The sequence below is a fragment of the Rhinolophus sinicus genome, linkage group LG06, assembly GCF_036562045.2.
Source record: "Rhinolophus sinicus isolate RSC01 linkage group LG06, ASM3656204v1, whole genome shotgun sequence".
Taxonomy (NCBI): Eukaryota; Metazoa; Chordata; class Mammalia; order Chiroptera; family Rhinolophidae; genus Rhinolophus; species Rhinolophus sinicus.
This window is the reverse complement of record NC_133756.1, coordinates 72185177-72473534: the sequence shown is the minus strand read 5'-3', so window position 1 is coordinate 72473534 and position 288358 is coordinate 72185177. Positions and strand designations below refer to the sequence as shown.

At 39.8% G+C, this 288358-nt stretch overlaps 1 protein-coding gene and 1 long non-coding RNA gene across 2 annotated transcripts; both read right to left on the bottom strand.

Moving 5' to 3' along the window:
• Positions 1 to 52609: 52609 nt before the first annotated feature.
• On the bottom strand, positions 52610 to 230172 carry F13A1 (coagulation factor XIII A chain). Its single transcript, XM_019710859.2, has 15 exons — positions 230063 to 230172; positions 228045 to 228192; positions 214949 to 215137; positions 176362 to 176613; positions 151097 to 151215; positions 148466 to 148573; positions 128783 to 128957; positions 125034 to 125172; positions 107773 to 107876; positions 106097 to 106185; positions 96214 to 96367; positions 88912 to 89199; positions 82357 to 82517; positions 60808 to 60944; positions 52610 to 54502 (listed from the first exon to the last, which is right to left on the bottom strand). The coding sequence occupies exons 2-15, from the start codon at positions 228172 to 228174 to the stop codon at positions 54352 to 54354; spliced, it is 2196 nt and encodes a 731-aa protein (XP_019566418.2). The 5' UTR covers positions 228175 to 228192; positions 230063 to 230172; the 3' UTR covers positions 52610 to 54351.
• Positions 230173 to 240845: 10673 nt separating this feature from the next.
• On the bottom strand, positions 240846 to 253188 carry LOC141572408 (uncharacterized). Its single transcript, XR_012497771.1, has 4 exons — positions 252807 to 253188; positions 250460 to 250569; positions 243424 to 243528; positions 240846 to 241280 (listed from the first exon to the last, which is right to left on the bottom strand). It is a non-coding gene; the product is annotated as an uncharacterized LOC141572408 (long non-coding RNA).
• Positions 253189 to 288358: the final 35170 nt, after the last annotated feature.

Genomic DNA, 288358 nt, shown 5'->3' with positions numbered 1-288358 from the left:
CAGTGTCCCGGTGGGTATGCGGAGAGTTTTTGATGTTCCAAAGCTCTTCCAGCTCCTGATTCAGAGCCCGATGTTTCAGCAGTTCTGTTTACTCCTGCAGGGATCTGCCCAGATAGGTGGGGTCAGAGGCGGGGTGAGTTGTGAGAGGTGGCCCAGAGCAATGGCGGCAACCACCACCACAGCCGGTCCTGCTTCCACTGCTCTCTCCCCTTTGCTGGAACTAGTTGGGCTGCGAAATTGTGTTTGCAGTCCACAGTTCTCAAAACAGCAAATTTTCTGTTGTTTTGATCTGACACTGCTACTGTTTCGCTTCTAGCACCAGGCAGGTGGGGGCGGGGCGAGCTCTGGGAGGGAGGGAGGCGGCTAGTCTCAGTGCCTAAGGCTCCGTTCTCTGCTCGGCAGTGCAGGCTTAAACCACCGTTTTCAGCCTTTTTCCCTCAGTCTTTTCTCCGAGGTCTCTGCCGTGAGCCTTGGGTTCAGCCGTGGTATATGCTGTCCCCTCAGCCCTGTGGAGCCTGGCGGAGCCCTAGCAGTCCAAGTTCTTCCCTCTCCGCAGCTGCGGTAGTTCCGGGAAGCAGCGAGCTCGGCGCACTGAGCTAGGTCTGTCCTCCGCCTGCCTCCGTCTCCAAGACTTCTCCCTTTCCTCCTCCCTCCACTCCTGAATCTCCCACCTGTAGGTGATTTCAGTCAGTAGTGGGCCTCTTCGTGTTGCCTGTGTGCTGTGCAGGGAGTCCTTTGTGGAGTTTTTGTTGTTCGATTCGTTGTAAATTCCAGGGGAGCTTTACAGAGGCTCACCTCACGCCGCCATTTTTCCGGAAGTCCGAAAGTTTCTTATATTTTACTAAACTTTCATATTATTTACCTTATATGATCTTATGATAAACCATTTGGCAGTATCTATAAAACAAAAATTTATTTGTCCTTTGAACCAGCAATTCTACTTCTAGAAACTTCTTTGGCAGAAATACTTATAAAAAATTGAGGCATATCTTTTTGTTCACTGCGGCATTATTTGTAATTGTGAAAAACTAGAAGTGCTCGTTAACGAGTACTCCATGCTATGGAGCAAGGCTGAGCAATCATTAAAAAGAATGAGTAGACCTGTTTGTACTGGCATAGGATGATCAAAGATTTATAGTCAGGTGGGAAAGAGAAAAAGAGCTTCTTATCAATGCACCTTCTTATTTTCAAATTTTATTTTTGGTATCTCAAAACATTCTTAGCAGAAGTGGTAATAGCAACATTACTTGGAAAAAAATTAAAAATAGCAAGTTGCTTAATGCCTTTCATCTCTAGATTCAAAGAGCATATATTATCATAACGTTGAAGCATTAATGGACTAAAAATTTATTATATGTATAAAATATAAGATTATTTTAAAATTTCAAAATAGAATATTAACTTTATAAAGCGCTTTTGGAAGTAAAAACAATCTAATCTTTTAGGCTTTTAGAGGGGTAGACAATATCATCGATTACAATATTTTCCCTTATAATACCTAAAGATAAGGTAGTACCTTATCTTTAGTAAAATATTATACCTTTTACAGAAGATTTTAATTTTGCCTAGCATCATAAATAATTTTTTTTTTAAATTAAATTTATTGGGGTGACAATTGTTAGTAAAATTACATAGATTTCAGGTGTACAATTCTGTATTACATCATCTATAAATCCCATTGTGTGTTCATCACCCAGAGTCAGTTCTCCTTCCATCACCATATATTCGATCCCCCTTACCCTCATCTCCCACCCCCCACCCCCCGCCCCCCTTACCCTCTGGCAACCACTAAACTATTGTCTGTGTCTATGAGTTTCTGTTTCTCATTTGTTTGTCTTGTTCTTTTGTTGTTTTTGGTTTATATACCACATATCAGTGAAATCACATGGTTCTCTGCTTTTTCTGTCTGACTTGTTTCGCTCAGCATTACTCTCTCAAGATCCATCCATGTTGTCACAAATGTTCCTATATCATCTTTTCTTACTGCGAATAGTATTCCATTGTGTATATATACCACAACTTCTTTATCCATTCATCTATCGAAGGACATTTTGGTTGTTTCCATGTCTTGGCCACAGTAAACAAAGCTGCAATGAACATTGGACCACACGTGTCTTTATCTCTAAATGTTTTCAGATTTTTGGGTAGATACCCAGGAGAGGGATTGCTGGGTCATATGGCAATTCTATTCGTAATTCTTTGAGGAACCTCCACACTGCCTTCCATAACGGCTGCACCAGTCTGCATTCCCACCAACAGTGTATGAGGGTTCCTTTTCTCCACAGCCTCTCCAACATTTGTTACTATTTGTCTTGTTGATGATAGCCATTCTGACTGGGGTGAGGTGATATCTCATTGTGGTTTTGATTTGCATTTCTCTGATGATTAGTGATGTTGAGCATTTTTCATATGTCTATTTGCCATTTGTATGTCCTCTTTGGAGAAATGTCTCTTCAAGTCCTCTGCCCATTTTTCAATTGGGTTGTTTGTTTTTTGTTGTTGAGTTGCATGAGTTCCTTGTATATTCTGGATACTAGCCCCTTATCGGAGGCACTGTTTGCAAAAATCTTCTCCCATTCAGTTGGTGGCCTCTTTATTTTGTCAATGGTTTCTTTTGCTGTGCAGAAGCTTTTAAGTTTCATATAGTCCCATTCGTTTATTTTAGCTTTTACTTCCATTGCCTTTGGAGTCAAGTTCATAAAATGCTCTTTGAACCCAAGGTCCATAAGTTTAGTACCTATGTTTTCTTCTATGCAGTTTATTGTGTCAGGTCTTATGCTTAAGTCTTTGATCCATTTTGAATTAACTTTGGTACATGGTGACAAATAGCAGTCCAGTTTCATTCTTTTGCACGTGGCTATCCAATTCTCCCAGCACCATTTATTGAAGAGGCTGTCTTTGCTCCATTGTATGTTTTTAGCTTCTTTGTCAAAAATTATCTGTCCATATTTATGTGGTTTTATTTCTGGGTTCTCAATTCTATTCCATTGGACTATGTTTCTGTTTTTCTGCCAATACCATGCTGTTTTGATTATTGTAGCCCTGTAGTACAAGCCAAAGTCAGGAAGTGTGATACCTCCATTATTGTTCTTTTTTCTTAAGATTGCTTTGGCTATTCGGGGTCTTTTGTGGTTCCAAACAAATCTGATGATTTTTTGTTCTATTTCTTTAAAATATGCCATGGGGATTTTGATGGGGATTGCATTGAATCTGTATATTGCTTTGAGTAATATGGCCATTTTAACTATGTTGATTCTTCCAATCTATGAGCACGGAATGTCTTTCCATTTCTTTGTGTCTTCTTCAATTTCTTTCAAAAATGTCTTATAGTTTTCAGCATATAGGTCTTTCACATCCTTGGTTAAGTTTATTCCTAGGTATTTCATTCTTTTTGCTACATTGCAAAAGGAATTGATTTTTTAGTTTCTTTATCTGAGATTTCATTGTTAGTATATAGGAAGGCAATGGACTTTTGTGCGTTGATTTTGTAGCCAGCAACTTTACTGTATTTGTTTATTGTTTCTAATAGCTTTTTGGTGGAGTCTTTAGGGTTTTCTATATATAGCATCACGTCATCTGCAAAGAGTGATAATTTAACTTCTTCATTCCCAATTTGGATGCCTTTTATGTCTTTCTCTTGCCTGATTGCTCTGGCAAGGACTTCCAACACTATGTTGAAAAGCAGAGGTGATAGGGGACAGCCCTGTCGTGTTCCTGAACGTAGAGCAAAGGGCTTCAGTTTTTCTCCATTAATTATGAGATTAGCAGAGGGCTTGTCATATATGGCCTTTATTATGTTAAGGTATTTTCCTTCTATACCCATTTTATTAAGTGTTTTAATCATAAATGGATGTTGTATCTTGTCAAATGCTTTTTCTGCATCAATTGATATAATCATATGATTTTTGTCCTTTATTTTGTTTATGTGATGTATCACATTGATGGATTCTGATGTTGAACCATCCTTGTGCCCCGGGATGAACCCCACTTGGTCGTGATGAATAATCTTTTTAATGCATTGTTGTATTCGATTTGCTAGAATTTTATTTAGGATTTTTGCATCGGTATTCATCAGAGATATTGGTCTGTAGTTTTCTTTTTTGTGCTGTCCTTACCAGGTTTTGGTATCAGGGTAATGTTGGCCTCATAAAATGAGTTAGGGAGTACTGTCTCTTCTTCAATTTTTGGAAGAGTTTGTGCAGAATTGGTATTAGATCCTCTTTGAAGGTTTGGTAGAATTCACTAGTGAAGCCATCTGGTCCCGGACTTTTGCTTTTGGGAAGGTTTTGGATGACTGATTCAATTTAGTTACTGGTGATCGGTCTGTTTAGATTTTCCAGTTCTTCATGGTTCAGCCTTGGAAGGCTATATGTTTCTAAGAACTTGTCCATTTCTTCTAGGTTGTTGAATTTGGTGGCATATAGTCCTTCATAGTATTCTTGGATGATCCTTTGTATTTCTGTGGTGTCCGTGATAACTTCCCTTTTACGTTTCTGATTTTGTTAATCAGTGTCTTCTCTCTTTTATCTTAGTAAGTCTAGCCAAGGGTTTGTCAATTTTGTTAATCTTTTCAAAGAACCAGCTCTTTGTCACATTAATTTTTCTATTGTCTTTTTGTTCTCTATTTCATTTAGTTCTGCTCTAATTTTTGTTATTTCCTTTCTTCTGCTGACCTTGGGTTTTACTTGTTCTTTTTCTAGTTCTTTAAGGTGTAACATGAGGTTATTTATTTGGGAGTTTTCTTGTTTCTTGAGATAGGCCTGTAATGAGATAAATTTCCCTCTTAAAACTGCTTTCGCTGCATCCCAAAAATTTTGGTAGGATGTATTTTCATTGTCATTTGTTTCTATGTATCTTTTGATCTCTCCTCTAATTTCTTCTTTGACCCAGTCCTTCTTTAAAAGTATGTTGTTTAATCTCCATGTATTTGTGTTTTTCCGCTTTCTTTTTACAGTTGATATCAATTTCAAAGCCTTGTGATCAGAGAATATGCATGGTATGATTTCAATCTTCTTAAATTTGTTGAGACTGATTTTATGTCCCAATATATGGTCTATCCTTGAGAATGTTCCATGTACACTAGAAAAGAATGTATAGTCTGATGTTTTAGGATGAAGTGCTCTATAAATGTCAATTATGTCCATTTCATCTAATGTGTCATTTAGGGCTACTATTTCGTTATTTATTTTCTGTTTGGATGATCTATCCATAGCTGTCAATGATGTATTTAAGTCCCCTAGTATAATTGTGTTTTGGTCAATTTCTCCCTTTAGTTCTGTTAGTAGTTGCTTGGTATATTTCGGTGCTCCCTGATTGGGGGCATAAATATTGATGACTATTATGTCTTCTTGTTGTACAGTCCCCTTCACCAATATGAAATGTCCATCTTTGTCTCTTGTTATCTTTTTCACCTTGAAGTCTGTTTCATCTGATATCATTATGGCTACACCTGATTTTCTCTGGGTACCATTTGCTTGGAGTGTCAATTTCCACCCTTTCACTTTGAGTCTATGCTTGTCCTTTTAGCTGAGATGTGTCTCTTGGAGACAGCATATGGTTGGGTTTAGTTTTTTGATCCAATCTGCTACTCTGTGCCTTTTTATTGGTGAGTTCAGTCCATTTACATTTAGGGTGATTATTGATATGTGAGGATTTCCTGTCATTCTATCTTTAGTTTTCTGGTAAGGCTGTGTCTCCATTGTTTCTTTGCCTTTTGTTGTTGTCTATTATTTCTGTGTGGTGGTATTCTATGATGTTTCCCTCTGTTTCTTCTTTTATTTCAGTATATATTTCAATTCTGGATTTATTTTGAGTGGTTACCCTTAAGTTTATGTAAAAGAAAGTTTGATATTTAGAGTATTCCATTTTCTTCAGCACGCTTACTTTCTCCATTCCCATATTCCGGTTCAGGCCTTTACTCTCCCCCTTTTTGAGTTTTGGTTGCCACAAATTGTCCCTGTTGATGGTGGTCGAATAGCCTCCTTTAGTATTTCTTGTAGTGCAGGTCGTGTATTAGAAAATTCCCTCAGCTTCTGTATGTCTGGAAAGGTCTTTATTCCTCCTTCATATCTAAAGGATATCTTTGCTGGATATATTATTCTTGGCTCATGATTTCTCTCTTTCAATAGTTTGAATATTTGGTTCCACTCCCTCCTGGCTTGTAGAGTTTCTGCTGAAAAATCTGATGATAATCTAATGGGCTTTCCTTTGTAAGTTACCGTCTTCTTTTCCCTGGCTGCCTTGAGGATTCTTTCTTTGTCGTTGATTTTAGACAGCTTCAATACAATGTGCCTTGGAGAAGGCCTGTTGGGATTGAGGTAACTAGGTGTTCTATTTGCTTCTTGGATTCGAGGGTCCAGTTCTGTCCACAAATTTGGGAAGTTCTCATCGACAATTTGTTTGAATATATTCTCTGTTCCCTTCTCTCTTTCTTCTCCTTCTGGTATGCCCATTATTCTTATATTGCTCTTTCTGATGGAGTCAGAAAGTTCTTGTAGAGTTCTTTCATTTCTTTTAAGTCTCAAGTCTCTTTCTTCTTCTCTCTGTGTCATTTCCAGGTTTCTATCTTCGATGTCACTGATTCTTTGCTCCATCTGGTCAACTCTACTACCTAAGCTGGTTATTTCATTCTTAATTTCTTCTATTGAGTTCTTAATCTCCAGAAATTCTATTTGGTTCTTTTTAAGATTTCAATCTCTTTCGTAAAATGCTCATGCTGTTCTTTGATTGAGTTTCTGAGTTCCTTTAACTGCCTATCTGTGTTTTCTTGTATCTCGTTGAGTTTTTTCAGAACTGCAATCTTGAATTCTCTGTCATTTAAGTCACATATTTCTGTATCTTTAAGTGCCTTCTCTGGAGATTTTTCACTTTCTTTCTGAGCTATCTTGTTGCCTTGGTTATTCATGGCGATTACTGGTTTACTATTTCTCTTCCTAGACATCTACAGGAGTGACTTCTGCAACAGGTTGATAGAAAGCGGTCTTTCTTTTGTTTGCCAGTACTTGTTGGTAGAATGTTTTATTATCTTCTCAACTGCAACTCACTTTTCTTCTCCCACACGGCAGTGCTATGTTTTCTCTGCACTATTCCAACTTCTCACACAATGGGGGATTCCCTGGGAGACGGGCTTCTCCTCTGTTAATAGTTCGTCTAGGTCACAGGGCGCAGTGTCCCGGTGGGTATGCGGAGAGCTTTTGATGTTCCAAAGCTCTTCCAGCTCCTGATTCAGAGCCCGTATGTTTCAGCAGTTCTGTTTACTCCTGCAGGGATCCGCCCAGATAGGTGGGGTCAGGGGGCGGGTGAGTTGTGAGAGGTGGCCCAGAGCAATGGCGGCGACCACCACCATAGCCGGTCCTGCTTCCACAGCTCTCTCCCTTTGCTGGAACTAGTTGGGCTGTGAATTTGTGTTTGCCCACAGTTCTCAAAACAGCAAATTTTCTGTTGTTTTGATCTGACACTGCTACTGTTTCGCTTCTAGCACCAGGCAGGTGCGGGCGGGGCGAGCTCTGGGAGGGAGGGGGCGGCTAGTCTCAGTGCCTAAGGCTCCGTTCTCTGCTCGGCAGTGCAGGCTTAAACCACCGTTTTCAGCCTTTTTCCCTCAGTCTTTTCTCCGAGGTCTCTGCTGTGAGCCTTGGGTTCAGCCGTGGTATATGCTGTCCCCTCAGCCCTGTGGAGCCCTGGCGGAGCCCTAGCAGTCCGAGTTCTTCCCTCTCCCGCAGCTGCGGTGGTTCTGGGAAGCAGGGAGCTCGGCGCACTGAGCGAGGTCTGCGTCCTGCGCCTGCGCGGCTCCGTCTCCGCGCACTTCTCCCTTTCCTCCTCCCCCCACTCGCGCGAATCTCCCACCTGTAGGTGATTTCAGTCGGTAGTGGGCCTCTTCTTGTTGCCTGTGTGCTGTGCAGGGAGTCCTTTGTGGAGTTTTTGTTGTTCGATTCTTTGTAAATTCCAGGGGAGCTTTACAGAGGCTCACCTCATACCGCCATTTTTCCGGAAGTCTCATAAATAAATTTTAAATTAATGAAATAGAATTATTTTTCTGCTAGACATTTTAAGATTATTAGCATAATATTTGAATTAAAAAATAACATCATGGAGAGAAACAAACCATCTCTGTTCTCTGGGAAACTGTCATATAACTAAAGCAAATTATTACAGACTACAAAAAAATTTTATGAAATAATTTGATTTAAAAAAGAGAGATAAAGTCTGGTCAAGATGGCAGAGTGGTAAACACTGTGCTTGCCTCCTCCCGTGACCACATTAAAATTACAACTAAATTTTAGAACAATCATCCTGGAGAACCATCTGAAGACTAGCTGAATAGAAGTCCTATAACTGGGGATATAAAGAAGAAGCCACATTGAGACTAGGGGGAGGAACTAAGACTTAAATTTGGCTGGCCCACATCCATATGTTGCAGTTGAGAACTGCAAGAGATATATCACAGCAGAGATACCCCAGGAGGAGCAACGGTTCCCCGCACCACATCAGACACCCCAGCCTAGAGCACCAGTGCCAAGAACAGAAGCCCCCATAACATATAGCTATGAAACACAGTAGGGATTTCATTCATCTACGTAAGATGGAAAGTTGCCAGCAACCCAGGTGTCCTCTTAAAGGGACTGGGCACAGACTCTCACTCCTGGGCACTTACTCTGGGCTCCAGCAGACTGACAACAGCTCAGAAGATGCCAGAATCATACAAACAGATACTGAGTTGGTGGTTTCATGTTGAGAGCTGTAGGACAGCCACCATTGTCCCTGTCTTGGGATCTCCTTCCATTCAGCCTACTAGCAGGTGCCATTTTCCCTGTGTTTATCCCTCCCCCAACAAGGCCAAATCTGAATCTGCATTGGCTGCATTTGGTCGCTCCACCCTGTTGAGTCTCTGAGACCCCACTCCACTCAAATCATTCACTGCTGGAGGCACTTTCTGCAGCTAGCAGTCAGCCTCTTCCTGTGCTGTAGTCTTTCTTAGACAACTCTCAAGGTTCTGTGCCCCCAGGTGGGTGGCAGCTAGACTTGGTGTGCTCTGAGCCTTTTGCTGGGCTGCTGCAGGCTTGGTAGGGGTGGAAACTGGTTTTGGTTTGTAGTATGGCTTCTCCCACACACCTCCAGAACCAGCAGAGGCAGTGTCCAACTGTGGATCTCTTTGTAGCTCCTAGGTAGCCCTAGGTATGTCATGGGGAGCAATTGACCTTGGCCTGCACTGGAGCCCTTACCAAGAGGCCCTGAAACACACCCAGAGTCTGGCTTCAGACCACAACAGAGCACAGCCCCATTAGCCCCACAAGTGGCATACCCAAAGGATGATCTTTGCAGATCCTGCTGGGGCGAATTCTGCTTCATGGGGTTAGCCCCTGCACAACAGTGTGTACACTGTGGGTGTGGCCAATCCTCATAGCAAGTCAGCCTGAGGGTCAATCCCACAAACTGACATGCCAACGGCAATCAAGGCTCAACTAGAACAGGAGGACACACAAAACCCACACAAGAGACACATCCAGAGCACCCAGCACAGGTGATCAGGAAGACTGCACCACAGGGCCCCACAGGGCACCTACTACTACATATGGTCACTTGGTTAGGACTGGGAGATGTAGCAGATCTACCTAATACATAGAAGCAAAGAGAACTGACTCTGCGTGGTGAACACACAATGTGAGATATAGGTAATGTATTAGCTATACATTACCTATCAGGTGTATCAGGTGTACAATTACAGAATTGTACACCTGAAATCTATGTAACTTTACTAACAATTGTCACCCCAATAAACTTAAAAAAAAAAAAAAAAAGAGAGAGAGAGAGAGACAGAAAGAAACACAGAGAGGGAGCCAGAATGAGAAAACAAAGAAACATGTCTCAAGTGAAAGATCAGAACAACACTCCAGAAAAAGAACTAGACAAAATGGGGACAAGCAATCTACCAGATGCAAGGTTTGAAACACTACTAATAAGGATGGTTAATGATCTCAGGAAGAAATTCAACAAAGAGATAGGAAACATAAAAATGGAGAGAGGAAATTAAAAATAACCAGTCAGAAATGAAGAATACAATAACTAAAATGAAGAATACATTAGAGGGAATCAACAGTAGATTAGATGAAACAGAGGATTGAATCAGCAATTTGGAAGACAAGGTAACAGAGAACACCCAATCAGAACTAATACCAAAAAAAAAAAAAAAAAAAAAAAAAAAAGAATAAATAAAAAAGGATGGTTTAAGGGGCCTATGGTACAACACCAAGTGTATCGACATTCACATCATAGGAATACCAGAAGAAGAGAGAACAAGGAATTGAAAACATTTGAAAAAGTAATGATGGAAAACTTCCCTAACCTGGTGAAGGAAATAGATATACAAGCTCATGAAGCACAGAAAATTCTAAACAAGATGAACCCAAAAAGGCCCACACCAAGACACATCATAATTAAAATGCCAAAATTTAAAGACAAAGACAGAATCCTAAAAGAAGCAAGAGAAAGTGAACTAATTATTTACAAGGGAGCTCCCATAAGACTGTCAGCTGATTTCTCAATAGAAAGTTTGCAGACGAGAAGGGATTGGCACAGAATATTCAAAGAGATGAAAAGCAAGGAATTAAAACCAAGACTACTCTACACAGGAAGGCTATCATTTAAAATTGAAGGAGTGATAAAGACTTTCCCAGACAAGAAAAACCTAAAGGGGTTCATCACCACCAAACCAGTATTAGAAGAAATGTTAAAGAGAGTTCTTTAAGAAGAAGAGAAGAAGAAGGGGTGTGTGTGTGTGAAAGAATATAAATATGAATAATAAAATGACAATAACTATATTCCTATCAATAACCAGTTTAAATGTAAATAGATTAAAAACTCCAATCAAAAGATATAGGGTAAGGCAGCTGGTTGGCTCAGTTTGTTGGAGTGTGGTATTCTTAGTGGCAAGGTTGCCAGTTTGATTCCCCACATGGGCCATTGTGAGCTGCGCCCTTCACAACTAGATTGAAACAACTACTTGACTTGGAGCTGTTGGGTCCTGGAAAAATACACTTAAATAAATAAAAGTTTTAAAAAAAGATATAGGGTAGTTGAATGGATAAGAAACCAAGACCCATCCATATACTGTCTACAAGAGACCACTTACAGATTGAAAGTTAAGGGATGGAATAAGATATTTCATGAGAATAGAAATGAAAAACAAAACAAAAAATGAGCTGGGGTAGCAATACTTATATCAGACAAAATAGACTTTAGAACAAAGACTATAATAAAAGACAAAGAAGGACATTGCATAACAATAAATGGATCAGTTCAACAAGAGGCTATAACCCTTGTAAACACACTCCCAATGTAGGAGCACCTAAATATATAAAGCATATATTGACCAACATAAAGGGAGAGATTGACAGCAATACAATCACAGTAGGAGACTTTAACACCACATTGACATCAATGGACAGATCTTCCAAACAGAAAACCAACAAGGAAACAGTAGACTTAAATGACTCGCTAGATCAGATGGATTTAATTGATATTTTTAGAGCAATTTACCCTAAAGCAGCAGACTATACATGCACATGGAACATTTTTTAAGATAGACTATATGTTAGGCCACTAAACAACCACCAATAAATGTAAGAAGATTGAAATCATACCAAGCGTCTTCTCCAACAACAATGGTATGAAATTAGAAATCAATTACAAGAAAAAAAAAGGAAAAGCACACAAACACACAGAGGCTAAATAACATGCTATTAAACAATGAATGGGTTAACAATGAGATCAAGGAAGAAATCAAATGATACTTTGTGACAAATGAAAATGAAAACACAATGACTCAAAATCTATGGGACACAAATGAAATCAGTTCTGAGGGAAATTCATAGTAATACAGTTCTAACTCAAGAAACAAGAAAAATCTCAAATAAAGAATTTAACTTCAGACTTAAAGAAACTAGAAAAAGAACATCAAGTGAAGCCAAAAGTGAGTAGAAGGAAGGAAATAATGAAGATAGAGCAAAATAAATGAAATAGAGACTTTAAAAAAATACAAAAGATCAATGAAACCAAGAGCTAGTTCTTTGAAAAGATAAGCAAAATTGATAAACCTTTAACTAGACTCATCAAGAAAAAAAGAGATAGGGCCAAAATAAATAAAATCAGAGATGAAAGAGAAGTGAAAATGGACACCACAGAAATATAAAGGATTATAAGAAAATATTATGAACAATCATATTATGTCCAACAAATTGGACAATTTGGAAAAAATGAATAAATTCCTAGAAGCATACAATCTTCCAGGGCTGAATCAAGAAGAAACAGAAAATCTGAACAGACCAATTACTACTAACAAAATGAAAAAAAAAAAAAAATTCCCCACAAACAAAAGACCTGGACCAGGTGGCTTCACAGGTGAATTTTACCAAACATTCAAAAAAGAATTGACACTCATCCTTCTTAAGCTATTATAAAAAATTGAAGAAGATGGAATGCCCCTAAACTCATTTTACAAGGCTACCATTACCCTGATTCCTAAACCAGACAAAGACATTATAAAAAAAGACAATTGCAGGCCAATATTCCTGATGAACATAAGTGCAAAAATCCTCAACAAAACATTAGCAAACTGAATTCAGCAATACATGAAAAAGATCAGACACCACAATTGAGTGGGATTTATTCCTGGGATGCAAGGTTGGTTCAACATCCACAAATCAATTAACATGATACGTCAGATAAGGAAAATGATAGATAAAAATCATATGACGCAGAAAAACCATTTATGATAAAAACTCTCAGCAAAGTGGGAATAGCGGGGACATACTGCGGCATAATAAAGGCCATATATGACAAATCCATAGCTAACATCATACTCAATGGTCAAAAGCTAAAAGCGTTTTCCTCAAGATCAGGAACAAAACAAGGATATCCGTTTTCACCACTTTTATGCAACATTGTATTGGAAGTCCCAGCCATAGCAATCAGACAAGATGAAGAAATAAAAGACATCCAAATTGGAAAGGGGGAAATAAAACTGTCATTATTTGCAGATGACATGATACTACATAGAGAAAACCCTAAAGAGTCCACCAAAACACTGTTAGAACTGATATATGAATTTAGTAAAGTAGCAGGATACAAAATTAATATTCAGAAATTGATTGTATTTCTATACACCAATAATGAATTATCAGAAAGAGAAATTAAGAGAACAATCTCATTTACAATCGCATCAAAAAAATAAAATACCTAGGGATACATTTAACCCAGGAGGTAACAGAGCTGTCTTTGAAATATTATAAGACTTGAAGAAAGAAATTGAAGAAAATACAAGTAAATAGAAACATATATTGTGTTGGTTAGAAATAATTATAATCATTAAAATGTCCATACTACCCCAAACAATCTATAGATCAATGCAATCCCTATCAAAACACCAATGGCATTTTTCACCAAACTAGAATAAATATTCCTAAAATTTATATGGAACCATGAAAGACCTCAAATAACCAAAACTATCTTGAGAAAGAAGGACAAAGTTGGAGGTATCATGCTACCTGATATCAAATGTGATACAACGCTATAGTAATCAAAACAGCATGGTATAGACATACAAAGAGATACATAGATTGATGGAAGAGCATAGAGAGCCCAGAAATAAACCCATGCCTATATGGTAACTTAATCTATGACAAAGGAAGCAATAATATGCAGTGGGGTAAAGACAGTCTATTTAAAAAGTAGTGTTGGGAAAACTGAACAGCTACATGCAAAAAAATGAAACTGAGTCAACTTCTTACACCATGGGAAGTTGTGATGATTAAGTTTGCGAACTTGTTGCAACGATGTTGCTAACCTTTTTTGATATCAGAGGGATTATTCATTGTGAATTTGTACCAACTGGACAATCAACCAAGTTTACTATTTGGAAGTGCTGAAAAGGCTGCATGAAAAAGTTAGACGACCTGAACTTTTCGGCAACAATTCATGGCTCTTGTATCATGACAATGCACCAGCTCACTTGGCACTGTATCTGAGGGAGTTTTTATCCAGTAAACAAATAACTGTATTGGAACACCCGCCCTACTCACCTGATTTGGCCCCCAATGACTTCTTTCTTAACCTGAAGATAAAGGAAATATTGAAAGGAAGACATTTTGATGACATTCAGGACATCAAGGGTAATATAATGACAACTCTGACGGCCATTCCAGAAAGAGTTCCAAAATTGCTTTGAAGGGGGGAATAGGCACTGGTATCGGTGCATAGCTTCCCGAGGGGAGTACTTCAAAGGTGACCGTAGTGATATTTGGAAATGAGGTGTGTAGCACTTTGTCTAGGATGAGTTCAAGAACTTAATTGTCAGACCTCATAGCTTATACAATTATTGTATATAATTATATAGTTATACTAATTAAAATGGGTGATATTGTAAGGGAATGACATATCAGAGAGAAAAAATGTGCCAGAAAAAGAATCTAGAAACTGGCATTTAAATATTTTGTAACTTAAAAAGTAAGGATGGCACTGGAAATTATTGGGCAAAGGAAGAATTCTTTAACACAACTACAATGGATTATTTATATGGAAGAAGATGCAATTACATCTGTACCCCTCACCATACAACAACAAAAAATCCTGGTGTGTTAAAGACCTATTATGAAAAACAAACTGTGTGCATTTTAGAAATAAACACAAGATGTCTGTTATTTTTAACACTTTTCTGTGTTTTTAAAATATTTCATAGCTAAAAATTATTTAAGAAAAAAGTAAATGAACCAGATGTTTGGGGAGTTTCAGAAAATCTAAGGTAGAAAATATTTATGATAACCTTAAAGTAGGCATTTTCCAATTTCCCGTTGTTCAAATGGCACTGAAGTCCAAAAATGAATATACTAGAACAGTATTGGCTTCACTAACTCACTGCAAAAATGAGGAAAATATAATGTAATTCAGATGATTGTGTCTTTTATGTCTTTTAGGATCTTTACAACCAGGTCTTTTATGGCAAGAGGACAGGAACACAATTGAAATTTGCTTCAGCAGAGATAGGAAGTTTGGCTCACATAACTGGAAGTTCAGGGCCAATAATAATAAACGTGTGCACTGCCAATCTAAGAGCTTCACAGCTATCTACCCATTTAATCCTCACAACAACCCTAGTGAAGCAGGTTCTGTTATTACCGCGTTTTCATCTTGCGGATGAGCAAAGAGACACAGAAAGGTAAATAGAGAACCAAGAGATAATCAAGTGTGTCTTTGTGTCCGTGGTCAAGAAAGGACTTTGGGAGCAGAGATGTCTAACACGGATTGCTTCCATGTTTGTCCAGGGGTGTGCAAAGTGAACTCCTATTCCACATCTCCTATGAAATCACCAACACTTTGGAATGTTTGGTTTATTTGGAGAAACCCAAAGAAAGGCTAAGCTGGTTTTTTGGGAGGTACCATTGGTTAGGGACATTATATAAACTTCAGGTGTACAACATTCTAATTTCATATCTATGTACTCTATAGTGTGCTCACAACCAAAGGCCTAGTTTCCATCTGTCATTACATAATTCATCTCTTTATCTATTTCCCCACCCCATGTCACTCCTCTTTCCCTCGGTAACCACCATTGTATTGTCTGTATCTGTTTTTGTTTTGTTTGTTCATTTGTTACTTTTCTGTTTTATATTCCACATATAAGTGAAATCATATTGTTTTTGTCTTTTTCTGTCTGACTTATTTCATTTAGCATAATACCCTCATGATCCATCTATGTTGTCACAAATGGCAATATTTCATCATCATTTTTTATGGGTGAGGAGTATTTCATTGTGCTCCATATATATCACATATTATTTATTAATCTGTTATGGACACTTAGGCTATTTCCATAACTTGGTTATTGTAAATAATGTCAAAGTGAATTGCAGTGAATAGGGATATATATATATATATATATATATATGTATATATATGTATATGTATATATATATGTTTATGACAAGATATTTAACTTTACTAACTATTAGGGAAATGCAAATCAAAACCACAATGAAATATAACATCACACCTATTAGAATGGCTGTTATCAAAGAGCCAAGAAGAAATAAATGTTGGAGGTGGTGTGAAGAAAAGGAAATCCTCATACGTCGTTGGTAGTGTGGTAAATTGGTGCAGCCACTATGGAAAACAGTATAGAGGTTCCTCAAAGTATTAACAGTAGAGGTACCATATGATCCAGCAATCCCTCTTCTGGGTATTTATCCAAAGAATAAGCTCTTAATCTAGTTTGATATGCGGCGAAAACAAAAACAGCATGTGTGAAAGGAAGAAGCCAAGGATAAGAGCCAGTTGGCCTCTGGGTTACACAAAACTCTGGAATTTGTTCTGCAATTAGGGAGCCTTACATAAGTTTTTGAGCAGGGCTAATATAACCAAAACAGTGTTATTGGCATTTCAAGTAACATGCGCTGGAAATGAAAGGTGGAAAACTCGAAAGCAGGGAGAGCAGTTAGAATACCTTTTGCTACATTAGTATAATGGTAGATAAAGTTAGATTAAATTAGAAGCATAGAGTTGTGGCCATACAAAAACACAAGAAGAGAGGCCAACATTACCATGATACCAAAACCTGGTAAGGACAACACAAAAAAAGAAAACTACAGACCAATATCTCTGATGAATACAGATGCAAAAATCATAAACAAAATTCTAGCAAATCGAATACAACAATGCATTAAAAAGATTATTCATCACGACCAAGTGGGGTTCATTCCCGGGGCACAAGGATGGTTCAACATACGCAAATCCATCAATGTGATACATCACATAAGCAAAATAAAGGACAAAATTCATATGATTATATCAATTGATGCAGAAAAAGCATTTGACAAGATACAACATCCATTTATGATTAAAACACTTAATAAAATAGGGATAGAAGGAAAAACCTTAACATAATACAGGCCATATAGGACAAACCCTCAGCTAATCTCATAATTAATGGTGAAAAACTGAAGCCCTTTGCTCTACGTTCAGGAACACGACAGGGCTGTCTACTGTCACCTCTGTTTTTCAACATAGAGTTGGAAGTCCTTGCCAGAGCAATCAAGCAAAAGAAAGAAATAAAAGGCATCCAAATTGGGAATGAAGAAGTTAAATTGTCACTCTTTGCAGATGACATGATGCTATATATAGAAAACCCTAAAGACCACCAAAAAGCTATTAGAAACAATCAACGAATACAGTAAAGTTGCCGGCTACAAAATCAACGTACAAAAGTCCATTGCCTTCCTATGTACTAACAAGGAAATCTCAGAAAAAGAAATACAAAAACAATTCCTTTTGCAATTGCAGCAAAAAGAATAAAATACCTAGGAATAAACTTAACCAAGGATGTGAAAGACCTATATGCTGAAAACTATAAGACATTTTAAAAAAATATTGAAGAAGACACAAAGAAATGGAAAGACATTCCATGCTCATGGATTGGAAGAATCAACATAGTTAAAATGGCCATATTATCCAAAGCAATATACAGATTTAATGCAATCCCCATCAAAATCCCAATGGCATTTTTTAAAGAAATAGAACAAAAAAATCATCAGATTTCTTTGGAACAACAAAAGACCCCGAATAACCTAAGCAATCTTAAGGAAAGAGAACAATACTGGAGGTATCACACTCCCTGACTTTAGCTTGTACTACAGGGCTACAATATCAAAACAGCATGGTATTGGCAGAAAAACAGACACATAGACCAATGGAATAGAATTGAGAACCCAGAAAGAAAACCACATAAATATGGACAGATAATTTTTGACAAAGAAGCTAAAAACATACAATGGAGCAAAGACAGCCTCTTCAATAAATGGTGCTGGGAGAATTGGATAGCCACGTGCAAAAAAATGAAACTGGACTGCTATTTGTCACCATGTATCAAAATTAATTCAAAACGGATCAAAGACTTAAGCATAAGACCTGACACAAAAAACGGCATAGAAGAAAACATAGGTACTAAACTTATGGACCTTGGGTTCAAAGAGCATTTTATGAATTTGACTCCAAAGGCAATGGAAGTAAAAGCTAAAATAAACGAATGGGACTATGTGAAACTTAAAAGCTTCTGCACAGCAAAAGAAACCATCAACAAAATAAAGAGGCAACCAACTGAATGGGAGAAGATTTTTGCAAACAGTGCCTCCGAATAGGAGCTAATATCCAAAATATACAAGGAACTCATGCAACTCAACAACAAAAAAACAAACAACCCAATTGAAAAATGGGCAGAGGACCTGAAGAGACATTTCTCCAAAGAGGACATACAAATGGCAAATAGACATATGAAAAAATGCTCGACATCACTAATCATCAGAGAAATGCAAATCAAAACCACAATGAGATATCACCTCACCCGGTTAGAATGGCTATCATCAACAAGGCAAATAGTAACAAGTGTTGGAGAGGCTGTAGAGAAAAAGGTACCCTCATACACTGTTGGTGGGAATGCAGACTGGTGCAGCCGTTATGGAAGGCAGTGTGGAGGTTCCTCAAAAAATTATGAATAGAATTGCCATATGACCCAGCAACCCCTCTCCTGGGTATCTACCCAAAAAATCTGAAAATATTCATACATAAAGACACGTGTGCTCCAATGTTCACTGCAGCTTTGTTTACGGTGGCCAAGACATGGAAACAACCAAAATGTCCTTCGATAGATGAATGGATAAAGAAGTTGTGGTATATATACACAATGGAATACTATTTGGCTGTAAGAAAAGATGAAATAGGACCATTTGGGATAACATATGGATCTTGAGATTACAATGCTAAGCGAAATAAGTCACACAGAAAAAGCAGAGAACCATGTGATTTCACTGATATGTGGTATATAAACCCAAAACAACAAAAGAACAAGACAAACAAATAAAGAAACAAAAACTCATAGACACAGACAATAGTTTAGTGGTTACCAGAGGGTAAGGGGGATGGGGCGTGGGAGATGAGGGTAAGGGGTTCAAATATATGGTGATGGAAGGAGAACTGACTCTGGGTGGTGAACACACAATGGGATTTATAGATGATGTAATACAGAATTGTTCACCTGAAATCTATGTAATTTTACTAACAATTGTCACCCCAATAAATTAAAAAAAAGAAAAACATTTGAAAAGAAAACACAAGAAGAGATAAACGGGAGAGGTATTATCACAGAAAATCGACAGCACTTGATTGAATGGAAGTTTGGGGAAAAGAGTGGAGAAAGTTGAGGATAACTCTGAAGTTATAGTCTAGGTGACTGGGAGAATGATGTCTTGGAAAGAAAGGGAAAGTTACAATACATAACACGCTTTATGGGAAAGAAACAGAATTCAATTTTAGACAAGTTGAATTCAAAATGATGGATAAGAAACGGTATCAGTAAGGATTCTTAGTTGGAAGCAACCAAAACCAAGTCTGATTTATGTGTCTAAAGAACTTTTTAGAGGGAGCTTGGATAGTTTGCAGAGTTCAGGAGATCTATAAAAGCAGGCTTAGAGCTTCCCACCCTGGAACATGACCTTAGCGGAGAGGTCACCCCTGCCACTGGCTCTGAGCCCTGACACTTCAGAGTGCACTGCAGAGTGCACTGCAGAGCAGCTGACACTGGATCTGCACCCTCAGCCTCTCAGCCACTGCTTTAGTCACCCGTGCTACCAGGCTTCTCAGTTCCTGCTTTCCCAGCTCATGAGCTCTTGATTCAAGGGGTTGGTGCATTTGATTGGCATGGGCTGCATGGCAACACGTAGCTGCAAGGGCAGCTGGAAGAGTGAGTGTCTGGCTTTTTCAGCTGTATAGTAGGATACAGCCTCTGTCTCCCACTGAAGTTCTTTAGGACTTAGAAGTCTCCCAAAGCAGGAAAGGGGGTAATATGCCATTCAAATACAAGTACCCATCAGGGATTTAGAAAGTTTGGACTCGAGGTCAGAGGAGAAGCTGGGATTGCTAATATAGCTCTGGAAAGAGATGTTCCCTAAAATAAAGGTGCACACTTTACAGGTGCACACTATACAGGTGTGCCTCATTTTATGGCACTTTGTTTATTGTGCTTCACGGATAATGAGATTGTATTACAAATTGAAGGGAAGACCCTCCACCAGCAAAAGGATGACGACTCACTGAAGATTCAGATGATGGTCAGCACCTTTCAGCAACAGTATGTGTTAATGAGGACATGGGCATTGCTTTTGTAGACACAATGCTATTGCACACGCAATAGACTATGGTATAGTGTAAACATAACATTTACATGCACTGGGAAACCAAAACATTTGTGTGACTCGCTTTATTTTGATATTTGCGGTGTTCTGGAACTGAACTCGCAATATCTCTGCGGCATGTCTGTGCAATTGCAGGCAGTGTTATTTGTGCTGTAAAATTATCCACGTGCTCCATTACTGGCCCCTTATGGAGAGCTCAGCTCTAGAGTGCTGTTGAACAATTAGCTTTATGCATTTTCCTGAATACTTAATGTTTTTTGGCCAGGGCCTGGGCAGTGAGGGGCAAGCTTTATCAATATTTGAAGTCTTTGGTTAAGAATAGAAGTTCTCCATTAGTTTCTGCTGATGTCTGCCTGACAGTAGATCACAGTCATGGCATGTTAGAGAGTTTACAGGGAGACGCCTGACGTGCAGATGAACTTCAGGATTCACAGAACCAGGTCAAGAAGAAACTAGTTGTCCTGAGTTCTGGTTGAGTCAGAAATTTCATTTGCACGTAATCAATGAGAGGTAATTAGCTGTGCTCTCTGGGAAGGGCCAGAAGGGTCTTGGGAACAGATCGAAATCCACATGAGTTTTCTGTTCCACAGGAACAGGATCTGGCTGGGTCTGGGGCTGGTCAGCGCATGAAGGCCAGAGTGTGGCCGAGTGCCTTTGAGCCAGGCATAGTCAGTTCCCAGCTGGGGACCAGAGTGTGACTTCATGGCTTACAAATTCCTCAATGATCTGCAGAAAAAGCTTGGACTGCAGCAGCATCAAACCACAGCCAGAAGAGACTGCTGCTTAGCTATCAGTACAGAACCCCCAGTGGATGGTTTGGCAGTTGGTGTCTGTTTACCTCACACAGGGCCTTGGGTAAACTCTAAGTTTGGAAAAGTGTTAAAAAGGTGAAAATGTGGGAGCAGTGTTATCAGAGAAGTTGGGAGAGGCCAGGAGTGGGCCTGAGCTCTGTGTAACAGCAGTGGCCTAGCTGAGTGAGCTATCTTGAAGGCGTATGTGTTCGAGGTTTGGGAAGTGAGCACTTCCTGATGAATATGAACAAATCCTGTATTGCTAGGAAGAGCTGCTAATGGTCACCAGAGCAAGGGATCTTTCTCTTTCTTAAAACTCTAAAATCGAATCCTCCTTGTTGCCTATGTATGGATCTTATTGGCTTCCAGTAAAGCCATTACCTATCTTATCACATCAAGGGGCCCTTCATTAACTGGGAAGCACCGTATAAATATTAGTTATTTACATGCGTAGTATAAAAGAATGTCAAATAGAACGGTCTCCGTTTCTGAGATCCCAATGGCCTCGACACCAACCAAGCACGCATTTCAAAGTGAGGCATGAGAAAAGCTACATGGATTTGGCCAAGGAGATTTCTGAAAATGAGTTTTGTGACTGTTCCCTCATCACTCTCCTTCCAGGTTATATAACTGAAAGCTAAGAATTTAGGGAAAGAGGTTAGTTATTAGCAAGTAGTTTCCTTAAGGAGAGTTGTTGGAAGATTGTGGCCTTCTGCTTCCCTCAAACTACATGAGAGGGGCTTCAAGAGGAGCGAAGAGTCGGCCTTTGTCTCCTGGAGTTTGTAGGACCCAGAGATTGATGACTTCCTTCTCCTGGAAGGTGGAAGGCTATGCGGGACTCCACCTGCCCACCTAGGGAATGAAGAAAGATGACTAGCTTGTGTGTGAACGTCGTTCCCAGGCAGGGTGGGCCAAAGGTGCAAGCTTTGCCTGGGGACTTGGTGGGTGACGCGTCTAGGGGTAGTTCTGTGATTCCATCCAAGAGAATTGCAGTTCTCAGGGTGACCCGAAAAGAGGAGTACTAACAGATACCAGAGGCTGGGTGAAAAATCCCAGGTTGCCAGGCATTGCCCACGTGGCTGAAGTTGGAGGGCTCCCATGGGGGTGCTTCATAGCTTCCATCCCAGTCATGTAGGATCCCCTTACTCCTTACCTCTCCTCTCTCCTCAGCCCTCTCCACCCCTCTGCCCTAGAGGAGCCAGGGACGGCTTGATGACTGGGGGAGGAGTGACAGAAGAATTTGGCTGGTAAATAAAAGACAAGGTGACTATGCCTACCCTTCCTTACCTCCTTCCTCTTTGAAGCAGGACAGAGCTGGAAGGAAGGAGAGAATAATGTATGGTGTTAGGTGATTTTGACATTGAAATAGATATTACTGAAATGAGACATTTCCTACAACTAAAAAGGACTAAAATATTTTTGTTCTCTGAGATGGATGGGAGAAATCATGAGTCCTGCAGATTTCATCCAGGTGCTGGGAACACACTAGTCCCCACAGTTGGATTTCAGTTGTCTTTAAAAGGACAGTGGGAGGGAAGAATACAGTTTTCTGAAGAACCCTGTAAGTGCCACTGGTTCAAAGAAATGGTTGCAAAAGACTCCTCGAGGGCAGGGAATATGTCAGATTCACCTTTTTATCCCTGTAGTGCTAAGAATGGATAGTTCTTGAATCGTAGATTTCCTTGTTGAAACCTGGGCTTGGCAGATGTTCTCGACCTTGTAGTGTACACCTCAGAACTGCCTGCAGGGTTTGGTAAAACACAGATTGCTGGGCCCCCTGCCCAGACTGTTGATTCTGTAGGTCTGTTGATTTTGGGGAGGGAGCCTTTTCTTGTGGACAAGTTCCCAGGGTATGCTGCTGCTGCTGCTCAGGGGACCACATTTGAAAGTACTGATTTAAATGAAATAGATAAGGGAGGGCAGGGTTATTCGTCAACTGATTTACTCATTCATTTGCTCATGAATTAATTCAACAAATATTTACTAGGGGCCTGTTGTGGTCTCTGCGCAGGTGCAGGTTGGGCCTGGGATTTCTCAGCTCTTCTCATCCAGTGAAGCTGGAGCATTGCCATCAGGCAGGAGACTCACAGAAGCTCAGCGCAGAGAAACACGGCTCTCACACCCACATCCATCTCACGCCATGGTTTCGCTTTCCTTGTCGGCCTAGTTCTGACTGGACTGGAAGCCCTGCTTCATATTTAATAGAGGCTTTTGTTCCCTTTCACATAATATATTGATTCTTATAATTGGGTCTTTTTGCTTTTTCCCAAACTACATTACCCACATTAACAGCTAGCTTAAAATGCCATTATAAAACCATACAGGTCTTAGTGGAAGTGAAAAAAGGAAATGAACCTCTCAGAGCTCCATCTCTTCCAGTAAGGCATTCCATGGGTGGGGAAGTCTGGCAGTGCTTGCTTTTCCGCCTCTCATTGGCTCTGATCCCCCAGAGCTTTCTAGCTGGCAGGTCAGCTGCTTATTCAGCTCTGCCCTGCAGACCAGGAGTGTCAGAATGTGGTGGGGGCTGGGTCCCCTCTTTTCTTATTCCATGGTTTGCTAATGAGAGCTACGTTCTGTGAGTTGTGTATATACATTTGTGAATCTTCCTGGGCCTCGGTTTGTTACCTTGGCAAGTGAAGAGGGATACACAGCCTGTAGGAATTCCCAGGTTAGCAAATCAGACTTTATTTTAGTGTCTCTCTTTCTTTGACATTCTTGGGCTTACTTGGCCAAGGACATTTTGGTCATTCCAATATGCCCAGGTTGTGGTTGTGACGTATCATCAGTATCAAGGTGATTTTAAGTATATGTAAGTACTTTTATTTGAGAGTTGTTCTCTCCCCGCCCCCCTCCCCCCACCACACACACACACATTTCTTACTATTTACAGGCAAGCGCAGTGAGAAAAGAGGAGGAAGGATCCAAGGCAAGCGAAGACTTCTGCAGAAAGACTGTTCCTCACAAATCTCATCTGGGTGATGAATGATTGCTTTTCAGGTGGTGACATAGTACCACACATAGTTAGGGCCTATATGTGAGCTTTGGCTGAACACAATTCAGCTTGTGTTTACTGAGGGCTTGCCATGGGTACGTGATCACGGCATACCCCAGGTTGTGCAGCAAGATGGGGATTCAGTGAAGAAATAGTCATAATCTTTGCCCTGTAGGTGCTCAAAGAGGTTGGTGATGGTTAATTTTATGTGTCAACTTGGCTCAGCTGTGTTGCCAAGATATGTGGTCAAACATTATTCTAGATGTTTCTGTGATGGTGTTTTATGGATGAAATTCACATTTAAATAGGTGGACTTTGAGTAAGGCAGATTACTCTCCATAATGTGGGTGGGCCTTGTCCAATCAGTTGAAGGTTTGAATAGAACCTGACTGACCTCCCCCAAGCAAAAAAGAATCATCAGACTTGAACTGCAGCATTGGCTTTTCCCTGAGACTCCAGCATGCTGGCCTACCCTGAAGATTTTGGACTTGCCAGACCACATAATCACGTAAGCCACTTCTTTGAAATAAATCTTTCAATATATACACACCTCTTTAATTTGTTTTTTTCTGGAGAACCCTGACTAATACACAGATTTGCACAAATGGAACATGTGGGTTCATCATTGGATATGTAGTTTAGGGTGGTTTGTTGAGAAAGGCCATGAAATGTGGGTGGAATGACCACCCATGATGTAAAGTTCAGCCAGACACCTCAACCTGAGCAATGCACAGGATCTCTTTCGGGGGCGGCAGACTCCCATTGCCTGGAGGACTGGATGTGAAGGGGGAGGGGGCAGTGGGAGATGAAGGTGTCAATGTAATTAAGACAAATTTTGAAAGACGTTAAGGGTTTAGATTTTATTCTGTATGTAATGAGTGTGGAAAGAAAAAAGAGAGAGGGGACAGTTTTCTGCTTGGGAAAAGCATATTAGTAGCATTTGGTAAAATTTATGACAAATAGTAGGAGAGGACAATTAAAGAGAAATTAGAATATGTGGGTAATACTAGATATAATCTCGTTACTTAACAAAGCGGGAGAGTAGAAGGGTGGAAGGCCTATTGTATGGGACCATCTTCCTAAATACGAGGGGAGATCCAGAAATAAACAGGAGTTGAGAGAAAGGAGCAGCCAAAAGGGAGGCAAACAGGTTGAAAGTGAAGGTTTTCAGGAAGCTTCAAGGAAATTTTGTGCTTCAAGGGTCAGGGGCTATTTCATCATTTAAACTTGGTAGCAGAGATACTGTTAAGGTTTCACAGTTTCTCTTTGAGCATGAGTTCATCTTGAGATGCTCTTTCAGGAATAGAGCAGATTTATCCAGATCTAACTCCAGCAATCCTGATACTGGGTTATCAAAACTATGCGTTTGTTTATTTATTTATTTATTTATTTATTTATTTATTTATTTATTTATTTATTTATGTGTATGCATTCTGTGTGCCCAGAAGAGCGAACAGTCATTGTGGAATGGACATTTTGACCTTATGGCTTTTCCATAGCATCTTCTCCCATCAACGATAGTAGGAGGTGCTGTAATGTACTGGCATACTTTCTGGTACACAGTAGGTTTTCAGTAAATATCCAGTGAACAAATACGTGTGTGTGAAAGGTCTCAGAGTCAATCAGAGGATTCAGAGGTTAAGTTGAGTATTACATTTTTAAATGCTGAAAGCTAAGTGCACACACAAGCGCGCGTGCGCACACACACACACACACACACACACACACACACACACTCATTTGGTGGCTGACATTTTGAATGCCTAGAATGATACAACCACCAAGCCTTTGACACAAAGGAAAGAGCTCTGGTTCTAGAGAGAAGAGAGACTGGGGAAATGTCTTGACATGACTGTATCATCCTGGGGTTTACTGTTGCCCACATTATAGGTTCTCTATCTTGGCTACACAGTGGAGTCATCGCTGGAGCTTTAAAAAATACCGATGCCAAGGTTCTGACGTCTTTGGAATGGGGTGTGGACTGCGAATCAGAAGTTTTAGAAGCTCCCTAGATGACTTTATTTTGCAGCCCACGTTGAGAACCGTGGCTTTAGACCTCTGTTGTCCAGTTCAGTGGTTATTGAGCACTTGATATGTGGTTAGTCAGAACTGAGATGTGCTCTAAGTGCAAATACACACCAAACTCTAAAGATTTTGGAGACAGTATGAAAAGAAGACTATAAAATAATGCCGTTAATACCTTTTACATTGATAGTGGCAGGCAGAGTAAGAACCCCCTCCAGATAACCAGGTACTAATCCCCAGAACCTATGAATACGTTCTGTTATATGGCAAAGAGATTAAAATTGCAAACGGATTAAGGTTGCTAATAAACTGATTTTAAATAAGGAGATTATCCTGGATTATCTGGGTGAGCATATTATTATAAATACAAGGGTCCTTAAATGTGGGGGAGGGAGGCAGAAGAGGCAGTGTCAGAGCGATGTGATGTGATGTGATGTGACAAAGACTCTACCAGCCATTGCTGGCTTTGAAAATGCAAGAGGGACCACAAGCCAGGGAATGAGGGGATCCTCTAGAAGCTAGAAAAGGCAAGAATATGAAACGTTCCCTAGAGCCTCCAGAAAGGATCACAGCACTGTGAACCCATTGATTTCAGCCCAATGAGACCCATTTTAGATTTCAGATCTCCAGGTAATAAATGTCTTGTTTTAGTCCACTAAATTTGTGGTAATTTGCTATAGGAAATTGCATTATTGTAATAAGAAACTAACCTTTTGCCTTACTTATTGAAATAGTAATATTTTGGATTGTGTTGAATAAGATATATTAATAAAATCATTTTCACCTGTTTCTTTTGACTTGTTTTTAATGTTTAGCTATTAGAAACTTTACTATCAAATATGTGGTTTGAATTATATTTTTATTGGACAGTGCTGCTCTAGATCCTCTCAATTTTTGGATGATATGATAATATGAATTACTCTATCTACCTCCAGTACATATGACATTAGTCAACATGGGAAGAGCAATAACCCATGGGGACTTCTGGGTTAACTGAAATAGTTTATATTTTCAGCCCCTTGTAGCTTGTTGGTAATAGGAAGCGAAATTGTGTCTCATGCCTGTAGCATCCAATGAATAAATGGCCAGAGGTCATTTTGATTGACAGCTTTCCAAGTTTGTAGAAACAATAAAACTGGCCCAATAAATAAAATTGTCAGAGTTTTTGAGAGAAACGAACCGATTACTATGCCCATTTGCCATCAGAACACTATTCTCTGAGCTCCCTCAACAACAGTGGAGCTACTGCAGGAAGGTAGTGTGGACTAGATCCACCCATGCCATCACAGGCGAGACCCTCGGGTGACAAGTTTGCTTTTTGCAACAAGTGTCTTTTTGGTTACAAATAATAAATTTAATGTTTAAGTGATTAAGATGGTTGCTTCTGCTTTTAGCAAACCCACAAGAGGAAAAGTCTCAGTGTCTAGAGGGGAGAGAATAGGAGTAAAATCAAAGTAATATTGAGGCCTGATTCCTTGGCACACTGTCTTGCCAAAAGAAAGGCAGAGGGGACTGAACAGAGACTTTTTTGGAGGCTATGACAAGATAGAAGTAGCCTGTCCTGGCTGCATTAGGGTATCCAGGTCACTTCTTACCCTCAAGCACACTAATGAATACTTTGAAAGAAAACTGGGGACATGTTGACACATTGAAGCAAAGAGCCTCAAAATATATTGTCTTTTTTCTTTTGCTGTGAAATAACGCTCTCTTTTTAAGACACAAACCCAGGGTATTGTAGGGATTATAATAAACACTGAACGTCCAAAATTCATATTAATAATTCTGGATTTGAAGTACCAGGAATATTTGGAGATTCTGATAACAATATTTGGAGCCATTTTGTGAGTGAACGTATTTCTGTTTCACAACTGAAAAATTTGTAAAACAATTTCCAACAATGTGCAGTGTTCATAGGACAAAATGACCACCCACTCTGTGTGAGGAGCTTGGATGGTGGGCATCTACTTTGGAAGGTTCGGGCTTGGGGAGCACTCAAAATGACTGTTACCACCCTGCCATTGGATGGAATCCATGAAAAGTGAAACCTTTTGACTTCCAATTTGAGCATCCCCCACCCTGCACCTCCCAAATCCTGATCATGCTGTGTGAAACACTGAAGCGGGAATGAGTGCTTTCTACATTTGCTTCACGGCCTCATGCCAGTATCTAACACACTTAATGCTACCTTATATTTCTGGCCAACCCCTGTAATCTACTTATAATAGATTTTTGAACTGCCGTTGGTATGAGTGTCCTGTCTCAAGCCCCAGCAGTGACAGATGTGTACTCCATGGGCAATAAAAGCAAGAAGGGTATTGGGACTATTTCTTAGAAGCGATTCTAATGAGCAGTCACCATACTAGTTGCAGGAAATACTGTGATGATCTTATAACCATAAAGACATTTTCTCCTGTGTGGGTAAAGTTACCTGTGATGTACTAACTGTTTCTCTCCTGAAGACCTCTGCCCCCTTTTCTCCTTAAACATTTTGTATAAAATCACAGTGATGGAACTATGAGGGTGTCTTTTGTGCTTTAATTCCCCAAGCTTCGAGATGTCATCCAATCATGAAGAACACTTCACAGTCATAATGTTGAGGTTAAATACCTTCCAGCGTTTATTTATTTATTTATTTATTTATTTATTTATTTATTTATTTATTAAATTTATTGGGGTGACATTGGTTAGTAAAATTATATAGGTTTCAATTGTACATTTTTATTATACATCACCTATGTATTACATTGTGTGTTCACCACCCAGAGTCAGTTCTTCTTCCATCACCATATATTTGACATTCTTTTCCCTTTTCTACCACCCGCTCCCTCTAACTCTCTGGTAACTACTAAACTGTTGTTTGTGTCTATGAGTTTTTGTCTGTTTGTCTTGTTCCTTTGTTATTTTCAGTTTTATATCTCACATATGAGTGAAGTCATGTGGCTCCTGACTTTTTCTGTCTGACTTATTTTGCTTAGCATGATAATCTCAAGATCCATCCTTGTTGTTGCAATGGCAATATTTCATGTTTTCTTATGGTTGAGTAATTCATTGTGTATATATACCACATCTTCTTTTTTGGGTAGATACCCAGGAGAAGAATTGCTGGGTCATATGGTAGTTCTATTCTTAATTTTTTGAGGAACCTCCATATTGTTTTCCACAGTGGCTGCACCAATTTACATTCCCACCAGTAGTGTATGAAGCTTCCTTTTTCTCCACAGCCTCAGCCTCTCCAACACTTGTTATTATTTGTCTTGATGATGATAGCCATTCTGACTGGTGTGAGGTGATATCTCATTGTGGTTTTGATTTGCATTTCCCTAGTAGCTAGTGAAGTTGAGCATTTTTTCATTTATCTATTAGCTGTTTGTATATCTTCTTGGGAGAAGTATCTGTTCAGGTCCTCTGCCCATTTTTTAAATTGGATTGTTTGTTTTTTGTTGTTGAGTTGTACGAGTTCTTTATATATTTGGATATTAGCCCCTTATCAGAGGCGTTGTTTGCAATTATCTTCTCCCATACAGTTGGTTGCATCTTTGTTTTGTTGATGGTTTCTTTTGCTGTGCAGAAGCTTTTCAGTCCCATCATTTATTTTTGCTTTTACTTCCCTTGCCTTTGAGGTCAAATTCATAAAATCCTCTGAACTCAACGTCCATAAGCTTAGTACCTATGCTTTCTTCAATGCAATTTACTGTTTCAGATCTTATATTTAGGTCTTTGATCCATTTTGAGTTAATTTTGGCACATGGTGACAGATAGCAGTCTAGTTTCATTTCTTTTGCACATAGCTTTCTAATTTTCCCAGCACCATTTATTGAAGAGGTTTTTTTTTTCTTTGTATGTTTTTGGCTACTTTGTCGAAAAGTATCTGTCCATATATATGTGGGTTTATTTCTGGGTTTTCAATTTTATTCCATTCTCTGTGTTTGTTTTTCTGCCAATACCATGCTGTTTTGATTATTGTTGCTCTGTAGTATAAACTGAAGTCAGGGAGTGTGATACCTTCTGCATTATTCTTTTTTCTTAGGATTGCTATGGCTACTTGGGGTCTTTTGTGATTCCATACAAATCTGGAGATTTTTGTTCTATTACTTTAAAAAGAAAATGCCATTGGGATTTTGATGGGAATTGCATTAAATCTGTATATTGCTTAGGGTTATATGATGATTTCAACTATGTTGATTCTTCCAATCCACGAACACAGAATATCTTTCCACTTCTTTGTGTCTTCTTCAATTTCTTTTAATAATGTTTTATTGTTTTCAGTGTATAAGTAACTTCACATCCTTTGTTAAGTTTATTCCTAGGTATTTTATTCTTTTTCTGCAATTGCAAAAGTAATTGTTTTTATGTCTTTTTCTGAAATTTCATTGTTAGTATATAGGAATGCAATGGATTTTTGTGCATTGATTTTGTATCCTGCAAATTTACTGTGTTTTTTTATTGTTTCTAATAGCTTTTTGGTGGAGTCTTTAGGGTTTTCTATATATAGCATCATGTCATCTGCAAAGAGTGACATTTTCATTTCTTCATTCCCAATTTGGATGCCTTTTATTTCTTTCTCTTGCCTGATTGCTCTGGCGAGGACTTCCAACACTATGTTGAATAACAGTGTAACAGGAAGCATCCCTCTCTTATTCCTGATTGTAGTGGAAAAGCTTTCAGTTTTTCACCATTAAGTGTGATATTAGCTGAGGGTTTGTCATATATGGCCTTTGTTATGTTGAGGTACTTCCCTTCTATACCCATTTTATTAAATGTTGTAATCATAAATGGATATTGTTTCTTGTCAAATCCTTTTATTGCATCTATTGATATAATCATATGATTTTTATCTTTTGTTTATGTGATGTATCACATTGATGCTATGTGTATGTTGAACCATCCTTGTGCCCTGGAATGAACCCCACTTGATCGTGATGTATAATCTTCTTAATGTATTGTTGTATTTGATTTGCTAGTATTTTGTTTAAGATGTTTGCATCTGTATTCATTAGAGGTATTGGTCTGTAGTTAACTTTTTTTGTGTTATCCTTACCAGGTTTTGGTATCAGGGTGTGGGGACAGAGCCCCAGAAAGTAGTTTACAGGCTCTCGGCCTCACATGGAAAGGTGCTGGCTCGGCTGTGGCTGATTGGCTGTCGGCTGTGGCTGGTTAGCCGATTGGCCGCTGGTATAACTGCTGCGGCTACAAAGGAGAGCCGAGGACTGCCGAGGACTGCCGAGGATTGCCGAGGAGCCGAGCAGAGCCGAGGAGAGTAGAAGAGAGGAGAGGAACAGAGTCGAGAGAGTGGAGGAGAGTCGTCGGTCGGTCGGTTGGCGGAAAGGCGGTCGGCAGGTCGCGTGTCCAGTGGGCCCAGCCTCCAGTGAGACCATAGTGGTATGACTCCCCTACCTATGGCTCCGTGGGTGTTCCTTTTTGGCCTCACCATATCCTGCGTTCTTGTGTGGGGAGCGGGAGCAGAGACCCCGCAGGCCGCCCCACCTGAAAAATGGCGCAGCGAGCAGGGTCTCCTGCACGACACAGGGTAATGTTAGCCTTATGTCATGTGGGGCGGCCTGCATGGTCTCAGCTCCCGCTCCCCACACAAGAACACAGGATATGGTGAGGCCAAAAAGGAACACCCACGGAGCCATAGGTAGGGGAGTCATACCACTGTAGTCTCACTGGAGGCTGGATTCACACGATGAGCGACCTACTGTCCGCTTTTCTGCCAACTGACCGACTCTCTGCCTTCCCTAGACTCTCCTCGACTCCCCAATGTAGCCGCGGCAGTTATATTAGTGGCCAATGGCTCAATAGTTACAGCTGACAGCCAACTAGCCACAGCTGATGGCCATCTACCACCCAAGCCCGCACCCCTCCATGTGAGGCCGAGAGCCTGGAAACTGCTCTCTGGGGCTCTGTTCCCACACCTTATAAAATGAATTAGGAGTATTACCTGTTTTTCAGTTTTTTGGATGAATTTGAGGAGGACAGGTATTAAATCATCATTGAATGTTTGATAGAATTCACTAGTGAAGCCATCTGGTCCTGGACTTTTGCTTTTGAGGAGGTTTTAGATGATTGTTCAAATTTCCTTACTGTTGATCAGTCTATTTAGATTTTCCAGTTCTTTGTGATTCAGTCTGGGAAAGCTATGCTTCTAAGAACTTGTCCATTTCTTCTAGGTTATTGAATTTGGTAGCATATAGACTTTCAAAGTATTCTTGTATGATCCTTTGTATTTCTGTGGTAACCATGGCAACTTCTCCTCTTTCATTTCTGATTTTGTTTACTTGTGTTCTTTCTCTTTTTATTTTACTGAGTCTAGCCAAGGATTTGCCAATTTTATTAGTGTTTTCAAAGAACCAGTTCTTTGTTGCATTAATTTTTGCTATTGTTGTTTTATTCTCTATTTCATTCAGTTCTGCTCTGTTTCATTATTTCCTTCCTTCTGCTGACTTTGCTTTTTTTTGTTTTTTGCTTTTTTTTGCAGACATATTGTTTTTTTAAAAAGTTTTAGGTGCACAAAACAAAGTAACAGTTAGACATTTATCATTTATATCCCTCACACTGTGTCAACCCCCCTCCCCTATCCACTATCCCTCTGACATCGCACACAGCCAATACATTTCCATTGTCTCTATTCGTAATGCTTTACTCTGCTTCTTGTTAATATATATATATATATATATATATATATATACGTCTCTCTCTCTCTCTCTCTCTCTCTCTCTATATATATATATATATATATATATATATATATATATATATATATATGTAAACTTGTAGTTGACATTCATTATTGTTCAGCTTCAGCTTCAGGTGTACAGTGCAGTGATCAGGCATCTAAATCTTCTCTGACGTGATCTCCCTAACGAGAAAAGTGTCCATTGTGTACCGTACAAAATCTTTACTACATTATTGATTACATTCCCCAAATTAACTTTCGTAACCCCGTGGCAATCTTGTGGTTACTGACTGTTTTTTAAACCTCTCACCTTCCCTCTTATCCCCACCCACACCATCTAGCAACCCTCAGTTTTTCCTCTATGTCTACTAAACTGTTTCTGATTAGTTCATTCACTTATTCTTTTCTTTAGATTCCACATATAAGTGAGATCATATGGTATTTGTCTTTCTCTGTCTGACTTATTTCACTTAACATAATGTTCTCTAGGTCCATCCATGTTGTTGCAAATGGTAAGATTTCTTTCTTCTTTATGGCTGCGTAATACTCCATTGTATAAATGTACCACAGTTTCTTAATCCAGTTGTCTACCGATGGGCATTTCAGTTGTTTCCATGTCTTGGCTATTGTGTATAGTGCTGCAATAAACATAGGAGTGCGTAAATTTTTTTGAATTAGAGTTTTGGATTTCTCCGGATAGATACCTAGGAGTGGAATTGCTGGATCATAAGGTAGTTCCATTTTCAGATTTTTGAGATACCTCTATACTGTTTTCCACAGTGGCTTCACCAATCTGCATTCCCACCAGTGCACAAGCGTTCCCTTTTCTCCACATCCACGCCAGCACTTGTTGTTTGTTGATTTATTGATGATAGCCATCCTGACTGAGGTGAGGTGGTATCTCATTGTGGTTTTTATTTGCATTTCTCTGATGGTTTGTGAGGTTGAGCATTTTTTCATATGTGTGTTAGCCATCTGTATATCCTTTTTAGAAAAATGTCTCTTAATGTCCTCTGCCCATTTTTTAATTGGATTGTTTGTTTTTTTGGAGTTGAGTGAGTTTTTTTTTTTAATAAATTTGTGATATTAATTCCTTATTGGATATATCATTAGCAAATATCTTTTCCCATTCAGTAGGATCCCTTTTTGTTTTATTGATGGTTTCCTTTGCTGTGAAAAATCTTTTTAGTTTGATGTAATCCCATATGTTTATTTTTTCTCTTACTTCCCTTGTGCAAGGGGATATATCAATAAAAATCTCACACTGGGTAATGTCTGTAAAGTTTCTTCCTATATTTTCTTCTAGGAATTTTATGGTTTCAGATCTTACATTTAAGTCTTTAATCTAAATTTATTTTTGTATGTGGTGTAAGGAGGTGGTCTAGCTTCATTTTATTGCATGTGTCTGTCCAAGTTTCCCAGCACCATTTATTGAATAGAGTGTCTTTACCCCACTGTAAATTCTTGCTTCCATTGTTGTAGATTAAATGGCCATATAGGCATGGATTTATTTCTAGACTCTCTATTCTGTTCCATTGATCTATGTGTCTGTTTTTATGCCAGTACCATGCTGTTTTGATTACTGTAGCCTTGTAGTATAATTTGATGTCAGGTATCATTATACCTCCCACTTTGTTCTTATTTCTCAAGATTGCTGAGGCTATCCAGGGTCTTTTATGGTTCCATATAAATTTTAGGATTATATGTTCTATTTCTGTGAAAAACGTCGTTGGTAGTTTGATAGGAATTGCGTTGAATATGTATATTGCCTTAGGCAGTATGAACATTTTAACTATATTAAATCTTCTTATACATGAACATTGTATGTGTTTCCTTCTATTTGTAACTTCTTTTGTTTCTTTCTTCAATGTCTTATAATTTTCTGAGGAGAGAGTTTTTACTTCTTTGGTTAAATTTATTCCCAGGTATTTTACAGTCTTTGGAGCAATTGTAAATGGGATTGTTTTTTCAATTTCTCCTTCTGATGTTTTATTATTGGTAAATACAAATGCAACTGATTTCTGAATATTAATTTTGTATCCTGCTACTTTACTAAATTCATCTATCAGCTCTAATAGTTTCTTGGTGGAGTCTTTAGGGTTCTCTATCATGTCATCTGCATATAATGACAATTTTACTTCCTCCTTACCGATTTGGATGCCTTTTATTTCTTTTTCTTGTCTGATTGCTGTGGCTAGAACTTCCAGCACTATGTTGAATAGAAGTGGAGAAAGTGGGCAACCTTGCCTTGTTTCTGATCTTAAGGAGAATGGTTTTAGCTTTTCCCCATTGAGTATGATGTTAGCTGTGGGTTTATCATATATGGCCTTTATTGTGTGGAGATATGATCCCTCTATTCCCACTTTCTTAAGGGTTTTTATTGTAAATGGCTGCTGGATTTTGTCAAATGCTTTTCTGCATCTATTGATATGATCATGTGATTTTTATTTTTCATTTTGTTAATGTGGTGTATCACATTAATTGATTTGCAGATGTTGAACCACACTTGCATATCAGGGATGAATCCCACTTGATCATGGTGTATGATCTTTTTAATGTATTGCTGAATTCTGTTCGCTAATATTTTGTTGAGGATTTTTGCATCTATGTTCATTAGAGATATCGGCCTGTAGTTTTCTTTTTTTGTGGTGTCTTTGTCTGATTTTGGGATCAGGGTGATAGTGGCCTTATTAAAAAGTGTTTGGGAGCCTTCCCTCTTTCTGGATTTTTTGGAAGAGCTTGAGGAGAATAGGTGATAATTCTTTTTTGGATGTTTTGTAAAATTCACCTGTAAAGCCATCTGGTCCAGGGCTTTTGTTTGTTGGGAGATTTTTGATTACTGATTCAATTTCCCTGGTGGTAATCAGTCTATTCAGGTTTTCTGTTTCTTCTTGAGTTAGCCTTGGATGGTTGTATGCATCTAGAAAATTGTCCATTTCTTCCAGATTGTCGAATTTGTTGGCATATAGTTGCTCATAGTAATTTCTTAAAATTTTTTTGTATTTCTGTGGTATCTGTTGTCACTTCTCCCTTTCATTTCTGATTTTATTAATTTGGGTCCTCTCTCTCTTTTTTGAAATGAGTCTGACTTGGCTGCCTCCCTGTGTTTGTTTCTATGTAGGGCTGCTATGCCTCCTAGTGTTAATAGAGTGTCATTATATAGTAGATGTACTGTGGGACCCAGTGGTGCAGTCTCTCTGCTCACCAGGCCTGGGTGCTCCAGGTTTGACCTTTGTGTGGCTTTTGTGTGCCCTCCTGTAGTTGGGACTTGGTTGCTGTTTGCACATCAGTGGGAGAGATTAACCCTCAGTATGATTGGTTGTGGGGACTAGCTTTGACTATAGTGGAGGAGCTGTAGTGCAGGGGCTGACCCTACAGAGCAAGATTTACTTTAGCAAGCTTCTGGTGTCTTCCCAGTCTTCCCTTTGAGTGTGGCATCTTCGGAGGGAGCCAGGTGGTGATCTGGCTTAGTTTGAAGCTTGCCACTGTGTGTGCTGGCTCTGGGGCCTCCTGGGAGAGGACTCAGTGCTAGCCAAATTCAGGTGCAGCCTGTGTGTTGCCTGGGGCCACCTGGCATGAGCCATAAAGCAATCTTCAGGAGACAGCCACCCACACAGGGCTTGGAGGTGCCTCAAGAGACCAACCCATAAACCGAGGCCAGCTTCTGCCAATGCAAAGTTTTGGGCTGCTCAATAAGTGATACAGAGCCTGCTGGGGCCAGATGCTTCTTATTTGGATTTTGTGAACCTTCGAGAGATTTTAGGAGGAGCAGAATGAGCCAAGTCTACAGAATGAGCCAAGACAGCCTGTTTGTATGGAAAAGCCACTGGAAGAGGCTTGCATGGGTCCACAAGCTGGGTGGGGTGGGATCTCAGGGAATCACCAGGGCAGAGCAAACATTGTTATCTAGGTTGATGGCAACTCATATATGGTGGCCATCTGTGTCTGCATGCTGGGAGAGGGGAGGGCTCAAGAAAGAAATAATGGATTCTGCCAGCACTTCTGTCTAGGAGAAAGCTGCTCCTCCAACTCTTACTCTGAGGCCAGACAATTCAGTTCCTCTTTGTATATCCCTGGCACCTTTCTAGCTACTGCCCTAGTGTCAGAGCTCTGAGAGAGTGAGTCCATCAACGAGTAAGTCTGTGCATAGGCCATTTAAGAAAAACACCTGTGATTCCAGCAGCCCATCACCTCACTCAGCTACAATCTCTGCTGATTCTCACAGCCAGAAGTTGTGGAGACTTCTTTTCCTGTCACTGGAACCCTGGGCTGGTGTGGGGCTGGGACGCCTCACTTCTCAGGGGAGACGTCTGAAGCCAAGATATCCCTCCATATTTTTGACTGCTACACCTGGGTGTGGAGCCAACTAGTTCTGCATCTCTGCCCCTCCTTCCAGTCTTGAGGTGGCTTCTTTTGTATATCCTTAGTTATGGGACCTCTGTCCAGCTAGACTTCAGAAGATTCTCAGTGATGATTGTTTTGTAGTTTTATTGTAATTTGATGTGGTCACAAGAGTAGGCAAACACAGTATTTATTGACTCTGCCATCTTGACTGGAAATCCCTTGGATCTTTTAAAAAAAATTCATTCAGCCACTCTTCAAGTTCTGACAATTATGTTTGCGAAATTATCCTAGAAAAAGTGCACATACCTCATTTTTGAATGTCACTATAGTTACCTTGAGGTACTCCCCTTGGGAAGCTATGCACTGACACCAGCACCAAGTCCACCCTTCAAAGCAATTTTGGAACACTTTTTCTGGAATGGTATCACCATTACCCTTGATGTCCCGAATGTCATCAAAATGTCTTCCTTTCAATATTTCCTTTATCTTTGGGTAAAGAAAGAAGTCATTGGGGGCCAGATCAGGTGAGTAGGGAGGGTATTCCAATACAGTTATTTGTTTACTGGCTAAAAACTCCCTCACAGACAGTGCCATGTAAGCTGGTGCATTGTCATGATGCAAGAGCCATGAATTGTTGGTGAAAAGTTCAGGTCATTTACATCTAATGTTTTTACGCAATCTTTTCATCACTTCTAAATAGTAAAGTTGGTTAACTTTACTATGGCATTTGTCCAGTTGGTACAAATTCATAATGAATAATGCCTCTGATATCAAAAAAGGCTAGCAACATAGTTTTGACTCTTGATTTGGACTATTTTGGTCATGGAGAATTGGCTGACTTCCATTGTGCAATTTGACACTTTGTTTCAGGGTTGTAATGGTACACCCACGTTTCATCACCAGTGGTAACGTGGCCCAAAACATCATCTTGCCTTTCCAATAGATCTTGGCAAACTTCGATTCTCCTTTGCTTTTATTCATTGGTGAGCTCTTTCAGGACCATTTTTACGCACACCTTTCTCATGTCAAGATTTTCAGTTAAGATTTTCCTAACTGTTTCTCTATCGATTTTGACTTGGTCTGTTATGCTTCTCACAGTCAGCTGACGAATTTTGATGTAGAATTTGATGAATTTTTGCAATGTTTTTGTCAGTTCTGCTCGTTACTGGCTGCCCTGACCTCAGTGACGCGTTCTCTCCGCTCAGAAAAATGTGTAATCCATTTGTACACTGCCATTTACTTCATGGCATTATCCCCATAAACTTGGACTAACATGTCCCTGATTTCACTTCCACTCTTGCCAAGTTTAACAAGAAATAGAATGTTTGTTCGTTGCTCTAATTCAAACTCAGACATTCTTGCGATGGCACACAAAAACATGCAACAACAATAATGAACGCCACTCAGCAAGACACCGCCACACGTTGACATGAGCACAGCTGTGAGACACTGATATACCAAGATGGTGAAACCTTACTGAGCTATTTGTACAGTGCTGCCAATGTAAGCACACGGTGGCAAGTTGTTGAACATAATTGGCAGATCTCGTATATATGCTTAACATTAAGAGAAACCTACAAATAGTCTTTTATATTTCTTTCCCAGAATCTTTATAGCTTTAGCTTTTTCATTTAGGTCTATATTCCATTCCAAATTAATTTTGTGTATGTTGACAGGTATGAGTCAACGTTCATTTTTTACCCCATGTGTATATCCAGTGGTTCCAGCTACATTTGCCAAAAAGAGTTTCTTTCTTCATTGAATTGCATTGGTTGGTCAAAAATCAATTTATCATATAAATGTGGGTCTATTTCTGGATTCTCTTATTCTATTCTATTCATCCACATGACTATCTTTACACCAATATCTTGCTTACTGTAGTTATATAGAAAGCCTTAAAATATAGTTAGGTAGATGGATATTCCAACTTTATTCTCTTCAATATTGTTTTGGGTATTTTAGGTTCTTTGTATTGGCATATAAATTTAGAATCAGCTTGTCAATTTACATAACAATGTCTGCTGGTATTTTTACTGGGATTAGATTGAATCTACAGGTCAATTTGAGAAGAATTGATATTTCACAATATCGAGACTTCTAAAACACGAATATTGTATCTCTCTATGGTTTAGATCTTTTTAATTTTTCTTAGTAATGTTTTATCACTTTCAGTGCAGAGGTCTTGCAATATTTTATTAAACTTGTCAGTAATTACTTTGTGCTTTAAATGTGATTGTAAATAGAATTTAAAAGATTTGATTTTCCTATTGTTTTCTGCTAGTGTACAGATGACCTTGCATCCCATGATCTTGTTAAATTTACTTATTAGACTAGTAACTTTTATGCAGATTCCTTGAGATTTTGTAGGTTGATGTCATGTCATCTGTGAATAAAGACATTTTTACTCCTTTTTTCCTAATCCTCATGCCAGTTTTTATTATTTTTTATTGCCCCGAGTGAGACCTCCATTTACAAGATTTAATAGAAATAGTGAGAAAGAATATACTTTCATCACCATAACGTATTATGCTCAGTATTAGTTTTATCAGGTTGAGGGAAGTTCATCCTACTGATGCTTTGCTGAGTTTTTAAAAAATCCTTTGTATATAATGTCTTTTCTCATCAGCTGCTTTTAATGTTTTGTTCTCTTTATCTGCTAGGTGACTATAGTGTGCCTTGGTGTGTGTTTCTCTGTTTATTTTGCTTGAGATTTCTTTCGCAAATTGAATAAACCCACAGAGACCAAGTTTTTCATCAAATATTTAAAATTTAAATCATTATTACTTCAAATATATTTTTCTGTCCTTGCTCTCTCTCCCACTTTCTGCTCTTTTTCTGGTATTTGAATTATGTATCTTTTAGACCATTTGATGTTGCTCCATATGTCATTGAGGCTCTGTTTAGTTTTCAGCCTTTTTTTCTTTGTGTACTTTTTTTGAGTAGTTTCTATTACCCTGTCTTCAATTATTTAACCTGTCAAACAAATCTAGTTAATTTTATTTTCATTTCAATCATAGATATTTTTTGTTCTTGAATTTCCATTTAGCAATTTTTAAATGTTTTAATTCTCTATGAAGATTCTCTATTTGTTCTTTTATTATTCATATGTTTTCCTAGAAATGCTTGCCCATATTTATATTAACTGTTATAATGGCCTTGTTGTTGTTTGTTTGTTGACTGTTACAATAACTTCTGTTATATCTGGGTTTCTTTATACTGATTTTTCTCCTGGTTATGGGTAACAATTTTCTGCTTCCTTGCATGTCTAATAAATTTTAATTGTATGCTGGCTGCTACATTTTTATAGAAGCTGTATTTTTGAGTTTCTGTATTTTGTTGTCTAAGTCAATAGAATATTAATATTTGTTCTTACAGGCATTTAATTTATTTGAGCAACAACTTGAACATTATAAGCCTAGTTTTGAAGTTCTGTTAGGATGAGTCAAGAGTAGGACTAGACTAGCCCCAGTTCTAATGCACTGCCTTTCTGGGCTCTCCACTGAAGGTTGTTGGTGCTTAGCTCTTAACCCTGGAAGAGCTGTGGCAACTGATCTCAGTAGTTCACAGGTCTCAGTAGTTGTTCTTCTCCTGGTTGTTGTCTTTGCTTGCCTTTGTAAACTCTCAGCCTGCACATACACAGCTTGCTCTTTATGCAAGGACTCACGAGGACCCATATGCTGATTTCTATAGCCCCATCTCTTCACAGTTCCCTTCAATCTGATACCTTGTTCCACTAAATTTTGCTACCTCAGGAGCCTTGAATTTCAATCTCTCTACTCTCAGTTCAGCAGGACTGTTGTGTTTCACTTGGACTCAACTTTTCTGCACTAAAATCTGAAAAGGACTTCCAGGCAGACAGTTGGAGAAATAACAGGGCTCATTTTCCTGTTTCCCTTCTCTCAAGCATAACAGTTCTTCACTGCCTGGTATTCAACACTTTGACACACTGGTTTCCTAAATTTTGTCTAGAGGAAGAGCTAGACTGGTACCACTCTTCCGAAGTGACCAGAAGTTGAAGTCCCTTACTAATATTAAAAAAACAAACCTTGAAGTCCTTTGTTCTCCTCATTCACAATAGCTTCATTGTTGACAGATCACAAATGTTGTTCAGTTGCAAATTAAAATTCTCCAGATCTTGTTTCAGTTTATTTATTAGATTCACTGACAGATGGTTTTCAGTTAGCAAAAAATTAAAGATAATTTATAGCATTTTACATTAGAATAAGTAATCAGAAGAGTTTCCAGATAATTAGTATTTGTCGCATATGTTATAGACAACAATAACAGAGTAGTTTTAATTGATGACTTAATTTTGTACACATTTCCCCATTATTTCAATTAATTCCTTGTGAAATATTTTGGATAAGTTAGTCACTTTGATTTTACTTATTCGTATCTGTCCAAGTGGTCATGAAAAGTGGATAAAATTTAGCAACTAGCATGACAACTACAATCACATTTCTATTATTTGAAGAATGCTACTTTCAGCATGACCTGTGTAAGACCAACCCTCTTTCATGTAAAAAATGTAGTAACTACAACTACTCTTAACAGCACCTCAACATAATGTTCTTTCTTATTTGTTTTTTAATATATTGGTTCTACATTTTATTTTTGTAATCCAAGCAAAAACACCCTTGTACTTTGTGAAGTGTTTACAACTTTTGAGAGATTTTAATATATTTACCCAGTCTGCAAATCTATCAGAACTAAATAATGTTTTCTTGCTAAAAACAATTCTCCAACAAAGTTAATAAAACAATGCAAAACAGTAACAAAACTTTCAGTTTTGTAATAGGCTACCTCAGATCTAGAATATTTTGAAATTTTAACTTTTATTACTAAAATATTTTTTTAAGAAAAAAGATATTTTAGAATTCATTTTGTGTTCTGATTGATTCTCTGTTAACATTTTTGGGATACATGATTTAAAAAATCAAATAGTCTTTTACTAAAGAATGTCTAATGAAATTATTTCTTATTAAAAGAGGTCATTTGGAAAGATCACAATGCAAGTTGAAATCAACAAATTCATCAAATGAAGCTGCCATTGACTTTTATTTTTTTTTTGCCACTGACTTTTATACATGCTCTGTTGACTGCAAAAACGTCTGTAAGTCTTTCTTTCAGTTTACATTTTGGCTCCTACCAGGATTCTTCCCTCCAGTCACATTTGAATTTTAGTATGATGTAGAATTCTGAAAATATCTCAAAATTTATCTGGTAGTAAGGCATGAACAAGAGTAATTTGAATGCATTTCAAAATTACTGCTATGTTATACCTAGTTATATAATGAGGTAATCAAATTACTATTATGCTATGCCTTTGACTTATTGGTGAATATACGCAGGAGTTTGCTCCTGGAACACTTGTTTCTTTAGCCTGTTTCACTGCATCAATGGGAATTTTTGTGATATTTCATCTGACACTATGAAACTTTATTAAGATTTGGTGCACGAAATCTGCTAAGATGTGATCTGATACTTTGGGATGCATAAAATGTGAGTACAGATGCTGACATAATTGCTTGAGTGCTACAAACTCTAGAGTTTTAAAAATTCCTTTTTACATTATTCCCATGAGAAACAGACATATGCAAAGTGTGACGGTTAAGTTCGCGAACTTGTTACAACAATGTTGCTAACCTTTTTTTTTTTGATATCAGAGGGATTATTCATTATGAATTTGTACCAACTGGACAAACAGTTAACCAAGTTGAGTATTTGTAAGTGCTGAAAAGGCTGCATGAAAAAGTTAGATGATCTGAACTTTTCGGCAACAATTCTTGTCTCTTACATCAAGACAAGGCACCAGCTCACGTGGCACTGTCTGTGAGGGAGTTTTTAGCAAGTAAACAAATAAGTGTATTGGAACACCCTCCCTACTCACCTGATCTGGCCCCCAATGACTTCTTTCCTTATCCGAAGATAAAGGAAATATTGAAAGGAAGACATTTTGGTGACATTCAGGATATCAAGGGTAATACGACGACAACTCTGATGCCATTCCAGAAAAAGAGTTCCAAAATTGCTTTGAAGGGTGGACTAAGCACTGGTGTTGGTGCATAGCTTCCCAAGGGGAGTACTTTGAAGGACACCATAGTGATATGCAGCAATAAGGTATGTAGCACTTTTTCTAGGATGAGTTCGTGAACTTAATTGTCTGACTTCGCAGTATGTTTAGGATTATACATGCTGTATTATTTAGTGTACACCTGACAGAAGAGCTCTTTCATTTTGAGTTGGTATTGATGAAAACTGCATCCTTAGTTTACCGGTTTACCCAGACTGGCTTCCAGCGCTGCACATTTTATACCTTGTTTCTCCCACAGACTTCTAGTGAGGAGCAGCGTGGTCAGATTCATACGACAGTAGCATTCTGTCCCCTGCACCTTTGTGCTCAGAGGTGGCAGTATTCCTGGAAGTTGTTCATACATTGAGACACTTAGTGATAACTTCACTACACACAAGACAGACCATGGACCACACAAGTGTATTCAACTGCATACAAAGCCAATCTATCCTTAATTCATCCTTTCTTATCTAGACCCTCAAGATGCCTGTGGGGAGAAAAGATGCCTGTGGATTGTGTAATGCCACCTGACACAAAGGGAAGTGGGACAGAGGGAAAACTGCTAATTTAACTGATTATGCTTAAAATATTTTCCTTTAGAAAATTTTACAAACGCTTATGACAATGTGAAAACAATGTCAAGATCCCCTCCAGGACATTGGAAGGGTTCTGGGCAAGTGAGGGGCCCTGAAGCTTTCCTCAGCTCCCTGGTTATTCTGTCTGGGCAGGGGCTGCCCTAGGGTCTCTGTTCCACACACATCACTGGAAGCTTGGAGTGCTTTCAACCTTCCTTCATCTTGATTTCCTGGGCCCTGTCATTGTGTGATACCATGAGAATCTGACCTTACATAGTTTTCATTCTCATTAAGTCCATGGCATTTGAGAAGAACACAGAGAAATATTAGTAAGAACAGAAAAGGCATGTTTTTAGTTTGTTGTAAAAGAGAAGCATTTAAGCAGGCTTTTCCATGTGGATAAATGATAAATGGGATAAAGTTAAATTAAAATGATAATTAATGGAGAATATACTATGTGTAAAGCATTATATAGGTGACGTGGACAAGGCAGAAGTTAGTCAAATCATTTGAAGCAGCTCACCTTACTTGCATGGCTTTAAACAGTGGTTAATTAAGCCTGGCTTAGGCGATTCAATAAGAAAAATAACTTATTTTGCAAATCAGGAAGTGTACCTTTGCACTTGTAAGCTTTAGTATCTAGTGGCTATCCCCTTGAGATGAATACTTAACCAAAGAGTAGAGAGTGAGTTAGCCTTTTAAGACTAAAATGATACAGCATTCCAACAACTAACGTGGAATGAAATAATGATTGCTGGTTTACCTAGACCATCTAGTAGATTACCTACACCATCAGGAGATCACCGAAAAGCATATCTCTATCATTTAACTTTTAAATAGCTTCTCACGCATCTTTAAAAAATATCTTTTCTTTCTCTTCATGTATAAGACACAAATGCAATAGAATTAAAGTGAAATTATTGTAAAAGTCAATGAAATTACGTGCTGCTAAGACTGTGTCTTTAGAGATAAGGCTGTTGTCTTTATATACAAATCTGGAATCCTTTAGAGAGCGCTATAGCTGATGGTGCTTTTGTGTCAGCACTACCCACATTTTAATTTGGATCCCTATAAGGCTCAGCCACAGGAGGCCCTGCATCTTTATTATCCTTTCTTAGAATTCCAAAATCGAACAGTTTTTCACATGCATGTGCAAATGAGCCAAGGTAGAGAGGGGATGCACAGCGGAGGCGAAGATGCTGAGAACCTTTTCTGAGGGCCAGGAGAGGCGAGGGAGAGAGCTATTGTGACTCTGAGAGGAGGCCTATGTAAAGAGGCTGCACTGAGTCGTTTTGTGTCAGTTCCTCATCTGCTGAGTCCTCCCACCTATTTCTCAGGACTCAGTGCCAATGCGTTTAAAGTAGGGAGATATGGTGTCAGCATTGGCCTTTTGAGGCATAAGGAATTTCCTTTTTGTTTTACTTCAAAGCATCATTTCTTCTTTTTTTAAATTTATTTTTTAAATTTATTGGGGTGACAATTGTTAGTAAAATTACATAGATTTCAGGTGTACAATTCTGTATTACATCATCTATAAATCCCATTGTGTGTTCACCACCCAGAGTCAGTTCTCCTTCCATCACCAAGCATCATTTCTTTTAATTCATATTTCCCCGAGAGCATAGTTCTCATACATTTAAAGCTTTAAGAATTTGGAAATAATAGACATCGATATTTAATTCTAAACGAGACATCTGTAGATCTGGAATTATAGGCTTTTCTTTCCCAGAAAATTACCTCAGGGGAGGCAAAGGGGCAGACACAGAATGGAGTTTGAACATTAATCTTTCTGTCCAGAGCTGGTGTTTCTTGTGTTCTGTTAAGATGAAGGAGACATAAAATAGTAATTGTATCATTAGCCCTTGATGTCTTATTCTTTATAGAACAGACAATCCTAATTTTCTAAGACCTTTTAGTAGGATTACAACCTGTGGAGACTGAACCTTCAGAGAAACAGCTCAGCTTCGCTGCACAGAAGGCTTTGTTTTACTACTTCTTGGTGGATAAAGTAAGAGAAATGTAGTTCCCAAGGACCAAGGTCAAAGTACCAAAAAATTGGTTAATTGTGTGGAGGAGTTGGGGGCAGAAGGTCGAGCAATATTAAGTGGATGTGGATTGATAAAGTAGGAGACAATTTGGTACCTCTCTTATTTAAATGTCCTGCCTCCTTATTTTATAGTGTCCCCTGTGGTGCCTAGGTCTTTCACTGTATTCACTCTAGACTACCACTTTGGCCTGCCTTTCCTACCCAGGGGTTCCTAACACTTCCCAGGCTAAAGGAGGAGTCCCTCTCCCCGCTACGTTTGATGGACAATGAGCCTTTATCTCATCATATGGAGTGCAGCTCCTATGGGGTTCAGCTGTCTTGCTCCTGAGAGCATTTCCCCCTAGACCTGTCTTCTCATCTTAGTAGTCTCAAGGCTTATCTGTATTCTCAGTGGTACTTAGTTAGGAATGGGTCTATGCAACACAGAGTACCATGTGCTTTCCAGTCTATTTGTGCCTCCAATACATAGGCAGTGGTTCTTTGAAACTTTGACTCTTCCAACCTGCCAATATAATTGTCATTTTTGCAGGATTATTATTAGTTGCTTAGACCTTACCATCTTTTTGCTTCCAGATGTTTATTTTTCCTAATTTTATGGCTGTTAATTGGCAGGCAATTGTCATTAAAAATTGGGCCGTAGGTGCTGTAGAAAAAGCTTGGGAATCTGGATAATAAATTGGGAAGTCTCTCCTTTTTTGTTACCTTTACCATCTTTGACTTTTGGCACTTAAAGAGCATATTGTCTTCATTTGATAAAAACAGTTACATAGAAGGGCATACTAATGAGGCGTAAGTTATGGGTTAAGGTAACCACAGTTTTATTTACACACACTACAGACACAACCCATGATACCCATCTTCATTACAGGAAAGACTAAATGACACAGTGAGTATTTCAGCTCACGGTGTTGGCGGGGAAATGCTAGGTGTGGTATTACATCAAATGAGAATCTTATAATAATAGATTCTTAGACTTGGGAGTGACTTTAAGAATCATCGTATTCATTCTCTTGCCTAGTTTAGCAATCCTCACCAAACCATTCCCCGTAATGGACTGGGTTCCTAGCCTCTGCTTGGGCATCTTCAATTTGGGGACTCACTACCTTGAGTGGTTGCTTGGTTTATGGTGAGAACTTTATTTAAGGGAAGGTCAACATGGTACCTAGTTCTGAGATATAAAGTGAAAGCTCAACTTCTCTCTTCCATTAGGTTTATCTCCAGATTCTCTAAACTCAGCCTCATCCTCAACTGCAATCTTAGCAACAGAAGGAGCTTAGAGTGACTGATGTTTTCTGCAGAGTTCTTTAAAATCACGTTGGCAGTAGTACAAAGAGGGAAAAGGACTATTTCCGAGTCTCTGATTAACATTTTGAGGGTGCTCGTGTGTGAGAAAATGGGAGCTAGGTTGATGGGAAAACTAGGATAATTCAGGTTAGAGTAACTCAGAATGTTTCATTTCCATGGAAGAGCAGATAGACAATGGAGTATGGTCAAATGAGCTGTGTTCAATGGCCGAGTTCTGATTCTCATCCCTTCTTGACCCCTGTTTCCTTTTATATTATTTGAGCTTTGATGCTGAAGGCAACTCTAGAAGGTGGAATGGTAAAGAGGAAACAAGCTGCCTGGGGACAAAGGGCTTTGGGACTTTAGTGGCATGGAAGATGTTTGACCAGGAGTAACCAAGATGACAGAGGTAGTCTGAGCTCCGGAGTACCAGCAGGAGTAACACTCCTTTACTCCATTAGATGACTATTATGATAATTCACTCATTCAACAAATGCTTGTTGGCAGGCTATTCTGCACCAGGTACATAGCACCGTGTGCGCCAGAACCACAGAGCTCCTTGTATAAGATGAAAAGTGGATGCTTGCCTAAATGGGATCTATTTTAATCATTTGGGGCTGTTAGTCATTTTTGGCAAAGGATATCATCGTGATGGGTCAGTCACAAACTACAGTTTCTTTCAACATTTGGTAAAAATTGTCAGGGAAGTCATGCCAAGGCACAACAGAGATGGAAAAAGAGATAATCAAGTTTAAACTTAAAGGGTATTATTTTTCCATGTGTTAACATATGGTCCGACATAAAATCTCTGCTGTATTTACTGGTTTTTAGACACAATGAGCTGAGTCCCAACTGAAGTGACCCAAATATTAATGGTGATAGGCATTGATTTTCCAGGTTCTTTTCTAAGCTGTGTCTAAAATGTGACACTGAAGTGAAAACAGCAACTCCTCCCTCCCTGGCATCCAGATATTGCCTTCTTAGCTAGAGAAGTAGACTAGCAGATCCAAGAGGCTTATTTGGATCTAGTCAGATGGCAGTCTGTCGAGAAGTGAATCCTGAAACTTGATATCTTCTGTTAAGGAGGAATAAGCCCCAAGAAAGTGAATTGGAAATCAATACGTATTCATGGACAGCTTCTTAGGCCAAAGAAGGACAACATGGAACCAAAAAACCTTGTGTAGCCAAATGCTGTGGCTTCATCTTAGTCATCGTAAGAATATTTTTTTCCATAAATTGAGGTATAATTAAAATGGCCCCCAATGATCCCTGCCCCCTAATATTCATGCCCTGTATAATCCTCTCCCTTTGAATATGGGCTGGACCCAGTGTTATATTAATAGAATATAACAAAAGTAATAGGGTGTCACTTCTGAGTTTAAGTTACAAAAAGATTTTGACTTCTGTCTTGCTTGCCCTATCTTGTTCTTTTGTTTCTTGATGTAAGTCAGATGTTAAGTTGTGAGCTGGCCCAAGGGGAGGTCAGCATGACAAGTGACTGACAGAGGCCTCCAGCAAACAGCCAGAAAGGAACTGAAGCCCTTGGTTTACCAGCCTGTGAAGAAAGCAGAGCCTCTTTCAGTTGAGCCTTTAGATGAGACCACAGCCCTGGCTAACATAGATTGCAGCCTTGAGAGAAATCTCAAGCCAGAGTACCCAGCTAAGTCATGCTTGGATTCTATTTTCTTTTTTGGTTATTTTGAATACTATGAATATTCTTGAACACTCTTATCTTTTGGTGAATATATGTGAATATTTATGTTAGAAATATACCTAGGAGTGGAATTACTGGGCCACCACATGAATTCAGATTAGTAGAGATTGCGAATAGTTTTCCAAAGGGGTTGCACCAATTATACTCTTACCAGCAGTGCCCAAGACCAATTAATCATCTTACTGTTTCAGCAGAACCCTTTGCTCCTTCTCAATTCAGCACAGGACCAGGGTGCCATGAGATTTTAAAGGCATATTTTATTAGTAATAATACTAGTAAAAAATAATAACAGTGAAGGTAATCTTTTGGATACCTAATTACCTCATGTATTAATTTGTGAAGAGCCATGAACAGCCAGTACTTCAGTATGTGTTGTTATTTTATGTGTATTGAACACTAACAGAACAACACGTTAAGCACTGATTAGAATACATAGATCGCATGGCTGTCTTTAAATTAGTTTTTTTAGGAGATAACCAAGTTTAAAGAAAAAAATAGTTGAAGTAGAATGCTTTTATATTTTGTTCTCAATATTTAGGTTATTTAGGTGAGCTCAGGCGTAATTTAGTTTTAGCTTAAATTTCCCAGATAATGGCCTTCATTTTTGCTTAACATTGCTCGTGAAGGTATAACTGAAGCCTATTGTTTTTCATCGTAGAGAGAGGTTTTATTGTATTATACCTATTTTTCAATTTTATGTCAGTAATAACATTTTGTTGATCTATATGGGCTTTTAGCATTGTGTACTCAGTAAAGCTAATTGGGATATTATTGAAGAGACCTAGTACTTCTTTTAATGATTAGCATAAAAGGCAGATTGCTTTATTAGAGTCATACTTTTTGAATTCATGGTTATAGGCAAGATCAAAGAGCTCATGAGCTCAGCCTTGTGTCTATAACAAAAGCAATGTACAAAAGAGCAGGTTTGGCAATAGTGGGCCAACACCGTGGGCACGTCACGCTGGAGAGGCACTGTGTTTGAATTAGTTTCAGGGATGATGAAACGTTGCTTAGATAATTACTTAAATCTTACAACAATGATTAATGTGAAAATTAATAGTTCATGAATTGTATCGGCAGCAAGTTCACCACGCATCTTTTAAAAATGTCCATTGTCTTTGGAGCTAGAAAACTGTCAGTGTAACTCCTGGCAGTTGAGGTGAGCACAAATTCCTAGTAACTTTTCCTGCTGCAACTGAGGTGCTTTACTTTGTTCTTCCCATTTATTAATGTGCTTGTTTTTAAAGAGTGATTTTTGACAGACATACTTAAAATATGTAATTGTTGCCTTATTTTCATTTTTTTTATGGAGAGTTATGGAAGTAAAACTGAGTCTAAATGAGTTGAGGTGCTGAGAATATAAGGAAAATCTTGTCCAAAGACAGGAAGAAGTGTCTCTAGAAACAGCTTTCTTGGGTACAGAGTTGAAGAGTTTTGCCTTTAACATGGAAATGAGATGCTCCTAGGAACAAGACCCTGGGTCTTTAGCAGTCCCTGCCCATAGTAATTACTTGACCGACAAAATTTTAACTTCTAGGAACGTGTCTGTCACACACTTGATTTGCTTTTTTGAAATGGACAGCTTCCCTCCACACGCTACCTCTTCCACATTACCTACATCTCATTTCCCTTCTCTGAACCTAAATGCAGTCACACCCCTAATCTTATACCTTCCTCATTGACCTGAGTCAGGCATTCCACCCCATACTCTCTCGGCCTTGTCACCCCTTGACCTTCCCATAGTTTTTAATTCTGTATGCAGTGTGTCATGGCAGGCTCTATTAGCGTCCCTCCGAAACACAGTGCAAAAGGAACACATTCCCATTCCTGGAAGTGCTCCAGCTCTGACCCATCCTACATTTCTGTTGCTAGAATTGTTGTAGATACTTTCTTATGAATAATCTCATGCATCATTATGGTGAATATGGAGAGCTTTGCCTCTCCTTGCTGCATACTAACCATCTCACCAGGCCAAGCTAACTGTAGTCCTCCAGAAGGGCCATGCTCTTTCTTTCCTCTAGGCTGTTACATGAGCTCTCCTGTCAAATGATTTCCAACTTGCCTCCTATTTCTTTTTCAAGACTCTATTGAAATCTTTTCTCCATTATTCTTAGAGATTTTGGGAGAGGATTTTACATGCATCTTTTTCTCTTTATTTTCATAGTACTCTAGATATACCTCTATTAACATAACTATCCTTTTGTACTTTATTTATACATCTGGTTCCTTCTCTGGTTTTGTGAAATCTTTTTGGATAGGAACCATGGGTTTTCCATCTTTGAATCCCCAGGCTCTAGTACAGTGTCTAATATTCAATAAATACTTTTGAATTCATGCTTGCATACATTTATTAATGAATGGTTGGGTGGTTATATGGATGGTTGGAATAAAGGATGGATAGGTGGTTGAAAGGCTGGCTGAATGGTGAGAGGATGGCTGAATGGTAGACAAGTTGAATGAATAGATGGTTGGGTTGGTTGACAATTTATTAATTTTATAATAATATTGGATGGATATTCATAAATGATGACCTTACACCTAGAATTCTGTGACTTTTAATTGCCAATGATTCTAGCACAAACTCCATTTCCGCCTATATTACTATTATACATTTGTGCATATTTTTGTTTGTTATACTGCAGCTCTTCAAAGAGTCTTGAAGTTGGTGTTAACAGTCAGCATTCTTAAAACTCTGGAGGGAAAACAAGAGATTTGAAGGGTGTATAGAAAACTAGAGGTTGATTTCACTGCTTACTCCCACCCCAGCTTAATTTGCCATGATACATGTCTTCTTGGGCCTCTTTAAGTTCTTCATCAACAGTTTAGAAATAATTATATTTACTCCTTTTACAGGTTGATGAAGTAAAATTATTTGGAAAAAAACACCATGTATATTCATGCAATATCTAGCTATTGTCTATCTATCTATCTATCTATCTATCTATCTATCTATCTATCTATCTATCATGTATCTCTCTACCCTATCTATCTATCATTTATCTATCTATCATGTACCTACCTACCTACTTATCTATAGTTTTGCATGTGCTGTTATTAAGGTTTGCTTGATATATCCTCTAGAAGAGCCTTGTGGAAATGTTAGTATTTTTACTCCTCTGTAGTCATTGAAGCTACAAACACAAACAAGGATTTTTTCAGAAGCATGGAGAACTAGCACAGGCAGAAACTAGAATTCAGAGACTGCTGTTCTCTGAGATACATTGTTTACCATTGCTAAAAAAGGATTTGTAGAGACACAGTAGTATTACACAGTGTACAATCCCAGCTATCGAAAGAATTGGGCTGACTCTAAGGTAGGTATAGTGAATAGGCTTGATTTTGAGTGCTAGTTTCAAATTAGTTGGTAGTAGCTGCCTGGAGTACTGTGTTGAGAAGGACTCTGAGGCCCTATCTGAGCTGCAATTGTTTAGTGATGTCTGCCATGAATATCAGTTCCTACATATTTGCCATGTATTTTCCATCTCTGTTTTAAGACCACAAAAGGTGTCCATTGTGACAGGTATTCATTATGATGGGTATTTATGCTGGTTCATCCTAATGATTCAAGAGATCATTTGTGGGAAAGTTTCTACAGATATTTTGCAGTTCTAGAAGCTGGATTTTGAACTAAATATGTAAACATCCTCCTTTAGTGAACGTGGTTAAAATGTAGAGAGAGCAGTTAGGAAAGCTAACTGTGACATCAACAACTATTAGAGTCATTTTCTTGAAAGGAGAAATGCCTATCTTTCTACCCAGGTGTGTTATCTACTGCTAAGGACGGGTGATTTCTTGAGCAGCTGTGGTTAGTAGTACGTTGTATTGAAAATTCAAAGCGTTCACTTCTGTGCAGATGCAAATACAATCAGATTAACTTTATTTTAAACTTTGATTACATTCTAGTTAATAAGAATACACTACATTAAGCCAGTTAAACAGTCTAGCAAAATGCATTTCATTTTAACATTGAATATTGATAGGCTCGGCAAATGCTGGGGGATTACTTAATAGAGTTAGGTATGATATTGCTATAGGGAATCAGCTACCCTCATGGATTCCTGGTGCTGAAGACTCAGCAACAATCTCAAAGGCTTGGAAATGTGGTTGTATAGACTAGAGAATTCTATTCTGGCTCTCCCTCTCCCAGCTTTCTACCCACTGTTCATTTTTGTTTGTTAATAATCACAACCTACTGACCTGAGACATGCCCTAGGGCATGGGTAATTCTGACCGTAAATCAGCCGTGCAAATAAATACCCAGCAGCCTTGTCTGTTAGAGCCTTGGAGCACAACACAAATGATGTCAGCATCCTGTCACAGGATCTGCAGTAGCACTGGCTATTTGCAAGGTGGAGGCCACATTACCATGCGGCACCTGAGTGATGAGCTGTGGTCTCAGTATAGGTGATGCGAAGGACAAGAAAGAATGAGCGGCTGCCCGTCCTTCCACATGTCTGCTCACTCAGTCTGCCAGCTTCTCCACATTATTGGGCTTATTCTAGCTCTAAAAATGGACCTGGGCCTGCATCATTGTGTGAAGATGATCCCAGAGAGACAGGTAAAGTATAATCAGTAATTAGAGTCGGATTCCTCCTGTCCTGAGTCAGCCTCATTACTTTCTAGCACAGGCATACTTGCGTTTTTTTCTTTTTCTTTTTTTTTTTTTTTTAATTGAAGGCAAGAGCCTTCACCAGCAGAAAGATTAAGATTTGCTTTATTGCGATATTCATTTTATTGTGGTGGTCTGGAACTGAACCTGCAATATCTTTGAGGTATGCCTGTACTGCAGCCCAGAAAGGGTTAAAGTAAGGGCTATTGGTTCCTGCTGATCAGGCCATGGTGGGACACCGCCTATAAAATGAGCCATAAAACTACATTATTTAATAGATCTGAGTATTACACCTGCTTCCTTATCTCTTCTTAGGTGATTAAGTCTCTCACAAATGCAATTTGTTAATATGGGGCTACATCTTCTCACAAAGTAAATCTGTGAAATTTGGCAGGCGGTTGTTTTGCTGCAGGTGCAAGATGAAAGACCTTCCCCTGGCTTTGCCAAGAAGACAAATGATGCTGTACTTGATTCCTGGGAAAAATATTCTGACACAGTGGGCAGATCCTGCTTGTAAGAGCGGGGAGTGGAATTCTAGGGCCGAAATCATGTGCTTTCCTCCCTTTTGGGGAGTATGTTACCCCCAAAAGTCTGAATGGGGGACCAGAAGTCTTGTTTTACATGAGGCTAGGTATTAAGCAAATCCCCTTGCTCAAGAAAGTCCTCTGATATTTGAAGCTGCAACCACTTGCGATGATAAATGATGACTTTTACTAATATGAGCTATGAGAGCTTAATTAGAGCTTAATTAAAGCTAATCCTCAGAATCCTTTGGAAGGCAGAGCGATTAAAAACTAACTTCCACACTGAATAGCCTGGGTTTGGAAAAGTGTGTCTTTGAAATTCATGGCATCCCCACTCTGGGGCCCTATCCAGTCCTGTCTGGGTTTTCACACCTAAGGTAAAGCAAGAGCTGACTATTTTTGCATTAGAATTTCCTTAGCCAAGACTACAAGAGGCCAAGTGCCAGGTCTATCTCAGCCTCCTGTGCATTTACGAAGGTGGTCTTTGAATCTGCAAATCCAGCTCGCCGTACACATGTCTCAGGGAGTCACTGGTCATGCTGGCCATCAGCTTCCGACGGCCGGACATCCAAGGCCGACACACTTCCTCCCACTGCACAGTGGAGTTGGGCCGGATTTCACTGAAGGGTGGAAAAGAGAGGAAAGGTTTTACTTTCTGGAGAGGCAGATCCAGTTTCCTACTTTGATCAGGAAGCAGTGAGAACTCTTGCTCTTTTTCTCTCAGTTGGTGGTGGCGAGAAGACGGGCTGATTCTACCAGTTACAACCCAAATGAGGCCCCTAATGAGACTGCCAGAGCCTGCCAGAGACAACCCCTTGGATTGTGGTTCTTTCCACGTGGATGCATCAGCAGGTCCTTGAGTGTATGTGGTTCATCCAGTGTGTAGTGGAGCTGGGCTGAGCCCCACCAGCCATGTGTCAACTGAACTCTAGCTTGTCCCCAAGCTTCCACAGTAGCCTCATCAATGTGACTAATCTGCCTCTGCTCATTTTTTGGTGCTCTCATTCCGTCCTGGGATTAGCCTCCTCTCTGCGCCCCCAGCTGCCTTTGCTGAGATCCTGGCACTCTAATTAGTTCTTCCCAAACCCCTTAGGGCAGAACTTGTTCCCAGGCCCAAGATCATAGCCCTGCCTGCTCTCAACTGACTTTGAGTATCTGCGTTGTTTGTGATTCCTAATCCTGTTTCAACCACCAGATTGGGTCCTCTGCCCATGCAGCTTTCTGCTGCTCATTTGTTGCCGAGGCCCTAAGCCATCCTGATGATGTGCTAGCCTTTCGTGGTCCTGGAGTACTCCTTTTCCTCTGCAGCTCATGCTCTGAGGTCTTTCTTCCTCGTCTTCATGGCCAGGTCCACTCCAGAGCATAACCAAAGTCCATCAGGGTTGGGGTGCTTCACACATATCACCCCATGTGGGCCTCAGGAGGACATTACATGCAGCTTTTATCTGTATGATCGTCCCTTGAGGTAGATACTATTTGACACATTTCAGAGTTAAGAAAAATGGAAGGTTAAACAAGTGAAGCAACTTTTCCAAGATCACAGATCTGTTAATAGGCAGAGATGAGATTTGAACCCAGGTTTATCTGATTCCCACATCCATGCTCTTTCTACTTCTGTGTACTGTATTTCTGTAATATTCTATAAAAAGATGACTTTTGATCACTGTGCTTGCTTTTTCACACATTTAGTTTCTCAAGCAAGACAGATAACCTTTTATTCTGTACTAAGAGCTTCCTGCAGGTGTTGTTCATAGAGGATTCCTGGTCTTTGTTCTCCGACTCTCAAGGAGGGCACATGCTAGGTAGCTCAGCATGGGACGCTGGGCCAGTGCTTTTCTCGGAGAGCATCGGGAAATGAATGGGGAGCCCATGGGTGTCTTGTAAAGAGAAAAAAGGGATCTATTTTCATGGGGTTATTGAGGCATAGCATGTGAGAATTGGAAAGGACTTAGAAATCACTTTGTCTGGCTGTCTCATTTTACAGATGAGAATACTGAGATCCAAAGGGGCCTATGGAATCTTCCACAGTCACAGAGCCTGATGGCCAAGATGCTGGGAGAAGAGAGACACACTGGGGGCGATAATGAGGGTGCTTGTGCTCAGAGTGAGGAATGTGCTGTGCTGAGGAATTCTGTGGATAGATCCACACACTCTGAGTGAGGAATCAGGGGCTGGTGGAAGGCACTTCCTGCTGACACTACGGAGGGACCTGGTGGCCAAAGGAGCTTCGGACTTGGGGTGATTGGCGGGTTGCAAGGAAGGAGCATGTGAAGGAAAGTCTGGAGTGGTTCAAAGCCTCAGCCACGTGAGCCTCCACTTGCTCTTGGGGCGGGCGCTGGAGCCATGTAGCACCACTTTAGGCAGAGCCAACATGAAGGGAGAAACACAGGACCACATCCCTGTACTTGAGCTTCTCTACGTAAAGTTGGAACCCCAAGATTCTCTCAACTATCACTAAAACAATATACATTTCAGCTGGCCACAGGTGTGTCCTCTGGGATAAAAAGGCCCCATTCCTAGAAATCCAGACCCTAAATAAGAAATCCCTTTCTCTCGTGCATCTGTCGCCAGTGAATTGGGACAGACATTGAAGACCTTGGGGACCCCTCTTTTTGGGCTGCTCCAGGCATTGACTTTGACACTGACAGTCTCAACGTCTCAATTGGGTATTTGCTAGTGTTTTTCCTAATTTTTGTTCTTTATAATTGTGGCTACACCAATGATTTAAATCAGTTCTATAAAAGCCAAACTATATGAAAAGTGCACACGCATAACCTGTACATGTATTTTTCAAACCAATAAATTGATTTTATGACTCCAGGTTTGATAATCACTGAGCTCATCATGGGTTTCCTCACCTGTAAAAAGCAGACACTGTGGAATATTGAATAGGATGTGCGGGGGGGGGGGCTGAGTGATTTGTACTGTGCTGGGAACTATGGCAAGACGTGGGGGGTGCCAAGTATTAGATGTCTGTTGTCGTTGTTATTCTTATTATTACTTTTATTATCATCACCACCTTTGTGGTTGTTGTTTGCTCTGCCTGAACGTGCTACAAAATAATTTAGGAAAGTAAGTTCCTCCTGCCGGTACGGTGTTATCCATCCTTAATTCACAGTGATTAATTCAATATGAATATAGGATTTCAGATATTTATTTCTCAATAACTGTGCTATTTTTACCCTGATCCATTCATTTTCTCTTTTCTGGTTTCCCTACGTGATCAATCAGAAACACTGCAAAATAGTCATCCTGCTTATGGATCTGGGCTGGGCCCATGTAACACAGGTAACTGCTTCAAACAGGAACTATAATCCTTCAGCTTCACTTCATTATTTGCACTCACTCATAAACTCATCCACATAATTATACTCATACCTGCATCTCATACCTGTATACATGTGCGCTCATCATGTATGAGTATCATAAAAATATATTCATACGTGAAGATACACAGGCATGCCTAAGTATGCATTTTCCCAAAGATAAATACATACAGAAGAAGGAAATAAATCCTTTACCCATCTTGGTAAGTGGAGTAATACTGGAATAACCCTATTTGCCTGAGGATAGATGTTATGATAAATGATCCTCAGTAATATGCTGAGCCATCAGGATATGCTGGTCATTTATCATCTTGAACACACACAGGCAAATGGGATTATTATTATTACAATAAACTGCAACTATCTATAGTTTGTCCTCTGTGTGTCTAGCCCTCGGCTTCTGTCCTACTTGAAAAACTCAAAATTTAAATGAAAATCACAAAGTTGGAGAACTTTTTGCTTGATATAACTCCTGGAATCTGACCATTTTTTAAAGAGAAAAATGAATCTGGGAGATGAATTATTTGATGTTCTGGGAGTATCAAGTGCAGAAACTTGAAAGCTGAGAGAGTCTGTGGGAGCGTTTGAGACAGGTGGGAGGAGGTGGGGGAAGAGCAAGAAGGTAAACCATCTCAGAGTAGAGTTGGCTTGTACCCTGATCAAGGAATGAGACCCGGCACCCACTGCCTTCCTTGTCCTTAGTTCAATTCCCTGCTCACCAGATGCCGCCTTCCAGGCCTGGCAGGCGTGTGGGTGGACAGGAGGGCTGGCAACAGCCTTGACTATTCAAGATGTGTATCCTAGGAAGGAATGCAGTCTTGTGAAAGATTCTGGTTCTGCAGGAGACCTTCTTAAAAGTACAAGTTGGATCTGCCACTCTTAGATCAGCTCTTGGGAATATTTCTAATTATCTGGCAATATGGCTGTGGGCACTGGCTGGCTTGGGGCTTGGTTGTGAAGGAGTTAGGAGGAAACGGAGGAAGCAGTGCTCTCTCCAGACCCCCAAGCCCACCCAGGGTAACAGATATTTTCTATGGCAAGTTCTTTCCAATTTTTGATAGTCTCTAAGAAATAAAGCTTCCCTTACTTTGGAGAGGTCCCCCCTGGATCTGAATTCCCACGAGAGTCTGAGGACCTGGCATTCTGTCTGGTACCCATCTTCCATAGACCAATATGTTGAAGTAACTGCTAATATTAATAGTACCTTAAGGCAGAGTATGGGAGGGACGTTGGGCCAGCATTCACGCAGGGACTGGCCTCTTTCATCCTTTCATCTTCATTAACAATAAACAATGTACCTGGACACTCAATCTCCTTTGAGCCCTGTACCTCCCAATGGTGGGTCATTGCACTGTGTGAGCATTAATCTTTCTTCTAATACAGAGAGTGTTTCTTCTCAAGCATTGGCTTTTGATCAAGGTGGCATTCTTGGCACAGCCAAGATGTAAAGGTAGCAGGAGGTTCTGGTATCCTCAGATGAAGCTTGTGGGGTTACTGCTTGAAAAGGAAAAATTGGATACAGCAGGGGGCTGTTTTGAAGAAGAAACGTGTTTCACTTTGCCTGAGCGATTCTTGCATCTGATTCGAGTGGGAAGGTGCGAGAACGGGTGAGTGAGACTATCGTTTCTGACGAAAGCAGGACTATTACTGCTGACCTCTCCCGCTAGCTGGCGTTGATTTCTAATTTAATTCATTTTTTTTTTGCCCTGCAACTGTCCTATTAGCACAGGAAGGTTGTTATGTTTTGTACTTCCATTTTTTTTTTTTTTTTTTTTAGCGCACTCAAATTATTTCCTCTGCTGCTTATTGCATCCAGCAGCATCAGGCATCTCTTAGAAGCTATAATTTGAAAGAAATGCAGAGAGGCCTTAGTGGGCAAATTGGTTTTTAAAGGCGCCCCAGAAGGGGTACAGGAGGCCTTGCACATGCAGACTACACAGACTACAGAGCAGGGTAGCTTTTGTAAAGGACATCGGGGAAATCCCTAACACATCTGCTCTTCAGGCAGTTTCCTAAGCTCTCCACCTCCCTTTCTATGTCTTAGAAGGTCACCCCACAGGAAATGTGCTAGATTGATTGATGCTGACAGGGACTTATTTGTGGAAGAATGAAAGTAATAAACCTCAAGATTGGGCTTCATTCTAGGTGTCATAGTCTAAGAGGAGCACAGACAAACTAGAGCATATGGAGGACGGAGGGAGCTAAAACCCTATTAGAGGTGAGTGGAATGAAGTCTGGGTAGGTATAGAAAAGACTCAAGGAAGATGTGACAGTTGTTTGCAAATGTTTGTAAGCCATCAGATACCGTGTTTCCTTGAAAATAAGACCTAGCCAGACAATCAGTTCTAATGCACCTTTTGGAGCAAAAATTAATATAAGACCTGGCTTATTTTAAAATAAGACCAGATTATAATATAATATAATATAATATAATATAATATAATATAATATAATATAATATAATATAATATAATACTGGGTCTTATATTTATTTTTGCTCCAAAAGACGCATTAGAGCTGATTGTCTGGCTAGGTCTTATTTTCGGGGAAACATGGTAGAAGAGAGATGGGCCTTATTCTGTGTATAAGTCCAGATGACAGAACTGGTAGGATCAAAGGGTAGAACTGTTTTCGAATAATCAGAGCTACTTGACCTTGGAATGGTCTGTTTCGTTGGGTGACTGTCTTTGTCAGTAGCAGACATAGAAGCTGAGAACTGTATGGCACAATCTGATGGTGCCAGGTGTGTAAGAAGCAGATTTTCATTCATATTATTATTATTCCAGAGCCTGGGGTAGTCATTGGTCCCCTGACTAGGGACCTAACCGTAGAACTCTTCAGGCTTAACTTTATTCTACTGAAAACAACAGTTCTAGAGAGTGCTTGGGTTGGTGAAATCTGGGAGTTGGAGTTGGAAAGGGGATTCATGAAAAGGAACACTTTCACTGTAATATCTGACACATAGTGGCTACTCAATAAATACTAGTAGAATCGATACACGATACACGGGGAAGTAGGATGGCAAAATGCGTGAGACTTGGGTTCTGGACTCAGCCACCCTGAGACTGAATCTTGCTGCTGCTCTTACAAGCTGTGCGCGTTGGGGAAAACCAGCGGATCTCTTAAAGCCTCAACTTTCTCTGCTACTGAAGGGAAATAATAATAGTACCCACCACATTTGGGTGGTTTTAAGGATGAAACGATGGAAGTACCTGTTAAACCAACCCTATTTTTACCTTTTGACACATAGAAATGCCAACAAGGAGGTAGCAGCTTCTGAGGCATTTTCATTGGGGACTAGATGTAAGTTTGGAAAAGACAGAGAGCAATAAAGCTTCCCTCAGCCCCCGTCACCTTCCCACAGCCCCCGTCACCTTCCCACAGCCCCCGTCACCTACCCACAGCCCCCGTCACCTACCCACAGCCCCTGTCACCTTCCCACAGCCCCCGTCACCTACCCACAGCCCCCGTCACCTACCCACAGCCCCCGTCACCTTCCCACAGCCCCCGTCACCTTCCCACAGCCCCCGTCACCTACCCACAGCCCCTGTCACCTACCCACAGCCCCTGTCACCTACCCACAGCCCCTCAGCACATACCGGAACATCTTCCTCATTGGCTTTGTCACTCCAGGACCATCCAGGCGCATCCAAACATTTTGCAGAGTTTCCTTCAAAGGATTGGTGAACTCAACTGTCACCACCATGTCAGAACCAACCATCTTAGTGCCACGGACCTAAGAAATGAATTGGGGGCAAATGCAGCTCATTAGCAGCACATAAAACCTCTCTCTGCTCTCCTGTGTCCTTAACCACCTTCACTTTTGCTTCTGTTTCACAGTATAATTATATTTTGGCAATGGAACCAGTGCGATGAGGATAGCTCATTGCTTTGACTGGGGGATCCTATTGAGAAAAAGATGGAAAATTACTAATTAGAATCACTCTCTCCTACTCATTATAAAAACTACCCTAATTAGAGCTCAGGTTAATAGCCTGGCTACCGGCTGCTCTTTGTCAGCAGGAAGTGGAAGTACATTTGGTGCAGCAACAGATTTCCATGGTACAGCGGCCAGGCGAACTCTGCTTCTGGATAGGGCTCAAGTTTCCCACCAGGACATGGGGGATCCCTGAGTTCAAGAGGAAAAAATGCTCAGGGGGCCTGTGCCTTGTTGCTAATTAGAAACACTATAAAGAAATGTGTGCAAAGAGGGAGTTCTCACTGCTGAACTTGAAGACCAGGAAGCTGGACACTAAAATAGACCAGAGACTTCATCTGCAGGTACGACGTCTGAGTCCAGGAGGGTGTGAGGCTATTTGGTGTGGAGTTTATCCATAATACATCTCAGAAGTATCAGGTATCTGGCAGGAGATGCCAGAGTTCCATGCCAGCTTCAACACTTACTAGCAGTGGGACCTTGGGTGGCTTTCTGAGACTCAGAAACTGACTTTGTCTCTGAAACTGACTGACATTTCTAGGGGGTGATCTATGTAGAGTGCTGTTATTAGCAATAGTTCTTACGCTGTGTTCACTCGGTGCCAGCACCGCGCCACACACTGGAACTACATGCTTTCCCAACACCCACACAATGTGCTGGAAAATGGCCAGGTGACTGTAGCGTTGGTTGGTTGTTTACGGCCTATGTGTTCCACGTGGATGATCTGGATAAGCTCCAGTAACTTGGGCACAACATAGTAATAAAAGTTCTTCCTTATAACAAAGGGATAGGATGAGATAATACATATGAAGCAGCTAGCACACTGCATGGCAGCTGGCAAAGTTTTAATACTTTATAGCTCATACTTTTGAAGTAGCAGTGCTTGGGGTAGTTTGCTTGATTCGCCTTATATTTTAGCCCACTTTCTACTTCAAATTCTATCCAGTGCCCAGTAAATATTTGTTAAATTAGGTTGACTGCTTAAAAAAGGAATTTAATGGTTCTTTGAGTTTTCTATATAACAACCTAGCCTATATTATACCTTATTTCTTTAAGCAGTGTATAGTATAGGACAAATCATGTGGAAATGAGCCTTTCTTATGAATAGAGGGGAAAAGGGAAGGACATTGCCTGGAGAAGAAGACTCTCATTGACTCTACAGTCAAGAATAAAACCTATGGCTTTACTCTTTAAGGTACAGTTTGTGACTAACTCTAGATCTATGGGATTTTTAAAATTTATAAGAAAAGTGGAAATTGTAGCCAATTCCCCATGTTTATTACATTCGAATGCCCATCTCCTGAGGTGCGATGTGTGAAGAGTGGGCTCAGAGGAATGGGGGTGGAGCAGACACTGATCACGATGGTGACTACAGCAGATGTCACCTGGAGAGCATGGATTGTGTGCCAAGCAGTGTGTCTAGCACTTGAGTCAGTGGTCCTCAGCCTGGCATGCACAATGGAATCACTGGGGAACTTTAAAATTGCAGAGGTCTCAGCTCACCCCAAATAATTAAATTAGGATCTCAGGTGTGGAGCCTGTAAATGCCTATTGTAAGCATCCCTGTTGATTTCTAAGGACCAACTTAGAAAACTCCCCTCACCCCCTGCCCCCAACCCCGTTGGAAACCACAGACCCAGACAAAACATTTGGAAGACAGACTTAGGTTTTCACTTTCTTCCCAAATGTCCTGAGTCTATCATAGATGTTGGAGGTATAGAAGTGCACTATGAGAATACTTTACATGATATTCTGGGTTTAATTTTCAAGTGTGTCCAAAATATTTTTCCCGAGTTGAAAAAGAAATTTCAGAACACTTTTGGATTTTTTCAAATACAAGATAAAGGTAACATTTACAAAAACTGTCTAAAGTGGAGAGGCTGCTTCAGAGATACTACCGTGTTTCTCCGAAAATAAGACCTAGTTGGACAATCAGCTCTAATGTGTCTTTTGGAGCAAAATTAATATAAGACCTGGTATTATTTTACTATAATATAAGGCTGAGTCTTATATTAATTTTTCCTCCAAAAGATGCATTAGAACTGATTGTCTGGCCTGGTCTTATTTTTGGGGAAACACGGTATCAGTAAAAGTGTTTGCTCTGATCACTTTAATTTTGTGGGGAAAATATTTTGGAGCCATTTACCTTCTTCATGGCATGCTTTTACAAGTATGGGCACATGCCCTTAAAAGAAAACTATGTTTCCCTAAAAATAAGACCTACATGCATATTTCCCTGAAAATAAGACTGGGTCTGATATTAATTTTTGCTCCAAAAGACGCATTAGGGCATATTTTTCAGGGGATGTCTTATTTTCTCATGTACAACAATCTACATTTATTAAAATACAGTCATTTCATCTTCCTGTGGAACACCCTCATAACATACTAACTGTGTCCATCTGGCTCACGATCTTAACTGGGACTTATTTTTTTGGCATAGGTCTTATTTTTGGGGCAACACGGTAGCTAGTGACCCTTCCTCCACACTGACATACATACACAGTGACAAATATAAGAGACAGACACAACTTGAATGTAGTTTCAGGGGATTCATTACAGTCCCATGTCATCTATTCATAGCCCTCTGGGGACCAAGTGCTCCAGGCTGAGAATCATTTCCATACTGTGTTAGGCTAGCTCTACAAGAAGATCCCTGTGCTGTGGAAAGCCAAGTGCACCCTTCCAGGTCACTGATGATAGTTACAGGGAAAACTGGGTATTTGAAAAGTTGGCCCCTGTGTTTGGGCCTTCATGTATAGGTTTTAGATCTGATTTGATTAGAAGACTAAGTCTTCTCAGATAATTTCACATGTCATGCCTAATCAGTTTGCTTTCAGAGATTATCTCTATAATTAGCTGCTGGCATGGGTACATAAATACTGCCCAGCCTTCCCTGATGCTGGAGCAGGGAGGAGCCTGGGGAGGGCTGGGGAACTGAAAGGAAAGGGCTCTTCCAGATTGTAGAGTGTTTCTTTTGCAATTAACAAAGACTCAGTGTCACTTTTCTGACATTTGTCTCCTGTACCCAAATTTAAACTTCCTTTGCCTGACTACTGAAATGATAATGAGCTTTAAAGCTCAAACAAAACCAAGTATAAAGCCTGTCGTGGGTCGCCGGTTGGCTCAGTTGGTTAGAGTGCGTGCTCTACACAAGGTTGCCAGTTCGATTCCCATATGTGCCAGTGAGCTGCTCCCTTCAGGACTAGATTAAAGACAACAACTTGAGCTGAGCTGCCGCTGAGCTGCTGGTGGGTGGCTGGATGGCTCAGGTGGTTAGAGCGCGTGCTCTTAACAAGGTTGCTGGTTCCATTCCTGCATGGGATGGTGGGCTGCGCCCCCCTGTAACTAGATTGAAAATCGTGACTGGACTTAGAGCTGAGCTGCGCCCTCCACAACTAGATTGAAGGCCAGCGACTTGACTTGGAGCTGATGGGTCCTGGAAAAAAACACTGTTACCCAATAAAATTAAAAAAGGAAAAAGCCTGTCCAACATTTAACATAGCTATTTTCTGCTTAGTAACTTAAGTGGAGATGTGTCCTCCATTCTCTTAAAGAAAATGGAACTTACACAGTATTTCCATATTGTGCATTGATTTGAGTGATGTGCCATGTTATAGTATCTGTGAAATCCTGAGAATGATGACTATTGTGGGAAAAAGGTCTGTTCAAATCTAATTTTTTAGGGTATCTGCACTGCTTTTCTTAAACACTATAAAAGTAATTCCATATCAACATAATTATATTTCTGATTTTCTTGCTCTCATAAAACATTAAGTAAAGGGAGCCTGTAGTAATCCTGAGATGGTTAGATCAAGAAGAAATTTTTATGTGTATTTACTTTAGAGAAGAGTAGCTATTATGCAGATCAGAGTAAACGAGAAGGCATATATCATTCTTGGTGACATTAAATTATTTTCTACATGTTTGGTGGCCCTGATTTTTAAAAATTTTTCATTAAAAATATGTTTTTTTTTTAAATTGACAAAATGTGATGCTTTTTCAAGTTAAACATCAATATTGACATACTGAGTTCTTGTCTTGTATGCTATTTCATGATAATAAGCAACTATTCTAATTCTTTGGTAAACAAGAAAGTTGTTCTCTCTCTCTCTCTCTCTCTCTCTCTCTCTCTCTCACTTTTGGGAAGAAATTACTTTTTAGGAAATCACAGGATCTCTCCCATTGAGGACATGCTTTATAATATACATAACTATATTCAAAATAGAAACTGAAACAGAGGAAAAAATTTGAAAAAGAATGAATTTAGTTGGATATATGATTCATATGATTTGTTAGTTCACCTCACAACCCTTACTTCCTGTGTTTTCAACATGTATTACACGTATTACTGGAAGATGATTTTTTTCTCCTCCTCAGCCTATGATCACTGCTGATAATAAGCAATCACTTGCTTATAAATGATGCTCACCAGCACCAGCACCACCACTGCTACTAGCTAACACACTTAGTCTGGCATTTACTAAACAATGCTAATGGTTTAAGATAGTCAGCCAGTGTTCTAAGTCTGCACTGTTCAATATGGTAGCCACTAGCCACATGTGGCTATTTAAATTAATCCAATTGAAAATTCAGTTCCTTAGTTGCACTAGCCACATTTCAAGTACTCAATAACTACATGTGGTTTATGGCTATCATATTGGAAAGCACGGATTTAGAATATTTCTATAACCATAGAAAGTTCTATTGAACAATGCTGTTAAGTAATTTATGTACATTAACTAAGTTAATCCTCACAACCACATGAAGTAAATACTATTTTACAGGTTAGGAAATGGGCACAGAGAAGTTAAATAACTTATTCAAGTTCACACAGATAGTAAGTAGGGAAAGTGAGACTTGAAAGCAGACAGTCTGGTGCCAGAGTCATTGCTTAATCACACCCCAGACTGGCTCTGCTTAGTAATAACAATAGTAACTTACAGATCAGAAGATTCTAAGCTGGAATAGGTAAATGCTGGGCCTGACACCTCCCATGACCACATTAAAATTACAACTAAATTACAGAACAATCAACCTCAAGAACCAGCTGAAGACTAGCTGAACAGATCCCCTATAACTAAGGATATAAAGAAGAGGCCATGTCCAGACTGGGAGGAGGGGCAGAGACACGAAACAGGCTGGACTCACACTCATAGGTAATGGTTGAGTATTGGGAGAGATATCTTGGCAGTGGAGGTCCCCCTGAGAAGTGAGGGGTACCAGCCCCACATCGAGTTTCTCAGCCCAAGGGTCCAGTGCCAGTGCTGGGAAGAGGAGTCCCCATAACACCTGGCTATGAAAATCAGTAAGGATTCTGCCCATCCAGGTGAGATCAAAAGTGGCTGAAAACCCAGACATCCTCTTAAAAGGCCCACAACACAGACTCATTCTCTTGCAGGTATTCACCTTGTGCTCCAGTGGAGAGGGTGCAACTTGAAAGGTGCCAGAGACATACAGGGTAGAACTAAGTTGTGTGGCTTTGGGGTGAGGGCTAGAGCGACAGCCTCCATTATCCCTGTGTTGAGCCCACCTCAGGTATAGCCTATAGTGAGGTACCATCTTTCCTGTGTTGAGCCCTCTCCCACATGGCCAAATCTGAAATTCCACTGGCCTGGTGAACTCTGTGCACCTCATCTTGGTGACTCCCTGAGACCACCCCCCCAATACTCGCAACATTGCTGGAGACACTCTCAGCACCTGGGCAACCAGCCCCACCCTGAACAATGCAGGAGGTTCTTCCAGCAACAAACAACCCACAGCAGCCTGTGCAGCCACCTGAGACACAGGTGGTGGGCAATCAGTCCCAACTTGCATTACAGCCTTTCTTAGAAAACTCTTGAGGATCTGCAGGCTCAAGGCAAGCAGCGGCTGGCCTCAGTGTTCACTGGGCACTTTGTAGAGTGGACACAGGTTTGGCACTTGCCCAAGAACTGAATCTCCATTAATCTTGTAAACACCGCCCCCTCTCCCCCAGTGATTCCCTGGGACCCTGCCCTGCCCAACTCACAGAACCACTGGAGGCACTTTCTGCACCAGGGCAGGCAGCCTGGCCCCTTTCACCTAAGGAGGCTCTTTCAGTGGCTGATCCTTATGGGAAGTTGACAGGTGGCAACAGGCCTAGAGTTTCCCTGAGCCTTTTGCTAAATGCTCCAGGCCTGATACTGGTGGCAGCCAGCATTGGTTCTCAGTGGGACCACACCCACGTGCCTCTAGGTCCAGCACAGACAGCAACTAACTGCATATAGTATTGTAGCTCCTACCAGGCAGCTATGGCAGGTCACAGGCAATGGCTGAACTTGGCTTGCATGTGAGTCCCTCCCAGGAGGCACGAGAAGCAACACACCTGGAGGCCAGCTTCAGACCACAACAGATCACCAGGTGATTAGCCCACAAGCAGCACATCCAAAGGGTGGTCTCAACACCCACAGGAGCCACTGGGGAAAATGCCCCTCTGAAGGGTCAGCCCCCAAACAGCAGCTTATATGCTGTGGGCATGGCTAATCCTCACAGCCGGAGAGCATCAATCTCACTCACTAATTTTCCAAAAGTAATCAAGGCTCAACTACAACAGGAAAGCACACACATCCCACACAAGGGATACTCATGGAGCACACACAGTACAGGTCATCAGGGAGAGTGTGTCACTGAGCCATATAGGACACCTACTACATAAGGCCACCCAGCAAAAACTGAGAGACATAGGAGATCTACCTAATACAGAGAAATGAACATAGAGAGGCAGAGAAAATAAGGAAACAAAAAAACATGTTCCAAATAAAAGAACAAGAGAAAACTCTAGAAAAATAACTAAATGAAATGGAAGTAACCAACCTACCGTATTTCCCTAAAAATAAGAGCTAGCCAGACAATCAGCTCTAATGCATCTTTTGGAGCAAAAATTAATATAAGACCCAGTCTTATTTTAGTATAAGACTGGGAATATAATATAATACAATACAATACAATATAGTATAATAGCTGATTGGCTAGCTCTTATTTTTGGGGAAACATGGTACTAGCGACCATGAGTTTAAAAGACTGGTTATAAGAATGCTTAGGGAACTTAGTGAGAGCTTCAACAAAGTGGTAGTAAGCATAAAGAAGGACATAGAAATCCTAAAAAAGAATCAGTCAGAAATAAAGAAACAATAAGTGAAATTAAGAATACACTAGAAGGAATCAACAGCAGATAAGATAAATTGAATCAGTGATTTAGAAGACAAGGTAGCAAAAAACAATCACAATAACAAAAAGAAAAATAATTTTTAAAAAATGAAGATAGTTTAAGGGGCATCTGGGACAACATCAAGCATAACAACATTTACATCACACGAGTACTAGAAGGAGAAGAAAGTGAGCAAAGGATCGAGAATCTATTTGAAGAAATAATGACTAAAAATTTCCCTAACCTGGCAAAGGAAATAAACATACAAGTCCAGGAAGTTCAGAGAGTCCCAAACAAGATGAATCCAAAGAGGCCCACAATACACATCATAATTAAGGTGGCAAAGGGTACAGACAAAGAGAGATTCCTAAAAGCAGCAAGAGAAAGACAACTAGTTACTTATAAGGGAGCGCCCAAAAGACTGTCAGGTGATTTCTCAACTGAAACTTTGCAGGCCAGAGGGAATTGGCATGAGATATTCAAAGTGATGGAAAGTAAGGACCTACAATTAAGACTGCTCTACCCAGCAAGACTGTCATTTAAAATTGAAGAAAAGATAAAGAACTCAGGCAAGAAAAGCTAAAGGAATGCATTACCACTAAGCCAGTATTCAAGGAATATTAAAGGGACTTTTTTTAAAGAAGAAGGTGGAAAACAAAACAAAGAACATAAATATGAATAAAATGGCAATAAATAGGTAGCTATCAATAATCACTTTAAATGTAAATGGATTAAATGCTCCAATCCAAAGACAGAGTTGGTGTCAGATGGGCACTAGATTTATCGGGCTGATAGATGAGGTGGGGGAGTTGGGGGCAGGGTGAAAAAAGTGAAAAGATTAAGATGTATAAATTGGTAGAGACTATAGTCAATAATATGATAATAATTATGCATAGTGCCAGATGGGTACTAGACTAGTCAGGGGCATCACTTCTTATTATATAAATGTCTAACCACTATGCTGTTCACCTGAAATTAATGTAATATTGAATGTCAAAATAAATAAATTAAATAAGAAACCAAGACCCTACATTTGCTGCCTAGAAGAGAACCTCCTCAGATTGAAAGACACACACAGACTGAAAGTAAAGGGATAGAAAAAGATATTTCATGCAAATGGAACAAAAAAACATTCTGAGGTAGCAATACTTGTATCAAACAAAATAGACTTTAAAACAAAGACTATAATAAGAGACAAAGAAGGACATTACATTATGACAAAGGAATCAATCCAATAAGAGGATATAATCCTAGTAAACACTTATGCTCCAAATGTAGGAGCACCTAAATATGTAAAACAAATATTGACCAACATAAAAGGAGAGATCAACAGTAATATAGTCACAGTAGGGGACTTTAAAACCCCATTGACACCAATGGACAGATCTTCTAAAAAGAAAATCAACAATGAAACAGCAGATTTAAATGACACACTAGACCAGATGGATTTAACTGATATTTCTAGAGCACTCTACTTCAAAGTATCAGGATATGCATTTGTTTCAAGTGCACATAGAACATTTTCCAAGATAGACTATGTGGTAGGCCACAAAAGAAGTCTCAATGAATTCAAGAAGACTGAAATCATATCAAGCATCTCTGTCCATAAGGATATGAAACTAAAAATTAATAACGACCTTACCCTCTGGCAACCAGATGAGGGTAAGGGGGATCGAATATATGGTGATGGAAGGAGAACTGACTCTGGGTGATGAACACACAATGGGATTTATAGATGATGTAATACAGAATTGTACACCTGAAATCTATGTAATTTTACTAACAATTGTCACCCCAATAAATTTAATTAAAAAAATTAATAACGACAACAATAATACTGAAAAAACAGTAGGCTAAATAACATGCTACTAAACAATGAATGGGTTAAAATGAAATCACAGAAGAAATCAAAAGATGCTTTAAGACAAAGGGAAATGAATGAAAACACAACAACCGCAAATCTGGGTTTGTTGGGACACTGTGAAAGCAGTCCTAGAAGGGAAATTCATAGCAATACAGGCCTACCTCAAGAAACAAATATCTCAACTAAACTAATCTAACTTTATACTTAAAAGAACGGAAAAGAAATAGCAAACCAAGCCCAAAGTGAGTAGAAGGCAGTAAATAGTAAAGATCAGAATGCAAATAATGAAATATAATCTAAAAAAAATAGAAGAGATTAAAACATTGATAAACATTTAATGAGACTCATCAAGAAAAAAAGAGAGAGGACCCAAACAAATAAAATCAGCAATGAAAGAGGAGAAGTGACAATGAACACCACAGAAATACAAATATATATATATATATATATATATATATATATATATATACACATATATAAATATATATAAGTACTACATATATAAATATATAGTATATTATATATATATATATATATATATATATATATATATATATATATATATATATATATCATGCAATTATACGGCAACAAATTGGAAATCTGGAGAAATAGATAAATTCCTAGAAGCATACAATCTTCCAGGGCTGAATCAAGAGAAATAGAAAATCTGAACCAAACGATTATTGCAAATGAAATCGAATCAGTAATCAAAAAACCTAACAAACAGAAGTCCTAGACCAGATGGCTTCACAGGTGAACTTTAGCAAACATTTGAAGAAGTAACACCTATTTTTCTCAAACTACTCAAAAAATTGAAGAGGAGGGAAAGCTCCCAGAATCAGTTTACAAGACCATCATTAACCCGATTTCAAAACCAGACAAAGACATCAGAAAAAAAGAAAACTATAGGCTGATATCCCTGATAAATGTAATGCATAAATCCTCAACAAAATATTAGCAAATTGAATCTAGCAATACATTTAAAACCATGATCAAATGGGATGTATTCCTGGGACGCAAGTTTGATTCATTATAAAGAAATCAATTAATGTGATACACCACACAAACAAAACGAAAGCTAAAAATCATATGATAATATCAATAGATGCTGAAAAAGGATTTGACAAAATTCAGCATCCATTTATGATAAAAACTTAGCAAAGTGGGAATAGAGGGAACATATCTCAACATAAAAAGGCCCTATATGACAGACTCACAGCTAACATCATACTTAATGGGGACAAGCTAAAACATTTTCTTAAGATTAGGAACAAGACAAGGATGTCCACTTTTACCACTTTTATTCAACAAGGCATTGGAAGTTTTAGCCACAGCAGCCGGAAAAAAAAAAAAAAAAAAGACATCTAAATTGGAAAGGAAGAAATAAAAATGTCAATATTCACAAGTGACATGATACTATACACAGAGAACCCTAGATTCCACCAAAAAGCCATTAGAACTGATAAATGAATTTAGTAAAGTAGAAGGATACACATTTAATACTCAGAAATTGGTTGCATTTCATACACCAATAATGAACTATCAGAAAGAGGAAGTAAGAAATCAATCCTATTTACAATTGCATAAAAAATTGAAATACCTAGGAATAAATTTAACCAAGGAGGTAAAAGACCTTTACTCAGAAAATTATAAGACATTGAAAAAGATACAAATAAATGGAAGCACATACCATGCTCATGGATAGAATGAATTAACATAGTTAAAATGTCCGTAGTACCCAAAGCAATTTATAGATTTAATGCAATCCCTATCTAAATACTAATGACATTTTTCACAGAACTAGAACAAATAATCCTAAAATTTATATGGAATCATAAAATATCTTGAATAGCCATAGGAATCTTGAGAAAGAACAACAAAGTTGGAGGTATCACACTACGTGATATCAAATTATACTACAAGGCCATAGTAATCAAAACAGCAAGGTACTGGCATAAAAACAGACACATAGATCAATGAAACAGGATAGAGATCCCAGAAATAAGACCCATGTTTATATATGGTCATTTCATCTATGTCAAAGGAAACAAGTATATACAATGGGGTAAAGACAATCTATTTGATATATGGTCCTGGGAAAACTGGACAGATACATGCAAATAAATGCAACTGGACCACCTTCATACACCATATACAAGAATAAACTGAAATGGATTAAAGACTTCAATGTAAGACCCAAAACCATAACATACTTAGAGAAAAACATAGGCAGTAAACTCTCTGACATTGCCCTTAGAAATATTTTTTTTTTCCTGACATATCTCCTTGGGTAAGGAAATCAAAAGAAAAAAATAGACAAATGGATCTACATCAAACTAAAAAGTTGTTGCACAGCAAAGGAAACCATCAACAAAACAAAAAGACAGCCTATTGAATGGGAGAAGATATTTGCCCATTATACATCTGATAAGGGCTTAATATCCAAAATTTATAAAGAACTCATACAACTCAACACCAGAAAAACAAACAATCCAATTAAAACACGGCCAGAGAACCTCAACAGACATTTCTCCAAAGAGGACACACATGACCGATAAGACATATGAAAAGATGCTCAACATCACTAATCATCAGAGAAATTCAAATTAAAATCACAATGAGTTACCACCTCACACCTGTCAGAATGGCTATCATCAATAAATCAAAAAACAATAAGTGCTGGCGAAGATGTGGAGAGAAGGGAACCCTCGTGCACTGTTGGTGGGATTACAAATTGGCGCAGCCACTATGGAAAACAGTTTCTCAAATAACTAAAAATAGAACTACCTTATGACCCAGCAATTCCACTTCTGGGTATTTATCTGAAGAAATCCAAAATGCTAATTTGAAAAGTTACACGCATCCCATTCACTGCATCACTATACACAATAGCCAAGATATGGAAACAACTGAAATGCCCATCAATAGACGACTGGATAAAGAAGATGTGGTACATTTATACAATGGAATATTACTCAGCCATAAAAAATGCGATCTTACCATTTGTGACAACATGGATAGCTCTAGAAGGCATTATGCTAAGTGAAATAAGTCAGAGAGAGAGAGAGAGAGAGAGAGAGAGAGAGAGACCATATCTCACTTATATGTGGAAACTAAAGAATAAAGTAAACAACAACAACAACAAAAAGAGAAACAGACTCATAGATACAGAGAACAAACTGATGGTTACACGATGGGGGTAGAGGGCTGGGCAAAAAAAGTGAAGGCATTAAGAAGTATAAATTGGCAGTTACAGAATAGTCACAGAGATATAAAGTGCAATATAGGAAATATAGCCAAAAATATTGTAATAACTATATATAGGGCCAGGTGGGTACTAGACTAGTCAGGGGGATCACTTCCTAAATTATATAAATGTCCAACCACTATGCCATACACCTGAAACTAATATAAAATAATAGTGAAAGTCAACTATAATTGAAAAAAATAAAGTGCCTTATCAAGTTTAAAAAAAATAGTAATTGACATTTTTTTTAGTGTTTATTTAGTAATGCAAGCATTTTGCTCATCACTTTATGTGCATTATCTTACTTAATCTTCCCTACAGCCCTACGGGCTTGGGAGTTGACATGATTATTACATATCACATATCACCTTCCCCTCATGTGAAACTGAAACTTCGAAAATAAACAAAATGCCCAAGTTACAGAGCGAGAAAGTTGGTAGAAACCAGAAATGAATCTAGGTCTTTCTGACTCCAAAACATTCATCTTTAAACACTACATACACTGTGATCTGTGACAGCAGAGAGGCAAAAATAGTAACTTTTTCTTTGCTGGAAATAGCCTCATTATTTTCCGAAATCCAGTGAAGAATCATTTTCAGTATTACCTTACATTGTCACTAAACTATCAGTTGAGCACAATGATTATAAATTGGGCTTGAACTAAATTTGAAAACATATATATATAAAACCCAGTTCTTTCTTTTTGACTTTATGGGGAGAGAATCAGATTCCTACGCCAGAGTAAAATGTAGCACGAAATGTAGCCTTGGGGTCTTGATATATTGTATTACTGGATGATAATAGGATTTTCTATTTAGGGTAAAGATGGAGATATCATTAAAAAAAAATAACCAGTAGCCCAAACATAGTAAGATTATTTGATAAGGTAGATGGGATTCATTATTTTTGATGTTTTCCTCTATGTGTCCTTTTTTAAGATTAAAAAAATAGTGAACGTTTTTGCATAAAGCAAATTATGTTCTGGGTACTCCAATTACCAGAGATTTCTCATTTTAATTCTCAAATACAGGTCGTTCTGTAGCTGGACTGTGCAGGGGGATGGAATCCTATACCTTCCAGTGGTAGGGCTCCCTCATTGGCAAGTCTGAGATGTGTTCTCCTGGCTGACGGAGCACACCCACTGTCTGACCCTCCATACCCAACAGCTGTGAGTGGGTGCAGACTCAGTGACTCAAGCATGGAAAGCCATAGGTGTAGATGTCCTGCCTGGGACCCTCTCAGGATGCATAGGCGTTAACTGCTCAGAGCCCTCATAGTAGCACATCAGACAGACGTGTTTGATCTTCCCCACAGACTAGAGTCTAGGCCAGCGCCGAGGGGCACGACTGCTGTGGCTGAGACACAGACAATAACCATACTGGGGGAAGCTGAAGGGAAAATGTGCTGGATTCAGGGTCTGAAGACCAGAGGCTGCTGCTGTGTGACCTTGGGCCAAGTGGCTTGAACCGTCTGGGTCTCGGTTTCTTATGTGGTTATGGGTTTACTGTGAATTGATCTGGAAGAGCATCTGAAATATACTAGCATTTAGTGAATCTAAAGGCTATTGAGGTTTAAAGAAAGAAATGTTGCCAGGTGACCAGGAGAACCTCCTTATCCCTAAGTTCCCCTATGGAGAATGATGTGCATTTGATTTCTTAGGTCTTGGGGAAGAGGACACGAAAGAGAGGACCTGGGAGCCTCCATCAAGACTTCTTAAAGAGAAGTGGAGAAGCCCACTTCCCTGAGCCGCTGCCCCAGCCTCCCACTGAAGGGCCATGGGGAAGGGCAGGGCAGAGGTGCATCCAGGTGACGGGGACATGTGACAGAGTCAGGGAGAACACAAAGAGGTTGGAAGGGGAAATGTGCTTGATTGGAGACATGGGAGGGGAAATAGTTCAGGGGTCAGGGTTCAGGGGTTCGTTAGAACACAGTCTCTGTTTTGATTTTGTGCCTTGATGAAAAGTTTCAGATATTTATGTTTCCACGGAATAGAACAAAACAAAACTGTAGTTAGGTCTACAGTTGGCTATCAAGCCATTTGGCTGTAAGGCATTTTGAGGGCACTTATTGCATCTCAAGTGGCTTCCCCAGTTTTCACCTTTCCTGCAGGATAAAGGTATATGAATTGGGTTGTTGTAGGAGCAGGGCTCAGGTACCCACTGCACAGTCGTCATCGGCCTTGCTCTCCTCTGGTTACAGTGGAGGCTTCCAGGGGCACAGAGAGCATTCCACACTTAACCTCAGGAAGAGTTGTGGGCTCCAGTTAGAACACAACATTAGAACAGTTGGTAAGAAAAACCAAGATAGTGTCTCGAGTCGGAAGCAATCTGGATGTTGAGCCAATGGCGGTGTGCGCCCATGCAGGTTAGGGAAAGGCGCCCCTTTTGGGGGTGGATGCAGCTCTCTGCATGGCTCGGAGATGGGCCAGTAGGATGGACTTGGTCCCCTTACAGCCTCTCCACCCCGAGGCTGGGCAGTCTGCACAAGTGTAGGTGTTGGCCTGGAGTGAAGCCCACCTAGAAGTACGTCCTGGCACCCGCCCTAGAGGCTTGCCAGAGACATTGCCATGTGACCTGCGTTATCCTCACTGTTCCATGTCTAGTGCGCTGAGGCTTGGCCGTTCAGGGCCAGTGGTGCAGACATTCTGCTTATGGATTTCTATGAACCACCCACTTTCATAGGCCCTGTAAACACTGTCCGTACAAGAGGAGTGTCCCAGGCTGTGTGGCAGTGGTGGTTGGCCCATGAGAAAACAGAGCAGCTGTGCTCCTGGAGCTAAAAGGGCGGCCACTGCTAAATGGAAATACCAGCAATCTTTCTCTATTTCAAAGAAAAAGTCAATAAAAATAGTCTCAATGTTGATTTTTTCGCTGGTAATTTTTAGAATGTCTTTTTTTTTTTTTTTTTTTTTACAACTTATCTACAGAGGGGGCACAAAATAACTATTTGTTGCGTGAAGTGAATAAATGAATGAATAAATGAGTGACTAAACAAAAGAATGAATAAATACTAGAAATTCCTTTTAGTCAACAGAACAAATAAGTAAGGATCAAATGTATGCTAAAATCTTGTTAATGCTATCCCAACACAACACCTACACTTGTGGGGATTGTGCCTACCTCAGGGTTGGGGGAGGCAGTGAGGCACATTAAAATGCATGTTAAAATAATCTTGGAAACAGTCAATTGTTTTCAGTTTAAATGTTTAAAAGACTTTAAAAAAATTTGGAGTACCTATTTGTTCATGCTTGTAATTTAAAAAATTATGTACATAGAAAGTGGTTATAGTTTCTTTTAGCAAAATTGCTCCTGGTTCATAGGAGAAAGCAAGTGTTGTGTTTCATGATGTCCTGAAAGTCTGTAGGTCTTGTTCCACGTGATAATACTACAGAGGTGTCGGCACCTGAGCTGTTTGAGAATGGCACTTGGAAAAATTTATTTCCCCGGTACGGAATGGAGGTCATCTGAGGGACATGTGGAAACCTCTTCTCTCTCCCCTCAGCCTTCCTCCAGGCTCTTCAGGACTAGTCCCCCTCACATGTGGGTTCCATAGGGAAAAATGCACACACTCCAGACCCAGCAGTCAGATTCAAGGCCACTGGGTGAGTGTCACATTCATGCTAGGCCAGAGGGCCACACGCTGCTCTAAGCAGTTCTGGGTGTGACTGCTGGATTTCCAGGCATAGATGGGACGAGGCAGGGAGGGAGAAAACTTGTATCAGCAGTTGCCATGCTAAGCATCCTCACAAACATTACAGATGTTAACCCGTGAAAACTTTGTGTTTTATATGATTGTAATTAATAGGAGTAGTATTACAATTATTAGTGCATTAATCATTTTGCAAAAGGGGGACACTGAAATTCAGAGAGATAGTATGTGTTTGTGTGTGAGAGAGAGAGAGAGAGGGAGAAAAGAGGAAGTGGAGAAGGAGGAGAAAAAACAAAGTAGAGGTTAGGTATGTGTGGTGAAAGCTAATAGACATTGGTCTTCACTGAGTACTTACTATGCTCAAGGTACCATGCTAAGCTCTTTACCTGAATTATTTTAATGATCCCTCCCAGAAACCCAATGAAGTCAATACTATTATTGGACCCAGCTTCCTTCTACAGTGGGTGAGTAATTAGCCCAGAGCAGCCCAGGTAGGATTACGAACCCCGGTGGCCTGACTGCAGCCATGTCTAAGCCACTGTGCTATTCTGCCTCTGTACAAAGGGGCTGTAGGTGTCCCTCCTGGTGTTCTGGTGGTTGACTTGGGTGAGAGCATGAAAAATGTGAAACCTTCACTGCTAATTGAGAATGGGAGAAGCCCGCCAGAATGCTCTTCTCATGTTACACACCACAGATTCCAGACAAACCAGTCTCCAGCCTGGAGATGAGCTGAATTCCCGGCCATACCCAACCCCGTTGCCGCCATCCTGTCCAAAAAAATAGCTGTTCATTAAAAATAAAAATGCTCAAGAGTCTTTTTCTGACTTAAAGCATCTTTCAACCATCACCACATTGGGAAGGCAGAGAAAAATTCTATGTTTGATTTTAATAAAATATACTTTCCTCATCAAAATATTTTGATAGCATGGAAAAAGAGATGTGTGCTCATTAAAATTTAATGAATGTCTCTCCCTGCCATTTTCCATGTGAGAATCACACATTATGACTCATGCATGGTGGGTGCTGGGAATAGTTAAGTTATCATCATGGGGAAGAATGCAATCCAAGACTGGGTCTACTAGGATGTAAATACTTGTCCACTGGCCACCTGCTCTGGTTGGCAGTAAGGTGGATTCAGACAGGTGGGATCCATATTGATCCAGGTTGGCCTCTATCTGCTCTAAAAAGGGGGCTAGTTAAGAACCTGCAAACCTGCTGCCAGGCAACTCTAGTCCCAAGGCTGAGCTGGGGACTTGCAGAATAAGACAGCGTCTCGGGCAAAGGCTTTGAAGAGAAGGGAGAAAGAAAAGAGGTTCCGACCCTGCGGAGGGCAGAGTTGATAGTAATATTACATTTATGCTCTAGAATCTTCACTGAAGCCTGTGTTCACAGAGTCAATTATAAAGCTCTTATCCAAAAGTTTTAGGCTCACCTTAAAAGGGCCCCAAGCTGCGTTTCTAGGTTTATTGCCACTGGTCCCCTGCTCGACTCCAGCCAACGCAGCTTCTAACTGCTCCCCGCGCCTGCCATCTACCTCTCTCCTTGTCCTTGCTATGTGTTTCTCTAGGATCGGGCGTGGTCCCTACGTCCATGTCCACTGCTTGAAATGTTATCCATTCGCTGGGGATCATCTATTGTTTCACTGCCTGAATTTTTGATACCTCACTCCAACCAAACTCCCTCAAAAATCACAGACCCTTGTTAAGGCATTCACCATCTTCTACTTTCTGTGCAAATTCCAGGGCGAGAGCAATATGACGTTACTGTCAATTCTGCCCTCCCCAGGGCAGGATCCTCTCTTCTTTCTCCCTTCTAGTCAAAGCTTTTGCCCAAGGCGCTCTCTTATCCTGGGAGTCCCCGGCTCAGCCTTAGGACTGGAGTTGCCTGGCAGCAAGTTTGCGTCTATTCTTAACTAGTTCTTACCTAGTGGTTATCTGCATAGACTCCTGAGTCAGAGAGATGTGGTTTAGAACCTTCACTTCTCCCATTAGGCACATGATCACGGGCAAGTTGCTTATCAACTGTAATGCCGTAATGACAACAATAACAACAGCCAACATATACTTAGTGTATGCTGCGAGTTCGGTATTAGGTATCCATTGACTCATTATATACTCACAGCTACCCTATGAGTAAGTATTGCCATTCTTTCTCTTTTACGGATGAGAAAAAGTCACTAAGAGAGATCATGTGTCCAGGCTTACAGTTATTATGTTGAGAAAACAGGCTTGGAACTCAGAGAGTTTGGTCCCAAAGCCCATGTTTTGACCACTATGCTACAGGGCACTACCCGCTTGGGGCCTCAGTTTTCTCAACTGTAAAGTGGTGTTAGGATAATACCCACCTCATAAGATGGTAAAGAGGAATAAATCAGATAATACAAGAGACGCACAGAGCTGAATAATTCGTAGTTGCTATCAGTGTCATCACCACATGCTGGTCTCTTCCCTCCTGTCCGTGTGCAGGAACATTCATTGCAGACCCTGGAGGGTTCTGTCAGCTGTGGACCTGTCCCCGGCTCAAAGAGATTGACAAAAAGTTTCTAGTATTTTCCTAGAGTTTAGGGACATGTCCTAGACGACTCTAGACCTCTGAGCCATTGTGCTTTTTTTTGTACTTTCATGGTATTTAGCACCCTCCCCAACTCATTTTATTCAATTTATTTGACGCCTCTCTCTAAGGTCTTCTGTGTAATATTTCAATGTAATGCTTCATTTCTCCTCCCTCCTTCCTCCTTCCCCCTTCTTGCTTCTTCTCTCTCTGTAATCCTCTACCCTCCCCTCTGCTCTTCTCTTTTCTCTCCTCCTTTCCCTGCCCCTCCCCTTTCCGCCTGTTTTCTCTTCTCCCCCCCCCCCCTTATTCCCTTCCCTTCTCTTCTCTGTGTTTTCTTTCCCTCCCTCAGTCACTTTCAGGATGACAACTGCCATCTGGATGCCACAGCTCTGTACTTCATATCTCCAGCAGGCTAAGCAGCCCCCCAGCTCCTCAGTCCATTAGCCAGAGTTGCTGGAATCAGGGCCTCTTACAGCTCAGGGACACCTGGGTGGCCTTTAAAGTGTCAGGTGCTTTATCTAGCACACCTGCTAGATTTAGTTTGTCCTTGGGGTTAATACGGTTAATGGTGTTAGTGGTTAGGGGCAGTTTATGTGAGGATGCCTCCTGCCTCCTCTCCTGAACAATCCTGGCACTGGACAGAAGCCAGAATTTCCATTTCTCTCATGCCTGAGTCCTAGTCAAATGGTCCTACTTTTAAATACGTTTCCTCCAGAAACAGCATCCCTGATACTTTTATGGAAATTAAAAACAAAACAAAATAAAAACACAGCTCTATTAAAAAGTGCACCTTTCCTGCCCAGGTCACTCAACTTGTGGGAGAAGGTAGTTCAATTCTGCCCTTAGGGAATGAAACTGCTTTTTAAGTAAACCAGAAGATAACTAACAAATAATCTTTCAAATTAATAATGTCTAAAAGATGAAAGTTATTAGTTTCCTTCATACATCCAGTTAATTATCAGCGGTGCAATTAAATTCTATTTTGTGCTGCGGTTTGAGCACTTCACAGCTTGGAAGGGCTTTCTCCTGAGCCCTTCACAGGGACAAGCTGTCACTTCACAATCACAGAGAGCATGTAGGCCTTGCCTCTGGTGGGAAAGCTTCCTAGACTGAGTTCATGATTGAGAGTGGGAAACGATAAAGGATGCCTCCACGTGCAGCTGGGAGAGGCCTGCAGGGCACCGCAGGGAGAGCTGGCCATGTGTGTGTGGGGGCAGGCTGGCCCTGCTTATGGTATCCAGCATCTTACTCTATTGCATTCATATTCTCACGGGGTTGAAGGCACCTATGGAGGAAACCCAATACTACTTATTTGTTTTGCCTTTATTTTCTGGTCTTCCTGCAGACCCTGCACATTCTCATGTTTATTTGTGTCTTAAACCTCTTATGCAGATGGTGCCGTAAGGGGCCTGTGACTGAGGTGAGAGAACAAAATGGAGACGATGATTTAAGTCCTACTAGGAATGAAGGACCTGGGTTCTCTTCCTCGAAGGGGACTACATATCTGTGTTTGAATAAGCCTTGACCTTGGGTGACTCATTGTACAGTAGTCCTCAAGCCATCTACATGGCACTAGACCCAATGAAAGCTGCCATTTTGAATGCTACACCAATTTATCAGTTTTACAAATGATTCACAGAAAATTATTCATAAGACACAGGCTTACCTCCCTTTCTCTACCCATTGCCACCATCCCCCCTCCGCCCCCTCCCCCCCCCCCCGCAGGGGCATTTAAAATATGAGCAACTTTGTTAAACTTTGATTTGTCTGTCATGTTAGAGGAATGCAATTTAGGATTTGTGCTAATCGTTCTTAATCACTTCAACAAAAATGTTCTCCAGCAACTTGGGAAGGTCTCTAAGCCCTGGATAAGGCTGGCATAAGATGTCACACCCCCAAGGACCCTGCTGGAAATCTGGGTTTCTGCTCACAAGGGGGGAAGATGTGTCAGGGATGTGGCTACAGATGCTGCCATTCTCCTGAGACATGGGCGCAAACAGGCTACCATATTCAGCCCTCGTCTCCAAGTTCCTTTGAGCCATTTGGGCACAGATTTGGTAGTAAATGGAGAGACAACATTAAAACTACTCGCCAAGTGGGCCAAAACCCCTACGGGGACAAAAGTCAGAAAAAGTGTTGATCTTGGTGATAGTGGAGGGGGTTATTTACTGGAAAAGACATGAGGGAACTTTCTGGAGTGTTGGAAATCCTGTACATCTTCATTTGCTTGGTGGTTGCAAGGTATATACATAAATAAGTCACTGTCGCCAAGCTGACATTTCAGTTCGTGCATTCTACTATATACAATTACGTCTCAATGAATAACAGTACTGTCCAAAATGCAGGTGGGAGATGATCCAAGTGGTTTCCCTGTTATGCCGTGCCCGACCCACTTTATGCTGGAGACAGAGTTCTAAGTATCTGTATCCATTACACATCTTTATCTTCCTCCACAAGTGTGTTTATACCCACAGGTTATATTTATATCTGCAGCCAGATCTATATATTTAAATCTGGAGAGGAGAGAAAAGTGTTATATGTGCATGTCTATATATAGGGCTGTTTACTTCTTTCAAAGAGCAGGAGGATCCTAGCTCCACTTTTTTTTTTTTGGAGCAGGACACACACACACACACACACACACACACAAAGGCACTAAAACACAATGAGCCTGGATAACTAATCAACAACCTTGTCGATCTCCATTGTTTGAGACGCTAAAACTGACCTTGATGATGACCTTGGGGACTATCAGCACAGTGGACTTCTGCTTGGCCAGAATATCCCCGGTATCATTGACACGAGCTGTGACGAAGAAGTGCAGGGACGCTTGCTCCAGCAGCTGGCCCAGGTACTCACTGGCTCTGACCAGCACCTCCTTTTTCTTCACTGAAAGGAGGAAAAACAAACATGCTGGGTATCAAGACCTGAGTCAGGATCTGCTTTACTTTTCCCTGAGTGCCCCCATCTTCTCCTCAGGGATAAGCTCTTTTGCTTCTGGGTAAAGAAAGAACCTGCAGGAAATTTAATATTCAGTAAAGTCTTACTAGAGAGAATGTGCCGAATTTTCCAAACTGCACTTTTGCTGTTGTAAAATACAATGCCATGTTTAAAATCAAGGACCAAGGGGTTTTAACTGTGGCTGTTTTGCTTTGGGAAAGGACAATCCCAAGATAGGGTGGGATCCAGATGTGGAGTGGTGATGTTCCCTCAGGCAATAAGAAATGTCTCATACAGGCCATGGGCCACGCTTGAGCAGAACTGTCAACTACCTAAACCTTTTCCCTGTAGTGCTCCATATTTTTTCCAGCTTTTTCTCCACCAATCTGACATGATTTTTCTAATGAGGAGAAAGAAGCTGTTAAAACCAATTTTCACCATCGGCATTCAACTCTCTCCCACCCCCTCTCCTATCTGCAACTTAAAAGACATCTGTGTCAAATGCTGGTTTCCTCAAGTCACTGAGGTTAACTTTTAGGTGCTAGGGACAAACCAGTGAGGATAACATTCAGAGGATGGGGAGTGGTTCTGGCTGCCTCCATGCACCATCCGGCTGAGAACGGGGGTGGGGGTGGGGAGGGTTGGTTCGATCCTGTGGCTCTGGCCACAGCAGTGAGGTTCTGTTTGGCTGTTTTCACCCACTTTCTTGATCACTCCCACTTCTCACAGCCCAGGAATCTAGAGAGCAAAGGGCAGTTCTTCCGAAGGCCAAGCCTGGGGCCACGGTGCAGCATCCGCTGCTACCTGGTCAGAGCCACGTGTTAGTGTGGCATCGTCAGCCAGCAAGCCCAGCAGGGAAATGGGGGACTCCCATGTACAGAGCACAGGCTCTGTAAATATTCATGGAATCGAAGGTCTCCACCATTGTTCCCCTGCCCAATGTCTACCTTTGGCCAAAGATTCCTCCTTCCTAAGGAAGTTACTGGAGGAAATCATTCCCATGGTCATCGTTTCAAGTGCAGAGCACAGTTCATTCTAACCCTCCAGGATGAGCCGCTGCCCCTGCACTGCGAACAGACCAGATGGACCGCAGTGTGGAGGCAGTGGCAGGCCACAGAGGGGCCTCCTCACTTCCGGTTTCACAGGCGAGGGTGCGTGAGGCCATGCTCAGCACCTCTTCAAAGTCTCCTCATAGGTGCTTAGGTGCTTTGACCGCCTCTAGCCCTCTGACTGAGGAGTTCTCAATCGTGGCTCTACATCACAGTCACCTGGGGACATTTAAGACCCTACCCTGCTGGATCCCACCCCAGACCAAATCAATCAGAATCTTGGAGGTTGAGGCCTGGACATTGTTTTAAAGGTGCCGCAGTCAGACTCTAATGTGCAGCCCGTGCTGAGAAGCAGTGCTCCAACAGCCAGGGGGCTGATCCCCACAGAATCAGTCCTGAAAAAGCCTTGGTTCAAGTGGAAAGGATGGCCTTTGCAACCCAGGCCCTTGCTGCGCCAAATGCAGTCTGCAGGCCAGCAGCACCGCCAGCACCTGGGCGCTTGATGGAGATGCAGGTTCTCCCACCCCACCTACTGGACCAGGCCCTGCACTTGATTAAGGTGCCCAGTGAGGCATATACAGGTTTAAAAAGCCCAAGAGATAAGAGGTTCTAGCAACAGAAGGGTGGACTTAGGACGTAGGACAGTCTCAGTTTTAAAGCTGAAAGTCTTGTACCCTAGAACCCACTGGTAAACTGGGAAGGTTGGTCATCCTAGATCAGTGGTTGGTTGTCAACTGGGGTGGTTTTGGCCCCCCAGGGGATGTTTGGCAATGTCTGGAGATATTTTTGGTTGTCAGAACTGGGGTTTGCTACTGGCTTCTACTGGATAGAGGCCAAGGATGCTGCTAAACATCTTACAATGCTCAGGACAGCCCCACAACAATTATCCACAGCCTGAAATGTCAGTGTGACTCACCCGAGAAACACTGCCCGAGGCTATGCAGAGTTATTAGAAGGTCTTTCCTAAGCAAGTACCAAACCACTTGGCTTGATTCCTGGGGCAGTCTTATTGCATTCAGAGCCAGCCTTTGGGATCTATGAACTTGCCTTGATCTTGGCCCTCGAATTCTGCATTTTTGAATGACCCAATCATATTGCCTTCTTTGGGCCTGAGCCTGGACCCCTGCTTCCTCATGGCTCCCCTAGCAGTTAATTATCCAGATGAATATAACTTTGTCTCTCAGTTGCATCCAACCTCAGATGAGCACATGGGACCTGGTTTTTACTTTCCCAAATCTGGACAGATGGAGTGGCAAAATGACAGGCCTTGAAGAATGTGCATTTTCTCTAAGTCAGGCAGAAAAAAATAGAGAACCATATGATTTCACTGATATGTGGGATATAAAGCTGAAAGCAACAAAGGAACAAGACAAACAAATAAAGAAACAAAAACTCATAGACCCAGACAACAGTTTAGTGGTTACCAGAGGGTAAGGGGGAGAGGGTGGTAGATGAGGGTAAAGGGGACCAAATATATGGTGATGGAAGGAGAACTGACTCTGGGTGGTGAGCACACAATGTGATCTATAGATGATGTGTTACAGAATTGTACACTTGAAACCCACATAACTGTACTAACCATTGTCACCCCAATAAATTTTAATTAAGAAAAAAAAAAAAAAGAGTGTGCATTTTGCCTCTAGCTGCCTCCAGAAATAATTCAAGAAATGGACCTCCTCTGGCTATTTCTAGAGGGCAGTGTTTGACCACTGGGTTCCTTTAGGCTGGTGAGATATGCCTGACTTCTTTCCACCAGTCTTTACAGGGGCTCTTGCTGCCTTTATAATGTTAGTATCAGGAGCCCTTAATCTTTGAGGCAGAACATTCTCTAAATCATAGCACTAAGGAAAATGGGCTGTGATTTGAGCCCAAGAGAACAGTGCTCCTGAAATAGTATGTTATGTAAGTGTGTTTTGCCACCACACAAGAAATTGTTCTAGATAAAGTTTATTAAACGTGGCAAGAGAAAGAATAGCTTTCCATTCTATGAGTGGTGGTGCTGGGATCCTGCCAATATCATTTACGGTGTCTGGGGAAAGCCAAGGGAGACACAGACTGGAGCTGCCGCATCTCTTTTCCAAAAAGCAAAGAAAACTAAATATAGCCAAGTGGAAATGGTAACACCTTTGAAGGTACTGGAAGCTTTAAGTTATCCAAGTCTTCCAAGCTGATTCTAGCCCACACATTTCCTTTAATCATCAATCTGGAAAGTATGCCTCCCATTCTACTTGGAAAACTTTCTTTGCAATACAACCTCCTAGGAATGTACTGTGACCTGCTAAATCAAGGTCTAGAATCATGTGGCTTTTTGCAATAATGTGCAATTTAGTTTAGATTGCAATACCCAGTTTATTGCATGCAGTTAATGCCGCCTACCTACAGGGTAAAGCAAGAAATAGTCTCCAACTCCCTTCAAGTTATTCAGGACAAGCCCTGGGGTGGGCCGAGTGGGTGGGACCTATATTAATATTGAGTCAGGCTTAGGTTTGGTCAGCTGTCCCCAGATCAGTGACTGACAGAGCTAATATATCATGTCATTCTATCCACTAACTCATATAAGCTCATTCTTTTATTGGATTAGTGAGAGAAGGGGAAGGAGATTGAGCAGTGGGACTCTTGGGAGGTGGTAAAGGATGGCATATAGTTCCCTATCCAGGGCAAGAGGGGCAGCTGGACTCCAGGTAACAGGGGCTTGAGTAGAGACACTGGCCCACGTAAAGCCCAAGTTTATACCAAGATAGATTATTGTAGTTGCCTGAATGGGACCTGGCTTCTGTTATCTGCTTTGACTCTAATACTGTGTGTTACCTTGAACACATCAACTCATATTTCCAGGCTCAGTTTCCCAAAATGTAAACATGTTGGAACTTAACAGGAGAGCCTGCCACGTGTGAAGCATCTCACATATATTTATCTCATTTAGTTTCCCCCACAACTTCCTCTCACACCTCACATCCGATCTGTCAACCAATCCGGTAGGCTCTACCTTCAGAACAGACCTGCATCTGACTATATATTTCTCTCACTACCCTACCATCTTTCACTGAACTATTGCAATAGCATCCTATCTAAGGTTCAGCCCTAATTCCCCTAGAGTCTGTTCTCCACACAGCAGCCAGAGTGATCCTTCAAAACCTAAGTTAGATCACGCCACACTTTTGTTCTGAACCTTCTAATGGCTCCTCAGCTCACTCAGCATCAAAGTCAAAGTCCTTACCAGGGCCTGCAACTATTTTCATGCTGTGCACCCACCACTCTCCCTTTGCCACTTTTGCTCCCAACTCTGGTCTCCTTGCTGCTCATTGAACACCCAGACATGCTCTGGCCTCAGGGCCTTTGCACTTACAGTTTCTTCTGGCTGGAAAGCTCACCCCTACCCTTCTGTCAGGTTTCTCTTAACATCACCCTATGAGAGAGGTTTTCCCTGATGACCTCATGCCCACCAGCACTCCCTTATCCTGTTTTGTACTTTCCTATGACATGCATAACCACACTATATATTCACTTGTTTGATTGTTTATTGTCGAGACCCACTGCCACCACAGGAGACCATAAACTCCATGAGGGTAGGCCCTTCTGTTGTGTTTATTGCTATGTCTTCAGCACCAAGCAGCACCCAGACTTGTAAGCACAAAGTAAAAGTTTGGGGAGTGAATCAACAACTCTGTGATGTGGGTGGTATTGTTCCCATGTACAGAGGAGGAGAGTGGGCTCAGGTGACTTCAGTAGCCTGCCTGGGGACACACAGCTAGTGTGTCATAGTCACATCTCAAATGCAGATTTGTCTAATCCAAGGCTCAGACTCCAAAATCCACTACACCTTCCTGCGCTAAACAATTGCGATGACCTATAAGATTTCTATAGGTCTATAAGATTTCCCTTTCCTACCCCGAGGGATAGGAAAAGTGCTAGGTCTTCCAGTTTCCAAAGAAAATAACCATGGTGCTTGGTTTCCTAATTGTTAAAGCCACATTATGGAAACCAGGAGGTTTGCTTCCTTCAAGTTGGGGTAGGTTTCTTGGAATTAGGATTTTAAGGAATAGAGTCCCATATTTCTAGGAATATCTTTCTGAAGCCTGACAGGGTAGTTCCGTGGCTTGGTGCAGACACCAAATCCAGAAAATCTGAACACTATGGAGACGTGATTTGGTCATCTCAGGGGAGCGTATTAGCCTTGCTTGCCCCTGCTAAAACTCATTATTCATATACCTTTTAATTAGGTTGGTGCAAAAGTAATTGTGGTTTTTGCAATTAGTTTTAACTTGCTAAACCACAATTACTTTTGCACCAACCTAATACTTTTCTTTTGCAGTGCCACATGTCAGGTCAATGGAAACCTGATGCCCTGAAGTGTCCAGGTCCTTTACCAACCTGCTCTGCCTGGAGACCAGTTTCTTGCTGTTGACTCATTTTGCCAGCTGTGTGACCAACTGTTGTGCCCACTAAATACGAGGACCCCAGGGAATGAGATTAGTCAAAACTGTAATCCCAGAGCAAGCTGCAGCACATCAATCTCAATCCTGCTTAAAATATCCTGAATTTCTATGGTGCAGAGATGCTTTGGAGGGGCAGATGTAGAGCGAGGCTGGAAGGGGTGAGGAAGAGAAGGAGGCCCCCTGAGAGACGGCAGGGGAGCAAAGCCTCGCAGAGGCACCGGAGGGCACAGCCTGAGCCCGCAGTCTCCCTCCCAAGGGTAGCACTTAACCTCATACGTCAGACAGATCATTTTTCAGAAATGGCCTTTATGCAGAACTTAGATATCCCTGCCTTCTAAACGGTAAAGCAAAACCCACCATTCCTTCTGGGGCAGCCCCCCAGAAGCCTTTCCTAACTTGGGGAGAGAGGCACCAGCAGGGGGCCTGTTTTCTGAGATATGCTTTTCATAAACTTTTCTGTGCACGCCAATGCTCCTGGGATCTTGTTAAAGTGCAGATCCTGACTCCATAGGTCTGGGTGGGGCCTGAGAGTCTGCATTTCTGATCAGCTCCCCAGGGATGCTGCTGCTCCTGGGCAGGGGCCACACTTTGAATAGCAAGCAGTTAAGTTATATTTAATTTTCATGATTCATGCAAATTTCAGTGTTCACTTCTATGCATGAGACATGGAGAGGAAAGGTGGGGCCTCCCTGGAAGTTGGTTCTCCCATGTGCTTCACGCTCCTGAGCTCTGGGGCAGAACTTGAACTTTGACGGAAAGTTATTAGGGGATGTCTGCATGAGCCAGGTGGAGAAGCAGATCACAAGTCCTGGAGAAAACAGCAACCCCCCACTCCCCCCACCCCCGCCATCAGCTTACAGGACAAAGGCTCCAGCGTTATGTCGAATGTCTCATTCTTGAATTCCTCCTTGGAGACCCCAGTGTAGAAGGTGATGCTGCCCGTGAGATAGGCTGAGATGGTGTAAGAATTGGGGCTGTTATTCTGGAAGGTGATGGTGAGTGTGAAGTCTGTTCCCAGCACGGCGTTTTCCACTTCAAAGTCCATGTCCACCTCAGACCTCGATTTGGCGACACCATCTGTGTTAAGGGGCTTTTTAACTCCGTACATCAGGGCAGTTTCCAGGGCCAACCTCTCTTCTTTCTGACCTAAGAAAGACACAGAGATGATGACAGGGCAACAGCAATGCAATCCATCAAAGAGGAAGTCGCACTAACAGTCACACTGCACCCTGGGCACTGTGTGCTGTACCTGTTGGATTGCTTCACAACTTCTTTTGAGATAGGTGACGTGTCAAAATTATTCCTATGTTACCAAGTCTGCCTAGTCAAGTTCCCAGACAGGCATGACCGGCCCAGTGGCCGAGGTAGGTGGTGTTCCCCAGGGACCGTCTGAAAGGGGGCTGCTAAGGGGCTAGCTCTAAAGGTTCTTTCTCCAGTTCTATTGTTTCAGGGTTCAGAAGGTAGAATCGGCAAAACGTAACTCTTCGCAAACTGTGGTATGGATTTGCTTCCCTCCCCAAGTCCTAGCCACGTAGCTAGAATTTGGGGATCTCTAAGCAAAGATTTTGGTGACAGTTGCATCTGGCCATTCCACGTTCTGCAATATGAATTTTCTCCTACTCATGGATCTCCCCAACAAGACCTGTGTTCCTCATCTGTCTTTCCATTTGGCTGCCAGATCGCTGCCCCCTGCACAGCACACTGCCCCCACACTCAGATGGAGCAGACGGTTAACAAGCCTTCCCTGCAAAGGGCTCGAAGGCCAAGTTCCCTGGGGGAGCACTGGGTTCTCTAGTACCTCCTGGAAGTTCACAACATTCAATAGCCTATGAAAGGGTCTCAGGTTGCACCCTACAGTGAGGAGACTGTTTAACACCAGATTTTCCAAACTCCTCTGACACTGAATGCAGTTTTTTATTTTTTATTTTTTTTGAGGGACACCTATTGGCCTCTGGTGGTGCAGTCTGACAGACTGTGCTGTTTTTAGGGAAACGTCACATGTAGGATTTTCAAAGTGGTGGTGAGGAGAAGGTAGGGAGAAGAGGAGGTAAGGAGGAGGTAAGAAGAAGGGGTGAGTTTGGAAAAAGAACAATATAGCCTTGCGCAGGTGAGGAAGTGAGAAGTTCAGGTACAAGACAGGCCTCGGAGCTTGCTGCTCCCAACTGTCAAATCAGCTGGGCTGACATTCCTCACACAGCACTGCATACATGCTTGTCCCTGAGGGACAGGGCCTGCGGAGGTGTGACAGGATCAGCGCTACCTTTCTTGCCACCCTAATACCTTCAGATATCTCTTGTGCCTTGTGCAAAATAGAGGGGCACATCTTGGGGCTTGTAAAACTAGTTATGGCAATGGCTAGCAAAAACACAAAAATGCTGACTTTTATCATTCTCTTAATTTTAAGATATTGTCTTCTATTTTACTTATTGTATAATAAAATGCAACAGAGATGAAGAGGTCAATTACTAAGAACTATCCTTGACAGCTACCTATGCAATGAGTGTTGTGGCAACTGTGCACTGTGTGTTATCTCATTTAATCCTCAGAACAACTCGACAAGGCAGGCACCATTATTATCATCATTTCCTTGTTTGTAAAACAAGGAAGCTGACATCTTAGGGTTGATAGGTGGATTAGACGTAATACACCTATAAGAATTGGCAGCTACTGGTACTTTGCAAAGACAGAGACAATGCCAACAGGTGTTGCAAACAATCGAAGGTGTGTGTGTGTGTGTGTGTGTGTGTGTGTGTGTGTGTTAATAGTTTCTCTGATTGTCAGGACTGCCAGAATGTGCCAGGAGCAATTTGTCTAGGACAAGCATTCGTTAGAGCACACGTCTACAGGTCAATAGGAGAGAGATAGTAGTAAAAGCAAGGAGGTGCTATGACAAGGAAAGTGCAGTGAAATATTTTAGCAGAAAGCATCTGGCAAATAGCTCTGTGAGAACGAGGGCATTAAGGGTTATCGCTTCGGATGGGCACCAAATATGCATTTAGGCAAAATGCAGGGGGTGGACACAGCAGCAGGAACATGGTCAAAGAGGTGCCTCCTTGGGGGTGAGAGGCTGAGCTGGCTGGGAAGACAGAAGGGACAGGGCCACGAGAGGTTTTATGGCATATTGTGTCGTGGATGGGGCACCTCTCGCTTCCTTCCAGGGATGAGCCTGCTTCTGTGAGCAGGGAGTACCCTGCAGAGGCGGGCTGGGGTTGTTACAGGAAGCACAGGCCCAGAAAAGCAGTCAGACCTGCAGGCTTTCCCCAGAGCTTGGCAGAATTCCCATCACTCTGCAGTGGTGCTTTGTACTCTGACGCCTTACATAATTCAGGCCATGAATTTAGTGCTGTGAGAGAATGATCTAAAGCCAGATTGTATTCTCTGAGATTCCTCTGTGGCCTCCAGGAGCAAGGTCAAAAACAACTTTCTGTTCATTGGATGCAATGAGAGTGGCCTTTTATGTTTGACGAAGCTTCTTCTCGTTTGGGTCTTAGCTTAAATGTCACCTTCTCAGAGTGCCTTCCCTTCCATTACCTTGTATAATGTGTCCCCACCCCAGCCCTTTCATCTCTCACTAACATATTATTTGGTTTCCTTGCCTTTTCCCAGTACTTGTCACCATGTGACATTATTTCCTCTGCTAAAATGAAAGCTTCATGTCCCCAGGACCTAAAACTCAGCCTGCCACAGAGGCTCTGAAGGAGCGAGGTTTGGTTAAGCCCTTTGCTTTCTCCCAGAGACAAAACTGTCATCTTCATTAACTAGTCCAGTTTAGGACATTTGATGCTTAGTTAAGCTCACCTGTGAAAGTGCCATATGAATTACCATTTGTTTGATCATTTCATGCTAGCTGAGACTCCCTAATGTCCAGACGCTGTGCTAGGCTCAGATGAGAAGCACAGCCCTTCTCTCAGGGCTCTAGGGGGACGAGTGAAGAGGGATCACCCTACGTGTGTCCATCACACATGCTGGGGCAGACGTGTGCAGGTGGAGCAGGGCACCTGGGAGAGACTCAGCACCACCTGGGATCAGGGAAGGCTTCTCAGGGGGTTTTCCCTCCAGAGTGAGAGCCAAGGCAGGCAAGTGGGAGGCTGGCTTGTTGGAGAAACTGTCAACAACTCACCTGGCTGCTGCTTACGGTACCTGTGGGCGGGGTCAGGATGGGCAGCAAGGGGGCAAAAGGGCAAATCGCAGAGGCTTGGTGAGCTGTGATTGCAATGCCCTCGAGATGACAAAACAGGGTGAGGGCTTTTAAGCAGTGCAGTAATGGGCTCAGATTATATTTTAAATATGTCACTTGGGCAGAGATGCAGGGTTTAGAATAAGGGAAAGAGGCTGAGGGGGAAAAGGTGGAATTGGGAAGCTATAGCAGGTATGCAGGAGAAAAACAACCATAGCCCAAGCTAATCGTAGTGATATGGCAGTAATAATAGAATTGCTAGTAGCAGAAACTAACTTTTTCAGACACTTTCTTCGTACGTAGCAGGCACAATGCTAAGGGCTTTCTGCACAGGATATAATTGAATTCTCAGAGAGAGGCCATGGAGATAAAGGGAAGGGATGAATTGAAGCTATTTCAGAGGAGATATTTAGAGGATGTGCTGTTTGATTCTCAGATTGCTAAATTTGGGTAGATCGTGGTTCTCTTCACTGGGGTGGGGGTGTAGGGGAAATAGATCTGGGGTGGGGGAGGGAACGGGAGAGGTGGCATTTGGGAAGGTTCAGTTTCAGGTTTCTGCGGGACATTTAGGTAAATGTGGAGCTGAAAACTGTAGTCTAAACTTGAGACAGTGACTTGGGAGTGATTAGCATATATGCGAACATAACACCAGCTGTGGAGAAAGAACATAAAGAGGGTGGGAATGAAGCCCAAGGATGGAAGCCTAGAATGAAGGAACATTCAGAAGGGGTGAGGAAAGGGGCGCTCAGAGGTACAGAAGGAGATTGAAAAAAAAAAAAAAAAAGAAGCAAGTAGGTTGGGATGGAACCAGGAGACATTTGTATCATATTAATAGAAACAAAGAAAACAGAATTTTAAGAATTGAGAGTGAGCCATAGCATGAAAAGGTGTAGGAGGGTCAGGCAAGCTGAGGTCTGCAAAATGTTCATTTCACGTGGCAGTCTGGTGGTCTTGGTAACCTTGAGAAGATCTTCAAGGATATGCTCGTAGCAGAACTCAGGGTACAGTAGGTGAGGAATGAAAGGAACAGGAACGTGACAAGATGCCAGGTGCAGGCAGCTCTCCCAAGATGCCTGGCTGTGGAGGCAAGGAGGAAGAAAGCACCGGCGCGTTTGGTGGGGGGTGTATTGTTGGAAAAGGGTTTCGCAATGTGTTTTTTTTTTTAACATCAGTGACACTTGAGCCTGCTTAAATGGTAGTGGGAAGGAGCTAATAGCGAAGGAGAGATTGAAAATATGAGTCAGAGAGAATCACTGATGGAGCAAAGAGAAAATGGGATCCAGACACCATCATAAAGAAGATACATTGCCCCAGGAGAAGTTTTAAGAATTCTTGTTTTCCAAATTGTATAGTATAAAAGGTATAAAATTAACCTTAAGCTTTAGTTCATCAAAATGAAAAATGATCTATCCACAATTTAGTTAATTAAAATAGTAAATTCCTAAATCTGGTAATAATTTCTATGTTTTCACTCATTGCCACAATTTAGCGGCCACACTCAGAAGTTTTGGATAGAGAAATTATATGAGAGGTTCAATAATGAGAATCAGGGTGGTGGCCATGGATGCTGGCAGCTCCTTCCTAGATGCCCATGGCAGACAGCAATAATCACTCACGCTTTCCCATTGTATTTGAATGTCGTTTCAGCATCCTTCTCTAAACAGCACTCCATTCAGTCATTCCCAAAGTTAGAATTTGAAATGCATATGCTATCCTTGATTAAGTGGCTAATTAGCCATCTACCTGGGATCAAACTCCAGCCCAGAAGCAGGATGGGGTGTCTCTTATAATTATCTATGCAAAGTTAGGGGTCCTTCTGTTTAGACCAGACCCCCACACTGTCCACTCCTCTGAGCTTTGCCTTCTTGCCAGATTCTGAAGGCCTGGATCGCAAATGTCTTCCTCATTCAGAGTTGGAACATTTTATTTGCTTCAATCTGGTGTCTGCCCCTGGCCATGCCCGACTCCTCTTTCATAGACTGCCCTGGGGTCCTTCCTCTTTTGACATCTGACCCTGATTTGGACTCTTGGCTGGTAGCTAATGGATTCTGCTGTGTGGTTTAGACTAGGCAGCTGCTCCTTTGCACGGCTCCCTGCCCTCTTGTTTTCTTGTCTGGTCAAGTCTTCTTCTACATTAGCAGAGTTTATCCACAATCCCTGTCCTGATGTCTTTTCCTGGAGAACTTCAGTGAGCCCATCACCAAGGTCCTCCAGGATCCGTGAGGCTGGCGTGGGAGTCCCTTCTCTGTGCCCTGCCGTGTCTGCCCCCCCCCCCCCCCCACGGCACCCAGCACACAGCTCGGTGAGGGCTTGCTTCCTGCCTGTCTCCCCAGCTAGATGGGAAGGCAGGCTGTGCTTGTCTCCAATTCTACACAGCATTGAGAATATGGGGGGTGGTTACTAGCAGGTTGTTGAATGAATGATGAATAAATGAGTGAATGTTGCAGCTAGTTTCTCTTACTTTTTAAATGGAATATCTTTTTCCTTTTCAAGCCTTTTTGCCTGTAACTCTACAGTAAGAGGGCATTGCTTGTTTGTTTTATTTTATCGTACTTATTATTATTTTTTTTTTTTAGCACACAATCTTTTTTTTGGGGATTGTTTCTATTGTTATGTCTTTAAATTTATTATTTCTCCGCCTCTTTTTAGGAAAAAGCAAAAAAGAAAAAAACATTTTTTTATCTATGTTGTGCAATGGATCAGAACCAACAGAAAAGAAGAATGAGTCATTTCAGAAATACAGCAAATATTCACTAGTTCAGATGTCAAAAATTCTGAATTTCTAATACTATGCACAAGAGTTCTCTCAAGTCAGCAAACTTTCTTTTTATAGTGCAAATTGCTTTTGTAAATAAGAGGAGAGTCTAAAATATTTAAAACAAATTCTCCACTCCTTAGCACTTCAGGCATACGGATGAATATTTAAGTATATGCTAATTACTCATCATTTTTCTCCATTCACTAAAATGAATGCCAGTCCTAAGAACTCTGTTGGTGAATCATCTGTAAAATATACTCCATGTTCTCTATTAAGACACCTAAGATGCTCCACCTCCTGCCCACTACTGACCTTGGGCAGCTTTGTCTTCAGCCACTGGGCACTCTGAGCTAGATGCTTTAGTCATGCGTGCAGGACCCTAAGCACAGCAGCTACGTCACACCATGCCTTTGGTCGCATCCCCACTGCCTGGAAACCCCGCCTGGTCTGTGATTTCTCTCACCCAGCTTTGTTTTCTCTGAATCTCCTGGTTGGACTGAGTCTCTCTTCTTTGATATCATAGGCCCCTCTGCATAATGGCCCTATCACTTGGCCAGTAACAGAAATGAAGTTCTGCTCACTTATAAGGCTCTCCAGCACCAAAGACAATCCCAGGCACAGAGCAGGAAATCAGTGCTGATTGAGAGGAAATTGAGCTCAACAGGGCCATCTGAAACATTCTACGCAATAAAAGTTAACAAAACCACCTTATCATTATTTTATAATTGAAATCGGCCTTCAACCTAATTGGCCTGAATTAGTGAGATTATACTGTCCTATTAGTAACGTATTATCTACCTCAAGGCATGTCCATGATAATTCAATGGAACAATGTCTGCAAGAATAGTATGTAAAGTACTAAACAGTTGTGTATAATTATTTAAGTTTCTATTATTGAACTAAAATTACATTAGTTATGCAATATTTTAAAATAGAATTATTTAAAATTATGTTCTTTCATATTTTTGCTCTTTCATATATTCTATATGCTGTTAAAATAGATATAACTTAAAATCAAATCATTCTCACAAGCCATGAGAAGGGGAATTCAGACAATGAAAAATTGTAGATGTGACGTGTCTTTCACTCATGAGTTTATACTTCTGCTCTGACTACCAAATGCTTCAAATGCCAGTGCATCATCTGGGACTCATCCCATAGTGACAGCAGGTAAGTACTAAATGGACTTGGACAAAGAAATCTTCATTCAATTGTAGTGAATTACCTTCTTGAAATTTATAGGTGTCAGTAATATCCTTCATGCCATCTCCTCCAACTTCTTTGGTCACAATTAATTTCCCAACGTGGGTGGTATCAATAGCTTCCACTACCTGAGTGCCATCTTTCTTAGCTGTAATGTAAACAAGATCACTGTTGACCTAAAAACAAGAAGACAGAGCATTAGCCATATCAAATGTCCTTGTCACCAAAATCTCTCACTCTTAATGGGGACGTCATCTAAGAGGCCCAGAGTTGACCTGCTTCTTCAACAACACTGGGCTCATACAGCCAAACTCATGTTAAAGCTATTCTGAAGGGGGGGGTCTAGTCTAGATTAATTATCAGGTATTTTAAATTAAGAATATTTGGGTGTAAGGAGGTGATCCAGCTTCATCTTTTTGCAGGTGTCTGTCCAGGTTTTCCAGCACCATTTATTGAATAGACTGTCTTTACCCCACCGTACATTCTTGCTTCCATTGTCATAGATTAAATGGCCATATAGGCATGGATTTATTTCTGGACTCTCTATTCTGTTCCATTGATCTATGGGTCTGTTTTTATGCCAGTACCATGCTGTTTTGATTACTGAAGCCTTGTAGTATAATTTGATGTCAGGTCCCATTTGGGAGACCACCTCAGGGATGATGTAGATGCCTGATCTCTGCATAGTACACCTGAAGCTGAACAATACTGAATGACAACTATAATTATATATATATATATATATATATATATATTTGTATGTATATTGTTACAGGAAGCCGAGTACAGCATTAGGAATAGAGACAGTGGAAATGTGTTGGCTCTGTGCGAGGTCAGAGGGATAGTGGATGGGGGGAGGGGGGTTCACACAGTGTGAGGGATATAAATGATAAACGTCTAAGTTTTGCTTTGTCTTGTGCACCTGAAACTAATAATAATAATAAAAAGAATATTTGGGGTTGGGACTATCAGTTGTCTAAGCATCAATTATTTCTTTCTCCCCTTTTTCTTGCTGATAAATTCTGCCTCCTAAGAGAGAGGAGAAAGCACTATGTCTGTTACTTGCTTTCCCAGACTTCCTTGAAGCTAGCAGTGGTTATGTGACCTACTTCTAGGAGGCAGAGAATGTTTGCTGGGTGGCTTCTGGGAAAGACTTTTCTCTTTTATAAAAGGAGAGAAGTACATGGGAGAGTTTGCCCTTCCCTTCCTGCTTTTGAACATTTTCCTGTGAAGTGAAGTGATGCTTGGAGCTACATTATCCATCCTGGGACAGTGAAGAGTAACACTGCCAACATTACAAAGACGGCAGAGTAGAAAGACAAGAAGCATTGGAGGGCTTGACAATGCTGTTAGATGGCTAAGCCAACCTTGGACTACCTACTTCAGGACTTCTCGTGTGTGTCATGTGCCGTTTAGTTAGCTCTGACTCCCGCTGACCCTGTGAATGAGTGACGTCCTGTGCTCACAGCCCTGCTCGGCTCCTGCAGACTCATGCCTGTGGTTTCCTTTATGGAGTCCGTCCAGCTCATATCTGGTCTTCCTCTCTTCCTGCTGCCTTCTGTTTTTCCTCAGTGTTATCATCACCTTTTAAAAGAACCCTGTCTTCTCATGATGAAGGACAGTTTGTTTTGTCATTTTTGCTTCCAGTGATGTTTCAGGCTTAATTTGCTCTGGGACCCACTTGTTCATCTTTCCGGTGGCCCAGGATCGCCATAGAGCTCTTGTCTAACACCATATTTCAAACAAATCCCCCTCCCCCATGAGCCTCCTTCACTGTCAAACTTTTGCATGTGTACATAGAACTTGGGAATACAAAACTGTGGACGATCTTAGCCTTGGTCTCTAATAACACATCTTTGCCCTTGGTGATTTTTCCTAGTTCGTCCATTGCTGCTCTTCAAATCTCAGCCTTCTCTTGATTGCTTGGCTTCAGTCTCCATTTGAGTTGATGACTGAATCAAGATAAGCAAAATATTTAACAATTTTAATGTCTTCATTGTTTATGTTAAAGTTGTGTGTTTCTTCTATAGTTATGATTTTTGTCTTCTTCATGTTCAAGTGCAGTCCTGCTTTAGCACTTTCTTCTTTCACTTTAAACAGACGTTATTTCAAATTATTGCTCCTTTCTGCCACTAGTATGGTGTCATCTGTATATCTTAAGTCATTGATATGTCTTCTACCAATTTTCACTCCTGTTTCCTCTGAGTCTAGGACAGTTTTTTAGGTGATATGTTCTATGTACAGATTAAACAATAGGGAGATAAACTGCACCCTTGTGTGATAACTTTGCCTGTAGGAAACCATCTGCCTCTCCATACTCATCCTTACAATGGCTTCCAGTCCATAGTACAGATTACACATCATGGCAATCAAATGCAGAGGCACACCCATTTCTTTCAGAGCAACCCATAGCTTTTTTTGACCCACATGATAAAAGGCTTTGTTGTAGTTTGTAAAACAGACTAATCTTTTATCCTTCAGGATTTCTTATATGAGTGAAATTAAACAAATTCCTACTGTTTAAATCATTTTAATTGTTGCTGGCAGCCAAAGTATTTTAATTGGGAAATAATATTAGGCTACCTAGGAGGAATTCAGGTAATTTTCTGGTGAATCAGCAACTAAACCATGCTATTTGTGGGACTTGGAAACAGTGTCTTGGGGCCATGCTGGCCAACCCCCAAGCTATTCCAAGATTTTGCCTTGTCACTCTACTTCCGAGAGACAATGTCTAAATCTATGTCTAAAGGAAGATTCCCCAGAGCCCCTTATTATATTCTTTACAACCGCTTTCTTGGGGGTTCCATTTATTAGCATGGAAGCAGGTGGGAAACATGAATTGCATTGCTATGTCAGGTGCTCCAGCTGAAAATGGTCACTGATGGATTTACTAAATATTTTCCAAGCCCCTCTCCAAGCCTCAGTTCCGTCCACTTTTAAATAGGGTAACAACAGCTCCTTCTTCAGGATAGTTGGCAGAATTAAGTGAAATAAACACATGTGAATTACTTATCATAGTACCTGGCATAGAGCAAACACTCATAAAAATTATCAACAGTAATAATGATAAATTATTTATTGTTTAAGGTGCTGGAGGCCTAATGAGGAACAAAAGAGATTCAGTCAATTATAGGGTTTATAGTCTACTAAGGGATATTCTGTCCATCAGAATCACCTGGGAGAACTTAAAAAAGAAATAGATGTCTGATCAAGGGGGGGGGGTCTTAGATGGAACCTTAAATTTATTATCTTTTTGTTTTATAAAAGGTCCTAGATAATAATTCTATTGGACACCTAGACCTGAGAACACCTGACATATATAGTGCAATAAGGACCTTGCAGAGAAATGTCCAAGATACCATGGGGGCACTTGGGGCGGGGAAGTTGGGGTGTGGGGGCTAGGAAGTAACAGCCAAGTTGAAATCTGGAAGATGCATAGAAGTCAGTAAGCTAAAGGATTTCATGTTAAGTGTTCTTACCAAAAAAATAGACAGACAGACAAACAAACACAAAACTCACAAAAGGACACAGGACATTTTTGGAGATGATGGATATGTGTAGTACCTTGGTTGTAGTGATGGTATCACAGATGCTTATGTTAAATCTGTGCAATTTAAAGTGACCTACCCCCAATAAAGCTAAAAACAATCAAAGCAAAAAAAAAACAAAAAAAAAAAAAAAAAAACAAGGAGAGAAGGAAGGCTATGACAGGCATAGGGACCAGTCTCAGCAAACGTTCTGGAGAATGTATTTGAGAGACCATGGTTTAGCTGCAAGACAGTTGGGTTCTGATCTTGGATGTGTACTTTAGAAAGTTAGCTCTTCCTCTCTGACCTCGATAATCAGTTGATCAGTTCCTGCTTCTATAAAATGAAAATAATTATACTTATTCTGCCAATTTTAAAGGGACATTTTAGAATTGAGTAAGATAGGATCTAGTGAGCATGACTTGTACATTTCACAACAACCTGGTGAGGTATGCATTATTATCCCCATTTCACAGATGACGCCAGAAGGTCATCAAAGACTCAGAGGTCATCAAAGTGTTTTTGGCCACATGGCTGAGAGCTGGTAGAGAAATGCAAACCCTGGGCTGGTCCGTAGCACGTTCCCTGACCCTCACCTTGAACTGGCCCACAGCACAGTCCTTGAACTTCACAGCACACTGCCTCTCCCACATCACCCTGCAGGACCGTGAGCACTACCATGCAGTGGTGAAATGGTCCCCTGCGTGGGCCTCAGATTTCTGAGGGGAGATAAATGATGACCCTGCTCCACAGTAGAGTAACTAGAGCTTGGTGGCACTAGCCATATGATGTGAAAGGCTGAAACGTGAAATCAGGGATTGGACAGGAGATGACCTAGCAGACACCTGAGGAATATTTGTCATTTTGGAAGCTCCCTTTAAATGAGCTTCCTGAGGATTTCAGCTTTTTCTCTGGGGGAGGCCATGCAAGCACAAACAGCTCCCTCCTCCACCTTCACATTATAGCAACAATAATGATAAATATCCTCTAATAACAGCCCTTACAACAGTTTACACTTTTCCAGGGAGATAGGCTAAATATGAAAATGACTAAATCCTTGTTTCCCTTTGAGCACAGATTAGAAAACTTATGTAGGGGAAAATGTCAGGCCAACCAACAGCACTGTTCCTTGTGGAGAGAGGAGAGAAGAAACACACACGTGAAATGGCTTTTGCATATGTATGTTGGGAGTGGGGGGAAGGGGAAGTATTCTATCCAATCGACATGACATCAGCAAGTTTCCTTTTCAGTTTCAGCCACCACTGTAGTGGTTCTCCATCCTGGTTGCACATAAGAGTTACTGAGGAGTTTAAAAAGCAGCAGTGATAGCCCCTACCCAAGAACAATTATATGCGTATGTCTACAGTAGGACAGTCAGAGTGCAGGGGATGCTGGAAGAAATAATGGACCCAGGCTGTGTGACTTTGGGCAAGTGACTGAATGTCTCTGAGCCTGCTTTTAATATTTTCCTTGAAGGGCTGGTAGGTTGATCAGTACTACTTGTGAAAGCTCTATGTTTAAGGCCAATTTCTTTTGAAGGGAAAGGAGTCTTACTGGTCATCTAGTTCTACCCTACATTTGAAGGGGCTGTGGTCATGGAGAGCCTGGACTACCTGCCATGAAATCTGGGGCTGTTTTCAGCACACCCCTGCCTCTTGGTCAGACACAGGCACTTCCTAGGCAGCACCCATCTCCCCCCGCCTCCCCAGGGGCTCATCAAAGATGGGCTGGGGCAATAGGCTAGAAGAGCCTCCTTTCTGTAAATTTCTGCTTGTACCCATGGAATGGAAACATATGTCCACTGCTGCCAGAAGCTACACTCTTCACCACTACGGTTGGAGTCCCTTTCTTCAGAACCCAGGACAGAGGTTTCTTCATTTATTTGTTCCCACATAGACTACATGGCACATAGGCTGTACAGAGAAAGTGGTGATTCTCTGAGGACATACTGAGGCAGTGAATGCCTGCCTGGTCCACGAGCCTTCCTGGCACAACTGCCATACCTGTAGGGCTGGCCATGCTGCCAGGCTCTATGTATGCCCCATCTCCCACCAGCACTGCTAGTGCATCTGGCCCCTATCTCTGAGTTACTGTTCTTAGCAGTATACTCTGCGTCAGCTTTTCCTCCCTCCCTCCCTCCCTCCCTCCCTCCCTCCCTCCCTCCCTCCCTCCCTCCCTCCCTCCCTCCCTCCCTCCCTCCCTCCCTCCCTTCCACAAGTATTTATTCATGACTACTATGTAGCAGAGCTTGCTTTCAGCAATGAGGACCCAGCAGATCCTACCTTCATGGAGTTCGTATTCTATGAGGGAGAGAAATAATCAACACGAAGGCAGGGTGGAAGGACAAAAACAACAGAGCCGATTATGATATTTTAGGTTACGGGGCTGGGCGAGTGAAGGACTCTTTGAGGAGGTCACCTGGATACAGTGAGGGAACAGAACAAGCAACATGGGGCAGAGGGTGGGGGAAGAGCTTTCCTAGCAAAAGGAGCAATGTGTGTAAAGACTGAAACGAGAGCATGTTTCATGTTTCCGGAAGAGTAAGAAGGTCAGTATAGCTGGAGGGAAATGAGCCAGGGATGGGGGTGCAGGAAAGACAGACACCAGGTCACACAGAATCTTGTAAAGACTTATATTCAATTTTATTGTACGGTGGTGGGAATCCACTAGACGGTTGGAGGCAGGGTAGTGACATGTTTTTATTTCCAGTTTTAAAGGATAATTCTGGCTGATTTGTGGAGAATAGACAGGAAAGGGGTACGAGAAGATGAGGAAGATGAATTAGCAGGCGACTTCACAAAGCTCAGTGCTGTACAAGCTCAGAGGGTCATGATGAAGATCAGAGACGCGGTTGATGACTGACAGTTTTTAAAGATATTTCTGGCAAGATGCCTGAGGGAGGTTAAGTAGAGAAGACAAGACGATTTCCAAATTTTACGCTATCTGAATGAATAGATGAATTATTTTAGATCAGAATAGAAGATGACCCAAAATGTGCTGCCATCTAATAAGCAGTAGCAAAATATATAACTTCGAATTGAGAATAAAGAATCTGCAGAGAAGCAGCTGCACAGTTTGTACACAGAGAGCTGCTGGCCCAGAGCTAGGGAAGGCAGAGCTTCTGGAGCTGTGGGGCAGTTAGTTATCTACCCCATTGAGGAGTCAGTCACGGCTGCTGTGAAAATCAGCTGTGTGTGTCTGTGTGCATGTGCGTGTGCATTGTGTGTGTGTGTGTGTGTGGATTTGGGGTGAAATGGTGTAAAGGAGACAACAGATCCAATTAGAAGAAGCTAAGATAGAAGAGAAGCAGCAACTCCTGAGAGATCAGTGAACATGGGAATTCAGAAGATGACCTCAGACATTTAGGACCATTCTGCTCCCTTGTCTCCTCTTTAGAAGCTCTAGAACACTACGAGTTGGGAAGGGAAAAGGAAAATGGGCCTCAAGAATGGAGAAACTCATACCAGTACTGAAGGCATGAGAAGGTAGGAGGGGAAAGAAATTAAGTCTCAAGCCCTGAAAGAAATCTAGAAATACTAAGGATAAATTTCCAAAATGGAGGAGAGGAAAAGGGACAGAGGTAAGATGCTTTCCATGCATGGCCTCCTCTTTTTGGTTCTGCTTTCACTAAAGAAGACCTAGGCCTTGAGAAGGCACACACACACACACACACACACACACACACACACACACACACACAATCAATGAATATGATACTTGATCGGGCCCGGAAATGAGTAAGAGATGACCAAGAAAGTCAGCATGCCGAGGGACAAGAAAAGGCAAGTTCCGGCTGGTGTGCCTGGGATGGATAGTGAGAGGTAAGCTTACGCACCAGGGAGATGGGACCCGGAAAAGAGGAAGCAGTCTAAAGCCTGAGTCATGTAGACGCCCCCCATGGGGTCCTACTTTAGGCACACTGGAGAAAAGATTCTTCATACAATTTCCAACAAGAGCCTGAACATCTCTTATAAATGACTCAGGCCTGGAGCTCAGCCCGTGCCAGAGCAACAAATCATATACTATCAGACAAGTGTGCAGCGGGTGAGAGAGTAATTATAATCTGCAAATCCTGATGACACACATAACACCCCGATCTATATTTAATAAGAGCAAAAAGTGTTTGCATTAACAGCTATTAGGCAATTCACTCTTGGAAGGAGGTTCCTACTTCTCTCCTTCTTAGCAGCAATAAAGCATAATAAAAATAAGGCTTTGTGCATTTTAGAGTGATTTCCAATTAAGAGGCTCCTGTAGCATCATAAACTATCAGATGGCAGCTGAGGAGGTTTGCATAAATCTTCACATCTAAAACTGAAATAGAGGGAATAAAATTCCAAATACAGCATGTCTCTTCTTCCATGGCTTCTAGAAACTGCAGTGGGAGGTATGGTGGAAGAAATGCTGTTCCTTTTGTGTATTTCACATTTCTGATTTTGCTGTCTCAATATTTATGCTCAATGCACTTCCTAAACACTTCCCAATCCTGCCTCCTCCTTCCCCTGCTATTGCTGTTTGTCCAGTTCTCTGGCGTGGAGTAATGTCACAACCTCTAGCTGGCCTCCCCACTTGCACGGTGTTCCCACCAAGTCTGTGCTCCACACATCTCACGCCTGCCTTGTGGGAACTCTCGTTTACAGGAGGAAGTACCCACGATTCAGGACGTAAGAACCTCATGTCTAGTTCCTTCAGCTGGCATCTTTTGATATCCCCTGATGCATCAGTTTTTGTGAGTCTGCGTAGATAGCTTTTAATATCCCTCACACCATTTGGATGCTCAAGTAGTGCCCTCTGCCTACAATTCTATCCTTCCTCTGGCTTTTTTCTTCCCTCCTTTGCCTGAAAAACTACTAATCAGCTCTCAAGACTCAGCTCAGGCACTGATCCTTGAAGGGAGCATCCTGACACCACTTCTAGGCACTCTGGCAACACTCTGCTCATCCTACTGTGGCTATCACAAGGGTTTTGTTACTACCTGTCCCCATGTCACCCATCTTCCTGAGACATAGCCCTATGACCTTTGCTATCCTACTGCAGTTCTTGTCCCATATCTCTCAGTTAATGACTCTACAGACCATTTATCACCTACATTGCTCATCTGACAATTAGTCCCATAGCATCTCTTGTATTACTGTTATTTAACTTTTGATGTGCTTATGTACTCCAGCTCCCATCAAGAATCGATTTTCTTAAGGACATAGGTCCGCACAGCACAGTGTCTGATACATATTAATATAAATATTTACTCATTCTAGAGTTGTCATAGTGTGGTGATTACGAGTGTGAGCTCAGGTGCCTGCCTGGCTTTCAAACTTATCACTACTATTTATTAGTAACCGCTCTTTGCCTTGATTTTCTTTTCTGTAAAATGGGATGAATTATAATACCCATTTTAAAGAGTTGCTCAGAATATCAAATGGTAGGCAAAGTGATTATATACTGTGTTTCCCCGTAAATAAGACTGGGTCTTATTTTAATTTTTGCTCCAAAAGACGCATTAGGGCTTATGTTCAGGAGATGTCATCCTGAAAGATCATGTTAGGGCTTATTTTCCAGTTAGGTCTTATTTTCAGGGAAACATTGTAGTAAGAACTCAGTACATGATAGACATTATTTCAGTGTGTTTATTGGTAAAACTATACTCCGGGCAAGTCGTGCCTCTCAGCCTCTTACATATTTCTCTACCAAACCTTGGCCCTCATCTTTAGCAGCCTCCCAGTCTTTCAGATCTCTCCTTGGAGCACCTTTAACTGCTTCCTCTTATAGCTCCTGTCCAGGTCTTCCAGAATTTCAGGTCCTTTACTAAAGTGTCCCCATCAGCTCATTAAGTATGTTGCAGACCAATCACTTTCTTCCTGCTCCCCCCCTCCGTTTTGCCAGTTCTGCTCTCCCTCTGATAGTGGATGGCCTTGGAAGGCAGAAAATGGATGGTAGTTCCCAGACTAAGACCGTGTTTAGAGTGTGTTTGGATTTTGTTTTACATGATTTGCTGGGCTAGTCCCAGAGTAACGTAGTACACTGAAATTTCAACTCACGGACTATCTCAACCAATTTTTAGTTGAGTGATTCACTTAATCACTTCATTTCTTGGGAGCAATTGATACCTACTTCATGGGTGCAGAGAACTAGGGAAGGTTAGTAATGCAATTGCTTTGGAGGAGAAAAGGGAAAAAAAACATAAAGGAAAGAAAACTGTTTGGTAAGAACTGCATTTCGAATGAAAAGCCTGGAGGTTGGAATGATGTCTAGTTGACTTTGTAAACACAAAGCCTACACCACACACCTGGGAAATTTAGAAGTGACAACCCACGATCGTATTCTTTGAGGTGCTAAGAGGTTGGGGAGGAAAGCAGCACTTCCCCCTGGTTTTCCACTTACCTCTGCAAAAACAAAGGGGGCATCAAACTGGAAGCAAACATGGCCATGCTTGATGGCTTGAACGGAGGCCGGGCCACACCGATACATCCCTGCATCACACAGAGGAAGAAGAGTATGAGTTTGTCGTCTTCAATTCTGTTCTGATGCAGTACAGGTCACAGCACTGAGGTGGCTCTGTAGAGAAGTGTCTCTCAACTTTGTCACTGATTTAGCCAAAATGCTTCCATGGCCAGAAAGAGCAGATGATGAATGTGTACAATCAAGAGGGTTTTGTTAGAAATGCCTCTTCAAACCAAAATTTGAAGCCATGAAAAAATGCAGGACATCACTGTTCCTTGCATCTATTCTTCCACCTAAAGACACATACTCATGTGGGTGCCAAGCTGTGGGCTAATAGAACATTTATCCTTTTACAGTTGGTGACTGGAATTTGGAAATGCTGCTGTGTCCTCAGTGGTGGTGTTGTTGCTTTGATTTTTGTTTTGTGTTTTTGGCCACTACCAACACTTGTCAAGTTTACCTGGGGAATCTGGACACTATCCACACACAATGACCGATGCCCAACTTGTGTTCAGGAAGTCAGTAGGCCCATGTTTACATTTACAAAGTTCTTTACATTTTAACCAGCTGTGTCTAGTTACTAAGAGATTAACTGCCATTTGTCACCTCTGAAGTCTCTGTGATACATAATTCAGAACATCAGAAAGTGCTGAACTTTCTCCTTTAAAATTCATTAAGATTCTCTTAAGAATATGTAATGAAAGTTTATGTATTGTGTAGATATACGCACACCAGTATCTCATATCAACACCTGAGGAAATAAACATAGTATCCCCAGGCCACTGCTTTTTATCATATTAAAGATGAATGGAGGCTTATGATATGATTTTATAAAAATCTGAACAGGAGGTCATAACTATCTCTCACTACTTAACATAGTTTGCAGGTTAGACGACAAATACCCTCATAGTCAAGTTTTGAAAGAATAATCACACAACATAAAAAGAAATCAGGTTCTGGGAAAACAATTTATAGGATGATCTGCATGGGCGCGGCCGGAAAGGGGCCTGCCCCCTCGCCCGTCACATGGCGCATGCTCCTGGAGAACTTGGTCCTAAACCATTCCCAGATGACCTGCTTCTGGGTGCCGGTTTCCTAGGTAGTGGCAGCTTCCTCGCTGCGATCTATGGAAAGTCAGCCCTCGAGACAAGGGCTTGAAAAAGAAACAAGAAAAAAAAAAAAAAAAAAAGATAAAAAAATGAAAAAAAGACAGAAAAAAATAGAGGGTGATCTGTAATTATTTTTGAGTCCTTCATTTTCTCTACTGCTTTTTATATCAGGGAGAGCTGAAGTATATTTTATAGCCTGGTAAAAGTGCTTACACAGATATTTTTTTCTCCTGTCTTCAAAACTGCATATCAAAGCAAGAGTAGATGAATTATATATGTTAAGTTTTATGCTCTTTTTCTAAAAGTTATAGAATAATCAGGGTAAAGCCAACCATTGAAATGAAATTAAGCCTGATTGGCAGGCAGTTAATACTGTACACGTGCCCAGAAAGCACACGTCTGATGTTGGTTCCCACTGGGAGTGTTTCCCACACATTAAGTGCAGTCATAAAAGCAAAATAAAGATTGGCAGTTAAACAGTTCCCTTGAGGAAGGATGCAGTTTTACCGTCACTGTTTTCCTGGGGGGTGCTGTCCACGGCTTGCCAACCTCCAAATCCAACAGGAAGATCAGGCCTCGTCATCCAGGCTTCATTCCAGCAGTGATAGTTCCTTAGAAAACACCCCTCTAGTGAGATTAAACTTCTCATCACATTCAGTGCTCCAAAAATAAAAAAAGTGCCAACAGATCTACTAATTAGTAGCCATCTACTAATTATTGGAATGGATTAAACTAAATTGAGGGCTCCTAGAAATATCCTGGGGCTCTAGACTTGAGTTTGGGCAGATCCATTCCCATTGGCACCCCTGGGGGCACGCACGTGGCTGGACACTGCTTTTCTGCTGCTAATATCAGCTTCCAGGCCACCCAGAGATATTCTAATCAGCGCATTAAACAATTTTGATCTTAACCGTTCTCTGCTGCCCAATGAAACAGAATTTACTACGCGCTAAAGGGGTAATGAAGAAAAGTTAATTGAAACCAAAATACATATATCCTTGAATTTCTTTTATATATATATATATTAGATTTACAAAAAGCATATCCCTCGTAACAATTAAGCAATGAAATGCTTGTGTTTGTGGGCTTAGACCATTGCCATAGAAACTATAACATTGACTCCTGACTATAATTTTGTATAATTTGTGGCAAATTTCTATTTGGTGTTCAACACGAAGGAAAGGTGAGTGTCTCTTCACCCTTTATCAAAGATGGGCAACCCACAAGCTGAGAGCCATGCAAAACTTTTCACATGACCCTTGAGGCAAGAGCCTGGAGTAAAATGTCATATGAATTGTATTATTATGTCCTTGAAATTATATGACAGTACAGAAACAAATGAGAGCACGTTAAGCAGTCCGCACCATAGAAAACATTCCTATAGTAATAACAATTTAATGGGGGGTGAGGTAGTTACTGCAGTCTCTGTTTGTAGCACTGATGAATTTCAGATCCAACTACCATCCATTCTTTCCCTAAATGTCCTTCAAGGTCAGTAATTCATGCATGTTTCTCTCTCTCTCTCTCTCTCTCTCTCTCTCTCTCTCTCTCTGAGTTAAGCTCATCTTTGATTGGCTCATTCAGAGGTACTTAACTATGTACTCATTATGCACCAGGCACCATGCTAGGTGCTGGAGATTCAACGAAGCTCGAGACATAAGTTTTGCCCATAGAGATCCTCACAATCAAGGAGGAATGACAAATATATAAACCAATTGTTCAAACATTTTGTGTTTGCTGTGAGGCTTAAACAAGATAATACATGTAAAGCATGTATCATAGAACAGCATCTGGCATGTGACAAGCACTCAAAAATGTTAACTCACAGGCTTCTAAAAATAATTAATTGAAGTGATGCATGCTAGAATGGAAATTCATCTGGGGTGCAATGGGGTCTCAGTAGAAAACTCTCAGGGATTGAGGGAAGGTTTCACAGGAGAAGTGGTATTTGAACTGAGTCCTGAAAAATAAGTGGGAGTTTAGCAGGTTGACAAAAGGAGTAAGAATAAAGTTGTGGAGGCATGGAACAGCCAACGCAGTGTGTTTGTGGGCTTGTATCTGTCACTGTGACTTGAGGGTAGCATATTTACATATGAGTATTTGTGTGTGAGAGACAAGAAGGATGGTGGGTGAGGGTGGACAGTAAATTACAAAACTGACAAGTACGCATTACTGTGTGCCAGACACTCTTCTAAAACTTTTCTGGATATTGACACATCTGCTGTTCCCAGCACCCTATCAGGAGGGTACTATTATTATTGTCCCCAGTTTACAAGGGAGGAAACTGAAGCATAGAGATTAAGAATCTTGCCTTAGGTTGCACAGCTAGTCAGTGATAGAGCTCCAGGACCTGTACTTTAAACACTGAATTATGTTATAGGTAAGGATGAAACTGTGAGATCCTTTTATCCCAAATTAAATATTTGAGCTTCATTCTTAGGCAAATTAAATTTGCAGTTCTGTATTTGTGGAAGGTGCGTGGAGAGGCATGATGGGAGATTGAGCTGGATTACCCATGCTCTCACCAAAATACTGCGATAGTCTGCAATGGATTAAAAAGGTGTTCACTACAGAGGTGGTCATCACTGCGGAGAGGCAGAGCAGCCATTGGGAAGGAAAACTGATGGCTTCTGGAGATGTGTGGGAACCAGATGAGTTGAGAAAGACTTTTGAGCTTGCAGGAAGTATGATTGTTCCATCTAACGACTGAATGAAGGAGGAAGAGAAGGTTTGTGTTGATGGGGATGGTGTTGGGTGGGTGACAAGTTCATTTTGGACACGATGAACTTGAGTGCCTGTGGCAAATCCAAGGGATGAAACCCAAGAGGATTTTTATACACTCACATAACACTCAGGATTTGATGAGGAGGGAGTCCTTAGGTTCTTTACTGATGATGGAGAAGAGGCGGGGAAAGAGCCAGATCAGGAGTGAATGGGAAGGGGAGAGATGCAGTGTAGATTTCTCCCCCAAGAGTGATCTATATTGTGAAGGGAAGAAGAGAAAATAGGGTGGTGGCTGGAAAGTCATGCAATGCAGGGAAAATTGTTTTGACTACTTTTACATGAGGGAAGAGATTGTCATGCTTATAGAGGTAGAACCAGTAGAAAGGGAGAGGGGATAAAGAGAGAATAACGAGAGACACATAATACTCATTCTGTTTTCATCTTGCAGTTTCATCATGCACGTGTAGAGTGCGTGGATTCACTTTTGGGGCTCTGTCTTGTTCACCATCACATTCCCAGCACTAGAACCGGCCCTTAGGAGGCGCTCACAAAGTATTGGTGGATTGAAAGATGAGGACATCTCTTAGCAAGGCAGGTATAATTTAATCTTCGTTTGTTTTTAAGATTCACATTTTTAAACTTGAAACCTGACTTCTCACTATGCTATAAAAATGTGTAGTGTCCTTTTAAGGTTAAAAAAATATACAAACCTTTAAAGTAATCTACTTTCCTTGTTGCCTCTTTGTAAAGAAGCAATGTAGAAATTAAAGTCCCCATTTCATTGTGTTATTTAATCAAGTTAAAAATAAGTTTTTGGGGATGGATAATAATGGAGATGTCAAATGCAGAACACATTGTTGCTTCATGTTAGTTTCTGTATGCTTCCTGCAGTGACCGTTAGTGATTTCTAGAACTTTCAAGGATGCTAATAATTCAACAGTATTGGTACAAAGGACCCAGAAAATCTTCACCAAAGGCAAAGCCTCACTAGAGAAACAGCACCATGAAGGGCTTGGGGACCCTAAAAAGGACAGCACAGCATTGGTTTAGTCTATCCTTTGATTCAATAAACCCCTCTCCTTGGAATTTGTACATAAGAAATAATCACAGATATGCAATGACAAGTACATAAGATGTTCCTCCTTGCATAATCTGTCGGAAGGAAAAATCGGAACCAGCCTAACTGTCCAATATGTGATTAATTATTTTGAAACACAAAATAGAATACTATCCAGCCATAAAAATGCAGATCTATATTTACTAGACAGGAAAGATACCAATGGCATATTAATTTTTTAGAATTCCACCACAGAACACCATATACTGTTTATGTGTTCATTGTGTATGTATGTAAGTGTGGAGACAGACTTTTAAATGACCATCACCCTTGTATAATTTCCTCCTCTTGAAATCTCTGAATAGGAGGGATATCATTCCTGAAATTATGTTACTTTACATGGCAAAGTAGATTTTGCAGATGTAGTTCAGGTAATTAATCGTTGACTCTGAGTTACTTAAATGGAGATTACCAATGTGGGCCTGGCCTAATCAAAGGAGCCCTTTAAATGTAGGTTTAGAGGTCAAGGACAGAGCAAGCCAGAGAGTCAAAGCAGCAGAGACATTCTATTGCTGGCCTTGAAGAAGACGCTTCCATGAGTTTTTCAGCTGCAAGGAACTGAGTTCATCCAAGAATCTGAATGAGCCCTGAGCGTCAGGGACAACATGGGACAATGGTCCCAGCTAACACTTTGATTGCCGTCATTTGACACCCTGAGCAAAGGACCCAGTGACTGGATTCTTGACTCACAGAAACTGTTTGATAATAAATTTGGGTTGTTTTAAACTGCTAAGTTTTTGGTAATTTGTTATATAGCAATAAAAATGAATACCATATGCAAAGAGACATATTAAAGAATGCTTAGCAAAATGTTGAAAATGTTGAATAGGTAGAAAGTGAGTGACTTAATTTTCTGCAATGTTTGAAATGTTATAATAAATGTGCACTAGTCTCCTTCCCCCTCAAAAATATCAAGAGGACTATTTCTATTAAAAGAAGGTAGAGCACAGTTCAAAATCTGCCCTGGTTCTAATAGTTGGCTAAGGTCACATCCAGAGCTTTAAGAGCCCATGGGAAGGTGGAGAAGTAGGCAAAGAGCCCAGCTGAGACCAAGATGGCCTTGAGGGCTCTGTGTGCTATATATTCAAAGGAAACAAAGTGGATGATTTTAGCAAGGAGTTCTTTACTGTCTTTAACTTAACTGACTGCTTAATCACTCTACAGGGTCATCTCATTTACAATCTGTCCAGAAAGATTTCAGAGAAGAGGAATCCGTAAAAGCGAAGAAAGAAATATGAGCCTGTAGCTTTGTTTCTGTAGCTTTATCAGGGATGAAGGGAAAGCCCAAATAAGGTGTAGAGAGAGCCCTAGAGGAGATGTCTCTGACCAACTTCAAGTGTAAACCAAGTGTTTGAATTCTTTTATTTTAAAAATGGCAGAGTGTGGAAGAAAAGCACTCATCTACCTTGCAAATTATTTGTGTATTCATAGCAAATGAGCACAGCCCCACCTCTCTGGCTCTGCTGTAGACTCCTAATACAGGCAAGGAAATTGGTGATGAAAATGACAGCATGCCCTGGAATTGTTGAGCTCTGGCCGTTCCAGTGGCAGCAGGGATGGGGTGGAATTGGAGCTGATGGAAAGAAATGGGGACAAGTCAATGGATTCTGAGGCTTATCTAACAGAACATTCCAAAGTGGAACTGAAAGCCTAGACCAAGAAAAACTGGTCAGGAAAGGCAACGAAGCAAGACAACAACAGAAAAAGAACTATCCAGAGGAAGGGAGGCATACTGGAGGCATCTTTTATGGAGCCGGAAGCTGGGAGCACCATACTACTTCAGAATGTAATTGTTCACTGTTAGGAGCAATTGGAGTGCTGAAACCAGAAAGAGTCATTTAGAGTCTCTCTGGGGTCATGTCAGTTAAAGGCCAGTTATCCAATCAGGTGGAGACCAGGCCAGTCCCCTTGTAGGAACCAACTGCCACCGATAAAAGAGAGAAGATATGAAGGTGTTTGCTTTTGTTTGTCCTGTGCAGGAGGGGATGGGGTCCTACAATGCTTATTGAGAAGTCAAAGTTTAAGCACAGTTTGATGTAGCTTAAGAGACTCCATTTGAGGGGGTTGAAGGTGGGGGCGGCACTTGGGTATGGGCTGTGAGTTCCAAAAGGAAACTATGAAGTATATTTATAGTAGGGTCGATAATCAAAATAATTAATAAGTGCTCAGACACAGACATGAACCAATTGGAAGCTGCAACCAATCAGAAAGGACACTCACTCTAAATGCCAGTACAGTCGTACCAGGGAGGGAGTACTGGATAAATGCCAACCCAGATGTATTCAATTACATATACAGTATGATAGTACTTAATAAGTTTCTTTTCATTTACAAAGTTATTTGGGAGTGTGTCTTTCCTTAGTCCTGAGAGTACAGCCTTTCAACTCTCTTAAGCTTCTAGGTACTGATTTTTTGAATATTTAAGAGAATTTACAACAGCTTTATTAACATCGATTTTTTAGAAAATTAAGGGACGATCATGTAGATTTCTTTTTTCTCCACTTTTGATAGCTTCCCCACTTTGATTATCTGTTTTATTTTTTCGTTGTGGCACCAGAAAATAGAAGAAACAGAGACTAAAACTAAATTTGGCAAAAACATAACAAACAACTCCCCACAGTGCTCAAGAAGCAGATATCACCCATTCACATGAACCATATTTGCCATCACTACTCAGTAGAAGTTCCTCTGTAACTCTGTTGGATTCGCTCTGCTGGATTCATTTTGAAAATAAGACCCTGTCCCCCTCTACCACTCTCTCTGGCATAGCAAACTAGGAATTGATATCCCACCTGAAAATAAAAAAAAGGTTGAATTTTGACAACATATGTTTGGATAATGCTAATGTGTAAAAATATTTCTATAATAAATTCTGTCCAAGTTTATCCATAATTATTGATAGAAGTTTTTAAAAATATAATCAACAGTCTTAGCAGATACCAAAGTCACTGTTTTGTATTATGAAGCTGTTTATGAGTATAAGATTCTTAGGTTGGTAGGTCTTATATAAAGTTTTTCCAAAGGTCTTATTAATCATGAAAAGAAATTAAATTGCATTCAGCCTAGCTTAGGTGGTGCATATTTTATTAGATTTTAATTATTCAAAAAATGGTAACATTTGAATGGTATATATGATGAATATCTTAGGCAGAATTTATGATAAACCAAAACATAGTATTTTTCTTATTATGAGATGTACCTTAGAGTTTTCCATGTGGTTTATTAGATGGCTTCCACTTTGTTTGGCATTCTAATTTCCTGAGAGGTATTTGTAATGACCTCTGATTTTTGTTTTTTACCTCCCAAACTTCCTCTTTGCTCACTTCCAAAAGGGACTAGAGTAGACTAGGGACTGCAGGCACTCTAGAGATATTCTAGGGTAAGTGTATGACAGGAAGGGAGGAGGGTTTAGTGCAGTGATTTTCAATCTTAAAAAAAAGTCCCTTGCTAATTTTAAAATAAATATTTTGTAACACCCGTTAGATAGCTTTCTGCACACGTACTTTCTAAAAGATCAATATAATGCACTATAATGTACAAAGAAATGGAGAAATAAAAGGATCTACATAAAATAAGTTGTACATATTTCGACAGATAGATGTCAGGAAGATGATACTAGACATCAAAATATTCCTATAAAATGTAAAACCCTTAAGGGGTTTAGTAGACCCCAATTTGGAAACACTTGTATAGTGGTTAAGAGTCACTTCGACAATGGCTGAATAAGGACCTTCAAAAATCTGTTTTTCCATGAAAACAATGAGAATACTAGTAAACATGATCAAAACCAACTTTTCCAGAACTCTGAAAATTAACCAAAGACTTGCAAAATGTAAGGAGGATTTATTCAACAAAAACAAATGAATCTCCATAAGAAAGGTTGCCTTTGTGACATTTTAATTTTCCTTATTCCCACCCCCTTCTATATATCTTCATGGTGTCTTGAAAGCCAACAGCCTCACAACTATAGTAGCTCTAAAAACTTGCAGCTTATTAACCAATGAAGGGAAGAAAATGGGATTGGAACTCCCTGGAAGCCCCATCTTTGAAGAATTGTCACTACTTAACCTATGTCAGCTATCTAAAATGCTCCATTCTTGGGGCTCATTTTTACTTGATCTGATTCAGAGCTCACTCTGTGCAAATAGCCCTATTCATAGGATACTTTTATAAAACAATTGGAAGAAACTGTTTAACATCACAGCTGCCTGAAGCAGTGATACAAGTTGGGGATAATAAAGGCTGCCCTAAGAAACTTAAAATGTAAACCAAGGGACTGAGATGTTCATAGGGGGTTTTGAACAACTCTAACATATGCCTGAGAGTCTAGATGGCCACACACATGTGCAGGGCTATGTGCACGCCCAGGAAAGTCCCAAGAAAGCACTAATCGCTCACCTCTGGCTGACTTTGAGATTCTGTACAAGCAGGAAGTGAAGGCTGCAGCAGAATTGTAAACTTCGTGCTGGATCATTGAAGACATTCCCCCAACACACATACACAGAGCTCCTTGGTAAGACTGGGAACTTGTTGGTTCAACGTATTTAAGGAAATCTGTATAATTGTTAGTGGCCCATTAAGTTAACCCAGCAGAGACTCTTCAGTGGCCACAAATGATAAAGAACACAGACTTTAAAGAATTAGTTCAGGAAAGTCACTAAACAAACAAACAGCAACAATAACAACAACAACAACAAAGATCAACAACAGACTCTGGGGAGCAGGAAATCTGATTTTCAGAGTTAACACATTATATTATTTAAAATGTCCAGTTTTAAACAAAAATTACAAGACACACAACAAAACAGAAAAGTATGGACCATAGAGAAAAAAGAAAGCAGTCAAGAGAAACTGTAACTAAGGAAGCCAAGACATTGGGCTTATTAGACAAAGATATTAGATCAGCTATTATAAACATGTTTAAAGAACTAAAGAGAGTAATGTCTAACTAAATAGAGAATATTAGTGAAAAGATAGAAATTATGGAAAGGAACAAAACAGAAATTCTAGAGCTGAAAATTAGAAGAACTGAAATGAAATTTCAATAATTTACTAGAGGTCTCAAAAGCAGAGTTGAAAGTAAAAAAGTCAGTGAACTTGATGTCCACTGAAATGATCCAATCTGAATAACAGAAGAAAAATAAGAAAAAAAATGAATAGAGCCCCAGATACAAGTGGGACACCATGAAGTGGACCAATATATTTATAACGCAACTCCCCGAAGGAAAGGAGAGAGAGAAAAGAGAAGAAAGAATATTTGAGAAAAAATAGCTGAAAACTTTCCAAATATGATAACAGACATTAATATACAAATCTGAGAAGTTAAAAACCTTCAAATATGATAACCTCAAAGAGAAATACACCTAAACACCACATAGTCAAACTGTCAAAAGCTGGAAACAAAGAATCTTGAAGATGGCATGAAAAAAGTGATTTATTACATGGAAGAGATCATCAAGAGGATTAAAACTGACTTCTTATCAGAAACTATGAGAGCTAGAAGTAGTGGGATGATGTATTCAAACTGCAGAAAGAAAAATTGTTATATCTTGCAAAACTCTCCTAAAAAAAGAACATAAAGATAGCTACATAGAGAAATAAGAAAGATAGTTTAGAGCATATTTGTTTGTAATTCTCTCTGTTTTTAAACATAACTTTATAAAGCAGTAATTATAAAATTGTGCTGCATTTATGAAATAGAAATATGTAATCTGTACTACAAGAACAGACAAAAGGCAGGGGGAATGGAACAAAGTTATTGTATGCTATTGAAATTACGTTGGTATTAATCTGAACCTGATCATTTTTAAGTCATGATGTTAATTGTAACCCCCAGGGAAACCACTGAAAAAACAAACAAACCCTGAAAAACAGTAAAAAGAAACAGAAAAAGAATTAAAATGGTACACTAAAATATATATACTTTACATAAAATAAGGAAGTAACAGAGGAATAGAAGAAGAAAAAAGATAATACATGTGGAAAGGAAATAATAAAATGACAGATGTAAATCCTACTTATTGGTAATTACATTAAATGTTAATAGACTAAACACTCCAATCATAAGGCAGAGATTGGCAAGATGCATAACAAAACATGATTTAATTATATACTGTATTGAAGAGATACACTTTATATTCAAAGATGCAAATGGGTTGAAAGTAAAAAGATGGAAAAAGATATACCATGTAAATAGTAACCAAAAGATAGTTGAAGTGGTTACATCAGACAAAATAGACTATGGCAAATATTGTTAGGAGAGACAAAAAAAGACATTTCATAATGATAAAAGGGTAATGTTATCAGGAAGACATAACAATTATTAACATCTGCATTTAATAACACAGCCCCAAATTACATGAAGACAAAACTGACAGAATTGAAAAGTGAAATAGACAATTTAACAATTCAACAAGAGTCAGGGTGTGTGAGTTGGATAAAATTGGTGAAGGGGTTCAAAAGACACAAACTTCCAGTTACAAAATAAATAAGTCATGGGGATATAATACACAATGTGGTGACTATGGTTAGTAATATGGTAATATTTAAAACTTGCTAAGAAAGTAGATATTAAAGTCTCATCTCACACACACACAAATTGTAATTATGTACAGTGATGGATGTTAACTATACTTATTGTAGTGATAATTTTGATATATATATATTGAACCATTATGTTTTACACCTAAAACTAATGTATGTCAATTATACCTCAATAAAACAAACAAAACAAAAACAATTCAACAAATACAAGTTGGAGACTTCAATACTGCACTTTCAATGGATAGGACAAGCAGGTAGAAAATTAGCAAAAAGACTATAACAACATAATAAACCAACTAGATATAATGGACATCTATAGAACACACCATCCAACAATAGCAAAATGCACACTATTCTCAAGTGCAAATGGGATATTCTTTACTATACACCCTATATTTAGCCATCAAACAAATATTAATGTTTGATATCTTAATATTTAATGTAACTACTGATAAATAGGATTTACACCTGCCATTTTGCTATTTCCTTTCTCTATGTATTTTGTCTTTTTTCTTCCTCTATTCTGTCATTACTTCCTTATTTTGTGTAACCAGATATTTTCTAGTATACCATTAATTTTTTTTTCTGTTTCTTTTTACTATATATTTTCAGCTTTTCTTAGTAATTTCCCTGGGGATGACAATTAACATCATAACTTAAAACAATCTAGTTCAGATTAGTACCAATTTCAATAGCATACAAAAACTTTGTTCCATTCCCCCTGCCTTTTGTGCTGTTATTGTAATACAGATTATATCTTTCTATATTATAAACTCATCAGCAAAATTTTATAATTACTTGTATGTGAATCATATTTCAATAAAGGTGTTTTTTTAAAAGTAGGATCTAGGGTGAGCCCCCTTGGGTTTCTAACTCAGGTTTTCCACTTATTGGCTGGTAACCATGGTTAAGCTACTGTGCTTCAGTTTCTTCATTTATAAAGGAGGAAAATAATAGCAATCACCTTAATAGATTATTAAAGGACTAGATGAGCTAATATATGTTACCCACTTCGATCAGGATCTGACACAGAAAAAGTGTTTCATAAGCTATTTTGAGTCTTTGGAAAATACTTTTTCAATCCTTTTTTCAAGACTCTGGTGTGGATTCAATGCATATTCTTAGTTCTATAATGACAGTTCTCATGATCTAGCTCTAGGTGATTTTCTTAAAAACAATTTGGCTGACTGTAATGTGGTTAACAAGACAATCGTTTGAAAATAAATATCTGTGTTAGCTGTTGAGAATTGTTAACTTGGATGCATCAGAGGATAATTTTATAAACCCTTAAGCATCTTGAAGTAGTTTTGTTTGTATTCAGAATTTTTCTCTTACTTTTTTATTTGGAATTCATTTTTTGATTATTATTTTCACATACAGTGATCAAAACTTAGGATAACAGAAAAATATGAAAGTCCAATGAGTTAGAACACACTGAGCACTTCAGTGTATAAGGTGGATTAGTTTAAATTTCAAAAACATGCCTACAGTGTGCAAACCACCATGCCAAGTGCAGAGATTGCAATGAGAATTAGGATTGGTGGCTGCGCTACACCCAGGGCTGACTCCCAGTTGTGAAAGCTGCTTAATCGCCCCTCTAAAACTTACTTTCAAAGAGCTTTGTTTAGGAAATTGGAACTTTTTTTTTTTAAAGAACCAGATGCACTGAGTCCAGTCAAACAATTACCAGTCAAGAAATTTTCTGTGTTGTGTTTGATTTCTATTCCCCCCCACCACCCCGGGAAATGAAGTGAAGCCAATTCGCAAAGCAGCAGCTATATGTCAGAAAGCAGGTCACAGTCCAGCCCTGTGCAGGTAAGGGGATCACCACACAAAGCAAATGGTGGGCCCTGCTGAATACGGGAGAAAAGGCCTCGCTTGAAGAACAGTGAAAATTATTTAAAAAATAATAATATTAGAGCTGCAAATGATCCTATAGTTCATTAAGAACAAACTCATACATTTATTCATTTACATCTGAGAAAATTAAGGCCCAGAGAAATCCAGCAATTTGCTCAAAGTAACCCAGCTAATTTGTGGCAGTGTTAACCATATTGCTTTGCACCATGGAGAGAGGGAGGGATGGAAAAAAATTTGCAAGAATAGTTTGCCTTGATTTGGTAGTTTTTCCATGAAAAAACAAAATATTTTTCCTGAGGAAAAACAAAATAAAACTGTGATTTCTTTTTACTTGGATCAGTGACTAATTCTTAGCTTGTTGAAACTTTGAGCCAAAACTTTGAGCCAAAATAAATACAAATTTGCTACTTTACAATTATCTTAAAAGATAAATAGAAAAATCCAATTTAATCAAACATAATTAATTTCAAATGAAAAGACAATAAAGGAAGTAAAGTCTCTTGCTAATTATTTTAGCACTCACTGTTTTTACAATTATCTTTAATATCATATGTTTAAAACTCTGAATTAGGCTGTGTTTTACATCTGCCAGTTGGCCAATGTACCAGCTGGACTTTGAGAAGCAGACTGGTCAGTGTAAGGCCCTTGATGTACACACGTGTGCTCAGCCCCCTTCTCTTCACATCCTAATGGCATGCACAGGACATGCTTCCTGCACCTGACCTGGAACGCCACTGTCCAGAGAGGAACAACTTTCTCTGGGAACATGAGCAGGATGGCAAAGGTCACATGAGGGAGGGGCTTGGAAGGGGTGGGCTCCAAGAGGGAATCTGCAACACTGTTGACTATTGGATCCTAAAACAAAGAGGGTTTGTTTTAAAGAAAGCGGAACCTAGGGTTGGACAGGCCTAGAGGGTAGAGAAGAGGGAGAGGTGGTGATAGATGGATAATAGCAACATATCCCCACTGCTAAAACAGTCCCATTTACAATTGCTGGTTAATTTCTCTCTGAATCCTTAGTATTAACTCCATCCGCTCCTTGTGAATGCACAGCCTGGGTGAATCAGTCTTTTCAGGAAGGCAAGCAAAGAGCTAGATGTTCTTGACGTGGTACACGAAAGAGCGGCAAAGGGCTGCATCATGAGAGTTAGTTTCCATATTCAACAACCTAGTCATAACAAGGTAACTCTGCGTGAAACTCCATTCCCCCCTGTCTGCGGTTGTCTCATCTTATCATGTGAACAGCCTTTCCCCTTCCTCCCCTGGGCTTAGGATGAAAGCCCCTTTCCCTCCTCTCTGTGACTCCAGGCTCACATTACAGCCCACCTTCTATTTCTTATAGAGTGTTCTATATGTGGTTGTCTCACCCACAAACACTGGATGGGGCTCCTCAAGGGCAGTGACCTGGTTAATTTCTCTCTGAATCCTTAGCATCTAGGCATTCCCACATATTAGTGCACGACAGTATTTGTTGAATGAATTAAATGATATTTATTCAGTTAAATCAGCATTTGAAAAATTTTCAACCAATTCTATTTATTAAGTTCTTGTTCTATGCCCTGCAGGCTGTTTGCCAAGACAAAGAAAAATAAATCAGATCAGTCATTGCTCCCCAACACCCCACCCACCCCCGCCCATGGGGGTTGCAGTTTGGTGGAGGCAAGCCAGGAGGTCGACATAGTTCTTTCACCCAGAATTATCAAATCTGATAGTTTTCACTGCTAAAAGAACCCAGTAAAACGCTTTCATTTATGAGAAGAGCCTTTCATGGAAATACCTTTTACGACCCTAATAAGTGCCACCATCTTTCTTTTAAAATCGTTTCCATTTCCATTGTGATCATCATATAACGAGGTGACTAAACTGAGCTTTTTCCAGGTCGGGCCAGAGACTTCACCCCCGCCCATCAGAACAAGCCCTTACTCTCCCTCCTCAATGAGCCCGCACATCCCTATTCACTGTTGGATGGCAGCTGAACATTGTGCAAGCATCTTCATTAAACTGTCCACAATGATTCATAGATGCCTCCCCCAGAGGTTACGCATAATTCAAAACCCATCAGAGCACTAGGGACAGGCGGCTTAAATTGCTCCTTCCAGGATATGTTACCTTGCGTTGGCCCATTTGGAATTTCATTTGCTACCCTGAGGTCAATTGCTCTGCCCAGCCGTGCCCGTCTAAGGTTCTTGGCCCCTCCCTGTCCTGAATCGCTAAGAAGCTGTCTCTTCCCTGTATAGGCCTCAACACTATGTCCACTCTGCAAAATTGCTGGACCCTGTGAAACGAGACACTCTCAGAAGGGAAACCCATGGTGGCAAACCAGGAAGCAGGCAAATAAACAGCCAGCTTGATGGTTTGTGGTAACGAGGGAGGAGTCAGAACATGAGAGGAAATCCAAACCTCGCCTCTCTTGGCTTTGGAGCATATTAAGCATGACACCCCCTCATATGCATTCTTGTGCTCTTCTCCTGGCTTATTTGTGGGCTGACTGAGTCATGGAGAACAGGCCACCCTGGGTCCTTGAGACCCAACAGGATAAATTAATTCACCACAAACCGTGTACTATCAGGACCTCAGTGAAGAGATGATGGAGGCACAAGAGAGAGAAACCAAGAAATCATTCTCATGGTTTCCTTTAGAAAGAAAGGAAAGAGGCAAGGCCTGGAGAGCAGGAGCCACATGCAAATTAAGAGGGCGTTGGGGCGAGTTTGCCCCACTGGAGCCTGTGGAAGGAAGTGAGTCTGGGGGCGTGGGTGAGGCCAATTGTTCCTGAGACCCCTGCAAGAAAATTTGCTAGGCCACATGTTGCCAGCCACGCTGCACTGGCCTCTCAGGGTCAGCTGATGCCCACCAAATCCTCTCTGCCCTCACCTCAGCCTCTGTCAGCCTTGTGGTGACCCCTGTTGTAAGCAGTGGCAATTACTGATCTAATTAGCAGGCACCAGCAGGACAGTAAGTCCCTCACCTGGACTACCTCATTTAATTGTCACAACCACCCCAACAGGAAATAGTCACTATTAAGATTGCCCTCATTCTATTGATGAGGAAACTGAAACTCAGAGAGGAAAGGCCATTTTCTCAAGGTCACACAGCAAGTCCCTGCCAAGCCAGAGCTCGACCTGGGGGTCTGTCTGTGGTGACCACGTACCAATGATGTAGCCAAGAACAGCTCCCACCAGCCTCCTCAATCAAGGAAGGTCTTAGAAATACTTCTGTTTTTCTGGAGCATCTATAGCTTCTGTGGTCCACTAGTGTTTGTACTGGGGAGGCACACATTTCTGCTTTTATTTTAAAAATACCCCAAAGTAACCAAAATAGCACAATCATCTTAGGACACTCGCACCTCTCTTTTCCTGACGGCTTCAATGTGCTTAGGTTGATGGCGACATATTGCCTCCAAGAAATTCCAGCTGTGTGACTAATAATGAAGGCAATAAAAACAGCTAACATCCATTAGGCACCTGTTATGCTTGGCTCTGTGCTGAGCAAAGTAGAAAAGTTTGTGGTCTCCACTCTGGAGGAGAAAAGAGGCACAGAGAGGTTGTGCTTTGCCCAAGGTCACACAGCTCATCAGTGGCAGAGCCTGGTCTTGGGACCCAGACCTGACTGAGCCCTTTATTCCTGGTTGTCTGTGGCCTGGCATGCCCTAAGTTGTGTTAACATCAGCCCTTCAGCTAAGTCATGATATACTGGAAAGATAACTATGCACCAAGTGAGGGGAGGAAAGAGAGGCCTAGGGTAGTGGTCTGGCTGTGGAGGATGAGTAAGGATCCCAGACCAGGGAACACAGTCCCAGGATGATGGGATATTTGGGAAAGGCAAAGAATGTGCAAAGGGGGACAGGGACAGGGAAAAAAATTTGGAGCAGGGAGCTGGAAGAGGAAAGGGTTACCAAGAGCAAGATCTATCAGCTTCACAATTTTGCACCAGTTTTGTTTATGGCCTCGTGAGGTTATTTGTTGGGGTGTCTCATGGGGATTTATAATGAGAGGTATTTGGATCAAGAAATAGGGAAGAATAATTTCTAACTGCAGTTGACTACAAGGGCAGTGTGTGTGTGTGTGTGTGTGTGTGTGTGTGTGTGTGTGTGTGAAAGAGGTACGCAGTGCAGAATGCCAAATAAGTCTCATTTTGCCACTTTCAAATGTCACAATGGGCTTTTGGGGTGGCTATTTTGGTGTATTTTTTGTCATTCCATATACATGCAGGGTTGCTATACTGTAATTCCAAGGGCTTAAATGCTGCTTTAAATTGCTGTTCAGTTTACAGAGGTGAGGTTTTGTCTTGTCTATACTCTCTGGCTTACTATTGCTCAGCTCCCTTCACTGAGAATGAACTGCACTGTTTTTTCATTCATAGCAGCACTTTGCCACCAGTTCAGGATGTCCATCTTTCAACATTCTCAAATGAGCGTTCATTGGTACTGGTGAGTTAATATTGCTCCTACAATTGTGATCCATTCCTGCAACATGGGGGAGTTAAGGCACTCCTAACTTTTACTTTCTCCTAAAATGAGCTTATAACTTCCTACCATCCCCATTTGGATACTTTTGCAACTGGCAGTGTTTTAGCTTTATTATTTATAAAGAACAACCAGAGGAGACATGTTTTTGGCTTGGAAATTCCACCTAGTTCAATGCATGGCAATGTCCTCCCATACAGACCTTCATAAATATTCTTTAAATTTGCACTCTTAGGATTTTTTCCCTCTTTATAGAATATTGTTTTGGATGGAGGGGTCCCATGGAAAAAGGAAATTTCTTCGGGATCTTAAACTCCCTGTAGCCAGCTTGTGACGCAGCTGGTCAATTCAGGGAAGGAACTGTGTGGTTGGTATTTGGTAACAATTTCAACTTTACTCCCATTTTTATCTCTGAATGAATGATGAGGTCACAAATCAAGATGAACCACATCTTTACACTCAAAAAAGCAATCCTATATTGCAAAGGCAAAAAAAAAAAGAAAAAAGATTGTGGTTAAAGGTCATGTGGGTTTTATTCTTGGCTTAACAGATGTGTGACCTTGAGCAAATTACTTCAACCTCTCTGGGCCTCAGTTTCTTCATCTGTAAATGGAGATATCAATAAGCACCCACCTGATAAGAATTAGATAAGACTATGCACACACAGAGACTGGTACATAGAAAGTATTTAATAAATGTAAATATTAGCTACATTATTCTTAGAGTATTGACATAGAGAATGCTCGGCTCCTATATCTCACTACAATATTCATATACGAGGGTAGAGAAGAACTAATATAAGCTGTAGCCTCTACAATGATGCCCTTTTACAGTGGTTGCTGTCGTAACGGGATGATTGATCTTTATTATTAGGAACATGTTCAGTAACATTTCTCATTCATTAGGTAAAAACAATCCCTGACAATCAGACATTTCTGCCTATGGTATCGAACAGTCCTTAAAATAGAAGAGAAAGAAACATTAGACCAAGTCTGTCTTGTGGTAAGTGTATAATGTCACTTTAATTTTACATCAGCAAATGTCCTTGGAAATCAAACTCACCACACTGAATCCTTGGTCATTCTGGAGTTCACGTTCCCATCTTCTTCCAGGAAGATGTCCATTTGCAGATTGGCATCATTATCATGGGCTGAGAAATAATTGGTAACAACTCTTGCTGGTATCCCAAGGCATCGCAGAACTGTAGGAAAGGACAGGCCACAACTAAACATATCACCAAAATTTACTAAATACATAGAGAGCAGTCCCTTCTCATGAGCGATTTTCTTCTTTACCAATGTCAAAAGTTCAGAAATAACAGAAGTAAAAACAATGACTCACTGGAGTAGTAATTAGTAAAAGTTTATTGTGCACACACCAAAACAAGAACAAAAACAAAAACAAAAAACAGTTTGCAAACCAGAGCACTCAAACCAAAACATGGGGTGAGGCTCAGGGGTGTATTGTTATAATGCAGCTTAAGTGATCAGAAATCAGTGACTGTTTACTCTTCACAGCAATTGGTTAGATTAGAATTTTCTTAAATGACAGGGAATTAGCCAGTAGTTACCTTATACCAACCTTGGGAAACGGTTCAAGTCTTGTTTATGATTTCCAGAGGCATAAGCAAGAAATGACCCAGACCAACCGAGTCTTGCAAAATAAGCTAAAGTAAGCTCTGTTTGTATGACTAAACTGGTTTGTCTGCCCCGGAATCTTCAAGGCTGGTCTCCACTGGCTTTTGATTTTAACACCAACATGAAAAGCCCCTTTGCACATATTATCCTCAAATATTCTGTACTGGAGAGGAGGGACTACTGCCAGGCATCAGGGCTGCAGAGAAACCTTGCTGCGTGATCTGCAATCGGGCCAGATGAAGCCAACTGGAATAGAAGCCCAGTAACAGGCCTCCAGTTGTTTAGTTGCTGCTAATCATCAGATCATCAAAGTAGTATTATTTTAGCCCAGCTAAGCAGACTATGCTTCTGAAAATAAAATGAAATAAATAAAATTAAAAAAAACACTAATAGGAAGTTAGGGATTTACAAAGCAGGCTCTCACTGGGGGTTGCTCTCCTGGATGGAATTTATCCTGTGACACTTGGTGGAGGGTGACACCACAGATTCATTTTAATTGTTAGATAATAAATTACTGGGATGCATTTCTTGCCATATGTACCTATTGATTAAACTTAATCCAAATGCCCTCCTTGGCTCCCAGGACACCACATATCAGGGCTCATTGAAAATAATTCAGCTGACAATTTTAAGATTAATGACTTGGCTTGCGTTTTATTTTCTCAGAATAGTTTAGCATTTTTAACCAAAGACTATTCACCTCCTTCAATAGAACAACCTTGGAAGTCCAAAGTGGAGTCTGGTGAGGTAAAGCTTGCACTGGGGCACCAGTAGTACCTCCTCCCCTCCCTCTTCCCTCCACCTTCCCTCCTGGGGTTTGTTCTCACTGTGATGTCCCACATTGTACTTCTGTCTTTTCCTCGCTACCATCAAATCCTCGATTAGATCTAGTGACCTTTCGTACAAAAGACGTAAACGGATGGAAGGTGCTATTTTAGCTGGTTCTAAGCCTGAAGGAGTTATAAGTTATAGGGATAATGAAGTTATAGGCAGCAGGAGGACGTGGGGAGTCAGAGGGTCCTTGCTGTTTTCCTGGAGTCATCTCATGACAGTGGCTGTATCCATTGGGTGCCCTCTACGTAATCTTGGCTTGGGAACCATGAGGGAAGGGGATACCTCCAACCTTTAGCTTATTCTGAAGTTCAGGCTTCTTTCTAGAACTTGAAAGACCAGTCCTTCTAGGAGACTGATACATTGGCCATGATAGCTCTGAAGAAATATATATTCCTTTCGTACTTGGGTATACTCAAATGGCTAAGAAAATTGTCTTATTCAGTTTGATGCCATGGAGAAACAAAACACAATACAGAACTCACGATTCCTTCTCACTTAAATCACTAACTAATTCTCAGACTGTCACACTTTGAGCTGAAACTGATAGGTTTCACCATCATTTATAAAAAAGTAGCCTCATCCCAGCTTCTGGACTCTAGCCCTTCCTTGATTTTTCTGATCAAAAAACATGCTAGTTTACTAGGTAAAACATTTTTAATGAGCAAGCAGAAAGAGCACTCCAACTCGAGCTGAGTATTTTCTTTTCTTTTTTTGATTAAATTTATTGGGGTGACAATTGTTAATGAAATTACATAGATTTCAGGTGTACAATTCTGTATTACATCATCTATAAATCCCATTGTGTGTTCATCACCCAGAGTCAGTTCTCCTTCCATCACCATATATTTGATCCCCCTTACCTTCATCTCCCACCCCCACCCCCCTTGAGCTGAGTATTTTCACCAAGAAATGGCATGTGAATGAAAATCATTACCAATGATGAAGACATGCTGAATTAAATGTTTTTTTAAAAAAATATTCACTAAATTAACAATAACATTGTCTAGGCCTAGATAGACAAATGTCATTTCAAAATTGATGCGCAAGGCAGAAGAAAATAATTCTGTCCCCACATGTTTCCCTCCGGGGATTGAATGTTAGGTGGATTAAAAACCAGAAGGGAAATTGGGGAGTAAAGATTGCTCATTAAGTTCTGATATCTAATTGCTCAGGGGTGTCGAGACTCACATGTAAAAATGGAGATGAAAAAAAAATGGAGATAAGACCACCTGCCACAATCATTTCCATAGCTAGGGTAAAAATTAAGTGGCTATATTTACAAAACTTCTCAGTAATAAACAATAAGCAAATAAATATATTTATAAGACTTATCAATAACAAATAAGCAGCATACATCTTTTAAAATTATTTATTATTTTAAGTTTGGATAATTTAACCTTTTTAAGATGTGGGGGGGGGTTACTGAAAAAATGCAATATCCTTACTCCTACATTCTTATTTGGCCCCTGGGACCCTCCATTTCTCTGGATGTAGAATGATGAATTATGTAGGAAATAGCCCATCATTCTTTCTATAAAGATTTTGCAGTCAAAGAGAAACTATGAGTATATTTGGCCCAGAACAATTGAATTATGCATTGACTACATCCCAGAATAGCCACCCATAAATTCTATAGAGCCAACAGGGATTGCTAGGTCTCTTTGCCAGGTTATAGGTATAATGTTGCAAAATGAAATTTCCTTTACATTAAAAAAACATTACTCAGGCTTCTGGTTAAGATGGCAGAGTAGGCAAATCTGTGCTTGTCTCCTCCCATGACCACATCAAAATTACAACTAAACTACAGAAAAACCATTATTGAGAATTGCCTGAAGTCTAGCTGAACAGAACTCCTATAACTAAGGACATGCAGAAGAAGCCATGTGGAGACTGGTAGGAGGGGTGGAGATGTGGACCTGGCTGGTCCTATGCTCACATGTTCCAGTTAAGAACTGGGTGGGCTATTTGAGCTGTGGGGGTCCCCTCTGAGGGACAGAAACAAAATCATAGATACAGAGAACATTCTGATGGTTGCCAGATGGGAAAGGAGTTGAAGGGTGGGTTAAAAGAGGAAAGGGAGTAAGAAGTACAAATTGGAGGTTACAAAATAGTCATGGGGATGTAAAGTAAAGCATAGGGAATATACTCAATAGTATTGTAATAACTATGTATGGTGTCAGATGCATACTAGATTTATCAGGGTGATCACTTGGTAAGTTATATAAATGTCTACTTGTCATATTGCACACCTGAAACCAATATGATATTGTATGTCAACTGTAATTGAAAAAAAAAAAAAAAATTATTAAAAGAAAAAATATTTCTCAATTGGATACTTACATGTGTTAAAAACACCAGCAAAAACCCAGCACTGACCATACCGGACTGGATTCTGAGAACTCTTGTATTCCAACAGAATGTCAATGCTTCCAGTCCAGGCTGATGGGGGGATACCATAGGCATAGATATTGTCCCAGGATCCAACGAGGACACCGTTATCGTCTTTAGAATTAACCTAAAAGAGATCACAAGTGGTGAGAAAGACAAAAGATCATTTAGAAGAGTTTCTCCAGACTCTGACATTGGTCAAGCTAAGGCTTCCAGTGTCTTGTATATGCCCTACATGATGAAAATAGTTCATTACTGTTCAATTCATTTTTATGTTGTCAGAGAAAGTGATGCAGTAACTAAGTGAGCTGGGGAAACTGAATAACAAGACTCCCTCTTAAATAGAGTATCATTATAGTGAGGAGTGGTGAAAGCAGATAGATGTGTATCTCCACATCCTTAGATGGTACACACAGGGCACTTGGTCTGGTTGAAATAGTCCTGGAGAATGATGTGAGGAAGAGAAGAAGAAGACCTACAGGAAAAGACAGCTCAAGTAGGACCAAGTCGTGCTCTTGTTGCAGAGGAAGGAGAATTCAAAACTGACAAATGGCAAAAGATGTGTAGGTAGAGTGGGTCCCTGGAGTCTTATGGTCTAAGGAGTGTTGGCATTGATGATGAGAAGCAGATGCTAATGAATTGAAAAAGTCGACAGATGCTGTCATAGGAATCATAAAGAGTTAATAAGAAATTAGATCCCCATGGGTATCCTACAGAGTTTGTTTAAAAAATGATTCATTAAAGAAATATTTTCTTTATGAATGCTTAAGGTGATTAAAGTTTTATAGCTTTGTTAAAAGACATTCTATTTACATAAAGGACCTAGGGTATTATAGTTTAAATATGGAAGAAACTTAAGTGAATAATAGCAGTCTTGGATATTTGAAAACACCTTGCTATACGTTCAGACCAGTCATCTGCTAGCAGCAGACCTCAAGTGTAGGAACAAAGATGTTTTGAATTTAGACAATAAAACAAAGGTCAGGAATTAACAGTTTCAAGGCATCCTGTCAACTTTTAAAAAAATATTTTATTGGGAAAGGGGAACAGGACTTTATTGGGGAACAGTGTGTACTTCCAGGACTTCTTTTTTTCCCAAGTCAAGTTGTTGTTCTTTCAGTCTTAGTTGTGAAGGGTGCAGCTCAGCTCCAGGTCCAGTTGCCATTGCTAGTTGCAGGGGGCATAGCCCACCATCCCTTGCGGGAGTCGAACCGGCAACCTTGTGGTTGAGAGGATGCACTCCAACCAACTGAGCCATCCGGGAGCTCAGCGGCAGCTCAGTTCAAGGTGCCATGTTCAATCTTAGTTGCAGGGGGCACTGCCCACCATCCCTTGCGGGACACGAGAAATTGAACTGGCAACCTTGTTGTTGAGAGCCCACTGGCCCATGTGGGAATCTAACCGGCAACCTTCAGAGTTAGGAGCACGGAGCTCCAACCACCTGAGCCACCGGGCCAGCCCTCATCCTGTCAATTTTATTTTGGGGGGGGGAGCACTGATGAATCTTACCTCTCTTAGTATAACTTTCATCATGTTTAATTATAGTCAGAAGAATGTCTAGATGGGCAGCAGTGGGAGTTTTCCCCCAAACTGGTGCTATTTCAACCATGTGTATATGTTGATGACAATGGTTTAGAACCTTGCTCCTCAAAGTGTGGTCTGTGGACCAGCAGCAATGGCATCCCCTGGGAGCTTGTTGGGAATGCGGAATCTCAGCCTGCTCTCCAGATCTGCTGAATCAGAGTCTGCATTTTAACAAAATCCCCAGGTAATATGTGTGCACATTAGTTTGAGAAACAGGTTCAGACTATGCTGAGAACACATTAGTAAGCAATGTGAAACATATGATTGAAGCAGGTGTGTTTGGATTATGAAAACCATAGACGAGATATTAAAATATAGTGAGTTTTTATGTGCTCACTGCCTTTTGCCCATTAACAGCATCAGCACTGCCCAGACCCCTCTCTTCGGCTTGCTGAGTCTAGCTGTATAGGAGTTTATCTTTCCCACTGGGTCATGAGTTAATTGAAGATAGAAATGAAAATCTGCCTCTCTGACTTCTAGCAAGTGTTGGCAAAGAGCAGGTGCTCAATAGTTGTTGGATAACCATTTGTATTTGCAGTAAGCATATAGGCATTGTACAACTGAATAAGACTTTCTCCTTGGGGAGAGATAGATAAGAAATCAATCAAGTGGAAGTAAAGGTTACTGGTATTAAGAGAGAAAGATGTGCAGGAGGAGTGGGGGCCCAAAGGATGGAGTAATCACTTTTATCAGGCTGAGGGTGGCGGTGGTGGTGGTGCTGGTGGTTGTGGTTGTCGTGGGCTGACTAGAGGAAATGATATGAAATCTAGGTTTTGAGGGCCAGAATAGGCCATTTACATAGTGGAAACAGTTTGAATAAATGCTTGGTGTCATGAAACAATATGGCAGGTTCAGGAACCTGCTAGGAACTCTGCATGGGTATAATGTAAGTAGGGAATTTGGGATGAAATAGAAAGAAAATATTAGAGGAAAATACTTCTACTCTGAATGACAGATCTTCCACTGAAATGTGAGATTTACTCTAGCACTGAGTGGTATTTCCCAAAGAGGTTCCTTCTGGTGAACGTTCTCTAGAAGATCACTATTCAAATTGATTTAGACAAACTATTTTTCCCCCTTTACTCTGTCCAGTCAGGTTAAAGTGAAGGTAACCACCCAGTTAATTTAAGGGAGAAAAATCGTAATTCTTTGAAGATTTCTGGAGGACCTTGTTCAACTAATTGCAAACTTATGCCTTTTGTGTAAACTTTGACTTTATCCTGTAACTCTATGAAATGATGGGGTTGCAACATGGGTGAGCCAACCATTTTGGCTCCATTCATGATCAATACTTCTCATTGCAGTTAAACTGATTAATTAAAAATCTGCATCTATTATAACAAAGCCAGAAGAGTGCCTTGGTAGGCTATGATGTGGTTTGGTCTTTGTGGATAGGTAGATTCAGCTTTAACTCACATTACCATTCCTTATCATTTAGAAGTAGAAGAGGGCCTATGAATCTCAGAGGTCAAAGTGTCTAAACTATGTTTCTGATGACTGATTTTCAAACAGATAGTCATTAATTAGAAGGGCTATTTCTAGCTTATGGTTGAACCCAATCAACTAAGGGGAAGAGTTGGAAAAAAAAAAAAAGCTATCTCCTCTACAGATCTTTTAATTGTTAATGCTGAGCTGTTCCCTTGTTGCTAGATAAATCACAACTCTCATTTATTAGCATTTGGCCAGATAGCTACTGTTTTCTAATTAGAACATTGATTTCTGGGGAGCCTAGACACTGAAAGGGATAAGTCCATAGTGGCAGATGTAAAGGGTTAAAGTAACAACCCTCTCACTAGACAACAGGACGTTTGGGGGTCACTTCAAGGGCACGCTGGTCCTTTTTTATGCCACAATGGACTGTTTCAACATCCTATTATGAAATTAGAGCTTGACCAGTGACAGAATGAAATGTCTCAGTCTTGCATCACTGGTGGTCAAGGAGACAATATGAGCCCAGGACTTTGGACAGGGAGTGTTATTAAACATTGTTAACGTTGTACTACATGGTCCTCCCATAATGGCTACAATATTGGAAAAATGAAAAACCAGGCATCCCCCCACAACCACTGTCAGCAACCTCAGTGGAATAACATAATGCAGTAAACTTTCAAACATCGTTCCCCGAAAAGATGAGGATTATGGAGTGGAGGAGACAGGCACCATGGCTCAGCTCTTAACCCTAACCATCAGTTCTTCAGAAGCCCTACTGTCAACTTAACAGTATCCTGAGATTTCTCATTTGTATTTCAAAATCTGGAAAGAAACAAACTGAATTAAAATGCTGATCTTGTCCTTGTTCTGACCGAATAGTGGACACAAGTGTGGAGAAATAGGTGAAAAAGGGTCTACACCTCTACAGAGGTAAAGATTCTCGGACTACAGTAGGGGAAATTATACAAAGCCTAAGAGCTAGTCCCCCATGTGAATGAGACGTATCTCCAACTAGGTTGAATGGATTCTGGAATGAGAAATTTGATAGAATCTTAAAAGAAAGAGTAGAGCCCAAGTATTGTAAGAGAGATTCCCATCTTTTCAGCAAATTTCCTTTTCCCTGCTCCAATCTTTCTCAGGGTACTAAAGAGTAAATAGAATGAAATACATATTGATGTTCAGTGTAGAAATCAAAGTAGTGTTAGATTGGGAAGAGTCAAGATTTTTTCTACACTATTTTAGAGCAAATAGAACACTTGGAGAAGAGTTATGCAAGTATGAATAAAAAGAAAAGAAGCAACAAGGATAGGAGAAGGCGAGAGAAAGGCAGGGAGGGAGGGAGAGGGAGAGAGAGAGAATATTAAAAAAATAATACATAGAAGAAAACAAAATTAAGAAACATAAAGAATTTTCTCACAATCTCTTAGGAGATCACAGACCTAAAGACACAAATTGAGGACCAAATCATATCATTGTGGAACTGAAAATAAATTATAAGCTGTAAAAAACAGAATAGATACTGCTAAAAATAAATTAATGACAGGAAAAAAAGCTTGAGATAAAGAATATAGCAATAAAACAGGTGAAGAGATGAAGTTATTTAGAGAGAAGCTAACAGTTATGAAAGATAAGGATGATACAACATAAGGATAATTAATATCCTTAAAATAGAAAACCCAACAAATGAAACAGAATACATATTCAAGACATAATATAAGGAAATTTTATCAAATTGAGAAAAATTGGATTTATACATTGAAAGAGCAATCTGCTTAGCGTATTACAGAATTGTACACTTGAAACCTAAGTAATTTTACTAAACATTGTCATCCCAATAAATTTTAGTTAAAAGAAAGAAAGAAAGAACTCAAAAAGCAAGAAAGCAAGCAAGCAAGAAAGCAAGGAAGGAAGGAAGGAAGGGAGGAAGGAAGGAAGGAAGGAAGGAAGGAAGGAAGGAAGGAAGGAAGGAAGAAAGCAATCTGTGCTCCAGGGTAAGGTGATGCAGAATGCTAATTGCCTAGGAATTTTAATTAATCAAACTATTTGAATGTTAAGATAAAGAAATAATACAGACAGAAAATGCAAATTAACAACACGGAGGAAATTGGCTGCCTTCAGACTTCTCCACAGCACCATTCAATGGCAAAACACAGCCGATCAATATTTACATACTCCTGAGAGAAAGAAAGGTTGACCCAAGAATATTGTGCAGAGCTAAGATATTCTGCAAGTATAAAAGCAACCCACACATATTTCAAAGATGAAGGATCTCAGGGAATACAGTATCCATCAGAACCAAACTACATTACTAACAAGTGTCACCCCGATAAACTTTAATTAAAAAAAATAAGAAAACAAACAAACCAACTACTTGAAAAGTGGTATCAAAATAATTAAGGGCTGAATGAAACAAAGAACCCAGGAATAGAGACTTTGTGGTAAAAGTGGTGAGAAAAATCCATACAAGTATAAAAATGTTGGAGAGTTGTAGTAGTAGGAGAATGAGTATAAATTTTAAAACTTGGTAATGTAAAAACAACAATAATCCTAAGAAAAATAGACATTAGGGAGGAAAGAATGGAAGTGCTAATGTTTTAATGTGTTGATCTCTCTTAGTTAATTGACACCATCTAAAATTAAAATATAATTTGAAAACATAATTACTTTATTCTTTTAATGGTTTCATGAATTTTTAATAATCTTAGAGGGATGTGTTAGGAAATAATATTTCTGGTAGTGAAGAAACATTTGAAGTTTAATAATTTCTTCTGTTGTAATTCAGTATTTTATCTTCTGTGAAAGTAAAATTCAGTAAAATTAAATAAAACTTAAATATAATTTGAGTACAATTAAGAGTAATATTTTAAATTAAATAGCATGATACTATTTGGCATAAATACAAACAAACAGACCAATGGACCACAACAGAGAACACAGAAATGGACCCCAGAAATATAGTTAACTAATCTTTGACAAAGTTGCAAAGGCAATTCCATGGACAAAGGATAATCTTTTCAACAAATGGTGCTGGAACAATTAGATATTCATACTCAGAAGTGAACTTTTACTCATATCTTGTACCATAGATAAAAGTTTTCTCAAAATGGATTATAGCTTTCCTAAGTATTAAACTTGAAACTATAAAACTTCTAAAAGAAAACATAGGAAAAAATTTTTGCACTCTTTGGTTAGACAAAAATTCCTTAGATACAATACCAAAAGAATTACTGATAAAGATTATATTGAAAAGTTTGCCTTCATTAAATTAAGAACTTTTTCTCTTTGAAAGACATTGTTAAGAGAATGAAAAGATAAGTTCAGAGTAGGTAAAAATATTTGTAAGTCACACATGTGATAAAGGGCTTATATCCAGAATATTGAAACTCAATAATAAGGAAATGAACAAAATTTAAAACATGGGCAAAATAGTTGAACAGATACTACATCAAAGAAAATATATAGATGACAAATAAACACAACATAAGATGCTCAACATTATTAGTCATAAGGAAATGCAAATTAAAACCCTAATCAGATTAGAAAATCTAAAATTAAAAAGACTAATCATATCAAGTGTTGGGGAAGATGTGAACACCTGGGACTCTCACGCACTGCTGGTGGGAATGTAAAATGGTACAACCACTTTGGAGGTTTCTTAAAAATTAAACATACACTCATCATATGACCCAGCCATCCCACTCCTAGGTATGTATCAAAGAGAAATAAAAGCTTATTCTATACAAAGATTTTTAGATCAATATTTCTAGCTTTATTGATAAGAGGCAAAAGTGAGAAATAGCTGAAATGTCCACCAACAAGTAGACGAATTGTAGTTCATCTATACAATGGAACATGACTCAGCAACAAAAAGGTATGAACTACTGAAGCACACAATAACATGGATGAATCTCCCAATGAGAAAGAAGCATGAAAGACATCAGACAAAAAAAAAAAGTACATACTGCATGATTCCATTTATATAAAATTCTAGAAAATTTAATCAATGTGTAATGACAGAAAGCAGAGCAATGATTATCTGGGGATGGTAGACAAAGCAGGGAGTCATCAAAGGGAGAAATTACAAAGGAAATTTCTGGGCAGTGATGGATGTATTCATTATTTTCATTTTGGTGATGGTGTTATGGGTGCATCAAAATGATCAAATTGTGCACTTTAAATATCTACATTTTATTATATGTCAACAAGATCTCAAGAAAGCTATAAAAAAGTAAGTGTAATACTTTTTAAATTAAACTAGCATCTACAGTATAATAACATTTATGATTTTAAAACTGTATTTATCTATTTAAATATCTCTATATCTAGTTGGTATGATGTACATCAAATATTAATAATAATTATTTCTTGGTGAAATTTGGGGTGATGTTTTTTGAGGGAAAGATTTTTTCAACTCTCATTTAAAATATGTTCTGGGTTGTTTGAATTCTTTTCGGAGAGCATTATCTTTTTTTTTTTAAAACCAAAAAATAAAAAAGATCTTTCATTAAAAAACAAAAACAAAAACAAAAAACTGGAAGCAGATATGCCAAGATACTGTTTAATTCTTGCAGTAAGAATATATATAATTATTATTTTCTTTTTTACACTTTTAAAAATGTTTAGAATTTCCCCAAATATTTATCCTAGGGGAGAGAATAGTTAAAATTTATTTTGTGAACTGTAGGGTGGGCTGCCTCTCTGAATTCGAGGTCCATGGGGAGTGATTTAACTGGGTTTGTTCAACTATGGGCACTGCTCTTTGAGGGCTGGATAGGGAGGCCGAGCTTTCAGGAGGTGACCAATAGGGAATGAGGAATTGTGGGAAATGCAGTATGTAATACAGTGCTTTTGGGGTCAGGGACCCTTTAAATGGATGGCTGTAGGAGGACTGGCATATGCTTCGTTCTGAAATGGAGCTGCCTGCCGGCAGAGAGGATCCTCTGACCTGAGGGCCTGGCGCCGGAGTAACACTGAGTAGACCTCACCCTAGGGTGGGAATAAGCCCTGGGTTCCTGTACAATTCTAGGACAAGGAGGGCCTTAAAGCACGACTAAAACTGAGCTTCGCTCCAATTTTGGTCATGGGGAATTGAGCAGATTTTAACTTGATACTGTAAAAAAGAAAAAGAAATGTGACATTTCTTGATTCTCTAATTTCCTATAGCACAAAGCTTTACATTTTGCACAATCACTATTTTTTTTTTGCTTCCTTTTAAAGGTAAAGGTATTTTTCTTATCCTGTGTACACATTTTATATGGCTATAATGAAATGACCTCACTCTGTTATAAGCCTATTATATTCTGTTAAATTTCATTGTTAAGAGTTATGTTGTCATACAGGTTAGGATTTCTGTAACTCGTCGAATACAGTTTTATACCTAATCCTGTCTGTAATAGTTTCTTGAAGACTATTGGATATAAATTTTGGGTGACATGAACTAGCTTCAAATGTGGAGAGTTAAATTTAAAGGAGAAGAATTATTCCTTGACTCAGACCCTTTCCAGATTTTGTGAACCACAAGGCCCCAGCTATAATCTGGTGGTGAGCCATCTTAATAGTAGGTGGAAGTCATATAGTAGATGTCAAATTGTGCCCTTGACACTCTAGAGTTCTGCAAAAGAAAGAGCCTCAGTGACTACCTTTTTGGGGGGTGGGGGAGGAGATGACTGAGTGGTGGGAATGGTGGGGGCTTCAGGCACCATCTTTCTTCAATAACAACAACTCTGCTTTTCTCTTTTATGTATCTGGGTTTGACTGATATTTATTAGAAAAATATCAGTTCCAAAAAGTAAAATTTGAAAACTCACTGGTCTGGGAAAGTAAACTCACTGTCTTGTTCTTGTGTCTGCTCTGACATTTTTTAAGTTATGTGATGAGACTAGGAAGGGAGAGGAGCTGAAGATGAAGTGCTCCGAGACAGGGGATTTCATAGGCAGGCCTCCCAACAAACACACGCAAGAGAAAGAATTAGGGCAGCAAGCGCTCTATGTCCTCCATTGCCTGGATCCTCATTGATTCTTTTTGCACTTTCACAACACTTATGACTGCTAGGGTCTTAATCCAAAGAGAAAGACAGCTGTCTACAATGTCCTTGGTTTTTCATAGTCATGGGTTTAATGAAAAGCTGTTTCCTACCTTGGTGCTACTGGAAATACTATTCTGTCCTTCTGGAATGCTCTTCCATACTCAAACTCTTTATTTACCTGGCGCATGTCTACTGATTTTTTAAAACTCAGATGGTTTCATTCTGGAAATACTCACCTATCATTTTGATACGGATGTCTTTGCTCACATAGTATTCTTTGCTTAGTACTATCCTCCTAATTATTACATTGCCTCTGTTATTAATTGATTGATTACTCCCATTATCAGATGTACATTCCCCAAAGGAAGGAAGGCACCATGCTGTTTTGCCTTGGTATTGTCAGCGCTAGCACAGAGTGGCCACCAAATAATTCCCCTGAATGAACTGATATGGTATCAGTGGAAGGTGGGTTTAGGCCCCCCTTTTAATATTCCTTTACTAGATCAAGATAAATGGGCTAATCAGAATGTCAACAGATATTCTGTTGACAGTAAGAAGTTATTTCTAAACTTTATATAGAAATGCAAAGGATCTAGAATAACCAGAGTGAGGCTGAAAAAGAAGAACAAAGTTGGTAGACTGCATGATTTGAAGACTTATGATAACACTAGTAATTGAGACAGAATGGTATACAAGGATAGCTAAATAGACAAATGGAACAGAGTCCAGAAATAGATCTACACTTTTATAGTCATTTGATTTTCAACAAAGTCACCAGAGCATTTCAATGAGGATGCGGGGGGCATGACAGTCTTTTCAACAAATGACAGTCTTTTCAACAAATTAAATAGCTTCCAACAGTTTTTTTCAATTGGAGAAAAAAAAAACTTTGACCCCTACCCTACACCACACAGAATGACAACTCAAGATGGAGCATAGACCTAAATGTACATTTTACTTCAATTAAAAAAAAAAAGTAACATGAATTAACCCTAATCTATATTGTGAAGCATATAACTACTGTTATGCCAATGCCCTTTGGTATATATACTTGACACAAGTTCCGGCAGGGGTAGGTAATTAGATTCATTTTTCATGAAAACCATTACAGCTAGAGATTATTAACCTTATCTCCCTTAGTAACTGAGGATTCTTATTTGGCCAAAACGTATTTTACTAATTGACAATCCGGAGAGCAATAACCAAAGGTGGACCGAGAGAGAGAGAGAGAGAGAGAGAGAGAGAGAGAGAGAGAGAGAGACTGAGATTTTAAGCTTTTTAAATATTGTCTGCTTTTTTCATTGCTATACCATTGCTGCATGGTGTAAGGCTGGTGTAGAACAGGCCTTCACAAAAATGTGAATGAAAGGAATGAATGGATGGGAAGGGGAAAAAAGCAGATTCAGAAGAGGAAAGGAGAAGGATGTCAAGGGAGGAGAGAGGGGAAGGAAAGAGGGTGAGAAGGGGACACAAAGTGCATAAAGCTGTGAGGGCATACCCTAGACAGTTATGCTGGCTTTGCTGCATTTCTGTCTGTCTGTCCTGGGGATGTCTGCTCAGGAGACCAGAGCAGCCCGACTGCACAGCCTTGAGGGAGTGCTGAAAAGCATCCCTATGTTTCAGAAATAGCCTGTGTGATTTCAAAATAGATGCAGCATTGAAACCTCATTCCAGGAAGCAAATCAGGGAAAGGAGACATTTAGATTGACTATGATTATCACATTCGAGAGATGGCTTGTAATAAATGTCTGTTTTTCTCCAAAAATATGGGGAGAACAGGCATAAGAAATGTAAACTTAATAATTGAGAAACCAAGCTGTTTGCCCACAAATAGAAACTTTATTACATTGCTGGCTTTTACCATAAGAGAGAAAAATGAGGTCTGAACAGTTTGTTGTCCCCTCCTCCCTCTCCCTCCCCATCTAAAAGAGAAGGATTGAATCCAACAGGGCTTGTAAAAAACACTATGTTTGTATCCAGGGAGCTCATGTGATGTGAAGAGAGGATAGAAGATAAATCTAGGGAAATAAGACATTGCATGTGGAACAGTGGGGTTAGGCAAACAGATCAATTTCCAGTTCCACCAGTGAGCTTGGATAAGTCACTTGGATAAGATTAGCTTCCTGTTACCTCAGTCTTTCCATCTGCACATTGATTATTTATGGAAAGGATATAATTTTTCAAAAGTGGCTGTGAATACAATATCTGTTAGGTAAATTCTATTTTCCCACTGGTTTCCAATATATTTGCTAATTGTTTAAAATTCTTCAAGAAACAGAAAGGAAACTCCGTATTGTAAGGTGACTTTATGGTGTCACTTTTAGTTTGAAAGGTACTAGCGATTGTCCTGACTCTGTACCTCCCATTTGTCATTGGATTTCCTTGCTCCTTCCTGAACTGTAGAAATACCTTGCATGCTTCAGGATAGCTTGAAACTCCAACATGAAGGGTTTAAAAAAATCTTCTTAGAATTGGGATTTTAGTATTTTCCTGTTGGACTACAGTAACATTTTTCATTAATCTTAACCAATAGATTCTCTAAAATTGCCATCATGAGCAGCCCCTACTGATTGAGATTTGTGACCATTGGAAAGGTTATAAAGAACATCAGAGGCTTCTAGCTTTTTCTGTGGGCATGAATCATGGAGAGGAAAAACAAAAAAGCAATTTAAATTAAGAAAACTGATAGGGCTAGAGACCCAGAAACTCTGGATGGAGACTCAAATCCGTCTTGGAGTCTACATCTGGCAGTGGTCACCAGCTTGGAAAGCTTAGCTCCTAGTCCCCGGCAGAGTTTGGAATGCAGGTGTGTGAGTCATTGCCACTCTTCCAAAACACCAAATGGACGTTGTACCTTCACTTTGACAAAGGTGGCAGTGGGTCACATTCGGCATGCTGTCACCGATTATCTGGGAGTCATGCTCACCACTGCCACCACCAACAGAAGCTCTGACTGGCAATTACATAAATCTTTGACACAGAATGGGGAAACAAGTTATTACTACATAATCATGCTTTTCTGATAGGTTCAGTTTTTTTCAACAATAAGATCCATATGGGGAAATTTGGAAAAGCTTCTCAGTGGTGAAACGATTGGGAACAATGGCCTCTGAACAGCTGGGTTGTCAGATTTCTCCATGACAGTTCAGTCCAAGAAAGGGCATGTTAGCTGCTTATAAACCAAAGAAGCAGCTAGATAGTGCTTCTGAAATTTTTATTTCATTTTTTAAAATTTAACCTGTCAAGGAGCTGTGCTGTTGTTGTCCGTGTGATGAGAGAAGAGACTATGTGTATTTCCTTCTGACTCTAACGTTCATTTGGAATGACTGAGGGGGTGGAATTTTTAACCCAGGTGAATTTTTAAATGTAATCTAAGTAGTCATAATAGTTTGTTGCATAGAGAAGTTTGCTAGATGTGAGGGGCTCCCCATAAGATACCCAAGTAAATAACGGGAGGAAAATAAAAACATGGTTTTGTACTAAGTCGGCTGTGGAATTGCCTGGCAAGATTTCAAAGAAGTGATGTCATTACTGTCTTTTCATACATGGAAAGAAAAAAATAACTTTTAAAATCCTGGGACAATGAGAAGGGGAGAAAAGATGGACAAAGTGAGAAATAACTTTATTTTCAGTTTACCTATGAAATCGCATATGCTTAGGGGTCAGTAGCCCTGAAGACCATTTTATCTCAGAGGGCTCTGGTCGTTCATCTTGTGTTCGGCCTTAGGAAACTCCAGACCTACCTCCCGTTCTGGTCGGTTTGACTTACTAGCTGGAGTTCAAGACTTTTTTTTTTTCATAACATTAAAGAGTACACTGAATATTGATTGGTTAAAAAAAAGTTCAATCTTAAGTTAGTGCCCAAACGGCACAGTCAGAACAGGGTATTAATGGGGATTAATGATGGCATTGTGGTTCGATATTAGAGAAAGACCGGGTTAAAAATAAAAGTGTAGACCTCAAGGGAAGCAGGAAAGTCCAAAGTGGAAACAGTATAAAGACTGGAATTTTAAAAATATATAAGCATATTGACATTCCCCCTCCCTCCTTCCAAAATGTTATCTTTTTAAAAATTATTGTAATTGAATCTAATAAGCCCCTGGAGGAGCAGATTACCCTGGTCTACATTTTCTTGCAGTGCTTTTGGTGACTGGCTATTTAGGTATAATTTCCACCATAGAGAAAGGGTTTCCATGAATAATAACATGGTTTATTATCGCTATGGGCCCTCATCAGTCATTCTTCTACCAATATCCCAACACTTGCTAGGCCAGTGTTCAGTCCTGGGAGAACTCTGAGCAAAGCTTGAGAGATTTGCTTTCCCATATGTTTATTTCATCAGAGAATTGTCCATACTGTGTTGAAAATTTCTACTTACCAGTCTGTCTTGTCTATTAGATTCTAAGCTCTGTGAAGGCATAAACTATGTTTTGTTTTGAGTTGTACCCCAGTACCTAAACTAATAGTTTCTCAATAAATATTTGTTGAATGAATGAGTTAATATTGAGTGTTTTACCACCATAAGCATCATTACAGCAACCAGTACCACTATCACCACCACCACCACCACCACCACCACCATCATCATTATTATCATCATCACCTTTACCATCATCACCACCACCACACCCACCAATACCACCATCAAACAATATTTGCTACCTAATACTCTTTGGGAACTCTTTACCCAGGGGCCCAATGCCTCTGGCCATTTACAATTCTCTGATTTACATCTTTCTTCATGTATTTCCTTATTTCAAAATTCACCTGTTTCTGGACCCCATTCCCTTGGTCCTTTTTTTCTAGGAAGCAGCTACTTGATTTGATATAGTAATTGTGTTGTTGATACTAATGTGTTGGTAATGGCCCTCTAAGGTAATATGATCTGAGAGTAAGGACAATATCTAGTTCCAGCTCAGATACTTATTTGCTGTGTGACCTTGAGTGACATCATTTCCAAGGGCCTTTGCTTCTTCACCTAGAAGACCCCTGGGTAGGCGTCCAGATCGCATGCACTGGTTCTCCGCGCATTTCAACATAGATCTTCTATTGATAAAGTCTCAACCCAAAGGAGCAAACTTGCACGGAGGTGAGGTTAGGGGTTTCACAGTGAATAAGCAAGTGGCATCTGCTTAGTACGCAGATAAACTTATGATAAACAACAGTGGCCATTGAGCAGCACTGCACCTCCCTAGAGAGCTTCTCTGCCCACAGTTGCTGCCAGATTCAATCAATCATGGGGGTAGAAACAGACATAGACAGGTAACCACTCAGCAGGAATGCCAGGCAATTGTCACTGTCTCCCCCTTGCCCCAAGACCGTGCTGCACTTGTCACAACATGATATCACACAACTGTTTTGATAGTCTGACTAAGGCTCAGAGCCCATGTCTAGTTTCTTCACAGTTATCCAGAGCCAGCGATGAAATGCTTTATTAATGCCCTGTGAGCAAAATAACTTTTCAGATGGCACAAAACATCTTTCTAAAATTTTCCTGGCACATTTCCTGGCAATTGTCCTGGTGGGTACGTCACACCAGATATGAGGTAGAAAGAAAACAGGAATCAAGCAATGTAATTTGAAGGAGAGACAGTATAACTTTGGATAAGTTTCTTCATTTTTATAATTTTCTCTTTTTAAAAATTTCCTCTCTTACATCAATCTGTGTAGTTTTGGTAAAATGTACCACTCAGTATTTAGTAGCCTAAATAAAAGGTAGCTTACGTAAGGTGATAACATCTCAGGCCCAATCCCCAGACAATGAAATTACAGGATTTTTAGAGGTTCTGGTGGGAGAATACAATAGCCCAAGGCTGTTCAGATTGTCAAAAACTTTTTCCATTTTCACATCAAAGTGAAGTAATAGCAGCGTAAAATAAGAACTAATAAGATACTGAATTTATAAAAGGAAAAATAGAAGAAAGAAGAGCATCATTTTGAAAAATAAAAGAATATTCTTACTGCTACTGGGAATAACAAATGCAGTTTGAGTACAGGGACAAAATTTCATTTTGAAGATGAAGTGAGGCCTGGGGAAGCTGAGTGACTTGCCCTGGGTCACATAGTAAGTTATGGTGGAGTCAGAACCCAGAGGTCTGATCTGAGAAGGGCCAGGCCCTTCCCATACCATGTTGCCTCCCCTTTCTCTTCGGTTGAGGAATGAAAACCAGCAGGTTTTGAATGAGGAAAGAAGACAGATCCTTCAAGCAGGTAAGAAGAGAGGGTTATGCCTATTGCATAGGCAGGGAAACTGACCCACAGAAGGGTTTACTGCTGTGGTCCTCATTGGGGGCGATTTTTATCCTTGGGGGACATTTGGTAATAACTGAAGACATTCTTGATTGTCGCTGCTGGTGGGGGGAAGATGCTGCTGGCATCTCTTGGGTGAAAGCCAGGGATGCTGCTACACATCTTCCTGTGCACAGGACAGCCTCACAATAAGAAATCACCCAAGGTCATAGACACTGGACAATGGCGATTTTTATCTGGGGATTATGCACTTAAGTCCATATTTATATTGTTGTTATTATCATTAGACAGTTTGTACAACTTGAGTTACTCTCTGTGCTCATTTAGTATCGTGCACCCAACTACTCCCTGCAAATTCCTTGCCAACCTTCAGGGCTAGACTTTGCTGTGATCACTGTAAGCCTATTTGTCTCTGGGGCTTCAAATTGGCTCCTGCCTCTTGTCCCCACTCTACCCTCCCCAGGTGCCCAGCCAGGGCCAGGATGCTCATCCCTACTCCTTCCTGGCAACAATTGATCCCAGGAGATTTCTACCTCCCATCACTTTCATCCCGGCATGAATTGAAATCAGAAAATGTATGTGTCACAATGTATTTGTTTCAGTACGCGTATCCCGTGAAAGGACTTCCCAGCCTCAGTGATCAGGCTGGGGAGATGTTTGAGAGCTCCCCAAACAACCTGTAATGGCTTCTGTTCTTCCGGTAGACGGGGCCAGCCCCCTGAGAGCACACACCGGCCCATCTGCCTCGGAATCAGGCTTCTGGCTAGACTTGCAACTTTGCAACATTTTCTGGGCTTTCTAAATACATCTTCTAATATCTCAAGGCAAACCTTTAATTGAGAAGTTGAGAGTTTTTTTGTTTTGTTTTGTTTTCTTTCCTATCAATCTCTGCTTAGCTTCACTCAGCAATTTCATGGTAGACTTCTGCAATTTGTGAACAGGAGAGGAACTGCCTGAATGATCAGAAAACAGTCGATTTTATTTTTTTAAGTGTCATCTTTTTTTATTGATTTTTGCAAGCTCAATATTTTAGTTTCTAAAATTATTATAACTGAATGGATTCTGGAAACATTCACAGAGCTCTTTTAAGGATTAAACGAGATAGTAGTTGTGAAAGGGTTTTGAAAACTATCAAACATGTATTTTGTGTATGTAAATAATGGCAGTGGTAAAAATAGACATATTGTCCTGAAACTGCCCAGGGTGGGGCCTCTGTCCCCTAACACCCAAGGGCTCCCCCTCCAGCAATCAAACCAAATCAAACAACTCCCTAAACAGATTCTGTATAGTTCTAATTCTTGTAATTGGGTTATAGATTTTCAAAGTTAGAACTTCATAGGCTTTTTTTGATTAATAAAATTTCAAGGCAATTTGCATTAGGATTATGTGCTTAATTCAAGATTGAACAGCTTCCACTTGGCCAAATGACTACAGAAAGTATTGGGTTAGCTGCTTCATGTCGACTTCCCTCTTGCATTAGCTTGTGTTAGGCAGTGATTTCTAGATTAGGAAAAATACACACAATGTGCGAGTAAGCTTAGGCTGATGAGCATGCCATTTTAGAATGCATGAGAAGGAATTAACTTATACTCAACCACCGCTAGCTAGCATTTCCTTTCTCACTGCAAACCTGTCACGGTGACTTCAGAGGAGAAGAAAAAGGGGAATCTTGTCTGTGAAACAGGAAAAATAGTGATCGACTGCGTCTAATACATGTTGTTGTAAACTGTTATCATAAAGAAATGCCTCAATTGTTTAGAATTCATTGTTTTTTCATTATGCAATGTAAATTAACAACAGAAAACAAAACTGCCTTTAAATGTTAGTTTTTACCCCCTCTTTTTAAGCTCCACTATTTCATAAATTCACATGTAGCTTAGTTATTAACAAAATAAAAATAATCTTTCTGAAGAGCTAACTAGAAATTACATTTCATATCATTCTCAGTCTAATGTTGATTGATGGGACAACATTGTTTTTATTTAATTCAAACCAAACTCTAAGACAAAATTCTTCCATAGAGAGAATTTTTAAAGAAAATTTAAGGAAATAGGTAACATAAGGATTTGTATTTTGCTCAGTCTTTGACGGAATGAAATAGTACCTAACTTAATGTATCTTCAGGAATATTTTGCTCATGAACTGCTTGTATGCAGCAAGGGCAGGATCTATGTGCTATGTATGTCAGTATAGGCCAGGACTGCACAGGACCTGGCATCACATTTAATTCACCTCCCACACCTGACCCCTAATCTTCCCACTCATGGGCATTCTGTCTCTTCGCACAGGAAGTTATTCCATTGCAGGATCTAAGATGTTTCAAGATTTCCTACAGCGAGCAGAATGGAAGGTAGAAAATGTCTAGATTTGGAGACAGCAGATCTGGGTTCTAGGGGAAGCTTTGTCACTGACAACCTGTGTAGGGTGATGTTGAGGAAAATTTACCTTGATTGGTTGATGTGAGCTTTTGTCTATTACCTTTTATCTGTTCCTGCATGTGAGGTGACTTCTGTGCTGTGATCAGGGGTTGAGTAAATTCCCCCTTTGGTCTCATTTTCCCTGCCAGGGGAGATGTGAGATGAAGCTATTGTTCTGTCTGTACTTTGAGGTGATAGGTAGCTTAGGGTTAAAAAATTTCTATGCTCAGAGGTTGAGGAATTCCCCCTTTGGTCTCATCCTTCCAAGTAGGGGAGATACGAGATGATGTTGCTTTCTGTCTGTTTCACCCATATCACAGATGAAGTGAGGAAGTAGCTAAGTTATATCAGGATGACATGGCAGGAACATTGCCAGGCTTTGTTACTTATCTGGATGAACTGGCCTTTCGGCCGGATGGGCAGCATTCATATCAGTAAGTGCTGGACCCTCCTGGAACTGGCTATTCCTGGAGGGGGAAGCAGGAACAAAGAAACTTGACTCTAAGGTACATCTGAGGAAATATACAAGTCAGACCTCAGTTGACAGTGTAATTATTATTTCATCATTTGGTCATTTGTCATTGGTGATTTTTCATCATTCTAACATTTTGAAGACCTCCAGCAACATGCAGCTTATGACACCAGGGGATGTCCTGACTTCCAGCCGTGAACCTGGTGAGGTCTGGCTGGTTCCGACCTCTCCAGTGTTGTTCCCCACGGTTAGCCTTCTAGAGAACTTGTTAGCATCTAGAAAACTTGTGTGTAGCTTGCAGCTTACAGCATCAGAAGACGTCCTAACTTCTAACAACAATGACAACAGCGGCAACATTCTTCAGATTGTTAACACCTTGAAAACTTATATGCAGCTTGCAGCTTATAGCATCAGAAGACGCCTTGACTTCTAACAACAACAGCAGCAGCAGCAGCATCTTGGGAACTAGCAAGCAGTGCTGTGGGAGACGCCTGAGTTTCTCTCAGCTACAGACCTGGCAAGGTTTTGATTTATGACTTTTCCAGTGCTGTTCTCCCCACATTTGGTGAGCTTTTAACATCTACTGTAATAGTTACTATCCTATAGGCTTATTACTGCTTTGGGATACTCCTTACTGATGTTATTTGTGTATTTAGCCAAGTGATTTTTGATCAATAGTAAACATGTGTTGGGAGCTCTTAAACTTGTATGTATGTGTACTCCTCTGACATGACATAGTTATCAATGTATATAGTTTAGTCTTAACCACCTTTACTTTCTGACACTAACATATTCTATTAATTGCCTTTGTCTTTTGCTATTGCTTATTGCTAAATAAATTGATTAGATATTAAATAAATTCATCAGCCCCATTCTAGCGTGTGTCCCTCCTCCTCCTTTCCCCTGCTCGTCATTACAACCTGTCATCACACCATTTCCTAACATGTAAAATGGCATGAGTAATACCCACCCTATTTATCTCATGCAATTACTGTGAAGAATCAACCCCATTTCATAAACTATAAAGCCTTATGGGGAGGTAGTATTGTAATAGAAGTTAGGGTTAGATAGAGTCATTTATTTCTTTACTCTTACTGTGGGTTTGAAAATGGAGAAAAGCTGTGTCTTGCGTATTTGTTTTTGCTGCTCCTTGAAGCTTGTTTGTTTGATTGATTATAGTCACTGATATTTTCATGGCCGCTCCTCAGTCCCTAGGCAAGAGATTCTTAAGAATAACTGGTCTACAGTATCATGCCATCTACCTGAAGCCAAAGAAACATAGAGTACTAGAAAAGAATTTTGTTTCGTAGCACATGACAAGTTAGAGGAATTCCAGGCTATTCGAAATAAAAGTTAACTAAGTTTAAGTCGCAGTTTCAACAGCTCTTAACGGACTGGCATGTACACTGAGGCAAATGACGTGTACTTGATTTTCATAATCTGTAGTTGTTGCTTACCATTGCAGAGCCAACACGGCTGACTTTGATGGGATTCCCTCTTCCTGAAAGGTCCATTTGTGCTCTATCCATCATATACAGGCAGGCGTCCAGGATGCCATCCTCAAACTATTTGGGGGAATAAATGAAAAACTACTTAATGTCCACTGCACAAACAAGATACTCTGGTGGAAAATAAAATGAAATCACAACCTAATGTTTAGACATGTGTATTTCATATATCATAAACGCTCATAATCTTTAGTATGAAATATTAAAGTGGAATGAAGGAAACATCCTCTTTTATTTCTCAGTAAAATAAGTAAGAACTTAAAAGCAAGCTAGAAATATAAACAGAACTGCTAGAGAACCAATATACTTAAGGATCATAAACTGACTGGAAGTTCTTCAGAAAATTGTACAAGTTAATTTAGAGGATCTCTCCAACACAGCAATTCCAGTGCCTAAGGCAAAGAAATTAATGCTTTATGAAAGTCAGGCCAAAGTCTTGAGACCTCGCTAGTAACAAAAGTCCTTGTACGTCTGGAAAATAAATGGCTCTCAGGTATATCACAGGAAGGTACATCAGGCTTATATGACTCGCACCAGAAGTAGATGTCTGTATAAGGTTTTTCCCCCTTCTGAGACAAGGTGGACTCCAGAGTCAAAGAGAGGGCAGGAGAAATTAGATTATATTATGAAGGGAACAGCCTAAAAGTCAGTTCAATTTCCTTAGATAGATCTGCTAGCCATTTGCAACATCAGCATTTTCCAAAAAAGGAATAAACACAAAATAGTAATAAAATGGCAAAATGGGAAGATTTCACTTATACTGTAACTCGCTGTACTGGAGATTTTCCTGAATACAGAAATCTTGCAATTATCCCCATAAGTACTTGTGACAGAAACCACAATCTTAATGCCTAGTTACCATGTAATTCTTTATTAAAGCCAGTTAGAATACCAACTCTGTGTGTACCGTAAACTGCTGTGATGGATGCAGTAATGGGTCATTGCACTAGCTCTTCTCGTCTGTAAAGGACTCATTACCCTGGTTCTTATTAAGCAGCATCTCTCAGCTGCGTCTCGGACATTACAGCAGCGAACTGGAGAGTTGAAAGAAATAGTCATAGAACTAGTTGCTTCTCTGCATCACTGCAAACTATTGGCTTAGCTGGTGCTATATGCTGAAGGCTCCAAATTAATGGACTCCAAATGAGAGTAGAGACAGACAGTGGCTGTGCTCAAGGGTGTCTACCAAAGGCGTTGTGGTTGAGGAGTCCCCTTGATCATGCTTGGGACCATTTCCCAGTCCTCCTTGCTACCTACCTTGATGACTTTTTCCTTAGCTGTTTATATATTGTCACATTAAGAACATAAAGAGAATCACACCTAATGGTTAGGAATCAGGGACCCAAAACAAGGGCACCAGATAATAGGCAATGGTCAAGGGTTGTATGTCACTCAGAAAGGGGCGGGCTTATAATCAGGGAGCCACGCAGGGATCCAAAACAGGGGAAGAGGACATAGGTCATTAGCTTGACAGAATGTCATAAATGCAGGTGGGCAAGACTGAGCACCAGGCACGTGATTCTCAGGAGTCAGGGTTCAGGAGCAGGACACAAAGCCAGGTGGACAAGATAAGAGCTAGAGATGACACAGGTCCCATTGGTCAGGCTGGAGCAGGGGTGACAGGTGCAAGGAGAGCCTCTGTGGAAGGCAAAACAAGGCATCAAGAAGCCAAGAAAGTATCATGCGACCTGGTAAGGCAGGTTATGTGAACTCTCCCTGGTGTGTACCAGAACAATGGTGCATAATTTCAATCCTCTCAGCCAAAACTCTCTGACAACGGACACGGTCACCTTCTCTCATGCTGCCAATGAAAAGTTGTTTCTGAATCATAGGACATGCATTCATTTACGGAAATATGGTAAAATATCATCCATTTGTTCTATTGTTAAAGATAACAAACTGAAATATTAGGTCGGTGCAAAAGAAATTGCGGTTTAAAAGGTTAAAAATAATTCCAAAAACCACAATTACTTTTGCACCAACCTAATAGTTCAAATTATTGAATATCTTACATAAAATATCATTTGCTACTTTATATCCAGACAGTAACTTGAGGTTGCAGCAGATAAAACATCTCTTGGTAAAAGCCCAGTGGGCCCTCCTTTGCTGAAATGGCAAGACTTTTTTAATTACATAGCAGTATCTTATACTAACACTTAAGAAAAATTATTTCTTTGAGTTGGGTACACACCTTGCAGTATCCTTTGCACCATTATTGAAATGCCTTTCCTTATAAGGAAAGAAAAACTCAGTCCATTTCAGGTTGCAGAGCACTGTCTGAGCTAATGAGATTTCACTGTACTAAGATGCCAAGCATTTCTTGCCACAGTGCCATGTTATCCATAGACTCTGTGATCTCTGTAACATTGTAATAATGGAAGATATGTGATTTCAGCTCATAAATTATGCAGTTACCTTTCTAAGTCTCTACTTTTGGGCTGCCTGTCTTGGAGTCTCAGATCCTGAAAAGCATAAAATTGTGCTTGTCTAATATTGACATATGGCACCTTGCAGTGATACATGTGACAAAAACTATTAAGCAAAAATATCCTCGACAATGACACATTTTAAATGGCTCACCTGACCATAGCTCCAGCTTCTACTCCTGATGTTATTGGAGTCTCCGTAAAAAATCACTCCGATGTCATTCAGGACATACTCTTCTTTTTCTTTGTCATCATCCAGATACACAGCATCCTCTGCACCAGAATTTAAACACAGTGGCCACTGTCAAACCAGACTGGATTTGTATATTTGAAGTTTGTTTTGGTGCTAAACTGTAATTAAATCAACTAAATGAAAAAAAAAAAGTGTTTTGTCTCACTAAAGATAACTCATTTCCCAATATGTGACTTTAGCAATGGTGAACATAACCAGTAACGAGATCAGTCTGTAAATGATGACATTTGTCAGCAAAATGCTGACAAACTGTCTCTTTAAGTTCTAAGCAGCACAATTAAATCGACATGTCTTATTAAAGATTTTAGGATTCTGATGCACCGGTAGTTTCAGAATCAGAATTCTGTGATGCAGATACAAATCTGTAACACAGATCAAAAAACAATTTTCAACCTATTAATGTTAACAGAAAATCTGCCAAATTGCAAATGATTTTTTAAAACAAGTCTGGGGCATATTAGAAGACTGCAGCATCATCTGTCATGCCTGGTTTGTGGCCTATCACTGACAGGAAGAGGGAGGCTAGGGGTTGCCTCATTTTAATGAACAATTCTTTTTTTTAAAAGAATTTTTAAATTTTTATTTTTCAATGACAGTTGATGTTCAATATTACTTGATATAATCTCAGGTGTACAGCATAGTGGTTAGACATTTATATAATTTATGAAGTGATCTCTTTCAATTAATCTAGTACCCATCTGACACCATATGTAGTTATTACAATATTATTGACTATATTCCCAATGCTGTACTTTACATCCCTGTGACTATTCAATGAACAATTCTTGTGGATATTTTTGGAAGTTTGTGCCCAACTAGTCCCTCTAGTCAGCTTCCTTCATTGCAAAGACTCTTATTTCCTGCGACTATAATCTTAGGAAGGCCACGCTCCCCATCTCCCTACTTAGTAATCAGTTTGGAACTTATTCCCAGGGCAGGTATGAAAGCAGCCAAAGCATCTTTAGCACAGGCAGGGCCATAGGCATAAATTGCACTCAGGTACACTTGCATGTTTGAACCAGGGTCAGTTTTGTTTCTAACTGGGGACATGGCTCATTACATTTCTCTGGCCCAAGTCATACCTGCATCCCTATCACTTTTTCAGGGTTCTTTCCTCCTCATTCCCTGATAAGGCTTTTATGACTCTCTGGAACAGAAGTATCAACCTTTGCTACCCATTAGAATCATCTGGTAGATTTTAAAGTTCCCCATTCCTGGGCTGAACTCTAGATCAACTAAATCAGAATCTCTGGGGGATGGGGGGTAGGGTGAGGGTGAGAGCCAGGCATCAGAGATGTTTTAGAAATTAATGAATTTTAAGCTTTCCAGTCAATCTGATAAGCAAGCAAAGTTGAGAAAAATGTCTCTAACCCCTTGCTACTCAAAGACCAGTTGAAAGACCAGCACCATCAGCACCACCTGGGAGTTTGTCAGAAATGCTGAATCTCAGGCCCCAGCTCAGACCTACCAAATGAAAATCTGCATATTAATAAGATCCCCAGGGGATTTATAAATACATATTAAGGTTTACAAAATGCAGCTCAGCCCAACCAGCTTGATCCCCATTATGGGCTGTATTATAGCTTTGATGGAATTTTGGAGATTCCTTGTCTTGTCTGCTCTCCAATATTTTCTTGTACCTTGCTCTATCTGTTCTCTGCTTTTTGCCTACCATTTGCCTGATTTCATTCAACTGTAAATACACACACTTACATGTGTACTAACACCCAATAAACTGCACACATTTACAGTACACAATTTCACAATCAAAATAATAAACATATCTATCACCCCAAAAGTTTCTTGTGCCTCTTTGTAATTCCTCCTCCCTGAGCCTCTCTCTGATCTCCCCATCCCCGCCAGTGAACCATTAACATGAATTTTTTGTCATTGTAAATTAGTTTGCATTTTATAGAATTTTATGTAAATAGGATCATACAGTATGTACTTTTTTGGGGGGTCTGGCTTCTTTCACTCGGGTGAATTATTTTGAGATTCACCCCTGTTGTAGCATGTATCAATAATTCCTTCCTCCTAAAGTCATTTTATCTTTCTAGAAGAATTACATGACAAGTATGCTGCAACCTTCCCTCAGTCCTTGCATCTATAAACTTTGATGCCTCAAACTGCTGCCCTTGACAGGTTCTGGGGGCAGAATGCCATGGGTCTACCAGCAATCTGTATAGGCCTACAGCCCCTAAATGGAAATGACAGATTCATTTCCAAGTGGATAACACATAAAGAATTGAGCACTAAGTTTAAGGTCAATAAGTCTGGGTAAAAGCATAAAAGGATACTTTTATTTTAAAATAAAATAATATGGGAGTATATGTGAAAGGGCATTGACCGTTTGCATGTACTTGGCCCTCCACCAGATGCTATCAAGTCTCCTGAAAAAGAAAGGCTACCTTTGTTTTTATTCTTTTATAATAGTGGTTTAACTGTTTTGGCTATTGTAACAATAAATATCTTAGCCAATTTTTAAAATTATTTTTTACACTTATTTATTTATTTTGAAATTCAATATTATTTTATATTAATTTCAGCATAGTGGTTAGACATTTACATACTTTAAGAATTCATCCCCCTGACTAGTCTAGTATATCAGTTGGGTTTTAAATGCCTGTTGCTGAGACAGAAATCACCTCTTAAGACCACTGAGGTCTAGAAATGCCAGTTAGAAATGTTTTTTAACATGTTTTCCTTATAATTTGAGATGTTTATGGACTTTTCCTATAAGATATTAGATATTAGATTGGATTATGATTTAAACAATTAGTATAAAAAGAGATTAATGAGTCAAAATGGATAGCCTAGAAATAGATGTTACGATATGCATATATCTATGTGTGAAATTAATATATGAGAAAGAAAGTAGTATAAATCAAAGGAGATGACTGGAGTGTTTGTTAAATTCAGCTGAGAAAATTGGTTGTTTAGGAAAGTAAATTTTCTGTATATCAAACTGAAAATTAATTTAAAATCTGAATTTAGAAATGGAAAGCATAAGAAACCTGGAATAAAATAAAGGTGAATATTTACTTGGTCTCTAGATGAGGAAGTTTTATCTAAACAAAAATAAAAAAAATCAAAAAGAAAATAATGCATTTTGTTTAATATACATATAAAAATTCATTTTCAAATATAATAAAAGTATATAAAAAACTAGAGAAACAGTTGCAATAACAGAAAATGTTAGTAAACTTCCCTTATATGTAAAGAATTCCAATAAGTTGATAAATGGCCTGATTGAGAAAGATTAAAATACAAAAATCATTTAAAAATATCATAAGGTATACAGAAGAAAGTCAGCAAAGGGAAAACCATTACAGAAGAGGAAATGTAAACATACATACATAAAAACAATTTCAACTAAATTGTTTCCAAGAACTGTAGTATTCCAAGAACTGCAAAGGTTTAAAAGTCATTCTGACTTGGGAAAGAGCCAGAAGTCGCATGGTGCCACATCTGGTGAATAAGGTGGATGAGGACCCACCATAATGTTTTTATTTGACAGAAATTGCCATGGCAGAAGTGATGTGTGACATGGAGCCTTTCTGTTGTGATCACAAAATACGGTGAATGTTGTTGCCGAGTGCCATCCAACAGAAAGGCAGGGATCTTCAGTATGGGAAGCGGCACGTAGAACCTTAGTGACAGTGTGTGACAAGTTTTAACTTGTTTGGTGCAGTCAGTCAGGTGTGAGCTATGGTTGAGAAAAGGTGTGTTTTAAAGTGTGCTGTAAATCATCCTCCATCATGACAATGCTGTGTGTCACACATCACTTCTGGTATATGGCAATTTCTGTCAAATAAAAATATTATGGTGTATCCTCAGGCACCTTATTCACCAGACCTGGCACTGTGTGATTTCTGGCTCCTCCCCAAAGCCAAAATGATTCAGGACATTGAGGCAGCCACAACAGCACAACTAAAAACACTCACAAAAGAAGACTTCCAGAACTGCTTCAGAAAGTGGCAAGAACAATGGGATAAGTGTGTTCAAAATGAGGGAGAGTATTTTGAGGGTGATTAATGGCAATGTGTCTTTTACTATAATACATTTTTTAAATTTAAACGTTCACCATATTGTTTGATCACACCTCCTACAACCAAAATTACTCTACCCAGAAAGGCTATTTAGAATTGAAGGACAGATAAATAGCTTCCCAGACATGAAAAAGCTAGAGGAGTTCATTATCACCAAACCAGTATTACAAGAAATGTTAAAGAAACTTCTTTAAGAAGAAGAAGAAAAAAAGAGGTAAAAAATATGAATAATGAAAAGCAATAACTCCGTATCTATCAACAATTACTTTAAATGATTTAAATGCTCCAATCAAAAGACATAGCTGGCTGAATGGATAAGCAAACAAGACCGTTACATATGCTGCCTATAAGAGACTCACTTCAGATCAAAAGACACACAGAGACTGAAAGTAAAGGGATGAGAAAAAATAGTTCATGCAAATGGAATTAAAAAAAAAGTTGGGGTAGCAATACTTATACCAGCCAAGATAGATTTTAAAATAAAGCCTGTAACAAGAGACAAAATTAGGACCAAGTAATTCCATTTCTGCATATTTATCCCAAAACACTAATGGGAAAAGACATGTGCATCCCTATGCTTACTGCAGCTTTCTTTAAAATAGCCAAGGTATAGAAGCAATCTAAGTGTGCTTTGACAGACGAATAGAAAGAGAGGTGGTACATATACACAGTGGAATATTACTCAGCCATAAAAAAGAGTGAAGTCTTGCCAATTGCAACAAAATGGATGGACTTAGAGGGTATTTTGCTAAGTGAAATAAGTCAGTCAGAGAAAGGTAAATACAATATGATTTCACTTTTTGTGGAATGTAAAAAACAAAGTAAATGAACAAACAAAACAGAAATAAACTCATAGATACAGGTTGGAGGGGGTTAGGGGAATAGGTGAAAAAGGGGCAGGGATTAAAATGTGCAAATTGCCAGTTACAAAAACAGTCATGGGGATGTAAAGTACAGCATAGGGAATATAGTCAATAATATTATACTAACTATGTGTGGTGTCAGCTGGGTACTAAACTTATTGGGTGACCACTTCATAAGTATATAATACCTAATCATGATGTTGTACACGTGAAATTAATATAATAATATTACATGTCAACTGTAATTTATAAATAAATAAAAATTTAAAAAACCAAATTGAAAAAGATCATAGTGTATCAAACATGATAAATAAAAAAAGACCTACACCTACTAGATGAAATTTAAATGTCAAAACTTCAAAGAAAAAGTGAAAATTTTAAATAAAGTCAAGTTAAAAAACATTATCTTCAAAAAAATGAAAATAGATTGAAAAAATATTTTCATAGAGAAAATTTTCTTTTTTTGATAGCAGATTTTGTATAGGTACTATTGGATGCTAAAAGGCAAACAAGTAATATCACAGACATCCACACTGATAAGTTATTTTGCATCCAGAATTCTATTCCCAGCAAAACTGACATTTTTTGGACATATAAGAACTCAGAAATTTGATTACTTGCACATTTTCTCTATAAAAGTTATTCAGAGATTAACTGAATGAGAAATATTCAAATACAAAAGCATTATAAATACCAATTAAAAAGTATTGAGGAATGATGTAAAACATTATTAACAACATGAAACTAAAATTCCAGATGATTTCAACACAGAAAGTGGTAGAGGTTGAGTGGAAAAGTTTCCACTCAATGTTTGCAAAGGCTCCTGTCATACCCTGAAGAAGGTCACATATATTAATTATTCCTAGGCATTGAAAAAAACTTAAATATGTGATTTAAAACTGAAAAATTTTTGATTTTAATTCATTTACATTTAAAGTGATTATTGAGACAACCAAAATGGCGCAGTAGGTAAAACCATGTTTACCTTCTCTCACAACCTCATCATAACTACAACTAATCTACAAAACAATTGTGGGGGCAGAGCCCCAGAAAGCAGTTTCCAGGCTCTCGGCCTCACATAGACAGGTGCCTGGCTCAGGTAGTAAATGGCCATAAACTGTGATTGCATGGCCATCAGCTGTGGCTAGTTGGCCGTCAGCTGTAACCAGTGAGCCATTGGCCACAATATAACTGCTGTGGCTAAGAGAAGAGAAGAAGGGAGAAGGAGAAGAGAGGAGAGAAAGAATGGGGCTAGCAAGAAGATGGCGGCTGGGCTGGCTAGTGTGGATGGCGGTTTGCGGACAGTGTGGATCCAGCCTCCAGTGAGAGTATAGTGCCGCCAGAGAGAATATAGTGCTATGACTCCCCTACCTATGGCTCCGTGGGTGTTCCTTTTTGGCCTCACCATATCCTGCGTTATGTGGGGAGCGGGACCAGAGACCCTGCAGGCCTCCCCGCACGACAAATGGCGCAGCGAGCAGGGTCCCCTGCACGACAAATGGCGCAGCGAGCAGGGTCTCCCGCACGACAACAACCATTATTGAGAATCCCCTAAAATCAAGCTGAACTGAAGCCTTTCAACTACGGAGGTGCAGAAGAAGCCACCTCCAGACCGGTAGGAAGGGCAGAGACGTGGAACTGGCTGGTCCCACACCCATGTGTGACTATTAAAGATCGGGAGGGCTATTTCGTCTGTGGGGTTCCCCCTATGCCCTAAAGGAGTGAGAGATCCCAGCCCCACCCCAGCCCAAAGTTCCAGTGCTGGGGAGAGAAGTCCCCATAATTTTTGGTTGTGAAAACCAGCGGAGATTGTGACTGAGTGAGACTGAGTGTGGCTGCACTCACAGGTGCTCCTCTTAAAGGGACTATGTGCGGACTTACCCACCAACGCATCACTCGCTTTGAGCTCCAGCGCTGGGGCAGCAGCTGGAAAGGCAGCAGGGACAAATGGTGGGGAATTCAGTTGTCTGGCTTGAGATGGGGGCTGGAGAGGCGGTTTTCTCCTGGACTGGGGAGCTGGTGGAGGCCATTGTTTCTTTGTTGAGCCCTCCCCCTTCCTGGCATGCAAACACAGGTAATTGCCATTTCTGAGTCTCTCTTGTTTGTTCGCCACACCCATGATTTGAGACCTGGCCCTGCCCAACTTTCAGGCACACCCAGGCTGCTTTCAGTGGCCGCTTGCCTTGGCTCAAGCTGCAGACTTTCCTAGGGCCTCTCAAAAGTTCGCAGAACCCAGACAAGCTGCATCTGGCTTGAGTGTGGCCTGTATCTCTGACTGAGCAGCCCTAAGCCAGCACTAGTGGCAGCCGACCTTGGTTCACAGCTTAGCCTCTCAAGATGCTTCCAAGCACAGCACATGTGGCAGCCATCTGTGGATTTCTTTCTGGCTCTGTCTGAACCCCACAGTACACTTACTTCATTAGGCCACTCTACTAAGACTGGAAGACATAGCAACCCTACCTAATACATAGAAACAAACATAGGGAGGCAGCCAAAATAGGGAGACAAAGAAACATGTCCAAATGAAAGAACAGAACAAAGCTCCAGAAAAAGAACTAAGCAAAATGGAGATAAGCAATCTATCAGATGCAGAGTTTAAAACATTGGTTATGAGAATGCTCAATGATCTCATAAAAATGGAGATGGAAACCATGAAAAAGAACCAGTCAGAAATAAAGATACAATAATAGAAAGGAATAAAATATTACAGGGAATCAACAGTAGATTAGATGAAGCAGAGGATCCAACTAGTGATGTAGAAAATAAGGTAATAGAAAACACCCAACCAGAACAGCAAAATGAAACAAGAATCCAAAAAATTGAGGAGAGTTTAAAGGGTCTCCGGGACAATATCAAGTGTACCAACATTCACATTATAGGGTTACCAGAAGGAGAAGAGACAGAGCAAGGAATTGAAAACCTATTTGAAGAAATAATGACAGAAAACTTCCCTAACCTGGTGAAGGAAATGGACATACAAGTCCAGGAAGCACAGAGGGTCCCAAACAAGATAAACCCAAAGAAGCCAACACCAAGACACATCATAATTCGAATGCCAAAGGTTAAATACAAAGAGAGAATCTTAAAAGCAGCAAGAGAAAAGCAGTTAGTTACCTTCAAGGGAGTCCCCATAAGACTGTCAGCTGATTTCTCAACAGAAGCTTTGCAGGCAAGAAGAGAGTGGCAGGAAATATTCCAAGTGATGAAAAGCAATGACATACAACCCAGATTGTTCTACCCAGCAAGACTGTCATTTAGAAGGACAGATAAGGAGCTTCCCAGACAAGGAAAAGCTGAAGAAGTTCATCACCACCAAACGAATATTACAAGGACTCTTAGAGGGAGTTCTTTAAGATGGAGGGGGGTGAAGGACGGATGAAAGGGGAAGGGATTGAGAAGTACAAACTGGTTGTTACACAGTAGTCATGGGGATGTAGGGTACAGCATAAGGGATACAGTCAACAATACTGTAATAACTAGGTATGGTGCCAGATAGGTACTAGATCTGTCAGGGTGATAGAAGGGAATGGGGTTGGGGTCAGGGTGAAAAAGGTGAAGGCATTAAGAAATATAAATTGATACTTAATACAGTATGGGTAATATAATCAACAATGTTGTAAAAATCATAAAGTGCCAGATGGGCACTGGACTTATCGGGGATCACATCATAGATTGTATAGATGCCTGACCAATATGCTATACACCTGAATATTGAATGTCAATATAGAATGATACTGAATATAGAATAATATTGAATGTCAACTATAACTAAATATACAGGTATATATAGTCACGGGATGTGGATTGCAACATAGGAAAGACAGTCAATGGTATCGTAACAGTTATATAATATGTCAGAAGGGTAGTAGCTTGGGGAGTGGGTTATTACTTTATGAGGGGTTAAATGTCTAACTATTATGTTGCTTTGTACAACTGAAACTAATAAAAAATCATTAAAAATAAAGTGATTATTGATCAAAAAAATTAGAAATTTCCTTAAACACATGAAGACATTCTTAAATTTGCTCAAACAAAAGGGGAAACATTAAAGCTATAACTGAAATACTATTTCTCAGTTTTTATATTGGCAAAAGTGCAGAATTATGACAGCATAATCTAATGGAACAATGTGGAGGAAAAAAGGTAACTTTTATATAAGGCTTGCAGTAATACAAAATGTTATACACCAGTGGAGAGGGAGCTGGCAATATCTAGCAAAATTACATTTGCTTCTGTACTTTGGCTTAGAAAAATTACTTCTCGAGATCTGTCCCAAACACATAAAATACCGTACACATAAGGCTATTTATTCTCTATAGCACTATTTGTAATAGTATAATGCTGGAAACAACCCAAACTTCTGTCAAAGACAACTGGTTGAATGAAGTATGGTCATCCATATAATGGAATAGTATGCAGCTGTATAAAGCATTGGGAAGATCTCTATATACTGCTATAGAAGGATAGCCAATCTGTTGTGAGATAAAAAAAAAGAAAGGTGTACAAATATATATACAGTTTATTACTTTTTATCTAAGAAAGAAGGGGGTTAATAGGTAGTTAGGTACACATTTATATACACACATAAGTGTTTATATTTTAAAATGTAGAGATAAGCCCCAAATTAACAAAGTATCTCAGGGGAAGGGAATGCAGGAAGTTAGACTTTCCGTCTGAAGTATCTCTGTTTTGTTTTGTAAATTTGGAGTCATGTAAATGTTTTGGAAGTTATAAAACAAAACTACCTAAAAATGAAAGACAAAGCAATTTCTAAATAAATGAAACCAAAATGAAACAAATGAACATGACTGTAATAGGTTGGTGCCTTAACCACAGAGAATTACTTTGTTACTTTAAAACTGAGCAATTTCACTGCATATTCCCAGTAGAATGTAACATAAGGACAAGAAAAATTGCAAAATAAACAAAATGAAAAAGGTAAACTGTTTTAGTAACCAAATTATTAATAGAAAAATTGATATTGCTATTTTGAAACTAAGCAATCATGTTAACGGCATTAGAAAACAAGATTTGCAGTATAAAAGAAGAAATGTATAAACAAAGTCAAAGACATGAAAATTTAAGCATTGGATTCTAACTTTAAGGCATTTGTTACATAATATTCCTTTGCAAATCATTCTAGAATTAATATTACTTCTCCTCGATTTTCTTAATTTAAAATAAAAACGGGAAAGGCATTCTTTCATTTTTCTTTTTCTTTTTTAATGACTTATATACATGATATGAGACTTAGGTAGCACTGCAGCTGCAGACTAACAGCTAGACTGGTTTTAAATAAGAATGGATGCATTAAAGGGTTTGACTACAACATGAAGTTTTTCTTTACAATCCTTGTTAAATGGCTCCAAGAAGATGGACTCTTCTGCTTGGAGAGCCGCCACATGAGGGTCACGTGATTGCTGCCCCTCATTTCTGCAAGTTATATGTGTGCTTGCTTGTCTCCTCTCCATCTTATACGTGCACTCTTTTCTTTTTCTCATCCTGACTCAAGAGAAAGAAAAACTTATTGAATAAATAAATAAACTTAATAAATAAAACATTAAATAATTTCTTAAAGAGTATGACTTATTCCCTCACAGCACACATATGAGCATAAGTTAAAAGATCTGTTGTCTGAGAATGCTGCCTGGAGACTATTGTGTAAATGTAGGTATTTTGTAAAATAATCTCAAAATTGTAAATTGATATGTGTTTGGTCAGATGGTATCAGGCTTAATATTTTTTTCTTTTTTCTTTTTCATTTGAAAATGACTTAAGCGTGAATTGATTCCATGATTATCACATCCTGCCATTAAGGGATATATGTTAGGACAGTAATACTGCAGAAATATTAGTGAGTAAGGACTTTGGGGTAGGCACCGTCCTTGTTTCTTTTCTATCCACGCTTGTCAGGTAAAGTATTTGTTTCTGGACTGATAGATCCTTTGATATTTTCAGCCAGAAATCAGTCTCATAAATCAATTTTTGAATATACTTTGTGTAAAATAAAAATGTTTAGCTTTAGTAATAACTTTTCCAAGCTGAACTCCCTCTAGCAAGATATTACTTGTAAATACTTGTATTTACTATGCACTTAGACTCTGCACTTTTCCTGAAATATTTTGTAACATTTTATTTTGGTTGTTCTTTTGCCATTTTAAAAGGTTGTGGTGTGGTTGGCCTGTAATTAAGTTGCAAATGTAACAAACCTGTTAGTTTTGTAAATAAACATTTTGGTTTTTGTTTTGGTCTATCATCATTCCATCTCTAGCTGGAGCTAGACTCCCCTTGATCTTCTAGCTGCCATTCACTTTTTCACAGTTAACCAAAGAAGAATGTGAAATTCAGTGAACGCAGTTAATAATGCTGTCAAGAGATGAATCTCGTTTCACTAAAATTAAATTATGTTTTTCCACTAAAATGATGATGCAAGTTGAGGACAGATCACTCTGAAGTTGGAAGACTTCACCACTTAGGACTCCAAAGTGGCCCACTCAGCTGAACTCTAGATTACGACGACTCTTTACTTTGTTCACCCACTGGGGGGTACGATTATTTTAAGTGGTGGGAGTGGCCATTCTAACTTCTGTTCTTGCTATAACAAGAAAATAAAAAAAGAATACATATGAAGGGAGAGATTGGTTGCTTCCTCCTGTACAGTTGTGCTTATGCTCTTATGGCCTACAAATGGCTGTTTGGAGGTTTACTCAAGATTTTCCCATTTCTACGAGTCCTTATAATATTGTTAAATGTTTCAATCAGAGTGTGCTGTAATAATCATAAACTTAGCCATCATAATAAAAATATCAAGCAAAAGGACATTAGAAAAAAATAAATTGAAAATATAAGTAATAACTCATGATTCATTTTGTCTTGAAAAATCACAATTTCTGTTTCTGTCCATTGAAAAGAACTAGAAAAACAACAACCAATGTAGTAGCAACAACTGCCATTGAGCCTTGATTATAGTCTCTAAGTACCATTCCTCCTCCTCCCCTCTCCCCACTACAAGGCATCTGGGCTCCTCAAGAGAACGATTCAAAGAAGTCTGTGTCAGGAAATGGACAAGACTAGACTGAACTACATCTTCATACCAGAAAACAAGGAAGCTATCATGATTCGAGGAGTCATGATAAAGAAATCAGAAACCAACTTGAAGGGGCTCCCACTGGCCAAGAATGGGACCATTCAAATATCCTTCAAATAATAGTCACTACAAAGGATTAGAACAAATAAAATATTTCAGTAATTATAAATTCATGGTGATTTAAAAAAATTCATTGGTCACCTTTGTAGGGTGCTAGGAACCAACTCATTTTCCTGAAAACTTAGAAATAAGGAAAGAGATATGTTTCTGGACTTTTTTAGATAAATACTACCTCAAGGCAACAAAATAATTGATGTAATAAATTCAGGAGGAACGGCAGGTTAGAATACCACCATTTTGTAATCCATAGTGAAATAATGGATCTAGATAAAATTTGTTAAAAGGCTAATGGAGAATTCCATAATCGACAGATGAAACTAATAAAACCTGATCCTATTGATAAATCTAAACATCAAAAAGAGGGACAAGTAGGTATTACGTATCAGCTGATGAGATGAACGCCCTGGGAAGCACACAGAATGATTTATGAAGTATTCTTGCTCTCTTTCCCTCCACCCACTCAAAAAAGAAAATGAATCACTTGAAGATGAATCTGATTCAGACTCTAGATCAGACTAACTGTCTAACAGGAAATACAGAGGTTGCAGAAACATTACATGACACCAGGGAATGGAAGTTAGCAAAACTGAGAATATGTAAAGTTCTACATGACAAATGACTCAGTTTTAGCATCAAGTTTGTGGCATGAAAAAAAAGAGATGAAAGGATTGCTCTAGACTAAAAGATTTAAGAGATATATCAACCAAATTTAATTTATAGGCATTGATTCAAAGAAAGCGTGAAAAGACATTTTTAAGGTCTGGTCATTAGATAATACAAAGGAATTCTTGTTTATTTTATTGGTTGTAATAATGGAGTATGTGTGTATCTATACACACCTATACATACATATACACACGCATATATGCATACACATTTATGTATATATGTCTATTTTTTAATGATGCATGTTAAAATCTGTAGGGATACAATAACATGACTGGAATTTGCTTGAAAATACCAAGGCAAAAATAATGGAAAAAAAGATGGACAAAGCAAATGTGGCTAAGTCTTGACAACTTGAATCTGGGAGATATAGAAATAGGTATTCATGGTACTATTCCTTGTGCTTTTAAGTTTGTTTGAAATTTTTTATAATAAAAATAAACTTTTCCAAAGGGTATAAAAGAAAACTTGATTAAATGAAAGCATTCAAAATGTTTCTAATTCGATGTGAAAATTCAATATTGTAAAGATATAAATTCTACCCACATTCATCTATACAGTCAATGCAAACCAGCCAGAATTCCACTCAGATGTTTTTAGAACTCTGCACGCAGATTCAAAAGTTTATCTGAAAAGGCAATGTGAAAGAATAGCCCAAAAGTAAAATGTTGAAAAAGAAGGAAAAAAAATGAGGGACTTGCCCCATGGTAAATTGACCTTTTGACCCCAATTTACCCATTTCTGTATCCATGCCCCTTGCCATGTAATTGGACATCCTTCTCTCTAAAGGTAGAATATCCCCCTCTTGATTTTGGACTTGCTTTGGTTAAAGGGGTGTTAGTAGAAGTGACGCAAGCAGGGGTTTGAAATGTGCTTGCACAGTTAAGCATGTGCCAGCACCATGAGAAAAACATACCCCAGTAAAGCCCACTAGTCACAGGAGGATGAGTGACACCTGGCTGGAGCAGAGCATCTCCACAACCATGCAGGGAGGGGGAGAGCCTCTCCGGGTACTCCCACCTGAAGCACAGCTGGCCGGTCAAGCTCAGCCCACATTAGCCCAACCCCAGGCAAGCCCCAAATTCAGGAGATTAAATGCTGATTGTATGCCAGTAGGATTTTTTGTTTTTTCCTGATGGAGCATTATTGTGATTATAGCTAACAAGAACAAAGCTGTAATTAAAACTGATTTTGGCACTGTAAAAGATAAATGCATGGATAGGGCTAGATGTATAATAAGACTTAGTCCATGATATAGGTGGCATTTAAAAACAATAGGTAATGACAGATCTGATCAATAAATTATGTTTTGACAACTGTCTATCTATGTGGGGAAAAGTTTTAGTAAGACCTTTTTCACCATATACAAAATTTATTGATAGATTTAGGAGATACATGTGTCTCTTCCTGCCAACACTTTACTTATGTTGTCCCAGAAATGCATAAGTAGAGAAATTCAACATTCAATAAATATATAAAAAGATGCTCAACTTTACTAATAATTACGACATGTAAACTAAAATAACCATGAAATCCTATATTTTGGCTACCATATTGGCAAGTTTTAAAACAAATGGTGTTACATTTGCCTATGAGGGTATGAAGAAATAGATCCTCTCACGTACTGTGGCTGTATTATAAAACTGGAGCCCTTTTAAAGGGTAATTTGGCAGTATCTATGCAAATCTAAAATGTGAGTTCATTTTGACCAAACAATGTTATTTCCAGGTATCAATTCTACAGAAATATATTTGTATAAAATGTATGTGAAACATGTAATATAGCCTGGCATGCTATAGTGAAAATAAGAAGCAATCTAAATATTTGTAAATAAAAAGACCGTATCAATTATGATACAACCATATCGAACAGTCATTAAAACGAATATTATGTACTGATATAGAAAACTCTCCAAGACATATTGTACAAGAAAATAAGGTATAGAGTAACATGCATAACACAATCCCATTTGTTGTTAAAAAAATCCAAACTCTATAGACGTATATATGGACATTGATATGTAAAATTATAGCAAAATATCCAGAATGATATACAAAGTTAAAGTTGGTTTTCTCTGGAGATTTTCTAGGATTGGAGGGTAAAAAGGGAAAATATACTTTTCACCATATATATGAGTACATGTGCATATATTTAAAAAGGACAACATTCAATTAATTGTCTATTAGAAAGGAAAACCATTAAAATTCTATTAAATAAATGGAAATACACCAAAACGTTAACAGTGTCTCTGATTTGTAGGTCTGAGTTCTTTTTGTTTTTATTATTTTTACTTCTATAATAAGACTTTCATCACCAGAAAAAAAGGTATTTTTAAAAATGTGGTTGCATTTCAGTGAAACTAACAGTTTAATAAGAGGCTACCAAATTCAACTTTAATGTATTAATTTTTCTTCACGAACAAGATGGTTGTTTTTTTTAAATTATCAATGTCATTATTAAATATCATCATATGATAATAACTTCCTCTTTTAAGTCTCCCTGTACCTTTTTCTTACCAGCACAGTCTGGATTAAGCCTTCTTCCTGTAGTGTCCTATGGATGCTGTGGTAACCTCTATCCCACTAGAAGGAGATGGTTCTGTGATTTAGTTGCTAACTGAACAAGCATATGTTTAGTATTTACTATGTGTCAGGAACTTTCTAAGTGTAGTATAAAAACAAATGAACTCACTAAAACTCATGGCATCCCTCAGCAGAAGTCATAAAATCCCCATTTTATAGATGAGAAAACTGAGGAAGAGAGAAGTAAAGTAACTTTCCTGAGGCCATAGTGCTAGTAAGAGGTGAAGGCAGGATTTGAAGACTAAGCTGTCTCCCAAGTGGACTGTGACTCTCGAGTCCAGGGGATCAGGTCACTTAGTCCCCAGCTCCCAGCTCATAGTGCCTGGGAACGTGGCAGCATAAATGCCTTCTGCAAGAATGAGAGATGGGGATAGATGCCTGGAGCTTGGAGAGTGTGAGAGAAATCCAAGAAAATGAATGATTTACTTTTGGGTTTTCAGTTATTGTTGATGGGAAGTTATAAATTTAGGTGGCCCACTATGAATAGGGAGGAGTTCTGTAGCTCAGACTGAGGCAACCCTTCTCCTTCCAGCAGCTGAAGTAAATCTTCCCTGAAAATGGGCGGACATAATTATGAATCCTCAACATGGCAAGGAAGTCAAATGGGAAGCCTTGATTTTAATTTTAAATTTATTTATGATTTTAAAAGAAGATTGAGATGTGGAAAGCAGAGCTTTATTTCCTGCTTTTATTCAGATCTGTCACTTTGTCCCAAGCTTGGATTTAAAAAAAAAATAATAATCACCATGGAAACTCCAAAAAACTTGCTATGTTTGATAGGCTAACAAAAAAAAAAAAAAAAAGGAAATTTTAATAATTCCTCTCTGGAGATTTTTGTCGATGGCTTTCTGGTGTTGTTTTGATTTTCTGGTTAGTATTAGAGGCGTGGTTTTACTAATCCAGGAGGAACATTATTCTCCATTTAGTAAAATGGAGGACACTACTAGTAAGAACAAACTGACCAATAACTGTTCTAGAAATCCAACAATTTGAACTGTTAGAAGTGTTCTAGAAACCCACCAATTTGAAAGGTTGGAATAAATAAAGCCTTGAAGTTTTCACATAAGCTTTATTAAAACTGCAAATATATTCTGATGTGTGTGCATGCGTGTGCGTGTTTGTGTGTCTGTGCGTGTGTAAGTGTGGTGATTGGGAGCCATACTTCTCAAATACCTGAGAACTGATAAAAGCTAGGTCTAGACATCCCACGGAGTTTGACTGGCAGCACCATGGACCTACTGACAACTTTTTGATCCTAAGTGACCTCCGACAAATAGCCACCAGCATAAAACCAAAGAGGAAAACAGATTCCACAGGACATCTTTGGTGATTGTTGCATGATGCCTCCACCCGCTTTACTCAGCAGCTCTGCCACCAGAACTGACCTTCGATATGCCTTGTAAATAACCGCCCTTCCAGGGTGACTCACACGAGACAAGTAGTAAACAAGAATGATCTCATTGATTTTACTGTTTCTCTGGTAGGAATAGTGGGGTGGTTTAAAAAAAGAAAATTGTGGCCTGAGAAATTTTGTGACTCAGTTATAGGGCTGATTTCAGGTAACCTTGGAAATTACCACTTGCCTCCCCACCCAGAAAAAGAAGAGTTTATAACAAACACATAAAAAGCAATGATGAGCCTGTTGATTTTAGTATCCGTATAACCTCTTTGGTAAAAGGAGGGCTATTCATCACTACTGGGGCTGAAAAATTCCTTTTGCTTATTTACACGCTATTTTAAAGTTAAAGCAAGTCCCATTTCCAAAGTCATTGAAGTCAACAAGCAAAGTGAATTCAGGGATGGAAGAAAACCATAATGGACACTAATGCTACTATACAAGGTATTTCTGAAGAGAGTGCATACCAACTTAAATCAGAGTTTGGTTTTGTATCAAATCCTTTAGAAAGAATAATGGTTTGGTCCCTTCAAAAAGGCAAAATGTATCACCTTTACAGTGAAGGGAGGAATTCTGAGTGGGGGGATTAGGAATAACTTCTACTAGCCTCCCCTTTATATAAAAGCTGAACATCACTAAAGAAAGATGGAAGACTTATGCTGGACGAGTGCAATCACTCTTTGAGGGAGTGGCTTCATCTGCAGAGCAAATGGGTTTCCAGATTGGTGTCATCATGATATGTTCTCCATCTCAAAGTAAATCAGAAGAGGTGGTGAACTCCAGCAGGCTGTGTGTACTGGAGGCATGTTAGGAAGAACTTCCTGTCCCTGGGAGTTGGGAAACACTGGCGCATAATAAGAAACAGCATTTCTAGAGTCTGTGCTTTTTTCTTTTTTTTTCTGGAAGGTTTCAAAGCCACTATCTTCTTAAAATAGCTAAATATAGCTGCTCTTGAGGCCTGCTTTTGTACCTATTAACTCTGGAATGGAACGAATCCACGAAACGCAGGCAAGTGGTTCCTCAACCTTTGGGCCCATTTACGTTCCTTGCAAACATGTTGCATTACATTACAGCTCAGCTCAGCTTGGGAAGTGTATTTGATTTGTGCTACTTTGCCAGTTTTGCTGATTCAGGATTTTCAAGTGTACTTAAATATTTTCAGAAGATAGGCTATTATGCATGAAGCAATTCTACAGAGAAAAATGTCAGAGATTCTTTACTTAGCACTTATCCTCAAAGGGAGCCTGTGTCCTTGTTGGCATGCTTACATAGTTTTGTGTTTTTTTTGTCAAAGAAAATTTTCATTTGATCTTATAGTTATCAACCTGTTTTATTTTTATTTATTTTTAATGGTAGGACGTTGCAGTGCTGTTTATAATATCATAGAAGCTTCCTGGTTGGCACCTACTTCTTGTTTCTCATATACACAAGACAGGATGCCAGTGGTTCTGGTTTTAAAAATAAAACAGCTTATAGTTACTGAATCAGGATATCCAGATTTTAGCCCCAGCTTGTTTCCTAGTTTTTTATATGAATGATATTCACTTGATATAAAAAGGATGAATGAGCCTCTGGGCAGAATGACATATGCTATTTTATTAACTAGAAGATTGGAATAAATAAGTTTTCACATAAGCTTTATTAAAACTTCAAATATGCTGATGGAAAGAGATCTGACTCTGGGTGGTGAGCACACAATGTGATATATAGATGATGTATTATAGAGTTGTACACTTGACACATATGTAATTTTACTAACCATTGTCACCCCAATAAATTAAAAAACAAACAAAAAACAACTTCATAGATGCAGTGAACCTAAAAAACATTTACTTGGAATTATTAAATCAATGTGGCAAATATTCGTTAAACATTAATTATGTACCAGGCACTGGGCTAGGTGCTGGGATACAAGGCTGAGTAGGTAAGGAAAATCAGTGATGGGGAAGGTGGAGGAAACAAGTCATCAAGAGAAGAAAGATTCCATGAAAATGAATGATAATCAATCAAACACTGCCTGGACAGAGTACCAAACACAGGTATGGGACATCTAAATCTTTCCGGACAAACTGTCTGGCACTAAGGCTACACTACCAATCTGGAACACTCTGAATTTAAATAATGAAATACATCCAATAATCCAGAGTTTCTGAGTAGTCAGAAAAATAAGATAAATTCACAATAACTATCTAACTCACTCCTGCTGCCCTTGTGGGTACAGTTCTCTGTCCAACCCTCTGGAGAAGGGCTGCCTCATGGAATGGATCTGAAGCCTTGTTAGTGCTATTAAATTGAAAACACTAGCCAATAATTCTCCCTGCATCCACCCATGTCCTCACTAGTGTGGTATTGCTATTGATCCCTGCTAATGATTTAGTGATTAAGGAGGATAGATTGCCTATGAATACAAAGCAAGCTGAATGGTCTCCAGGAAGACAGCCAAGCAATTTTTAAAAATCATTAATTACTGTACATGCCCATATAATTGCCCAGTGTCGTAAGCCACCTTGGATGTCACTTCCACATCGAGTGTGCTGTTTTCAGCATCTGGCTCACCCTACTCTCTAACAATTTCTGATTTCCTCTTCTGTTATCTTTCCCACTTGGGCGATGGCCAAATCCCTCTCCTTTTACCTCCTTTCCAATTGTCAGACTGCGTCTCTAAGAGTCCCTTACTATCAATTAGCATATGCAAGCACAAAACATGGTGATTTCCAGGCTGCAGTGTATTTGACTGTGTGTGGGGTGCATGATACAGATGCCCCTTTAGGTTTATGCCTTAGCTTCTAGACTGGGAAAGTCACACAATGAGTGAGATGAGGAGTTGACCTCTTTCTCCCATTTCATAGATATTCTCTGGGAGGTATCAGTGAGTGCTGATATAAGAATGTAAAAAGTTTTTATCTTAAAAGCTGGCACCACAATTTTTCTGGAAGGACTGGTTTTCAAATAGTGTAGGGTCCCCAAAACCCTGATTGTTGGAGTAGCCTAAACAACCAAAAATATAAAGAACTCACGCAACTCAACAACAAAATAACACAAAAAATCCAATTAAAAAATGGGCAGAGGACATGAACTGAAACTTCTCCCAACAAGATATACAAATGGCCAGCAGAAACATGAAAAAATGCTCAACTTCACTATCAATTAGGGAAATGCAAATCAAAACCACAATTAGACACCACCTCACACCTGTTAGAATGGCTATCATCATCAAGACAAATAATAATAAGTGTTGGAGAGGCTGTGGAGAAAACGGAACCCTCATACACTGTTGGTGGGAATGTAAATTGGTGCAGCCGCTATGGAAGGCAGTGTGGAGGTTCCTCAAAAAATTAAGAATAGAATTACCATATGAATCAGCAATCCTTCTTCTGGATATCTATCTCAAAAATCTGAAAACATTTATCTGTAAAGATATATGTACCCCTACGTATTCATTGCAACATTATTCACGATGGTCAAGATGTGGCAATAACCAAAGTGTCCTTTGATAGACGAATGGAGAAAGAAGATGTGGTATATATACACAATGGAATACTACTCGGCCATAAGAAAAGATGAAATTCTGCCATTTGTGACAACATGGATGGAACTTGAGATTATCATGCTAAGAGAAATAAGTCAGACAGAGAAAGTCAAGAACCGTATGTGGGATTTAAACTCACGTGGAATTTAAAATTGAAAGCAACAAGACAAACAAATGAAAACTCACAGACACAGGCCACAGTTTAGTGGTTACCAGAAGGTAAGGGGGAGAAAGGGGTGGTAAAAGAGGGGGTCAAATATATGGTGATGGAAGGAGAACTGACTCTGGTTGGTGAGCACACAATGTGATATATAGATGATGTAATACAGAATTGTACACTTAAAACCTATGTAATTATACTAACCATTGTCACCGCAATAAATTTAATTACAAAAAATAGAAAAGCTTGCTGAACTGCTCTGCATGAGGGAAGAAAGAGAATTTGCTCCTAAGAGAGGATGGGCAAGAAGTTTAGAGAACAAGGAAGAACAGAAAGAGAGAGAGAGGGGGCAGTAAGGTGGGGAGAGACTGGGATTAGGTTTAGGAAGGAGTCGATGAAATTTTAATAGTAAATATACCCTTCTATGTTTTGTAATTGTTGACTTGTGATTCTTACATAAACCAGTAAGTGTGTCTCTAAGTGTGTCTCCGACCAGCAGCACCAGCATTCCCTGGGGACTGGTTAGAAATGCAAATTCTCAAGCCTTACCCCAGAACTGCTCACCCTGAGGGTGCCACACAGAAATCTGCTGCAGCAAACCCTCCAGGTGACTCTGATGTGCTCCAAGTTTGACAACCAGGGTAAATCTTCCCTCCCCTCACTTTCCACACCACATTGCAGTTAATGTCTGGACATTTACATATGTTTTGTGGGACTGTTTTTGTTGTTTGAGGCAGCATTGGTGTCAGCACTGGGAGAAATAAGATTCCTAGAGGCAAAAGGGGCAGAAGGACAGAAATCCCCAAGGAAATTGCAGAAATGTTTGGACTCTCACAGGCCTGGAATTAGGGGGGATTGTGTTCTGGGGAGCAGGGAGGACCCACCTACCATGTTTCTGTAATAAGCCCACTTCCCACTTCAAACTCTTATGTCTTCTCTATCAAGCCTTCAATATTCCCTCCTTGGTTCTTGTTCTCCACAGATTTCTTTGCTTTACACTTCACTGAGGAAAAGAGAATCATAAAATGGCAACAACCTCATCCTCCTTGAGTCAGTGGAATCTGGAAAACCCGTGCTTTCGCCCATCTCTTTCCTACGTTGCTCTTGTCCCAATGGAGGATGTACAGCCCCATCTACAAAGCCTTTCATCTATCTGTTCCCTGGATCCCACCCCCTCATGAATTGCACTTCGGAAGTCAGTGCTTCTCAACTTTGGCTCCAAGAATCACCTGCGGAGCTTTTTAAGAACCCCAAAGCTCCAGACAAATTACCTAGAATGTGTGGGTGGGGTGACTGAGACATCAGTAGTTTTTAAAGCTCCTCATGTGATTCCAATGTGAAGCCAAGATGTGAACACTACCCTCTCCTAGAGTAGCGAGCTCTCTTTTTCCTGCTTTGTCTCCAGCACCATTAGATTATGCCCACTCTCTCCTGTCTTTAAAAAAGTCTCCTTTGATCTTCATATCACCACTCAGTTTCAGGAAGTCTTCCTGACGAGAATGGCAATACCTGCTTTCTCCACTTCCTCACCTTCCATTACAAGGCAGCCCATGCAGGTCTTTCTGGCTTCCGTCTTTAGTAAAACAGTCATTTTAAGTTCCCCAATTACTTCTGCATTTCCACAATGTATGCTACTGTATTTCCTTATCCTAGTCAATTTACCAGCAGCATTCCAAAGCGCTAACTGATGCCTTCTTGAATCAACCGATATATCTGGCTCTGTGACACCATCTTTTGATTTCCTTTCCCTCTGCTGGCTACTACTTCTCAGTCTAGACTTTTCTCCTTTGCAAGACTCTAACTGTTGATGGTACTAAGTCCATTTTTCTTCTTCTTTAAACATCCCCACTAGTTCCTGGTAGTGCCTGTATTTACATTTTTAGCTCAGGCATCTCCTTTGATCTCTAGATTCACTTATTCAAGAATCTTCTTGACTGTACTCCATATATATATATAATTATAGCGACATTCAGTATTATTAGAGTCAATGGAAGTGTGACAGCTATATACAATGTCAGAGGGGTAACAGATTGGAGGGGGTTTATCACTTTGTGAGGGGTGTAAATGTCTAATTATTACATTACTTTATATACCTGAAACTAGTAAAAAAAAAAAAAAGAAAAAGAACCTACTTGACATTTTCACTTGAATGTCTCACAGATATCACCAAATTACCATTTCTAGATGTAACTCTAAGCTTCACCACTAGATCTCCCTCTCCACTTCCCAGTCTTCCTAGCTCTGAAAATGAATGGTGCCACCATCAACTGGTCAAATCAGACACCCAGAGATGCTTTTGACTCCAACCTTTTCTTTACTTGCCATGTTCAAGCCCTCTGCAATTTCTGTTCTAAATCCAAAGTGGATCTCTAATCCATCCCTTCCTCCTCACACCATGGCCACCATCACAGTCCAGTCCACCATCTTTGTCCTGCACCACAGCTTTCATACTGATCACTTTGGTTTTATTCTCACCTTCCTCCAACCAGTGATACCTAGGGGAGGTCCCTCTGCTCCTTTTCTGTAATGCAGTATCCAGTGCTGGGGCCATGCCCTCTATAGATCTAGGCAACTCTTTCTGAACAGAGGTACCTGGAAACTGCTCACCATCGATACAACTGAAGACAAGGAAGTGATCAGTAGTCGAAAGTTATTAGACTATCCACCTCTGAAATGGTTCTGTAAAATGACTATGTCAGGCAACATGGCTAACCCTTTACACTTCTATGAAAGTGGCCATATAAGTTGAAATGCATGTAGACATGTACTTCATTTTACACAGATGATGAAATCCAGAAAACGGAAAACAAACCAGAGTTTGTGTAAATCATATCATTCTTTAAATATCCTAGGACACTGGATATATGATTTTCCTTTTATAATACAAGGAAAGTCAATAACAAACTCCTGGTTTATTTATTTTATAAGTATGGATTTTTAAAATTCAATTTTCTTACAATAAACCACCTCCTATGTACTCCTCCCTTTCAGACTCCTTTGCTGATTCCTTCTGTATCAGATTGTTAAATGCTGGTGTTGTTTAGGACCTGATACTGTATCTTCTTGATCTATTTTCTCCCTAGATACAGATAACTCTTAAATTTACATTTCAGATTCTCATCTCCAGAGTCACATATCAGGAAAACTACTTTCATTTGTTTGCTATCTAAAGTTATCTCCAACTTAACATTTCAAAATCTTAGTCTGTCTCTATACCTTTACTCCCCTCAGTCTTTTCCATTTCTGTCAACAGCATCCCATTCACTCAGTTGCAGAATGCCTTCTATCTGGTTGACAAGATTACTATAAACAGAAGTGGACCTTTGAACCGCACATGGTCCAGTTAACACTCCTGTTACCATCAAACTTGAACATCTGTCACATAGATAAAATTATTGGGAACAAGATAATAGGGGTGGTTGGTGTGAAGTATAGAATTCACTTGGTGCCATCTGCCAACACTGTTGGAATAGATAATTCAAAGAATAGGTCAGTAGGGTCCAGGTTTATGTTACATATGAGTAGAAAACATTGTTCACTTATTATCTATGTGTAAGTCCAGATAGACTCTGATTCAAAAGCAACTCACAAAGATCATTCAAAATTAGCAATAATATAGATTCATTTAGGAAGATTTTAGAGAGCAATGCAAAAGGTGTAAAATGATGTGAGAAATTTGTGTCATGTAAGCTTTTATATGTTTTACTACTTATTTCTTATTTTAAATGAAAGGTTATTGGGGTGACAATGGTTAGTAAAGTTACATAGGTTTCAAGTGTACAGTTCTGTATTACATCATATATATATCACATTGTGGGATATAGTCAGTTCTCCTTCCATCACCATATACTTGATCCTGTTTACCCTCATCTACCACCCCCCTCCTTATTTCTTAAGAGCTAAAAGTGAGCCCCTCCCACCAATGCTGCTGCAATATTTACATCTGCCTCTGGAACTTAAAAGTAGCCCGATGTCAAGTATGGAAGCAGGAGGCAGATATAGAAGGGTAGAGATAGGGATGGGGAGAAAATACTGTGTGTGACTGAGTTTTTAAATTGAATGATAGAGAAATTCCTGGATTTCACTGAGTTTATTTAAGTATAACTAGATGAAGCTTCTGCAGCAGACAGAAAGAAGACTCAAAATAGCAGTAGAGATTAAGCTGTATTATATTTAAATAGAGCTACGTGTTTGCACATCCAGTTATAGCTTATGAAATTTGCATGCATTATGCATATAAACAAATATGTAGAAGCCTTTAGACATTAGGGCTTTCTGTTCTTGAATTAGGGAGATAGAGAAGTTAGTTCCACTATGGACAGGATCAACTTGATTGTGTTTTTCTGAAGCCAGATTATGGATCTTAATAGTTTTGAAAGTCAAGTTTAATGAGTCCATCTTGTTCACAGAGCAAGAGCAAACACAGAGATGATGCTATCAACATATAGCTCCACAATTAGCTAATTGTGCAACTTCAGGCAATCTTCAATTGCCTGGAATAAATGTATAGCAGCATTAACTTTATGTATACAGGTTTTGTCCTCGTATATATTGAGGATAAAATTTGCATCTTTTTCTGTCTTTTAATCATGGAAAACAGTGTATGTAGAAAAGGAACATGTTTCTAGGATAATGTTGTTATCCCTCCAAAAAAAGATGCATTGTACACATATGAAACATTTTTTTATGAGTAAAATAAATGCCTGCCCTTTACCTTCACACCACGGATTGAAGAGGATGTACGTGTCGGTTTCTGGGTTGCGGCGGGTGCGGAGGATTCCATAGGGGGTCCAGACCGCGACGTACATGCGGAATTTCCCCACAATGCACTCCGGGGAAGACTGGACGGACAGACGGACGAACCTGTCCCCTCTCATGATAATCTTGGCCCCCCACTTGCCACTTTGCAGCTCGGACACGATATGAACTGGGATGTAGGTCCCCTTATTTTCCTGAGGGTAGCGACCTACGAGAAGAAAGAAGTACAGTGTTGAGTAGATTACACAAACCAGTTTTGTTTTCACTCTGCCATCTTATAGCTGAAAGTGCAAAATAATTTGTTAGACTTGACACCATAAGACGTAGGCTGAATTTCATTTCTGTTACCAACTAGCTACATGATGGTAGGCCATTTTCTTAATTTCTTTAAGGCTCTGATTTGTCATGTCTAGATAAAAAGTATAACAATACTTATAGGGATTTTTATTGGTTGGTTAGCCAATGAATTCAAATAAGATGTACAAATACTAATCTGGACTGCAGAAACAGACACGGAACTTATAGGGTACTGTGAGGTTATCCTTCCCTGAAATTCTGCCCTCTAAAAAGTAGAATTGCTTTTTTAAGGGCAAAAGGCAAATGTTTTTTGTTTATTTTGAATATAACTTTATTATTTGTTGTATGACCTATAATAAGATTATATTTATAGAATGCTTTACGTAACCATTTCCACATTCAACCAAAATATGTGTTTATTGCCAATCTCAATGATTTAGTCATATGTCATGGGCAAGAATTCAGGCTTCAGAGGCAATTATCTAGGTTTGAATCTTGGCTCTGCTACTTTCTTAGCCTCGAAACCTCTGGCAAATTACTTGACCTTTACAAATCCCTGTTTCCTTCTTTCTTTCTTCATCAATAAATGAGGGTAATAATGTTACCTAAGGATGACATAAAATACGAGATGCTGTGCACATAATTTTTCATGCATAACAAATTTTCAGCTGTTATTTCAAAAGAAGATTAAACATCAGGGTATTTTACCATGTTTCCAGGCTCATCATACTTTATATATAAGCTAATCTCAGGTAAATTTTATTTTTCTTTATTACTGTCTTTTTGGACCAAATTCTTATTTCACATGTTAACTTCTAAACTACATTTTACCAATGGGTTCCTGAAAAATCGAAGTCTTCACTGTATATAAAAAGTCAAACTCACAGCATTTTATAACTCTTTAAATTACAGTTTAATTTACAGGATAATCAAATGCATCAATAATTTAAACTGGAGCAAATCTTTTCATTTACAAACTTTTCCAAAAGATATTAGACATTTGATTCTTCAAATGAAGAAAGCTACATTTCAAACCTAGCAAATTATTTTGATTGTAAGCAGAAGAAACTTCAAGAGCAAAACTTATCCATTCACTTCAATTGTTTTATATGAAACAAGCAGAGGATTCTACATGAAAGCAAACAAAAATGCTGCTTTATTTGGAATCTCCAACTACTGAAGTCTTTATTCTTCAATAGGTATATTGTTGGAGACACAGAGCATTCTGAGGAGGTGGTTGCATAAGTTACTGCTGTGTAATCTTGTGAGATGCTTAAACTTAAAGAAAATAATAATTAACACAGTACAAGAAAGATTAGAACCCCAATATTTTGCTGTGTGTTAGTGGTATCAGTTAATCACCACTCAGAATGAATATCATCAGAAATCAATAAAGCTTTAAAAATGGTTTTCTGCCAAGGTGGACAGTGTCGAGGTGGTTTTCTTGGTCTATGTGGGGCTCAACCTCCAAGAAGTCTGCAGGAAACTCCACTTGCAAAAGCTGTTTGCTCCAAAGGCACCTCTTTCCCCATATTTCCTGTGCATACTCCTCTTGCACACATTAAAACTGGGGGTTGAGGTTTTCCTTTTCTCCGGAGGCATCATTGCTCTCTGGAACCCCCATCACTGTTGAAGTGTAGACATCAAAGGCAATCTTGCCAGCTAAATTCATTTATTACAGTAGCTCCTGACAGGTGTTGCCACTGAATACTGGCTTGGATTTAAAATACACAGTATTAAATATGACACAAGTTTAATAAAAATAAACTTTCAGAGATAAATCTATGTGATAATGACAGACTCAGATAAAAAAAAGAATGAAAGGAATTTAAAGATGAATTTCATAAGGATGTTCGTTCAGGAATAGCAAAGAGCTAGGAGAATGTGTCTGATGCTATGTGCTATGAGCCTGAGCATCAGCTTTGTACTAACATCCACTTTTGTGGGGAGCATTGGAATAACTAAGACAATTACTGGCTTCCATTATTACACTTCAAATTATGATTTCAAAGACTCATATTAAACTTGACCTATCAAATTCATGTCACACAAAAGTGAAGAAAAAGGAAATCCATGTTTATTTATGCTGGCTTTGAACCCACTCACGACCTAATTTAAATACTCTAGTTTGTTTGAGCATTTTTTGTTCATGCAACAATATTGCCTGCTATGTGCTAAGCATTATTCTAAGTGTTAGGAATACAACAGTGAATGAGATAGACTCCTGTGCTCATGGAGCTCATGGAGTTTGTGGGAAAAGTCAATGCTTGTGCTATTTATTTACTGCTTTATTTCTTACAACAAACGGTGGGAGAGAAATCATTACCATCATCCTAATTTGACAAATTAGGAAATTCAGACATGCTTGGTCATTAAGCAATTTGTTCAAGGTGATGAAACTAGTAAATAGTGGAATTGAGATCTGAACCTAGTCAGTCTGGCTTGAGAGAGAACCTGCAAGTTTAACCCCTAAGCTCCACAGCAGCTGTATGTATAGAAGATGCTTTGGAGTTGGTGAGAACTATGTTCAAGTTCTGACACCAAAATTAACTATTGGCGCACCTTTGGGCACATTTCTTAATTGCTGAGCTCCAATTCCCTTGTCTTTTTTCTGTTTAGTTCTGGAAATGGGAAGAAAATAGATTTTATAATATAATGAAAGCTTTATGCCTGGCACAGAATATGGGCTGACTCAGGAGATATTTATTGTTTGTGTTTTCAACAGTTACTGGAAAGTAAAGATAGGAGGAAGAAGAGGCAATTTTACCCCCTCAGGTTCTAAATCTGAAGAAAGGTGGTTGTCCCAGGGAAAGCCAGTCACTTTTGTTGAGGGAACTATTATGACCTAAGGGAAAGCTGCCTCTGATACTTACCATGTGCGTGTGGGCAAAGTCTTAGCCTCTTTCAATTGAACCTTTTATTTATTCTATAAAATGTGGGTAATTGTGGTCATAGTCTATGATGAGGAGGGCAGTTCAATAAATCACAGTTATTATTATTGTTGTTATTTCCCCATTTTCTCTGGCTTTCTGATTCCTCCAGGTGGTCCTTTCTCTGCTCCCGCAGTAGGAAGCCCAACAAATCTATAGAACCCAAATCTACTTTCAAAGGCCATTTCATTCCAGATTTCCAAATCTTGAGCTGACTGTTTTCTGTCAGATGACTTCTATAGGTCACCCTGCCACACACATACATGCACACACACCCAAAAGTGATGATGTTCATTATTAACTGAAAAGCCTTAATAATTCCAGAATTATCATTGAAGAATCACCTGAAATCTAAATTCCACTCATAAATTCTGAGTTTTTGAATCATTTATGGTCACCATAATCTCCATTCATTCCTTAGAGCAGGAGTTGGCAAACTAGAGTCCATGGATCAAATGTAGTTTGCCACTTATTTGTGTAAATAAAGATTTACTGGTACACAGTCCAGCTCACTTATTTGTGTCTTATTGTGTTACAGCAGCAGAGCTGAGAAGCTGTGACAGAGACCATATGGTCTGCAATGCCTAAAATGTTTAGTATCTGGCCCTTACAATAAAACCTCACAACTTCTGCCTTAGAGAGTTTTACATTTTATTTATTTACGTGGTGATTTATTATAGACACACAGTCTAAGACTTGAGCCTAAGAAGAAAATATCATCACCTAGTTTTTCCTTCCAAAGAGAAATTTGTTATTTAACTAATAACAAACAACTGAACTACTATTAGGTCAACATCTAGTTTCCTTAATGTCTTCTAGCTAAATCCTCACAGTCTCAGACCATGTTGAAGATGTAGGAAATTGGTTGTAAGTTCTTATTGATTTCATTATACATTGCAAAAATGTTCAATTTTGTTGCTGTAAAAGTTTAGAGTTGTGAAGGTAGTTCACATAGATAGAGATGGGAATAAAGTGACAGGAATAAAGATTTGTTTCCCGGGCTCCTTACAACAAACCCTATGAGGGAATTTTCACAGATGGGAAACTGAGGCTCCATGAGGTTGTCACATGCAGGACATCAAGTAACTAGGCAGAGGCAGAGACAGGGCGTGGACCAAGGTGTCTGCACTGTGAAGGCCATTCTCCGTCCTCTGCATCATGCTGCCTCCATGGCGACAAGGAGGAGGATGCTGGAGGGATTACAGAGATGAAGGAAGCCAAGAGAAGAATGAAGTGGGAAAATCTGAAGGGCTATGAGGCAAGAAGGCAGGGCGGGAATGTACTGTGGTGGTAGTAGGTGTGTAAGACAGAAAGAAGTATGAGTCCAAGGGCTTAGTAACTGGTGGTGAGAAAGAAAACTTGGCTGAGAGGAGCCTGCAAAGAAGGTCTCAGGGCTAAGATGGATTTGAGTTGGGAAGGTTTCTAAAGTGGTGTCAGTGACTGAAGAGAGAATATGTATGGTCCGGCCATGTGGCGCCAGACCAGAGTATGGAAGAAAATCAGGAACAGGCAGTGATTACATTCATTCCAAAGGGAAAAAAAAGAACACAGATTGGCAGGCCTTTTCATATTCACTGTATGGAAAAGCTGATTATTAATGTAAGACCTGACATGTCAATAGTACCTCAGGGTATTGTCGCTTGCTCTATTACACCATGTTTAATTCTGGATGTAATGATTTCAATGACAGCACTGGGGAAGAATTTTCCATGATTGAATTGTGAGTAAGGAAGCTGTGACAGAGTAGTATTTCATTTCACTAAATAGCCCTTCTCACCCTCAGGAAGTGGCATGTTTGAAACCACAATCAGGCTACACTCTGGAACACCCATCCATCAGCAGCTATGACTGCCCATCAGCTATCCTTGGCCAAATCTGGATGTGAAATGCAGCCCTACACAGGTGACAACCATGCACATGTTAACTGAAAGTGTGAAATGCCTGGATAGATGTTTTGTTTTGTTTTTACCCCCACAAATTGTATAACTTTTGTGTTAAAAAACTATGAGCAAGAAAAATAGAAGCAGGAAATATAATATCCCAGAAAGGATTTTTATTTTGTTTTTAATGATGTAGTCTTTGAAATTGGACTACAAACATTAAAAAATATAATTACCAATTGTATTCTTTCACACTTATCTAAAATTGGTGCCATCTTGCCAAGTGATCTAGAAATTAACATATGCTCTTTGTTTAAATGCTAATTTTAATCTGTAAATTATTTTTGAGGCCACAGAAATACTATTCATAAGGCAAAATTTGACTGGACCCTGTGCCAATATTGGAATGCTTCTGTGCCTTCTTTAGTCTCACTCTCTCCTTATATATACATTTGTGAATACAGAGAAATGCACCTACCATAACCCCTTAATTCCCCAGCCTAGAATCAGGAGGAAGAGAGTAAAAATATTTAATTACTTTAAGATTTTACTCTTTTTTGACCTTGGCTCCAATGGGCCTGAGCTTTTTGTATGGTTTCTACATCTCAGCGTCACTTAGAAGTTGGCAAGAGAAATCTACCTCCAGCTCAGACTCAGTTACGTGTGACCGTGGGGAGAGTTTACTCTCAGCCATTCATTTCAGACTTGAGAACCCACTGCAGTCAAAGCCCTACATAGGTAGTACCTCACAGAGGAATGTGTTGCATTAAAAAAATTAATTTCATAGTTCAGCTGATGGCTTTGGAATATTTTTATATTAAAAACGCAATGTCCCATGTGGTGATTCGGAGCCCCAGTAGTCTAGGAAATCTGCCATTAACATATAGTATGGTTGGTATGGTTGAATATTGTTGCTAAGAGGATGATTCACACTTCGTCTTGCTTGTATCTAGAACCTGGAAGATTGTACTCAGCATGGAGGAGAAGGAGGTCCCTGTACCTGAAGAATACACTCTTGTCAGTCACTGTTTCCCCTCGTGCTCTGAAGTGAAGAAGCTTGTATGTCAGGACACACCTATTTCTCTCATCTCATGGGCATGTCATCTGAAAATCAAGTGGCACCTATGCTACACTTACTAGTAGTATTAGCTCTGGTTGTGCAAGCCTTAATTGATCACCAAAAAACCCCAAACAGAGCTTTTCCCCCTTATTCACTTAGATATCTATTTTTCTTACTGAATTAAGGATATTGTCTTATTTGTCTTTGTAGAAAGTCACAATGCCTTGCACTGAGTGGGTGCCCAATAAATGTCAAATGGGACTGAATTGAGCATTTTGCAGATGTCCTGTCCTGTTAAGAACATCAGAGAGACTTTAGAAGCCCTGGAAAGAGATGGCTGCAGCAAGCCAGTTGGCAATTCCAAGCACCCTTCCCATGAAACAAACGCTTCAAGCTCTAAATTTTTCCTTCAGAAGGTGTTTTCCATTCAGATATAAATACTTTTAAGCTGAACTATGACTCCACCTAGTAACTGCAGATTTTCTTTAATAGGGAATTCTTCTATGAGGGTTGTCTCTGAGGAACTCATGAATATAGCATGTCTCCAGCTGGTGAAGGTAAATTTCATGATGTTAACTCATTTTCCACTTGATTCATTTGTTTTTCCCAAGATGCACCTTTCATGTTCAAAATAATCGACCTATTTCCAAATGGGCACCGGAAGTGTTACTGTGACAGTGAGATGCTCGTGGCGGAGCTGGATGCACGAATGCAGTAGCCTTTTGAAGGGAAGCAAGCTTGTTTGAACAGTCTGATGATGGAGAGGGTGCAGAGACCAGGATGGAATACGTCCTTGAATAACGCCTAGAAACATTAGGTTACCAACTACAGAAATAAAACACCACCACCAAAAAGAAACAATCAGAAGGGCACAGAAATCTTGCATGACAGCAACAAAGAGGAGAAAAACACAAATGTTCAAAAGCAGATCATTTCAATAAGGACCTCCAGGAACCTGCCCTTTCTATTCACACCTTATTTTATATAGATATAGATATAAATATAGATGTAGCTGTAGATGTAGATAGATATAGATGTAGATACAGATACAGATACAGATATAGATATAGATATAGATACAGATACAGACATAGATATAGATACATAGACAGATGGATACATCTGATGTTTCCTAAAGGAAGATATATGTGATGTTTCCTAAAGGAAGAAAGCTTCCTAGCACTGTTTATTCTGTGGCTCCAGCGAAGTGGGGAAGGAAGGAGAAGCTTCTTGAGGACAGGGACTGAGTTTTGTTGAACTTTGTATAGCCGGTGGCTTGTATGACCCTTAGGACATAGTAGGCGCTTAGTAAATGTTTGGTGAATTGAAGATAGATACTCTTTAAGGTGTCTTATCTATCTTCAATTTATTTCACCTTTCTTTCAATCCTTCCTAATTCTCTTGAAATCTTTTTTGGAGTAAAGTGTAATTTTGCAAAATATCTACAAAACGGGCACTGTGCTAGACTGAATGATTCAGAAAAATATAATAAGGCTACCGCCTGATGCTGACCATCAGCATTAAGAAGCGCACACCTTTGGTGGCTCACAAGGCAATGATCCAGACTCGTGGACATGAAGCAGTGGCTCAGGGTGCAGCACAGAGAGGAAGGAAAGGAGAGGAGATAAAATTCAGAGGAAGCATGAGCAGATTGAGACAGGAGAATTTCTTCACCTGTGAAACAGGACTCTCTCTAGAGCTCCTTTAGTGAATCCGACACACATTTTAAATGTGGCTACAGTATGCCAGGCTTTGGCTGGGATTACGAGCCGTGAGGAACAAGCTATGATGGAGGCTTCTGAAACATAAATCATCGCAACTGTTGGCTGCAGGAGAAACCCAGAAACTGCCTACAAAAGTCGGAGAGGACCCCTCAGAGAATGTGCCTTTCAGATATAACCTTAAAGGTGAGTAATGTGGAGAGGAGCCTTCCCAGCAGCGGGAACAATGAAAGCATGGAGCCTAAGGGAGCAAGGAGACACTCCAGACACCTGTTGCAGGAAAAGCGCTGACTGGGCAGGTTAAGAACCAAAGGGACCTTTGACACTGTGCACAGGCATTTAGGCTGTGTCCAGGGAGGGGCTGGAAACGGGGCAGGAGCCATTGAGATGCTTTAAGTGGCCTGATGAGATTTACACTTCAGAACGCTCTTTTTGGATCCACAGGAAACCCCATTCCCAGGCTCCTTTACCCTCTGGCTTCTACTTAGGTTTAGACAATGAGAGGCTTTGGAGACAGAAGGGGGAGACGCCAAGGTGTGTCTCCCCTTCTCTCTCTGCTTCTTGAGAGGCTGAGTCACCTCCATGGCTCCCAGCTCTCCCTGGAGCTGGCCAGCCCCTGCTGTCTTAGGGACGGTTGCTGGGTGTTGGTGACACTTCCTCCTTCGTGTACCCGCTGTTGCAGGTGTGGGGGCAGTTTTGTTTTTTTTTCCCTGTTGCTAATTCCTGGGTTGCCTCACTGTGTCACTTATTTGGCATCTTAGGTGTTCTCTCATCAGTATAACCAATTGTTTTGAATAAACTTCTGTTCATTATAAAACTAGGGGAGTTTTCATTTTATGCTCTGGACCCTGACATTGCAATGTGTGAGATATTGTACTGACACTCTATATCGACTTTAAGACTTACATTCATTTTGCATCTGGAGAAACTGGGACTCAGAGAACTTAAGTAACTGACTCCAGGTTACCTAGCTATCAAATTGCTGAACAATGATTTGAACCTCTGTCTGTTTGGTCCAGCAGTTGTGATGGGGGAAGCTAATGAACCCCTCAGACTATTTTCCATCTGAAAAATACAATTTTAAAAGATGAGGATTAAATAATAAATATTACTTAATATATGTGAAGATCATGTCATGAACTGAACAAATAATCATTATTCTCATTATTATATGTTGTCAGTGGTCACAACATCAAAGAAAACTTACTAAACCTATTTTATTTTTATTTCTGAGTGTGACCACATGGGCAGTGAAGAAGGTGGCTGCTGGTGTGGTATGGCTCAGGGATTTATTCAACAGGCAATTATTGAGTGCCGTGTAAGTGCCAGACACTGTTCTAGGTACTGAGAATACAGTGATACCAACACAGATACGTTCATGGAGCATACAGTCTGGTGGGAGTAAACAGATTATAAACAAATACATATATATTATATCAATGGATGTAAGTGCTATGAAAAAAATAAATACAGCCACTTAAGGGGACAGAGAGTGATGGGGGTAGATGTGCTAATTAGGAGAGAGTGACCAGAGCAGGACATGCTGGTAAGGTGACATCTGAGCAGTCATGTAAGAGAAGTGAGGATATGTGTAAACATTGGGAGAAGAGCATTGCAGTCAGTGCAAAGGTCCTGAGGAAGGCAATACTTGGCATGCTCAAGGAGGTTGATGTGACCTCCAGAAGCAGAGACACCAGTAGGTGATGGGGATCTAGTGGGGCCTTGGAGGCTGTTTGTAGGACTGTAGAATTTATTCTGATGTAGAAAATAATCACTTAGGAAAGAAGCATGGACTGCATTATTCGAAAACAAAAATCACTTTGGTTGCTGTGTGAGATTGCTATGAAGATCTCTTGACTTCCCATAATATTTCCATTTTGATTATTGATCCTGAAAGTCCTCCCAATAGAGGACAAATTAGAGATAATGCTAATATGCTTTTATCCCTGGGAAAGGTGATACATTTGCGTACATTTGCTACTCTGATAATATGAAACCTTTCCTAACAGCTGTTTTTAACAGATGGGAGAGAACTGGACATTGGGAATAGTGAAACTTTTATACCACGCGAAATGGTATAAAAATGTGGCCACTTGAAATACAAAGATTATCCATGTCACAATTGTTTTTGGGCAATCTTTAGCCCTTCTCGGCATGAGTTTAAACTAAGCTCTGTTGGTCTATCAATCCACAGAGGTTGAAATCTACTAGGATCCGGAGATGTGAAGAAAGTGATAGGATGTTGGTGTCACAATGTCTAGTTTATTGTACTTTGATGGGTTTCACGATTATAAACCAAACTGTATATCAGCTTTTTGTCCCTCCTCACTCTAACTGTTAAGCAACACTTTCAACTGACAAAGGATGTTTCCACACTTCTCGGGGTTTTGCCACCCTCGAGATGGGCTCTGGAAGCCCAAGGCAAGTTCAGTGCGGGTAGGGACATACTTTGGACTGAAAATAGGGATCACTGCCCAGATACAAGAGCCAGCAGCTTCGAGGCCCGCCTCTGTCGTGTTGTCAATCAGCTTCGGGAAGCATGCCATAAGAAACTCTCTCCTACAAGCATTAAACTTCCCCAGTAAATGGCAATTCTATGGAGCCAAAGCACCATTTGTTTGTATTTTATCCACCATGTAAGCAGACTGAGACTTGTGGGTCTTAAAAGAAAGACTCATTTAGTTAAAATCATGGCAACACTTGAAAAACAGTGTCATTATCCAAAAAGATAAGATCAGAAGTTTAACTGAATGTTTTCCAAATAAAACCGAGCTGTGATGAAATTTTCACAGAACAGTCAATTCTTATTAATAACTTAAAGGCAACAACAACAACGAGAATAATGACAAATCATTGGTAATTCTACCAAAATATTTGCCTGTCTTTGGAATGCAATATATATTAATGCAATATATGACAGCAAGTGTTAAATGAGTTTGCATTGCCAGAGATTAAACCAACTGTTAGTAAAGCAAAAATCAACATGGAAATTTTCTAAGCATTAGGATGCAGTCTATCTGTTATTAGTTTGCTGTAGATATTGATAATGCATGCTCAATAAACATTTATTTAAGCAGATATTAACTAGTGCTTATAGAGCAAAGTAATAGCACTTAGCCTGGAGATGACAGGGGTGAATATATGAGACCTATGTGATATTCTTCCTGTGCTCAGTGAGTTTATGATCCAACATCCAAGTTTAGATTGTAATTCAAGTCAGAAGACTCTACCACATGACGGTGACAGACCAAAAGCAGTGGACTACTGGTGGAGTCAAGAGCAATTTTATTAAAGACATAACAAAGATAGAACTTCAAGGATGGGCAGAAAGAATGATGCTCACATTGCATTTTATTAGTTCATATATATGTCTATGTGTGGATGTCCATTTGCTTATTATAGACGTGCATCGTTGCTTCACGAGCTGACCACTGTTTACATTTAAAAACATCATAAAAAGAACTGTACTCAAGCCTGGTTTTCATAAATGACGTAAATCAACTTCACAAGTGAACATGAAGACCTTGTCTAAACACAAGGATGTAAAGGGACCGTGTTCTAGGTTGGACCAGTGGAGCCCTGCCTAGGGACACCTACTGGGAGAAGGTGACTGCTCTTCTTCATCTCCCAGAGGCCTTGGGGTATAGTCCAGTCTTCCCTCATTTCTGCCTGTAACTTGTTACCTACTGATGTGCCTAAACTCTTTTAAAATAAAGGTCATTGCTGAATACTTCTTTATTTGTGGACCAAAGAGATATAATTTGGCCTTCTATGAATGACACCCAAGTCCAGTCCTTTGGAAAAGTGGCACAGTAAGGGAACTTTGTTTAAAACATCTGTCATACTCATAAGCTCCAAGGTTTAACTCCAAACTCAGAACATGTATTCTGAAGTTTCACACTGTCTGCTGAGTGGCCAAAGAATCCTTACTTTGGGACTTCCTCTAGGCCTGCCTTCCCTGGGAGCTCCTAGTCAACAAATATCTCCACACTGCACCCCATAAAAACAGCCATTTAGCAACTCATTCTGAGGGAATTATTCTCAGCTCACTGTTATGGCAACATTCTAGTAAATTCATTCTTGTTAAAATGTTAATATCTGATAAGACTAGCTATACTTCCTCTAACCTCTATATTTACTGCTACTACTGCCATAGTTGAATTCATTCATTACATATAAGTTGGAGAGGGGGATGGGCTCCCATTCAGTGGACCCCGTATCCTTCCAAGACCTTTCCAGGTTTCAGGCCAAACATTGGGCCAGGAATACTAGGACCAGCTAGCAATTCGCAACTGAATTCCATTGATTCCTTCATGAGAGAAGAAATTAGGTATGAAGAACTTGGTTAAGGTATCATTAGCCCTGTGTAACTTATTGTCGTTATGACTTATGTCAAAATAATACATTTTTGTTGTTTTAGCTACTAAGATTATGATCATTTGTTTTAGCAGCAATAGAAAACTAATCCAAACACAAGCACATTTTTGGCACGTTGTAAAGATTACCAAATATCATTTTGTGAGTGATGCTATTATTGGCCCTACACTCATATTCACTTGAGGCTCTTTAGGTATGAATTAAGAGAAACTTCAAGAATGAGAAATGTTATGGAGTTCAGGGGTCATGGGTCAGGGGTAAACACAGACATACTATAGAGGCAGAAACAATGGTAAATGAGATTAACCTGGGTTAGATTGGGAAATACCGAAAGGAGATAAAATAGCAATAAACATGCCTAGGGCCCGTATCTTGATTTCTAAATACCACTTTCTATTAAAAGAAAACAGAGCTCTTTGGAGAAATGGTTTCCAGATCTGTGGCAGAGAAAATATAAGACGAGCTTAAAGCATCTTGCGCCAGATAAGGAAATAAAGGATACTGAAGCCAATTGGAAGAGTTTCCAACTGGCAAAATCTAGGACAATTTGAAGATCAGATTAATTAATGACAGTAACATATTTCAGTAAGCCATTTAATTAAAGAAGAAATCATGAATTCATACTGATATCAATTAATCATTCTATCAATAAAAATTTGATGATGAATAGAATAATCTCATAGTCTCAGGTACTTTCTTATAAAGCATTTATCAACTACAAAGAGAACAAAGACTAATTCTGCACTGGAGAAATCCTGAAAGACACCACTGTGTTGGATGTACTTCTCAGGGCCTCCTTCAGGAATGACAGACTTACACATAGATGCTAGAAGTGATGTCAGAATATGGTCTTCAGTGGGTCTGCTCTCTTTAGGAATTGTCTTAGCTGAAGTAAACTTCCTCATCCAAGACAACACCTCATTTTAGGAGCAGTTCATATCCAGTGGATGAATAACATGGGGGTACAAGGGCCCAGTCCCCTCACCCCACACCAGCAGAATTCTGAAGAGCCATACCAGCTCTGTAGCTCCTGATGAGGTTAGCTGTGGTCTTCGTTGAGACTGCATCACAGCTGAAATTCTCCCTCTGCCAGTTCTGCTTTCTTCCACAGGGGTTGATCCCAAGAACAATCCCTAATCAACTTCTTGCATGCTAATTTCAAAGCCTATTTCCTAGGGAACCCAACTGCTATGGACTGAATCCTTTATCTTTCTATATTTATATGTTGAAATCTAACCCCAATATGATAGTATTTTGAGGTGGGGCCTTTGGGATGTGATTAGGCCATAAGGGTGAAGCCCTCATGAATAGGATTAGTTCCCTTACAAAACAGACCCGAGAGAGATTCTTTACCCCTTCTGCCATGTGAGGACACAGTAAGAAGACAGCCATCTATGCACCAGAAAGTAGGCTTTCACCAGACACCAAATCTGTTGGCACTTGGATCTTGGACTTCACAGTCTTTAGAGCTGTGAGAAATAAATGTCTTTTGTTTATAAGCTACTGGTCTATGGTATGCTGTTATAGCAGCCCAAATGAACTAAGACGCCAACCTATAGCAATGCCTTAATTAAGTGATCAAAGTTAACATCATCAGTACTGGAATCTGTAAAAAATTATGTGCAACCAGATGGGATTCACTGAGAAGGACACAACATGGCTTCTGTGATATTACTGCCAAAGATACATAACCTGATTTTAATCATGAGGAAACATCAGACACACCCAAATTGAGGGGCATTCTACAAAATTACTGCTTTATAATCTTCAGAGGTATCAAGTAATGCAAGTCAAAGAAAGACTATCAAACTCTTCCAAATTGAGGAAAACTAAAGAGATGAGACATGACAACAGAGTGCAACATGTGATTCTGGACTGAGTCCTCTTGCTATCAAGGACATTATTGGAACAATTTGCAAAACTCAGATGGAGTCTGAAGATTAGGTGATCTTAATGTATCAACGTCAGCTTCCTGATTTTGATGGTTACATAGGAAAATGTTTATAGGAATGCTCATAGGAAATATGTCCCAAAGTATTCAGGGATGATGCAATATCACATTGACAACCCTCCAGTGGTTCTGGAAAAAAAACCCTGAAGTTCTTTGTAGTGTTCTTGTAAAGTTTCTGTAAAGTGGAAGTTTGTTTCAAATTTTTAAAATAACGTTTCAACAATACGATAACAGAATACAATTTGTACAATTATTTTGTATATTCCTGTCCTTTTTTTAGCTTTCTCTCTTTGGAACACCAACATCAATTCTTGAAAAGTATATGCCGAAAGGATACCTCTGATTTGCCTTGCACTAGGCAACTTCCTAGGTCAAACAAAGGGCACCATGTAAACTTCACCTCAAGAAGCATCAGCTCTAAGGAAATATAGGACTAACCAGGGAGGAGCAAAATGTCAATGAAGAGCTCAACCTGTTGCATAACAATGCAAATGGAATCCAAGACTAATGAAATCAATATGTGGGCAGTTATGCAGTAAATCTCTGAAATAGGGATGACTGAGCATCCGTAAGGCCAGGTTTACTATACCATATAAATCTAGAAGAAATGAGGCAGAGAGCAAAAAGAGATTTCTTTTTACCTTCTGAAGATGATTACCTTATACTTGTGCCCTAAATAATCAAGATTGTGATTTTCTTTCTTGAAATGTTATCTTGATGGTTATAAACACAAGTTCTCTCTTTATGAATCATCTTCATTTTTAAAATTTGGCTAACACTCCACTCGAGTATCTTTGACATGTTTAAAGCCATTTGTTTCACAACACGAAAGTTAGAAAAGATTGAAATGATGGCAATGAAGTAATGGAGACAGTGTGTCATTTTCTATCACGAATATGTTGCACAAATAAAAAAGTTGTTTGATGGAAAATGCCACCCTTGCTGTCTCCACTACTTCATTTCCATCATTTTAGTCAGAGAATAATTATTTTTGTCTCTTTTTGTGAAATTAATTGCTTCAGAATACTAAAGGTTCTTGTCTACGCTGTGCACTAATTTTCTGGAATACTTATAGCATATATATAATGTCAATCGAATTTTGAGATGTTGAACATCAAATGTGGCTTCCCTCTTTCAGAGCCAGTTACCGGGTTGAGAGGAAATGATATTTTGTCTTTGTATTTTCCTAGTTAAGAAAACAGGACTTGAGGAGAGATCCAAGACAGTGGAGTAGATAAACACTGTGTTTGCATCCTTCTGTGAACTAAATTGTTCTACAACTAAATTATAGAACAATCCACCCAGAGAACCATCTGAAGTCTGGCTGAACAGAAGTCCTATAACTGAAAATTTAATGAAGATGTCATGTCAAGACTTGTAGGAGGGGCAGAGATATGGAACAGGCCCCAAACCTGCATGTGGCGGTTGAGAATCAGGAAGGCTATCTTGGCATGTCCGTTAGCCCTGGAGGAGCGAGGAACTCCAGATCCCCATACAAGGCTCCCCAGCCCAGAGTACTGGTGCCGAGAAGAGGAGCCCCCACATCTGCTTGTGAAAAACAGTGGGGATCTGACCATTCAGGTGGAACAGAAGGCTGTGGGAAACCCACATTTATGATGTCCTCTTAAATGGCCCTTGCACAGACTCACTCACTCACAGGCACTCACTTTGGTCTCCAGCAGAGGGCCAGTGATTTGGGGGGGTCTCAGAGACATATGGGGGCCCAGATTGAGGAGTGTGGCTTCAGGCTGAGGACTGGAGGACAGTCCACATTTTCCCAGTGAGAGGTCCTTCTTCCATGTAGTCATCAGGTGAACGTTGTCTTGCTTGTGTTCAGCTCACCCCCCACAGGTCAAATTTGAATCTGATTGGCTTGGTGAGCGACTCTGCTCCACTCGTGGACAGTCAGAGGAACTTTCTCTGCTACCTTGTTTCTCCCAAAATAAGACCTAGCCATACCATCAGCTCTAATGCATCTTTTGGAGCAAAAATTAATATCAGACCTGGTCTTATTATAATATAATATGATATAATATAATACTGGGTCTTACATTAATTTTTGCTCCAAAAGATGCATTAGAGCTGATGGGCTGGCTAGGTCTTATTTTTGGGGAAACACGGTAGCAACCAGCCCCACCTACATTGTGCTCTTTCTTAGAAAACTACTGAAGTCCAGCAGGCCCCAGGTGGGTGGTGACTGGCCTCAGTGTGCTCTGAGACTTTTGCTGAGTCACTTCAGGATCAGCATTGGCACCAAACCAGGGGCTACATTAACCTGGTGACCACATTCTTCCCACTTTAGTGACTCCCTGACACCCTGTCTCACCCAACTTGTGTACAGCATGAGGCTTTATCAGTGGCTGAACTGTAAGGGAGTTAGTAGATGGCAGCAGGCTTCTGGTATCCTGGCTTTTGAGGAGTTACCCCAGGTTTGTTACTGGTGGCAAATGTTCTCAGTCCACAGCATGGCCTCTCCCACATGCCTTTAGATCCAGTACAGGTGGCAAACACCTGCAGATCACTTGTAGCTCCCACCAAGTAGCCCCTGGCTAGCAGAGTCAGTGGCTGACCTGGGCCTACACCAGAGCTCTTCCTGTTGGTCCCAGAATTGACATACTTGGAGGTTGGCTTCAGATCACAGCACAATATTGCCCAATTTGCCCCACAAGCAGCACACAAAAAAGGGTGGTCTCAACAGGCAGCAGAGTTCATCAGGGTGAATCCCACTCAGTGGGGTAAGCCTCCCACACAGCAGCCCACAAGTTGCTGATGTGGCCAAACCCTGCAGCCAGTCAGCCTAAGGGTTAATCACACCCACTGACATGCCAAGAGCAATAGAGGCTCAATTGTAACAGGAGGGCACACACAATCCACACAAGGGACACTCCTGAAACACATGGCTAAGGTGACCAAAGAGACTGCGTCACTGGGCCCCACAGAACACCTACTACAGAAGGCCACTGGTCAAGACTGAGAGACACAGTAGCTCTACCTAATACATAGAAACAAACAGAGAGAGGCAACCAAAATGAGGAAATGAAGAGATGCATCCCAAGTGAAAGAACAGGAGAAAACTCCAGAAAAAGAACAAAACAAAATGGAGGCAATCAAACCTACCAGATACAGAGTTCAAAACAATGGTTATAAGAATGCTCAAGGAACTGAGTGAGAACTTCAATAAAGAGACAGCAAGCATAAAAAAAGACATAGAAATCATTTAAAAAAGAAAACCATTCAGAAGTGAAAAACACAATAACTGAAATGAAGAATGCACTAGAAGGAATGACCAGCAGACTAAATGAAGCAGAGGATGGAATCAGTGATTTGGAAGATAAAGTAGCAGAAAACACCCAATTGGAACAGCAAAAAGAAAAAAAGAATAAAAAAAAAAAAAGTGGGTAGTTTACGAGGCCTCTGGGATAACATGAAGCATAACAGCATTCACATCATAGGGGTACCAGAAGGAGAAGAGAGAAAGCAAGAAATTGAAAACCTATTTGAAAAAATGACTGAAAACTTTCTTAAAATGGTGAAGTAGACATACAAGTCCAGGAAGTGCAGAGTCCCAAACAGGATGCACCCAAACAGGCCCACACCTAGACACATTATAATTAAAATGGTAAATGTTAAAGACAAAGACAAAATCCTAAAAGCATCAAGAGAAAGGAAGCTAGTAACTTATAAGGAAGCTCCCATAAGACTGTCAGCTGATTTCTCAACAGAAACTTTGCAGGATAGAAGGGATTGGCACAAAATATTCAATGTGATGAAAAGCAAGGACGTACAACCAAGACTCTTCTACCCAGCAAAGCTATCATTTAAAATTGAAGGACAGATAAAGAGCTTCCCAGATAAGAAAAAGCTAACGGAGTTCATCACCACTAAACAAGTATTACAAGTAATGTTAGAGGGACTTCTTTAAGAGGGGAAAAAACAATCAAAATTATGAATAATAAAATGGAAATAGCTACATATCCATCAACAATTACTTTCAATGTAAATGGATTAAATGCTCCAATAAGAAGACATAGGAGGGCTGAATGGATAAGAAAACAAAACCCTTATATATGTTGCCTACAAGAGACTCAGTTCAGATTGAAAGACACACACAGATGGAAAGTAAAGAGATGGAAAAAAAAATTCATGAAAATGGAAATAAAAAAACAAACAAGAAAAAGCTGGGGTAGCAATACTTATACAAGACAAAATAGACTTTGAAATAAAGGTTATAAGAAGAGACAATGAATGACCCAGTAATTCCACTTCTGGGTATTTATCCAAAGAAACCCAAAATGCTACTTCAAGGGAACATGTGCATCCATAGGTTCATTGCAGTATTGTTTACGATAGTCAAGATGTAGAGGCAGCCTGAGTGTCTGTCGATGGATGAATGGATAAAGAGTAGGTGGTACATATATACAATGGAATATTACTCAGCCATGGAAGAGAATGGGTTCTTGCCATCTGTGGCGGTATGGATGGACCTGGAAGGTGTTGTGCTGAGTGGAGTATGTCAGATAGAGAAAGACAGACGCAATGTGGTTTCACTTGTATGTAGAATCTAAGAACAAAATTAACAAACAAAACAGAAACAAATTCATAGATACAGAAAACTTTTTGATGGTTGCCCAACGGGAGGGGGATTTGAGTGGTGGGTGAAAAAAGGGGGAGGGATTAAGAAGTACAAATATGTTGTTACAAAGTAGTTATAGGGATGTAGGGCATAGCATAAGGAACGTAGTCAATAATACTGTAATAACTATGTATGGTGTCAGATGGGTACTAGATTTGTTGGGGTGATGGTTGATGGGCAGGGCGAAAAGATGAAGGGATCAAAAATACAAATTGGTAGTTACGGTATAGTCATGGGGATGTAAAGTAAAGCATAGGGAATATAGTGAATGATATGGTAATAACTATTTATACTGGTAGGTGGGTACTAGACTAGTCAGGGGATCACTTCTTAAATTATATAAATGTCTAACCACTATGCTGTACACTTGAAATTAGTATAAAATAATATTGAATATGAACTGTAATTAATAAATTTAAAAGGGGGGAAGGGGAAGGAGAATGAGAGGTCCAAATTTCCAGTTATAAAACAAATAAGTCATGGGGTTGTAATGTACAGCATAGGGAATATAGTCAATAAAATTGTAATAACTATGTATGGTGTCATGTGGGTACTAGATTTATCAGGGTGATCACTTTGTAAGGTATATAAATGCCTAATCACTATTTTGTACCCCTAAACTAATATTATATTGTATGTCAACTGTAATTGAAAAATAAAATATATTAATATAAAACTGTCAAAAAAATAAAATAAAAAACAAAATAAAGAAAACAGGACTTGAACTAGTATTAGTTCTTATCATATAAATTCATATGCAAGGCATGATACTTGTCTTGGAAGAGTTGATAGCATTGTACTGATTACCACTTTATATAAAGAAAAGAATCTTACACATTGCGTTTCTCCTCAGGTAACACCCCAGTGTGAAGTACTGCACACATTTCATTTAGCTGTTGGACTATACAAAGAATCAGGCCCCAAAGATTCTCATTTCAGAATGTCTTAGTCTTCGGAGGCTGCTATAACAAAATACCATAGCCTTGGTGCCTAAAGTAACAGACATTCACCTTTCACAGTTCTGGGGCCTGGGAAGTCCAAGATCAAGGTACTGGCAGATTTGGTTCCTGGTGAGATCCCTCTCCCTGGCTTGCAGATGGCCACATTTTTACTGTGTCCTTACATGGTGGGGTGACAGATTGCTCTGGTGTCTTTTCCTCTTCTTAAAAGGTCATGAATCCCACCATGGGTCCCCAGCGCAAGGACCTCATCTAAACCTAATTATCTTCCATAGGCTCCACCTCCAAATACCACCATGTTGGAAGTTAGAGCTTCTCCATATGAATTTGGTGGGGGGTGGGGTGAATGGACACAAACATTCAGTCCATAGCAATGTCTCATCCCTCTTCTCCATCCCCCCTCTCTTACTAAAGGCCTCAGGTTGTCCTGCCCAGACTATACTTTAATCAAGGTCCTCACACTTAATCTCTCTCCTCAAGGAGGAATCAGTGAAATTCAGATTCTGATTACCGTCTCATCCTAACATTCGTGACCTCATGCTGGACCTGAGATTTGTAAATGTTTTAGAAGAATACAGAGTCCACCGAATGGGAAATTAAGACAGGAACAAAACCCCCTCCAAATTTTATGTGATGAATGACATTCAATTATGACATTTTAAGATGTTAGGGAATTATTTCCATAAAGAGTAAATATGGAGGTGAGAGGAAATAGAATTAGTCTTATCAGATATTAAAATTTTAGCAAGAATGGAGTTATTAGAATTTTGCCATTAGCTGTTAGCTGAGACAAGCTCCCTAGAAAGACTTTCCAAAGGCTGTGCTGATGGGATATAGCATGGAGATGTTGGGGGACCAGATGCTGCCAAAGAAGGCAGGCCTAGAGGAAGTCCCAGTGTATGGATTTCTTAGCTGACAATGGGCAGCACAAAATTCTTGGTCCATTTCCTCATATGCAAAAGGTAGATTACAATTGTAACTAAATTCCATAGCTAGACCACATGCATAGAGAACAATCGTGGACCTGGGTTTCCACACTGCTTGAGCCACTCTCATGTGCCTTTGGCCCATTTATTCCCCCATTTGCTCCAAGTTTCTGTCAGTGCCTGCCCTGTCAAGTCCTCTTCCTCTCCCAGGTGATCTGATTGAACAGCCACCTAACTCAAGGCTGTTACCTTTACCCAGAATGCTGAGGGGTTACAGAGTACTGTAGCAGAAACCTGCACAGCCCCAAAAGAGATCTGAAGAGAGGTTTAGTTCTTGTATGTTGGAGAGCAAAGGGAGCTAGCTGCCTTCTTGCTCAGCCCCTTGGGTTTCTTTGCTCCGGCAGTGAGGAGGTGCAAAGGAGCCCACACTATGCCTCAGATGGCTCACTGAGGACAACTTCCAGCTCTGGGCCTGCACCCGTTTCCTCGGGCTGGGTCTTCTTCCCTCATCTTGAATGCATGTCGTTCTTGACCTCACCTGTACAGGATGAACTCACCATTCACAGTCTGCACTTCCAAAGCCAAATCAGTACTACACCCTACCCAGTCCAGGGCTGCTGGCTCCTGATGTCTTCCCTTGCTGGAATGGACTTTTTGTGCCCTGTTTGGAACCTTATCCCATTGTTAACACCATGTGATTATTCCCTTTCTCCCTCCACCTTCCTCTAGCTTTCTAGTAGCTTCCTTTTGCTTCAGCTTTGATTTGGCAATCATATATCCAAAATGTGCTAAGGACCGTCCAAGCTTATACCTGTTTTTCTAGCATCCCATCTATTTAGCCCTTCCTTTCCTCTCAAAAGTATCCTGGTTTAGAGGATAAATTACTGGGTTACCCTCCTGTGACCCATTGAGCTTCATCCAACCCCGGACTGACTTTGGGAGGAAATGTATTTGAACCTTTTACTGGGTGTGGACAGTTTCCAGATCTGTAAAACAAGTGGGTAGTGCAGAGTGATGGCTATGATTCCTTCCAGCCTTAACATTTCTGATTCTGTGGTTCTGTGAAACACACCACGCTTTAGATTGCTTCACCTTTAACGATGAGCAAACACATGCAGTAAAGCATTTAGAGAGACATGCTTTCTGGAGCAGCCAGTCCTAATGGCCCGCTGGGCAGTTATGCCCAGGCTGCTCTCCTCCTCCTTTAGCTTCCTGCTTCTGCCTTGAATATAAGCTCAACCCCCAGCATTTTCATTCCACCCACTTTCAACTCACGGCACCTTACGTTCCTGCATCTGTCCATGCCCGACTCCCCATGATCTTTATCTTTTCTCTCAAAACTCACTCTGAGAATATCTTGTTTCCTTAGGACACTGCTCCTCTTCAGAATGTCAGCTAGTTATTCTGCAAAACCAATTTGTGCAGATTTATAAATAAGAGCCAGTTGGACAGTATTATCTATGCTCACAGAGCATTTTTATTTTGTTAGGGGAGGTTCAGCTGTTATGTATTCATTCAAAGAAGTAACCACAATGAAAGAAGTCAGCATACTGTAGACTTTCATGTCTAGGCTATAGATCTGGCAGGTGGCAATCCTATGTTTATTAACATATGATTGGTGAACATAATGTGTGAACAAATGAATGAGATTGAAAATCTGTTTTTATTATAACCCATCCGATTCATCCCTTAGAAGCCTTTATTTTTAAATTATATTTGGTTTCACAATTCAAAGTAGGAGAATCTGATTACCTCTAGAGTAGCAGGAAAGCACAGATTATACATATGCCCCATCTCTACTCTCCCACAGGCACATTTGGTGAATAAGTAAAGGGGGTGGATATCATTGAAGTTTATCTTTACTCCCGTGTGCACAGAGACCTACAACATTTATTGGGCCCCTTTTAAACTGTTCTTGAAAACTAATGGTGACTTAATTGCAATTGGTCATGTTAATGAGATTCTGATTTTTGATAAAAGATAGTTTTCCAGGGCTCGTGTTTTAATCTGACACGATGAAATGAATGGATTGTTTAGAAAGAATAATGATTCTTCTGTGTAGAGAAACAAGATACGAAAGTTCATGTTGACATAAGTAGAAAATCTGAGCTCTGAATTCTATTACCCTGAAATGCCAAGAGTCATGAAGCAAAAATAGTTGGAGACTGATTCCATAAGAGGAGTCCATCCCTTACAGACCTGCCAGAGTTTGTCTCCCCTACTGCTGCAAGCTCCTCAAAACTCTGGGACCCTCAAGAGTGATAGGTGCCCAAACCCCAAATACAGCTGAGAAACTTAATTCAGTTAAGGATATCTTTTTCCATGAGAAACACATACGCATCAGCAGGACGATAAGATCTAGGACCTACGAGATGCCTTCCTCCCAGCATGGAAGGCGTACATTTCCTATTCCTCCTGTGATACTCCCAGTTCTTCAAGTTCTATTTCAAGACTTGCCTTGTCCTGAGACCTTGCCCTTCAACTCTGGCATAGGTCCCCCCTGATAGCCTAGAGTAATGCCTACCTGCCTCTGTCATACATTTCTGATAGAGAATTGTATCAGTTTAACTCCTGATTATATACTATATGTTTGTGTTCACTAATTGTTTGTGGAATTCTTCTCACCCCAACTATAGTAAGCCCTTTAAAGAGAGGGATAGTTTCTTAAATCCCCAGTGGCATCTCGTGCCGCATCAGACCCAGCAGTTTTCTGCATCAGAAATTCACTAACCCAGACATGAGATGAGATGTTATAGAGACACCTAAACAGAAAGGGAAAGGAAGCAGACAGGAGAACTTCAGAAGCCACATCAAGACTCCCTGAAGAACTTCCAACAGTGCAGCAAAGGGACCTCCAAACAGCTCAGCTAGGCTTCAGAGGACAGTGCATTTAGAACATCCAATCCTAGCTTCCACAAGGCTGAAGAAACACTTGTGAACAGACTCGAAAATTGTTATACCCACCTCCTGAGGGTAACTCCTGTCTCTCCCTTAACTACTGGATGAATAACAAAACATTCATCCACAGGACAGTGTGTATGTGTGTATAAGAGAGGGAATAAGAGAGAGAGAGAAACCAAGAGACAGAGATGGAGAGTAAGACATTACAAGAAATGATAGGAAAGATGAGAAGGACTGAGATATTGAGAAGAAAGAAAGGCTGAAAAGGGTAGAAAAAGAGAGGTACCACTATTTATAGCTATTTTATGGTCCTCTAATACCTTTCTTGCTCTGACTGCTCTTATAGTAATGTTTTATGGAGTTAATATTTCCTTAAGGAATACTATAAGGATTTAGCTTTCCTATATAGTTGCAATATTCAAAATAAGGCTGGTAATTGGGTCATCTTATTAGCAAGCAACCATCACTAAGGAGTTCCAAGAGCTTTTCAGTTAGTCCCTCATCAATCTTTACAGCACATTCATGGAGTAATGCAAGGGCGCAGATTATAAATAATTAGTACACTTTTATTTTTTCTTCAGTGGGTTTTAATTCCACTTGGACACCATCTCTCTTTTCCCAGATTGGAGACTTGAGAACAAGGTATAACAGTAGGCACATTAGTTTTCATTAAATGCTTTTCATATACTGCAAGAATTTCTTAGAATTTATGTGGAAAAGGCAGGGAATGCCTATGCTGTGTAATCCCTGAGTTCAGATCATGAGTGTCCAGTAGAATACAGTTTCAATTATTTGGGTGCTAATTAGCCAAGGTTATGAATTCTCATCATTGAGAGAGGTCAATGAAAGACACAAGCATGAAGACAGAAACAGAGAGAGGAGCAAGGGAGCAGGCAAACTAGGGGGAGAAAAGGAGAAGGGAGAATGGAGGGAGGTGTCAGGCAGCTGCGTGGGAATTCGCATTGCAATATCCACGCTGCTTTCCCAGGGCTCCACGCAATGCTCTTGATGTTATGAAACACACTGGCAACTCGCTCAGCCTCAGGACATGGAGCTTCACTTAGAAACTCAAGTTCTGCAGGCTGGGATGTTGACGACAGGGCAGGGCCGAGGGCTCCCCGTAGGTCTCTCGCACTAGAATATGTATGGTTATCCCTCTTCCATTGAGACTGAACAGCCTCTATCATTTTAACTAGAATTGTGGGCAAATAATTCTGGACAGAACTTGGCCTGTGGTTGTCAGAGTTCCCATTTGACTAATTATGCTGTCAGCATGGATGTTGTAGACACTGGATATTTTTGTTTGCAGGTTCAGTGATCATCGTCTTTGCTTTGCTCCCAGGAGAGAGAAGACAGAAAGCAATGGGCTCGTGTTTGCTTTTTGCACAACGTTTTCTTATTTAGTACAAGTCTTTCATGAGACCCTCACCCAGAACTGTTGGTACTGACTGCAAGGTCTTTAAGGGCTCACCCTAAAGGGAGGTGGGGTGAGAACCCTCTCTCTCACCACCATCTCCGCAGACCCAGGATAGGGATGGGGCATTACAGAGTGTATATTTAATAATGGAGAAGTTGATCCCATGGAAAGCTGCCTGAAGAATCACCCATATCTAGAATCAGGCTAGGCTGGTGCCTCAGCCAAAATCTCCTTTTAGAAGTAGACAATCAGGGAGATTAGAGCAGAATAAATTAATTAATCCAATAAACAATGTAACTAGAATTAATTTTACTCTTTTGTTGCAAGCCTGGCACTGGACAGTGTGTTGTGTCCTCTTTAAAAGGGGCCAAGATGGACAGGCCACTGGGCTAAATTTCTGATGGTCTGAGGGGAAATTGAGGAGAGGGGTTCTCCCCTCCACTGCACAACCCTGCGTAAATCACTCAGTCCTTGTGTTTTACTAATCCCTTTGATTTCCATATTTTTAATGAAGTTTATTTCTACCCTCCCTGCTTCCTGCCCAGTTTCGTTGTGAGAAGAAAAAGGTGCTTTCATACTCGCGTGTGTTATCTTCTTTCATCCATACAAAGCTATTTGAAGTAAATATTACAATCCTATTTGCAGGTGAGGAAACAGTAACACAGGGAATGAGGCTATCCCATCATTGCTAGAAGTGGTGACAGTAAGCTACTGACTGGGATCTGCTTGACTCCAGCCCCTTACCTTCACCATGCTGCCTCCTGGCCCTTTTATCACATGAGCTGTCATCTGAGAAATAAATCTACGAATGGCAAAGGGCTCGTCACTGTAACACACTGTTATTCCTCAGACCACAGGGCATTACTTTATTACAGGTGAGTCTCATTTGACTATGAAAAGGAAAAAGTAAATTTCACTACCTCTTGTTATAAAAGGACACTTTTATTTGTTTGTGAGTATGTGTGAGTGTGTGTGTGTGTGTGTGTGTGTGTTGTGTATTAAATGATTTATTTCAAGGCATTGGCTTACACAGTTATAGGAGCTGCTGAGGCAAGTCCGAAATCTGTAGGGCAGACCAGCAAGCCGCAAACTCTTGGCCAGGAGCTGATGCTTCTTATAAAAGGACATTTTTAAAAAGAGGAAAAATCATACAGAAAAATGCATTACTCCTTTACCCTGTCTTCTATTGGTAAAATTTCCCCCTAAATCTCTTACTGTTGTCCGTGACAACATTCTCATCCCTCCCATTTATCTTCCATCCTCTGCCACAGTAATCTAAAAAGAAAAAATTAAATCTTTGTAATATTCCACTTAAAATACTTCCTTCTGTAAATGCTCCTAGCTGTTTGTAGAATAACCTCTAAACCTATCTAGGTGTAAGGACCATCAATGTGTTTACAAGTTTTCTTTCTCCACTGAACTTCTCATTTCTTTATTTTTCTGGAATATATACTTTTTCTATTCAACTGGATCAACTCCCACACATCCTTTGAGACCCAGCTCAAATAACGCTTCCTGGGGATTCCTCCAACTAGCCCCCCAATTTATCTCTCCAGGGTGCTTTCCAAGTATTTTGCCTTAGAGGCTGGCATTGAACTCACTCTCTGCTGTTCAGGCTGTCCCTTCCAGACTCTTTGAGGGCAGAGGATAAACATGTATGTCTTTGTCATGCTGGTGTCATGCGGGGTCTCAGATCCTGCTCCCTGCATAAGAACGCAGGATATGGTGAGGCCAAAAAGGAACACCCACAGAGCCATAGATAGGGGAATCATACCACTATAGTCTTGCTGACAGCTGTGTTGGAGACACAAGAAGCAGGAGCCACACAACATGCAACCTACTGTCCACTTCTCTGTCAACCGACCAACCTCACTTGCTAGCTGCAATCCGCCGTGTTAATTGCAACCTGCACTTGCTAGCTCAGCCTCCATCTTCTTGCTAGCCCCCATTTTCTGTTAGCATAGCCACAGCAGTTATCTTAGTGGCCAATGGCTCATTGGTTACAGCTGACGGCCAACTAGCCACAGCTAATGGCCATGCAATCACAGTTGATGGCCATTTACTACCTGAGCAAGTACCTTTCCATGTGAGGGCTAGAACCTGGAAACTGCACTCCTGGCTCTGTCCCCACACTCCACCCCTACAGGGTCTCACCTCACAATCTACACGACAAGTGTCTTCTGCGAGGGGCCCTGTGCAAGGAGCCTGGAGGTGAATGCAATATCCTGGACACAGCCAGGCTCTCTGGACACAGCCTGGGTTTCTCAGGGCACCACCAGTACTTCTGGGTACAGCCAGACTTCCTGGGCTTCTTAGGGTACCACCAGTCTCCCCAAACACAGCCAGTGTTTCTCAGGGCACTGGCACTCTCTCTGGGCCTCTCAGGGTACCGTGCTGGAACAACAGCAGCTCACAGTCAAAGTGCTTACATATTCTCGATGGCAGCCAGTCAAGACACAGAAAGCAAACATACACCGGTTCCACTACATGGTGGTTCGTTTCCAGGGAAACAGTGAAGCGGTCCATCAAATCAGGGCTGGACGGCAATTCCCCATAGTCCACAGTCATTCACAAGGGCTGTGAGCCTCACAATCTGTGCCCCCTCCATAGGGCGAGGGCTCCAAGTCCTCCCCAACCTGGGGGTGAGGGCCTCAGCAAGCACTTCCCAGCCCACAGGACTGCAACGACCTTCGCTTTCTCTGGCCTATGCTGGTTGGGGAACCGTCCATGTCTTCCCACCCCTCCATGGGGTCCAGCTCTCCAGCAGCTGTTCCTCCTGGTCTTCCTGAGACTGAGTGTTCATATGCACAAACTGCTCCACCGCCCTTCAGGGAGCTTTGGCAGGCACCGTACCCTGCTCGCTGCACCATGTGTCATGCCAGGTGTCATGTGGGGTCTCAGTTCCCACTCCCCTCATAAGAATGCAGGATATGGTGAGGCCAAAAAGGAACACCAACAGAGCCATAGATAGGGGAGTCATACCACTATAGTCTCACTGGCAGCTGGGTTGGATAGACAGGAAGCAGGATCCACACGACCTGCAACCTGCTGTCGGCTTCTCTGTCAACCAATCAACCCCATTTGCTAGCTGCAATCCGCCCTGCTAACTGCAATCTGCTCTTGCTAGCTCAGCCACCATCTTCTTGCTAGTCCCCATTTTCTGCTAGTGTAGCCACGGCAGTTATATTAGTGGCCAATGGCTCACTGATTACAGCTGACGGCCATCCAATCACAGTTGATGGCCATTTACTACCTGAGTCAGCACCTTTCCAAGTGAGGGCGAGAGCCTGGAAACTGCACTCCTGGCTCTGTCACCACAGTATTACTACTTTATTCCCAATACAGTGCTTTGCACATGAAAGATGTTCAGTAAGAGTCCAATAAACACATTTAAAAAGAAAGTAAATTGGCTTTATGATAAAACAAGCCAAATAAAATTATAGAAAATAAATATATAAATATAAGACAAGGAAAGTAATTATTTTTGAAGACAAAAGTTACTTAACTGAATGACAAATTGATCATTATTGTAATGTTGGCACAAAGTCTTAAGTGTTAAGAGGAAGAAATGGACATTGTATTAAGTTGCCATAACATGTAGACTACAAATCCACTCAAGTTCCATCATCCATCCTCTTTAATATTCTACAGAATAAAGGTAATTTGAAACTGTAATTAGGCATTTTCTAGATTGAGTTTTGCATTTTACTAAGGGGTATTATAAGATAAAAATATGGTAGAGTAATGCTTGTAGTAAAACAATTTGGGGAAATGTTAGGCTAGAAAAGATTTTTTTTTTTAACTTTGTGCCTTCTCAGAGCTTTTAATATACTAATGTGTACTGGGACTCTCTGAGAAGAGGCATGGAACACAGCATGACCCAAATGTATTTGCCCACAGACATTTTTTTTTAAGGAGCATCTCACATAATAGGTGTTCACAGATGACACACTCTGGGAAACACTGTCCTAGTTTCTTAGATGTCATTATTAGTCATTTCACAGAGGCACTTAAAAATGAACGCACTGATTGTCATGATGTGAAAACACACAGAAGCAAAAATTTAAAGTAACTGCCAAATAAATGTTGCTTCAAAATGATGAAATAGGTAGCCTATTTTCATCAAAACACAGCATAATACAGTAGAAAGAGCATAGGCTAAGAAATATTTCTTTATATCTTACCAGCGGCATGATTTGGGGCAAGAAGTTTCTCAGCAGAGAAAATGTGCTATGTGCCTGAAAATCATGAACGGTGATTTTATCTGGACTTTGAAACAAAAATCCATAGGGACACATAGTCTTAAAGGATGTGAGTCATGGCCTCAAGGATAAGAAATGGTCCTTTGCCATCCTAAGCCCCTGCACCTGCTTACTTCCTACGTCTTTGAGAAACTTGAGGTCATCAGGTATGATGATCAGTTTCTTATCTCCCTACCTGATACATTCACACTCTCCCTTACCTCTCTCCCAACACCTCTTTCAGAAGACAAAGGCTTTTTCTTCCTAGTCAATCCCTCATCCATGCCTCTTCAATCCATGCTTCTACTTCCTCTAGTGTTCCCCTTCCATTACCGAATGTTTTCCCTGAATCTTCAGGATTCTTCCTCTACTGGCTCCTTCCCCTCTGACTATACACATGTTCAAGGAACTCCAATCCTAAAACAAACATTCAAACCAAAACACCCCTCCCTTTCTTTTTAACATCTCCAAAAAGATTAATCCACATTTCTGTGTCCATTTCTTCATCTCATTTAGTTTGGGACCACTAAAATTTCGTTTCCCCTCAAATAGCCAATGTCTCCCTAACTGTTGAGTCCAGTAGAAAGTTCTTGTATCACTTCATCTCCTTATTGTATTTGATAAAACTGATCACACTTTCCTCTTTAAACACCCAGCCCTCTCGGATTCAGTGAGACTGTACTGCCCTGATTTCCCTTTTATTTATCTGATCATGTGGTCTTTGTCTCCTCCAGGCACACTGGCTCCTGAACTGACTCTTTAAAAGTTGTTTTTCCCCAAGACCTGTGTCCATTTCTCAATCAATTTACTTTTTCTGAATGATCTTGCCCACCTATGTGTGTATGATTTCCACATTTCTATATATCCAAGCCAAACCTCTTCCCTAAGCTTCAGACTCATGTGTGGGTATGTTTACCTGGAAGTTCTTCAAGTGCCTCAAATTTCAGCAGGCTCAAAGAGAATCATGTTTATACCTCCACTGTTTCCTTGGTGGAGGTAGTTTGCATTGTGATTAGCAGAGATGCCTGGGTTCCAATTGCATCTTCAACACTTTCTAAGTGTGACCTTGGGTAAGTTCCTTAACCACTTCAATCCTAATATCATCTGAAAAAATGAGTCCAATACCCAGAGGGGTGCTTCAAGAATTAAGTGAGTGCCCAAGTCCAGTGAGTGGGTTTCCATGGGAACCACTGCGATCATCATTTCCCACACTCGGTTTCTTCCTCCCGAATTCCCACACTCTTGATTGCATGTGGAAGTGCTACCTCTATCATCATACTCACACAGCGGGCGACTCTTTCTTCCCCCTCACTCCACACAGACTGCCAATCTCAAGTCGTATAGATTGTGCCTCCTAAATAGATCTCAAGTCCAGCCCCTCCTCTCCATCTCTCTCACTTCTGCCCTAATCCAGGCTCTCATTCTCTCCCCTTTGAGCACCTCCTCTCCAGTCTTGAACCCCATGGCTGAGAATAGTTCAAGTCACTCCCATCCTTAAAACACATCAGTCTGACTCCCTAGACAGTTTCCGAGAAATGCTACTCGAGAAATGACTGAAATAAAAATATTGAAATGTTGAGCATATTTGAATGCTTTGTTGGGTTAATAATGCAGAACATGTGCAATTGATATGGTCCTGTAAATGCTCCAGCACATGATAACTGTACGTATGGACGACATACCTCAATACGTCAGGACTGCACTTTTAGACTCACACGACGGCAAAAACGGAAAAGGACTTCTGGCATGCACCATTGGATGTCTACCAGCATCCATGCTTAGCTTTCCCTGCCCCTTTCCTCTGAAGAGACTGGAAAATGAAATGATTCTTTTACAGATAAGGATAGCCAATAAGTCAGGAATAGCCTGCTGAGAGCTTCTGGGAAAGTTTCTTTTATGATAAGAGAAGCCGGCTTTGCCATCCTTCCCTTCTTTTTTCTGCAACAACCAAATGTATGAAACCTGGAGCTGTGAGTCAAGAGAATCTCTGAGATACTGGCCTTGACAACTTAGGGCTCATGTGATTGTATTCCAGGGAGAAAGAAACCTGCTCATGGACCCTATTGTTACTTCGGAGGGTTCACTGGGTAGGGTAACCATCTACTGTTTTGAGGAGAGCTGGTAAGAAATACAGCTGAGAATCGTTTCCTTAAAATGATGTTCCCTCAACAGAGTACCAAAGAAAAAGGGTGCCCCTGTTAAAGTAACAGCAAATTAGCACCACAAGCTGTTCCTAAGTTTTCACAGCTCCAGTTACAGGTTAGCAAAATCTATAATTAACGCTCTGCTGCATGCCTTTCATGACTTGTCAGGGCTGCAGGTTCAGAGGTGGAAAGAGACAAAAGACCCCACAGACTACCAGGCAAATTTTTCAGCCACACTCACCTTCTCAAGTTCATTAACACCTCCCACGTATCTCACAGAGATAGCTGTGCTCTAATTAGCCAGCAACTAATGACTGCAGTTATCAAAACCCCAAGACCATCTGCAGCACATGCTCCTCTATTCATCTTCTTTAATCAGAAAACCCAGCACATAGTGGGTTTATTATCTAGGACCATCCGAGAGAAGCGATTTATTTACATATTTGAAAAGAGCGAAAGAATCTTGATTTGAAGGCAGAATCACTTATAAATAAATCCCATGACCTAGGTTCTGAAGACAGCAACAAAAGGAAACTTCCACATGCCAGCCCATGTTATATAAAGTCACAGGGAAGGAGAAAGAAATAATAACAAAGAACTAAATGCAAACTGGAAACAATTAAGTGCAAATTTATTTTTTCTGTATTTTTAATGTAATAATAGATTACACGATAGTCATATTCTTTTAAAAGTAGTGCATATATTTAAATCTTTGTTGATAAATCTAGTCTTATTGTAAACACTAAAAATATTTGAAGAGATTCTTTTATGTGTCCTTTATTTTTCACAAAGTATTTTCTTTTCTGCTTTTTTAAAATCACTGTTTTCACATTCTAGGTTTCTCGAAAGTGAGGTCCATCTGCGTAGACAAACCTTTTCACTTAATTTCATTTCCAGTTCACATTCGATACTTGTCTCTTTTCATTACAGCAATTACTTGTAAAATAAAATTTCCATGGATTTATTTAATCCTACTGAAACAAGTACTGCATCTTAAGACAATTATTTCTGAGCCCCAGTAAGTGTCCAGAGCTGTTCTTTTTATTCTTTTTTTCCCCCAGTCTTAGTCTTACTGAAGTGGTGAAGCCTGAGGTAGTTGTGACACCCCCTCAGTGACGTGAGATGCAAGAAAGACACTGATTGGGTTAAGTCCTCCATCATTGGCCCTCTAAGGCCCTTTAGAAATGTGCTTGATTTTTCATACACTAAATAGTAGAATGTGGAGTTTTGTCATTTTCCTTTTCTTGTTTCTACAATGAATTTGGAAATAGAAAGTTCTCAAATGTACAGCAGGTTCTCGAATAACAACGTTTCATTCAACATCATTTTGTTATAACGTTAACTAGAAAAGAAAATCGATTCCTGCCAGGGCCACTGTCTATGCGGAGAATGCACATTCTCCACATGTCTCCATGGATTTTCTCCGGGAACTCCAGTTTCCTCCCACATCCCAGAGATGTGTATGTGAGGTGAATGGACGAGTCTAAATTGTCCCAGTCTGAGTGAGCATGGGTGTATGTATATAAGTGTTCCCTGCGATGGTCCTGTCCAGGGCGGTTCCACCTTGTGCCCTGAGCTGCTAGGATAGGCCCTGGACACCTGCAACCCTGAACTGCAATCAGTAGGTTGGAAAATAATAATCTTTTTTTTTTTTTTTTTTAATTTTTATTAAATTTATTGGGGTGACAATGGCTAGTAAAATTATATAGGTTTCAAGTGTACATTTCTGTAATACATCATCTATATATCGCATTGTGTGTTCAGCACCCAGAGTCAGTTCTCCTTCCATATATTTGACCCCCTTTACCTTCATCTACCACCCCCCTTTCCCTTCCCCTTTGATAACCACTAAACTATTGTCTGTGTCTATGAGTTTTTGTTTCTTTTTTTGTTTGTCTTATTCATTTGTTGCTTTCAGTTTTGTATCCCACATATGAGTGAAGTCATATGGTTCTCGACTTTTTCTGTCTGACTTATTTTGCTTAGCATGATAATCTCAAGATCCATCCGTGTTGTCGCAAATGGCAGTATTTCATCTTTTCTTATGGCCGAGTAACATTCCATTGTGTATATATACACCACATCTTCTTTATCTAATCATCTACGGGACCTTACTTGTTTTTATTCATCTTCTTAAATGTATGTATAATTCACATTTATTTCAATGTTTAATATTGGAAGTGTTTTGGGTCTTTAGAAGTTTGGCGATTTTTTTTTTTTTTTATGACCAGAAATAGGCCATAGGAATGTTTAACTCTTGTTTATATCAATTAGCCTATGGTAAAATTGATTTTGTTATACATCATTTCACTTAAAGAGTCAGTTTCCAAGAACCTATTGATGACATTAAGTGAGGACTTACTGTAATAATGCCTATGTATGCCATATGTATTGGAATATAGCTTAACTCTGAAAGTACACATTATGGGATCCATGAAGCATTTAAAATACATATTGGTTTTTAAAATACGTACATTTTTATCTCAAAGGCAAATTTGCTGACTTCCCCTCCCCTACCTTTTTATTAAAGGATCAAAAATGATACTGTGTTTTTTGTGAAAAAGAGGACTTCAGATGCTCACTGTAGTGGGTATTCCTGTTCAGGAGGAGGCATCAATGGCCCTGATGCTGAGAGTGTTGGTGGCTCAGCAATCCCTGAGTTGCTCTCAGGGGTTTGCCCTCAGCTTAGAGAGCAAAGTACAGTAATTATCCTCTCCCTGGGGTAGCTTGTAGCCAATGTCCAGTCAATGCTAGGGTATAAAGGGCCCACGTCTTTGCCTCAAGACTGGACAAGTACGAAGATCCAATCCAGCTTCAGAACTCAGCAGGGGAATTCACTGAGGCCTTTGCTGATGCCAGTTCAATGCCTCCCTCTGGCCAACACTGGATCCTTCACTCCCGCACAGATGTTCATCCTGAGAGCACTCCACAAAACAATTTTAACACACAAATTACCTTCTCAGGGTTTGTTTCCTGGGAAACCAATCTAAGACACTCAATCTATATTTTTTCTTAAGACTTCCATCATTATAATTATTTTCTGAATGGTCAGCGGGAGAAGATCTCAGACCTCAAGCAAGTCCAATTCAGGGGCAAATATTCCCTATCATGTTTTCATTTCCCTAAATACTTGGCTATAAAGGTAGGGTAGAGATAAAAATTCCTGTGAAGTTGGAGCAAAGCTGTGCACAGAGATTCAAGTGTGTATTTGTTGAGATGCATGGAGTGATCCATTATAAATGTGTCAAGGGCACGTCACTCAAATCTAGCCCAAATTGCACATGAATGTGCATGTGTACACATGGGCACACACACAAGAAAGAGAGATAAACTTTCATCAGCTTTTAAAATATTGTTAAAAATATTATCTGTGGATTCCTTTTTCAACTGAAGTACCCATTGTTAAAAGTATTAACAATAATAGTCTCTTCCCTAAATGTAATTAAATTGTGGATATTTAATTTTCCCTAACACATGAACGGCAATTTAGTTTTCCTTTCTTTTACTCCATAACTGGGATGATAAAAAATTCTGTGTAGAACCCAAGCATCACATTGATGCTGTTTGTTCTTTTCTTTTCTCCTTTCCCATTTCTAGTCTGTCTTCAACCAATTTCCCCACACTTATATACAAAGTTGTACTGTAAAAGCAAGTAAGCACAAACCATGTTATTCAAGTAGTAAGGGGGTCACAGATTTTTTCTAAGAGAGTATTTTTAGCTTTAATTTTATTACTTTTAATTTCTTTATATATACTACCACAGAGATCAATAATTTTACATAAATGCTTTCATATAATAATATCATGCTTGCTTTTTTTTCTCCCTTTCTTGCTTGATTCTCCTCCCGGTTACTTTTCCTATTTTGGCTACACTGTCACCAAGGAACCCACATCAACACCTATGTATGTGCTTCATATTCCTGTCTGAACTCAATACTATACAGATCTATATACGTATGCGACTAGTTATACACACATATACAAGATCTTATGTTCACTCATCTATATTTTATTTTCTTACTCACTACCTTTCTTGAAGTCTGTTGGAATAGGTCTAATTCCTTCTTTTTTTTAAAAAAGATAACAATGCGTTATGTGAATATATCACAATATTTTTAACCATTTCACTATCGAGACACATTTATTTTTAGTTTTTTTTTGTGACTGTAAGCATTGCTGCAGTAAATAATACCCACCTTTATAAACTGGATTTTAAATATCTTGGATATGGATTCCTAGGACTGGAATTGCTGGGTCAAAGGGCATATATCTTTTAAATATTAATAGATATTACAAATTGCTTTCTAAACATGTTATCAAATTGTACCTTTATGTCAGCAATGTATCCCTTTTCTCTACATACATAGATAGTATAGTCTTTTCTAAAATTTTGGTGGTCTATAGATATTACTTTGATTTACTTTCCCACTGTACTAGTGAATTTGAGCACATTTTCATATGATTATAGGTCATTTAGATTTTCTCTTTTGTGAGTTATCTCTTCATATATTTTTCATATTTTTTCTATTGCTTGTCTCTGTACTGCTAATTTGTAAGAGCTTTTTTGCTTTCTATGTTAACCCTTTATCTCTGATGCATATTTTGAATATTTTCCCAGAGCTCTTTTGTCCATTGACTTTATTTGTGGTATTTCTGGTCATATATTTATGTTTTGGCCATTTGGTCATATAGATGGCCATTTGTGGTGTAGTGGTATGTATATACCAAATATATACGTATATATTATATGTAGCATACATAATATTATACGAAATATATATATATATATATATATATATATACACATGTATACTAAAATACCAAAATACTAAATACTAATTGTTTCTGCATCATTTAATTTATTAAAACAACAAACAAACAAACAAACAAAAAACCCCCAGAAAAATCCACATACTTTTCTTATTCCATTAAACAAATAACTATATTAAGTAATCTCATATACTGAGATCTATTTCTGGATGCTCTGTTCTACTAAATAATTTTTATTATATGTTCTTATAGCTGCTTTTGATAGAAAATGCTCCATTATTATTTCTTTGTGTAATTTTCTTGGTTATTGTCAGGTAATTATTCTTTCAAATTAACTCTGTTGTTTTATCCAGTTCAAAAGGGAAAAACAAAACAAACAAAAAAACCTCTTCCGTTGGGATTCACATATTAATGTTGGGAGACCATTTTTAAAAAGATTTTTATTAAAATATAGCTAACATACAATATACTATTAGTTTCAGGGGTACACCATAGCTACTCAACATTCGTATACCTAAAGAAGTGATCACCTTGATAAGTCCAGCAACTATCTGATATCATACCATGCTATCACAATATTATTGACTATATTCCCTATGCTGTACATTACATCTCCATGACTTATTACTTTTATACCTGGAAATTCGGACCTCTTATTCTCCCTCATCTTTTCCCCCTTTTTAAAAATTTTCAATTACAGTTGACATTCAATATTATTTCATACTAATTTCAGGCGTACTGAGACTTCACATCCAAGAATATATTTGCCTTTTCACTGGTTTCTCATGCCTTTTATTAGCATTTTAGACTGTGGGTGGTGAACACACAATGTGAGATATAGATAATGTATTACAGAATTGTACACCTGAAATCTATGTAACTTTACTAACAATTGTCTCCCCAATAAACTTTAATTTAAGGAAAAAAATAAAAATGACTCTCCAGAACAATGGAGAGAGATGGGGGAAAAAAGAAAGATTTTATAGGTGCTTCATATAGGTTGTGTGTCTTATTCTATAAAATTTCTTCCTACGTTTCATAGTTTTAGCTACTTTTATATGTGGAATATTTTTTTCTTGTTTCTATTTTTAAGCCCTTAGTGATAGAGAAGAAAAAGCCTATTAACTTCTCTCTACCCATCTTTAAAATCTTGTTAATACTATGCTTATTTCTTTTAATCTGATATATACTATACTAATCTGATATATACTAATCTGATATCTATATATGCTATGATAACATTAGCAAAGTATGATTTTTACCTCTTATTTTTCAGTGTTTATTGTAGATATTTCTCTTATATTGTTCATTTGCTAAACCTTTAAAACAATGTTTGTTTGTTTGTTTGTTTGTTTGTTTGTTTGTTTAAAGGAATGATGATAGCAGGCATCTTTAATTTCTAATTATAATTAAAATTACTAACTTTTTGTCACTTAGGATACCAAAAATACTTGGTTTGGGATAAACGATTGAGATTTCTTCTGCTTTTCTTTTATTTAAATTGTTTCTAAAAATAGCTGCTGAATTTAATCATGCTCCTTTCAGTGACTATAATTTGACTGCCAGAAGTTTTCCTTTAATTTATTTATATACAGAATTATATAGATAGATTTCCTGATATTGAGCCATCCTTGCATTTTTGTGCATTCGCTTACTTGCTACTCTTGTAAATTCCCGGAGAAAAATGTGTCAAATGTTAATAGCTATTGCTTAATAAGGGGTTCCATGATCAAATTAATTTGAGAAACACTGGACCAAACAAAGTTAAATGGTACTTCCCAGAACCATTAAAGCTAATGTGCATTGTTAACTTGCAAGAGAAAATTAGGGTACAAAGTGTTTAGAGAACTTTATTTGACCATCCATTATCATGGACCATCCCATGGTACATACTACCTTAGAGCAGAATAAACTTTAGGAAATGCTTAAATGGAGATCATATACTAAGATTTGCAAATATATTCAGCATATGAGACCAATTATATCATGAGGGGCAGAAGTGATAAATTAAAAGTCACAACTATAGGATGCTAAAACCATTTGGGAAAAAATAACTAACATTTTGTGTCAATTTACTCACTTTTATTTATACCAGAGTTTTGCCTAAGCAGGCCCAAATTATTGATGTTTGGCATTATACAGACCCATCTTAGAGCATAGGCTGGTCCAGGGGCTGAATGTAATCCCAGCTTTAGCCAACAATTAAAGTATGATTCTGGGAAATAATGCAACTCAATCTGTACCCACCCTCTATTGTGTGACCCACAGTATCATGACTATCATGACATGATGACATGGATGGACTATCATGACTAAGGCTTGCACATGCTACTCACCGATGACATATTCCACCCTGAAGAGATCTCGTCTGGGGTCGTATGGACGATTGAAGTCAATCTGGATGTAGAAAGACTGTCCTCTACGTACAATTAGGTTGTTGCTATCGTACTTGTCAGTGTGGTGATCCACTTTGTTGGAGTCCGATCTCTCTTTGAACAGGTGAACCCCTGTGACATTAAGGTAGTCTATGCACAAAGAAAACAATTGAGAGAAACGATTTAGTAATTAGGTTTAAATGCAAACCCAAAAACAAGATTATTTTTCCTGAAGAGTATTGGATAATACTCTATACAGGGGGCTTGTAGGTTTTGGAGTCAGTCTCTTGTGACATTTTTGTCTTCAAAGAAGATTTTTAAAAAGCTCCCCCCCCCCGCCTGATCTAATTTCTGACCATATGGTGCTCACTTTGAGATGGAGCAGTGTTGATGATGTTTATCGTATAGGTCTTGATACAGAGAAACTAGGACCAAATCCAAGGATTCACAGTCCCAGTCTCATGCAGCTTTTCCTTATGTCAGGTGTTTCCCAAGTGCCTACCGCCTTTCTGTGTTACTAACTAGGGGTAAGCAGGGAATAGCCACTTCAATTTTCTTAACTTTAAAAGGGGAGAAATCAAATCTGACAAAGCCTCAGAGGATGTTTCTATGGACAAAATTGACCATTAATCAAAAACTCTCATCTTATATCAAGAAGGGTCAAATATCCTTCCTTTTGTAATTTTTAAAGTACATCTTGTGCCTCAAAGGCAAGAAAGAGAAGGAATAGATGTGGGGAAAAGATACTAAGATTTCTATGAGCTAGGTATGATAGTTTTCACTTTGTACATGCAGAAACAAGCCTCACATTTCCCTAGTTACTAATCAACCAATCTAAAAGTCAAACCCTGGTCTGAAGCCAAACTGTAAACATTTTTCCTCTAATTTTTGGGAATGGAACTGTAAGTCAGTAATACATTTATCTGAGATGTGATGGCACTGGATAAAGTTTAGATCTTCTCCTGCCTTTTCCCCATTCCTTCTGCAAATGATCACCAAATATGAAGGTAACTCTAACTACCCATCTACCCTGTAGTTTAGACAATCTAGCCTAGAGACAGATTTCTCTGTGCATTTGCAGTTCTAATGGGGCATTGGGCAGTAAAGCCTGTGTGGGGGATGAACTGGCCTTTTGCCTTCCCTCCCTTTCCTGCACGCTGCTGGCTGCATGGCTTACCCTCACATCTGTGAACACAGTGTGCACAGCTGCTGAGTTTGTGCTGGAGCCTCACTCTGCAAGACTCCGGTGACTTCCTTTGCTTTCACATAGGAATCCTGTGTAGGGTACCTGGTTCCTTCCAGCTTCATTTTTTTCTCATTGGGAAAACCAAGATGTTGGGTTTATAAAAATAGTCTCCAGCTCTAAAGTCTGGGAGTCCCTGAACCACTCTTAATTAATTCAAAGTTCAAGTCATCCAAAATTTGAATATCAGGTCTCATAATTACTTAGGTAAGAGACATTGCCTCTCAAAAGCTGAATTTTCTAAACTTTAAAATGAGGATACTCATACCTTGAGAATTTCTATGAAGATTCAATGACATGATGATGCAATGTGTCTGGCACTATGCCTGCTACATAGTGGGGCCATAGGCTTACTTGTGGCTCACTGAATATGAACTCTGATGGAGCCAATTTATATTTTACACGGTGTAGTGCTCAATGGGTTATTCTGACTGCAACACTACAGCAAACAGAAAGTGCAAGACACAGTTTTATTTTTGCCTCATTTCAGAACCCTGCCATAGTACATGGTCCCCTGAAGGGCACTTTCCTTCCATTACGCTGTGGGCTAAAGATGTTTAATTCTCTAGATCTCTCTCCTCTAAGCTGCATTTCCCCTAAGTTCTCTGGCCTTATTAAGGCCACAATCCCCAGTGTTAAACCAGCTTCAGAAAGAGCTAGAGAGGAGGGGGTCAAGATGGTGGAGTAGGAAATTCCTGAGCTCACCTATTCCCACAGACATACTAAAACTACAACTACCTTTAGAGCAACTATTTCTGAGAATGGCCAGGAGACTAGCAGAACAGATTTTTCTACATCTAAGGAACAGAGAAAAAGCCACATTGAGAATGGTAGCAAGGTCCAATCAGGACCCACATACCCTGTGTGGTGTCCCACAAGTGGGAGAGATTTCATGGCCATGGAGGTTCCCCCACCCCCACCACAGGAGAGATGCATCTGAGCCCCACATTGAGTTCCCCAGTGCAGGGGAAGCTGTACAGGAAGAGGAGCCCACATAACATCTGGCTATGAAAAGCAGTGGGGCTTATGTCTAGGAGAGCTGACGGGATTTAGGAAACCAAGACTCTATTCTTAAATAGCTTGAGCACAAAGTCGCTTCCTTGGAGTTCTAGCACTGAGGCAGTGTTCTGAAAAGCTCCTAGGTCATACTGAAGGAGGTACATTGAATAATTTTAGGGTGCGTGTTGCAGGAGGAGGAATCTATTGAAACTTTCTCTGGGGACAAAAACACTGGCAAATGCCTTTTTTCTTTTTTTTCACTCCTATCTGATCTGGAGCTGGCCAGCACGGTTTCTAACACTTGCCGTTAACCTTGCCAATACTGTTCATCCTGCCGTGGTGTTCCCCTGAGGTCCCACCCTGCCCGATCTGCCCACTCCACCAAAAGCAAAAATAAACCAATGGGACTACATCAAACTAAAAAGCTTTTGCACAGCAAAGGAAACAATAACAAAATGAAAAGGCAATGTAATGAATGGAAGAAGATATATGTAACTGATATATCTAATAAGGGTTAATATCCAAAATATATAAAGAACATACAACTCAACTTCAAAAAAACATAGTCCATTTACAAAATGGGCACAGGATCTGAATAGACATTTCTCCAAAGAAGACATACAAATGGCCAACAGAGACATGTTGAAAAGATGCTCAACATCACTTATCATCAGGGAAATGCAAATCAAAGCCCAATGAGATATTACCTCACACAGTCAGAATGGCTATTATCAAAAAGACAACAAATAGTAAGTGTTGGCGAGGACGTGAAGAAAAGGGAACCCTCAGGCACTGTTGGTGGGATTGTAAATTTGTGCAGCCACTATGGAAAACAATATGGAGGTTCCTCAAAAAATTAAAAATAGAACTACCATACAACCCAGCAATTCCATTTCTGAGTGTTAATCCAAAGAAACAAAAACACTAATTTTTTGAAAGGATACATGCACCCCTATGTTTACTTCAGCATCATTTACAATAGCCAGGATATGGAAGCAACCTAAGTGTTCATCTACAGATGAACGGATAAAGAAGATGTGATATATATATATACAGATGTGAGGTATATATACATAATGGAATATTACTCAGCCATAAGAAAGAATGAAATGCTGCCATTTGTAACAACATGAATGGACCATAAGATATTATGTTAAGTCAGACAGAGGAAGACAAATATTGTAAGAGTTCACTTATATGTGGAATTTAAAAAAAACAAAGAACAAACAAGAACAGACTCATAGACACAGGGAAAAAATTCGTGGTTGCCAGAGGGAAGGAGAGTGGGGGATGGACAAAAGGTGAAGGGTATTAAGTATAAACTTCCAATTTAAAATAAATAAGTCACGGGAATGTAATGTACAGCATAAGGAATACAGTCAATCATCATAGTTACTTTTCACAGGTGGTAACTAGTCTTATCGTGGTGATCACTTTTAAGGTACTTAAATGCCAATTCAATATGAAGTACAACATAGGGAATAGAGTCAATGGAATTGTATTAGATACATACCATGTCGGAGGGGCAATAGGCACTGGGGGCAGGGGGTTATCACTTTGTGAGGGGTGAACTATGTAAATATTGCATTGTTTTGTACGCCGGAAAGTAATAAAAAAATAAATGTCAATTCATTGTGTTGTACACCTGAAATTAATGTAATATTGTATGTCAACTACACTTTAATAAAAAGGAAAGAAAGAGCTAGAGAATCATAAATGTCCCAGTTTAAAAAGATCTTAGTGATCAACTCATCTAGCTGTCTTTCTTAGGACTGTGCTTTTTAATAATGTTTCTTTTTCAAAAAGTCTGAACTGCTAATTTCTCAGAAATGAGTTCAATCAGCTCTCTGTTCTTCAGCATTAATGGGAAGAATATACTGATATGTTAGCCTCACCGACTCTCACAGGGCAAAGGTACTTTCTAGACCATCTGGAAGACCTGTATGTACTGCATGAAATATCTCCATGAAAGTCCTAAGACCTAGGCTTCTCGCCTCCACTATCTCACAAAGCAAACAGTTCATTTTTAAGCAATTCTAATTATTTGAAAATTTTTCTTAAGATGAACTGACATCTGATACCCTATAATCAGATCCTGGTTCTGACTTCTGAATAAACATAGAATACATTTTATTAATTTCTTTTGGCACTCTTCAGGTTCATAAAGACTATTGTTAGGTTTCCTACAAGTAAAGCATTCTCCATACCTTCAGCTATTCTTTAAGAAATCATTCCACACCTTTTACTCATTACTCTGTCCTGGAATGTGTATTCCAGTTTGTAAATTTATGTCTCATAGTATTTTCGCTAGAATTAAATACACTACTCTGGTTTTGGTTTTTACAATGAAAAACAATGAGACCACTACTTCTATCAAAATAAATAGTATATTTCTATTATTTCAGTCCAAGATATTATTAGTGTTTTGAATATTCTTATTTTGTTGATTTACATTAAGTGTCTGGTGAAGCAAAAGCCTTAAAAATACATTTTGATGTCATTTCTACCAGTAGTGGATTAAAATTCAGCCCAGACCCTTGAAAGTCACTTAATCATAATGCTATTCAACCATATCTATTTATACAATTGTTTTCTTCTTTCTAGCTCAATTTTAAGGCCTTACATGTATTCATATTAAATTTCCTCTTACTGAATTTGGTGAACTGCTCCAAGTTGCTAAGATAATTTGAGACCCTAAGTATATATTTAGTGTATTTAATATCCTCCCTATCTTCCTGTCTTCCAGCAATTTTATAAGTGTGATATTTTATATTGACATTTAAGACATGAACATAAGTGCTGATTAGGTCATTGCCTAATTAACACAAGCTAGGTAAATGCACAGTGGTAGACAACAAAAAGTGAACAGGTAGTTATGATATAGTGTCATAAACACTCTGATAAAGTAAGCATAGGCTATTAAGTGGGGGAGGGCTTATGGGAGGTACAGGCAAGTCCCTAACCCAGGTTAGGGGGGATTAAGGAAGCTTTCTGGAAGAAGTGAAGCATAAACAGTGATCTGAAAGATGAGCAAGTTATACAGGTAGAAAGAGGGGGAGGCAATACCATTTCAGAGAGAGAGGAGAATGAGTGAAGACTGAAACAAGAGAGTGCATGGTTAACTTAAAAAACTGAAAGATGATTGGTTGCCTGGAATGTAGTAGTGGAGCCACAGTGAAGAGCAGGCAGGAGCCGCTCATGCAAGCCTAGTAGACCATGTTAAGGAGTTTGGACTTTCATTGCATTGAGAATCCAGTGAAGACTACGGAATAGCAAACCAACACAATTAGATTTATAAAATATACACATTTAAACTGCTTCTGGTGACAGAATGGAGAAAGGATTGGATGATGACAGCGCTGGGGGCAGGAATGGAAGCTGGAGGTTGTTGCAGCATTCCAGGTGAGGGATAGGAGGGTCTAGTCTGCCTATAGGGAATGAATGCTCCGGTCCTGGAGTAGTAACAGGATTTGGTTCACCTCTTCCTACCCCCACCCCCATGATAATATGCCCCTGAGAATGATCAGGTTAGCTGTATGCTTTGGTGTTTTAGACAGCTCTGCCTACAGAGAAAAATAAAGCTAGAGAGAGAAATTCAAATATATCTTTGGTATCCAGTTCTCACTGGTCCAAGTACTCATTGCAAAGGAAAATCCTGGCTTTCCAGTTCTACTAGTGGACCAGGTGAACGCCTAGTGAATCTGCCCATCCTTGAGGTGGCATAGCGCAGTGCTAGTTCTGTAGGATACTGATAGGTATTGGAATAACAAGAGTTCCATGGTTAAACCAGTTTGGGAAACGCTGATTTAACCCAGGTTAATCAGTATTCTGGTGGGATTTATGGGAGACTTTAATATGCTGATGTGCATTGCAAATCTCCTAAAAGTACAATGTTTTCCAAATTTAAATGACCCTGGAAACTATTTTTGTGGAGCATTTTGCAAAAAATGTTTTAGGAGATGCTTCACTATTTACTAATTGTACAACTTCAGAAAAGTTATTTAATCTCTCTGAGTCTGCTTTTCTTATTTTTAAAAAGGCAACAAAATATCGCATAGGGTTGGTCTAAGTATATATTTTTAAAAGCATGTAAAGTAAAGTGCTTTAGCACAGTGTCTGGCTAAACTAGTAAATTCTCAACAGTTTTTTATTATTATATAATTATTTTGATTGTTAGGAGAGATAGAATAACATATTGGATGGATATGAATTCTGGAGCCAGACTGCCAGGACTCAAATCCCAACTCTGACATTTACTATCTTTGTGACTTTGAACAAGTTAGATAAACTTGTGCCTCAGTTTCCTGAAAAATGATGGCAGTGTGGGGATTAAATGAGAAAATGCTACATACTCTGTTTTCTGAGCAGACAGATTTGCTTTTCTTTTCCTGAATTTCTATAAGTGGATAAAATAATTTTCTCCTTTCAATTCCCAGAATATATTTTTCTTTAAAAAAAAGTTTATCATCATTTACCACTTGTTATTATCTTGATATAAGTGATTTTATCTATGGCATTGTAAGCCCCTTGAGGACCAGATCATGTCCTAATCATTTTGCCACTGTGCCCGGGGCAATGTGCACAACTTCCTTAGCAAATGCTTTTCACTTTAATAAATTTCATACCTGAAAAATTGCACTCGGAGTTGGTCATTCATTTTTAAATAGATGATTCCACTTACCATAGAATTAACCATAAGAGTTTTTCAATGTCATTTATCAGACAATTTCATTCTCAAAACATGCCAGTTTCAGGATTGTGCACATATACTGTTGAAGATGATAATGTGAGGTTTTATAACATCAGGCCTCCAAACCAGCAATTTTGTTAAAAATTGAAATAAAAATGCCATGTCTTCATAGCCCACTTATATGCTTATAACAAAGGGAAAACAAAAGAGTGCTAATGAATTCCTTTGAGTATAAAAAAATGTAAGTTGCCCTCGCAAAATACACCTCATGGTTTCATATTTTTTTCATAGTGAAAACACACAAATATATACACACACACACACACACACATACATACACACACATATATATGAAGAGTCTGTTTTAAAATAATGTAGTCTATATTGTTATGTGTTTGGAAACATTTAATTCAAAGCACGTAATTTTTTAAATGGTTTTTCTAAGTGATCTTTTTATTCTCTATTGTAATATCACTCTAAGTCAATGCCATCAGGAAGTAAGAAAAAATACAGGAAATTACAGTGGGGAAAAACTAAGAGAATGATAAGTAAAATTTCTCTGTATAATCTCTTAAAAGCCCACATTAAAATAATTAAAGCTAAACATTTCATTCAAAAAATAAAGTGACTAAAACATAGAAGATTAAGAGCTACATTGAGAAGTCAAGAGCTTAAAGAAACAGTGTTCTAGACTGTAGTCAAATTTATGGCATATGGAAAGGTAACAGGCGAGTGGTTTGTTCTTTATAAGGAGAAGGAAATGGCAGCCATGTTGCCTTCTCTTCTGTGTAATTAGGGTTTCCAGATAGGAATTCCCACCCGTTCTCAGGAATTTCTTTCACTTTCCCGTTCTTGGATCCTGAGAAAAGTTGGTCAGGAAATCGGGAAAATTGGCTCCTTGAACCCAGGTGGTTGATAGTATCGGCTGTCACTTTGTGGAAACGATTCATTGTGGAGAACAAAAAACAGTTTATATCTCGGGATTTGGGAAAGGGAAAGCAAAAAGAATTCCTGAGTCAGGGCAGGAATTCCCGCCTGAAAACCCTGGGTATAATCTCCTAGTAGGTGTATAGATTTATTAGAGTTTGCCCCACGTATTGGAGAATGAGGTGAAGTCCCCAAAACCACCGATGAAACAATATTTCTTTCATTGCTCATGGAGAATCACCCACCGATGAAGTCAAGCATAGATATGCAAATATCATAGTTCTGTCTATTATTCATTTTGTTTAGTATTGCCCCCTCCCCATAGTCGTCACTCAATAAACATGTACTAAGCTGGCATGTTGATTTTTGCTTTGCTTATTGCTTAACAAAACATAGTTTAGGTTGAAAGAACCTACTCATTACCCGGCTTCCAGTTGCCACAAACAGGAAATGAGCTTGCTTCTCTCTGTCTAAGCCTAGTTCTTGGCAAAATGGAGCAAGTCATTGCTAAGCTACTTTTTTGTCTTTTAGCGAGATATTGTAGCTAGAAACTTGGCAGCTCGCTCTTTCAAAGTGACAGCTTTAAAAAAGTCTGCCCAACACAACTTAGCCTAATTCTAAACACATCAGAAAATGGACTGTTAAAAAAAACACAACTCTACTCAAGAGCCAGTTACTTCCCTGTCTTCTTGTCTTTTCCCTAATATGAAAAAAGTGGATTATATTCTCCTTTGGTTGTACAAATATTCTTCAGAGAATGATTATACCTGTCACAGATGGAATCTTGAAATAAGTTAAATGTTTAGGTTCATATCCCAGGAATTCCCTAGGGAACTGAATTCTCCATGCAATCTTTGGCAATATTATCAAACTATAGGCATATATAATGTCCATGAGGAAGTAGGTCTTCTTATTGTGAAAACATTAGAGTAAAGGTTCTTTTCTCCTATTTCTTTTGGATATTCAGAATTTTAAAATATTTTTTACTAGAAAGATTAAAAACATCTTCTTAAACAGCTTATTGTTTTTTAACTGTTGCTATCAAAAATGTCCTGCAACTAAAATGTATAAGAAATGCTCAGCTGCTTAGAGGAAGCTACCGTGTTTCCATGAAAATAAGACCCACCTGAAAATAAGCCCAAGTTAAGATCGTCAGCCAGATGGATGCATTTAGTATATTATAATAATGTTCCAGAAGAAGATGACATGACTGTATTTGAATAAATGTAGATTGTTGTTCATGAAAAAATAAGACATCCCCTGAAAATATGCCCTGATGTATCTTTTGTAGCAAAAATTAATATGAGACCCAGTCTTATTTTCAGGAAAATACAGTATAAGACCCAGTCTTATTTTCGGGGAAACACGGTAGAATAAGAGAAATGAGACTAACACCTTCTCTAGCAACTAAAATCCCCCTGGTCAATTTCTCATCTATCTCAAAGTATCTCAGAAGCCTCCAAATATACCACCATCTCTCCATTTTCTCCTCATCATTAGAATTCCCTTTATGAAACATACTCCTGATTATGTCATTCTGCTATTTAGAATCCTTTACAAGCCCCTCATTATCTGAAAAGGGAATGTAAGATCTTCAAGACCTATTACAGTGTGATCCCTGCTTACTTGTCCCAGGCTCATCTCCCTTCTCTTGTCTTCACTATTTGACACATACTGTTCCCTCCGCCCTTCCAGTCACCTGTCTGTCTGAACACTCCTATTCATCTTCTAAGCCCTAACTCAGGTGTCCTTTCATCATGAAAACTTCCTCACCCCTTTTCCCACTCCACTGACACCACTAGACATTCCTTTCATTTGTTTCATTTACTAGATGGAGAGTTGCTTGAGGCCAGGGATTGATTTATTCATGTTTGTGTCCCAAGAGAGAGCTTGGCATAATGTCCGACACAGGTGGTAATCATTAAGTATTTTTCCAGTAACCAAATAAAAGAATGAACTAATTTTATGCAACATAATTTCTTAATCATATTTAGAATGCCTTTCTTATTCTTTCAATAACCTTGAATCTAGAGAGGTTTAGTCTGCACAAAGGGCTGATTGACCACTAACCAGTTAATTAGTTGATTTAGTTCTGACATGGAGTAGTGGGAGGGAGGAAATGCTCAGAAAGACAGAAGACCCCATTAACCTGAAAAATAGGAGATCCTGCCTGCATTTGATTTTATTTTTATAGATCCAGATTTGCTTTCCAGTTTGAATTCATTGCATTAGACCTGCCAAATAAGTATTATAATTACTGCAGCACGTGATCACCCATTGTTAATAATACAGAGTCAAACCAGCCCAAGACTATAAGGTCATGTTCCAGAACATTACATCTCCTGCTAAAATAACCTTTGAGACAAGAACACTGTAGAGAGATTTTCAGAAACACCAACTGTGCATGCAGAGCAGTCTATTAGAAATTGATGCAAATCCAAACAATCTGAGCAGATTTTCACACACTTTTCTTGACTATAGTTGAGTTCAAAGGGGGCCATTAAGGATCTTCAAACACCCATGAGGACATCAAACCCCACCACTGACTGGCTGATCTCAGCTCCAGGGTTCATTGTCACCTAAATATTTCAATTTTTCTTAAACATTGTGCTGCTGTATGGGAGGAACCTTACTTAAGTTTATACATTTTAAATTATAGGCTAAATAATTCTTAGTCAAATATTTACTTACAAAAGCTGTGATTTAAGGGTATCCCACCCACTCAGTATATATTATATACATTGACTGCCATAGGACATTCAAAGTGAAAATTCTGACATTTTTCCCTTTTCTGTAATCTTGCTTCTCTGCTTTTCTCAGTTGATATTACAAGAGCAATGCTAAGGGGATGCTTTTGCTAAAAGCTTCTATCAAAACAAATGAGGAGAGAGCGTTTGATTTCGGGCTTTGTGCTCCCAGAGCCAAAGTCATCTGCAGACAGGACATCAGGGAGATGCAAGTCCTTTTGGAGGCCACTAGTGGCGACTGCTTGAACTGCAAGAAGGTGGCATTTAAACACATGACTGCTTTAGCAAGGATGATTTGGGGAGTAATGGATATACTATTTAGTGCCAGCAAACCCACTTTTGGCACAATTTAACAGAAATTTGAAAGCAAAGTATAGCTAGGAGATGGAGTTGCTTCATCACATGGTTTATATGCTAGTATTTTTTGCCCTGTCCTAGTCATCTGGGACTTCCTGGGTTCAAAGACTGTCCTCGTATCATGTAGTACCTAGCTCATCTGTGTGAGAAATAGTTAATGGATGCGTATTGATGAGATCTGGAAGCTGTTATTAATAATAGGATTGTAATGACTCTGGGGCTGATGAGTCATTCCATTCTCCAGTGATTGCATGTTCATTCATTCTACAGCCACGGGGCGGGCACTCTACACCAGGGACTGTAATAAGTGTCCCAGAACCTCACTTGGGTGTGGACATATGATTGATTGCCAGGCAAATAATGACTGATTTTTCAAAATAATTCAGTTCAAAATATTCTCACCCCTTTCTCCAAAAATAAATAAACAGAAAACAATAATAATGAGCCTTCACTGGGGGGGCAGGAACTCGCCCAGGCACTAGTCATTGGATCCTCAGGACAACTGGGATGTAGGTATTGCTTCCACTTGCTGATGGAAGAACTGGGACTTGGGGCACTTCCATGACTTGCCCTGAGTCCCAGGGTGAGCGAGTGGCAGATGTGGAACAGGAACCCAGGTCTGCTGAGTCCTGGCCCAGGACTCTTCACTACACATCACTGCCTTTGTGAAAGTTCACATTTTCCTCACCAATCCCATGCCTCCTTCTCTTTCTGTTCTTCCCGCCCACTTTTAGCACCGTTCCCTGGGGCCCAGCATCTTCTCTGCCAGAGGGAATTTGGCGAGAAGACTGAATACATCAAGGTAATCTGTGTGATAATTTGACTGCACACATCCCCATTTATTTGCATTCTTGAAAGACAATAAAAGACTCCCAGACTGGGCAGTGAAGGAGTTGACATCAGTTGCTTGCTTTGGCCTCAGTTTTCTAACTTATAACATGAGAATTTAGATGAGTCGATTAGCAAGCCCTTTTAAACTCAGTTCTGTGGCTATAACAATGGAGTTTTAGAGCGCAGCCCCCAGCTGGGAGAGAGAGATCAGAACTACAAGTTTAGAAGTTTGTCTTGGTTTCTCTACTCAACGGAAGATGCCCTCTGTTCTGTGAGGCCCCTCCTCCAAATTTGGATGTTATCTCATGGAGAGTACTGAGTCACTCTCTTTTTTCGCAGTTGGATATCAAATTGTTTGGACATGAGAGAAACACAGTCAAGCCTGCCCACAGCATCTGGGTGGGGCTCGACCTGCTGGATTGTGGGAATCAGCACTGCCCCTTCCTTTGCTTTCCCCCAGCGATCTCTTTCTGAAGAGGTGGATTAACCACACAACCACAGGTGACCATGGGCACCTACCCTGACAGGTGGGTGTTTAACCCCCACCCCTACCACCTGTGAAACGTAGCACAGAACACCTTCTGGAGCAAAAGTGGGTTTTGGTGCATGTGTGCTACTGACAAAAAGTGCGCCCTGCTGAATGCCATTCAGGGACATGAGTCTGAATGTCGCTGCCTAGCCAAAGGAATTGTGTCTGTGTCACTAAGCCATCAGTGGCACCTGGGCCCTGTCACAGCTGACAGGGCTGAATGGAGGTCAGCTGCTGGCTGCGGCTCCCAGAGCAAGTCCCTCAGGATCAGCAGAGGCGAGAGCAGAAAAGCAGCTTGCCTCGCATGCTCACCAGGCTGCTCTGGAGAGAAAGAGACGGCTTCCCTCTCCATTACTGCCAGAGTCTGCCATCTCTCCCCCGCTCTAAAATTCACAGCAATGGAGGTAGGAGGGCAGAGGACCAGGAAGGTGGTGCAAGCCAGGCAATCAAAATAGCCACAGCATTTTGGAAGCAGAAACTTCCAGCTAGAGAACATTCTTAAAGACAGAATAGTAGGGCTGGAAGAGGCTTCAACCAAGCCTGTGCCCTTGTTTCGTAGAGGTGACTTCCCTGAGATTATAAAGCTGGTAAGTGGCAAAACTGGGACAAGAATCCGGGTCTTTGGAGGCATTTCTTTATAACCAGAGACTGGCAGGGGGCCCCATTTCGTGAGAGCTCAGTGGAGACAGAGGGTGCTGACCCAGAGCCTGTGCCTGGGCCAGAGGTGCCTGTACCTTGCAGGTTGACGCCCCGGGGCACCAGGCCCTGCAGCTCCACTGTGGGGGGGTCATTCTCTGCTGCATTGGAGTTGTTGGGGGGAACGGCTCTCCTGCCTCCAAAGACGGTCCGAGGGGGTTCCGACATTCTCAGCTTCACAGGCTCCTTGGGGGGTAAAAAGAGACATGGAAAAGGAATGTGAAGAGAGTTTCATTTGATACAAGGATTCGAAAATAGAGAAATAGACATAATTGTGTATGATAGCACTTGAGCAACACATTTTGAGTTTCGCATAAATAAAACCTAAGAAGTGGCAGTGAAGACTGGTCTAAGGATGGAGTGGGGTTCCCCAAGGATTTGGGAAGATTTGTCAAAACATATGGAAAGCGGAAGAAAGGGGGCTGATTTGAAAAAATAAAACAATGTAAAAGATTTTGGGGAGCAAGCTTCTTTTTCCACATTGCCCCTAAAGACTATACCTTTGTAAGAAATGTTCATTGTTGTATGCATGCATATAATGCCCACGTCAGGTAGACTTATGAGGCCTAAGTCTCTTTGAAGAATAAACTCATATAATCATGTCCAGATAACTGACAGCCTTCCAAGCATTCATGTTTGCAATTTAATTCAACTCATATTCACTGAGGGACCTCTATGTGGCAGGCTGCGGTCTGGGTGCTTGGGTACAGCAGAGAACAAACAGAAGGATTCTTGCCCTATAGAGCTCTTGGTCCGGTGAGGGTTAGGGTCCAAACCAACAAAATTCAGAAGTAAACTCAATAGGGTGTGAGAAAGTGTCACTGCTTCGGAGCCACTGCTTCAGAGTAAGGAACAGGAGAGGGAAATGGAGAGTGTGGGTGGGTGAGAAGGAGGTGCACTGCAATATTAGACAGGGCAATAAATAGTCTGTTCTCTAAACTTACTTGGTCAGTGGTGCTGACACTGCCCTTTCTCCAAGCCCGTGTCCCCTTCCTTTGGAGTTTGTGCAGGCAAAGAGCCCGTGTAAATGCCACACACCTTACTGTCAGCGCCCAATAAGTACTTGTTGACCAACTGGCCAAATGAAGGGAGACCTTGTTTCTGACTCCAATGCAGTAAGTGTTCTCTTGGTCACCTGGGTTACCCAATCATGACTCCTGGTGATTTGGCTGTTTTCAAAAACCAGGTCCACCCTCAAAAGGTGAGGAGCTCCCATTATAGAGACAACTAGAGGAGACTGTTCCAGAGACACATTGAGCAAAGGCAACACAGCTGGAGACAAGAGAATCACTTCCTAAGGTTTTGGTCTTGGAAGGAGACAGCAGTGTGGGGAAGTATATGGTCTGACCAGGTATCCTTAAATATCTACAGACCTATTTACAGACAGTTTCTAGTGAACTGAGGGGGCCAGGAAGGGAGGAGAGAGAAAAGGGTTAATGATGGAGAGAAGGAAGGAAAAGGTCATCCTGGTGAGGGACATAGCAAGCATGGGCTATAGTGTCACCAGGGGAGGGGAGCACTTGGGGAGAACAGTACAGAACAGTGCAGTAGCCTGTTGGGAGAGAGAACCCATAATGCAGAGAACCGGGGAGCCTGTGCAAGTCTGACTGGGTAAGTATAAGTGGACAGAAGTACCCCTTTCTTCAGGTCTCAGGGAAGGGAAGGTGCTCCATTTCAGCTCGCACACTGGGATGCGGCCAAACAGGTGTTCTTACCTGGTCCTACTTCTCTATCTCTGCACCCTTTTTGGTCCCTTCTCCATAGTCTATTCCCTTGAGGGGCACCCCCCAATATCCCCATTCCCATTTGGTGACTTCTTGGCAAGCAGTGACTTCAGGAAAGTTTTGTGGAGTGCCTGAGAGAAGTCCTGCTCAGAACAGGGGCTGGGTAGGGCCGAGAACAGGAATTGGATAAGTGGGGCTGCCTTCACCCCCATCACTCAGTATCCCGAGCAGCTGCCCAATGGACCCAGTTTCAGGGGGGTGGACATAGCAGGCCCTACATGGCCCCTGGGTGCAGGGCTGTGGCTATGCTGGCAGGAGTGATGGCTCCTTACCTGCGGTCCCCTCCTGAGGTGCCCTAGAACACGCTGGCTCTGTCAGTCCCCGGGGTACTTCCTCAAAAGGATGCAGGAAAAAATGACAAGAAAGTTGGCTCTTAAATAACTTCTTAAGCTCCCTCCCTTCTTCCCCTTCCCACAGGGTTTTCTCCTCCCCCTTTTTGACAGCTGGAGCAAGTGAGCAGTTTGAGGACTTTCTATTTACTTCTGCCATTCTGCTTTGTTATTCTGGCATGCATGCCCTCCTCCCCACCCATGGCCCCCTAACTTCCAATTCCCAGTTTGGCTTCTCCCCACCATCCCCACCCCCAGTCGTGCCTCCCTCTCCTCACCCAGTGGCTGGGAGGACCAGCTAAGGGCGCTGCAGGGTCAGGCAGATCCGCCCCCTTCTCTTTGGTCCAGAAAACTGGAAGGGTCTGGATTTTGCCATTCAGGTTGGTGGGGTTTGGCAGAATGGAGGGTCTGTACTCCTGCAGCCAGGTCACAGACAGCTGTGACCATGCATGAAGCAAGAGCCAGGTGTCCTTCTTGCATAAATAAGGCTGAAGGACATGGTCTGTATTCTTGAACCATCCCTGGGAGCCACAGCCACCATCTAACCACAGACTTCCTGCAGGGAGGGGATGCCCAGCCAGAGAGAAAATGAGTAAATGCTTTTAAGAGTGCCACAAAAATTAGAAAACAGCACTTTTCTTCTTCTCCTCCTCCTCCTCCTCCTCCTCCTCCTCCTCCTCCTCCTCCGCCTCCTGCTCCTCCTCCGCCTCCTCCTTATTCTTCTTTGAAAACCATTTGGTTTATCTTCAAACAATTGGAGGAAAAAAGAGAGAAAATTTTCCATATTTTTTCCTTGAGTCTTCATATTTCTCAACACTTCTATTTTTAGTCATGGCTATATTTAATCTTCATTTACTGTCTCCAAATTTCTGACCCTGCCACTTAGTCTAATTTCACAGAGGAAAAAAAAAATGCCATTGGTTAGTAATTCTGTCAATTTTCTGCTACCAAATCTGTGAACTTACATGCAACCTCACACATCTTTTCTCTCTTTCTTCATGTTACTAAAGTGGGAAGGATTCCCACCCCCCTTGTCCATGGCCAAGTGTGCTTTGTCCCCGTGGCCTGTGCTCCGTGTCTCCTGCTCTTCCAGGGCTTTGCTACACTTGCATGCCCTCTCCCTCCTGTGTCTTTAGCTCTTGCTCTCTAGCAGCTGCTTCTGATCAACATGACACACTTCAAGTCAAGGCTCTTCACTGTTTTCGAAAACCTTCTTCATCCCGCATCCCCCTAGCAATTGCTCCTCTCTCTCCTCATCTTTATTACAAGCTTCTGCCCCCATCGTTCCACTGGAAGTGTAATTAAAGGTCACCAGTAGACTTGCTAAACCCAAAGCACAGGATTCAATTCTCAATTACTTAACCTTTTGGAAGAATTAAACTCTTTTACCCACTCTCACCCTCCCCTGGCCTTTGAGACATTGCGCTCTCTTAGGTGTCTTCAGTGCTGTGCAACCTCCCTTGATAACCTCAGCCATGCCCATGTTTTCAATTTTCATCTCTATCCTGACATCCCCCAATCTAGGTCTTACCCATGGTCTTTTCCAGACTCCCCGATTTAACTGCCCACCAACCGTCTTCACTTGGCATTTCCCAGTGATAACTCACATTCATCATGTCTAAAATGAGACATAATTTTCCCGGAAAACCTGGTCATCTCAGGAGTTTCCTATCTCAATGAACGCCATCACCCTGCATCCAGCTGCCTCGCCAAACACACAGCTTCATTGCTGACACTTCCTTCCCCCTTTCAACTCCCAAACCGAACTTTTCAACAAATATTTTCTGCTCTACTTCTTCAATATCTCTTGAATATACCCACATACCCTCTTCCAATCTATTCTTCATAGTGTAGACAGAATGAACTCTGTGGAACTTAAATCTGAAATCAAATACTTTTCACAAAGACTTTCTACTGCTGCTTCCCTTTGCTCTTCCTCTAAATGCCAAGCATCAGTTAGCAATGTCCTGTCCATCTAGGCCCTGCTTTACTCTCCAGCCCTATCTCTGTCACTATCTCTGGCACACTGTCTCACTCCTCCACCCTGACCTGCACCCTGCTCACCCCATTCTACGTGTACGTTCCAGCTGCAATAAACATCTTACCCTGTGCTCTCTTCCCTCTTGTCCTCTGTCTACAAGACTATTTATTATGCACCTTCCAGATCTTAACTGAAATCACTCAGGTGCCCTGCAAAGAAGGAGCTTGCCTGGTAACAGTGTGTCTCAGACTGGATGGCCATTTTTCTGTTTCCTGGGCAGGCCTTCACTAGACTACAAAAGGATGGAGCATCCAGTCAGCGTTCCCCAAGGAGGGCCTGCTGACCATTCAATTACCCAAGGCCCATCCTTCCCATATTCTTTGCTAAGCGCTAGAGAAAGACCCGAGAGACATTGCCATCACACTTTTCTGGCCCTCCTGGCAACACCATGCCTGAGTGTGCTGGATTCCTAGATACCTCTGCGCACGTGGGGTGTGGGAAGACTGGCCAGCCTTGCACCCTCCAGATTAGGTTGTACAGCTGCCAGCTGCCCCTGGGTTTCCTGGCTGTGCTGTACATTTCAGGACAGCCCTGTCACCCTCACAGCCACCGCCATAGTGTCCCTTTTGGCCTGAGATTCACTGATTATTCTGTGAACATGCACACATGCTAATTCTTCCAACCCAGTCCAGGAGCGTTAAATGTCCAATGGCTTTCCTTGTGCCTGCAAGTAGTGTCAATAAGAGCATCGTGTGGGCCAATCCCTAGCATGTGATTGAAGACCATCTATGTCGCAGACCTTTCCTCACAGTCCTGTGACTTAGAAATCAGAATAAAGTTTTATGGCCATAAAATGAACCTTGAGTTTGCCAGAAAAATGTGACTTTTGAGGAAGCAACTGGGTGCATAGACTCTGAGGTCTACAGTGTCTTTTATTTCTGAAATTCAGCCATTGTCAGAAGCACTGCCTGAGGTCAAAATGGAGGAAAGAGCCATCCTAGCTGGTCGTTCTCTCTCCCTCTGCTGCCGCTCATTTGCTGTACTCAGCTAAAATCAGTTGACAGAGGAGTCAGCGAAATACAGTCAGTGAAGTTGGCACCACCACACCTGCATTGAGGGGGTGTCCCAAGAACACCCCACATTCAGTGACTCCAACGTGGACCCACCAGACTGTCATCTTCACAGCTATGATTTATTACAGCAAAAAGATACAAATTAAAATCAGCAAAGGGAAAAAGCGCAAGGGACAAAAGCTGAAGGAAGCCAGGTACAAGTTTCTAGGCGTCCCCTCCCAATAGAGTCACACAGACATGCTTAACTCCCCCAGCACTGAGCTGTGACAGCTCGTGTGGAATGCTGTCTGCCCGGGAAGCTCAGTTCAGACACAGTGCCCAGGGTTTTACCGGGAGCTGGTCACATAGACACCCTCTGCCTGGCACGTACCAAACTCCACCCTCCCCGAAGGCAAGCAGGTGCTCCGTATAAACCACATTGTCTGTGTAAACCCTGTAGGTGCAATGAGCCATGCTGGTCAGTTAGGGAATGGTGGGTGGACGCCTGGAATCCAAATTCCCAGACAGCTGCCAAGGGCCAGCCTTGCAAGGAGGCCTTTCTAAGGAGAGTAGTGTCAGGGCTGCTCTGTTGGCTCCTTTGCACACTCTCCTCACCCCAACCCAAGACAGAGTAGAGCAGAGCAGAGAAAATGTGAGGAGTGGATCTCAGGGCAAACAGTTCCAATATGCACACATCAAACAGCAGACCTTTCATCACAGTAGGGCCAGTCTTTCATTGTCCCTTCCAGACATTGTTGTTGAACCACAACAATGACCTGGAGCAAGAGGACACTCCAGTGGGAAGGTCACTTGGGTAATGCAGTTCTGCCGCCACATCCCCTGGCCTCACGGGCTCAGAATGGGACCTCTGAGGAGATGTGCATTCTCTCAGTACACAAGCCTTGGCACACCTTCTCACTTTGCTGCAACTGAAGGGACCATAATCCGAATGTTCTATTGATTGAAACTTGAAGAAAGCTGCAACTTACACCTTATTGCCTGCTCAAGGGGCAGGGCAAGAATGCCTAAACAAATATCTTCTCCCATTCAGTTGGTTACCTCTTTATTTTGCCGATGGTTTCTTTTGTTGTGAAGGTTTTTACTTTGATATAGTTCCATTCATTTATTTTAGCTTTTACTTCCTTGCCTTTGAAGTCAAATTCATAAAATGCTCTTTGAACCCAAGGTCCATAAGTTTAGTACCTATGTTTTCTTCTATGCAGTTTATTGTGTCAGGTCTTATGCTTACGTGTTTGATCCATTTTGAATTAATTTTGGTACATGGTGACAGATAGCAGTCCAGTTTCATTCTTTTGCACGTGGCTATCCAATTCTCCCAGCAACATTTATTGAAGAGGCTGTCTTTTCTTCATTGTATGTTCTTGGCTCCTTTGTCGAAAATTATCTGTCCATATTTATGTGGGTTTATTTCTGGGTTTTGCAAACAATACCTCGAATAAGGGGCTAATATCCAAAATATGTATAAAGAACTCATACAACTCAACAACAAAAACAACAATTCAATTAAAAAATGAGCAGAGGACCTGACTAGACATTTCTCCAAAGAGGACATACAAATGGCCAATAGACATATGAAAAGATATTCAACATCACTAATCATCAGAGAAATGCAAATCAAAACCACAATGAGACATCACCTCACACCAGTCAGAATGGCTATCATCAACAAGACAAGTAATAACAACTGTTGGAGAGGCTGTGGAGAAAAAGAAACCCTCATACACTGTTGGTGGGAATGCAGGTTGGTGGGAATGCAGACTGGTGTAGCCGTTATGGAAGGTAGTGTGGAGGTTCCTCAAAAAATTAAGAATAGAATTACCATATGATCCAGCAGTCTCTCTCCTTAGTATCTACCCAAAAAATTTGAAAAAATTAATCTATGAAGATATATGTGCTCTGATGTTCACTGTAGCTTTATTTACAGTGACCAAGACATGGAAACAACCAAAGTGTTCTTCAACAGATGAATGGATAAAGAACACGTGGTACATATACACAATGGAATACTATTTGGTGGTAAGAAAAGATGAAGTAGTGCCATTTGTGACAACATGGATGGATCTTGAGATTATTATGCTGAGTGAAATAAGTCAGAGAGAAACAGTGGAGAACCATATGATTTTACTGATATGTGGGATATAAAACTGAAAACAACAAAGGAACAAGACAAACAAATCAAGAAACAAAAACTCATAGACACGGACAATAGTTTAGTGGTTACCAGAGGGTAAGGGGGAGAAGGGTGGTAGATGAGGGTAAAAGGGATCCAATAAATGGTGATGGAAAGAGAACTGACTCTGGGTGGTGAACACACAATGTGATATATAGATGATGTATTACAGAATTGTACTCTTGAAACCTATGTAACTTTACTAAACATTGTCACCCAAATAAACTTTAGATTTTTTTTTTTTTAAAGAATGCCTAAGCAGTCCCTTAGGGATCCTGGCTTCTGTCAGAATTAAGTAGCAAGCTTTGGGAGTTGTAGGTGACAGAACATGTGTGGGAGGAAAGATTCCAAGTTCTTTTACTCTGACTTTTCAATTCTGGGTTTTTATTTCTATGGCATGGATCTTCTTCTCTCTAAATAAACTACTATCTTTCTCCTGTTTGGTAATATCCAGGAAGCATACTGTATTTGCTCAGGGGATGACTTTTCCAGCAAACTATTTGACTTCCAAGTAAAAGTTCACATCCCACACAAACAGACAAACAAAAAACTCACTCATGTCTGGACCCTGCTGGTTTTTTTCCAGGTGAAACAGAACATGGATTTTGTTGGTTACAGATGTCCTTGCAGAGGGACGTGAGTGGATATAAATAACAACTGGCTAGGTACGAAGATGCCAAACCCTCCTGCATGAATGATCTAAGTTTACCTCTTGAGGGAGACGTTATCCTCCATGTGCCCTTGAGCTTTAGGAGTTGGGGGGAAACTTTCCACTCCAGAAATAGGTGGAGTTGGGTTGATATGGAAATGAGCCTGGGCGGAAGTTGATAATCACGTTCCAGCCACAGTAGTGAGCCAGAGTGGCCCTCTGCCTTCATTCACATCTTTAGAAAGGCCTCGGGGAGTTTTTGGAAGTCTGACAATGACGTTTAAAGTCCCCATAAGGAATTTATAAAGCACCATCACAGCTACCACTGCAATAGTGCTTGAGGTTTAAGAGAGGACCTTTCCTCCAACAGCTCTTTTCCTTCTTTTTCTGTTAGAAGAAATGTAATCCACACCAGTGACAGCTCCAGATGGCAGATGACTCTCTCTTTAGCTCCCCTCGGTGTTGCCACTTCTTGCCAGTGCCCTGCCACCACACTAACCTACCTTCCGGAGGAGCAGTGGATTGCTGGGCTGTCTTTCCTTATTATGGCAGGGCCCCTCAGGAGGACAAATGGAGGCAAGCTGTTTTCTCCTTGGGAGTGAATGATTTAACTAATGTACTCATAATGAAGATCTTTATTATTATTGTTATTTTTCCAGTTAATTAATTAATTTCAATTAGAGTTGGCATTCAATATTATTTATATTAGTTTCAGATATACAGTATCATTGTTATTTTTAATTGTGGTAAAATACACATAACATAAATTTACCATCTTAACTATTGTAAGTGTACAATTAAGTAGTAATTATAATTATATATATATGTAATATAATTAAGTATATTCATATCATTGTGCAACCAATCTTCAGAATTTCTTTATCTTGTAAAACTGAAAGGCCAGACCCATGCATATGAGTGTGTGTGTGTGAGTGTGTATAAGGGTATTTGTGAGTGTGTGTGTCTATATAGGAGTGCATTGTTTATATGAGTGTTTATGTCTGTACTTGTGAGTGTGTGCCCATCTGGTGAATATGTGTGTCTGAGTGTGTGTGTGTAAGAGTATTTGTGAGTGAGTGGCTGTTCTGAGTGCATTGTCTATGTGAGTGTGTATGTCTGACTGTATTTGCGAGTGTTTTGTCTATATGTGTGCGCCCATCTATGTGAATGTGTGTGTGTCTGTATGGGAGTCACATTTTCTATGTGAGTGTGTATGTCTGGCTGTGTTTGTGAGTGTGTATCCATATGTGAGTGTGTGCCCATCTGTATGAGTGAGTGTGTGTGCAGGGGCACAGGGAGAACTGGAGAATTCCTGAGGGGGTGTCTCAACCAAGGGGACTCTGCTGGGGGTGGGTTTAGCTCCAGAAAATACTCTCCATTGGCTTCCTAGTTCTTCCACAGTTCTGGTTAGACTGGTTTAAAGAGACTCCAAGAGATTTGTTTTAACCTTAAAAGACTTTATAAAATATGACAAGTCAACTAGAACTGGATCTCTTATAGATGAAGGCTTTCAAATTTGAAGGGAGTAAATTTCCTATAAAATTTTGATTAATGAAAGACATCCAGAGTAGGGCGAGAAGCTGTAACCAGCCCACTAGTTTACAGCATGGACACATGCAAGGCCTGCTTGGTTTACTCAATTCCCTTACTCTGGGGAGGCCCAGACTCTATTGACCATAGAAACAAAACAAGAGACTCACATCCACCTACCCCACTTATCTCACTTTTCAGGAGGTAAAACAGTCAATGATAACAAAGTTTTATGAAAAAAAAGCAACTAAAATGGTAACATAGCAATGCATATGAAGAAATGATCAACAGAAGTGAAACCTAATAGTAATACCACATATTTATTACAAATGTGTTAATTGAAAGAATAGTAGCAATGAAAAACCACAAAAATGCCAGATAATTATCAGATACACTAAAAGCAATGCCTGCTTCATTAAAATTGCCAGAATGCCATGTGTGTGTGTGTGTGTATGTGTGTGTGTGTAGGTGGGAGCATCTTCAGTAGGAGCTTTGCAATGACCCCAAGGGCAATATGACAGTTGGAGTTAGAATCTAGGCTCCCTCATTTGCCATCTGTGTGACCTTGAGCAAATTACTTAACGTCTCCGCACCTCAGTCCCTCACTTCTAGTGGTGATCATAGTAGTATCTACCCCACAGGTCATAAAGCTCGAAGAAGAGGATACATATAAAACACCATGTGTGCCCCTGGTCCAAAGCTGACACTAAACATTAACAATACTGGGAGGTATGAACTGAGAAACCTCAACTCATTCATGATGAATGTTTTAACTTTTCCTAATAATTGAGATCATCTATACTCTCGCATTATCAGGGAAGTGTATATTTAACTTGCTAGTAATTTCAGATACTTAGGGGTGTGGTCACAATTAGCATTTTTTTGTAGTAGTTTTCAGTCCAGAAACTCTTCAGGAGTTTCACCTGCAATTCACACTTGTCAATGGGGAATTAGATTTATAACTGGCTGGTTGCAGTTGTCTGTTTCAAACTGAAGCAAATGAAATACCTTCTAACACAAAGAAGTTGTCAATGTAGTGGGTCAGAGAAAGATTTTAAATGAAGTATGCCTAGTGAACGCATCAGTTTTTGCATGGTTCACAGCTCTCTTTGGAAGCCCACATCCAGGTAGGTCAAAGGGCAGACCTACCTGGGCATTTATTTCACCAAAGTCTCCAATGAGGCCCATGGATGCCCCCTGGCAGCGGTGCCCCAGTTTATGGCAGTCACTTGCTGCTGTCTGTTGTAGCTGCACAACAGCACCTTCTTACTGGCGAGGTGGCGTACTAGAACCAGGCCTGCAGGACTGCTCTGATGGGGAGCGGGAGCAGAGACACAAAACGAAACTTGGAAACTGGAAGAGAAGCTTCTAGAGAGGTCGGGCCGGAAATGGAAAGGATGTGATGTTCTTTCTGCAGGGTCTTCCTAGCAGCAGAACTTCTGGATAATGATCTTTGAATTTCCAAAGCAAACAAAGGCCATTGCATAACCATATGTGTGGACACTGAAATGCAGCTAAGGAATGGGGCAAGTTCTCTTTTCTTTGATGCTTACTCGGCAATTTCTGAAGTAAGGTTTGCAGATAAATGTGCCAGAGTCCTTCCTTGTTATTCCTTGAATGTGCTCCTTGTTAGTGCATGTCTCCCATCACAATGATAGCTATAAATTGTTCAAGTAGCATCGGAAGTATAGCTCTACCATATGGACACATATCATGATCCACTGAAAACATTTCCCACAACTCATTTTCAACTTCAATAAAAACAGTTTGCGAACACACATATAATATATGTTCAATAAATTCTGATATTGTGACTTAGAGTATTAGGAATCTTGAGTGGTCCACCCTACCTCTTACATTTTATGTGTTATAATAGTCTAGTATGAATTCCAAAATGAAGTCTTCTGACAGCCATGACTTATGGGACATTGTCCTTGATTATTCAAATTCCTTCTTAGTCATAAGCTCATTGAAACTTTTTGTTTGTTTGTTTTTTTGGTGGGGGGAACGGAACCAATAATATTTTATAAGTAGCACTTTGTGGAAATTAACTTCATTTTAAATGTGTCCACATATTTCTCTACTATATTTTCATTTTCTATGCACCTTTCTAGGGTACCACTGTGTGTGTGTGTGTTTGTATGGCTTTCTGTAGTACTTTCTTCCACTTGTCCTAAAACATCCTCTCTCAAACCTGAATGGTTCTTTAATGATTTTGTTCATTCATTCATTCATTCTGAATTAGCTGGTTTCCAAAGATTGCCTCAATAATCCACACCTCCGAGTATTCACGCTGTTGTGTAACAGTCCCTCTCACAGTGAGTCTGGGGTTTAACCAGTGAAGTGCAGTGGAACTGACACTGTGCCCCTTCTCAGCCTACTCCTTAGAAGGTCCTAACAGCTTCCATTTTGTTCTTTTGGGACCTTTACCAACATAAAAAGTCTAGTTATGCTTGTGGAGTCCAGCTACCATGTGGAGGGATCATATGGAGAGGCCAGGTGGAGAGGTAGATGCCCCAAGACTACATGGAGAGAAAGAGGAGCCTAGCTGTCCCAGCATCCTCACTGAGCCCAGACTTCACCTGTCCCTGCCAGCTCACTACCCGTATGAATGAGCCATCTTGGAAATGGATGCTCTGGCCAGGGGCAAGGCATTCCAGCTGACGCCACAGGGAGCAGAGAAAAACTGCCTAGCTGAGTCCTACCAAAATCATAAAAACTATTGAGCAATTAAATCGGGTGATTCTTATCTTAATCCACTAAGCTTTGGGATAGTTTGTTACACACAGCAAAGGTAACTGAGACACATGAATACAACAAATATTTACTAAATAATTACTATTGGTAGACTGTGCAGTGAATAAGAGGTGATAATTATCCTTAAAGCATACAGTCCAGAGGGGGAAACTATAGTAAAAGCTAGTCTTTTGGGATTTAGTCAACAAGCCTGTTTAAATGATTTCATAGACTTCAAAATATTTTCTTTTTTTCTCCCATGACAAATTTCTTTTATATGGACCTAATCTGGCATATAATACATGTTCAAGATATATGTTGAATAATTAATGTATGACAGTCAGTAGAATAACTCTGATCAATGAAGGCAATATGGGTTGTTGACAAAAAATAGGAAGTAAAGACTTTCTGTGAATTATGTATGGAGAGCTGTCATTTTTTTTTTCTTGTCTTGATAGTCAGCCATCACTTTAAACTTTGGTTTCCAAATCTGAGAACCACATAAAAAGAACACCAAATAATTTCAAGGCTAAGTAATGATTTATGTGTCCCCAAATGCTGTATTTGTGCATAGTAATCTTTATTTAAGTAAATTATACCCAATCCACACCCACCCCCCAACTAATAACCACTTATATGTTACTTCCGGGATTTCTCTTTCTGCCACACTTTCTTTAGGCTAGTTATTCCATGGCTGTCAAATCAAACTTGTTTTAATCATGGGGAGCATACAGAGGGAAGCACGCAAGTCCTATACCGGCAGACCTGGGAAATCTTATGTAGACTTCGCTAACAATGGCCCTTCCTTGATCTGAGGACATATATGAAGAGTGCCAAATAGCTGCTAGAAGCTGAATTTTGGAAACAGTAGCACAGAAACTTGTAATCTATGAATGGTGGCAAATCTGCTCAATACCCTGAGCCACGTCCATGAAATGCTCCTCTCCCCACATGTACTGTTTTCAACAATATAAACTTGAAAACTTCAGGCACAATCTCATTTTGAAAGGGAGATAGGGCTCCTGGAAAAGAAAAATTAGGTATGTCATAGATGAACACAATCAATTAATCAAATCAACTTGAGACTAATATGGTACGATTTCTTTCAGTCCCTAGCCTAGTCCCATAAGAGTACTCATTTATATAATTTTTAATAGTCTTAAATTCTCTCGCTCTCTCTGTACATATATATAGATAGATATAGATATATATATACATATATAGATAGATATAGATATAGATGATATAGATATTCACAATTTATTACAGCATAAATTTTAATTTTCTTATGAATACAATACTTATATTATGTAGGAATTCTATGCTATATATGTATGCATCTTTACATACATACAAAAATATATGTTTATATATACAGAAAACATATATGTATTTATGTATTGGTATAATGGGTGTCATAGAATTGAACAGCCTAGAGAAAGATACGGAAATCAGAAGTGTTTCATTTTGATTTTTAGCATTGGCCTTCAAAATATTTTCCTCTAAAAAGTCAATTGTAACTTCTGTCATTCTTTAAATTGGGATTAATTATAGAAAACACAGATATGATTTATTGCACAATATTAGTACCTTGTAGTTGCCTAGTAACTTATATCATACAAGGTGTTTTCATGACTGCTATTTAATTCTCTAAATAACCCTCTGTAATATCTCTGTACACAAATAAGGAAACTGAGGCTTGAAGAGGCAAAGGGACTTACTCACAATTACACAGCTGATAAGTCACACATATGGTACTTGAATTAAAGTTTTTAAAACATCAAATCCAGTGTCTCAGCTAAAATACACTTTCACCAAACCACCATCTCTCTCTTATGCAAATTTTCTCATCAAACCTCTATGTCCCAAAGTCCCTCTAGAGTTGGACTCATACTGCTTTTGGAAGACAATGACTGGACCTATCCAAGTTCTCTGAGCAGTGACATAGGCAAATAAGCACTGGCTCAGGGCTTTTTAAGTGTTGTGAGTGGGGGACAATAGTGAGATGGCTAGTGTGTACCTTGCAGAGGTCATGCCTACGGATGGGGTGACACCACCCACACTTGTCAGTCAATAGACTAGTTTTTACTGGAAACTAGTAAGAGCCAGTGATTCTGCCTGGAGCAAGAGAGATAGTTATTATCTCTCAGCTCATCAGTGAAGGGAAAGAGCAGCATTTATCATTAGTCTCGGACACTTCAATCCTTATACTCCCACCCCTGAGGGCACTTTCCTATGGCTCGGCCTGATGGAATTTTGCTCATTGAGCTGTGGACCACCTTGGCTCCCCACAGCAGGTTAAAACCACCCAGTTATTCTAAATACACCAGCCAATGACCATCCTCACTCCAACACACACTTCCTACCACTTCTTCCCTAATTTAAAATTGCCTTTTGGCACAGACAAGAAATATGACAGAAGAACTTTCCAATCTAACACATTATAACAGAAAATACTCTTTGTTGCTGAGCGTTGGTGATCAAAGTGCATCACACATGTTCGCCAGCCGTAGTTCAGATGATTTCTATTTTACCCTGCATTAATTTTTTATGAAATCTCTCTAGGGCCCAGGGGACCTATAATTGGCTTTTAGTTCTTATTCTGCACTGTCGTGTCTAATTGCTGAGATGGTTCTAGGATAAGACTCACATTTTAAGGTGGCTGTAATGTATTTACCTGCCTTCCCATCGGCAGGCAGGCTCAGGTCTTTGTGTGGAATTTTAATCATGTTTTTTTCCTTTAGAAAGGAGATGGAGGAATTATTGGGCTATTTATATATTGGCTTTTTATGATCAGTTTTTCACATCAGCAGCATAGCATAGAGAGCACTGCCAGTAAAAAACCTCAGACTCTATTTTCTAGTTTCCGTTTGATTCTTGAGGCAAGTATGAAATCTGTGAAGCAGAGGCAGGGCCTGTTTAAAATGAAGCCTGCTCTGCCTATGAAACATAGTTCTGTGTCATATAAGGTCTATTGGGTCCAAGATGCATCTTCCCTCCCTCTCAGCAGAAGCAGCCATGATTGTGTATCAGACTGTCTCTGGATTCTTCAGTGAGGCCAGCTGGTAGTTCCCACAGCCTGTCCTGGGACACCCTTTGTAGCCCCCATTACCAAAGAACCCCATGGACCATTTAGAATACACTGTGACATAAAAATGAGAGGACCTGGAGGGATAGTTGCTGGTTGCCAGGGCTCCACATGCACGGCTAGTGCTGCAATCTCTTCCTCTAATTTCAGATGTTCTTTTTCTTGCCAACTTCATATGCTTTCTAAAACACAAGAAGAAAAAAGTCTGGTCATCTGGCCTTACTTCCTTAAAGTGAAGCTAACAGAGGTATACAGGATCTGCCTACTGCAGCTAATTTTCTTCCAATAGTGATTGTAGCTACACACCCTGTGCAGATGGCATGCAAGATTCCCCCCAAATATAATTTCATGCCCTTGACTTCTCCAATTGGTTTCAACTGCTCAGAGAGTCCAAGTTTTGCCTAAGTCACTCTGTTTGGAAAGAAAGAAAAAGACTTCCTTTGGCAGTTGTGGCTTGACGAGTCCCTCTTGTGCAGTGACAGCTCGAAGGTACCCAAGACTGCATTCATTGCAGTGTCGGGCATTTGATCCAGCTCCTGGTGAGGAATCGGCACTCTCCACGGCATTAACCTCTTTTCTTTTGCAAGACTTCCCATCTACGAGTAATACCAGCTCCAGAACTATTGTTAGGTCTGAATTTGCTAATATTTAACTCATTCATCACAGACCCTAAAAATCTCTGCTCCTTGAAGTCTCTCAAGTGTATGAAGGCCAAATGTGTGGGGAGTTTTTAGTGTGTTTTCCCCTGTGTTCTCAGGGCAAAGAGGTATTACTCAGTTGCACTTGTTCAGTCCTTGAAGGTGGAAGGCAACGCCTCTATTTGAGGCTTTGGTTTATTCAAAGGGGAGCCATCAATTTAATTCTGCATGTGTTCATTGAATACTTCCTATGACTCAAGAACAGCGCCAGCGGCTGTAGGGCAGTGCCTCTCAAACTGTTCCCTGCATGAGAATCATTGGAAGAGCTTCTGACTAGACAGGCCTGGGACAGGTCTAATTAATTTGTATTTCTAAAATGCTCCAAGGGGACGCTGATGCTGTCTGTGAGCCTACTTTGAGGAGCACTGCGATGAGAGAGCCTTTAATGAATTTTCAAGGGTTTGTGGGAAGACATGCAAACACATTTGAATTAAAGATTAAGACAACCAATAATACAGGGCCCAATGATCCAAGTCTCCAAATATACACTGGAGATTCTGAATGCCAAGGGCCTTCAGGAGGTGATGAGAACAAGGTGGGCCAAAGGTATCACACTACAGTTGACCTTGTACAACACAAGTCTGAACTGCATGGGTCCACTTACATGCGGGATTTTTTCAGTAAATACATGGTGTACCATAAATGTATTTTCTGTTCTTTATGGTTTTCTTGATAATATTTTCTCTAGCTAATGTTATTGTAAGAATAGAGTACGTAACACATATAACATACAAAGTAGGTGTTAATCGACTGTTTATGTTATCAATGAATCTTCCAGTCAATAGTAAGCATTTAGTAGTTAAGTTTTGGGGGAGTTAAAAATTATATGCAAATTTTTGACCACATGGGGGTGGGAGTAGGTGTCCCTAACCCCTGTGTTGTTCAAAGGTCAACTGTAGTTGCCACTAATCTGGGGTAGGGTTTTGAAGGGGGCAGGGTTTTGAAGTGCATTATCTAGATGGGTGAGAAGAGAGGAGAAGTCTTTCTGGAAGAGGACAATAAAAGTGATATTTAATGATAATGAAGATTATTTAATATGGTGTTTGCATTGAGAGCTGATGAGATTGGTTTTGCAGGGTGCATAATTTCTGTGGAAATAGATAAACACCTACCAAATGAGAACAGGCAAAGTCCATTGATTTTGACCTTGCTCTAACACGGGACTGAGCCACCATCTCTTGTGGTTTGGCAGAGACAGAAAGGGAGGCAGAGGAGTGGGAAAACTTTATAGTAGCAAAAAGGAAGGCTTTGGGTGTGTCCTGATCGGAGGTTGTTGGCAAGAGGAGGCTGTAGAAGGGCGTCCCTAGAAGAAGGGCATCCATGTGATATATTAGGGGTACACATTTGGCTTTCTCTGGTTAGTCCTAAGTTGGAAGTGGAAATGAAAAGTAGAGAAGCTGCCCTTAATTTAGTCTTGACCATTTGGAGCCAATTGTTATAGAAGTCATCGTTTGGCTTTCTGGATTGTTACTTGAGATAGCAGTCCGGCTTCCTGCAAGTTCTGACTGAGAGAGGGCAGGCTTCCTAAACTGGTTATTACAGATAAGGGGTTGGTTTCCTGGGCAGGTTGCTGCAGACCTCTATTTTTTTTCCATATTAAAGATTTTACTTATAATTAGTATTGTTATTAAGTCTTTCTTACATCATTTACAAGTAAATTATTTTGTAGGGAGTTTTGTTGTTGTTGTTGTTGTTTTAATGCTATTCCTAACACCTTTAGGTATGTCTGTCTATCTTCAGATACACTTATGTCTCTTGTCCCTGGGCCAGTCTTTGTCACCTCTCAGTGTGGCATCACATACATAGTCTTTGACTGTGCCATCTCCTTCCCCTTTGTAAGTATCTTGAGTGCTGGATCCTGGGATACCTTACCTTACACTCTTCGTGGTCTTTTTGGCAGGTTTCAATCCATATGGCTATTTTTTTACCCTAGGCTATTTGAATTCATCGTGCAAGTACAATTTCATGAGACACTATATGAATGTTTCACTCACACACAAATATCTAGAATTTGTAGCATTCCATTAAAATAAAATCAAAGAAATGAAAAGAAAATCTGAACTAACATAAACAGACCCCTCTGGTTGGCTTGCACTGCTTTGATTGGACGCAAAATGCGTGTTTCTCCAGATGGCCACGGCTCTCTCCTTCCTGGGTAAATGAAACAAATCAGATGACTGACTTCCATGACAGTTTTCATTGCATGAGGCATTTAGTTGGCTTCTTGTTATTCTTTCTGATGCTGTTAGTGTCGAATAATAGACCCTGGTATTTACTAAAGAACATTATAAATACAAGACTGGGCTTAGAAGCCTTGGGTTCAAGTTCTGTCACTACTCTATGGTTGCTGGTTTGTGATCTTTCTTTTTTAAATATCTGTTTTAATTTTTTATTTTTTTAATTAAATTTATTGGGGTGACAATGGTTAGTAAAATTATATAGGTTTCAAGTGTACATTTCTATAATATATCATCTATATGTTGCATTGTGTGTTCACCACCCAGAGTCAGTTCTTCTTCCATCACCATATATTTGATCCCCTTTTTCCTTTTCTACCACTCCCCCATATCCTCCTTACCCTCTGGTAACCACTAAACTGTTGTCTCTGTCTGTGAGTTTTTCTTTGTTTGTTTGTCTTGTTCCTTTGTTGCTTTCAGTTTTATATCCCACATATGAGTGAAGTTATATGGTTTTTGACTTTTTCTGTCTGGTTTATTTTGCTTAGCATAATAATCTCAAGATCCATAGACACAAATAAATGGAAAGGTATTCCGTGTTCATGGAGTGGAAGTCAACATAGTTAAAATGGCCACATTATCCAAAGCAATATACAAATTGAATGCAATCTCCATCAAAATCCCAATGGCATTTTTTCAAGAAATAGAACAAAAAATCATTAGATTTGTATGGAATCACAATAGCTCTTCCATATGGCCAAAGCAATCTTAAGAGAAAAAAAAAAAAAGGCTAGACGTATCACACTCTGACTTCAACTTGTACTATAGCAACAATAATCAAAACAGCATGGTACTGGCAGAAAAACAGACACACAGACAAATGGAATAGAATTTAATAGAATAGAATTGAAAACCCAGATAATTTTCAACAAAGGAGCCTAAAACATACAATAGAGAGAAGAAAGTCTCTTCAATAAATGGTGCTGGGAAAATTGGAAAGCCACATTCAAAAAAATGAAGCTAGACTGCTATCTGTAACCAAAATCAACTCAAAATGGATCAAAGACCTAAAGACTTGAAACAATAAACTGCATAGAAGAAAGCATAAGTACTAAACTACTTTGGTTCAGAGAGGATTTTATGAATTTGATCTCAAAGGCAAGGGAAGTAAAGGCAAAAATAAATGAATGGGGTTATATTAAACTAAAAAGCTTCTGCACAGCAAAAGAAGCCATCAACAAACAAAGAGGCAACCAGCGGAATGGGAGAAGATATTTACAAACAACACCTTCAGTAGGGGGTCAATATCCAAAATATATAAAGAACTCATACAACTCAACAACAACAACAAAACAAACAATCTAATTAAAAAATGGGCAGAGGACCTGAACAGACACTTCTCCCAAGAAGACATACAAACAGCCGACAAATACATGAAAAAAATGCTCAACTTCACTACCTATTAGGAAAATGCAAATCAAAATGCGACATCGATATCACCTCATACATTTTAGAATGGCTATCATCATGGCAAATAATAGCAAGTGTTGGCGAGGCTATGGAGGAAAAGTAACCCTCATACACTGTAGGTGAGAATGTAAATTGGTACAGCTGCTATGGAAAACAATATGGAGGTTCCTCAAAAAATTAAGAATACAATTACCATATGACCCAGCAATCCCTCTCCTGGGTATCTACCCAAAAAATTTGAAAACACTTATCCATAAAGATATATGTGCTTCAACGTTCATTGCAACATTATTTACGGTGGTCAAGACATGGAAACAACCAAAATGTCCTTCACTGTGATTGGATAGAGAAGATATGGTTTATATACACGATGGAATACTATGCCATAAAAAAGATGAAATACTGCCTGAGCTGTATTTTTATATATGGTCTGGCCATTGTCCGTTTGTATATTCAGTCTCTCATTTCTATTTTAGGGACAGCTGGATACTGTAGAGTTTTGTGGGCTTCTCTTAACATCATCTCTCCCTTCATTTTTATTTTCTATTCATTTTCTGGGAATGTAGCCTCAGTCCACTTAATTGGTGACTTTTGAGTGACCTTTCCTTTTATTCTGAGCACCCATGAGCCCCTTCTAAATTCTGTTCATTCTATAATCCCTCAAACTGGTAAGTAAACTTCTGGACAAGAAGATATTGGTCCAGTAGACCCTGAATAAAGCCCCATCCTTGTGCTGCTCACAAGGTGAATGCTATGGCTTCTATCACTACAGAGTTACCAGCGCTGCTTGGGAGGCATCAAGGACCAGGACTAATGATCATGATTCTACCCTTGACCTCATGGGAACGGACAACTTTCCCATGAATGCTCTTTGCAGAAGCTTCCAAGGCTCCAGATAAAGGGCAGTCCTGCAGATTTTTGTTGGATGGATGCAACTGCAGACTCGGGTATCTCTGCTGATGGAGGGCAATGGAAACTCTACAGGTAGGGTCCTTTTTGGAAAGCTAACATCCTACAGGCCTGCTGGCCCCAAGGAACTGAGCGAGGTCACCTCTTTTCTTGGCAAGCACTTAGAAAGGCTCCACATCAGCGCTCCCTAGACACTGTGCTGAAGCTTTGCAAGAACACCCTCTGCTCTCACCATCTGTCTGCAGCTGCTTTAGCCATGGAGTTTGGCTGCTAATCTTCCAGCAGAGATGTCCTCCCTTAGGGTTCTTGACCAGCTCCTTGGTGATGGTACATAACCTTTTAGCCACCTCTCTACTTCTGCTGGTGGTTCAACCTGTTTATTTACCCCATTTTATTTTGCTCTCTGAAACTCATCTTGATGTGACTCCCGGGATGTCTAGTGAGCCATGAGCTCCTAATTAATTCTCTAAGTGAAGTTCATGTGTTGAGCCATTTTCTCTGAATTGCTTATTTTGCTGCACTTACATTCATTTCTCGTGGAAAAAAATCAACAGACAAATTGATCACATATTAGATTAATTCAGTAAACTAAAATGGCCACAGGCACTCAGTGTAAAATATTTTAGCATTTAAAAAGTCCGTAGCAATAAACACAGATATTATCAAAATAAATAATACATCTGGAAACTATGACTTTTTCAGCTTTGATTTCAGACATGTTGAGTTAATGTTTGGGCATATGTATTTGCTCTGGGAAAGAAACTAATATCTTTGTGTTTGTTGCACAACAGTTGAAAAATTATAGAAATAATTATTCTGTTATATATATGTAGATAGATAGATAGATAGATAGATAGATAGATAGATAGATAGATAGATTCCTAAACACCCCTCAATATTTATTTTCCTTTTTTTCTATAGTAAATGAGCCTCCGATTTTAGTTGAGCACTTATCTGGAAGAAGATCCTATTTCCCAACTTCTCCTATGGCTAGTTATGGCCAGGTGCCAGAATTGTGGAAAATGGGAAATAAAAACATTTGCGAAATTTCTGCTGGGAATTCTTAAAGGTGGAGGTGTGCCTTTTCTTGCTCTCGTTTCCTTCCTGCTGGCTGGAATGTGAATATGATGACTGGAGCTAACACAGTCTTTAAGACCCTTAAGGAAGACGAATGTAGCACTAATTTAGAAAGCCTGATGGCTGTGGAGCGCCTCTTCCAGCCCAGGAACACCTAGTCAGACACTTAAATGAAATTAAAATAAATAGGTGTAGAGTTTAAAGCACCTAATCCTAATACATACACCAAAATAATAAAGAACGAGGAATACGTTTTCATTGTTCTTAGAAGGTTGCGAAGAACATTCATGCCATATAGAAGTGCTCTTGCCTTTGCTACCTTAAGTCTACCTGGGAGCATATTCACTGGAGTCACAAATAGTAACTCATCATGCTCACAGACTTTAGTGGGTTAGAACTGCTCATACACACAGGATGACACAGAGCTCATTATGGCAAGACACTGATGTTTGTTTGCTTTTCTATTATCATCAAGAATAACATAATGTTATGTCAAGTATGTAAGTAGTCATGGTATTATAGCACTAGGGAAGTCTCAGGTTAGAAATGATGGAAGGATAAGTTTTCTTAAAAAAACAAACCAAAAAACAAAAAAGGATGTTGGTAAAAGCCAGGCTTCACAACGTCAGTCTCAGATGCCTTCAGGACAAGCAGGTAATGTAAATGTAGAGTGATGGAAGACTACTGGAGTGGCAGGAAGTCATGCTCAAATCCTGAGTCCACGGCCGGCTTGAGTGCACACAGGTGTTTCTAAAACACGGGTCTGGCCAGATAAAACTCACCGCTGAGCTGGTCCGATGCCTGCTCACCAGTGTTGCCTCTGGTGTATCCCGATGAACATCTGCATTGGGTTCGAGTAGATCCCAGTCGTGGGGCAAGACATGATCTCAGGCTTCAAGGAGTTTATAGTCAAGGGGAAGAAGGAAAGACACGTAAACAGTTTCTGTCTATATGATGACTTTTAGAGCCTGAAATGCCTCAGTAGGATCAGGAGTTATAACCTGGGAAGGTTATCTTTGAGCTTGCATGAAATATGGAGGTTAAGGGATTGATACAGGTCAGAAACAAAAACCCAGGTACTAGACAGACAAAGGAAGGTAGCATGCAGAGAGGGTTGGAACAAAAAGATACCTAATTTGCAGAACTGAGGTTTCAAACCCCAATAGTAAACCATCAGTTTTTTTCTTTCCTTTCCAGCTTTATTGAGATATAGTAGACAAAAAAACATTGTGTAAATTCAAGGTGCACAAGGTGATACTCCATCAATCTTTGAAACTTAGGACAAAAAGTAACCAGAATAAGAAATATATTTTTTAAATGTTTTAAATGAAAGAAAATAAAGCTGATGTCTTATGTGTTATAATAGCAAAATCAGGATTAAATTCAGGGAGGAAAATATGCAGACAATATGAAGTGACATACGGATAGTCATTCTTCCCCTCTAACCACTCAAAAATACAAGGCTCGAAAATAATTACATGAAATCAGGATTTATAACAAAGCCTTGAGTTAATGACTTACTTGGTTCAAATTCCGTTTAATATAAACAGGTGATATGACCTTGAAAATTATTAGGAATACATATGTTCCCTTCAGTCTCTAATTTGATATTGACAAGTATACAATATTATTTCATAGACTGTTGTTGAGACAGGCTACACTGGTAAATTCCCCATATGACAAAACTGACAACAATTCATAAAAATAAAACACATTTTCTTACAGCTCTATTCTTTTTTCCAGTCATAACAATGTAGTCAAATCAATATTACCTAGCTAGAACAAAAATTATATAGTTTCATTTGAGATAGTAAAGAGGCTAGAATATTAGAAGATATATGAGAAACTATATACTAAAACGAGAGCTGGGAATGAATCACAAATCTTAGGCTTTATCCTTATTCTCTTCACTTGTGAGCTGTCTTCACTCAAGTGAAAAGAGATAGCATGTATGAAAAATTGCTAAAGAAGCTCAATATATAGGAATCAACATATTGACACTTAAACGTAGGAAAGCCTAGCTCAATAGCACCAGTCTAATTTTTCACATCTACACTGTGGGACAGATGGAGACAAATTGACATCTGAAAGGTCACTGATTTTGATATTCCTAGGACAGAAACACGTCCAACTGGGAGTAAATCCACAAGCCACTGAAGTGTGGAGGCTAATCCAGTTTATTGCCTTCATCAAATATTTAAAAATGGTACAGCACTCATTGGAAAAAACTGAGAGGAAAAGAAAGGGATATATATATATATATATATATATATATATATATATATATTCTGTAGTTTAAATATGCACAAGCTAGACACTCTTGTTAAAACATCAGAATTATTTTTCTATGTAAACAAGAAGCTTTTAGTGGACTTTGAAGAACAGAGTTGATGGGACTGAGTATACAAAAGAAGTTGACAGTTTTGCATTATCTTTATATGGTAACACTAAAATCCCACTCAAACGTGTTACAGAATAGAAGAGGCCAAGTGATCACAAGCCAGATGAAAATGCTTGGTCTGCTGGCTCAGTGACTAATTTTTTTAAATTAGGGATTTGACAGTGAAGATTTATGTTAAAGGTTCAGTTGCTGGACTGAAACAGAATACCAGTGAGGCTTCCCACACTAATCTCTTCCGTCCAAAAAATTGTTTCAGAGACATGAGCAACAACAAAAAAATGTTCACTTAAATGTATGTGCTGATTTTTAGAATAATTGAGTATAAGGCTTCCAAAATATGAATTTTATCACTAAAATAAGAGTTATCCTGGAATCCACTCTAACTATAATGAAATAATGTATTAAGCAATACCTCCAAACCAGTAAATTCTTCTTAATAATTTTAACATTCTGCACAACTTAACATTCTACCCCAAGTATCCATGTACAACAAACTTGGTTTGATAAGGTACAGAAGGTTATGATACAAAATAATAGTCATAACAAATTAACACAGCTTTGCTCTCCAGATACTATAGTTCTTTCTCTGAACCCTGGATGCCCTTTTAAAATTTCATTGATAAGGGACAAAATAAGTACACAAGGCCAGAATGTTGAAAGGTAATCTATATCCTCAAAAGAAAGTAAAAGGCATTATGAACAAGTTATATCACATAAACTGCACTTACCTTTCTCTGCAGTACGAGTTATGGTACCCACCAGCTACTGGAATCCCTAAGCAATGGAAAAACAATCAGAATTATGTGCTTTGTTTTTGTTTTTATCTGTTAAGGTGAGAAAAAATAGGCTGGTGTTGAAAGTACAATAGATTTGAAATAATAATGCCTAAGTTAGATTTATAGCTGTGCCAACTTTTGCTGTGCAACTGTGAGCAATTTAATTTATTTTTTGTCTTGAGTTCCTCTTCTATAGACGGAAGAATTTGAATAGATTACATCTAAATGATTTTTAAGATCTGACAGTTAATATTGTCATGTGCAGATATTCATCTCTTTAGGAATTCCTGCAAAGCTTTTTTTGTAATTTTCTCATAACAACCAATTGAGATGCCATTGCCTGCTCCTTCGTTCTTCTTATGAGATCCCCAGGCTTAGGAGAGACCAGTTTTGTTTGCGATTGGTTTGGAAATGGGCATGTGACTCAAGTTGGGAACACTGAAACTGAAGGGTTCTGGGAAAGGTCATTCTTGTTTTACTGAGAAAACTTTTGCTCTCTTTCTCTGGACCTGATTGGGTGCAAAATGTAAAATCTGAAATGTTATCACTATCGCTGTACCACTCTAGAGGTGAAACCAATGTTTTGAAAGGCTGAGTCAAAGAACTGTTGGGGAAAACGGACTCAGAACCACAGGATTAAGTCAGCACTGAGGCTGACCCTACTCTGAACTTGCAGTTACATAAGTTAACACACTTCCTATTGCTTCAGCCAGTTCGAGTTGTTGTTTCTGGTTCTTGCAAAGACACTTAAAATTTTCATTTCACTGTGCTTGCAGTATTCATCCATGCTAATATTTCCTCTGCACTTAATCAGAATACTTTGAAGGAAGTAATAAGAGTGATTCACTCGCAATGTTGGTCTAGAATCTCAGAAGTGGAGAGAACATAAGCCATGAGGTTGTTATGTAGATAAACCGCATCTCTGCATCCCTAGTACTTAGCAAGGTCCCAGTAGAGAGTAGCACTTCATAAATATGTAATGAATAAGTAAGAAAAAATAATATCGACAGCCAACATTTACTGAATATTTACTACTTGCCAAAACACACTATAGAAAGTATTCCTTTTGAATGTTCACAACCCAGTCAGATACTACCACCATAATCATTTCCACTGATCACGTTAAGTGAGAAATTAAGTAACTTGCACAGGAAGCACTCAGAAGATTCCAATCCAGACTTACCTGATTTCAGAGCCCAGGTTCTCTCTTTGTAATTTCAACTACTTTAGATATTTTCTAGTTCAGTGCTACTCAAAATGTGGTCCAGGAACCAGTTACAAGTCTGCAAACTGTTTATGCCGTGTATTTCAGCTGACATTTTCTTTTCACAACAAGATTTTCCCAATGAAGGAAGTACACCTTCTAATCGAATAAAGGGTAGTCTTCCTCAGGAAATGAGTTGCCAACCTTTCACCAACAATGCAGTGTTTGGAATGGTGTGCTAGTTCAGTTCATTACCTGAAAGGAAACTCTTACTATACAATAATTGCATATATAGAGATTTCATATAATGGTGCAAAATATTTTTTCTTGCTACCCCTTTCAAGTTACTGTTGAGCCCATAAGAAACTCACTTGGGGTTCACTCGTCTCTCTCTGACATCGCTTCCTCTTCACTCTTGCCCCCATCTCCCCACACACCCCTCAGGGTTTCTCCTCCTCTGTTCACTGTCAGGGTCCCAGCCCCATCCTAGGTGAACTAGGTCCCCAAGGTTCTGAGTGTTGTTCCCGTCTCCAACCAAGACACGTGGAGACAGGTCCTTACTGAGCTCTGCGGGAGGAGGCCTGCAGTTTCTGAGATTCCGCAGAACAAATAAACACAAAAAACATATAAAAACCATGCCTTTTTGCTAATATCAGCCTCTTCTTGTGGAATAGTTTTGGGTATTATTTTGTTAATAAAACACTTGTCAAACACTAGTGCAACATTGGTCTTCCACTCACTGCATGTATAGGGCCTTTAAAAAAAATCAAGAGAAGATATTTCCTTTCTCACACTTTAGGGTTTCTTGCTCTGAGGTCAATTGTTATTTTGGTAGATTCATACATGGAATGAAAAATCTTGTGCATTTTTCTGGAGTGTCTGTGACTCCGAATGGATGGATGACACACTCCTAATCTGTTTGCCCAATACAGAGAGGGCAGTCAACTACTCGTGTATGGTTACCATATTGTTCTCCTCCCACTTATGGGCACTTATGAAGGCATATGTATTTAATCACATTTTTATGAAAATAAGACCAATTAATAAGCAAACTGGTGTAACATAACCATGAAATTCTATTCCATGGCTTCGGACTATGCCCATGCCTTTTCCAGCCATCTCACAAATACAGAGAGTACTGAGAATGAGATATGGGGACTTACAGCAAACTTCTCACCCCTAATGAGAGAAAAAAGTAAACGTACGCATATGTCTTATTTTATGTGGGTCAGTAAAGGAAGGTACATATTTGAATTTCATTTGGAGATGGTTAAATAAAGAGGACATATAACTTAAAACAATAAAGCTTGGAGACCATAGATGTCTATTTGGAGTTTAGCTCTTTCTGTCATGAGACAATTTGGAGTTCTACAGGAGATGAATTTTTTCACAAACAGAAATAAATCTTTTTAAATTTTTCAGTAAAGATAGACGATATCACATCTATTCTTCTCCTTCAACCCTTATTTTACTTTTCCTTTGGCAATTATATCACCTCACCTGTACTTTGCAAACAAATAAGAAAATAAGCTTGTTCTACGTTCAACTGTGCTTTTCAAAAGAGAAAGAAGACACTATCTAACAAATCTTAATTGAATTAAAAACCACATGTTATTTTTTATAGATGTAAGTTTAGATAATTACCAGTTAAGGATTTTTATATTTATTTGGAGAGTCTTGCATCTTAATAGAGACTTTTGCAAATGAGCACATTGGATTAAATATCAATTGACTTATAAATTAAACACTAAACAGTTCAAATGGTTTGTACTTTTTGCTGTGATTCTTAGATCCAAGACCTTTTCCAGGTCACTCTGAATGCTTCTCAGTGGTCACCCCTGACATTTTCTGACATGCTCCCCAAAACTCAGGGACCAAGGAACATCGGGTGCGTCACCTTGATGACTTATCGTTACATAAACCAAAGATACTGAGAGTGCCCCCATGAAAGAAGTGCGTTACAAACAAATTTAATTTCAATAATAATCATTCTTTGGTTGGTGCTGTTAACTTTTCAAAGAGTTTTCATAAATGAGTAATAGGAAATCACAGTAAATTAGTACTTTATCATTTACAGAACCCCTTTAAATGTATTTAGTGGTCTTAAAAACCTGTTTCCCAAATGAGGAGGATTAACTCACTTTCCCGAGATTACATAACTGGGAAGAAGAATTGGGGTACTTGGCTCCAAAACCGTCCTCACTGACTGTTGATTGCACTGACCTTTAAAGTCCCTTCTAATTCTCAAATTCTGAGCCTACTTTAGATATTATAGAATTTCATTAACAAATCGAACACTCCCAATTGACTTCATTCCCCCTGTAATGTGTTTTTTTGAGAATAACTTCAATTTAAGCTAGTAAATTGTGATGCATTTTAAAGACCATTATGGTCCAATAATACTAGTTTCTTGTTGTTTTTTTGTCATTGTTATTGTTGTTGTTTTTAAGTTTTTCTAATTGTTTACTGACAACCGGTTTAAATTTTATGTATTGAACCAAATCATGTATTTTGAAAGACTAGTCATACCTTGCCTATTTTTATGCTGCACAAATAAAACATCATCTGGCAATAAGAAGAGCTATCTCTTTTTCAAAAAAGTCTAGCTTGCCAAGTTAAAGTTTCAATTCACTTTTTAGTTCTCTTAGGAAGCAACTAAATGTAATCTTCATTATGGGACATAATTACATACTTTATGTTTTTTACCAAATTTGGGAGATTAGCACTCTTTTTTTTTCTTTAAATATTTCTTTCTGCCTCATTCTTTTCTTTCCTTGGGGATTTCAATTGCATGTACCTTAGAAATTTGGATATTATTCCATTGAGACTTTGTTTATTCCCCCCCCAATCTTTTTCCTCTGTCTTCTAAAGATTAGATATTTCTATTAATCTGTTTCTTTTGCTCTCTTTCTTATGTCATCTTCAACCTACTGTTAAAAACATCAGTGAATTTATTATTTCAGAAATTTTATTTATTTATTTAAAAAATTTTCCATTAGATTTTTTTTATAGTTTCTTTTCTAAATTGAGCTTTCCCATATGTTCCTGTGTGAGACTCGCTATATATGCTCATTCATTACAGCTGTACTTTCTTTTATGTTTTTAAGTATGGTTATTCTAACTACTGTAAAATACTTGTCTGACAATTTCAATATCTGAGTTGTTTCAAAGTTAGTCTCCACTAATTTCTTTTCTTTTGAATATGGGCCATGTTTTCCTGTTTCTTTTTATGTGTAGTAACCCTGGACTGCCGCTTATACATTATGAATGATATACTGTAGAGAGCAAGAATTGTATCATGTTCCTCAAATAGTGTTGATCTGTTTGTTTGTCTTAGCAGTTAGTTAACTTGACTGAACTCAAGGTCCAAATTCTGTCTCCTCTGTGGTGAGCAGTGGCTGAAATCTCTGCTTAGTTATTTTAGTTTTAGATAAGCTGCTTGGAGTCTACTCCATGCATATATGCTTCATGAGTCAGCCAAAGATTTGGACAGATTCTGTTTGCAGAAATTGGAGTTTCCCTCTATGGCTCTCTCCTATCCAAGATTTCTCCTCTTACTTTCTAGTTGCTGTGGTAGAACTAGTCTGTGATCTGATTTCTCAATCATAAGATGACTGGTTCCTATCTGTGTTCTGGTTGCCTCGCAGATCACAGACTGTGGCCTGCCTGGTTGAGAAAAACAGGAAACTGACCTCCTGCTATTTCCTTTTGCCAAGCTTGACCTCCTATCCAGTTTCTGATCTTAGTCACTCTTCAGAGACGTCAGATAGTTGTTACTTTATATTTTGTTATTGTCATCTGAAGAAGAATTGATATACATAAGATCCTTCTCCATTATAAGAAGTGGAATTCCTAAACCTTTTATTTTAAATGGCTTCTTTGAAGCATGTAGAGAATCTACTATTAATCAGTCACTTCTTTGGAAATCATAAGCTGAAAGGCTATTATTACATCCTAAAGCAAACTTAATAGAAGCTGCCAAACAGAAGTTTATAGGGATCCCAAGCTTGTAGAGAAACTCTCCACTAAAAAAGTTAAAATACTAATACTAATACTAATAATGATAATAATCTCTCATAATTCTTATGTTTTCCGAAACTAAGAAGTTGATAAATTCATTAGATCATGAAAGCATATGCCTTTACAATTTTGTTAGTCATTGTGTAGATATTTGAGTTCTATAAACCAGATTGACATTTGGGGGATTTCTCATATGACTTTGGTGCTTCTACTTTCTTTAATAAATAAAATTTGACCTCCAAGAAATGTCTCCAATTAATGAAACTACATTATTTATTATTACACACACCACAGAAAACAAAATAGCAACTTTTAATCAAATTGGTCTCCATAAGACAGGATGAAAGTCTACCTGAAATTGACATGACAGAAAAAAAGAAATATATGTTCTGGGTTAGCAGCAGACCAGTTTAGACATGACTAACTCCAGCTTATGCTTCAGATGATTTCACTGGTATTCTGTGAGGCGATTTCAGGATAAAGAAATTTTGCAAAAAGAAAAAAAAAAGACCACCTTTTTTCTTTTTTAAATTAACGTTTATCGGGGCAACAATTGTTAGTAAAGTTACATAGGTTTCAGGTGTACGATTCTGTAATACATCCTCTGTATATTACATTGTGTTCTCCACCCAGAGTCAGTTCTCCTTCCATCACCGTGTATTTTATCATAGGGTTCTGAAAGTTTCATTATTCATAGTACTTAGAAGTTTGGAGTAACCTATTTTAAGGGTCAGAGTAAGGTGCTCAAGTCAGAGCAATATTTAAAGTCATCCTCAGAAATAGATGACCATAAATAGAGGTATGACCAGGGTTTCAATAAGCAACAATGTTACATCAGACAATATCAACGCACAAATCACTTTATAAAAGTTTTTTTTTTTTTTTTTTTTTAAGCTGGCAAATAGTCTTCAAGAGTTGTAATTAACCCACACGTAATTTCCTGGAAATTAAGTAGATTGGCTGTTTCATAGAGAAGTTTGTACTCATCAATATGAGGGAAAATGCTGAATCTCTATGGAAAGGAATTTATACCTCTAGGAACCACTACTCCAGAAATTGATAAAATTTAAACCACTAAACTTTTCAGATTACCTATAGTGTTCTCATCTAACTATTATGTCATTTTATGTAAAAGCTGGGTGTGCAGCATTTAAAACTAAAGAAGACTTTACAGATTATGGAGTCAAGCCCTCATCACTTATAGACGTGGAAACTGAGTTTCCAAGCAGAGATTTGCTTCCACATACAACTGAACCAGGAGTCCTCGAATCACAGCATGGAACCTAGGGCTTGCAGTTCACAAGCCCTACAAGATATCCTGTACAGGATAGGATGAAAACGTCCAAGGTTTTCGTCAGTCACATACCAAGAATAATCCATGAAAACACACATATTCTGCATAGCTGAGACTTGGGTCCCAAGTACCTATTTTTCTCTCCTAGGGAACAAAGCCAAATAATAGGTAAGCCTCAAAACTTATGTTTACCCCCATCATTCAAAGGCATAGACTGGAAGCTGCTCCTTATCTCTTCTCCCTAAAACTATACCCTGGCCTTGGCTCTGGATCTTACCTTTCCTGCTGTGGGAGAAGGAAGGATGCAAAACACAAAATGAGTGAGGGAAAACGAGCCCTTCTACCCAAGACTGGAGACCAGCTGGCCTGAGCTCTCGCATCATTTGCTCTTTCCCTGAATCCCACTTTATTTTGATTTCCAAGTGTAAAGGCACTTCCTAAAATGAAGACTCCTTTAGGATGGTGGTATCACATCAACCACAAGTGGGAGAGGGGAGAGAAGAATCCTGTAGAGATACCTTTGCTATTGTCCAGAAATGGTGTCCTATGTGATATCGCTGGAACAGATGAGACTGATGACCAAACACGTGTAGGGATCATACATCTTAGGGAGGCCTGTGCCATATGCCTAGAATTACAGTTCAGGTAATTCTCTGATGCTCAGAAAGTGAATAAGCCTCATCAATGGGGAGAAAAGAAGATGAAGGGAGAAGGCAAAACTGTAAATCCATCAAGTGTTCACCCAAAATAGGCTGCATTTAATATGGAACTCTCCAGCTCAATTTAAATAGCCTATATTGTTTTATTACATTCATAAAAAATTGAGGGCTCATGAGCACAGTCATGGAAAAAAGATTTTTTATTTTTGCACACTCATGTTTCTAAAAGTGAAATGAATCCCCCTACATATCAACATTTGTTGAGTGTCCATTATGTGCCGGGTGCTCTGCTAGTGCTTAAAATTACCTCACAAAGCAATTTTTTCTGGAATAGATTCTGAGAACAGAAAGAGCAGGGTCATGGAGAATGTATATTTCTCATTTTAATAGATATTGCCAAAATGCCCATAAAAATAGCCACACTGACTTATGTTCCAACCAGCATTATATCAGAATACTGGTGTCCCCAGTCTCATCAGAACATATTATCAAATTTAAATTGATATTTAATCATACCTACTTTTATAAAAAGTGAAATCTCATTGTATTATTTTCTCTTAACACTAATGAAGCTGAGCAAATTTTAATATGTTCAATTAAACAATTGGATTTCTTTTGTAAATTATATATTTATATTCTTTGTCAATGTATTACTGATTATTTGTATTTTACTTATTAATTAGTGAGACTCTATTTATTGTATTATTAACTCCTTAACTGTTACATATGTTGCAAATATTTTCATTTAATGATAATGTGTCATTTAATTATTTAAGGATTTTTTTTTAATAAAAGAGATGTAATCTTTTATGAGTTTATATCTGTAAGTCATTTTTCTTTGTTTGTTTTAGACCTTCTCCACTTCAATTACCAACAAAAAATCCTCTAATAATTTATAATTTTGTTTTTAACGTTTAGGACTTTGCATCTGAAATTTACTTTAGGCATTGTGTGAAATAGAAAATGTAATTTTTTTTCACCAAATGTGTAACCAAGTGTCCCAACATAATTTGTTGAATATTTCTTCATTAGCTGCTGATTTGAAGTGGCACGGTTCTCATACACCAAACTTCCATATATACACAAGCCTGCTCCTCTGTCCAATGTTCTTTTCCATTGACCTACTAATATTGTCTCATGCCACCATTCCTCTTTATTATTATAGAAAACAAATATATATTTTAAAATTATCACAGTTACTCTTGCCCATTGCTCTCCTAGATGATTCTTTAAACCAGCCCACCAATTTCTGTGAATGCCCTAGTACTATGTTAATTGAATTGCATTATTTAAGAATTGATATTGGAATAATATTAATAGCTGTCTTTAAAATATTGAGTCTTCCCTTAAATAAACAAGATCTATCCTTCCATTTGTTCAGATTTTCTTTTTATGTAATTTATTAAGCTTCAGGCTTCTTTTTATAAAGATTTCTTATGATATTTATTTCTCAGTCTTTCACAGTCTTTATTCTTATCATAAATTATTCTTTCTCTTTACAGAGTTAATTGGTTATTGATTACAGAAAAAATATACTGATTTTTGAATATTCTTGTAACTGATAAGTTTGTTACTGCTTTCATTAGTTCAAATTATTTTTCAGTTCATTTTCTTCTATTTTCAAATATACTGACTTACCATCTGAAAAAAAACAAAACACCCTGAAGTTCTATCTCTTTTTTTCCGATACCTAAGACTCATGTATTTTTCTTGTTTTATTGCATTGTTCAGAACCTCCAAAACATTGTTGAACTGTAGCAGTAATGGTGGGACTCCTTTTCTTATTAGAATAGAGTTCAAGAAGCAGAAATATAGTGTCAATAGATATGAAAATCTTAAAAACTATTGCTTCATATTACTAAAATGATATCTAAAAACATTCGTAGCAAATCTTACTTTGACCAGCAGTGTGTGAGAATATCTAATTAATCCTTAGGTTACATTTTGCATACAGTAATTATAAGAAATCAATATGATAATTTAAAAAATGTTTCTGAATTGGAGTTTTGGATTTCTCCGGATAGATACCTAGGAGTGGGATAGCTGGATCATAAGGTAGTTCCATTTTCAGATTTTTGAGATACCTCCAAACTGTTTTCCATAGTGGCTGCACCAATCTGCATTCCCACCAACAGTGCACACAGTGTGAGGGATATAAATGATAAACGTCTAAGTTTTGCTTTGTCTTGTGCACCTGAAACTAATAAAAAAAAAAAAGAATGTAAAAAAAAATGTTTCTGATGTTAAAAAGACTGTAAAGGAGTGAAGTACATGTTGGACAACTTAGCATGCCTTTTCGAAGATACTGATCAAGTGTCTGCTGTATTGATTTTTGCAAGATCATTCTAAGGCAATACATTTTTGGTGGTGGTAGATAAATGCATCCTCAAAATGGTTCAAAATTTAGCTCATTCTAACACAACATGTAGTTAATCACTGTTTTTGTCCAGTTATTGCTACACTTGATTACACCACCCCATTGTTTCTGACAAGGCCTTTTTTGCCTGGCATCAGTTAGGTTTATGAAATTTGTGAATTTCATATTTACTGAACTTTTAACTTCTTGTCTTCAAGTAATTGACTACTCGAAAAATTGCTGCAGATTACTAAAGGTTCTGTGCTGTACGATGCTGGATTCTAAATGGAGTGATATTTCTCATCTGTTTCTATCTCTATCCTGACTTAATTGAAGACTTTAAAAACAAAAATACCTCCTGGGCACTGCTTTCTGCATTGGCACTGTCCATTTTAATCACAAGGGTTACCCATGTTTTTAGGAATCAAAAGCTAGACTAATGTGGATTTTTTCACCCTCATGGGATTTGGGTCTTGAAAGGATCAGAGGTGACAGGGACAGAATTTAAAAAACAACAATAGTTCACTACTGGACATAGCATTAATTCTCAAGTATTTCTACATCCCTAGCAAAGTCCCGTCTAATACCTCCTCGATGGTTATAAAACCCAGTAAATGAAAAAGTGAGTATAGTCCATGTTAGTAATTTTTTTTTTAGGCTTCTTTATATTTTATTTTCCTAAATTGAGATCATTGTAGAGTCACATGAAGTTGTAAGAAATAATACAAAGAGTAATTTTGATCCTTGGGATTATTGAAGCATCCTCTCATAATTGCTTCTCTTCTATTTTGACACATTTATGTTGAATCCATTTAGTGTACAGTTATCTCAGGGTAGTTTTTGTAAAAATAAAGAGCTGTTAAGTGAGGGTCTATTGGCCCCTTCCTTATATATTATTACCAAGACATCATTAAAATGGATTATTTAATAAAGTAACCAAAGTCTTTAAATGATTGCTCAACCAGCTCATCAAAATGATTAGAGCCTCACAGAGCCAACTAGTCTCTCATGTTCCTTCATTATCTGTTGGTCATCAAATAAGGAATAGCTACACAGAGGAACCCCCAGTAGCAGCAGCTCTAACATGATAAAAGTGGAAAAATAGTATCTTTATAGTGGAGGCATCCGGTAGACACCTCCTTAATCAAGGGATCAAATAAGTTCAGTAATGAACAAATCAACATCCTATACCTCCTGATATGATGCACTGAGAACACAACATCATTTTTGAAATATTGCTGCCAAAATGCACAGCTAGTTAAGAATCAGGGTTCTATTAACTCAAACAGGGGGAGAGAATAGATACTAGAATAAGACTAGTGGTCTTAGCCATAAAGAACATGTTCTTGGGAATGTTGATTGTAAAAGGTCAAGGTCACTTAAGGGGAAGACTTATGCTAAGGCTATAACCAGCGATCTCATGGGTGGGAAGCCTCAAGTGGACTGGAATAGAAGCATCAGAGACTGAGCTTCTGACGTCACGGTCTCTCAGGGGTCACCCAGTCTCCTTCACCTCCGCTTTCCTTTGTCTCATTCTCAGCAGTTTGCTCTCCCTCCCTGCCCCACATCTGCTTCCAAATGACTTTCCAGTCCCAAAGCCCATGTGTCCTGGCAGCTTGGGTTTTGCTATCAACTGCCAGTACTCCTGATATGTTAGTTCACATCTGATTGTTCTCACTGAGACTTTTGTGAAAGGACTTACGTTGAACATGAAACGCCTAGCAGTGCTTTAGGACTCCTGTCCCTCCGATGTAATCATGGACAGCTTAAGAGAGAAGAGGCAACGTCACATGGTCTCCTGGGCCCTGTAATCGGGCCACAGTTAGATTCCCCTGGAGGTGTAAGTAATCGGGATGAGACATGACTGTGATCTCTAATACAGTACTTTAGATAGGCTGCAAACTGAAAGACACTTCAGAATACTTTTCACTTGGAAAAAAATACCACTGAAATGGAGATGAAGTGGCCCATTCATTTCCAGAAGTAAAAAAACTGCTAAGATCCATCTTGAGAACAGCAAATCAAGTAGTCAAAGTGGAAATGTACAGTAAACATGATGAAAGAAAACAACTCCCATTAAAAAACAACAGCATTATTGGCCTTTTTTTCAAAGACTTTTCCCCCAGAGCATATGTAGACATGGACAGGGCATGGGTGGGGCTACAGGCAGTAAGGCCAGTCTCTGCAGGGAAATTAAAAGAGAACTGAAACCTGTGAGGTCCCTCCTCCCTCGTAAGCTTTTTCCCTTTACTTGAATCTTTTTCCTAGACTCAGAAGATCTTTGTAAATCTGTCAGCTGTCACAAAATACCATCTGTCCTAAGAAAATGGGTGCAGAGGTGGCTGTCGCCCAGGGGATTTCCCCAAATGCTGTCAACATGCATTTTCCCTGGTTGAGGAGTCTGATCAAGTTCCTTACAAGAAAGTGAAAACCCTACAAAGCAAATGCCCGAAGTACTCACAGGGGAATGGGCACAGTGTTGGCTGTGCGATGGGGGTGGTGGCCACCCACCTGGGAGAGAAAGGGAAATGAGGAGGTGTTCACTAACAGCCACATGTGCTTAAGAGAGGCAGGAGGAAGAAGGGAGAGGCATGAGGGTTATAAAGGGGGCAAAGGGTTGGCCATGTGAGAATCCACCCACATCTGGCGAGAGGTACAGATTCGTTATCATGGCTCGTGACTGGAGTCTACCAACTGAGAGCACACTGCTAACCTGAGGCTGGGTTGACGTTCAAATGCTGTAAGCGCTCAGTCTAGTTAACTGACAGATTCAGAACTGTCCTCATAAGCTCTTCAAAGATGTCAGCCAAGCATTTGAGAGGGAACTCGTTCAGCCTCGTTCCGTCATCATTGCAAGAGGAGGTTTTCTCCAAGTTGCAGAGAAAGCCTTCTACCCACGTGTAGGATAACCTCCAGCTGCTGAGTCTTTCGGTGGGTAAGCAGGTATTGGCTCTTGTGCTCAGATTTTTCAAGAGTCAGACAATATAACTGCTTATATATTAGTATCTCCCAGCCAAACCGTGACCGTGAGTCCTATCTGCTTTGAGATCAACCCTAGTGCTTTGTAACCAGGCCGTTGACCATGGTTCTGAGCTCCTGCTAGCACTGAGTTCCTGCTAGCACTGAGCTCCTGACAGCAGGTTTGCTAATAAATACTTCAAAGCTTGGCCTGTTATCCACATGGTGGAGGCACCAAATACACTCAGCAAGAGCCTCCTGACCCCAGCAGATGTTTTGGATGTTTGAGGGGAATTTGGGAGATGCCTCAAAAAACTAGAACCTCAGCTAGGCAGAGGCCAAATGCATACACATGAGAAAAACACAGAACTCTGAACAGAGGACACACACACACACACACACACACACACACACATCACACACACATCACACACACATCACACACACATCACACACACATCACACACACATCACACATCATGCACACACATCACACACACATCACACATCACACACACACACACACATCACACACACACACATCACACACACACACACATCACACACACATCACACACATCACACACCACACACACATCACACACACATCACACATCACACACACATCACACACATCACACATCACACACACATCACACACACACATCACACACAGCACACATCATGCACACACATCACACACACACACACATCACACACACATCACACACACACACATCACACATCACACATACACATCACACACACATGCACACACCACACACACATCACACACATCACACACACATGCACACATCACACACATGCACACATCACACACATACCATGCACACACATCACACACACATGCACACATCACACACACATGCACACACATCACACACACATGCACACATCACACACATGCACACATCACACACACACCACACATACATCACACACACGCACACGCCATGTGCACACATCACACATACACATCACACACACATGCACACATCACACACACATCACCACACATCAGACACACATCACACACATCACACACATCACACACACATGCACACATCACACACACACCACACACACATCACGCACACACACACGGCATGTGCACACATCACACATACACACACACACACATCATGCACACTTTGCAAGTCCACAGAAAACCCCAGGGAGCTGCAGCAGTTCATGAATACTTCTTTCTCACACATAAGAAAGGGCATGAATTTATTTCTGGAAAGGTGAGTGAGTGGTGGGCGGAGTATCTCCCTATTAGTGATGAAAGGGCTTCTCTGCCCTGAAGGGGTTGCTGCGACCTCTGGGGTGGGAGCAGGTGTTTTGCAGAAGCTGCAGAGCCTGTGCATTTGCCTGGAAGGAAGAACACCAGAGCTGGGTGTTCACTGCGAGTTGTCGGTCTTGGGACCTCTGTGGTATCTGCCAGCCCTTGAAGGAGGATGGCAGTGGCCTGCCTGCCTGTGTGAATACAACGCTCTACTATAGCTTGAGGCAGTTAGGCTACGTGTCTAGGGAGGTGCTTTGCCCCCTGGCAATTTTTTCTTATCTCTGGCTCTGTCTACCAGGTGGTGACAGGTGCTTCTTAACAGGTGGTCAATGAGCCAAATGCCATGGGGAATGCAGGAGTCTCCCTGGTACACTGAGTTCTGGGCTTCACTAAAAATTAATTTAAAAAACATATTCACACACATACGTTCTATATCTTACACATAAATACATATATGTATATATCTTTTATTTAAGTAATATATATATTATATATGTATACCAATTCCTATGTATACTTGCATATTAGTTACTATGTATAAGACACTTCTTTTAAGCCCTTCACAAATGATAATTCATGTCATCTTCAAAACAACTCCAAAGCAGCAGTTGCTTTCCTTATCTCCACAGCACAGAAGAGGAAGCTGAAGTATGGGCAGAGTAAGGAGCAAGCCCACTGTCACCCGGCTGGCGTGCAGTGAAGCCTGTGTTCAGCAGGCCCTCTGACTCCACAAACTGCATGACTGGTATATTCCATCAGCTTGTCCACTACCATCTCTGCTTGCTCTCTACTGAAAATGGACGTGTGAGGGAGAATTTAATCACACTGAGTTGAGCAGTTTGGATAGTATTCAAATTTCTGCATGGGTATTTTTCCAGGCTACAAACTCTCTAAGATGATTTGGGGGTATATGCATCTATACCTCCTGACCATTCAAATTCAGCTTTGCAAAGCCTTAGACTTTGTATAAAGAGTTATAGATGATGAATTTGTTAACACTGTAAACAAATGTTAACTGTGTTACAATTCATACTAAAGAGTGAGAAAAGTCAGAGGAAATCTGCGCTCACAATATTTCATTTAAGCTATACATTTATTAACCTTAGATAAAAATAGAAATGGTTTAAATCCAGTTTTAAAAAATGCTACCAAGTAGTGCAAGGGCAAAATAAACCTATTATAAGTGCACATGTCTTGTTACTTACCTGTTATACAATTGTAGGACTTCATCTTGTTAATCCCATTGTTAACTGGTTATTACTGATCAGCACTGACCTTCTATGCTATTTTTACCTGCTTTTATTTTGTTCTCATTTTTAGGAAATTTTACTCGTGTGTTAAGTTCTACATTGGAAATATTTCTTCCCTAACATTGTTTGACTATAGTCATTGTTTGACTATAGAGTGTAATAAAAGATCCTCAAGAATTGAAGCATTTTTTCATAGTAATAGCAGTTACTAGCAGTGTCTTAGGGACATTATGAGCTGAGTAAGAATTAGAGTTTGAACCTGGAGATAGGAGTTCAGACCCTCATCACCTTCCTCCCCTGAGGAAGCCTTGTGGATCCAAAATGCCATGTCAGAATCCAGTGGCCCACGTTACTGAGAAGGCTTTTAAAGATGATAAATCTCTTCCTCCACATAGTGCCTGCAATAGACCCCTGAAGAACCATTGTCCTCCAAGGCCCCCCATTTCCCTGATAGATGTAGACAATAGACACCAGCATCCAGGTAGCCCAGTGGCAGGCAGAGCCCAGGCCACATGGAGTAGGGCTGTTCAAGTTAGCAAATAAAAATATAAGGACGTCAATTAAATCCAAATCTCAGGTAAGCAACAAATAATTATTTAGTGTAAGTATATTCCAAATATGGCATGGGACATACTTATACATTAAAAAATTATTCATAGTTAACTGGGCATCGCATCTTTTATCTGACAACCCTACCAGGGAGGCAGTGAGAGCATAGATGCATTGCGGCCACTTCGCCCTACGGACAGACAAGTGCAATATTTTTTGCACCTGCTTTATCTAGATGAGTATTAAAAGCTAATGTGTTTGTGCAACTATTGTGTAAGCATATTTGGAGGTGCTTCTGTCCAGCCATGAATGAGAAGACAGTGTTAGTAGAAAATGGGCGAGACCAGAAGTCGGAAGTGCTGAATCCAAGCCATTCCTCTGACAAACTGTGTGCCCTTGGACAAGTCAGTTAATGGGTAGGGAAGGGAGAAGGAACTAAGATTTTTTTTCATGTGCAAACTATGGCTCAGCTTCATCCATAAATGAGGATGATAATATCTCCTTACTATTTACAGATTTCGTGAGGCTTAAATAGCACCAACCATAAAAGTTCTTTTTTCCACACAAAAAGCCTGTACAAATACAAGATATCACGATCACATTCATCAACTATACCTGTTTGGGGAGGAAGAAGGGGAGGAGGAGGAAAGGAACTCTTCCTCTGGTCTCTGTCTCTCTGATCGTGAGCAGCTGATGTGTCTTTCGTATATTAAGGAGTGTAGTATTATTATGACCACCTCAGCTATTATTAATTAATTCAATTCAAGCTATCAGTAAGTGCATGACTCAGCAAAATTTGATATTTTGCTAACTTAAACTTTTTAGCTTAGAGCAGCCAGGCTGTTTTACAACCAACAAAATATATGTCAGGAAAGTTAAGGCTTTACGTGCCACCGATACAAGACAGGGTTCTTTACAAAGTAAAGATGTAGGGTTGATATTCACTGAAGCAAAAGGCTGAAACACATAAATTGCTATCCAGTGTAAAGCATGGTTTTCATGGCAAATACTCTTACAGTCAGAAGACCCAGATTTGAGGACAAACTCTGACACATACTGTATGATCTGGGGCTAGTTCTTCAAACTTTCTAAGCCTCAGTTTTATTATTTGTACAAGAAAGCGAATAGCTTTGTATCTCACATAGGCTGTTGTGAGGATTAAATGAAGTTTATATATATATATATATATATATATATATATATATATATATATATATATATATATATATAGCACTTTGGAAAAGGTACTATACAATAAAATACAAGTTATGTTTCTTGTTAACCTATGTTGTGCTTTTTAAATTCTAACTGAAGCAGGAGTAAAATCTTCTAAAAATACCCGAAAGTGCCAAAATCCTGGCATTAATTGTTTTTTTTGTCTAGTTCCTACATTGAATTTTTTTGACCATATACCTCTCTGAGGCAAAATTGCCCCTGCTTTCTTTCAGCTAAAATTTGAAGTGTTGGGAGACTTATACACAATTTAGTTTAACAATTTGAAAGGCTGTTCAGTATGTAAAATGTATTTTTCTCTGCGGCTTTGAGATCCTCAAGATGATTTTGGTGTGTACAGAAACATCCTCAGACAACTCAAAATCAGCTTTGTGAAGCTGTCCCTTTCATATGCACACAATCCTGTTCACAGCGCCAACAAATGAGAATTACAGTGTGCTTCAGACAAAGGATGTAATAAGTAGGAGGAAATCTGCTTTGGCAAGAATCACTTAGTTAATGCAATAAAGATAGCTCTGAGCTGCAAATGTCAGTCTCATTCCCTACCACGTGTGGGTCTCAGCCACGCAGGTAGGGGGTCTGCCTTACCCTGAAACACGGAGCAATTGGGAGCCTGACTAGCATTTATTATTCATAAGAAATGGAGCCAGTGCATTTCAGACATTTGCAAAGCATTGCAGCTGTTAATGAGGTGGGGGAAGCGATCTGTTCCCTGGTGGCCCCCCACTGTATTTATTTGAATGTGTGATCATTAGACTGCACAAGTCTCTCTGGGGTTCAGTGCCCAGAGTGCATTACACCCTGGAGAATGTGCAAATACTTTAATTAACAACAGGAGTGGGCAGACCTGCTGGGCTCCTTCTGTTACTATCCTCAGGACCTGCAAAGTCAGCACTCAGTCATCACCCCCACCATTTTCATTATCAGCATAAAAGAAAACACTAAGCAACGATTTCATTTAAAATTGATTTCCAAAGACCACTGAATATAAGATATTTCTCCTGCTTCCTTCCTCTGGCTCAACTTTATTAGTAAGCAATATCACACCAATACATACACACAGCCACTAGCACACACGTGCACGTGTACAGACACCCACGCATGAGACATGAACTTGCTATTCCTCTGTATTCCACATGTTCTGCAAATAGTACAGTACTCTGGGGTGTATAGATTGATAACTTGCCAAATTGGCTGGAAATATGCATCGATGTGAACGTGCAGATTTATATTAGTCACTGAGTCAGATAAATGATTCGCTACATTAATCCAAATAAAATTTGCTGGCAAATTCCTAGCACACTAGCTAAGAGTTGATGTATTTTTGTTTGTTTGGTTGCTTCCTTGTTTTAAAATGTTGAATCAGTGATTTCTGCCTGAACTTACTGGTTATGTTTAAGGCCATGTCATTCCCAACCAAAATTTGCAGGCAAGGAAAGTAAGGCTGTCATGTCCACTGTTAAAACACAAACTGTCGTTTTGAATCTTACAATCTATGTCCTGGACTGATTTGTTCACACCTGTGAATGGGAACTGGAGCAGAGCTGGCCATGTGCACATGTGCAGGCTGACCATCTGTGTAGCCCCCATAATGCAGGCTGTAGGCTGGCTTTGGTAGAATAAATTTATTAGATGGCAGGAACTCTGGTTTCATCAGAAGTTTAAGTATCGCATCACTTTATCAATTAGTAAGTATTTATTGAGCATCCACTGGTGTCTTTCATTGAGATAGGCCCAAAAAGCAGTGGGCAATCCAGATGGAGAAAGACCAGTATCTGAGACACATTTGGAGAAAATGAAATGTTGACGTGTGAGGCTGAACCTTGAAACTTGAAAGCATACTGTATTTTTTCCAGACATATTGGGGGAGTTTTTATTTTTGTTTTTTTAGGGGAGTAAGTGGGAGTAGAATGAATGGTAATCTAAGGATCACTTTTTAAAAACAATAAACTTATTACTTTCAAAGAACTTTAGATACGCAGAAAAATTGTGAAAGCAATACAATACAGAGCATTCCCATATACCTCATACCTAGTTTCCCCGTTATGAACATCTTACATCAGTATGATACATATGTTACAATTAATGAATCAATATTGTTACATTTGAAGTACCCCGCTTGGGAAGCTATGCACTGATGCCAGCTCCTAGTCCACCCTTCAAAGCAATTGTGGAACTCTTTTCTGGAATGGCCATCAGAGCTGCCATCGTATTACCCTTTGTGTCCTGAATGTGATCAAAATGTCTTCCTTTCAATATTTCCTTTATCTTCAGGTTAAGAAAGAAGTCATTGAGGGCCAGATCAGGTGAGTAGGGAGGGTGTTCCAATACAGTTATTTGTTTACCGGCTAAAAACTCCCTCACAGACAGTGCCGTGTGAGCTGGTGCATTGTCGTGATGCAAGAGCCACGAATTATTGGTGAAAAGTTCAAGTCATCTAACTTTTTCATGCAGCCTTTTCAGCACTTCCAAATAGTAAACTTGGTTAACTGTTTGTCTAGTTGGTACTAATTCACAATGAACAATCCCTCTGATATCAAAAAAAAGTTAGCAACATTGTTGCAACAAGTTCACAAACTTAATTGTCAGACCTCATTAAGTATTTTATATAGTGTATCTAATTTAGTAGCCCTACAAGTCAGGTATAATCATGTGCATTTTACATATGAGAAAGTGGTTCTGGGAGGCCAGGTCACATGATTGATGAAGGATGAGCCAGAATGTCTGAATGATCAAGATTCTTTCTATGACGCACCCAGTCCTGCTGGAGTTGATAATGGTGTATTTTGAGTGAGGACAAACAGGCTTCTCTATCATGCCTGAAATACCCACATCAGAAGTGCAAGACTTATGGCATTAGACAATTTCCAGGCTTCAAGAATCTTCTAGGAAAACACAAGTTTTATTCTTATAGACATTTCCATAAGCTTTACATAAAAAATACCTTTGATAAAAAAGTATTCTTAGACTTCTTCACTTATTCCGTATTTAGACAATGGTTCTTGCTCCTTTTCGATGATAATGTTAAAATAAATATCTCTATTATAATTTTTCACAAAAATTTACAAGTTTGCCCAGAAAACCAAGTAAAGGTGACTTTAATAATGGAGTGGAATAGAATAATCCTTCTCTATAATCAATAACTGACCAATATGAAAGTAGTTGCAACCACGTGGCAACGTTTCCTTCTGTATATATATATATATATATATATATATATATATATATAAGGAACTCAAATAGCTTAATAAAAAAAAAACCAATCCAGTGGAATCAGGTGCAAAGCTCATGAATCGGCAGTTTTCAAATGATATAAAAATGGCCAGTAAATGTATATTTACTATAAAGCATATTCAAACTCTTTACTAATCAAATAAATGCAAATTTAAACAATATGGGTTTTGACACATCAAATTGACAAAGATTAAAATGCTAAAACCCAAGTACAGCCGCAGGATTATAATCAATAATATTGTAATAACTATGTATGGGGCCAGATGAGTACTAGACTTATCGTGGGTGTCACTTCGTAGGGTGTATAAGTGTCTAATCATTATGTTGTATACCTGAAGCTAATATAATATGTCAACTATAATTAAAAAATAAATTTTAAAAAATGGTAGTACCAAGACTTGGCAAGAATTGGCAAGAAATGATGTTTTAGCAATACCTATCATAGATTTACTGTATGTTGCCTTTGAACCAAAAATTACAATTCTAGGAATTTATCCTACAGAAATATTGTTTAGGTATGCAAAGATAAGTTTCCCGGAATGATAATTGTATCATTTTTTTCAAAAGAGGAAACAACTCAAATATCAGTCAATGGGGGGTTGTTGAAATAAACTATAGCATACACATACAATGGAAAGCTATGCAACTATCAAAAAGGATAAGGTAAAGCTCTGTATATTCACATTAAGTTTCTGAGTGAAAAAAATATCAGGTTACTGAAGAGTTTTATTTTTCATTGAATTTATGTCAATATATGTCAATATATGTGGCTTTTTCTATACATTTCCACACCTCTTTTGAATGCAGCAGTGACGGGGCTTTATAAGAAAGAGTCCTAAACTCAGCATTCCCTTCATTTTTTATATGGGATTGTGTATGCATTTGCAAATAGACCAATAATTTAAAAAATTTTAAGCAGAATGAGAATATTATAAGCGGGAAGCTCAGAAATTCATTGAAAACACGTTGGATTGAAGTCATTGCATATTTTTTTAATTAAAGTTTTTTGGGGTGACAATTGTTAGCAAAGTTGTGGTATATATACACAATGGAATACTATTCTGCCTAAGAAAAGATGAAATAATGCCATTTGTAACAACATGGATGGATCTTGAGATTATTATGCTAAGCAAAATAAGTCAGACAGAAAAAGTCGAGGAACATATCATTTCACTGATATGTGGGATATAAAACTAAAAGCAATAAAGGAACAAAACAACAAAACAAAGACCAATAGATATAGATGATAGTTTAGTGATTACCAGAGTGTAAGCAGGGAGAGGAGAGGTAGATGAGGGTAAACGGGATCAAATATATGGCGATGGGAAGAGAAGTCATTGCATATTATTAACTGAGTCTGCAGTGACTCCAGAAAATACCAAAAACATGGAAGTTATATAAAATAATCTTCAAACATGCAGATTTAGAGTAGAAGATGTGAACACACAAAAAAAATACTTTAATGAGTATGCTCAGAAATACCATGTCAAACAACAGTCAGTAAAGAGAAAGGAACAAAAAATGAAGCAACTGTAGAAAATAAATCAAGAAAGTATGGCAGCCTGGTTGGACCCAAGAAATGTTTTTGAAAAGTAGTAAGCTCTGGAAATAGCAGCATAATTAGCCCAGTCATATGTACAGTCTAGTCTGTGGAATGTTGTTCATTCAGTGTGGTCTCTTTGGTAACCTCTACTCACAAAGGTGGGGCTCAGTGGTACAAGACACTGTTATTACATCTTTCAATCTGGTGTTCATTTTCAAATCGTTGCATAATATTTACATGGAACGACACATATCAAGTTCTGAATGGTAACAGAAAAACCTCAAAGGCACCAAGATTGGGATAGGCCTTCAAAAGTCCAGCTCCTTGGTTGAATGAGTCATAATCCCTTTGATCTAACATCTGGATGGCAACCCCTTTAAGGATCTTATTCCCCATACATTCACTTCTCTTCCTCACATCACAAGATCCAGCCTTAGATACACACGCTAAAATCAGAGAAATTTTTCCGCTAAGCTAAAATGATAATTTGTATTTTTTCAAGGATCATGACTCAGCCTTCTGTTAATACTCATCAAACAATATTAAATAAATTAGATGTCTTTTATCACTCTAGTCTCAATATATCACATAGTGCTTGGCACATGGTTAATAATAAATGGTTAAGGAAGGAATAAGGGAAAGGAGGTAGGAGCTTATTTGAGAGAGTTGGAACTTAATTATCTAGTCCTATCATCAATTTCCAGGTTTCTTGTGGCATGAGTCAACTACTAGCCCAGTGAATCCTTCAGTGTTTAAAGAAAGGAAACGGGGCAGTCCTATTTCTACTGCCATCAAAACCAGGGATGACGTTTGAATGAAGTAAAATTCCAAGTCTAAGAGCAACAAGTAGTCTGAGCTAGAACCCCTAGCTTCTGCATTGTAAACTGCTACAAGGCTGGCAGCACACCTGTCAAAGATGCGGAGGACCATGTCTAGCCCTCCAATGGCTGAGGATGCTGAGACCACTGGTGCCATTTCCCACTGTGGCAGAAGTTGCCTGCAGCTAAGTTGTTGACATCTTATAACTCCATCAGGTGATGGTGACCATTGTGATGAGGGCAACCAAGTAAGATAAGCAGACAGACAGTAATAGTGGGGATACTCTTTCATATAGAGTAGTCAGCAAGGGCCACTCTGACAAGGTGACCTTTGAGCTGATACAGAATAAAGTAAAGGAGGTGGCCACGTGGCTATCTGAGGGAAGAGCACCCCAGGCAGAGGCTCCAACAGGTGGGAAAGTCCTGAGGTAGGATTGCACCTGATGTATTCCAGCAACCCTAAGTAGGCAAGTGTGATTGGAGCAGAGTGAATGAAGAGGAGATGGGGTCAGGCAGCAGAGGAGTCAGATCACAGTGTCTTTTTTTTTTTTTTCCTGTCTTTTTTCTCTTCCTTCCACATAGAGCCTTCACATAGGCCTGGGGAAAGACTTGGCATTTTCTTCTGAGTTAGATAAGAAGCCATTGTGGGGCTTGAGCAGATGAGTGACATGATCTGTCTCAGGTTTTAGAATCATCACATTCTGCCTGGGGTGCACCAAACAGACTGAAGGGAGCCAAAAGAGAAACTAGGGAGATCATTTGGGGGGCTATTGAAATAATACATGTGAAAGATGATGGTAATTTGGATCAGAGTAGGAGCAGTAGGGATGGAGACTGTGGTTGGACTGAGAATTTGCTACCATCTTGGATGTGAGGCGGAATTAATGAAGACTGCAGGTTTTGTAGCCTGACTAACATGAAGAATAGAGGTAGTTGTCTTTCATGGGATGGGGAGGTCTGAGCGAGAAGCAGGCAGGTGGGGTAAGATAAAAATTGTTGTTATGGACGTGATGATTTCAAGATACTTATTAGGCATCCAGTGAAGATTATGATTAGGCAACTGGCTATATTAGAACGTAAGAAGGAATGTGAACTGGTGATTTAAAATTGGAAGTCTTCATCATATAAATTAATAAGACTAAGTGAGATCAACTAGGTACTAAGAATTAATTTTAAAAAAAGATCTGAGAACTTCTTCCAAAACACCGTGGAGACCTGCAACATCCAGAACTGAGGAAAGGCTGAGGGTGTGGCAAAAGAGGCTGAGCAGCAACAGCCAGTGAAAGTGGTACCTTGAAGACCCAGTGAAGAATGTCTATCAAAGATTAGGGAGTGATCAATTGTGTGAAATTCTGTTGACATATTGAAAACAATGAGTCTAAGGATTGACTGAGAATTGAAGACTAAAGTTTTCAATATGAAGGTCATTGGTAGAGTAAACATTTATTTCCCAATCTTTTGAGAATAAAAGAGATGTATACGAGCTATTACTAATCTATTGCTGTGTAACAAATTATCCCAAAACGTAGTGGCTTAACATAACAAATATTTATTATCTCATATGGTGTATATGGGTCTAGAATTTGGGAATGGCTGGGCAGGACAGTTCTGGCTCAACCTCTCATGAGAGGACAGTCAGATATTGACCAGTTATCTGGAGGACTGACTGGGGCTGTAAGGTCCACCACCAAGTTGGCTCATGCACATGGCAAGTTAGTGCTAGTCGTAGGTGAGGGCCTCAGTGCTTCCCTACATGGGCCTCCCCAGAGGCAGCTGGAGTGTCCTAACAACATGGAAGCTCACTTCCTCCAGAGCAGGTGACCCAACAGAGTGAGGCTGAAATGGTTACACATGGCAGCCCTACTCAGTCTGGGAGGGCACCACAGAAGAGTGTGAACAACTGGAGGCTAGGATAATTGGCGGCCATCCTAGTGGATGGTAACAACAGAGTGTTATTAATGTTTATGCTCGGAAAACACATATGAATAGGGAGCATCACAGACAAACTGAGATGTATGATCACCCTAGGTTGCTGATTTCCAATCCCCAAAGTTTTTCAATCATTGTATGAAAAGTGAGCTCTTCTTTTATTTCTACTAAGTGTGAAACTGGTAGAATTGTGAATATGGCTGATAGCCATTTGGCACCAACTTGTTGTCAAAGCATAAAGCCAACAGAGAACCCTCTGTGAAGAGATGGAAATTCCCGATAACATGGTTTGAGCCCTTGGAGCCAACCAAGCCTAAAGCTCACATTAACTGCAATAGTCATTGCATTCTCCTCCCATCCCCTTTAAAAAATGTAAGTTAGATTTCTCAAATTGTCAACACCAAATTAATCCAAATCAACATCTTCCTTATTTAAGTAGATCATTGTGAACCCAATCCACCAGTCTCCCAGACACATTCAGTCATGTCTGAGTGCAGGATAAACACACCTTAAACCCAGTCTGGTCTGCCTGTCACACCAAGAAGTCTGTTCAGATCAACCCCTTTAAGAATTTTTACTTATCCTAGCATCTTAGTAGGTGGCTAGGATTCTATGTTAGATATTATTTATGAGTATATATTGACACTGAGTTGGAATTGGTATTTCAGCAACCCATAGAAGTCAGCCTTCAAGACAGGCAATGCCACAGGTATTTCTTCAGAAACAGCTTTACTCTATGAAACCCTGAGGGTTCTTCCTTAAATAAATCCAATAATAAAAGCCTTGCCTGGGAAAGTGCTGTCAGCAGAACAGCTGAATCATCTATCTGGAGCCAAACTGAAGTCTACCTCTGTAAGAAAAAGAAAATGTCTGTTTTTAAATTGCATGCTAGTTGCTTTCTCTTCTCTTTCTTTCTAACCCCCTTCAAGATAGTGTTTCCGGCAGTCATCCAGCAAGAACAGAACTGGATTTTCACATAGCCCCTTAAGATATATTCTACTTATAATGTACCTATTTTGAATTTGAAAAACAAAAACTCCATTGGCAGAGGGACATAGCAGAGAGGCTGGAGATGAAGAAGAAGGTCACTGTGGCTGGGACCAGCCCATGGGACCCTCCCTTGCAGAAGGGGTATCCCAAGCTGAGGAGGCAGGACTCACAGCCACGCGAAGGTCTCCTGGCCAGTATCTATCAGAAATGCACATCCAGAGGGAGGAACAGAACGAAACTGCATACAGAAAATCCAATATATCCATTAATCCAAAAAGTCTGCATAAATTCTCATTCATGTTTGCACAGCAATTAGACTCCGTGGTCACTGAATTGACACAAGACAGTTTTGTTGCCCCCATATACTCAAACATGAAACACATCCAGATTGGGACAGAACAAACCTCCTTAAGTTCAATCACCACCTGCTTCAATTTAGGAAATGGGCTAAGGAAAGGGAGCAGCATTGAAGTGACATTTAATCTCAAGATATCCCCCACTGTGTCACTCAGCGTTTTCTTGACCCTTTCAAAGAATACCAACATTTCCTGAGCATCTACTTTTCATGAGATACTTTCTTATACATTGTCTCATTTAATCTTCACAAGTGTGACTTATAACAGCTTTTCTTGAAGAGGAACAGCTTACAGGGAACACCCACCTATGGTAGAAACATTGGCAATGGGCAAAATATGCTAGAGAGTGGAACCTAGAGCTAAGAACCAGAAAGTCAATTCATGATCCCAATGATCCCAAGTGCATCACTACTCTTGAAATCTGGCCTCAGTAATCTGTACTTCGGTTTCCCTTAAATGCAATGTACAACACTAAGATTAGCAGAGTGGTGTTATCGTGTTAAATGTAGCACTCTGAGCTTCTCAAAAGAAAGGCGTTTCAAAATGCATGTCATGGTAACTACTAAGTAAATAGGCATTTCACACCCAGACTTACCCAGTGGTGGTGTGGAGGTTGATGTGAATTGAGCCCACTGCGCTCTCCCTGCAGTTCAGTGTTCCCAGATGGTGCATTCAATTAGAGTTTTATGTCAGCATTTTAAATGAAGTCTATTGAAAAATGATCATTCGCCTTTGTAGTGTACACCCTACAAGGTGGAAGAATCTTATCAACCTGCTATCCCTAACACGCCATGCTCCTCCTCCATGGTTCATGGCATGGAAACTGCCATAACCTCCCAGCACACTTAGAGGAGAAGACAGCATCACTTCCTCTGCTGAGCATTCGTTTTGCCCCCTTCAACAGAGTTTCACAACCTCAACACTATTGACATTTGGAGTTGGATAAGTTTTTATTGTGGGGGCTGTGCCGAGCACTGAAGGCTGTTTAGCAGCATCCCTGGTCTCCACCTGCTAGATGTGCGTAGCAACATCCTGCCCCCAAGCTGTAACAATCAAAAACATTTCCAGACATTGCCAAATGTCTCTTGGGGGTAAAATAATCCCCAGTTGAGAACCACTGCCATAGAAGATGGAAGTAACTGAACTACAGAGAGCTGAGCAATCATTTATGCAATTATCCACTTCACAGATGAAGAAATGAGGTGACTTGAGAAATAAGGTGAAACCAGAGAAATGAGGTGACTTGCTTCAGGCAGCACAGAGCTAGTTATGTGGCACAGTGAGCATTAGGGACCAGGTCCACTCCCTGCTCTGGTCACCTTTTCTAGATCTTGGGAATGGTAAAGGAATTATATTCTTATCTCCCTGATAATACTAAGGAAGTGACTATGAAATCCATTTGAAGGGAGCCCCTTAAATCTAGAAAGATACTTTCCAGAACCACAATCATACCTAAATTATTATAAGCCTAATCCAAGTTCCTCTGAGGTAATGCAAATTTAGGCAACATCATGCTTCATCAGTTTCATTCCCCAACATCTCCTTGTCCCCTACCTCCCACATTCCCTCCCTTGCATGGAAAGGTCACACTGTGCTCCAGACATAAATTCACAGAGTATCCTGAGAGGTTGGGTACCTTCAAATCCTCTAACATACACAGCCTTAGGCATCCCAACACATGGTTATTGGGTGATGAATAAAGTCAGTCTCTACCACTGTCGCTTCCTTCCTCAGCTCAATTGACTTTCCTTTCTTGGGCCTAAAATAACCCATCCCTCCATTCACCATACTTTTTCCCACCTTCAACCATAAATCCCTGAAATGGCCCTTACTGTCAGAAGACCCAAGCCCTCCAAATCTGAAGTCATCTTAAACACTTTCATTGAAAATTCATTTCTTCTTTCAATTTTTGGCCTTGCCTTAGCATCAACAAATAGGTAATGTGTTGGAAAGAGAGAGAGAGAGGGAGAGAAAAAGGGAGAAAAAGAGAGAGAAATGAAAATACTGCCCTTTAGCCTTGAAATGTCCTTCCCACTTTTATTTATCGAGCAATATCCCCTTATCCTCTAAAACACCGTTCAGATAGCTCCAGGAATCTTCTCCAACCCTCTACATCCCATTTGGATTTAGAAGGCTCAATCTAGGGCCCTATGGCATCATAAGAACATATGAATTGTCCTCAACACCATCCATTTTTCTGAGTTGCAAAAAGACAAACATGCTCCAGGAGCAAACAAGAACAAAGAACATGCACAGGGTATTCTACTGTAATTGATTCCAAATCTACAACACTGTGAAAAAATCTAATAACATCTGATTGTTGTCATACTGCATAGAATTTCAGAAAGGTCAGTTCTCATAAATAAATGACTTTCATTGTACTGTCAAATAAATGGCATATATTGTTTTTCTCCTGACATAGCTCATCCTGTAGTCAGTGCCAGTGTTAATGTCTTTTCGGACGCTGTCTAGGAATGCTCACCACATTTGGCACTGCACACAGGTGCTCATACACAATTGAAAAATAGATACCCAGGTTTCCCCTGTCCCCTTTCCACACCCATGCTGCTGAGGGCCAGGTTTTCTGTGTCTCCTCCGCATGTACAGGGCAGCCCTTGGCTTTCCTCACAGCCACTTCGCCCACACTTCTGTGCTGAGAAGTCTGGGCAGCTTCTGCAGCAGGGCTGGACTCTGGGGAACCCTGAACCCCACTTCAAAGACCTTAAAGTATAGCAAGGACCCAAGGCAGGTTAACAAGTAATAATACGTGCTAATCAGTGGGCAGAACTCATGGGGCATGCTGCAAATCCTATGTGGAGATTGGGCTTCAAGAAACCTTCCTAAAGAAAATGGTATCTAATTTAAATTTGAACATGAATGATCCAGGCAGAGAGGTGATGGGAAATAATTCCATGTAGGAGTTTTAGTAACGGAGGCTGTTAACACAGCTCAGGGAGGGCAACTGGTCCCTTCGGCTCAACACTTTCTAAATATCAGCAACAGGTTTTAAAATGGGTTTGTCCTTAAGCAGTCCTCCATGACAACATGATTCCAGGGCTAGGAGTCCCCAGATATCTCCTTATCTGTTCCGTAGTGCCTGTAATTAACTGGGAGAATGACTGTTTCATTCCATAATTAGAAATATTATAAAATGCCTTAGGAAAGGTAACTTCTTAAGGTTTATAAATTTGTGAGCCAAAAAAACACACCAAATAATGATGTCAGATCTGATTTGACATCCTAAAGGAAATGGTTCGTAAACATTAAAAGGCAAAAGAATTACCTGGGCAGACTACTTAAAAATTGGGTTCAGATATTTGCACACTCATATACTAATAGCAGCATTATTCACCATAGCCAAAATGTGGAAGCAACCCAAGTGTCCATCAATGGATAAATGGATAAACCAAACCTGGCGTATACATGCAGTGGAATACTATTTAGTCTTAAAAAGGAAATTCTGACACGTGCTTGAACATCTGTCAAACTTGAGGATATCATGCTAAAGAAATAAGACAGTCACAAAAAGACAAATACCATGTGATTCCTTTTACATGATATCTCTAGAGTAGTCAAATTCATAAAGACAGAAAGTAGAATGGTGGTCACCAGGGGCTGAGGGGGAGGAAGGAGAGAAAGTTAGTGTTTCATGGGGACAGGGTTTCAGTTTGGGGAGATGAAAAAGCCCTGGAGATGGATGGTGGTGATGGTTGCACAACAATGTGAATGCACTTAATGCCACTGAACTGTACACTTAAAATTGGTAAATGGTAGATTTTATGTTATGTATATTTTACTACAATTTAAAATAATAATAAAAAGCGAGGTTGGGGGGCCGGAGCAGGATCTGGATCCTGCAGTCAGAAAGCCTGGTTTTATAGGCATATCTGTTAGGGTCGTGTCAGGAGAGAGCATGCACCCCGCGGGGCTCAAATGGAGGGACTGAGATAAGGGACTACTCAGATTGGACAGGGTTAAGGCCGGCCGATGTTGAGGCACCCAGAGAGCAGTGACTACTGAAAGATGTTAGTGCTCTAAGGGCTGAAGTGGCAGAGAACGGACATGTGTCACCCAAGCCTAGTAAGAACTGCAGCTATGAGAAGGCCCAGTCCAGGACGAGGGGCTGCCTGTCAGGAACAGCCATCCCTCCATGAGGGTGCTGGCGGTGCAGCCACGTGAGGATAAAGCAGGGAGGGGGCTAGAAGGAGGAAGCCCACCCCTTTCCTCTCCTGCGCTCTCATAGCCCCTGGGGGTCTCCCAGTCACTAAGCCCAACTTAGCCCAGACAGCAGACTAGGAGCCAGAAACTCAGTTAGCAAGGGTCAACTTGGCAGGACACAGAGCAAGCAGAGAGAGGTGAGAAATAGGGATGGGGCAGGTAAACAGGAAAACAAACACAGTAGTTCTGGGAGGGGCTCGGGAACCTCTGTTACATATAAAACAAACAAACAAAAACACCTTAGGAAATCATTTTGTAGGGGGTCCTCCCTCCCACCCCAAATACATCTTAAGGACATGGCTTTAGGGGAAGGGGTCAGAATGCAAGAAAGCACTGAGCAGCCGGAAGTGCTGATGAAGGTGGCAGTGGAGTGGACTGAGTTGATAGAAGTGGCGCGGCACACAACGTCACAACTCTGGTTCACAGGCTGGTACGATCGCTCCCCGTCAGTCCCCAAACCAAATGTGTATGTGAGGACACCATCACGTACTTTGCCACCTCAGCAGGCTCTGTGCCACAGTTTCTACAGCTATGGCTTCTGCGGACAAGCAGGCACCAGAAAGAGATTTACCCGTCAGCGAAAGGGAACTGGGTCTTCTTTGCACACCCAAGGGTGATATAGAGCATACTAAAACCACAGATATCATTATTCTAAAGAACGTATCCACTTCCCAGTAAACTCTCAGATTAACTAATAAACTAGTGTATTCCTAAGAAAGCCAGCTGCAGCAAAAAGAAACTTTGTAAATGTGTATTATTACAAATAAGTTGCCAGCTGTGGGCAAATAAGAAGTGGCTATTTCAAGAAATCTTAAATTCTGTAGAAGTGTGAGTCTTCTAATGTGGAATAAGTATCAATTATACAATCACAAGATTCATTCTTATTTATTCACTTATTTAACTAACGTTTACTGAATGTAATGTTATCATTCAGTAAATGTACCGGGAGCTAATCTAGACACCAGGAGTGTAGTGCTGAACAAGACAGATGAGCACCGGGCTCCTGTGTCACTGACGTACCAGAAGACGGGGCAAACTGCACCCAGTGTCGCTTTCCCTGCCCCAGAGGTTTTGAGGGTCAGCAAGACTGAACTGCCTCTCATAGGACTTTAGTGGAGGTGCTGGTTCCCACAGAAGCAAGTGGATGAGGGAAACTTCTAGGCTGTGTCCGCTGGACTCTGTCCAAGAAAGCTGGGCACGTCAGTTTCTTCCTTTTTCTTCTTGTTCTTCTTGTTGATTGGTTTGTTTTCCCCCAACTTATCTAAACTGTTATACTAGTTGTGTTTTAAAAATTATTACTCTAATATTCAGTCTCAGCCAGATAGTTCTAAAATACAACCCCCAACACATTCAATCAAGAATCTTTTAAATTAAAGGAAAAAAAAACACACCTGGAACTGGTCAATTAATAACTTGTCTTGTATCCCTGCCAGCAAACAGAACATACTTCGGAAGCACTGCCACATTGCTACCCAATCAAATTGTATTTATTGCTGATGCCTCAGTTCTAACCAGAGCCACCAAATCATTTTGGTTTTAGCACTGAAGTCCCACATCCATGGAAATTCCTTAGTCCCTGGAAAGCTCACGCAGTTGGTCATCCTTTGTCTAATATAATAGTACCTAGCAGTTTCTTAGTAGGAAGGTGTGACAATTTAGTTTGCGAACTTGTTGCAACAATGTTGCTAACATTTTTTTTTTTATATCAGTGGGATTATTCATTATGAATTTGTACCAACTGGACAAACAGTTAACCAAGTTTACTGTTTGGAAGTGCTGAAAAGGCTGCGTGAAAAAGTTAGACGACCTGAACTTTTCACCAACAATTCATGGCTCTTGCATCGCAATACACCAGCTCACACGGCACTGTCTGTGAGGGAGTTTTTAGCCAGTAAACAAATAACTATATTAGAACACCATCCCTACTCATCTGATCTGGCCCCCAATGACTTCTTTCTTTACCCAAAGATAAAGGAAACATTGAAAGGAAGACATTTTGATGACACTCAGGACATCAAGAGTAATACGATGACAGCTCTTATGGCCATTCCAGAAAAAGAGTTCCAAAATGGCTTTGAAGGGTGTACTAGGCACTGGCATTGGTGCATAGCTTCCCAAGGGGAGTACTTGGAAGGTGACCGTAGGGATATTCAGCAATGAGGTATATAGCACTTTTTCTAGGATGAGTTTGCAAACTTAGTTGAACGAATGAACAAATGAGCTCATTAAAAATATGCAATACCCACTCTCACACTCCACCAATTCAGTTTTCTCTAACACATTTTCTCATGTAAAACCAGAAAAACTAGACTGTCATAGAAAAGGCTGTTTCCACTTATAACCATTAAAAATTAGATATTTAAAACCTTAAAATATTTAAAATCCACACTCAGTCTGCAATATGTTGATGTTAGGATTCTTAGAGAAAAAAAGTCATGGTATTTATCCTTATTATCATTCAGTCAAATGTAAGTGAGGACAGCAAATACATTTTGGAAAACAGATTTTGAAAATCTAAAGTTTAGAAAACAATCTGAGGCTTTTGGGGGGTAGTCATACACCTAAAATTATGGCTTTCTTCATGACAGAAGCAGTGAGGTATGCATGAATGCTGTCGGTCTCACTGCCCCCGCCCCTACGTGGCCAAAAAGAGCCACATTACATATGGAACGTCACCTTCACAGGAGCCACAGACGCCATCTCTGTTTCACCTTTGAAGGCAGCCGCTGTCTCATGACTCATGCTTAAATAATCCATCACAGTATAGCGATACTGCATCACGCGTGGATGTTTCCCAGGCCAGCTCATCAGGAGAGGGCAGGCTACATGCTCAGTCTCTCCCACTCCAAAGCTTTTCTAGCCATTATCCTTTGTGACTTCAGGGTGATATCTTGGCATGCAGTCAAAACTGCTCATTTTCCACTGTTTCTCACATAACAGGCAAGTTTATTTCCCTTATAAAATAAGAATCACAGGTGTAAATGCCACCTACACAGCTATTTCACTGCAGGAGCCACCACCCGAAAAGAGAGGATCCTATTCATGGCATATGCTTTTCTGTGGCTTAAACCAAACTAAACAAGAAACAGTCACAAATTTATCCTTCCTTCCTTCCTTTCTTTTTCACTTGTTCAATATTTTTTATATTTAAGTTGTCTGTTATGGAGCACAATGTTAATTTCTTTTTTTCAGCTTTGTTGAGTTATAATCAACAAATGAAATTGTAATGTATTTAAAGTGTACAATGTAATGATTTGATAGACATACACATTGTGCAAGGATTCCCACCGTTGACTTAATGAACACACCCATCACCTCACATATTTACCTTCTTTGTGTGTATGAGAACACTTAAGCTCTACTCTCTTAGCAAGTTTCAATTGTATGATACAGTGTTATCATCTAGAATCACCATGTTCTAGATTACATTCTCAGAACTTACTCATTTTATAACTGGAAATTTGCACCCTTTGACCAACTCTCCTTATTTCCTCCACTCCCTCGCCTGTGGCAACCACCATTCCACTCTGTTACTATGTGTCAGGCTTTTTTTGTTTGTTTAGATTTCACATATAAGTTATCCCATGCAATATGTATCTTTCTCTGTCTAGCTTATTTCACTTAGCATAATGCCTTCCAGGTTTGTCCACGTTGTAAATGACACAATTTCCTTCTTTCTTAAGGCTGAATAATAGTTTACTAAAAATATACATATCACATTTTTTTATTCATTCATTCATCTGTTGATAGACACTTGGGTTGTTTCTATACCTTGACTATTATGAATAATGCTGCAATGAATATGGGGGGTACAGATATCTCTTTGAAATAGGATTTTCTTTCCTTTGGGTAAATACCCAGAAGTGGGATTGCTGGGTCATATGGTAGTTCTATTTTTAATTTCTTGAGGAACCTCCATGCTGTTTTCCATAGTGGCTGCACCAATTTACAATTTCACCAACAGTGCACAAGTGTTCCCTTTTTTCCACAATCTTGCCAGCATTTATTTTCTTTCTGATAACAGACATTCTAACAGATGTGAAGTGATAGCTCACTGTGGTTTTGATTTGCATTTCCCTGATGATCAGTGGCACTGAGCACCTTTTCACATATTTGTTTGCCATTTCCACGTCTTCTTTGGAAAAATGTCTGTTCAGGCTCTTTGCGCATTTTTAATTGGATTATTTGGTTTGGTTTTTCTTTGTCTTTTTTTTTTCTTTTTGCTATTGAGTTGCACAAGTTCCTTATATATTTTGGATATTAACTTCTTATCAGATATGTGGTTTGTAAACATTTTCTGCCATCTGTAGTTGCCTTTTCATTTTGTTGGTGGTTTCCTTTGCTGTGCAGAAATTTTTAGTTTGATGTCATCCCACATTTATTTTTGCTTTTGATGTATTCCAAAAATTATCACCATAACCAATGTGAAAGAGCTCACCCGTCTTTTTTCCAGGATTTTTGTGGTCTTATATTCAATTCTTTAATGCATTTTGAGTTGATTTTTGTGTGTGGTGTAAGGTAGGGATCCAGTTTCATTATTTTGCGTATGGATATCCAGTTTCCCAACACTATTTATTGAAGAGACTATTCTTTCCCCATTGTATGTTCTTGGCTCCTTTATCAAAAATTGACCATCTATGCATATTTTTATTTTGGGACTCTCTATTCTGTTTCATTGATCTGTTTTGATGCTATCTTTGTCTTTCTTTCCTTCCTTCTTTCTTCTTTCTTTCCTTCCTTCCTTCCTTTCATTTTCCTTCCTTCCTCTTCCTTCTTTCCTTCCTTCTCCCTTTCTCTCTTTCTTTCTCCCTCCACACCTTTCTCCTCCTCCTCCTCTTCTTCTCCTTCTTCTCTCTCTCCCTCTCTCTCTGTGTGTATAATTTCTCAAATTCATTTGACTACAGAAACCTTATATCATAAATGTCAATTAATAGTCTGTAAGATTAATGTTCTTTAACAAAAAGTTTAGGAAATACTACCTTGAACATTGAATGGAGATTGATAATCTACTGTGCCATTCCCATTTCAAAGGAATGTTCCAGACCTAGCTTATAAACTCAAATGTCCCTTCCTTTATTTCTGTGATGGAGTGCTGCATAGTGGAATTCATTACTCCCAGGCCCAACTTGGCCATCAAATCCCTGCTGAATCTCTTCCTGTCTACAATGGAAGTTTAGGACAGGGTTTTTTTTGTTTTGTTTTGTTTTGTTTTGTTTTTTGCATTGAGAATGGCAGAGACATTTATTTCTTCCTGCCTCCCTAATGGGAAGGCATGACCCAGGGGTCCTTCAGTCCACCTGGTGGTCAGTTTCTGCCAACATCTGCCAGCAAGTCTTTGCAGTAACTCTGGGCAGCCTGTAGTACATTGGGGTTCTGTCCATGGCCCTGGCTGCGAGCAGTACTGTCTACACAGATGCATAGTTGCCCTCCATGGGACTGTGCTCCACTGTGACAGTGGCCCAGGGTGAGGCTGCCAGTAGCCCGGCCACAACTCCAGCCATGCTCTGGCCCAGTGGCCCAGCCTACAACTGGAAGGACACAGGTTGCCAGTGGCCCTGGCAGTGTTCCAGCACATTTGTGAGCATCT

Bases quoted from the DNA above. Each gene is read 5' to 3' on its own strand.
- F13A1 (XM_019710859.2), bottom strand. From the start codon at position 228,174: ATGTCGGAACCCCCTCGGACCGTCTTTGGAGGCAGGAGAGCCGTTCCC. The intron at 148,574-151,096 runs GTGAGCCATTTA...TCCCCCAAATAG, and splicing joins GAAGCTGGAGCTATGGTCAG to TTTGAGGATGGCATCCTGGA. The intron at 96,368-106,096 runs GTAAGTGGAAAA...TCTTGTTTTTAG, and splicing joins CCCCCTTTGTTTTTGCAGAG to GTCAACAGTGATCTTGTTTA.